Below are 223,949 nucleotides of genomic sequence, written 5' to 3' on the forward strand. Positions count from 1 at the left end.
CCTTGGGAAACCCCCCCCCCCCCCCCCCCCCCCATTTTCTTTGATGTGTTTCAAAAAAGTTTCACCAAGACAAAGACCCTAACCCCAACTGAGACAGATCCCACACAGTGATAATATATATTGACATCACTGACAGATATCACTGATGATGACAGACAATGGATGGACGATGCTATCATATGATACATGTGCGATTTATTTTAGAGTGTTCTGTCTTGATGAGACAGAGAAGCAGGTGAGCGACAGATATCACATTTAGCTTTCCTGCTTTGACTGTGCTCCTTCCTACGGTCCACAGATATTTTCAACAATAACAATTGAACTCTGTGTGTGTGTGTGTGTGTGTGTGTGTGTGTGTGTGTGTGTGTGTGTGTGTGTATGTGTGTGTGTGTGTTTGAATGTACAGTATAGTTCAGTGGACCAAAACAGAGGGAAGGAAGCTCTCTGTGTGGTGCCAAAAGGACCGGTGGAGGAATTTCTAAAACAATCCTCACTCGTTGAAAGGTCCATGCCAGAATCCTCAAAGCGCCATTAACATGGCTCAGGACAGCTCAGTATTTATGTGTTTGTGTGTTTTCGTGTGTGTGTGTGTGTGTATGTGTGTGTGTGTGAATGAATTAGCAATTAGTTCAACCCAATAATGTATAGCTCTCCTGGCTGCCAAGGGCATTCATTATGGTGCAAACTGTTTTGTTGCACTGCCAGCTTTGACTTATGCACTGTTTGTGTGCACTGGTGTGTGTGTGTGTGTGTGTGTGTGTGTGTGTGTGTGTGTGTGTGTGAGCGCACACATCTCTTATGGTTGAAGAGGTAGATTTACTACTGGGACCTTTTCACCGTACCACACCACATGCAATGCAACAGAATTTTATTTTATTTTAATTTTTGTTGTTGTTGTTGTTGGATTTCAATAATCTTTTCTCTCTTTTTTTTTTTTTTAGCATTGGATTCACTTTGTTGTTTACCTTAAATTACACCATACCCAACAAGACTAAGACCCTAATATAGCATCCTAGCAGTCATTGAGGCTGTATTTTCAGTTAAATGCTATGGTCAGCTTGCTAACATGCTCAGAGTGATGATGCTAACATGCTTATGTTTTGCGGGCATAATATTTATCATAATCACCATCTTAACTCAGTGTGTTAGCATGCTAACATTCACTAATTAGGATTAAACACAAAGTACAGTGGAGGCTAATTTGAATGTCATTCTTTTTACATGTATTTATTAAAAACCCATAAGTTTACATTTTTGAACCAATGGTGGTACTCAATGGAAAATAAGTAATCACCAAAATTGTTACACAAAACAATTCATCCTGAGGGGTCATGAATATCTGTATCAAATTTCACGACAATCCACCTGATAGTTGTTTGAATATTTGACTCACAGTCACAAATGACAACCTCATGGTGGCGCTAGAGGAACAGTCAGGGGATCACCAAAGTCAGCAGGCTTTATCCTCTGGGGACCACGGATGTCCAAATTTCAGTAGCAATCCAGTAGATGTTGAGTTTTTTCTGTCTGAGATTAAGAGGTTGGTACGACTATTTGTGAGATAAAAAATAACTGAAAGCAGCAAACAGGCACTTCTTGTGTTCAGTGACATTCAGGTTGTTTCAGTGCCTCCTTGTTTTATTTTCCAGATGCTACACCCACACAGTGCACTCTGTCTTTTACTGTTTGCCACTGAGCCACTTTACAGGAGCAACTTAACTGTCTTTCTGAAACAGTGGGGAGAACAATGTTTACAACCCAGCCCACACTTTCTCAGCCAGTCCATAGATTGCGCCCTTAATTGTGGCAGGTCATTATGGCATTTCCTGAAATATTCATCATCAAATATACTCAACAATTTTACTGCTGTCAGAGGAAGATAGCAAGGTTGTGTGACGCAGACATTTAATGTGTCCAAAAGATGAATTATGTTTTGAAGAAGCAATTAGACACATTATCTTATCAGTGACAGACAGGCATTAGAAGGAGTGTTTATAAGATGAGACAAGTGCCGGCCGCCTGCCTGAATCTGTCGGGAGAAAACTGAACTTTGCACCTCCTTCAAGTTAGATAACATCTGTTTCAAGCACACCTGCACCCACCAACACTGGGACCCTCCCACACCTAATGCCATCTCATATTACATCCTCTGGCCAGGGCTGGGACACACACACACACACACACACACACACACACACACACACCCTGCTCATTCAGGAGGTAAATGTACAAAGGGAGGCTGCATTTGTCCCGAGGGTGTTACAGCACTGCTGGACAAGAGAAGACATCAATTCCTCCCTATTGACTGTAATCAATACACTCATCAACAAGGATAAAGGATCTGTTGCAGCCTGCACTGTGTGTGTGTATCTTTATGTTTTAACCATGAGTATAAGTCCTACTAAGAAATTGGATCAATACTGTGAATACGAGATACCACAAAGGGGAATGTAAATTAGACGTTTGTCCCCACAATGTCACTTGATTTCTAACTGATAGCTTTGTTTTCCTTCTTGTTTGCAGTACATTATACACGCAGCATCACACACACACTCATATGTTCTCAGTGTCTGCAAAATGTGAGAGAACCCTGCGTCTCATAGAGGACAGCTCTTCTGAAATGAAAGCACCAAAATCGTGATTTTCATGGGTATAAGTCTTCATCTGATGTTAAGAATGCATTGAAATGCATTAGACCAGGAACTTTCTTTCCTTAATTACTTTTGCACTGAGCCAGGCCAGCTGTTTTCCCCTATTTCCACTCTTTATGCTAAGCTAAGCTAGCCGCTTGCTGGCTGTAACTTCATATTTACCATGCAGACATGAGAATGGTAGTCATCATTTCATCTAACTCTTGGCAAGAAAGCACATGTGTACATTTCCCCCTGTGTCGACCTATCCCCTTAAGGAATGCTACAGCACACCGTGCACATTCAAAGCCAAACAGCCGGCTCTTAGCCTATGTGAGAAGAGCTAGGTCGGCACTCATTAATCTTCCGACTGTCCTGACTTTTTGTTGAAGGTATTCTGAGTTTCATCTCATCAGTTTCTCTGATCGGGATCAGAATCAGCTTTAAGTGAATTCTGAAATGTTCTGCTGTCCACATATTTACAGGCTCACGTAATCAATAGAGCTCAATGAAAATGCATTAATGTGTTGCAGTTGTGAAATACCTTGGGTTTGGAGTTCAATGATTGTGAAACAGATTCTACAAGTGTGTGTGTGAATGCAATTATCCGTATCTTGAGGCTATGTGTATCTACAGTGTCATAAAGACACACACCCTTCCAATCAGCTCGTTGCGCCACACCCTCAGATGAGTGTGCGTTTGTTTCCCCGTAGCGTACCTGGAGCTGCAGCTTTAAGAACAAATACTGGGCTGTGGCTCGGGCGAGTCTAGGCGCTGAATTTTCACTGTGTGTGTGTGTGTGTGTGTGTGTGTGTGTGTGTGTGCCAGAGAACATTGCTTTCACTGTCATTCCTCTACTTTAGCACCCAGGGCAAGGTTTTTTTCTCCTCTGCTGTCGTAATACTGAACATGCTGTACACTCAGCACATACTCATGACTCAATTCTTAATCCGGTGAAGAGACAATTCACAGAATATGCGTGTGTGTGCATGCATGAATAACATTTTAGCAGGAATTTTTTTTTGTGGACTTTGTTCATGTTTCAATAGAATCTTTACGTCATTATTCATTCACTGACTCTTTAAAATAAGCAGCAGCAGTAGTTAATGCAGTAGCAATTACTCATTAATAAGTGATCAGGAAGCCAATTCAGAACCAAGTATCTAACTAATTACTTGATACTGATCTGTTCTCAAGTATCTTAGCAATATTTACTATTTATTAGTTTATTCATAGTTATGAACTGCTTGTTTACTTTAACAGTTAGTTCCTGATCAGAGCTACTATGGAACAGTGTGCCTTTATCATTATGTGTGCCACTTCATGACTGAATGTCAATAGATCGATGCTCAGCTGTGGCTGCAGCTGCCTTTCAGTCTGTTTATGTGCAGACGAGATGTGTGACCTTTATTTCCCTGGAGGATATTAGAGGAGAAGAAGAAAAGGGGGTTAATGATGTTAACAGGCTGGGGTATGTGTGATGGTGAGGTTTGATGATCAAAACAAAACAAAACAAAACAAAACAAAACATGAGCACAACCAAGAATATTTTTGGCCATTAAACTGAGCTGTAGCCATGAAGGGATGAATGAGGGCTGGCAAGGCTGAAGGGTGAACACCAGCTGTGATTTGATGTCAGACAGAGGAAGAGTGTCATACAGTATGTCTGTTAATTAAATTGGCATCCCGGTGTTGTCTTTGTGTCAGTATATGACCACAGATGTACACACACACACACACACACACACACACACACACACACACACACACTGTTTACAGTGAAAGAACGTCACAAGCCAAGGGCGAGCTAAGCTACCTCAGCTCACCTCATTGTACACGCTGCTGTTAGCTCTTATCAGCGATAAGGCTGGTTCCTGTTTCTGACCTTCTGCAGACTGAACCATAAATCACCGGTGATCGTCCAGCTGGCTGCCGCTCTTACCTGGAACTGGAACGACAGCAGCCCGAGCCGGACAGGAAACACAACAACACGGACGCAAAAATAGAGTCAACAGGTCACATGATGATAGGGATTCCACTGCTTTCAAGAGGGGAGTTTTATATAAGATAAAGTGATATTATCAGGACATCTGCCACACATGTGACTGACCAGAATAAAAAGAAAGTTCTGAATGAACAAGCCTGTTCAAACACACACAATCTGTTAATTAAAAATATAATGGAGAACAAACAAACAAACCAAGATTAAACTTCTGTTTTGGTCCAACTCCAAGTAATGTTGAATCACAGAGCTGATCCTTACTGGAGATCATGAAGACTTAAGCAGATAACAGACCTGTATGGGAACCACATTCCTCCCCTGCCCTTTTCCCTTTCTGCGCTCCCCTCTTCCACCATTATTTGTGCCTTTTATACTGTATGTGGGCAGTTTCTTTCTCCCTCTCCCTTTCTGTCTGCCCTCTTTCTCAATGTGCAGACAAAGCCTGCGTTGTCTGCCGAAATGCTGTGTTGCGAGGACAGGCTTTGGGTCAGCGTCTCATGGAATGCCTTGAAAACCATCTAGGGAGGGAGTGTGTTAATGTGCGGGTCTGTGCCCAGTCTGGCTCCTTCTGGCTCTGTGACTCATCTAATCGGTCATTACAGAGCGCACAGGCCCTGTAGTGATAACATGTCAGGATCTGAAGGAGAACCCAGAAAGGATTGTAGTTCTAAATTCTGACTAATTTCTAGCTTTGGATTTCTGGGCTGTGGTTCGCAGAGGCCAGCTAGTGCGTTGCAGACACAATGGTTACTGTATATCTTTATTTCTTCCATTGCTTTTGGTCTAGAATCAGGTCTTTGTTTCTCTGTTTCCATCTGTCTCTCCCACTCCAGACCATTGTATTACTGTTGGTGTCTTGACTAATCACCCAACATTAAAAGGGAATATTACAAAAATATCAACTAACCACAGCGCCATCATGATTCTCCTTCTTCTCTCTCCCAGCCGATTGTCTCTGCTTCTGCTTTTTAACTGCAACGATGTCAGTAAACACAATTTACTGTGAGCGTGCGGATTACACTCCCATGTCTCTGGGTATTTTGCCAATATTTTCCCTCTTGTGGGACTTAGGATATGTTTTGTTTACGCCTGTTACCAAGGGAGTTTAACTGAAGTCTTTATTATAGCGTTATGCTTCAAGATCTACTGTCAGAAGCTGCCAGTGTAGCCCAAAGCACCGTTCTATCGCTGCAAATGTGTTTTGACTGAGCCTCAGGCATCACTAAGATGGTTAGATTATAGGATTGATCTACTGAACAGTCTAACAAGGTATTGATCTGTCCAGTTAAAATACATTTGACTAGTTAGATTTCTAAGCAGTTTGAGGTGTGGTATTGTGTGTGTGTGTGTGTGTGTGTGTGTGTGTGCGTGTGTGCCAGGGGAGGCCAGTGGGAGGGGCAGCTGCAAGTGGACAACATTCAACCCTCCAGCACCAGCAGACACTCTCATTCACACTCTGCACCTCAATCACTGAGGGTTCACCTTTCACCAGTACAAGGGAGTTTTGCATCTGATTATAACTCATGGAGGACAGGATCACCTGCGGACTGTGGCTGGCCGTCTTTCTCTTGGGATGTGGGCGACTGTCCGCTTTCAACCTGGACAGCGAGAATGTCCTGCGGAGGAACGGGGACCCGGACAGCCTGTTCGGCTTCTCTCTCGCCATGCACCGGCAGCTCGATCCGGTGGATAAAAGAATGTAAGAGCCGTTCAAACTTGTTGCTTTAGGAGGGGAACACAGATTTGGAGGCAGCGCGTTTACTTCAGCGTCGCCCTGGCCTCGGAAACACGCTGTGCATGTCATTAAAATAACTATTGTAACCTTGTAATTAAAATATCACAGCGGCGTAGACGGCTGAGTTTATTTTGAATTGTCGGAGATGCTAGAGGATTGAAAAATCCTACTTTATAGAGACGCCATTGAAGCTAACGCACTAGTCACTCGTTAGCGGGCTCAGGTAGGTTATGGCGCAGGTAGCTTCAAACCAGAACTTTTCCCACTAAATCTCAGCTCTCCATTTTCTTCAGCTTCTTACCAGAATGTCCTGTAACTTACACACCTGCTGCGAGTTAAACCACAGGCCTGCTGCTCGTTAATCTTTGTCAGTCCTTACCTCCAAGTTACTTATTTATGAGTTTTTATTGGACCTCCATTGCAGATTTGTATTCACGTGCACGCAACGGCTCTCTCTCTCTCTCTCTCTCTCTCTCTCTCTCTCTCTCTCACTCTCTCACTCTCTCTCTCTCTGTCTCTCTCTCTCTCTCACTCTCTCTCTCTCTCTCTCTCTCGCTCTTTCCAGACTTTCTCCTAAAGTGGTTTTAGGTGAGCTTTGGCATCCAGGGGCAAAACATCTCGTTGAATCACTGTTGGCGCTTTTACGGGCATTGATTCAGAGGGATTTGTCAATCTGCATAAAGGCTAACTGCCATCATGTGGTCACTGGTTTGAACAGCCTGAGTTTTCGCTGACCTGAGATCAGAGCAGTCAAATTCTTTAATCTGGGAATCTGTCAGACTACAATGGACCAGCTAGAAATAGACATCAGGGGGCTTCAAAGTATTTTGTTAGTCCGCAGTCAGCATAGAAATACTGTAAAAAAAAAAATACTGCATGCAGAAAATGGACTCTGAGAGAATTGTATTATTGTGTATTATGTCACTGGATTATTGTTCCTGATGGAGAAATACTAAAAAAAAAAAAAAAAAAAGTTACATTTTAATGTTGTGGTTGGCAGAGGTGGAGCTGACTTGATTTCTGTGTAATTTAATGTATAACAATGCATAATGCTTTATAAACTCATCATATGTTTTGTATATGAAATCTTAATTAAATTAGGTAAAGTAATAAGTAACAATCTTAAGATGTTGTTAATATATATGGTGGAGTGAAAGTGACATTGAGTAGAAGTATAAAGTAAAATGACCCGAAATAGAAATATTAATGTTCATATTCCTCCTGTATCTACTTAAGGTCTGTGCTAAAGTAAATGTACAGTTATATTCCAGCACTGGCACCAGTACAGGGGAAGATAAGTGCCTTCAGTAGGGATCAAAATCTGGTAAACTACTTGTGCTTTGAACTGGCTTTTGTAACTGATCAATGGAAGGGGTGAAGCTGCACTCTGAGTAGTGGTTTGTGTTTGTATAGCTAATGCATGGTGGGTCGCCACAGTGTGTTTAACCAGCGCAAGATGATCCTGAACTATCGAGGGTCAAGGTTAGCAAGCATCCCCAGGTCCTCAACCTTCTCCGCAGAGGTTAAACACACTTCTACTACTGCTGCGCATCCACACACACACTGTGGCAGTGTCCTAGTTCTCGGCTGTGTCTAAATGAAAGACACATGGTGATCAGCACGAGACCAGAGCCACCACAAAGTCCTACTGCTTCAGGTTGTAAAGTTAAATTCAAGAAGACAGAACACAGCTGCATTCTGTGAACTGGAAAACAACACACACCATTGTACACTAGATAGACTGAGCAGTTAGTGGAGGTGTCAGCTACTGAAGCGATTAGACGATTAATTGAGTTGTAGATCAGCAGAAAATTAATCTATAATTTTTCATCATCCACTAATTATTTAAGCAATTTCTACGCAAAAACAAGGCAAACCATTGTTTGTTCCAGCTTTTTAAATGTGAAGATATGCTATGGTTTTCAACCCCATCAAATTGTTTTAACATGTCAGTTGTGGCTCTGGGAAATAGTGATGGGCATTTTTCATTACTGTCTGACATTTTCTGGACTAAACTACGAATTGATTGATGGATAGAGTCACTGGCAGATTTATCCATAATTAGAAAAAAACATTATTTAAGATCGGTGTCGATATAGAAACAGGTGAGCTCGAGCCATCAGCAACATGTGCGTGCTCCCTTGCAACACAAGTTTGAAGGTGTGTGTGCATGTTCGAGCAGGAAGCCATGTTTGCTTTGCTTTTACAGAGGTGGAATGTGCTCTCACTGTGGACTGCGCATTTGTGTGTATGCACGTGCATTGATGCGCTGCTTGTGGATGCATGTGCGTGTATGGATGAGTGCCTGTATGTGTGTGTGTTTTAATGGTGCTTATGCATGCAAGGCGTTGCCTTGTTGTCAGCCACTTGGACGAGTGTCAGAGAGCACAATGTGCTGCTTGACACATTGCTAACCTGAGGCAAAAAAGAGGAGAGATTGATAGATTTTTGTATGCTTACAGTGATTTCCTTTTCCTGTAAGAGTTCAATAATGTACATTGCATGGACATGATGGTGTGTGTGTGTGCTTGTGCATCCCCCATGTGTGTCTCCTCACTGCTGGGTGTGCACTGTGAGTCACAGTCCTTTGCTAGCCAGCATGGCAACTTTTATGTAGTCTTATATCTTCCAGTGTCTTTCATGCCCCACAGGGAAGAGTGTTACATGTACCTGCAGGAGAGGGCAGGACTTGATGGGATTGTGTATATGCATGTGTGACTCTGTGTGTGTGTGTGTGTGTGTGTGTGTGTGTGTGTGTGTGTGTGTGTGTGTGTGTAGCATTCCATGGTTGGTCATAATTGCCAGATGGAGCCGTCTGTATAATAAAATCAAGAGGGAAAGCGCAAAATGCATGAAGAGAAGAGGGAGGAGGAGACAGTGAGTGAGAGCTGAAGGAAGTTTAAGAGCTTGGATTGAGTGTGAGAAGTGTGCGGGAGAAAGTAAATGCGTGTGTGTGTGTGTGTGTGTGCGCGCTTCAGAGAAATAAACTGGCTTTGGAGAAATGGATAAATGTAGCACAAAGAGGAAAGGATATAGAGGCATGCTATGAGAAGGAGGAAAGCGAGACATGCTGGCATGTTAAATAGTAATGTCAGTGTCATGTTGGTTTGGATTCCAGTGGTACAGGAGACAGGACAACTGTAGAGTTGAGTATTAAAGTCAGCTTTGTGTGTGAGTGTATATAATCTGCGTATGGGAGTCAGGTGTCCCCTCTTTCTCTTCCCTTCAGGTTAGTTGAGGTTATGCACCATCAAAGGCAGAGAGTAAGGAACTGGAGAAAAGAAAGAGGTAATGGCTGAAAGCCTGCAAAGAGGAACATAAATCACTTTTACATCTGGGCACCAAATATAAGCTGTTATTCAACCAGTCAGAGTCAGCGGGCTCCATCCTGGCAGACAGATGGAGGCAGAAGTTGGGTAACACATGACATGAACCTCTGGATCTGCAACCCATTTGGAGATGAATGCCTCTATTTGATAGGGTGCCGCTGGCTGTCGCTAAGCAACAGGCCATGCCCCAGGCTGGGCCGCCAGTTTGCTGCTGTTAGAAAAATCAACACACCTATCTCAACGGGGTGTCACTCTGCGCTGGTCGCCTCGCTGTGCTGCGCAGGCACAGTCCGAGTGTCACTGCCAGTATGTGTGTCTGTCATTGCACACTTGTACCCAAACACACACACACACTCACTCTCTCTGTTTGTCTTTGTCCTTCCTGTAGACTAAGCCCGTGTGTTAGGGCTTCCTCTGCTGGTGGTGAATGATTAGATAAACAGCTGACTCTCTGTCAGTGGGCCAGCGGGTCAACCTTATCACAGTGTTATTCTCTGACACATCATGTCAGCACTTCACGCTTCAACGGCAAAAAACAATAAAAGTGTGTAGCAGTTAAGATGATGTCTCTCTACTGAGGCTTTTTATAATTTGGATCATATGTAAGCAGCTGCTCTGCTGTCTAAATCACTTAATTGTTCAGATAATCACTGACATAATCTTGACATAATATGTTATTTTATTTTCACATAATTGTCGCTGTCTGTGCGCTATTGTTGGCTGCATTTTGCCCAAAGGCAACAGCTGAACGAGACCCTGAATGAGTATCAGCGTGTGATTATGCAGAAGTAGGAACGACAGTATCAATTCTCTGTTAATGCAGCAGAGACCCCAGACCCAGTGACCCCTTGGCAGATCACTTTCCGTCCATTCTCCTGACTTCCTGTGTCTCGGAGGATGATGGGGGTGGAGATGTGCCCACCTGGGATTCGCTGTTACTCACGAATCGTCTCTAGAGTGATGACTTGTCTGAATCACGCTCAGTTGACGAGCATGTGCCCGGACGATTCCTCTGGGTGTGAAGACGCGCTTTCTGTTGGGTAGGTGAGTGCGCACAGAGGTGGAGAGTTGACCTCGCACTGTGTGGTATCAAATGTCAAGTGTCACGCACTCCCCTTGTTGTTTAAACAAAGGCTGGATTGGACACTTGATGGGTGGGAAGACTGCACAAATTATAGTGCTCTGGTTTCTGAAACGAGGCCAAACCAATCCAGCGGTTAAAACAGGATAAACAGTGTGCACTTGTCCGTCACTGCAGAGGGAGCCTGTTTCTGTTGTGATGACTTGTCTTAATGCATTTTTTAGGGTCATTTCTACATGATTTCTCAATATTTCATTACATTTAAATCTCATAAGGCCAGCATTGTAAGACTGTGACCAACTCTGTGAACAGTTTCAACAAACCCATATTTCTGTGTGTCACATAAATAGATTTATTGGTCTTTGCTCATCCCCATCACGCCCGCTGAAGTCAATATTCGTGATTTATGCTTGTCTGAAAAAGTCAGCTTTTGTAGTTTGAAATCTTCCCCCACATGCAGTGTGTGTTGACTAGTGAGGTCTACACTGCAGACATGCTGATCACATTAGGCCTCTTCACTCTGACTATATGTCTCTGTGAATTCCCTCCCAGATGGTGTGTGTGTGTGTGTGTGTGTGTGTGTGTGTGTGTGTGTGTGTGTGTGTGTATCTGAGAATGCTCTGTGTTCCAGCTAAAAATGGCTTCTCTTAATCTCATCTGGTGAAGACAGTGTGCTGTGCAACATTAACTTTGGAGGTCATCGGACAGACAAAGCAAGCCAGAGAGAGACTGGTGTGTTGACAGTGTGTATGTGCCCTGAGCTTCACTGTAAACCTCCACAAAGCGTCAGCTCGAAGGGTGACGTCCTTGGCTTGTTTGATTCGCTCTGTGGGAAACCCTGGGAACTGGATGCCAATCCCCAAGACTTGGGTGTGGCATTTGCCCTTGTCCTTGCTCCACAAAGGCAGCGTCTGTGTGTGTGTGTGTGTGTGTGTGTGTGTGTGTGTGTGTGTGTGTGAGAGAGAGAGAGAGTGTGTGTGTGTGTGTGTGTGGAAAGAGATAGAAAGCCTGGTTCAGTCAACTACAGCAGGCGTTTGAAAGGGGTCTTTCACTCAGTGGGACCATGAAGACATGGAACATCAGTTTGGTGGCGGATGTGTGTGTGTGTGTGCGTGTGTGTGTGTGTGTGTGTGTGTGTGTGTGTGTGTGTCAGAAGACTGGAATGTATGATAATATAATGGAAGAAACGGATGCTGGATTGCAGATGAGTGTCAGTTCTTGTTCATTGCGTGCGTTTGGTCGATTTGCGTCTGTCTTAATGGATTCATCTGTGTGTCTGTTGCAGGCTCCTGGTTGGTGCCCCGAGAGCGAAAGCCTTGAGTGGTCAAAAGGCTAAAGTGACAGGAGGCCTGTACAGCTGTGACATGAGCTCAGATGACTGCTTCAGAGTTAACTTTGATGATGGCGGTGAGATATCTGCTCACACCTGTGTTTTTGGACTCTCAGATGTTTTACTGCAATATCTCAGTCACAATAACCTCTTTGTGTCTATTTTGGTCCCTGTCTCTGTGCAGAGGATACAACCAAAGAAAGCAAAGAGAACCAGTGGATGGGAGTGTCAGTCAACAGTCAGGGGCCAGGAGGCAAGATTGTGGTAAGACAGTGTCTCTTTGTATCTGACCCTGACCTTGAACAATTAAACACAAATTCCCCAAATTATCTGTTTGCTGCTTTTCCAACGTGAGGATTTTCTGCTTTGCTTCTGTTTTGCATTGCTATAAAGTGAACATCTTCAGGTTTTGGACTGACATTTTACAGACATCTGCTTAGTTGTCCAAACAGGTACATTTAAACCCACAAAAATTCATGTTCAAATTCATTTTTTATTGAAAGAAGGTCCACAAAAAAGTAAACACAGCAACCATAAGAGAAACACAAAGAAAGAACAGAAATAGAAAGAAACAGGAAGAAAAAAAAAGCACGGTTAAAGGAGGGAGAAGGGCCCATCAATCAGGAGTCGAAGATTGTGGAGAGGTGAAGAATGTTAGGAAAGGTTGCCACTTGCTAAAGAACTCTCCAGAATTACCTTCATCTTCTCTAGCTTTAGAAAAGACATGGTATCACTGAGCCACTGAGTACTGGAGGGAGCTTCAAGGTAGCATTTTTTGCTTTGAACAACTGTCTTAAACTACATTGATCAACTAAATGTTCCAGCAGAATATATGTCAAATTTATGAGTAACTGGCTTATCTTGCTTTGAAGCTGCTCAAGGTGAAATTTAAGGGAATATTGAGTTGGTTAATCACTGTGCCATCTAAGCTCAAACTTCCTCACAGCATCACTTCAGCTCTGCTGTGTTTCTGTGTCCCTGTCAGACCTGTGCCCACCGCTACCAGCGCCGGAGCAATGTGAACACACCCATCGAATCCCGTGACATTATCGGCCGCTGCTACGTGCTGAGTCAGGACTTGACTATTAACCCCATATCAAGTGAAGACGGAGGTAGCTGGCATTTCTGCGAGAGCCGGCCCAGAGGCCACGAGATGTTTGGCTCCTGCCAGCAGGGCCTCTCTGCCACATTCGACAAGGACTTCCACTACCTCATCTTTGGGGCTCCTGGAGCTTACAACTGGAAAGGTAGTCTAATGTGTGTGTGTGTGTGTGTGTGTGTGTGTGTGTGTGTGTGTGTGTGTGTGACAGCAGAGAGGTTGAACTGCACATGTGCTTCATTATCACATTTACTCTGTATGAGTTATGATTTTTCATTAGTAAGGGAATGTGCCAGTGATGCTTCTTTCAGTCACATGTTCAGCGTTAATCCCAATTGGATTTTTCTTGTCATGGGGTTTTAATCCTTTTATTGCGAGCCAGATCTCTCCCGTCTCAACTGGTCTCCTCTCCTCCAGGTGTGGTACGCTTGGAGCAAAAGAACGACACCTTCTTAGAGATGGGCATCTATGACGACGGTCCTTTTGAGGTGGGAGATGAGAACGAAAAGAACCCTGACCTGGTCCCTGCCCCTGCAAACAGCTACCTGGGTAAAACACTGCTTGCTCTGTTCAGCCAGTCACTTCACGTGATCCACTGCCATAGAAAAGTGCATTGAAGTATGTGACTGGCTCTGACTATGTATTGCTTTGCCTCCGTCTCTCAGGCTTCTCTCTGGACTCGGGGAAGAGTCTGACCAAGAAGGGCCAGCTGACGGTGGTGGCGGGAGCTCCGCGAGCGGGCCACAGCGGGGCGGTGGTGCTGCTGAAGAAAGGCGGAGACACAAGCAACATCCTGCTGGAAGAGCACACCCTGGAAGGGGAAGGCCTGGCCTCGTCTTTCGGCTACGATCTGGCCGTGCTGGATCTGAACAAGGACGGGTGAGTGACGCAGCATGATACCCACAGCTCCGCTTTGAAAAGTGCTGTTAGTATCACTGCATGCTCACGAACAAGTTCTGCTCCTGTTTGACAGCTGGCAGGACATAGTGGTGGGAGCACCTCAGTACTTTGAGAAGGAGGGAGAAATTGGAGGAGCTGTGTACGTCTTCATCAACAAAGCCGGAAAGTGGAACAAAGTCACGCCCACCAGAATCGATGGATCTCAGGACTCCATGTTTGGCCTGGCTGTGGAAAACCTGGGAGACATCAATCAGGATGGTTTCCATGGTGAGGTGGCGATGATTGTGCGTGTGCATATGTATACTTGCTGCCAGCTGGTCATTCTTGATGCCCCTGCTTGAATGGGGCCTACTTGTATAACCACACTGAAGGTCACTGTGGTTGTTCTTGCGGTCAGATTTTGCTGTGGGAGCTCCTTATACAGATACTGGTGCAGGGACTGTTTACATCTACCATGGATCAGCCACAGGCCTCAGCTCCAAGAAAGCAGCACAGGTGTGTAATAAACTGATGGAATAACACCAAGTTTGACTTCTCAGTCTCAGTCATGCTTTACAGTAAGTGGCTGTATGACAATGCGTGTTTCTCTTGCTGTAGGTTCTGTCCGGCCAGCCTTTAGGAGTCCGGCTCTTTGGCTACTCTTTGGCAGGTAACATGGATCTGGATAAAAACTCCTACCCTGACCTGGCTGTGGGATCCCTCTCTGATGCTGTCTTTGTCTACAGGTGAGAGAACCAGTACGATTGTCTCATTATAGTCTCTCTGGTCATGGTTGTGGAGTTGCTCACTGACTTCTGTCCTCCCAGAGCCCGTCCAGTTATTAATATCAAGAAGGAAGTCAAGTTCTCACCGAAGGAAATCGACCTCACCAAGAAGAACTGTGGCAACACCTTCTGGTACCTGTTTTTTTTTTTTTTTAAATATGAACCATTTTATTTATGGTGAAAGAGATGAAAGACCCAGTTTGTGAAACACATTCACTCTTTGATTATTAAGCAGAACCATAATATTATTATATTCACTAGATGCTTTGAATAATTTTTGGACATTCATCAAACGTATGTGGAAAATCACTTTGCCAGTTCTGTGTCTGACTGTGGATAAACTGCATTATGTCCCCAGCTTGGATGTCGAGGCATGCTTCACCTACACTGCCAACCCCAAGAGCTACTCTCCCAGCCTGAGTAAGCTGAGCCGTCTATTTCTTTTTCTTTGCCAAAATTAAACTGTTTGCAGTAACAAACATTAACATTAAAACATTGAATTCTGTGCTCTTCACTGTTGTAAAAGATCATACTTAAATGATACACAGTAGTAGGAGATTAAAGCCTTGCACTAAATGTCATTCTCCTCTGTCTTACTTCCCGTCCTATCTAGCGGTGGAGTACACCCTCGAGGCCGACAGCGACAACAGAAAGAACGGTCTCATCCCAAGGGCGACCTTCTCCGAGGCCACTGAACATGGCTACGAATACAAAGGGACCATCAGGTTGGACAGCAAAGGAACGAAACAGTGCGTCACACGTCAGCTCGCCATACAGGTAGTGACCCTCTCTGGAAATTCTTCTGTCTTATAGCGCGTGCATTGTGGGTGGCTCGTCATGTTGTGTGATGTTGTCGTTCTGCAGGAAAATATCAAAGACAAGCTGCGTGGGATCCCCATCGAGGTGTCTGTGGAGATCCAGAACGCCAAACGTAAACGCAGACAGAGCTCAACTCCTCAGCTGTCACCCGTCCTGGACGCCAATGAGCCCATGACGACTCGATCAGAGGTGTGTATGCAGGACGCTCAACGTAGGAACACAGTGAAATATTTTATAGGCATGCAGGAGATTTGTTGATGTTCCGGCTGCATCTGTGTAATCTGGCTTTAGGTGCATTTCCTGAAGGATGGCTGTGGCAGTGACAACGTTTGTCAGAGCAACTTGCAGGTGAAATATCGCTACGGCTACAGGACGACTGACACGTTCACTCCATTGGAACTGTAAGAGTGCGCACACACACACGCACCTGTTTTCATAAGAGTATTATATTTATAATGGCTTGTAAGGCTGGTCCCTTAAGACTGTGCACACACGGCCGTCCAGCAGCACACCGGCTCACAACTGCTGTCTGTTTGAAGGGAGAACGGTGTGCCGGTGATCTCGCTCAGCGACCAGAAGGACATCGCCTTGGAGGTCAAAGTGACCAATCTGAACGGAGATGACGCATACGAAGCCTCTGTGCTCGCCTCCTTCCCACGCTCCCTTACCTACTCTGCCTTCCGCGTTCCACCAAATGTAAGCCTCTCTGTGTCTACCACTCCCTCGCTGTCTCTCTCACACACACACACACACACACTGCATACACACATACCACTTTGCGGTCCTGATTGGAACTTGGTCTTGATTTCAGGAGCGGCAGGTATCCTGTGTAGCCAATAAAGATGGTTCTCAGGCTGATTGTGATATCGGAAACCCGTTCAGACGCGACTCAGAGGTGAGAGAAAAATCCCCTTTCGGCACCGTCTAGCTCCTCTGCACAGGTGGTACTCTTGATACTTATGTGATGTCTCTGCGTTTGTGCTCATAGACGACCTTCTACATTATTCTGGGTACATCAGGCATCTCTCTCAACACCACTGAACTGGAGATTGAGCTTAAGCTTGAGACGTAAGTCTATCTAATGGCCTAATAACGTTGATGTGCACCTTTTAAAAATTTAATTGATTGATTTTGGATGGTTTGATGGTGGTCTTGATCGTCTGAACCTCTATGAGAGGTTTGGGATTTCATTCCAAATAAACAATACTACAGATACAGAAGATACGCTCTTGGGCTGTAATGCGCTTACCTTCATTATATATTAACATTTGTAGTTCATCTGACTTGACCTGTGTGCAACCTCTGATCCGACAGGACGAGCGACCAGCAGAATATAGCCCCTGTTAAAGCGAAGGCCAAGGTGGCCATCATCTTGCAGCTGTCTGTATCAGGGTAAGGACACACACACAGTTCACGGCCCAAAAAACACACAAGTATGCTCAGAGTCATGCTACTAACTGTGCTTCTCTGTCTTTCCAGACAAGCCCAGCCATCTCAGGTCTACTTTACGGGAGAGGTCAAAGGTGAGGCGGCCATTAAGAGTGAGAGTGAAATCGGCAGTGCCATCACTCACCAGTTCAGAGTGAGTACAGGGAAGCTCAGAGTGGCTCATTCTCTTCCTCTCTTATCATGTATCCAGCATTCTGTATGTACATGTGTTTTAGTGAGGTAATTCATTCTGCATCACCTGAGATGGAAAACTGTTTCTGTCTTGATTTACAGATCATCAATCTGGGAAAGCGCCTGACAGACTTGGGCACTGCCACCCTCGACATTGAGTGGCCAAAGGAGACGGGGCAGGGGAAGTGGCTGCTCTACCTGATGAAGATCAGCTCCACTGGAGTGGACCACATAGAGTGCTCTCCTAAAGGGGAGATCAACCCTCTTAACAAGGTCAGTGAAAGCATCACTTTCAGGTAGGATGGTCTCTCTGCCTGCACGTTTAGTTTAGTTATGTGGTAGGAGAAGTGGGCTGTTTTACATTTGCAGATTTTTCTATTGTACACTTAGACAAATAAATAAATTGATGTATTTCTTCTTCTCTTCTTTAAGGATCCAATTAACTCCAGGAAGAGAAGAGCAGCAGAACACAGCCAGGGAGCCAACGAGGGCACTATTTCACATAGAATTGACATGAAGAAATCTGAAACTCTGGTAATACCACACTACCTGGTTCTGTTCTTTTGTTTTATATTATTATATTTAATGTGCTTTTGCAACCAGGTGTAGAGGAATCCTTTAGTAACTTTGTGATCCCTGTTTTGCTGACAGTCCTGTGACAATGGGGCAAAATGTGTGAGGATAAGGTGCCCCCTGCGGGGCCTGGACAGTAATGCAGTCATCACTCTCAACTCTCGTCTCTGGAACAGCACCTTCATAGAGGTAAGAATAAAGGAAATTAATGAATGCTTTTTGACAAGCTAATCTTGTATATTCAACAACTCTGATTCCAGGAAAGTTGGGATGAATGCGATCAGTTGCAAATGAACTGACAACACTTTTACTAAGTGTTCTCCAGTACATGTTGTACTATCCTATCAATCCTAATATATACAATCATGTGTTCACAAAGTGGTGAACCTCTGTCCATCCTCGCTTGTGAGCGACTGAGCCTTTCCAGGATGCCCCTTTCCTTCCTCAGTCTTCTCAGTCTTTAGTTGCTCCTGTCCCAACTTGTTTGAAATGTGTTGCTGCATCAAATTCAGTATAAGCGTATACACACAAAAATCAATGAACCTGATGAGGTAAAACATTAAATATATTGTCTTTGTACTGCTTTCAATTGAGTGTACGTCAAAAAGCAAACTGTCACATTCTTGGGTCGGAATTATTGCAGAAAATAATTTTTTTGTGTGTTTTCATTTGATTATTCTAAACTTTATCTTCTCATTTGTCTTTAACAGGACTATTCCCATTTACATCATGTGGAGGTGACAGTGAAGGCCTCTCTGCATGTTGATAGTGCAACAAAGAACACAGTGCTCCAAAATGCTGAGTCACAGGTAATAGTTGGCCCAAGAAGGGGGCATGATTATTGCATGACATGGCAGTTGAAATGCTGATGTCAGTGTAGTGTGTAAACAGAGAGAATAGAAAGACATTTAAAAGTGTTGTTGACACTCTGATTTGGAGATCTTAATACTGATGTTCTGCCACTGCTTTTGTGTTCCCAGGTGAGACTGACGGTGTTCCCAGAGATGCGTGCAGCCCAGAATGGAGGAGTGCCATGGTGGATCATCGTGCTGTCCGTCCTGTTCGGGCTGCTGTTGTTGGCCCTGTTGGCTTTCCTTCTCTGGAAGGTAGGACAAGGGACTGGGCCACACCCTGTGCCGGCTAATTAAAAACACATGCAGCACATATTCCTGGTTTTAACTGAAAAAAGTCTTTGAGTCTGTTAAGCATCATTTACAGGACAAATGCAGGTGTACATTAACGGCACTTACACATTTTCTAACAATTTGCCTCTCCTCAGTGTGGAGTCTTTGGGAAAAAGAATAAAGAGGACCCATCAGAAAAAGAGAGACTGACATCAAATGCATAGAAAAGAGAGAGGGTAAAATTACCCGCCTGCTATGAATGGGTGAAGCGTTTTCTCTCGCTCCTTTTTTGCTACAAAAGTGCTGCTTTCTGGTATGAGGCAGGCAGTGGCCACTTCTCACACTGTGACATGAATGCTACCATAAAAGCTGACTGATTAATTCTGCCAAGAGTTCATGCTGAAAAGGTCTGCACACATGATTATGTGTGGATCGTCACAGTTTACCTGCATGGCAAGGGGAGGTGATGGCTGATAAGCAATGACTGCGTTATTTAATGCTCTTGAGGATCACCACAGGGGCTGTTCTGCTCTCTTTGATTTTCTCATTTCCTCTGTTTCTATTTTCTTTTGTTGCATTTGCACATTGCAGTCACTTGGTCTGCAGGTTTCTTTCTGGCTACATTTAAACACAGGAGCATTAGAACATGCTTCCTGTCTTTAAGGAGTGCAGATGGCTTTTCTACACCTCTTCATGGATTCACTGAATCTTGGTTTTTCTCTGTGAAACAGCCTGATGACATTAAAAGGTTTCATCCTCTTCCTTTGCTTCCTCTTGAGTGTCTTTAAATAGCCCTTTCCCCAAACAAAACACTGATTGTTTTCCCTTTCTTCTCCGCAGTGTGGCTTTTTTAAGCGAGCCAAATATGAAGACAAGGTTCCCAGTTACAACGCTGTTCGGATCAAACGGGAGGAGAGAGCAGTAAACCCTGGGAATGGTAACTGGGAAAACCTGGAAAAGAAGCCCTGGATGACAACCTGGCATGACAAAGAACATTATTCTTAACAGCCAACGAGATCCCACCCCACACAGATTCCTGATGCTTACTGATAAACTGCCAGTTTCACCGTTTTATCTTTCCTGCCTCGTCTTTACACAGCGTGGACTGTAAATATCAAGAGACAAAAAAAATCATTTGAAAAGAAAAAAAAAAAAACTTTATAAGACTAAATACTTGATCAAACACTCTGCTTCAGGGGCTGAACTGATCTTGGATAAAGTCTGTATAAATCACTGGAGAAGGAGAGTTGCATTGTGGGAGACGGTCCTGCTCTGCTTCTGTCTGTCAGAGCTTGTTTTGTACATTTACTACATTCACAGTGTTGACCGGGCGAGGGAGGGAGTGTTTATAGGTTTTTTGTACATTTTTCTGAATGTTTTGCAGAATTGTTTGTATTTATTCTTTGTGAGGAGTACTTTATGTTACGTGCCCTACAGGCCAAAGAGCCATGCAATGCAAACACAGGCGACTTTTTTAAAAAAAAAAACAAACTAAAATGCGTTTTCCCCATTTTTTAGCATTTCTACTATGCATCTGCCATAATGTGTTGATCAGTCAGCATTTTTCATGCTCAAGGTGCCTCAGGTCGTACGGAGGAGCAGCGATTTATGTCCCAGTTGTCGAGTGCTCGGTTTGTAAATATACAGCCAAACCTCTGCAGAATCCACCTTTTACTCACTGGCTGTAAAATAGCAGAGCGAGCAAAGAATTTCTTGAATAAAAATTTCTAAACGTTGTCACATCCAAGTGCTCTGTGTGTGATTATTCAAGGATAAATTAATGAGTCTAAAAAGGGTATCAGGAAGGAAGTTTAAAGCATTATTTATTCGTAAATAAAAAAAGCATTTACAGCAAATACCATCATTAAATATTAAAATCATTCTAAGGATAATTTAAGGTTCATGATTAAAAAAAAAAGCATCAGTGTTAAACAGTAAATTGCCACACTTCACTTGACATACACGGTGAGAGATGCGTGTCTGCTGTGAGAGTGAACTTTGGTGCTGGAGTCGACGTCTGCTCTGGTCCAAAGATCTTTGTGTCTATTAAAACGAGCCAGTGTTCAGGATCCTGCATGATAACTATTAAGACGTGAACGACAGAGGATGTGTGCAGTAGGTCTAGGTGTTTCTATCTACTAAATACAGACTGGTTCAAGTGTATTTTTGAGCGTGTTACTCTGCAAACACACCCTCATGCTGGTGGTGCATCTCTGACATCACCTCTATAGGAGTGACTCGGTTCTTACGGTCTTCCCACTGCGTCTGGCCTCTTTCACTGGTTTCTCCATCATCACCATGCTCGCCTTCTCCTTTTCTTCGCTCTCTTTCTCCAAAACTGCATTCTTCTCTTTCTCCTTTTCCTCTTTCAGCCTCTTCTCTTCTCTCCTCAGTCCCTTCTCCTCACTTTTCTTTATCTCCTTCAGCTTTTTCTTCAGGGCAGAGCGGTCGTGATGGCTGTACACCCCCAGAGCCTGACAGCGGAGATAAGAGACACAGCAGTTATTTATCAGTATACATCAGCATGGTTTACTGTATGTTATCACAGATTAAATAGTATCACCATATAATGTATGTCGACTGAGACAAGTGGATTTTTAACTCCATACAGATCCTCGTAACAACTCACTAAAAAGGAATCCTAGCATTTATTTCTGTTATATAGACTTGTGTTTAAAAGTTCAGCCAATATATCCATATCAAACTTTTGTAATCTCTTGATATTCATATTGGTACCGGCCTCAAAAACCCTGTATGGGTTGGTCTGTATTTAGCAGTAGTTATTTCCCAACTTCATTTATTGCATTTCCAAACAGAAGTAACATTCAGAGCTTCAATTCAGATACACATTTATCTGGAATATCTAGAAAACTATCAAAAAATAAATAAGTCAATATGAATACAACATTAAAAAATGGGTGGGTTCATCTTAACCGCTCACCTTGAGTTTCTCGCTGTCCATGCTGAGCAGCTGCGTCCCATCCACACCTCTGGCAGCGAACTCAGACGCGTACTGGTCCATGCTCATGGCGATTAACCACAGACACACCTGCTGGTTGTTCCACTCCAAAACAGGTCGACTTTGCCATTGGTTGTTGTTATTCGTGGGAACTGGGTCATCGTCCAACGTCTGACAGGACACCAGAGACAATACGCAAGACGCAGACAGAGTGAGGGAGAGAAGGAACGAAATGAGAGGAAAGTGTAATTAAAGAAGAGAGTAGACTTGGGAAAAAGAGCGATTGGACAGGGAGTGCGCTACAGGTGAAGTAAGAAAAAGGAAAAGGAAGGGAAGGAAAGACTCACCTCAGTGGAGGAAAAGGTGAAAGTGTGAGAGTGTCCAGAGAGGGACAGATCAGAGACATGACCCACCATGCTGGAGCTGCACACTGGAGAGCCAATACTCTGGAAGCGAGAGAAAAGGGCTGCCTACATACAGAGCATAACGTGCTGCATGCAAACCCGTGTGTTTATCAAAAAGGATCTACATCAGAGAGGTCAGACAGAGGAAGAGGATGGCATGCACAGAGCCTAATTTATATCCAACTACATGTTAGCCTGTGTAGCCTCCATGGAGCCGTTTGCAAATTCACACAGTCCAGCTTTTCTTACCCGATCTCGCCTTCCTGTGGTGGTCAGGTACGGTAAACTGCTGCTGGACACGGAGCGAAGTCTCTCCCTGCCTCTCTCAGGCTCCTCTTTCTCCCTCCCTCTCTCTCCAAACCAGGGGAAGGGCAGGCAAGAAGGCATGGAGGTGACTGAGCCTGATGGAGAATCTCCAACGGGCTCATCCACCAGGTCACCACACGACCCTCTGCTACAAAACAACCAGTCAAAAGCTCAACATGCGCTCCCTCTCAATGTTTTGTCTCTATTTTTAGAATTTTCTACATCATATCTTCGCACTGAAGACATCAACACGATGAAATAACACATGGAATTAGGTACTAAACAAAAAAAGTGCTAAATACAGCTACATATATTTTAGATTTTAGATTCTTCAAACTGTGGGAATCAGGCCTTGGTGGTCGATCTGCTGCAAAGAGAGCCCTACCAAAGGAGTGACAACAAGAAGAGATGGTGTTTGATGAACAGATAGTGAATGGACGGTTCCCACCGTGAAGCATGGAAGAGGAGGTGTGATGGTGTGGGGGTGCTTTGCTGGTGACACTGTTGGTGACTTATTCAAAATTCGAAGCACACACCTCCAGGCTACGTACGGGCTATTTGAGCAAGAGGGAGAGTGATGGAGCGCTGCATCAGACCAACTAATCACTCGGCCTAAACCCAGCTGAGGTCTCACCTGTTGTTTATAGACCTTTTGCGGTGTTTCTCGCTTCTCTTTTTGCTGAGAGACTTGCGAAGGCCACTAAAAAAAACCAAACAAGTAAATTATAATCATTAAGGGGATCAGGGAAAAGTATACCAGCAGCAAAATGGCCCGTTCAGTGTCCCTCAGCCAGCCCCTGTGGCAACTGAGCAGACATTTGCAACAGCAGAGAGGGAATCAATAAATTACTACGAGACAAATACTTTAAAATATCATGATCCCAAATCTAAGACAAATGAGACAGACATCCTGCACCTGAAGTCGGGAAATTTCCTTTTGGACTTCCTGGACGCGGAGGATTTGCACGGAGAGGGAGTGACGGTGTGGGTGATGTAGATGGGAGGGGTGGAGTTGGAGCCGGTGGGAGGCTGAGGACTGAGGGCTGAGAGCGACGAGGTGCTGGACAGGTCACTTCTGCTGCTCCTTTGTGCCGCTGTGGGAGCAGGCTGCGACTGGTTCTCCTGCTGTTTCTGCGCTTCATCTTCCTAAAAGGGGTCGTGTGCGTTAAGTTTCGGGAAGCAGCTAATTTAGTTTCAGTTTTGCTGTCTCCTACCTGTTTTCTGAAGCTCTCTCTGAGTTTGTCTCGAGAGGGTGGGTGGCGCTTGGATTTCTGGGCCAGCTGAGCTCTGGCTATGTGCGCGCTGGAGTCTAGACGTCCTGTATCGGGAACTGGAATGTACCAGTCTGGACCTGAGACACCAACACAACTCATTTTGCTCACGCAAAAAGTACATTTTTATTCAAGAGCGTTTTTTCCCGACTGGAATGAATCATTCTAACACAAAAAGCTTTGAATTCTTCCCACTGTGAATCCATAAAAATGATTTGACGTCAGTAACGGCAGTAATTTCGCTGCTTACCTGTGCCTGAAGAGTCCACAGAGTGGTTCTGTCTTTCTGGCTCGTTCCTCTCCAGCTGTGCTATCTGTGATAAACAGTGTGAAACAATGACTACAGAGGAATGGCAGGCTCGGTAAAGTAAATCCATACGGGATTGAGAAGTGTCCTCTCACCTGGATTTGCAGTCTTTCAACTGTCTCTCTGTGCAGCTTATCTTTCTCCTCCATTTCGCTCCTCAAATCAGCTTCTCTTTTCTCCCTCTCCTCCTCTCTGAGGGTGGGACAATTTTATCAGTTTACAAACAAAATACACTCCCAGTAATTTAGGAGAGATGTTCCACATTGTCAGGGAAATAACTAGATTGGATGGATTGGATCAATACCTGCTCTGGTATTCTCTGACCAGTCTCTTGGCCTTGCTGTATTTGATCTCCAAGCTCTCTGATTGGCTCTGGGCATCAGCCAGTCGCTGGCTCACAACCCTGCACAGTGTCTGGGCCTCCTGCCAATACCTGATAAAAAGAGTGAGGGGCGTTAACACCCTCTTAACCATCATTATAGTCTTCATAATGTTTCTGAAAATGATTATCCATTCGCAGGCTTTCGGCTCCCACTTCATCCTTGAGGTAGATCTGCATATATGACAAAATACGTATCTGTGGTATGTATGCAGTATACAGTCTGTAGTATTATACTTCTCTAGTTTGTCAGCTTTCTCCTCTCCATCCTCCACTCTTTGCTCCAACTCATTCTTCTGGCTCTCCCAACAGGCCTGCTGCTCCTCCCATGCCTTCAACTTGGCAGACATACAGTAAAAGAGTAGATTATATACACTTTTATGAATGCATGTGATAAGTGGCATATGCACAAGGGGGAAAAAAAAGTCCCTTTGTTGTTACGTCACACGTTTCAAGAACTATTTTTAGTGTTGGAGAAGCTGTATATATATTTCTTCAATCCTCTTACTTCAAGAGTTTTGATCCAACAAATGAAGTATTCACTGATCTAACACAGTGGGACAGAAGAAAGCCAGATTTTCATTTGCCAACCCAGTTATGTCACAGCGGTGATTACTTCAAGGCAACGGCAGAAAAGCAGGGCTGACGCGGAGAAGTGTTGGAACGCGGCCCGTGCCCTAGTAACTCCACACCGAGCCATCTCATACACAGTTAAATGGGTCAGACTGTTCCAAATATGGATGCAAAGGTAGTGTATTAATGTGAGTACAGTTATTGGTTTGTGTGTGTGTGTGTGTGTGTGTGTGTGTGTGAGAGAGAGATCTCAATCTCAGCTGAGTGACCTACCTTCTCTCTAGCGTGGTGAAGCTGCGCGGCTCTGCTTCGTAGTTTTGACTGAAGCTACAAAGACAGACAGGATGGAAAACCAAGTATACATGGATCTGTTTTGGTATGTCACGACCCACACGACAGGAGACGCAGTACAAGCAAGGGACATAAAACTAAGCTGCATCTTAAATTCTTAAACATCACTATTATCCATTTTAATGTAGCCTAACCTGATATCCCACAGTTGGTTTGGTGTATATTCTTTACTTTACTGGTTCGTACCTGCTGGTATTTGAGGCAGAGCTGGTAGTTGTCCAAGCTGGAGAGAACAGACACATCCTCCTCTTCGTCTTCCTCCTCTTCCTCAGCCACTGAGCCCCTCTCTGACATGCTACTGTCATTATATTCATCTCCACCCGCTGTTCCGCTCTTCATATATAAAAACACACACAGAAAGCAGGACAATCAAACCGTATGGAATAGTTAACAAGACTGAAGCTGCACTCTTGTTTAAGAAAACAAACCTTCCCGGATGTTTTATCCATTTCCAGGCTTTCATTGATCAGTCGGGCCACCTCGCTCTCCACCCCCTCCTTCTCTCGGGCAATCAAAAACCTGAAGCCAAAGAGAGAAATCAGTCTAAGCTGGGAGTCGTCACCCCAGCCTGTTTCCCAGCAGACATTTCGGGTCTGTTCAAATAATCAAAAAAGACACCTTTACGCTGCACTTGTGTTACTGACATGGGTCTGTTGGAGTCACTTTCAATGTTGCTGCTGCAAAGAATTGTGGGACTTATCACTGTTCCTTTGGTAAAGGATGGTCCAGATTATCTTATGCTAAATGAGTTAAGAAAGGAAGCACTGAAACACCTTTCCTAAACATCTAGAAAATTCAAACAGCTCTTATCATGGCTGCCACTTCCAGGTCATTTCACTCAGTTTGGAACGTTCCCACCCAACAAAGACTATTCGACCACAACCTGCGACTTGTCAGCAAGTAAAGCACAGGTGTTACTACTTAAATTAATGATAGCATGTGAGGCAGTGAGCCAGCATGCACAATACCAGGACCCTGTAACTGAAGCAGCTAAATGGAATTCAGCCATCATTCATTTTATTAGTTCCACCTATGCTTTTCCTGATGTGTCTAAATGACTCCTGTGTTAAACAGCCTATCGTGTTCTGCAGTTTGTGGTCATCGCACACTAATGCAGCTGCAGCAGAAGCTGCTTTTAATACTCTCTCAATGTTGGTGCGTTTAAAGACACCTATTTTGAAAAAATATCTTTCAGGGGACAAAGAAAAAGCTCACATGGATGTATTAAAGTGGAAATTAACGTGGTCATTTCTGGCTTGGATTGATTTGCCGGCTGGCATCTGAACCTACAATCTCAGGTGATCTACAGGTGTGTTCAATCTGCAAAGCTGGCAGACAATGTAAACACTATAGGCTTCAGCTGATAGGTTAGAACTGCCTGGATGTTGATCAAAAGCACTAGTATGGTCCTTTAAAAACAGCATTTGGGAGGAGAAAAATTACTTTTATCTTTCTGCCACTGTTTCATCTTTAAATATCTTTAATTATGTAACAAGCATTTAGAAGTCTGAGTCTATTACTGATCAGATGGACAGTTTTCTTTTTTAAACTGAAAATCAATCAGCCTCTGCATCACTAATGAGAAAGACTTTACACTCTGCTGCTCGCCCAAAGTAGCAGAAATGCACATAAACAGCACAGCAACATCACACTGAAACACGACCACTTACCTGACGAGGCCTGATGTGTTCTTGAGCACTGTGGCAGCGAACAGCTGGGAGACTCCAACCAAACTCACCCCGTCCACATCCACTATCTGGTCGTTCACCTGAATTCTAACACACGCGCACACACAAAACAAAATCTCATCTTATCAGAGCTACACTGAATCCCCAGTTAACGAGAAACTGTTGTTAAATGTACCTCCCATCCCTCTGTGTTGCTCCTCCTTCAGTGACTGTCTTGACAAAGATTCCCAGTTTTTCCAGTCCCTGGTCAGCGCCTACACCCATACCTATGATACTGATGCCCAGACCGTCGATGCCTAGAAGTATAAGAAATTAGGAATTTATCCACAAACTTACAACATTAGTCAGAAGAAGACTGTTGGACTGTGAAGAAGCGAAAAGTATGTAATGAACAGAGTGGAAGCTGAGATTATCGTTAATTCTGCTTGTTAACCTGTTACATGTCAGCATTGATGATTTCTTACAGGTTTTCTTTTGCTTCTCACGTGGATACACACCCTTTTCTATCTCCACTGGAAAGACATCCATCCTATCCACTCTCTTCTCCAGCTCATACTCAGCTGAGGCGGACACGGGGTCGATGTCCTCATTGTGTCTGTCGTACTCTGCGTTGGAATAAGTGCAGTACACCTGAAAGGCAGCATTGAATTTACAGTTTAAGTCCGGCCTCAGCTGGTGCTTACACTAACGTCATTTAGGCCCAGTGACTCGGCTATTGACACAACACTGATTGTGTCGGCAAATGTGTCAGAACGAGGGACTCAGGACGACTTGAGCAAACTGCACAGGCATAATTAGAGGATTGCAAAAAATTTCAGGAAATACACTCAACTTTCATATTACACTGACCGCTACAGATATAGTTTGTTATGAATTGAACCCCATGAATGCCACACACACCCACAGGAATGCTTTCTGTGTTGTTATATCAAGGCACCTCTGAGCTGACAGAGTGAAGCATGTGGGATCTTGCCTTTCCTCCTCCTCTAATGGATTAGAGACAAGGCTTTGGGCTGACACTTCTGTTATATGGATTCAAACACCAGCTTTAACCGACACAAATCTACAACGAGGAGCTCCTGCAAAATGCATGAATTCGGAGACAAGCGACCTGCAGCGGTCAATGAAATGAATGATGAATGCTGAAAGTCTGCACTTGTTCTTCTGAAAGGTTTGCTTACCTTGATTGGTGCTGAGGAGAACCTGACCCTTCTCTTTACAACTTCCGCTGCATCCTCATCCTCCTGATCGGCCACTTCAGGCACACCAGGAATTTCCTCGTATTCCGATAACAGCTGATTTCCTCCAGCTGTAGAGTTGTCCCGTCCCTGTCTTGGTGACGCTGAATGAGACTGGGACTCCTGCTCGTACACAAAGGCCTCGTTCTCAAACCCACTGACGGCTGTGGATGCTGCCTGGTCCTCTTTACCTCCTCCTACATGATCTTTTCCATCACTATCCTCTCTGCACTCCTCATGCTTGACCTCCTCAATGACATGCTCCTCTTGCAGCTCTGCCTTTTCACTTCTGTCCTTCTCTGGACTTTGTTTGCATTCTTCTCCTCCAACTTTCCTCTTTCCCACACTGTACGACGTATCTTTGTCAGTACCCTCCTCTTGCATCATGCCTCTCTCTTTCTTTACAGCACCTTCTTCCACTCCTTCATCTGTCTTTTTCTCCCCGTACTCCCCCTTTTCTGCCAACTTCTCAGCCCGTGCAATCAACTGTCTTCTCTGCCCCTCCCACTGTTCATTCACCTGCCGATACTTGTCTCCTTCACCTTTCCCGTCATCCTTAGTCTCTCTTTTACATGACATTCTGGCTGATAACTCCCTCAGGTATTCTTCTGAGGGAGTGACTGGCCTGCCGTCTCCTGCTTCCATGTCCACCCCATTTTCCAGCATACATGGTCTGGTTTCCTTGTCGGGCCCTTCAAAAACATCGTCCACTAGGTCCTGCACACTTTCTCCTGCAACTTTCTTTGTATTATTTTTCCACTCATCCTTAAGCCAGTTTTCGGCCTCTTTCCGGCCCTTTTCCTCTTCATTCTCATCACTTTCTGATGACTCATTCTTTAAGTCAACTAGTTCTGCCCTCACTGGCTCCTCTGGGGTTAAGCAGAGGTCAAGGGTTGCGCTTTCTGGCCTTTCTTCCTCTGTTTGTGATCCTGTGGTTTGGCCATGTTTGTCAAGATAGGAAGGAGATGTGTCAGATGCTTCACTAGGGCTGCCTGATACAGGAGATTTAGGGTGCCTTGTCAGCGAGGCCTGTGCAGGAGGCTTTGGAGAGGAAATATTTATGACGGGTAGGTTTATGGATTTGTCTCTATCAAAGCTATCCTCTTTGTCTTTTTCCACCTGGCTGACATCTCTCCCCTCTTCCTCTTCTCCTTTCCCATCTGCCATCCCCTTGCTTCCCCTGCCAGTGATACCTTTTGAAACCTGCCCTCCACCACCTTCAACTTCTGTAACCTTGGTCTCAAATAACCTCCGGGTTACAGAGAACTTCTGAGCCAGAGCAGCTCTGTCGATATCTGCTATCTCCTCTGATCTGGATTGTTTACCTTGCAGAGAAGATTCTGGAGTAAAACTGTTAGCCACAGTGCTCTGGACAGATGAGGAACTGACGACTGAATGTCTGGATCCAGAGAAAGGTGAAGTTTGGGGTTGTAGGCTCGGATTATGGGGAGAAAAGAGGGGCGTGGAACCAGAACTCAGCACTGGGCTGCCATCCTGTTTCAGCTGCTGGCTGTCCATTTGCAGGAAGATGTTATCTCTGATCTTGGTCCCCCTGGTGCTGCGAACCCTCCCTCTGCTGCCTGTGCCGGTGCTGGTGTGAGACATTATGGGATCTGACAGGCTGGATAGGAGCCTGGTTGAGTGCACAGCAGAGCGCTGGGCAGCAGCAGCAGCTTTGGTCCCTGGTTGTAGAGTGGTCCCAGTGTCAAACGAACATTTGATGGCATGGAAGTCAGACTTATAGGTTATCCTGTGAGGGGAGGCACTTCGGCCTTTGCTGTCCGACCGCATCATTTGGGAACGAAGGTTCTCTGAAGTGAGAGAAAACTGTGGAGGAGCTGAGGAAGAAGCTTTTCACAGTTAATGAAAGCACCTGGTACTGCACAGGTAGTTAATGTTTGAGGATTTGCTGGTACAGTGGAATGGTAGCAATAAGGTAGTAAGTATGCTGGGTAACAGAGCTGGTGTTTGAAGAGGTTACTGCATTTGTTTGATGATAGCAGGTGACAAAAGCAGACTCTTGGTGTGGAAACTTCATTGTCAGCAGGTGGTCTTCAAATATTAATTCACCATCGCCACAGCAAGAGTCTCCTGGAAAAGAGGTTTGAGAAAAGGTTAAGCACGACACATCCACTCAGGTGAACTGGCACGACCGAACGTGTCATTAATGCAGATTACTGCAGAGACAAACTATAAAGTAGCTTATTCGGGACTTGCAGCGATCAGTGCCACAAGTAAAATCAACAAATTTCAGGCTCATTTGACACTTACTGCGAAACTGGAGAGTTAACGATTGTCAGCACCGTCAAAAACACAAAACTTAGCCATCGGGCGTACTCGTTAGAAAGCTAGTGACAATTAAGTCGTTTGCCGGAGCAAAGTCCTCTGGGCAACCGCTGCTTTCGAGTGCTGTCGGAAAATGAGCCACTAAAGAGCACCTGGACATGGTAGCTAAATATCTCAGGGGGAAATGAGCATATTTCATTAAAAAAAAAAAAAACAGTTTAGTAGAGCTAGTTTTGTTGTTAATTCCTTGGCATTATGCATCCAATTGAATGTTTACGTTTTGTTTACCCGAGTTGGTAAGTTAATTAGCATAATTTAAACTCAATATGGTGGCTGGTGTGTTTTGTCCTCGCTTCACCGTAGCCCTACAGTACACCGTAACGTAAAGAAAATGTGTGCCTTTAGCCTCGATGATAACCATGACTAAAACTGACACACGAAATGCAGTATAGTGGGAGGGAGTTTACGACTGCATTTGAAGGCAGCAAATCTCACCAACCTGGCCGGAGTGCGCGCGCAGTTTAAAGGTCGCGAAAGCCGTTGGGTGACAACACTTAGCTGGTGTGCCATGATGGCTGCTATGTAGCATTTTCTCACACAGTTCCCGACACCTTCGTCTTACCGTACAAGTGTTGTTTGTTTGCAGTCAGCCGGTGCTGACGGCTCGCTCGCTGTGTTAAATGCAGACAGATGGCGACTCATGTCTGTAAATGCTTTAAGTGGATTATCTCCCGGTAATCCTGTGTAAACTACTCTAGTAACTGTGAAACACTGATGGTGAGTGGGTACCAGCACCGGGTTAAAGCAGCCCACATTTGGAGAGCCAATTGTTGCATCTGAGCCCTATAATTTATTTACCTACGGTGAAAGGTCTCAACCTGTTAAAGTGCAGCCTTTGTGTTAAATGAGCATTTGTAGTTAAGTGTGAAGGCACATGTACTACCAGTGATTCCATCCATCACTACAAAATACTGCTTTCATTTCACTGTCACTCCATAAATTCTTTGTAATTGACATTTTGACATCATAATAGTGTACATATGATTTACTGTACTTGTATCTTACACTACTCTCAAGCATGAAGGTTACAGCTCCATCCACTTACCTTTATCTGTCTTTCAGCATCACTGCCAGTGCTGTCATCTGCTGTGCAAACCGATGTCACTGTAACAAAGGTCCTCCTGGGCTCAGAGGTAAGCTTTGTGTGAATATTCACCTGTGTGCATGATGCAGGTTAGCGCAGTCAGCCAGCTCTCTTACTATCTACCTGTGAGTGTATGTGTGTGTGTGTGTGTGTGTGTGTGTGTGTGTGTGTGTGTGTGTTTGTATGTGTGAGGCAAACGAGAGCAGTGATGCAGCACCTGCTGATGTACGTGTATGTGCCTACCTACCTGTGTGTGATGCCAGTGGGTGAGTTGGTGCAGTAACTATGTCTGTCTGTGAAGCTGGCTTGTGTGGCAGATGGACTGGACTGGACTGGACTGGACTGATCCTCGCAGAGCCGAAGAATGGTTCTGCCTGCTGTGACCTGGATCTGACTGGAGACCATTGTCCCAGGTGGCACTGGGACCTAGTTGATATAAATACTAGCCAATCACAAAAGCCTTATTCTGAATGAGGCTAACCAAAAGGAGGGAGGGAGCGGAGGGGAGGCAGGGAGGGAAAGTGAAGTGATGTAGAGATGGAAAATGAGGGAGTGATGTCGGGGTGGGTGGCAAAGTAAATTTAGAGACGTAAGGGAAGCAAGAAAGTGAGCGAGGCAGACTAGGTGGAGACAAAGAATGGAGGCAGAAATTTAACCTTGATTGGTAGAAGGTGAAATGTGAAAGACTCATAGGGTGGCAGTCATGTGAATTGAGTGGGACATGTGGATAAAACAGTAAATTACAGGTATGATGGCTGCTGGCGAGAACAAGCAAATCCCCTCTATTTGACTCAGCAGTTGTATTTGTAATTGATGGCAGGTATTGGAAATACAGGGATCTGTGTGTGCTGACATAATCCTCAACTCCCATTTCTCTCCAGCAGCAGGTCACCTTGACTTCTACAGAAGTTGGTGTTCTGCCCTCCTTAGGCTCACAGACGGCTTTTTTCTTTTTAAACTGGCCAAGATTACATTGTAGTCTACACATGGACACACACACACACACACACACACACACACACACACACACACACACAGACAGCCTGTATTCATTAACTGTAATTCTGTGTGGGTTAGTGGACAGTAATGTTGAGCTGGATGATGATGATTGGACAGACAAAGGGGTGATGGTGGTGCGTGTCAACAAATCAGTATCAGTGGCTTTTACACACGGCTAGAGGACGCAGATTTCTGACACATCAGCACATTTTGCTGTCAGTCTTGATTTTATTACACTGTATCACTGACATGTTGGCTGATATCACCTTATCACAAGTACTTTATACCAGTATGGGGTCAAAGTCAGCTGATAAGAAACAGGAAACTGCAGTACAGAATTGACATATGTTTTGGCATTGGTACAAGCTTTGATTGGTGTTGATTGTCCACCAGAGAGAACTTTGTAAAATGTAATAAAATATCTAAATGATACTCTCAAATGTGAATATCATTATCTGCCTCCTGGACTCATTGCAACATTCAGTCCAGCTTTAATGAACTGCCACCACATTAACTGTTAATTTAAAGAGTCAAATTAGTGGAAATGACAGATGTTTTCTTTAGACCGAGATACTGTCTGACAGCTGATGGTATCAGCTCTGCATGTGTGCGTCATGTAGGCTGCATTTGGCAGACAGTCATGCCCCATATGGTTATCTGTTCAGTCAGCCATGTTCAGAGTTTCCCAGCTTCACGAGGGAATTGCACTCAATCCTCTGAACATTTAAATGCAGACACATGCACGCACACACACACACACACACACACACACGCACACACACGCGCACACACTCTCTCTCTCTCTCTCTCTCTCTCTCTCTCTCTCTCTCTCTACTTGACCCGTGGCTGGGATGAGCACACAGGTCAGCACAATGTAGCAGTTCTGCAGCTCTGCACAGTGGGTTTATGTGGCACTGTGAATCAATCTGACATGCCCCTTAAACTGCAGTTTTTATGGCTGAAGTGTTGGTGCATCTATGAATCCATAAACAATGATACTGCCACTCTGTGTTTAGATGTGTGTACTGCATGTGCATTATTTTAATAACATCAGTAGCATTGCTGTAATTCAGATGTACATGCCATCTCAAAATCCTCAAAAAGACTCATTTCAAAAAGGCCAACTGATAATGATTCATTGATAAAAATCAGTATTTGAGATTTTTAGGTTTAATTTATAAATAAAAGAACAAAGTTATTCTGCAAGACACATTCTGAGTACTGACAGACAGACAGACGATTGTTTTAGGTGTTTCAATAGAGCTTAACATGCAGCAGAGAGAACATCTGAAAAATACAGCGTGACTAATTCTGAGACAGCTGGACTGAGACACACACACACACACACACACACACACACACTTCATTTTAACAATATGGTGAAAACTTGCTCAATCACCCTCCAGTGTTACAGTCATGCGTGTTGAAGTGCCATTTCAAACAGATGCAGTAAGGCAAGCGTAAACATCCACACACACACACACACACGCACACACACGCACGCACACCTACATCCACACACACAGTTTCAACAGGTACACACATTCACACATCGTAATTCACCTGATGCAGTAGAACTAATGGCTTTAACGATGTCAGTATGCAGGATGGAGAAAGAAAAAGTGGGTCTAAGTCGGAGGAGTTTGAGGTGCGACAGTAATTCTCCTGCCTCCCCCAAGTCTCATTTCTCATGTTTCTCGCCCTCCTCTTTCTATAAGACCTGCCATGCTTTTACAGAGCAGACACTGAACACAGAATAAATCCCTAAATTCCTCTTACGGTGCATCTTCTGTTCTCCCTCCGCTCCCTGTGTTCATGGATACATGGGACATGGCTTTAGGCAGTGCTGCTGCTCCCTGCTCCTCCTCATCCGCCCTTCCTCCCTCCCTCCCTTCCATCCTCCCACCCTCCTTCGCTGTCTTCCTCCCTTTGCTGCGGTGGCTGCGGTCATCCTGGTGATGGGCTGCATCTCTGCTGCTGCTGCCGCCTCTCACTCATCACAAGACAAGATAAACTAACACTGCTTTGTTACTTGTTCATACACCGTTTCACACGAGGCCAAGAATATGAAAAAATAGAAATTGCTAAACAGTTCTGTGTCTAGTGTCGAGACAGCTGGACTTGCTTGTGGTTCTGGAAGACGTTTGGCCTCTCATCCAAGAGGCTTCCTCAGTTCTGACTGTCTGGTGGGAGTCCCAGGCATTTATCCTCTTGCAGGATCATTGACCCGTCCAGCTATATGAGCCGTTAGGGTCACAAGAGTCATGGCGTTAATGGGTCAATTGGTGTTAATGGGTGACTCATGATGTGAATGGGTGGGTCATTTACCCACCTGATCATCATGTGAGCCATTAGGGTCCTTTTCTGCACGCGGGGATGTCCAGCTTTCACTGTGATGTGCACTGCTCTGATTTTTGCATTTTCAAGAATCCCCAGAGTTATGTAGAACTGCTCTTTGGTCCTACTAGGACGCCAAAGAAAATGGGGATACTGGGGACCAATTTAAGCAAATTTGCAACATGTAAGCTTTAAATTGCAACATGTGATAAGTTTCTTCAACTGTAACATAAGACCCAGGCCTGGACATGCAGAGCCCTGCAGGACTGCAAATTCATGAGCGACAATCATTTGTGAAACTCGACGCTGCCTCACTGGCGATGGGTGGGTAAGCACTTCTGTGAGACAAGCAGCTCGTTGGAAAATGAAAGTTGCATTTCAGTGCACTCTGAAGCAGCCCAGTTAGTTGCTTTATGGGATGTTTTCCCCGAACGTCAGACTGGAGCAGCACCTGCACTGACCAGAGGCATTTGTGCTGACCAGAGTGACTCCAGGGGCACTTGTGCTGACCTGCCTTGCACTTCACTCCCCACCCATGTGCACACCACTTGAGTAAATATCCTTTGAAAGCACCTGTAGTCTCACCTCCAGAGTATTGCCACATTATTGATTGATATTTGATCTAATATATATATATATAGCTAGTTGATGTTGCCTCCCTCAAATGTTCTTACTGACTGTACACAGCAAGCCTGTAATTGTGCTCATTATGTCCTATAGTAGGCCAACAAGTGACATATTGATATATTCAGTTGTAATGTTTAATTGTGTCTCGCAGCATCGCACTGCAGTGTGTCCCGCTGCTGTCTGTGAGCCCTCCAGTTGTCCTACAAAAAGCCCATAAAGGCAGCCTGACACAAGTCATCTACATGCCACGATGAGGGCGGCAGCAGCAGCACACAGTTGTGTGAGGCAGCTCGAAGCAGTGGGGCGGGGAGGGGGCGCAGCCGGAGCTCACATTCATTAACGACCACCGACAACCGGGAAGCCTCCTCCGGTAGCATCGCAGCGCTCACCGCCACACGGCCGTGGAAGATGGTCGCGGTGCAGACGTCCCCTAACTCGTCTCCGTCGGCGGAGTGGATCTGCTGCCTGGATAAAAGGTGGGTGAATACACACTCCGCGACACGTCCACGCCGCGCATCCCCACGCAGCGGTTTTCTCTTTCAATCACCCGCGTCAACGTGATTAATCGCAACCGGCGATCGCTGCGTGTGCAGTGTGTGAGTGTGCAATAATAGCGCGATACGCCTTATTGTGGGCATTTCGCACGGCTGCTGTCATTTCCACTGAATACATGTCCCTCATCCAGGGATGCTTAAAGCTGGAGAGCATCACAATATCCACCCTGTTTTCTGAAAGATTCGTGTTTTTGTGTGCGCGCGGACTGAAAGGCGTTGGTGGCTTCGAGGTTCACAGGGATGTCTCTGCACTGCATGAGCTGCGATAGGTGGCAGGATGGGCGCACATGGTTTATGTCTGTCCGCTTCAATCAAACGGCCATACATTTTTAAAATACTACCGTGGCGTGTATGTTAGTGATTTCCTGGAAATGAGGATTAGCAGCAGGTCAGTGCATTGCCCCCCTTCCCACCCCCCCCTCGTGTTTGTCACAACGCTGCTGCAGTTGAGGCTGTGTTTCCTCTGAATGTGCATGTTAGGATAACTGAGCAGCCAATTTACAGCATGTTTCTGAACAAGTCTTTCCCTCATTGAACAAGCCAGAAGCTGCTGTGTTTAGCAGACCTTTCAGTCCATGCTGTGTCTGCCCAGTGAACACTCAAGGTCTCATGCTGCAAGCATACTGTGCCAGAACAGGCATAGTATCCAGGGGAGTGGGCTTGAATAAATAAACAAGATGAAATGGCAGCCCATAGACTAATTACTGATACTCCTCACACCTAAAACAAACAGTGGTGTAGGAGACATGCACCCCACAGCTCCTACACCCACACATACTGTACACACCTCTCTATGACACATCCTCACGTTACCATTGGCAACCAGAAGCTACCATCTTGTCTTGGCATCCACACCTGTAAGAAGACTGGTGCACGATATATATGCAATGTGCTGTGCGTTTTGTTTGGTAGAGGTAATTTAGTGTATGGCTGCAGCCACATTATTTTCACACTCTGCTGATTGCTTTCTTGATTAATTGGCTGATTCTTTGGTCTGTAAAATGTCAGAAAACAGTGAAAAATGCACAGCATAGCCCTCCAGAGCCCAAGGTGATGTCTTCACGTCAGCAAAAATCCAAAACCCAAAGATCACCAAATTATTTACAATTTGAAGCTGGAACCACTGCATTTTTTGTGCATTTTTGCTCAAAAATAGTTACAATCAGAATGTTTTTTGTTGATTAGTCAGTTGTTTAGTGTTAGTTGAGTGGAATTTCTTGTAAAATGGGCACAGTTGTGTAGAATACAAAGGTGTGATCCTTACAGTACTAAAGTGTTTTCCAATCTGGTGTTGACAAGAAAGAAAAACAAAACAAAAAAACATCCACCAAACAGCACACCACAGTACTGAATACCTTAAACAAAATGCAGTCAATGTGCAGTAGTAGCTTACGTCGTGATATTAGCCTGGACAGGATCTTATTGCAGAGCACTCAGTGCTCCTCAGCTATGCACCTCTTTATTCAATCAATATCTGACAGTGTGTGTGTGTGTGTGTGTGTGTGTGTGTGTGTGTGTGTGTGAGCGAGCGGGTGTGTTGGGCAGCTTTCATCTAGAGTAACTGTTGATGTGAGCAAGTGGAGAGTGAGAGGCGGGGGAGAGGGAGAATGAAAAACAAAGACGGAGGGTGAGATATGACTGTCTCTAATATATCTGTCCAGAGACATTTATTGGCAGTGAGTGTGAAGTATGTGAGATAAGATCAGATTTGTTTTGCTCAGTGTTTCCCCGGGCAGGTAATAGACGGTCCAGTCAACACAAACACAGCACCGATCCTGATGCCAGATGAAGTTTAATGTTCCTCTGCTGCAGAAGAAATAAATGCACAGAGCACTGTGATGAGTTCACGACTTTCAGATGACGTGGGCAACAAAAGTTCAACGCGGAGGAAGAAGTCCTGAGTCAAACCTGTTGTCTCATGCTTACGTCATCATCCAGGTTAACTGGACAGTATGAAGGCTGATTTTCAAATATGTTCCAGCTGGATGAGTAATTTGATGGGTAATGTTTCGCTGATAAATTGTAAACTGAGCTGTGTTTATGCTGATTAATATTCAGCGTTTTTTACAGGATCTCAGGTCGTCACTGGTGATGCAGATGGGTGTTGAAAGAGCTGTGTACATACAATTAAAGAGACTGTGCTACAGTAACGCATTAATCTGCCAGCTCGGGAAATCTGTTTGTGCTGAGGCTGTCTGACATTTTGGTTGGCTGCCGTAAATCAACCTATGATTTATTTTGTATGGAAACAGTGAATTTTTCCAGATGGATGTTTCCTGAAACAATCTGCAGAACCTTCTGGTGCCTCTCAATTTTCTCTTCAGCGTGTCATGCTGGCTGATTAGCAAATGCTGTATGTATGTGCGTGTGTGTGGCTACAACTTGTGGTTGAAAGCTGAGATCTCTGCTGACATGAAGTGTGGAGGGAAAAGGCTGAGAAAGGGAGAAGTCAAGGAGGAGAGAAAAGGGGGATGGAGGGCGAGTACGATCAGGTGAACAGCTCTCAGGTCGCATCCATCTCATGCTAACAGGGGAGGAAGATTTGTGTGGACAGGCAGGGAGCGAGCAAGCACAGGACAACAGGAAAAGAGAAAGACAGAGGGAACAAGGATTTAACCAGGGGATTATAACTGATGTGTCTTAATAGTTTCACTGTAGACGGATAGGTGAAGGGTGATGCTGGTATTACCCATTGAACCCCGCAGAGCTCACCCTGTCTCTCCCTGTTGCAGTGTGTGGGAGTCCACCTGTCTGAACCATTAACCCAACCTACACTGGGATATGATGCTCTGTCTGAACAAGGGCCAATATGCAGACAGTGGACCGATGATGGGAGGATGACTCAGACAAAAAAGGGCTAAAAAGACAGAGAGAGAGATGGAAAAGACCCGTTTGTAATAGCCCTGAGCTCGTGGCAGATGTTGTGGGACTGGAAAGATGTGTTGTGCAGTGCATCCCTTTAGGCTAAGTCTGTGTTTATGTGGGAGCACCGTCCTGGGTACGGAGAACAATCTACTACAGCCCGAGGACACAAATATATATGTTTATCCCTGTATGTATGTGTGCGTGTGGGTAAAAGGGGGAGTCATCGCTGCCTGTGAGCTTGCAAAGCAGAAATGAAGGGATAATAATGGAGGCATAGTGAGTGCGGGTGTGTTAGTGTGGGGCTTAATGGATGGAGGGAAACATGAGTTTGCCAGTAATGGTTAGGAGAAAATGGGTAGCGCAAAGAAGACAGGAGCCATTTGTTCTTTTCCACCTCGCCTACCATGTTCCTGAGAGAAACAGGCACGTCTTGAGAGAGGAGGAAAAATGGATGGAGATAAGAGAAATGTTTAGTGGAGGCAGACAAAGAAGGGAAAGCTGGGAGCGAGGGAACGGGAAGGAGCTGAAGGAGGAGAGGGGATAGATAGCCTCTCGTCTGTGAAGGAAGAAGCATTAGCTATTCTGTCTGAACACACACACACACACACGTGCAAGGATGAGTCACTAGCAGAGGAAAAACTGTGAATGAATGGCACTAACTGCAGTGTGTGTTACTCTGAGATGTTTCGGCTTTGTAGTTTTTCACCACGGCGTCGCCGAACAGAATGTTTAAGCTCTCAGATCAAACTTCTGTGTGTTCTCGTGTCTGTGCGCCCGTGTAGATGTCCAACAATGCCTGTGTGTGTGTGTGTGTGTGTGTGTGTGTGTCTGCGTGCGTGTGTGTGTGTGTGTGTGTGTGTGTGTGTGTGTGTGTGTGTGTGTCTGCGCGCGCTCAGATTTAAGCGTATTAGAAATAGCAGCAGTACAAATGAGATCTTACATCAACACCCTGTGGGGGGTCTGAGCTGAGAGAAGTAACGCCTGCAGCTCTCCACTGCTATCGCTAAGACACCAGGCTGAACAATGAAGCAGCGCGCTCACATAGACGCGCTCGCACACACACATTCACGCAAATGCACAGATAATGCTAAAGCGCTAGGGCTGCCTTTCATCTTGGGACAACACCACCGATTTTTCATGTTTTAGTCCATTAGCTGCTAATTGCAAATATTTAACATTGCCAACCGCTTTCCAAAGCACACTGTAGGTTCTTGATTGATTTTCTTACTCTCTATGCAGAAATGGACTCGCTCGGGATAGATAATCCATCGCGCTGAACAAGTTACATCCTGCAGTTAATCATCGTTTAACATAGTTTTGCAGTTAATAGGCCAAAACATGAATTAGCGCCAATGTGGTTCTGTAACAGCTAATGTTAGGCTGAATGAATTCTTTTGTGCGCAGGCCCTCGGAGCGCTCGGGAGAGGATGTGGACATCATATTGACCAGACTGAGAGAGGTCAAAGCCTTCCATAGGTTCCCACCTCCGCTCTTACTGCAGATCTGTGCCTGTGCCTTCTACGAATGTCTGGAGAAAGGCATCACTTGTATGTACTGTACATGCACACACACAAACACACACACACACACACACACACACACACACACACACACACACACACACAGTTCTGATTTTGTGTGCGACCATAGATGCTTCAGACTGGCTCTCTGTAGTGAAGCGTCATCATGCAGCGTACACAGTGTGTGTTATATGAAGATGATCCCTTTGCTGTCTGAGCTATGACGTACTCTGATCATTCAGATTCATGTGCGCACACCTCTCTGCATACAAATAATGCAAGCTGTTTTTTAACACGTTCATTAGAAATGGATGTTAGCACCTTTGATCTCGCTTATGGCTGTAAATATGGTTACTGCATTATTCAGAGCCATAAGAGTGTCATAATTGCTTTCTTTAGTTTTAGAGAATGGCAGCAAACGTTTTTATGAACGCATTGGATCCGCTGTATGTCCACTGAGTGAAATCCACCTCGTTTAATGTATTTTACCGTGCGCAGTGTTTCGACAGGGAGACATAGGCACCAGCTGGTATGCTGTCCTGTCTGGCTCCCTGGACGTTAAAGTGTCAGAAACTGCCAACCACCAGGTAAGATCAGTCAGATTAGAGCTTCATACAGTAAAACTCTCTCAGTTTCACTTTGCTGCTGTGTGTCTCTTGTGCGTAAATCATTTGAATCACAAATGAATGGATGAATAATGAATTGAAGCTTGAATCACAGACACTACGCGGCTCATTCTGTAATTTGCTTCTATTTCTGTGATGATTTTTCACAGTCGCCATTCCCCTACTCCCTCTTGTGCTACTTTTATCGTAGCCGTCTCTGTCGAGAATCCAGATGCTCCACAAGTGCACCTCATTTGAGAAAGCTGGTCCTGCATGACTCTCTTCAATGCTGACATTGTTCTAGTACATTAGCTCATGTCTCCCTGCTTAACTATGCCAGAGCAAAGCTGCCTCAGCACAGAAAACAAGTCCTCTGGGAGCAGTGCTTTCTGCTACTTGTTATGCCCTTTACGCCACAGTGTGGAAATAGGTTTATCCTGTACATTTAGAGGAGAAGAATGACATGTGGGAGAGAAGAGGGAGAGGGGGGATTTGTTCCCGGTTAAAGACTGAGATAAGAAGCCCCTCCATTGTGAAATGTCCTTTTTATGTATGTAGCCCTAAAGTGCCATTGCTGGCCTAGTTTCTGTGGCTATATTTGAAATGTCAGTTTGGACAGCTGAAAAGGTTTCCATAGAATGCAGAATATTTGTCTAAATCAGTGGATGGCGTGGGTATGTATGTGCATATATGTGTGTGCGTGTGTGTGTGTGTGTGTGTGTGTGTGTGTGTGTGTGTGTGTGTGTGTGTGTGTGTGTTTGCTCGCCTCCAGTGTCCAATTATATCCAGCACCCAGAGATATTTTCCTTACAGGAGACTCCGTTTACTCGCCCCTCGTATTTGAATTGATTTGCATTAATTACCATATATTTATCTGTCTGCTCTTCATGTCTGTCCATTTTTATGAAGCAGACCTTTGGATGTTTCTTTTTGTTACTGCTGTGTGGAGTTCAGGGCTGCAGCATTTAAATGACACACGGAAAACGAATTGGCGAACATTTTGATAATCAATTAGTTTTGAGTGGTTTTTTAAAGAAAAAAATCCAAACTTTCTCTTGTTTAAGTTTCTGAAATGTGACAATGTGTTGCCTTTCCCTGTTTTAACATTGTAGTTCTCTTACAAGCAGCCGTTTAAACAAATCTGTTGTGTTGGTGTGCAGGATGCAGTCACTATCTGTACACTGGGGATTGGGACAGCGTTCGGGGAGTCCATCCTGGACAACACACCACGCCACGCGACCATTGTCAGCAGAGAGACCAGCGAGCTGCTCCGTATCGAGCAGAGGGAGTTCAAGAGTCTCTGGGAGGTGAGAGTCAAAGAGAGGGTTTTAAAAAACGTATGAGCTGCTCTGCTGTGTGTGTCTGTGAGTGCGAGCTGGAACCACATGATTCAGCATGAACTCTGACTCGGTAGCATCCCTAAAGGTTTCCAACCTACCATTGTCATTGTGCCTTTAACCACAAGAGGGCTGTCCGCCATAGCGGTGCCTCTCTGTTCCACCTATTAGACACACGCCTCAGGTGACAGACAGACAGACAGACAGACAGAGGTTGTTTTCAGAGCTTTCTGGGCCTTTATGCTTGAATAAATTCTGTATTTCTAGACAGAATAGTCCAAAATGCAGTTAAACTGCCTTTTATTCAGCAGATATTTTGACAGGTTACTTCAGGGAAAGTGCGGAGGTAATTAATACCGTTAACGGCTCTGTTCATTCAGTTTCCATTCTAATGACTAACATGTTATTTACACCTGTGCTTTTAGTGCTGTATCAATATGAAGTGTCAAAATAGGCAATTCCTATGAAGAATGAGAGTTAAACGTAAATATCTGCTCTGTTTTTCAAAGAAAACATCACAACGAGTCCACTCTCTGTTGGAGATATCAGCAGGATTCACTTGCAGTAGATATGAATCCAATGAAAATGCAAAGACAGCATTGATCTTTCCGTTTGAGCGTAAGCATGAAAAGGTCATACACTGTGGGTAATATTGGTGTATTGCAGATATAACTTCCATCAATAAAACATATCACCGTGTATCACATCTGAGAGGGGAAAAAGTCAATGACACTGTAGTACGGAGTGTCTTAGATGAGTCATGTTCAGAATATAAAAGCTCACCATCAGCAGATACATCACATATTGCAAACTGACACTGTATCATACAAACTGGAAGAATCAGCACTTTGGTCTGGCATCTCCTGGTCAGAGTTGGCATTGTAGTAGCTGCGTTTCTTTGGGCCTCTCTCCATTCACTGGGTCCCTCTCAGAGAGGAAGTCCTGGCAGAGCAGCGGATTGGTTTGCTGAAGCTTCAGAGTCGCCGCCTTAAGACTGCAAGTGTGCGCCCTGTTGTTTGGTCGGGCTCTAATCTCCTATTTTACGCAGTCAAATCCAAAAGGTCCCATTTTCTTCTTTTTCTTCTTTATTTATTTTTTCTGTCTAGTGTTTCCCACATATGGATTATTGCTTGAGTACTTCAAATTTTAAAGGACGTTTTTTTTTTTTTTTTCCCAAGCGTGACTTTATACTAGTTTTTTTTCACATTGAGGTCAGAGGTCAAGCTCAGATTATAGAAAGATGTTCAATGGTCTCTTCACCACCCCAAAATCTGATGTGGAATCCAGCTGAAGGACATTTACTCATTTAAGAACACTATTGACTTGAGATGTAGTTGGGTGGATTTATCAGGTGTTTTACTGGCCGTGTGGAGTAAGACTGCATATGTGTTAAGCCTTTTGTACTTCCACATGGACCTGTGTGACATCTCAAGTGATGTCACTTGAGTCAGCTACATAAGCTGCTACTAACATAACATAACTCTGACAGGTCGTCAGCAGATGGGGTTGCATTGTGGTTATCGTAGGCACCCGGTCTTGATGAGGAGGTAGAAAGTGTGAATAAAAGGAGGATAACTCTGATCTGCTGCAAAAGAACTGTCCATTGTGAGTGTGACAATGTTATAGGCGTGCAATTTTAAATCGACGGAATACTCTTGGAAGTGTCAGATTAATATGTTTTTAGTTACATGCAGCATTTTGCACATCCCATAGATTTTGGTTATGAGAGTGTGGTTTTCTTTTCCATGTGTTACACGTGGGTAAAAAAATTCAGTCTCGTTATGAATCAAACATGAATATGACTGTGACCACTGTTTTTCACAACCCTGTTGACAAAGAGAGATTTCTCTGAAAATAAATGCTGTTTTGATGGCTTTTCTGCTCTCGGCATCAGTATAAAACACATTCGTCTATTCATTGTTGCATTTATGAAAAAAATAATGGTCCCTTTGGTTTTATTATTACGAGATGAAATTGGATTTACTGAAACGTGATATGTCCATTTCATGACACAGGAACATATGAAAGTGCGATAAGACGATAATTGGTTATTACAGCATGTGTACCGTCGTATTATCAGGCTTCTAGTGTGTTTGTTTGTCAACTAAGTGCACTCAGTCTTCCTCTCTGCTGTCTATTTTAGGACAGCAGACATGAAGCAGAAGCCATCGCCCGCGGTCGTCCTCTTTTGAATCTTATTCAGCTCGTAGTAAAAGGATCTTTGTGTTTTATGTGTGTGTTAGTGTGTTTGTGTATGCATGGACTAATTTGTGTGCATGTGCTCGTGTGTGGCGAGGACTAGAAAGCTGCAGGATGAATGCAGTCATGTGTTTGATGAAAAGATGAAAGAAAAAAAAAAAGCGCTGCTCCATAATTCGAACAGCCAGTGAGAGTGAGATGAATTAACGAGGTGTAAGCATGAAGCACTTGTAGTTTCTGCCAGATATGTGTAAACATACAGGTTACCAAACAGTGGCTGGCTGGCCTGCAGTGAGTCTCTTTTACTTTCTTTTTCTACCCTCATTTACTCCTCTGTCCCTTTCACCTGCTCTACATCTCTCTTGCCCACTTCCTCTCTCCATTATTGGCCACGTTGTGTCTTTTGCCAGCCGCCTTCCTCTCCCCCCCCTCCCTCCCTCCCTCCATGCGTCCTCACCCTCACTACTCCTTTTCTTGCTTCCTTTCTCTTTCTCTTCTCTCCCCCTCCCTCTCTCTCCTCCTCCACTGGAGTAGCTCAGTGGTTCAGAGACTCAGATCACCGTGGTAACCTGTGAGCGAAAGTGGCTCGGTTGTTGGCTCGATCGTGGCGAGAGAGGGGGAGCGAGAGACTTAGAAAGACACTGGGGTGACTGTGTGTGAGAGAGAGGGGAAGAGAGAGGGGAGAAAGAAAGGAGGAGAGCAGCTTGTTTTGAGCAGGATGCTATCCGGTGGCTTGTGTGTGAGTTGTAAAGGAGCAGAGGGCAGCTCTCTGGGGTTTCAGTCCCTGCAGTATTAGGCAGCTGAGTGTGTTACCTCAGGTGAGTCTGACTCCTCCACTGTATCACTGTGTACTCTGTGGTGTGCGTGTGTGCTAAATCATGTTCTCTGTCATGTGTCCTTCTGTTTACTTCTGCTCTTTTCACAAAATGAAACTTAAACTTCCAGAAACGGCTTTGCAATGTTTTTTTTTGCTTGTGTGTGTGTTTGTGTGCAGGAGAGTCATTGACTTTGTGGCTTTGTGACTTTCGGTCAAACAGATGCTCCCTCTGTCTCTCCCTCTGTGTGTGTGTGTGTGTGTGTGTGTGTGTGTGTGGGTTCAGAGAAGTCCTCAGAGGGCATAGGTTGCAGAAGAGCAATGGCACATTCAAAATGACCTGCTGTGTGTATTTCAGTGTCCCTGCTATCGAGATACAAACACAGTTTATTGTTTGTAACAGCTGTAAGAGCAGCATCTGTACAGTCTCATTAACCTTGGTTTGAATGCTGCTGTGTGTGTGTGTGTGTGTGTGTGTGTGTGTGTGTGTGTGTGTGTGTGTGTGTGTGTGTGTGTGTTATATAATGTTAGTTGTTCTGCATGTAAATGATCTTGGTTGTACAAAGGGCTTTGTTTTGAGGGGCACTTGCAGTGTGTGTACTTGAAAGTAACACTGTGTGTGTGTGTGTGTGTGTGTGTGTGTGTGTGTGTGTGTGTTAGAGTGATGAGTAATGGGTTTTGATGTTTAATAGATGATGTCTTCTAAAAGATCACAATAATAGAGGTGTACATTTTTTTCCATCAGTCACTTCTGATGTGCGCTTGTGTGCGGTTTGTTCTGTAGAAGTATCGTCAGAGCTTGGCTGGACTGTTGGCTCCTCCTTATGGAGCTATGGAGAGTGGATCCAACAATGACAGTGAGTAGAGGCACACACACACACATGAAGAAACACTGTAAATGTTGGTAATATGTTGAATTACTTACATGATATATATAATGATAGACATTATAACTCAGCCTCATTTTGATCAGCCTGTCAACACTTTTTCCTCCTCAGGACTCACAGACAAAGACAACATGAACTCAGACTCTGTGAACAAAGCTCACAACAAGGTAAACACTCTCTCCAGATCACTGCTTGGAACCCAAATGTCTTGGATTTGTACGGGAAATGGGAAAAAAGTTCAACTCGATCCTTTAAATGAACTCTGCCAACACGTTTCAGGGCGCTGTGTCCTTCCTCGCTTCACACAAAGCATGAATGAACCAAACTCACAACCAATATACTGTGTGTCCCAGGCAGCCTCAGCTTGTCTTAGATTCTTCTTCGCCTCACTACTTGTGTCAGAAGATGTGTGTGCACAGGGCATGGTGGGTTGTGCAAGAAAGAGCAGGCCAGTAGATGAGTGATTTTAATGTTTGAAAAAACGCTGTCACTGTTATTTCAAATGAAAAGTTACTGTCCAAAAAACAAAAACACAACACTGTAGAGTGTCGAGAGAAGACAGTAAACTGGACCACAGTGTCAGAAAATTGTGCGCTGCTGCATACTTTCATGTTTGTGAATGAAGCAGAGTGCCAGAATGAATTTTGGAGGTGTGTGTGTGTTCAGAGATAAGACAAGTGATGACTCACAGCTGTGATCCTCTGTAGTTATGCTAATGCTAGCTAATGCATGCACACAGAATAAAGGTCCCATCTGCCCAATTAGCATGCCTTGCTTTGTTGTTTTCTCCAGCAGCTGTGTGCGCGTACACACATCTGTCCTTCTCCTCTGTTTGTAAGGGGCAGGTGTGATCCGTGTAGGATGTGTTTGCTTGTATGTGTGCACTGCATGTTTTGATACGCTTTTACTGGTATGACTGCTGTAAAGTGCTGTACTGTATGTTACTGGCATTTGCATGCATCCCTTGCAGCACATCAACCAAACTCATGGTTAAAGGTCAAAATTCTCAGTGTTATTGTTGGTTTATTGGTATTTTACAGAAGAATTTATTGGTTTTATTTGCACATACGCTGTTTAACCTGGTAATATTATCTGACCTGGGTATTGTAGTCAGTCTGCAGTGTAAATATTGGAGTGTGTTTGTCCATGTCCAGGGCCAGCTGATAGCGTAGCATTTTGGTTTTCTTTTCTTCAGAACGTGGTCTCGGATTGGTATTTCTCTTACTACTGACTTTTGGATCACGGCACACAGTCAGTTCACTAAACTAGCCTGGTGTTCCTGTGCGTTTTGTAGATTCCTTCAGAGAAGCTGCAGAGAGCGGGGAAGGTTCTCCGCAACGCCATTCTGTCCAGAGCCCCACACATGATCCGAGACAGGAAGTACCACCTCAAGACGTACAGGTAAGAGCATGTTTGTCTACAGTCCCAACTGTGAATATGCATGCAACAGCTGTAGGAAGATTCAGTGCATTTTAGTGGAATGTGTGCATTGCAGACAATGCTGTGTCGGCACAGAGCTGGTGGATTGGTTGGTGCTGCAGAGTGCCTGTGTTCTCACACGGTCCCATGCTGTTGGGATGTGGCAGGCTCTACTAGAAGAAGGGGTGCTCAACCACGGTAACTAAATCTTTCTCTCTTGATTTCATATAGTGTGTGCTGTTTAGTCTCATTCCATGCACTGCAGTGTCAGGGTGAATACCAATGTGGAAATTAATTAGAAGTTTGGAAGCAGCAACATGAAATATAGATTGAATCTCAAATTCATACCCTTCAAAGGAGGCGTCTGAAATTTAGTTCTGAGGGAAGAAAACAACTGTGATTGCTGAAAATGTGTACACTGGTGTCTTTTGACTCAGTGGACCAGGAGCTGGGTTTCCAGGACAAATATCTGTTTTACCGCTTTCTTGACGACGAGGAGGAGGACACGCCGTTGCCTAGCGAGGAGGAGAAGAGAGAGAGCGAGGAGGAGCTGCCAGAGACCATTCTCTTCCTCGCTCAGATCGGCCCGGACGCACTGCTGCGCATGATCCTCAGGAAATCGTCAGTAATGACCAATAATAATTAAAATAAGAGAAACGTATTCAACCATTTCACCGTTTTCTCTTGTTTTCCCCAAACCAACACACTGTAATACACTAACAGCACTACTTTCAAAACAGCCACGTTCTTTTAGCATTAGCATGTGTCATCACTGATTTTTATGTAGCGTAATAAGAAGTGAAGTGCATGCATGAAATCTTCATGGTGAGCTCATTCTGACTAACCTCTGTGTGTCTGCAGGCCTGGTCAGAGGACAGGGGATGACCTCGAGATCATCTATGATGAGCTGCTTCACATCAAGGCCTTAGCTCACCTCTCCAACACCGTGAGTCAGCCGGTCCACTTTTCTTTTAAAGGGACAGTACAGGTTTCCGAGAAGAGCCGTTAATTCCTCAGAGCCACTTTTTACGGCCTTTTTGTTTTTAAGACCAGAGGCAGAAGCTGCGGTCACTGTCAACCTTTCTCTCAGCAGTGTAATTGGGCGCAGTTTTACACCATTCTGCTGTGTGTTGGCAAGCGTTCACCATGTGGAGGAGTCCTGAAGGCTGTAATGGCTCTAGAAGTGTTTTTGTTGTTGTTTTCATGCTCCATATATTCTTAGAGTCACTAAGTGGTTCACAAACAATGGGCTTAAATCCTTTTTTCATTTAAGTGGTATTTATTACTGTAGATAAATATATAGATTTCAACAACTTCAAATTCTCATGATGATGACTGTTAGGACTCCAAGGTCAATTGAAATAATCCTTAAACACCCTGATCTGTGCATTTTTTTCTGCTCTCTCACATGTTTCCACAGTGCAGCTAAATAAAACAGTGTGCTCTGGTTTGCAGGTGAAGAGGGAACTGGCGAGCGTCGTGATCTTTGAGTCGCATGCAAAAGCTGGAACAGTGTGTGAGTCTTCACTTTGTCCCAGAATGCATTCTCGTTTATATATATAGTGCATGTTTTTAAGGTCTTTCACACTGTGGGTCCCCCCCATATAGACCACTGCACCCCCCTACACCCTCCATCTGCTCCCTGGTTTTCAACACAAGACAAATACCGGCATATTGAAATATTGATAGTGCAGCATGGAATAAGTTAAAATGAATGGACTAAGTATACTGTTATTATTTATCACTTTGATATGAGGCATAATTACGCTGTCAATTTTGGAACTATACTTGTAGGATTCTGAGGTGTTGGGGGATGTAAAGACTAAGAATAATGTTGCCATTACACTTTGGCAACTTTAGCACTATTAAAACTATGCTGAATTAGCTGTTAGCAGCTCCTGCTTGCAGTTAACCCATTGTTGTATAGACAGCTATCACTGGATTGCTTTGGTACTGAAGAAAACTTCAAAATGTTCTGGAGTGGCATTGGAGATGATGATATCCTCTTCTAATCTAAAATTATGTCTATCATGTCTGTGTGTTCAGATTTGACTGCATTGTAACTCTAAGGAGGAGTAAAATGCATTTGGATGTAAATTGCTGCTCTCGCCTCATGTCCCTCTGTTTGTCCACTTTATCTTCCAGTGTTCAACCAAGGAGAGGAGGGCACATCATGGTACATCATTCAGAAGGGCTCTGTCAACGTGGTTATCTATGGCAAGGTGTGTGTGCGCACGCTGGCTTGAATGCATTCATCCACCTACATGATTATGTTTGTTTGTTTGAGACCTGAGCATTGTGATAGCGTTCTGCTTCATTGGGCGACACTTCATCTGAAAGTAATGGATTAAAATGTGTAGCCGATCATGTCTGTATGGAGCAGAGCAGCAGTGTCTGCCCTGTGGGGCTGGGAAACACCAGCAGTGGAGTTTGGCAAACTCTGCCCAGCTCACCATGACTCATCACTATGATTGAATGTCTTAAGGGGATTGTACACACATTTCACACTACACGCTGATTTACAAGCACTGTACTGGCAGATGTCCTCTACATGCTCATATGTGTGCATACACGTTGATCACACATGTACATACACACGTGCACTCTTCACACGCACGTACAGATGATTCATCCCTGTCCTGAGTTCTCCTGCTCACTTCAGATTTCCCCTCAGGGCTTAAGATGACTTGTAAACTGTGTTTGTGTCTGAGCTTGTTTGTATCTCGGGGCATGTTTGTTTATATGTGCATTCATGCATGTGTGTGTGTGTGTGTGTGTGTGTGTGTGTGTGTTGTAGGGTGTGGTGTGTACGCTCCACGAGGGTGATGACTTTGGGAAGTTGGCCCTGGTTACAGATTCACCTCGTGCTGCCTCCATTGTCCTGAGAGAGGACAACTGCCACTTCCTTCGCGTGGACAAGGAAGACTTCAACAGGATACTCAGGGTAAGCCAATGAGAGATAAACACTTGTCCTCTGATGGGGTACAAGTGTCGCCACACTACCACCATATTACTGTCTTTGGTCCAGACTGTGACAAATACTGTTATTAACAGCGTACATTCACAAAGTCACGGATAAGTCAAAAGATAAAAAGCCAAAAGTCAGATGCTTTCCACTCAGCACTATCTGAATTCATTCATTTGGGCTGTGTGAAGCTTCATGCTACACTATTCGCCAGGTGGTGCAGCCTGTCTATGACGTGTGTCTCCCTCCTCTGGCAGAGGAGTTGTATTGCATTTATAAAGCCACACTTTGCTTTTGACATGGAGTGACATTACAGGTGTTGTCCATGCATCTTGTCTTGTATTTAAAGGATGTGGAAGCCAACACGGTCCGCTTGAAAGAGCATGAACAACCTGTGCTGGTGTTAGAAAAGAGTCCCCGCGCCTCCACCCTGGGAAGCATCAAGTATGTGTGAGGAGTCTTGCAGTGAACAGTAGAATGTATATCTCTCTGCCTGACCCTCAAAAGTGGACTTGTTTTTTGGGTTTTTTTTTTTTTTTTTTTTTAATGAAGCTCTCCACATCATCTCACCTTTTTCACAGGTACACTGTGATATCAGGAACACCGGAGAAGATTCTTGAGCACTTCCTGGAGACCATGAGGATGGACATACATCACAATGAACCAGGTTGCTGAAAAGAAACAAATATATGATACAATAGATGTTTACTAGAGATGGTCCACATGCTATGAAATGCATTGTAACGACAGATGGAAGGATGGAGATAAGCGAGATAAATGGATTAATGGCGATGGTATTTTCACAGTTCACCTTTTGAACCTCATGATTTCCTTCCTCACCCGTCTCATTCTCTTCCCTCTTGCTGTGTTTTTCCTCCCATCTGTTAGACCCAGCAGTGGATGATTTTGTCCTCATGCACTGTGTCTTCATGCCCAACAGCCAGCTGTGCCCTCTACTCATGGCACAATATCCTTTCTGCCTGTTGTTGACACATCTGTTGTTTGTTGCACAGTCCTACTGACAGCATCTTGGACTGTCCAACTTAGTGGTTCTGCTTATGGAAGTGCTGAAGCAGCAGTTGACTGTCCAGCACTAATGAACTGCTCACCGGGTGCACACCTCCCTTCACACCATAGTAAGAAGTTGCAATCCCGGCCAAGAAGGTCTTTTCTTATTGTCTTAGTCATTGTAGTGCATGTGTGCAGCTGCTTGTGCTTTACCACTGCTGCACTGATGATTATACCCCGATCTGATACCTAGGTTGCAGTAATAAGGTTTAACTGTGCATTGCATGTAGTTGTGTTTCCTCATCAGGTTTGGAACATTCCACAGGTAAACAGGTTCATTGGTAACAGGTGATGGTATCATGATTGGGTATGAATTGGGGTTGTACATAAAAATATGTATTTAGCAGCAGTGATGGTTCGTTTAGATTCAAGCTGTGGGTGTACAGCTTTTGAGATACTGCTGCCTGCCTGAAGTATGTCAGAAATGTAAGATCTGCATTGTTGTTTTTATCTTTAACCTCGTGTGCACCTACCATGCGGCATCTCCGCCTGGCCCCGAACAGGAGAAGTTGGAGTACGCGCTCAACAGTAAGAGGAGGGCCGTCATTCTGGCCCTGCGCTGGGCCAACACACTCACATACATGCTACAGGAGGAGCCTGCTGCAATCTCGTTCCTTGAGGTGACCAAAGCAAGCTTTCAAATATGAGTAAATGATCATAACACTGATTATATGCACGGCCTGACTGTGGTCCTTCCTCTCTGTCCCTGCAGGAGTTGTATGGGAGTTTATCAACTGATTCTCGGACGTTGAGAGCTTTGAAAGACTTGGTTCCTGACCTGGAGAAAGTCGTCAAATTACAGTATGTTTCCCAGCTTGTGGATGTTAAACTTTCACTGTGATGTTTCGTGTATCAGCTCTCTTTATTGTGGTTTGTTTTTCTACACTTTTTACATTTTGTAGTTCAGAAGAAGCCAAATCCTCAAAAAAGGTAAGTCCATACGATTGTTTTGAACAAAAGTTTTTATTACATTTTACATTCGTCATGGTGATATGGATGCTGACTACTGTTTTGTGTCCAATCCAACAGAAAACCCTAATAAGACAGTTCAGCAATGGAGAGGAAAGACTGCAGAAGAAACAGCCCATTAGGAATCAAGATGACAGTAAGCTGATGTGAATGTGGATTGTTGACCTTTCCTGCAGTGCAGCCATCACACCAACAAATGTTCATCATTTCAGTATTATATCTGTGTGTGTGTGTGTTAGTCCTATTGAAGGTGTACTGCGGTGATCACACATACACGACTATCCGGGTTGCTGTGGCAGCGACGGGAAGAGAAGTGATCAGCGCTGTGACTGACAAGCTTGGCACCACCGATGAGCTCCTGTTGGTCCACCTCAGCTCTTCTGGTGGTAAGAGAACAAATTGATTATAACTACAGGCAGATTATCAGTCACTTCAGGGGCTTCTTGCAGATGATCAGACTCAGCACACACTCTGTCTACTGGGTATATAAGTAATGGTCTCCAATTTGGCTATTGTCATTAAGTGTTGGGACTGATCTGTGCGGTGATGAAGACTCAACGATCTCCATTTTCTCCATTACAGAGAAATTAATCATAAAGCCAAATGACGTGTCAGCATTTTCGTCTCTGAGCATCAACGGGAGATTATTTGCTTGTCCTCGAGACCAGCTCAACGGTCTGGTAAGAGATGAGTGTTTCCCCTGAACTTCTGAAGCTTTAATTAAATTGGTTTACAGTAATGCCTGTCACACTCTGTCTGTCTGTAAAAATGCCTTAATTGAAATATGTTGATTATTTAATGTGTGTGAACCTGTGCCATTTTTTGTGTGTACGAATATACACAAATGTGTGCATCTGTGTACATGTGTCAGACCCCTCTTCCGGACCAGGAGGGTCCCTCTGCAGGCTCCATGTCAACGTTTGAGCTGATGAGCTCTAAGGACCTGGCTTACCAAATGACCATGTTTGACTGGGAGCTCTTCAGCTGTGTGCATGAGGTAGCGCACACACACACACACACACACACACACACACACACACACACACACACACACAGGCAAAAACAACTTCAGGCTAAGACTATGATCTGGTACAAGCGTGTACACTGTTGCAAAGAGCCTTATTTTAGATTTTTGTTGCTGCATGATTTTTCACAAGGAAAACCCTGCAGGAGTAAAGCTTGATAGATGTAAGGTGGCAGGACCTGTCAGCTGGATTAACTCTAAACCCGCTCCCCCTAACGTCACCTCCCTCCTCTCTGCAGCATGAGCTGCTCTACCACACGTTTGGCCGGCAGAGCTTCAGGAGAACCACGGCCAATCTGGACCTGTTTCTGCGCAGGTTCAACCAGGTTCAGCTGTGGGTGGTCACTGAGGTCTGCCTCTGTGGACAGCTCAGCAAGAGAGTCCAGCTCCTCAAGAAGTTCATCAAGATAGCTGCGCAGTGAGTAGGACCTGCTGGGGACTGTGATGAAGACTCGATCATGTACATGCTTCATCTTTAGTTGCATTCACGTTATGTCTTGTGTGTGTATATTTGTCTGTAGCTGTCGGGAGTTTAAGAACCTGAATTCATTCTTTGCCATCATCATGGGGATGAGCAACCCTGCTGTCAGCAGACTGAGCCAGACGTGGGAGGTAAACTCGGTCTAATCTACGTCTAGCTCTTCAGTGAACATTGTGTGTATTCCACTGTTGCAAAAGTACGACACCGAAATCTTCTGTTATTCCTGCCAGAAACTCCCCACCAAGTTTAAGAAGTTCTATGCGGAGTTTGAGAGTATGATGGTGAGTTGCAGGAAATTCTGTTCAACACCATAGTACGGAGTAGCAGCAAATCTATAGATGATAGATTAACAAAATATCTGTTTAGCAGTGGAGAAGGAAGAAACCAGTACTTGGAAAAAAAAAAAAAGTACCGAGTTATACTGTTACATTCCACCACTAACTATACAACTATGGGTAATTAAGAAAGTGTTTATTTTTGGGGTAATTTGGCTGATCTGAACATCAAAATGTCTGAAACGTTGACAGTTTGTATGTTTGGTACCAGGACCCATCAAGAAACCACCGGTCCTACCGACTCACTGTCACCAAACTGGAACCGCCAATCATCCCCTTCATGCCCCTCCTTCTCAAAGGTACGACTCGTGTGGAGGACAGAGGAGACCTCAGGCACTCTATCACATGAGACTGAGCCCTGGGAGGAACATGGCTGCTGTTAAATTGATTTTTTCTTTTTTTTTCCAGATATGACATTTACACATGAGGGCAACAAGACCTTCATTGACAGTATGGTCAATTTTGAGAAAATGGTGAGTTTCTGTGCACTCTGAAAGGGCACATGAATCATGTTATTGATATGTTTTATGTGTCACTCACTCATACTTTGTGTTCTTATCTCTTCAGCGTATTATAGCTAACACAATTCGCCAAGTGAGGCACTGTAGAAGCCAACCTTTCAGTAAGTCTGCTCTTTACTCATCAGCACACATTTACATGCCGGCTGCACGCACATCCTCTCAATCCTATTTTTTCTGTTCCCTCTCTCGCGGCGTCAGATCCCGACATATGCCAACCCAACAAAAATCAAGCGGAGGTACGGGGTTACGTTAGGAAGCTCTGCGTGATCGACAACCAGAGGGCGCTGACGCAGCTCTCCTACAGGATGGAGCCTCGGCGGACATGAGCTCCAGATCTTCCACCACCATCGCCTTCTCTGTGACGTTAGCATAAAAAAAACACACACTCCACATCCATTACCTGGATTAAATAACTCAACACAACCGGTCGTTCAGTAGCAAATCACAACCGTCAATGACTTCAGCACTATTGTGGACTATTCTGGATCAAGGACTTCTACTGTGCCATTAAAAGCCTCTTCTTCCTGGACAGAAAGTGTTCAGCAGCTCTCTCGTCGCTGTGTCTCTGAGGGTTTTAACCGTACTAGTTGTTACTGTCTGGGACCTGTTAGATAGAACTGTAATGTATAGAACTGGAATCATATCCTGCATGACTGAACTTCATAGGCTTTGTGTTCTATACAGTGGATTTCTATCGGAGTGTCCTGTAATGTTGTGCTACCCCAAATGAGCCCTAGTTTACAATATATTACTGTACCTGCCTGTAAAGCAAACCTTGCTCTCCTGACGGTCCCACTCATAGACAGAAAACTCCATAAACCATAGTAACCTAGACTCTTCATTCTCCCTGTTGAGTATACAGATAAATAGGAAATCTGAAAGTACTTATTTACTTCATAATGATTATATTCAAGTCTTTTAAAATCTTTAGGATTTGATGTCCTTTAGGTAAATGTGAGTGTCTTTTAACTAGTCGGACACGTCAAAACTACTAAACAGTATTAGATTAAAGCCCTAATGTTATCGCAAAAAGTGTTCAGATCTGTCACTGAAGTATTATGTTTTATTTTTGCATCGGAGCACAACTCCTTAAGAATATGAATTATTCTAGTTGAAGTTTCTTGGTGCGATCTGGTCTGAGGTCAGCCGTGTAGTCAGATCGTTTGATTTGGAAACACTGATCCAACATGTGGAGTCTAAAGGCAACTTCTTCTGTGAGGGGAAATCTCATCTCTACCAGTCGTGATCAGTCCGTGTAACTTTACTTTTATATATGTGGGTGTAGATCTTGAGCGTGTTCTTGACAAGTGTCATTCATTTTCCTTTGATCTCAGGAGCTTTTGATGTGATGGTGTGTGTCGAGAACTGCTGTGAGGCTGGCTTTCCCCAGAGCAGCCTGTAACTGTACTGTATGTGTGGTCTGCCTTGTAAATAAAAATAGCTAATTTAACAGTGCTGACGATTTGATTTCAAAATGTGTTTGTGCAAGTGGTGGAGAGACGACGGATGGCAATGCCTTTAAGATCCAGAGCACTAGATGTCACTAGGAGTTGCCCCAAATTTCACCAAGCACAACAGAAAATCATGGAACTGCTCTTCTTTTTTGAATAAGTTAACTTCTGGATGTGCTATTCTGATGTTACCTCTCCCTCCTCCTTCTATTCATGACTATGAATATAAAATGTGGAAGACATGAGGATGAGAAATAGGTTATGTTCTGCACAAGTGTTGGCGCAGTGCGAGATCTGAGCAAATTAAGCTGCAACACTGTCATGCCGCCCTGAGGATCTCTGTCCATTTAAGGTCATCACATGACCGTTCATCTGCAGCCAGGTGTGGCCTGAATCATCGACTGTGCACTCAACAAACCAAGTTCATAGACAGTAACAACATTTGATGCAGATTTTGTTGATGTTGATCACTTGCAGAGAAGATCATTCATTCTGTAACTGGCTGATTTCTGGGCTCGTGTCTACTCCCCAGAGGAAGAACCCCTCTGAATTTGGCTCTGCAGCGCTAACCTGAACACACGATTAAAATTCAAATGCTGTTGTTTACTTCAACCAACGCTTCTACACTATGGCGTGTAGTGATTCACTGCAGCTTCTGGGAGCTGCTAGCCGTCATGTTTTATTTAACCAATGAATCACCATTAAGTCCCCTCTCCTGCTTGATTACTGTTAATGACTGAGAATAGTCCTCACTTCCCTGAGCTGATCTCACCTGTCCCTGCTCAGTGATGTCAGCGTGGCTATCTTGCTTGATGGTGTCACTGGGTCATTCCTGTCAGGCTGACTAACACACTGCCTGGTGTCTCCAGTGTGTTTTTTTTAGATGCCGTGTGTGTGAAAGATGGCTTTAGGTTATCTGTGGCAGTCAACCTTGTTGCTGACTGATTTATTATGTCTGACACGCTATAGGCCAGAGCTGTATGTGTGTATGTGTGTGTGTGTGTGTGTGTGTAGTGTATGGAGATCTTTATATAGCCACAGTTATCCAGGAAGAAGGAATGCCCTGGATGCCAGTGACCATATTTGAACAGTGTGTCTGCTACAGGCAGACTGCACACACACACTGACACACTCAAACACTCACCTCCCCTTCATGGTCACGCTCTGTGTGTGTGTGTCTCTGTGTGTGTATGCTCTGTGTTGTAGTTACACTGGATCCCCACTACAAGGCAATGTAACACCTTGTCTGGTAGTGACAGAGGGGGCTTCGACTTCTCTTGACTCACAGGGAGCAAACTTCTCTCTCTCTTTCCAGCACTTTCTGGCTTCTTCTCTCTGACGGTCTCCTCTGCTGACTGACAACATCCACTCCGACCCCGTGGAGGAAACCACTCCGCCTCTCTTTATTTCTTACCCTTCACTCGCTCCGTGCTGATCCGGACGGCCAGCGCCGGTGGTTGAGCGTGCACGCTTTTTTGGGGCTGTGTGTTGTGTGTGTATGTGTGTGTTCGTGTGTGCGTGAGTCAGTATGCCATGTCGTCCCCTGGCTCGTCGTTTGTGCAGATAAAGCATGAGGACCTGCTCTTTTATGAGAACTGTGGAGGAGGCAGCTTTGGGAGCGTCTACAGAGCCCTGTGGATTTCCCAGGACAAGGAAGTGGCTGTGAAGAAGCTGCTGAAGATTGACAAAGAGGTAAGGAGGACACACACACACGCACACACACAGAGCAGTTGTACTCTTGTGCAGCAGAGACACATCACTTCATGATTCAAAGTATTTATAAGTTATGGACTCATCTGTGACACACTGCTGCTCCAAACTTCAACATGAATCATTAATTCCCCAGATTCTCTCTGGACTCGTACAACCAGAGCCCCCTCCCTCATTCTCCCCCCTCCTCCACTGTTGTCTGTCGTTGAACAAGTGTTTATCTTAAACATACCTCTCCTTGTCCCCCTCCTCCTCCCGCTCGTTGTGGATGGAGCCGTTTCATTTATGGCAGCACTCCCCTGTTCCTCCCATTGTGTGTTAAGGCGAGGTGTGTGGTCATTTGGGCCGTTGTGCATTGCACTTCAGGCCCAGGTGGTTCTCCACGAGTATGACCCTGATAGTAATCCAAACACAATGTCCTTCCATGTTATTAAGGCTCACAGTCCGGTGTCAGGAAACTGCTGGAAGTTCAAGTGGCCTGTGGGTGAATCGGGCACTGTGTTATTGTTGTGGCAGCAGGTTTAAACAATGTAAAGTATGTACAATACATAGAACTGCAGGGGGAACAGAGTTTGATTTGTCATTTGACTTATTTCTCTCACACCCACACGCAAACACATGCAGGGTGGCCAGACATGCATAAAAGTGTGTGTGTGTGTGTGTGTGTGTGTGTGTGTGTGGCTCATATGTAAATACAAACTGATGGATGGTGAGAGAATTGCTCTTTGTGAATGCTTGACTGCAACACTTCACATGAAATGGACTTGCCTGCCAACATTAAAATCCGATTTCAGCGTGGATCTCTGAAGGAACATTACGTTCACACAGCAGTGGACGGAGTGTACAGATCTGTAAAAATAGCAACATCACATTGTAACAATGCCCTATTAGAAGTGCATTTGAATTTTATTGACGTGAAAGTACAGATGCATGAGCAACAAAATGTATTTAAAGCATCGAAAGTAGCAGAACTTATGCAGAATGTGTTGTATTCAACAGATGGAGGAGCTACAGCTGTTAGATAAAAGTACCTCAAACATGTACTTAAATATATTTCTTGAATAAATGTACTTAGTTGCATTCACAAATGTATCACTGCATGTGCACAAACTGGTGTTTGCCCACACTGATTACCTCACACGTGGAGGAAAAGATGGGAATGAAGGTGATAAAATAAATCACTCTTCGCTCTGTTGAGAAAATATTTGGAGTTAAATTGCAGTTTTTTTTTGTGTGATTTCATATAATTGATGGTTCGTTATTATGTTGCTTGGCAACAGTTACATATTCCACATATTCAGAGGGTATGACCGACCTGTCAGCTCAGATTAATGGCATGTTTGTCACCCCAGTGTGGAGGGTTTGGAGACTCAACCTGAGGTATGAAAGAGCTTCAGACCTCGGTCCAGGCATCCCGGAGACACTGTCAAGAATAACTTTAAAATTCAAAAACATGTCACGTGCTCTACCTTCGAGGTTTACGGCCTCTCAGGAATGATTTAGACTGCCCAAAGGTCACGTTTCCTTGCCGGTGTCAGTTATTGGAAAACTGAAGGAGGACTGTTGTTCATATCCCTCTGTTTCTCTTTTTCTTGTCTCCTCGTCCAGGCTGAGATTCTTAGTGTCCTGAGTCATAAGAACATCATTCAGTTTTATGGAGCCGTGCTGGAATCTCCCAACTATGGCATTGTCACAGGTCAGACCCCACGTGTGTGTGTGTGTGTGAGATCCATGTGTCCTTTCAGATGTTCATACAGCCTAAACGTGTTGTTGTGGGAGTATTTCAATCCATAATTTCATTCTGATTAGAGTTATCTTCTGAAAGAGTGCTCTACAAATTAAAACTTTTTTTTTTGGGTGGTTGCAACCTAATGGGTAAAGGTAACATTAGGTCAGGTCAAGGTTTAAGGTGAGACATGAGGGGGTTAGGGTCACGGCAGATATAAAACTAGACCACTGTGTGTGCATTAGCTTTATTAGTGAGTATTTGATCCTAGAAGTGCCACTTACAGACACGTTAGCACATGCTCCGATGGCAGACAAGTGTTTATGTGTGTGTTTTGAAGTATTGGTGTAGGCTCAGAGCGCTGCTTCTTGCTTCCTGGCAGGACATTTGTAACTGAGAGCAGCATGTTTGGATGTGGTTGTAACCTTGGATGGGGTCATATGGTTAAGATAAAGCACCGACACGCCACTACAGACTTGTCCAGCAACAATTCTCACTGCAGCTGAGTCGAACAGAGCCCAACGCTGACTAAAAATAATAAAGTACAGTAGGCACGAGGAAGAGCTGGCTCAGGAGATGGGCTTGTTCCAAGTAAAATGCATTTTGCAGCCAAGTAAAGGGACAGATTCCTGCATGTTCTACACTCCAGGCTATAGCCAGTTTGTAAACTCAAACAGTGTTACAGGTTAGCCTCCTGGCATTGATGTTTTCATCCAGAATTCTGCGAGACTCAATGTCTCTTTTCAGCTGTTCTCCTATGATGACCATTGCTTCTCTGTCTGTGTGTATTCCTGCAGAATATGCCAGTGAAGGGTCTCTGTATGAGTACCTTTCCAGTGAGCAGAGTGAGGAGATGGACATGGAGCAGATCATGACGTGGGCCATACAGATAGCCAAAGGTACACCTGAGGGAATGAGGATATTGATAAGAAAAATACATCAGTGTCAAGGTTGAATCACTTGGCTTTTGATATCAAGCTGCTCAGTGTTAAGAGCACTTATGCAGTCACGCGTGTCTTGTTTACTGTCACACTCCAGTTATCATTGACCAGAGTTTATGGTTTACACACAGCTTTGTATTTGCCTCCTAATCACTGTCTCTAACCTGTTAAACACTGATAAGCTTTTTCCAAAGTACTGGGTTTCTGAGTTAACCTGAAAGTGAGTTCAAACCAAAATATTTTAGATTAATTAACATTTATAGGCTGTAGTTTCTAATTCTTAATGCTTGGTCTCCTTACAGGGATGCATTACCTGCACGCAGAAGCTCCAGTCAAAGTCATTCACAGAGACCTCAAGTCACGGAACGGTAACACATGACCTGAAACACGTTCCGATTTTTCCCTCAGACGCTGCTTGTTTCTCATCTGCACATTGAAACAGGTGTATATGCTGATTGGTTTCTCTGCTCTCTCTCTCTTACAGTGGTAATGACAGCAGACAAAGTGCTGAAGGTTTGTAAGAGACACATATTAGCGCTTTTCATTCAGTTCAGGCATGCACTGAGGAAAACTGGGTGTTTTCCTCACTGCTCTCTCTGTTGGGATTTCAGATTTGTGACTTTGGGGCGTCTAAGTTCCTGTCCCACACCACCCACATGACGGTGGTGGGCACTTTTCCCTGGATGGCTCCTGAAGTCATTCAGAGCCTGCCTGTCTCCGAGACCTGCGACACCTACTCCTATGGCGTGGTGAGTTTTCAGTACTGCACAAATATCAGACCGGGAAGTCAAACCTCAATACTTTGCAGTTTGTAGTGCATTTAATTCCAGCTGTCAGTACTTGACAGTTTTCAAGACTCTGCTTCCTCAGATTTGCAGTCTTCACTTATTCAGACAGTTTTACTAAGTAATTTTGCCAATTTTAGACTTTTACTAAGGACAGATTCTTGTCTTATTTCAACATTTAACATCTGAGAAGTTTGACTTCCTTTGTTAAATGATAAAAAATAAGTATATTCCTCAAATAAAGTATCAGAAAAGTGCTGTTTGGTGTCAGCTACTGCATCAGCACTAGTGTGAATTCATTTCAAACACTTCCTTGCCACACTGCGCTGGGTTTCGTTTGGTTTAGCGGTGCCTGTGTATTAAGACATCTCCACAACTATCCAGGAGAGGTATTGCTGAAGTATTTGGAGCTACCAGCAGCCCGTCAAAGAAATCATGTCTGTCTGAACTGAACCACAGTCTGCTCTGTGGGCAGGTGCTGTGGGAGATGCTGACTCGGGAAGTTCCTTTCAAAGGTTTTGAAGGACTGCAGGTTGCATGGTTGGTGGTGGAAAAACAAGAGGTAACCCATACACACACACACACACACACACACACACACACACACACACACACACACAAACAAACATACACATTTGAGCACACCTTTCTGAACTGTCAGCATGTAGACCCACCAGAGTTTGAGAAGGCTGGAGGAACAATGCGATGCTCTCATGGTTTCCACTGCGAGCTGGTGAGGCTGAGGCTGGGTATTTTTAGGCCTGATGTCAGTTCTCTGCTCTTGTAAGGCCTGGATACACAGCAGTGGAGCTCGGCCAGACTCCCCCCTCCCAGCTAAAGCCTTTACGAGAGAGAGAGAGAGAGAGAGAGAGAGAGAGAGAGAGAAAGGGGGGAAAGAGGAAAGATCGTATAGATAAGAGGGAGATTCAAGAGGTTTATAGGAGACGGGGAATGATGGTCATACAGCGTGCGTGTGTTTCAGTTTTTGACATGCCTGAATCCCCCTCAACAGTCACACACAAACACAAGGGGCCAACAAACAACTCTGAGAACATGATTCCTGCGTAGCTGTTGGCTAATCTCCAAATACTCTCCCTAAATAACTCACTCTCTCTCTTTCCCAGTCTCCCCATGATTTTCCCCTCCACTGCTATACCTCTCCTCCTGACCCTCTTACTTGCCCTCTCTCCACTCAGAGTCAGTGATATTTTAGGATTAATCCCCAGAGAAAACTGTTTCCACTTACTGCGCTGTACTATGGAGCTGTCTGGGCTCATTCAGACCTTTGATGATGCCATGGGATCTTTTATGCAGGGACACTATCTCAGTGGCTTGGTGTGGTTTAGTGTTGTTCCTGCAGCTTACATATTTACAGAGAGGTAAACAGGGGCTGAGACACATTTACCCACTTAATTGTAGACTGTACATTAAAAAAAATAGGTGAATAAGAGCTTGGTCTGTAATGTGCAACAGAATTTTAAATATATTAAACATAAAAAAAAACATATTAGAAACAGCCCCTCTGTCTCGTAATGTGCCTGTAAAAACCATTACAGTTATTTTCTGTATTTTTTTTTTTTCTGAGCTCTTCTCACAGGTTTCTTGTTTGTGTGTTGATGTCATGTACTTCTGAGAACCAATCAGGATTTGATGACATGATGAGATGACAGCTGTGGGGCTGTTTACTTGTGCTTCCAGGCCACTGTCAATCAAATCTGATCAAACCACACCCACACAGTCCTGATGAATTAGCTGAGAGGAGGAGTGTTAAACTCTACCGATACCTTAAAATGTTTTTAGCCACACTAGGGGGCTCTAGCGCTACCATGTGGTCGACAACTTTGGCTCTTAATGATTTGTCTTGGCGTCTATTGGTTGGATTTTCGTGAAATTCTAGGTTTTCATGGTGCCCTGAGTCCCAGTGACTTTGGTGATCCTGTCATTTCTCCTCTGGAAATACCAGGTTGATACTTTTGGTTCACCATGAAATGTCTAAAATTACTGGATGGATTGCCTTTGCATTTGGTACATACATTGATGTTCTTCCTTGTGATGAATTGTAGTAACTTTGGTGATTCCCTGACTTTTCATGCAGCACCATCATCGGGTCAGATTGAGTTTGTCAAATTCTTGACCAAATACATGTAAAAATAATGACATTCCCATCAGCCTCTGCTCCATTTACTGCTAAATAGCAAATGTTGGCAAGCTAACACAATAAATTATTACCGTGAACATATCAAATATTATGCCCGCTATGCACGCTGCTCAGCATTCTAGCATTTTCACTGTGAGCAAGTTAGCATGCTAACATTAGCATTTGCCTCAAAGCTCCACTGTGCAGCCTCACAGAATGGATCTGAGTCTTTTGTTTTAACTTTCATTTAGCTTATTTAGTCTTGAGTATTTATTGTTGTGGAGAAAAGTCAGGTTGAAGCCACATTTTCAGCTTTTAATGGTTGTCAGTGGGTTTAAGTAGCCTTAAAATTGGGGTGGTCTGACATGACTTTACTGTTAAAAGTAAAGGCTTCTGCTTCTTGTATTTGCATGTTTGTGGGTATCTAGAGGCTGACCATCCCCACCAGCTGTCCAGCAAGTTTTGCAGAGCTGATGAGGAAATGTTGGCAAGCAGACCCAAAGGTAAGCCAGATGGACAAGGGATACAATTGTTAATCTTATGCCTCACTTGTACTTGTACACTTTTAAAGATATTAAAAACACGTGTGTCAGCTAGTTATTTTATCCTGTGTGTTTACATGTACCTACAGGAGCGTCCACAGTTCAAACAGGTGCTGGCAACCCTGGAGACCATGGCCAACGACAGCAGACTACCGGACCAGTGCAACTCCTTCCTACATAACAAGGACCAGTGGAGGTACACACACACACTCACATACACAGTGTTGCAGACATCCAAAAGAAAACACTGAATGTATCTGCACTGTGTCTGAGACTGAGGTGTCTTGTTTAATTTTCTAAGAGTATTATACACTAAAGTCTTGGTCTCTTGTCAGAATGACAAATGCAGTCTGTGGTTTACTGTACTCCAAATAAAACTCAATATGCATGCACACACACATTCAACATAGTCACACACGTGCCAGCATGTACACACACATACATACACAGCTCTGTGGACTCTAAAGCTCAGGAGAGAAGTTGAATGTGTTACCCTGTGCTCCACTTCAGTCTATAATAAGCTCTCTGGAAAGTGTCCATGGAAGAGATTCCTCCACTCCACTCTGCCCTCGCTCCTCCATGGGGAGAACGACAGAGGGGTTGGAGCAGGGGGGAGAGTGGGACAGAGGTAGGGGAGAAATCAAATGTGAGCTGAAAATGAGGAGAAGTGCAGGGAGGAACAGAATGTATTGGCTGTCTGTGAACTCTACAACACTGAACACGAGAGACACAGCAAGGAAAGCAGGTATCCAGAGTGAACAGATGACAGGGGTGAGAATGAGGGGAGAGGGGGAGAGGTGGGGGATGGAGCGGAGGGAAGGTGCGAGATTCTGTGCATATTTAACATGAGTACAGCGATGCAATCAATTCTGAGTGAAGTTTTGGGTATGGGTGGAAAAACTTGGATAAGGGAAGGGGAGGCAGAGAGGAGGAGTGAGGGAGGCCAAGGGGCGGGATGAATGAATAGGGAGGTATGGAAGGAACACAGGAGGAGGTATGGCTGTGCGTCAGATCGGTCTATATTTAGCTGCTGCAAGGGTTGATTGTGTTTGTGAATGCGGGTTCACAGACAGTCACTCACCAACTCTCACAGTGACCTCTTGTGGCAGCAGACAGTACTACAGCTAAATATTTTACACATGAACAGCACATGAATGTGCCATGGAAATATTTCTCACTTTCAGTTTCTTTTTGCTGATTAGCTTTCTGAAAGTGAATCTTTCAATTGTATGTTGGTGGCAGTAAAGTTGCTGTTAAAACTAGATCTCATCTGCAGGTAAGAAGTCACAAAAGATGACATGATGTTCTGTCTGTGTGTGCACATACAACAGGTGTGAAATTGAGTCGACCCTGGAGCGCCTTCGGAAGCTGGAGAGAGAGCTTTACTCCAAAGAGAAGGAGCTGGAAGAGAGGGAGAGGAGGCTCAGATTGTGGGAGGAGAGGCTGATGGAGAGGTCCAACATGAGTCCCAGTCCAACCTCCCTACTCATGGAGCGCTCAAACATCTCACCAGTAAGTGGAAGTGGAGTAAATCTGTTCAGACAGCTGAAAACAAAATCAAAAAGTACCTTGATCATGACCCTCCTCCTCCTTCCTTCTCTCTGACCTCATCAGTTCTTCACACCAATGTCCATCGGTTCCTCTGGCTCTTTCTTCCGCTCGCACTCTCAGGACTCGAACAGCACAGGGATCAGCAGTGCTGGCGTCAGCAGTGCTGGCGTCAGCTGTCTCCTCCGCACCCTCAGCAACGGAGACACGGAGAGGGGCAGCAGTGCGGTGCTGGAGAGGGGGATGGGTTCACTTGACAGCGGGAGGCTGCACGCCATGCTCCGAGGGTTGCAGGGCAGGTTCGGAGAGGAGGACGAGGAACAGGAAGGAACCCTGGAGGAGAAAAGCTGGGGCCAGAGGGAGAGAGATGACAGTGGGAATATGGAGGGAGGAAGGGTGCAGGTAACACTCAGGAGCTTCCCTGGTGGTGTGGTGGAGAGGGAGGAGAGGACGTGGGAGGAAGGGGACAGGGAGAGAGGGGGGATGCAGAGGAGCAGGGTGACCACCATAGTCCGTGGATACTCAGGTGGGTTTGGAGAGGTGGAAGGGGAGAGGGAGACGGAGGGAGGATGGGAGATAGAAAAGCTGGGGGACAGGTTAGATGAAAGAGGGATGGAGGGAGGGATAGAAGGCAGCAGGCTCCCAACCATGTTTAAGGGTCTTCATGGGGGTTTGGGGGGCTTGGGGGACATGCTATCTTTAGACATGAATGAGATGGGGGAGATGGAGAGAATAGGTGACATGGACATGGATATTGGTGACCTGGGAGTGAGGAAGGTGGTAGGTCATGGTGTCAGGAGTGAGGTGGGGGTCAGGGGTCGCAGGAGTGACATGGGAGTTATGGTCCAGGGAGTCCGAGGTGACCTCAGTGAGGCAATTAGTCAAAAGATTAGAGGTGAAGTCGGCGTCATTGGTCATTCAGGGGTGCAGGTGAGCATGCGGTCTTCGTCCAATCAGAACTCTGTGAAGAGCTGCAGTGTGCGACACGGAACCAAGATCAACATGGCTACTGCAGCCATGGACATGATGGAGCTTGACTGGTCTGACAGTGACTAGAAAACACACAGGAGCCCACACATGCACAGAAGACACACATAGAAAATACACACAGAGGCCAAACTAGAAAGATTTTGACTTGTTAGCACATACGAGCGACGGTATGTGTGTTAGGATCTCCAGTTGACAAACAGCTGGCAGACACACATTTCTTTTGTTAAATTCTTTTTTATTGAATGGATGAATACGACACCCATGTGTACTGTGAAGTAGGAAGGAGCAAAGAGACAACAAGAGGTTGTCTTGTCATGTTGTCAGAATGACTTCACCTGTGTAATTTAATGTGCTATTAAAACTGCTGCATAACATACTGTAAGAGGTACAAGTGTTACAAAATAACACACTTGAATGTGGCTCTAATGAGGCAGCACTTTTTACATGCTTATGAAGAATCTTGTAGTTTGTAGATTTGGTTTGTTCAGAACGGGCTTTGACTTTATCAGTTCTAACTGTGATCTAGTGTGTGAATTTTTGGCATTTCTTTCTGTATATTTTATCATTTTTCAATAAAAAGAAAAGAAACTGATTCCATTCCTGTGATTCTGCTTTTTTTGAGCTTCCATCTTCCAGTATATGTATACATTGCAGTATATGTAAAATATCAGAAATTGAACAATATGGATGAAAACTGAGACTGTCCCTTGTTTAACACCTGGTGACACACCTACCTTTCCAAACAAAATAAAATCCCTCTCAACGTCTGAATCTTGACCCCTAGATGGAGGTAACAAACACAGCAACGGTTCTGTGAATTCCTGAATGACTGCCAGTGGCAGTAAACAAAGTAGATATATCTCCTACCACAACAAAGTCACATGGGTGAAGTGTAGGCTACCTGCACATCCCAGCTATAAACAACAGGTGGTGGCCTACATCCAGCCTCTCAGTCTTCTCACCCTGAAAGGCTCAGCGTGACTGGCAGTCATCCAGGAATTCACAGAACCATACTTGCCTTTGTAACCTCATTCCTTACTGTCAGCAGTAAACGAAGTGGATGACTCACACCAGTAGTGTCACAAGGAACAAAAATCACCTACTGGTCAACTTGTAGAAGCCAGAGGCAGAATGACTGATGCTAGCATGGACCCAGAGGCCACATTAAGGCGTTAGAAAGTCAAAAAATGTGCAAGGCTGTGTCCAGGATGCCACTTTACACATCATTGATAGTAACACCAGGATGTGGCCACACCTCGGGTGGAAAGACAGATAATAACTAAGGTTTACCTGCTGCTTCATAAGCCTTGTTTAGACAGCGCCTGCCCCTTGTTCTTTCCATTGTGGCACCCTAACAGCTGCTCTGTGTGTCCAAAGCTCTGTGCTGCTACAATGTACAACTGCAATGTCCAGACTGGACACAGCAAATTGTCCCTCTCTCCCAGCTTAGATCTAAATGGGGAAGATGGTACGCTGCCAGTTTTACAGCCTGTTAAAATGGCTGGAGGATAAAACCCTTGATTGGAAAGAGATTATTTGGAATGACCTTTGCCAGCTTGTTATTATATTTTGGGATTTCTCCACATTTATTGCTACAGTAGCACATTCCATGATATTTTTATTGTTGTTGACATTCTTTCTACTATTTTACAGCTGAAGTCATTATTCATATCATTATTCATTAACGAGGCAGCTTCTCTCAGAGGTGCTTGTAGACCTCAAATTCCACGTCAGCTCCCTTCTCTTTATGAGGCTAAGTCTCTGTGATAAACCATTACAGTAAACAAGGTGAAATGTCTCAAATAATCCTTAATTCTTGTAAAATTGCTATAAAGGCTTTTACTGTTGAAGTGTATTATTCACAGTGTACTGCCCATTATTATGGACGTATGGAGAATTGCGAATAAAAGTGAGCTAGGCCGGATGCAGGCTAGTAATGGTATTTATAGCTGGGACGCACAGGTTGCCTACACGTCACACACCTGACTTTGTTTAGATAAGACCTTGACCCGAGCAGAGCACGAGGAGACATATTCACAAGGAATGAAACTGAACTCCCTCTCACACACTGAGCAGCAGAGCCACTCCTGCCAGCACCCACTTGGCAGGCCTCTCCCTGGTTTTAAGGCTGAAAGTCCAGACATATGTGGTTCCTCTGATCTTGGTCTTGTACAGTGGACACTCGTAGATGTTCCTGGTCTCCTGGCGGTCATTGGGCACAGCTCGGACTGAGATAACAGGCATAGCCGGGGTCAGATCCTTTAGACGGGCCTCAGTGATCACCCCAGCCTGAGTGTCCCACCTTGCACCTGCAGAAGAGGAGAGGAAAAATGGAATTACCTTGAGTAAAACAAGCACATTTGAACATTACTTCCTAACTGTCCCTCAAACTTAAGTAGGATAAGTTTCTCACTCAAGGATCAGTAACAGAAAACAGGCCCTCCATGTTGCACATCAATAAAATGAAGCTGTGTTTGACTACCTTCCATGTAAAGTCCATATATGTATGCGCCCTCCCTGGCGGGTTGGTTGAACTCTTCCTTAAACTTCTTGGTCACATCCACTGTCAAGTTCACTTTATCCAGGGGCCACTCGTTCTTACGCGCCAGAGACTGCATCACCGCTGCAAAGCCAGAGTGGACAAGGGATGATGCAAGAGAAAAAAAATGAGAGGAGAGCTGGGGAAGTATTTCACTCAAGCCGGAGCAGTGCTCTTATCTGTATGCACGAGTGACTGTTACCAGTGAGGAAGGACTGTGGGTTGAAAAGTCCAGACAGCCAGACAACGCTAGGCAGAGACAGGTCCTGAGTCCAGCTGTCCAGCTCTTTACAACGCTGCAACACATCATTATACCTGACACACACACACACACACACACACACACACACACACACACACACTAGTTTCTTACAGCTACTGTAGATGGATTAATGCATAACAGTGCAGCATCTCAAACAACTAGTTCTTTTCCTTTGCAGACAAAGTGTAATAACACACTAACTACATTTACTGTGATTGAATACAGTAGATGACACAAAAAGCAAAACAAAAGCATGAGTTCTAAAATGTAACCCCCACATTCTTTAAATCACAACAGATACACAGACATACTGACACACACACACACACAGGCACACACCATATAGCCAGGCTGTAGATGGAGGGGTAGGCCAGCTTGGTCCAGGTATCGGGGACGTTGTCAAAGAACAAGGCAGTCTGCAGCTTCTCCATCTCAGAGGAGATGGCCAGTTCACCCTTTGACAGACGTACTAAACTGTTACATCACTGTGAATACGGTGCAACATGTAGCATTTATATACTGTATGTTTGCATACAGTGCATGTTGAGAGCTGCACTGTGCAAACATACAAACCCATACAAAGACATAAACACACCTTGAGTCCCAGGTCAAGCTCCTTGAGCGAGCGCCTTATCTCAGAGATGAGTGTGTTCATGCGCTCGCACTCCTGGAAGCAGACCAGGATGTACGGGGACCGTTCAGCTGTCTTAGAGGTGATGTCAGACATATTGTACTCCTCTGGCAGCTTCTCCAGCACCTCATCTAAAATTGTTTTCACCTGACGAAGGGTTGAGTCAGTAATTATTACAATCAGTTTAATCTAAAACTGCTGCCACTGTGAGTAACTGAAAGATTGGACTGGTAGAGAAGTGTCAGTCACTTTATCAAAATAATGTATTTAAAAAAAACAAACGACAAAAATCCCACAAATAATCAGTTGAACAGTTGGTGTAGCTACCTTCTCCTCCAGGGTTTGTGTGGCTCCCTCCCCCATCACAGCATCAGGAGACTGCAGCTCCAGCAGAGTGTGGAAAAGGTTATCGGATGTTACTGTCAAGAACTCAATTTCTGCATTTGGGTGCAGCCCATAATGCACTGGGCTCTCGTGGGGCAGCATCTCATCTATGAAATCATGGTAGCCCTGGAGATGTAGGGAGAGTAAATGGTGAATGCTATCATTGGTTATTGTCATTTATTTATAAGAAAAACACTGGTTTCTTTTATTCGACCTGTTTTACACAGAAAAATTTAGCTTATGGAACTTTAACCTTTATTTACACAAGGATGAACAGGTGTTTCTATCCACAGAAAAACACACCAGGTGCAGCTACACTTCTGTTCAGACCAGTTAAATGTTGGAGATATCTGACAATGAAAGTTAAATCGTTTCAAGGAAATTTTTCCTCAAATATCCATCTCTAGTTACCTGGTAGTCCAGATTGGATGGGACGACAAACCCAGGAGCCAAAGCAAGCTTCCGGTCAAACTGGGAGAAAACAACAAATTTTTAGCTTTGGATCCCTAACAGCACAAAACATAAAATAATCCAAACCCAGGTAGCCAAAATTTCTTGGTATAAATCTGGCACGTCCGGTTGCCAGACACACTTTAACTTGCATGTGCAGTCTCTGGCCCAGAACTAGCCAAACCGCTGCTAACTGGAGCTGACTCTCAGCCTAAAATGTCCCAAGTCTGCACTCCAAAAACACAGTTAAATCTGGCAGCCGCGTTTTGTCTGCAACAAAGCCAGTTCACATTTGGTCCTCTTGTGCTAGAACACAGGAAAGCTTGCCAACACTCAACCTCTATCATAAAGACGAGGGAGGATCACATTCACATTTCCTCTCTTTGTATTTTCTGGCTCATGAACGAACCTGGTTGGGTTGCATGTATTCTTCCAGGTATGTTCTGCAGAGCCGTCTGTCCCAGTCGTCGGTGATGTGTCCTCCGTACATGATCTCCCCAAACAGATACCTCAGGTCCTCCCAAGGCACCTTCATCATCATAATCATGAAGAAAATCACTGCCAATAGTCACCTTTCTTATCCTCGTCATGTTGTTATGCACTGTCTCTCCCACTCAGACTACCAGAAACACATCCCACCTGTGCATTAGCCTCCAGGTAGTTGTAGAGGACGTTAACTGATATTGTCAGGTCTCCGGTGTTGAAGGGGTACTTTCTGTTCCAACCCTGGGGTCCAAACTTCCTCCTCTCTGCCACACAGGCATGGAAGTAACACAGAGAGAAGAGGATGGTCTTAAACTCCTGCTCACGGCTGCACTGGTCCAGGATGTCCTAGAGAGAGCCCAGTGAATTAATAAATGAATAAACAAATAAGCATGATGTGCACAAAGCAGACGGTCTCTCACCTGGTCAAAGTTGTCCAGCGCAGCGTGCAAATTGGCGAGCATGCCTGTGGGAGGTTCATTGGTGATCTTGATAGCGTTCTCCAGAATGCCCTGAGGTAAACATGTAAGATCAAAAGATTCTAATTTGTATGTAATGCCAAGACATACCAAAGTAAGGAACTGTGGCACACATGGCAGCAGCCGTGCGATGACATTCATCGTCTACATTCATCACATGACCTTCCTGCATAAACACTGTATTTCTACCTGAGGGATAATGTGTTCCTGGGGTGTTGGTGCCGGCTCAGCACTCATAAACACTCTGTAGTCTGGATGACTGCCTTCACAGCAGCGCTCCAGGAGCTTCTCAAGTGAACCCAGCCAGCGACCAACCAGGTGGATGTTCTGCAGGAGGGTAAATGAAAACAAACAATCAAACTCTTATTACAGTTAATACAGTATTCAGAGAAAAACATTGTCATTCATAATTTATAAACGATTTAAAATAAATAACTAAGTGTAGAAATTACATTTATTCTCAATTAATATTCAGTCAAGTATTTCTATCTATTCAAATATTCAGAGTAAACTCATCTCTCCTTCAATCAGACCTGCAATATAACCCAGTGACCCTCCTTGGCAGCCTTCTCCATGGCAACCTCAGCCACAGCTTCCTGGCCCTGGCCCAAGGACACGTTGTGAAGCTTCCCAAGATCGATCGTGAAACCCAGCTTCCTTCCTGAGGACACGCAGGATTGAATTTAAGTCCTTCTACATGCTGATGAAGGCTAAAACTCCTCCTTGTGAAAAATCTTCATGTGATCACACAGCCACAGAGATACAGCCTTTATCCTTTCAAAGAAGTTATTTCTGTCCCTCCTCCTACATCCTGTGTTTATTTTCTGCATTCACTTGCAACATGATCATTCATTTATCACTATGTCATTGTAATATATAGTTCTGGAGTTATTTCTAAAAGCCCAAGGACACTCAAAACAGTAAACGTGTCTGAGTATGTAATGTGTATGTGAGTGTATGCAGCCTGTGCATGTTTACAGCTCCTCTCCTTACAGTACCTAGAGATTCCACATCTTTAAGTGGGTCCACTCCGGGGGACAGGATGAAGAACACAGGCGAGGCAGGACCACTTTCTCTGAAGGACTTTGCAAATTCAGTCTTTCTGCCCTCTGTATACTTCACTCCAAGCTTCTCCTCCACAAAGTTCCTATAGAATGCCAACAGGAAGAACAGAAATGGTCCAGGTTTACAAAAAAAGTGATAGAGAAATGCATAACCCAAAAGGACCAGCAAAATGCAAATGTGTCATGAGGGAAAGAGCTGATAGATAAAAGAAGACAAGAAAACCCTCCTCACCTGAGAGCATACGTCATGCGGTCAGGTCTCAGGGCTCTCATCATGATCAGTTTCTGCAAGGAGCTTTTCCCTTTCCACTCCTGAGGAAACTTCTCTTTCTCTGGACACTCTGACTCCACCATCTTCTTCCAGCGTTTAGGAGAGCCTTCGATGTCCCGATCAAGACCACGAAACTCATCAGTGAAACTCATCACCTGGGCACAGACAAGGGGCAGCAGGTGGTGCTTGACAATATCATTTCTGAATGTGACACAGCAAAAATAAACAAACAGAATGAACTCTTGAGTGGATGTGTGTGTGCATGCACCTTGATGGCACTCCACGCTGAGTTGGAAAGAAAGTCGAGGGGGCTGGCATAGCTGTGGTCGATGTTAAAACGTAGCAGGAAGTCCAGCTCTCGCACATCTATCTCCTTACTCATCAGGAGCAACTAAAAGAGCAAGAACACAGTCAGGGTCGAAACGCACCCTCTCGAACTGTGACTCAAGCACATACACACCTGGAAGGCTAGCTGTGCAGTAAAGGTAAGCTTGTCTCTCTCAAATAACCCCCTGCTGATGTAGTTGAAGGTGGAGTAGGTAACACAGTCTATGAGAGTGTTTACTCTGCAATTCACATCCTCGGAGGCTTCCGCCATCGCCACCGCATTGTGGAAAACAACGTTAAAGGCCTAAGAACAAGAGGGAGGAACTTTCAGATGATTAGGTCGTTGGTCAGGGTCACAGGTCGCACATTAAGTTCTGTATTTTTCTTTGTAGGTTATCCAGAGTTTACCACACGATTCATTTGGTTTTAACATAGAGTCAATATGTGTGCGTCTGCTTCTTTCTCATTTAAATTGTCAGTGCTGAGGCTGTCAGTCTGCTCTTAATGCTTTACCTTGAGGCTGAACTGGTACATGGGGTTGATCTTGTTGAGATCGTTCATGATAAAGTAGAGCAGAGACGCTCTGACAGCAACAGGGCGATAGTATTCTCTGGCTTCGTTTATCTTCACCTCATTTACTTTAGCTTCCAGGACCTGAGAAAGAAGGAGGGAGTGAGTACAGAGAGGAAGAGATGGAAGAAGTAAAGGTGGAGCACTGGAGGAAATATGGTGGGAATTTATGAAAGATGCAAAACTAGTGAAATCACAACAACTAAGCACACACTCTGAGCCCGTTACCTTCATCTCTATCTCGGCAGCAGTGTGCTTGGTGGTCTCCAGCTTCTCCACCAGCACGTTGTCACCAAGGAAGTTACTCTCTGCAGCAGACAGCCTGGTCAGCAGCTCGTCCTCCAGAAGCTTCAGCTCAATCTTGAACATGTTCTGCTGTTTGGTCAGTTCACTCTGCAGGGAGTTTACATAAAAGCAAAAACATTACCAACACTGTTGGACTTAATGGAATAATTTAATGAAAACAACCTAAACCAAACCAGGTGTCTAATCTAAAAATAATTTTTTGCCCGCACTTCTATTAGGATGCAGTATATTGTAACAGGACACCAATTTGCCATATCACTGAGGGAAAGAGGATCGTAATTTGCCCCACCTTGAGGTGCTCGAGGTCAGGTCTTTCCTGATTCACCACCTGGGCCAGCAGCTGGTCCTCCAGACCATCCCTGGTCACAGTAAAATTGATGAGGGTGGTCTGGGCTTGAATCTCTGGTTTGTAGTGAGGATTGGCCAACTTGGTGTGGAGGATAAGTCTGAAGCCCGGGTGGAAGAAGCACTCTTTGTCCCCAACTTTTATACAACTGTGAGAGAGAGGTACAGAGGGAGGAAGCGTAAAGCATGAGATGGCAGAAAACTAATACAAAGTCATTTTGTGTACAGTACACATGGTCAAGTGTCTCTTGTGTTACCTGCCCTTCTTGATGGTGTGTCGTCCCAGCAGAGGGTCTATAACAGGGTCAATGGTCTCCTCAAGGTTCTCTATGAGGACAGTATCCCCTGCCACTACAGCCTGTTCTATCACATCTACATAGCTGGAACAACATTTAACATTGGAAAAAGGTGAGCAGCTGGGCAGTGAGGAGGGAGAGGCTGAATGTGGGAGAGAGACGACTGGGACAGGAGAAAAAGTCAGAGGGTATTGGATGGACAGGGCGAGAATGGCAATGAATGTGTTTCTAGTGTGTGAAAAAACAATGAAAGCTTTTATGTCTACACTCACCCTCTCTGCCCTAGACTGACGACCTTGAGGCTGCTGCCATAGCGACTCTTGATCCATTTGATGCCTTGCAGCTGAGGGTCAATTAGGAGAGGCCAGCGCTCACCTGAAGCAATACACACATGACCGACATGGAGATTGGATTATCATTGAGCAAAGGTGGCACTGCACAGTTCATGCTGCCTGCTATCAATCCTATGGTGATGTGATGTAGTATATTTAAGGCCACAGCTCACAGTTAGTGAGTATGGTCGCATTCTCAGTGGACATTTTGTCTCCTGGTAAGCCTTCATTGTTCCACTGGGCCACCATTGCATCATCAGTCAGCATCAGCACTGGATCCAAGCCCTCTGTCATGGGGATGGGCATCTGATGGAGAGACGACAAGGAAAAATGAGCAAAATATGAAGAGATGTCATCATGGAAATCTAAACATAATCTCCTCTTGAACAGGCAGCTGCGCTAATGAGAGAGGGAGGAAAAGAAGGAAAGAGCGGCACATTTTTCATATCAAATGTGAAGATAGCCGAATAATTTAGGACAATATGTTTTCATTGTAGAATAATTCTGGGAAAATGTTTAAGTGTTTGTAAGATTGCGACCTTCTGGCTGCGCAGGAAGGGCATCCAGAGGTTGTCCAGCAGCTCTCTCCTGTACTTCTTGGAGAAGGAGCCGGCATAGGAGATGAAGGCTGCGGTCAGGAGGACGTCCCCGCTGAGGGTTTCCTCTTGATCATGGTACTGAGCCACTGAGTGGGCCCAGCGCACATTCTCACTCTGAAACATGCACAGAGTACAGGCAGACACTCGAGTATTATTCCCAAAACACTTCAACACTGTGGGTAATGTTAAAAAGTGTGTACAGTTTACAACATGTAGCACTAATGCTACTTTAAGAAGCATGTTTCATTGGTTGCTGGTGTGCCCACCTCCAGTCCTTTGACCAGCCGATTGGCCAGTTCTATTGTCTTGTTGGTGCGGTTGACCTCTTCTTGAAAGCGTAGTTTCTCTGATGTGGCTTTCTCAAACGCTGTTGTCAGAGTTTCCAGGCTGCTGTCCAACTCCTGATAAAGAGGGGAACAGCCAAAAATATGATGACTTGTGGCCCTTGATGTTCCTTAATAAAATATCTCATAGAAATGTCTGAAAAGTAGTTTAACTCCATGTGCAAGCTGTTAAAGACCAGGCAAATAATATAACAAAAATAGCAAAATTATGCAGAGCCAGTAGCACCTATAAAAAAGAGCAGCCATGTGTCACAGTCACATTCTGAAAACGTGAGCGTTTGCCATTTCTAATCACCGTGGTCTAATCAGACTTACAGCAAGCTTCTTCCTGATGGCCTCCAGTTTCTCAGCAGCCTCAGCCAGATCAGCATTGGCCTGCGACAGACACATCCGCTTCATCTCTACCTCACAGAATACCTGGAAACAAAATAAACACACACAGCAGTTTGCCCCAAAATGTTCCCTTATTATGATGGATCCATTACAAAACAGTTCTATTAGCTACATTTAGAAGTGCATGTTTACTTTAATCAGTAAACCAGAATGGAACTTCTTCTCTATGATGACATAAAATCCCATGCACACACCGTACATTTGAAATCCACTAATATAAAGTCAACAAAGCAGAGTTGTACTTACAAAAATCTACCAAGGACAGCACAATAGTTGGGGAAAGAGAAAATAACTGATCAAACAACAAGAACGCAGTGCTGTACACTGAAAAACATCACACACTGGCTTAGCTTGGATGACACTAAATATGTGTGACAGCTGGTGAACATGTCTGTACCTCGTGGAAGCGTACGATGTTGATTACCCAGGCGCAGAGCCCCGCAGCAGCTGAGGATTTCTGACGAACGAACTCTGGGTTGAACTCAGGGTCGCTGAGGTGCTCCTCTCTCACGCACCTCACTGTGGCCTCGGGGATGTGCTCTTTGTCAAAGTTCACCAGAGCCTGCAGGAAGTCATCCACCTGGACGTGCAATTGTACGTATGAAGTTGATGATGCCACCTCACAACCTTCATACATAATACTTTTGCTGACTTTTTGGGTTCTAAATCATGAGTGGGAATTGAGAGGTGAAATAAAAATACACTCAGCCACACACCGTATCGTGTTTGCTAAAATCTCCTCTTCAGTTTCATTACAGCAAAGTACCTCGCTAAAATTAAAAATCCCTTTTACAAGAAGCCAAGATCACAGCAGCACACACAACATAAAATATAGAGGATAAAAAATGTTCAGTATAATAAAGTGGATTCAAAACTGATAAAATAACAGCAGTCAATACATCATTATAAAAAATATGAAAACACACACAATAAATATAAATATCCAATTCTCGGTTCTCAGCTCAGACAAGGGATTTGGGATAAAATGGCAATAACTCACTTTAAATGTGACACAATGTTATTTCAGCAGTTTGGGGAATTTATTGATGATAAAGTTTTTTGGCTTCTTGGTCGCCAGCCATAAATCTCACAACACTACAAGACATCACTGTAAAAGATCACCTTGCTCATGACCATCTTGGAAGCCTTCCAGCTGCGATCTTTGGGGATTCGGCCTTGGGGAGACAGCAGCACTAGAACAGCTGCTGAAACATTGGTGACAATAGCTGGAGGGTTGGGGAATGTCCTCAGCTCTGTCAGGTTCAACTAGATGAGCACACACACGGATAAAATTTTTATTTGGGAGGCTGAGATGGAGCCAACCTTGTAACAAAACAAAACAAATGACATAAATCAATTGTGGTGAAAGGATCTGGGTTTGTTTACTCATACATGTGTGAGTTACCCTGTTTAATGTATTGAGGGCTGCATTGGCTGCCTGTAGGGCAGGTTCAGCCTTGGCCAGGTCCTCCTCAGTTTCCTGCTGCTGTTTGGTCACTTCAGCTTGGATTGCTGCCACCTGAAGAAAGAAAAAATAACATGTCATATTGTACTTTGAGTACGACACACACCCACACCCACCCACACACACACACCTACCTTTTGCTCCTCTGCATCTGCCACAGCTCTCTCTTGATTAAGCTTGTCTGTCTGTTGTCCTATTTTGGCTATAAGAGCCTCTATATCTGTGTTCCTCTGCCACAGCTCCACCTCCTGCACCGCTAGCTTGGCTTTCAGATCCTCTACCTGAGTAACACAGACAGGAGGAGATCAGCATATAAAAACATGAAAATCACAAGACCGATTGGGAGAATATAATGTGTGGAGGGACAAAGTAGATAGCTTACAACTGTCTGCATTTATTCACCATAGCATATATTGCCTGACCTGTGAGGCAGTTGTCTGCAATTTCTGTAGGCCGTTCTCTAATCGCTCCATCTTCTGGGTCAACTCTGTGCGTTTTTTCCCCAGCAGGTTGCCATACAGTTTCATAAACTCCAGGAAACTCTTTGGGGTGGTGTAGTTAAAGTGCTTCTCATTCTGCTGGTACTTGACACTCACCTGTGCATTTCGGATAAACAAGAACTCTGAGTGATGATGTCAGACAAGGTGTCAGGAATGACTGTCACTCATGGTGGAGTGAATAACTCACCTCATTGACACAGGTGTGGGCATAGGAGATAAACTCACTGATGGATGCCCGCACATTTGGCTGCATGGCATAAACAAGCACAGGGAGTAAATAAAGGGAGTTATTATGTTAGCAGGCATTAGTTAGACCAACCAAATCTTTCTTAATAAAACAAAGACAATCATCATTCACTTTGTTGATATTTATGGATATGACTGATATACTACATCCAATTCCATATTACATTTCTGCTATTTAGTTTCCTGAACAGCAGAGGAAGATATATGGAAATGAAAACGAATATAAATGGCAGGTGAATGTGCTGTCACCTCCAGTCCGAGTATCTTCTCTATGAAACTGGAGCTGACAGACTGCAGGGCGAGCTGAGGCCAGGGGTGGAACCAGTCTATGGCTGTGCAGTTCACCAGAGCCGGAAACTTCCGTGCACGTGTTCGCAACGTGAACCCGACTGGCGAGAAACACAAGACGACCTAGAGGACAAAGAGGGTGGTGGCAGATGATATGTGACATCAGTGATATGGGAAATCGGTTAAATAAAGCAGATATCATATCACACGCTGATGCCAAATCACACACGGGTTAATATCACATAAATAATGCTTCAGACCTTGAGCTGTCTTCGTATCCTCTCAATAAAGAAGCTCCAGCAGTTGTCTCTGGTATCTATGAGTCCTAATCCTCTCAGCTCCATCCGGATCGACGTCACAATCATATCCACTTCTTCATCACTAAACAGGTCTGGAATATCCCCTTAATTGCACAGACAAAGCTAGCTCTGAATGCATATTTGTTGTCACATACAGCACAGTGTGAATACAGAATTCAGCAGTGTTCAGTGGAGTTGCTCTCTGCTTATCCTCAGATCTGTTCCTCATTGACAGTCAATGTAGCGTATACTAGCTTCTAAAACTCAAAATGCCATACAAAAAACACTTTTATTGGGACAAAACATGTAAAAATGTAGAGTGGATTAGAATCAGATTTTTGTGGCATCCTATGAAGTGCTTTTACCAGCCAGTGTAACCTGGGATTGAAGCATCATCATCATCATCATCCATGCACCACCCCATTAATGAAAAATATAATTCAAGGATAAATCTTACATAGGGCTGTGGTTCCACTACTGACTCTTTAATGTACCCAACCAGAAAACTTAAATTTGACTGATGAAAATCTGCAGCGGTTGCTGAATTTATGCTCTGAAAGTCTCTGACACTTTAAATTCATGCACATCTTTGATATTCCCTAGAAGAAAGTATGCTTTCAGTGGCTTTTTACACAGTGAAGCAGGAATTCTTTGCTCATTAAAAGAACAGGCACTCATCCCAGCTCAGTGTGTCCAAACCTGAGGCCAACATATCGTTGATGAGCACCAGGAAGCGTTCATCTGGAACCTGGGCATCTGTATGAAGGAACACCGTCCCAATGTTTTTCACCCCCACCTTTATATACAACGCTGCTATGTCACTCTAGAGATGAGGGGTAGCAGAAAAGGGACAGAGAATACATAATATGACATGATACAGATCCATCTGGCATAAAGTTATATCAAAGAGTGCAATGACATTCTGCATCATTTGTGCATGTGTGCGTACACGCATGTTTACCTTGAGGTCATTGATGCCGTAGCCTTTACGCAGAGTGATCTGGAAAACTTCCAGCATGCTGAGGAAGGCAGCCAGTCTACACAAACTTTGCTTCCCACTGCCTCCAACGCCCACCAGCAGGGCATTACCATAGGGGGCCTCCAGGATACGACTGATCCGGCACCTGAACACAAACACCAGAATTAATAGTGTGTATGGTCTGTTGTTTACATATGCGCTCATCTGTGCAAATTCCCCCCCTGCATGTTAACAGATGGTATATGTTCAACTGCAAATTGTGTGCACGTGTGTATGTCTTACACGTGCTGGATGGCTTCTTCAAACAGTACCAGGTCCATGACAGCATGCAGCTCATTATAATGCTCCAGAGCATCAGCCAGTGTCTTCTGGAGTTTCTCCCAGTCTGAAGCCTGACAAGACGGGAAAATAAACAAACTCTGCTCTCTTGAGTAATGGCAGCAGTGTCCAAGTAACTCTGTGGTAACTTCCACACACATAATGAAATTAAGTTCTTATCAAGACTTGAGTCAATTAACTTTCAATTCAAACTCCACATAGAAAAGAAAGGTAATTAGTTTGGTAATGACAGCGCATTCATCCTCATTTATTTTCTGACAGATTAGACATGACAGCCAAATTCATGCCATAAGGTTTTTGAATATGTGAGCTACAGATAATCCACATGCTAAATTGATTTAAGTCAAAAACAATTAAACTCACCCATTTTATTACCACAGTTAATAAAGAATAAATGAATGTTTGAAAGGAGCAACATGGACTCCAGATCTGAATAGCTCTGATGAGTTTGTGTGTGTGTGAGTGTGAATGTGTCGCACCTGGTGATAGCGAGGTTCTCCCACTCCCTGGGCGAAGTGACAGTACACCAAAGGCTGGTGGATAAAGATGGACTCATCTATTCCCTGGAGAAAATTGGCAAAAATGGAGATTAAAAAAAAAAAAGGGAAGAAAATATTGAACATACCACTGGCCTTCAATGGCTGGAAATAAAACAATTATTTTCAGTGAATTAGAATGACAGTACTGTATGTGCAGCCCTACAAAGACAAAGACATTACTGTACGTTCCTCACCTCAAAATATCTCTTGCCAGTGTCCAGTAGGATTTTGTTGAAGAGCTCCACATCTTTTTCTTCCATTAGTTTGTCAGAGTAAACCCTGGAGCTCTCATGCAGCCACAGGTGAACCAGGTCCATGGGGTAACGGACACTCTCCGGCAGGGCAAACAGAATACCCTACACACCAAGATACATGGAATAAATAACCATGTGATTCATCACACACGGTTGACGTCAAAGTACTAATTTATTTAAGACGTCTCCATCCCCACAGAGCAGGTATCTCACTGACCGACAGACAGTCAGATATACGTGGCTTGACAGCTGAAATGGATGTTCAGTCATTCAGCAACCACTTAATATTCCACTGAAAACTACAGATAATGGACCCATAGCTTTGTTAACTGTGTCATTGAATCTCATTCAATGAATTAAACATCATCCAAGCGGCTCACAGGAGACAGCCATCATTTAACATAATCAAGTTCGGTGTTTTTTATCTGGATGACCATGTCTGTCTTACCTGGAAAATGTTCGAGAGGTCTCGCAGGTTGAAGATGTAGTGGAAGCGTATCGCTGTGGGGAGGAAGTTCTGACTGATTTTTTGATGCAGACAGATAGCTGCCTGGATGAGCAGAACAAAAAGACGGACACATGTAGAGATGGATGGATAGATATTGGAAAAGACAAACAGATGGGTACTCTTATGAATAGCATGACTGATATATTGAAAGATGGATATTTGCATTGACTGGAACAAAGCCTGAAATCAATTGTAGACAAATAATGCATTGACACTGTGGTGTACCTGTATGAGAGTTCCAACTGAGCGTGAAACCCCGTAGCTGAATCCTCCCTGAAGGAAGTGAGCTGACAAGATGCTGGAGAAGATGGTGGCAAGTGCATCGGCACTGGGGAAATGTACGGCAAATACAGAGAAATGCCTCTGAAAGGAGAAATGAGAGACTTGACAAGGACTTTCCATTAAAAGGCTGTAGGAAGCACCTGTCAAACTGCTTTCCATATGTAATGATTAATGAGATTCATGCTGTCATCAGTCATTTGTTTCCTAGGCCATTCTAACCTCAATTTCACTGCTGTTTTTTGGGGCTTGTTTATTTCTTTATCATGTAATTGCTTCTTGCTTTTGCTGTTGATTAAATTCATTCTGTGTTAATCTGCACCTTGATAAATTACTTTGTAAAAATGCCTAATGAACTAATTAAGTAAAGTAATTGGAGTAGAAAGAACAATGGCGATGTGTGGTGTGTGTATGTGCCACATGCCTGTATGAATGAACGTCTATACCTGTAGTCTGGGGTTGATAGAGAAGCTTCCAGCTGTCGGGTTCATGCAGGTGATATACTGGCAGTTATGAATTTCCTTCAGCACCAGTCGTTGTCTGTCATACCTACACAGGTTTTGTCTATTTAGATTTAATGTAACTATGAAATTCAGTGTCTGTACTCACTGCACAATACATGTGTTTACATACAGACGTGGGTATGTAACTGTACGGTACATTTATGCACAATGAGCTAAATGTGCATGTCTTACCAGTGGTTGTAGTCAAGGTGCTGGCGTATGAGCGTGTGCGGCTGAACGGTCCCATAAATGTCCACCTCAGGCATGTTGAGGTCGTCTATGAAGTAGATGAGTCTCTTAGCAGTGGGAGGAGCAAATTTACGGCCAGCTTTCTTCTCCAGGGGTTTCTCCAGGACACCTGAGGTGCACATATATAATGCACGAGACAGCTGATGAAAATGACAAGAAGAAACACTGCAGGCAGTCCACACAGCAAATGATTCATTCAGCACAGCCAGTGTGTGAACAGAAGAGTGGTTCTCAGTTATGGATTTCAGTCTGCACCGGGAAAACAGAATTGAAAACACAAGCAATGAATGCAAAGTAATTCAAGCAACCTTACAGGGCAAAGGCAGTGCGGTATTACAGGATGGCAAGACGCTGAGATAGAGGCAGGGTCAGAATCTTTTTTTGTTGGTGGGATTTTTTTCTATTTCCGAAATGTGTTCAGTAATATATTAAACAATCCCAAATTCTAATTCTCAAAGTCTATTATATCTGATGTTTGCACTTTTCCATTTCATTCTGAAATGACTAGAACTACTACACCTCACAAAACCCCTCTTGTGCCATCACTGTGTAGAATCCAGACTTACTTTAAGTAAGCACCAACCCCCTGTCAAAATATTTGTTTCCATTCCTGTGATTCTTACGCTGCAGCATGGCTGATGTGGTGTAGTAGTTGAAGGGGACTTTAGCCACCATGTAGTCCTCTTTCAGCTTGGCCACTTTATCAGACACCAGGATGGTCTTCCCCACTCCGGCGTTGCCCACTAACATGATAGGTTTGCCTCTCTGGAGCAGCAGGTCCATGAAGTAGGTCAGACAAATGGTTTCTGGAGTGTGGACCAATACAGTCTGAAACACACATTACATGACCTAAGCGAAAGATCTTGTCCAAAATGTGGTAATGAGTGTAAATATAACATGCAGTAATTCTGCTCAGTACACACCTGTAATGGTACATCAGGTTCTAGCTCAAATGGCACCATCTTCTCGCTCCAGGGAGTAAACTTTTTAGTCTCAGAGTCAATGAAATAGTCAAAGACAGTGCCCTGGGAAGGAAACTTCACCGCTCTCATCTCTTTGGACCACCAGCGGCTGAATTCAGCACGGTAGTCATTCAGCTGGGCCGAAAATAACACAAATCATAAAGTGATGTAAAAATTTGAATAGTTTCATTATCTGCAAGTTCATACTGTAATAAAAAGGAATTAGTTCTTCAAGCAAACACTGAGTGACCACACACATGATCCTGGAAGAGGGCTCCTCCAAAGGCCCAGACACAGGCGAAGACAAAGTAGATCTCATAAAGCTCGCGGGGAGAATCAGCAGGAGTATTGTCCTCTGTCAGCAGGCAGTCCAGCAAGGAACACAGTGTCTGATTGGCCACAACGCAAACATGAAACATTGCTCTTTTTGACAAGATGCAAGCACACAACACCAAAATTGGATGTAAAGGTACAGAATGCAACACATTGATTAACACCCTTTGGCCTGTAGGTGAGACACATAATGAGCATGTTGTATGTTGTCACCTGCACCATGCTGGTTTCTGGTATGGGAGTGATGGTTTTCAGGTTGCAGCGGACTTGTTCCAGGCAGTATGGAACATACTTATCAAACAGAATGGTGAGGTTGGCACGCTCTGATTGGGCCTGTCGTGTGTCTATCCAACTTGTCACATACCTGGCAAGACAGTAAAGTCAGCACTGCACTGCTCACCAAAACACAAGTTCACAACAGCGAAGAAATAGAAGTCCATCATTTCTGTGTGTGTGTCTTACGAGCTCCAGCCGAGGTCCTGTGGGTTGACGTAGAGTATTCCTGCCCTGGACACAGTAGCTGGAGTGGCAGCCTTTAAATGAGAGATCTCAAAGAGTAGACGCATGGAGGAGGACAAACTGATCCTCTCATTACTGGCAAGCGTCAGCACCTGGACAGATGAGAGGACAAATTAGATTTTGTGTGGCTGAAGCATTTGTTCAAATACACCCATAAGCAGCAAGATGTGAAGTGACGGGTACGGATGAACATGTATCTATAGATCTGGATGTGGGCCTGGGGTAAGTTGATGTTAAGATTAAGGCATATTGAAACCCTAGGATAAAGGACAAAATCCAGCAGCAGATGAATAGAAACACAGGACAGAAAACAAAGATCCACTTTGACCTTATTGTCATCCATAACTGTGTTGAGTGACTCAATCCACATGGGGTCAATGTCCCCATCCAGAACAATCCATTTGGGTCCATCATGGCCCACTGAGGTCAGCTCTCTCATGGTAGAGGAGAACAGGCCTAAGTAAAGAGTAAAACATACAGTGGTATATCAACAGTATTTCGTTTTGATCGTTCCGGTACCAGACCACCACCAAGAGTTAACTCTGAACCAGAAAAAGTACTTTAACAAATTCTAATTAATTCTGAGAAGACGGGTGGGAATAAATTATGGACTTGGCACCAAAATAACTCCTGCTTGACCCAAAATCTGAAGAAAACACTTGTCATCACTGATCATGATTTACATCTTATTAAATTCCCTGTATAATGCTCAAGTCCCTCACCGTCTTTCCACTCTCTGGTAGCAGGGTGCAGATACCCAAACAATTCGTCTGTAGTCACAGCTTTAGGGTTAATATCGCTCCATATGGGCTTCATCTTCATGTTTGCGTAGGTTCTGTGGAGCGTCTTCAAGATCTGAAGAATAAACATTAGAAACAAATGACACACTGAGTACCCTGACTGCTCATGAAAGCAAATCAATCATTATCACAATCAAAATCCCCAGATTCAACAATACAGTTGCAACCTGAAAAAGCATGTGTTTGGGTATGAGGACAATATTTATAAGTCATCTCTTATAAAAAGTGGCTTTGAAGACAAATTTGCATATACTATTCTGTATGTGTCTTAATGGATACTGTAGTTATACAGAAGTGAACCTGGCTCTTTCCAGTTCCTGGTCCGCCTACTACAAACACAGAATGTCTGACAGCCAGCAGCTCCTCCAGCTGGGTCACCTGTACACAAACAAACAAACAAACAAACAAACAAACATTGCATCATGTTGGAGTTCTACTAATTATAAATGTACATTACTTACTCACAATTCACAGGTTTTTTTTCATGTTCCCAAAGGAATTAAGTTCTGTGCATCCTCCAAAATTAAAACCTGCAATTCAGAACTAGAATTTTCAAGCATAAATAACTGTAAACACAGTGATGAACTGTGTGTTACTCATCAAAATTCTATATTTATAAAGGATGCATTGCTTTACAATCCTAAGTCAACATTTTTTCCTTTTTTTTTTTTTCAGAAAAAAGACACCCCAAAACCCCGTGGCACCCTGACTGAAATAGAGGCATGTAAATTCACAGAGCAGCAGCACTTTCATTTCGACATAATGTCAAAAAGAGACACCTTAAGAATAAAGTTCTCCTCAGGCTGCAGGCGCAGTTCACTGACTGACTGGCGAACAGCGTTCTCCAGCTCAGGGTCTCTCTTCCTGGGTACATCAAGCAGAGGAAACAGGTCAGCGATCAGCCCGAGGAAGATTGGCACGTCGCTGGTCACTATCTTAGGCAGGTTGAAGTCCCTCAGTGCCCGCATCAGCACCTAGGAAAGCAGGAAATGGCAGTTCTGGGTGTTGTAATGCAAAAACACTTACAAACTAGATGTGTGATGCTTCAGTGTGAATGATAGCTTCCACCAGTGACAACAGATTGATGCGTACCTGTTCCTCAGGTCTGCTGCGGTCCTCTCTCTTCAGCGATCCAGCCACAACCAGTACCGATTTGATAGCCCTCAAACCCCAATCATAATGATCCTACCAGGTAAAAGGAATTAACTATTAAAATCAAGAAAGCAAAGACTACAACATGTCACATTTTTCACTGTCCTCCAATCCAGCAGAGGGATATTTAAAGCAACCCAAGGCCATTTTAACAGTGCAATCACAATAACCAGTGCAATTATTCTGTGCACGAAGGATTAGAGTACATTTAGGAGCTCCTTTTATTTTTGTTCATGTATGTTCACCATGTGGAATAAGAGGGGTTGGTAAGCCAGTCACAAGGCCAGAATCCGATGAATGAGGAAACACATCTAAATGGACTAGCACTACTTGCACCATTTGTTGCATTTTCAACAAGACCCAAAAGTCAGTTCGGTCTTTGGAACTGTAGGTGTTGCACTACTAAATATCTACAGTATTTCCCATGACTGTTGGCAAAGAGTGCTGGTTCCGGCATAACAGGACTTGCTTTTCATTTCTTTAATATTCATATTTAATATTCATTCTGAAACAGCAGGAGGAATAGTTACACTACATTCAGTTCCCTGTATGTTAAGCAGAAAGTGGTTTTACGAACCTGTTTCGACAGCAGCTCCTTACAAAGAGTGTAGAGACTGATGAACTTGCGTGCCAACAGACGAGCATCTATGAAGCCTTCTGCTACCAACATGATCTCACAGATGAGCTCAAAGTCTGGGATCACCATGGCACAGGGCCTGGACAGTTAGCAGACAAGCTGTTAATTTGTTGTTGACATTGAGTCTTGTACTCTTTTTCTCTCTGTTTATACCAGACCTGAATAGAGCCTTGAGGTTCTCTGGGAGCTCAGCCCTGCCAGCATAACCTGGATTCAGAGTGATGAAGATCCCCACAGTTTGCTTCAGCTCAATCTCCTCTCCAAGGAAATGGAATCTACATACACACAGTACCAACTACAGATGACTAATTAGGTCTGTAGAAGAATCCCAGAGTGGATTAACAGACAAATTAATGAATAAACATTTGGATAACTTATAGTGCAGGTCATGATCGCCACATCTACCTTTGTTTCTTGTTGCGTACAGCATCCTGTATAGTCTTGACCTGTACAGCTACCACAGACAGCACTTCCACGGAGATCCTGTTGAACTCATCAAAGCATCCCCACACCCCTGTCTGAGCCAGACCCTTATAAATGTTACCTATGGACTGAAGAGATGTGATGGACACAGAGACAGTAGGGATGGAATGTATGTAAGTGACAATATGAATGGAGTATATACGACATATAAATGGACACAACAGAGAAGAACTATTCAGTGTGTGCTACCTTGTAGTCCATCTGTTCTGAGCAGTTGAACACATACACCATGATGCCCAAGGAACGTCCAAGGTCTTTAGTCGTCTCTGTCTTACCGGTGCCAGCTGGGCCAGAGGGGGCACCACTCATAGTCAGATGGAGGGACTGGGTCAGGGTTATGTAACACCTAACAGAGGTAGGGTTAAGACATAAAATCCCCCCAAAAAACACAACAGAAAAAAAACAACAAACATCAGTAACTAAAATAATACCAATCATTTGAATTCAACAGGCCCATGTGTTTGTTAATGTAAAAGACAACTGTACAATCCATGTGCATGCGTACTGGTGTAGTATACATGTATGTGTACCTGTCAGTGAGTGGCGTGATGACCAGTCTGTTAGTGTTCCCCAGATATTCATAGCTGAACTGGAACTGGGCATCACAGATGTTAACATAACAGTGTCTGGTTTCATCATCCCAGCGATGGCGTAACTGGGACAGCCATGCAAATGCCTGACCTGTTGTCACCTGGACACATACAGTAATATCAACAGGAAGGTTTTCTCGCCTGTGTCCATTTAACAAATGTACGTCTTACTTACCTTCTGACTTATAAGACTGGCGACTACGTCTCGAGCATGAACATCAATAGTGCACACAGTCATAATTTTCTGTCTGTCTCCACGAGTTAAATCTCCCAGCAGCATGTGGATCAGTGAGTTCAGCTGTGTGATCTAGAAAACCAGAATTCAGCAAGCATCACTGCACAAAACAACCATGTGTGGTCAGTCAGCAATATTTTAATCTAGATTTATAGCACTACCTGTTTTCTGTTGTAGTCTTTGAGAGCTGTCTCAAATCCCTCCTCCACCCTCTCGAAGGCAATGCCCACGTCCGTGGCCCACCACACCTGACTGCCAGTCAACCCTACCTGTGAACAGAAAGAAAAGAGAGACAGATAATTTGTGTGTTTTATAAAGCTAATGTGGTAATTTTACAGACTATGCATGATCAGACCTGTGCAGGGTAGTCAAACAGCCACTGGTCTCGTGGTTTGTCCTCATAGGCGGCTACAGCCTCCTGGATCTCCTTTCGGACCGTACAGCGCATGGTGCTCTCTAAGGCACTCAACCAACACTCTGCCTGAAGACAGACACAAAATTTATGGGTGCCTGTGTGTGTGTGTGTGTGTGTGTGTGTGTGTGTGTGTATATATATATATATATATATACACACACACACACATATATATATATCTTGCCTCGATTGAGTTAAATGTGAGCATGAATGCTAATAAAGGCAAACAAACTGTATTGTAAACAAGTTATTCATTATAGCTACGCCATAGATGATTAATGAATATAGCAATAACTGAGTGTAAATCTACTTGCATTTGCACACATGGAAATCAGACTTAGTTTTCAATACCTGTCCTTCACAGACACATGGCTCAGAGAATGGAACATATTCTCCCTCTCGGCTGTACATCCCTATAGCAACTGCCTCCCCATCCTCCTCCTCTCCTCCACCTCTGTCCGAGTCCTTGAAGCGAAGATCTGCTATGTTGTCAAACAGCTTCAGCAAGTGTCTGGTCACCTGGAAAAACCACACGCACATGGATTATGGTTCCATTTCTGTTGTAAAGGTTATGTTTACAGACTGTAATCTCTTGACTGGAATGTAAGGAGATTAAAAAGGAAAACAATAAACCAATGTCAAATTTCCACTTCGACGTTCATTCTTATCGTTCTTAACATTCTCTGCTCCATAAAGCTAAGACAGTTTGAAGAGTGTAATGAACTGATAACTACAATGTGCTGACTATCTCTTAATATGTTCACTCTTGGAAAACATAATTAAATTGTAATCTGTCACCTGTTTGGGCTGTGTTCCCTTGGAGACAATCTCCAGCAAGTCTGACGCAGAGACGAAGTAAAATCTGGGGAATGTGAGTCTCTTGGTCTCCAGGTACTCGGCCAGGGCCTTCTCACACACAGACAGCCTCTGCTGCAAGGTCTCCAGGTTCTCCAGGAAGCCAGTCTGGTTGGTCACCTGTACCACATTACTGCTCTGCACCACCTCAGTCATCAAGCTCTGGGTGAGAGAAGAAGGGCTTAAAAATGTCATGATATGGTGAAATGGAGGCATGTGGGCTGGTGGTCTTACTGTATATGTTACCTGGAAGTCAGCATGAATTCCCTGGAAGCGCTCTGCATCATTGGCCAGCTGGCAGCGGATGTCGTGGCTGTTGGTGAAAATGCTGTTAAGGTGGGCCCAGGTCCTCTGGACAGACATCCACGAGGAGATGACCAGGTCAGCCACCATCAGCTTCCTCTGCCATCCGCTCACCTCTGCCTGGAAATACTCCACGTACTTACTCATCAGGATGTTCTGCAGCTGCACCTGCAAAGGAATAAAAGGAGGAAAATCACAAGATGATCTGCAATTTTTTAATGTATGAAAAGAGAAATTCAATTATCCATTCATTGGTTCTGTGCATTTTTTTTTGTTATTGTTACTGGCAGGAAGTCAGACTGACTGTACGCACTACCTGAAGGCATAAAGCAACACTACGAACTGAAATATTACATTTAACACTGAACCTGATGTTCACACTCACCTGGTTGTCCTCCAGTGTTTCTATCAGATTCTCATCTGCTTTGAGCAGAGGGATTCCTGTGCTGGTATGAGTCTCATATGACAATGACATAACACTCCATGTCTGGGTTATCTCAGCCAAAACCTAAGAAAATGTAGGAAATGCATCGTTACAAAATGTGGTATTTGAGGATGAGGAAAAACGTATGATATGTATCTTACTTCTGCATACTGTAATTATTTGTAATTCTATCTTTCTTGTCCATTGTGAGTCTGCTTTATAATTATTTGTGATCCTTACAGAATATAGTAGAAGTTACCATTTGTAGTTAAAGGATTTGGGATAACATTTGTACCTTTGTTCTGAATTACTGACATTTATTATGACTGACTCAAAAAGAAATTGTCGGTTTTGTTTAACCAATACTTAAATACAAACTCTCATGACTGAATTAACATACAGGATTCTTACTTTCTCTATGGCCATTTCTTTCACAGCCTTGTCCACAATGTTTTTGACCTCATCCTCCACACGGTGAAGCTGCAGTTCCAAAAGGTCCCCCAGGGTGGTGCCTTCCCCCATCACAAACCTGACCTGAGGACCAAAAGGGATACACGAGCATGGTCAGATTTCAGATCAAGATAATTGGATTCACTGAACTGTGCTGGTCATTACAGGCCAGGACGTGGTAGGACAGCTGAATGACGGTAGAGTACACGAAGACTAGATTAAAGAACAGAACTAAACTCAATAGAGTGGCAAGCACATAGTGCAGGGCGTGATTATTGATGGAACATTATTGAATCAGATGGTATGAGACAGTGTGAGGTAGCAGCAGAGATAGTCCTGTACCCTGGTGGTGTTCATGAGCTGTTGCCAGTGTCTTTCTCTGACCGCAGAGTTTTGGAGCTCATTGACGGCTCTCAGAGAGGTCAACAGGTTCTTCACAGTCGACTCCAGACCCATGTAAACATCCCACACCCGCACCTCCTTATCCAGCATCTTCATTTCCTTTAAAGTGCAACAGAGATAGTCAGAAATTATGAGAGAGAACTGAAAAGCTATAATGTAAATGGCAGTTTGCTGTATTGGCTTTTAGCCTTTTTGTTATTGTTCTAATAAAAAATTAATGATAAAAAAAGAAATTATGAGAGAGATGTATGCGTGTATGTAGTTTATGTATGTCCATGAAAGCTTGACATACTTTGGCAAATCGTCTGAGCTCCATGTCCATCTGTTCAACATTGATCTCCTTCCATGGAGTCTTGGTCCAATCCTCTATGCTGGCCTAGCACAAAGAGGAGAATAGAAACATTTAATGATTCTCTAATGAACTTTACAGAGGAAAATCTATTTTTCCTTACAGTCAAAAAAGGTCATCTGTTGGTGTAGTAATGGATTCACAGCGTTTGGGTGCCTGCAGTGTGGAAAGTCTGCCTTGTGTTAATGTTTTATTGTTTTATCTGTGGTGCTCACACATAGCAAAAGAAATTAAAATGCCAACATATTTGATTTGTGCCGATTCATATTTACCTTCACAAAGATGACCATGTCCCAGACTGCTTTGACCAGGATGATGTCAGAGCGACACTGGCGCAGTTGCTTGTAGTCTGGGAAACTGACCTCAAACAGATCAGCGGTGTCTTGCAGCTGCTTCATTTCTGCCTCCATCACTGCTACTGCTCGATTAGACTGGAGATTTTGACATGCTGTAACTTCAAATTGTATTGCTAATGTCTATTTAATCATACACTATGAGGTGTTCCTTTGCAAAGAATGACTTTGTCTAGCATGTCTCCCAGTTCTCACCTTGTCAATTAGTTTATATGGCTCCTCCATGTTCATCTTAAAGATCAGTTCAGTGCGAAACTGTTCTCTGAACTCGTGCTGCTTGACCTAAAACGTGGAAAAAAAAGATTCAGGATTCTTTGAAGGTGCAGTTCTGATGCCTTTCTGCTTCCATCTTTCAGTCTCTAACTGTAGACACCAGGGGGTGTTGGTGTCAGTCATATATAATGCAGCACAGAAAGTGAGAAGGTTTATATGTCAGATGTTGAGTTCTTTGTTAGGGGTTGCAGCACTGACATCCTACCCCACTCACACACAGCCTTACCTCAAAGCGGACACATTTCCTGCGTATCACGGAAACTTCATTTGACTGTAGCGGTGCCACTTCATGTTTCACTGTGAATGCAATTTTCCTCAGACTCTTCCACTTCTCCGGCAGCTCCTGTGATAAAGTGAACAATGGTGCTCAATGATAAATGTACATATCTGTCAGCACTGAAAATGTGTGTATTTGTGCAATGGTACACACTTCTAGCTGTGTGTAGACGCTCTCTGGCAGCTGCTGTCCGTAAGTCTTGAGGAGCTCAGCAGTAGACTTGAGAGGTTTGAAGTGCTGTTCGTTGCTGATCTGTCTGTCTCGTATGGCCATGAGGTGTCCCATGATGTCCACAAGGCCTGCATAGTCACCATCTGACACCTTGTTAGAAAGACCACGGGCTGTGTCCTGGACAAAAGATGACAACTCTCTCACGCTGCAGGACAGAAAGGAAAGACGAAAATGTTAAAAAAAAAAAAAAAAAAAAAATCATATTAAATAAAAAGATTAAATCTTTTGTATAACGTGTATATTTTAAATAATTCTTCTCTGTTCTTGTAGCTCTTGTCCATTTCGAGTGACAAACATAATGTATGTCAGTGCTGGTGCATGTGTTTGTCTAACCTCTGGTTCACGTGGTTGAGCAGGTGCTCCTTGAACATCCAGCTCCACCTCTTAATGACATTCATCAGTGTGTGCTTGAAGGGTCTGATATCTAGCTGTAGCCAGCCACAAAACACCCTCCTGTCCTCCATCTTGCTCACTCGTACATACAGAGACTCAAACAGGTTGATCTGGAACAAATGATACAGAGACAGTGAGGTGAAGACTGGAGACCATGGTTGCACTGACCAGCTGTACACTAAATTATGGTCAAGTCAACTGTGAAGCACACCTGTTCTTTGAAATTGTCCAGGGTGGGTGGGTTCTTTTTCAGTTCATAGTCAGCATACAGCTCAGCTTCCTCTGTACTGAGCACATGGCCATAAAGCAGGAACTGACGCATAAATTCAGACCTGTGAAAGTTCAGGGAAAAAGACCAGCTTCTTGTTTCAGATGTTTTCTCTATCCTTACTTTAAGAAAACATCCTCGTTAGTTTCCTCCAAATGATATTTATAATTTTCCGAATGATGAGAATGAAATCATGTACAAGAGCCTGTATTAGTGGATGTCTGCAATAAAGATATTTGATGATCGGAAAAGAAAAAGACAAGAGAGTCATCACCTGTCATCAGTCCAGAGGTAGCGGTAGCTGGCAAATGATCCCTGATACTCTCTGACCTGAAAATCAACACAATATTTACAGCTGTAAGCATCATAAATGAGCATCCATGTTAGGGCAGAAAACAAAGTCTTACCTTAGCGATAGCTGCACGTGCCCGTGAGCGCACAACATGGCACATTTCTAACAAATCCTCCATTTCATTGATGTCGCACTACAAAACAAAGAACAACACAACATGTGAAAAGGCTGTGTGCATGTGCGAATGTATTGCTGTAGAGTTGTATGTCCGCATCACTATGTATACTGTGTACCAAACATCTAATCAGTACAACACCTGATAATTATCCAGCTGTTTATGCTTTGCCACTCTGGGAATGAAGGAGGCCATGTTGGTGATGTTGGCCACCATCTTATCCACAATATCATAGAAGTTCCCACTGTGGCTGAAGTCCAGCGGAGGGTCGAAGGTCATTTCATTGCTCTTGAGTACCAGCTGGACCTCAAACAGTGGTGTAACACGCTGGGCTGCATCTGTGTTGTCCATGAGGTACTGCAGGGAGCAGCGTATTGCACTGGAGAAGCCTGTCAGGATCATTCGGTCCACATAGTCTGTGTAGGCCTGCCACTTGCTGCCTTCCAGGTCCGTAACACCGAGTAGTGACTGGTTCTCCTGGAGCACAGGGGAAAAGTGATATGTTTGGGGAGTTAAGAAGGAAAAAAATAGGAAGGATACAAGTCCTCCTCTCCAGCATCAAGAGTAAGGTAAGTGAATGTACCTGCAGCAGTTGGTGCATTTGCTCCCCTGTGCTGCTAATGAGAGCGTGCTGTTTGGAAACACTCTCTTCAATGTCTGAGAAGATGAGGAGAGTAGAACCAAGGCTCTTTCTGGTGATGAAGGCACGGTGACTGAATTTTCCCATAAGGGCCTGAATGGCCTCCACATTAGCTTTACTCCTCTGGACACGACTAGAAATGCTCTGGTGAAAGCAAAAGAGGGAAATTATTACAAACGGCAATTACATTCCCTTTGGCTGACAGCTGCATGGTGCTTTTTGTTTCAGAGGTGTTTGCTATAAGTGAGCAAAGTTGGCTTGGAATACATGAGGAGAACGCCAGGTTTCATGCCACACTGGCAGGCAACAGCTTGAGCAAACTCTATATAAATAAACCGTAACTTTCATCTAACTTTTTACATTTCAGCACAAATGCAGAGACAGGATTACTTCTTTAAATACAGCAGAATAGCACAAATACACTGCAAAGCAATGTCAACATAAGTGCTGAAAAACCTTTTGTGTTTTGTCTTTTCACACCCAGAGTTCCTTTGCTCTGGTCAGAATGAGATGACGAGAGGGTGAATTTAGAGTATTTTCTCCTTAGTTAATTTTCTTTTCACACAGAGAAAAATCCAACTGAGCCAAGATGCAGCACGACAGACCACATGAAAACATTCATTTCACACATTGGTCATATGTGTCTGGGGCGTGAGCAAGGAGGAACACAGGAAGAAGGTCCTGACGGAGGACCATTGGCCAAATACAGCATACTACAATGCACTAAAAGAATTTAAGTGGGAAAGCATTCTGACTCACCAGCGTTACCTTGCACATTTTGTTTGGTGACAATGCAGTCCAAAGATTTTCTAAAAATACAAAGGGAATGTGCAGTACCTTAACCAGGTCTCGTGTGCTCTGAATGTAGTCCCATAGGTCGTCCTGAGCCCAGGTAAGCTCCCCGAGAGCTGGATCCAGCTGCCGTCTTGTCGCGTCCATCTCATCTTTCACCAATCCCAGCTCTACAGCTAGGATAGTGCTGTGGAGCTGGTTGTACCATTGGGTCACCAAGGTCAGTGTCTGTGTGTACTACAAGATACAATGCAGGGTTAACACTTTAATCTTTTTCTAAAAACATATTTCACAGGTCAAAAAACACAATTCCAGCCACACAGCTCACATACTTTATATAGCTGACTGATACTATATCCAATGCAACACTAAAAGCTTAGTTACCCACCATGTAGAGTCTCTCCCGTTGAGAGTAGAGATGGAGAGCTGCTTTAGGAATGTTTTCGTTCTTCAACATGCCGAGGTACTTCACCTCCCTGAGCACCGATGTCAACTGTGGAGAGAGAGAAGGAAAAAATGTAATAAGCAATTTGATAAATCCAAACTTGTAGAATTGTAGTCGATCATTTTGTTTTCTTTTACTTTGAAATGAAGCAAATGTAAAAACTTTGATGAATTTAGTGCAGGCTACATCAGTACTGTAGAGCAGTAATCAGTGATATGTTACAGGTGAAATTTACACTCATATATTTTAATTATCTAACCTTTTATTAGTAGTGTAAACTTCACCATATCAAGTTTAATTGTGGAATCATTTGTATAATCGAATGCTTATCATAAATCTTCCACCGTAGTTCACTTAATGTAACATCCTTTATCTGATGAGTTTGGCTGTGGGCAGACTTCTGGACCTTTTCCACACCAAAAAAAACCTTGCATACATAACACAACTAGATAAAATATATTTGAACTCTGATTAATGAATGTCACTTTGTGATTGCATCTTCACTGTACTTACTGCAGGACTGAAGTTGACCTGGAACAGGCCTGTGTCAGTGTCCTGTGTGAGCAGTGGTTCCTTCAGGTGGGTTTGACAGATTTGCTCCAGGCCCTCAGTCCACTCTGTAAACAGCTCCTCATCATGCTGGTCCAGAACCTCCAGAACGTGCTCACACTTTTGGAGGACATCATCCGCTTCAGCACAACCCAGAGGCCTGCAAGGGAGGGTGGAAAAAAGAAATGACTTTAAATGGTTGTAAATGTTTGACAAGTGAAATGTATTCTTGTTGTGTGAATGCTAGATTTGCATTGTTTGAAATACACGACGCCACGTTTTGACATGGAAGATTAATGCATAGAATAAAAAAGGACTATATCTCTTGTTCTGCTGCATTCATTTTAATATTTTTTAAACTGCCCATCATGAATCCAACAATGTGACAGGAGTGCAATGCTAAATCAGTGCCATGTTCTTTAAAGACATATCAAAACTGCATTCTGGGATACTACCACAGCCAGTGTAAAACTTTTAATTGTAAATAGTTTTGCTAAACAATCGTTTTAAAATACCGATGAATTCAATTTCTTTTTAACCAAAACAGATATTGTATTTCTAGTAGAGATTAAATTTCAGGTGATAAAATCATTTTCAGAACACACAAATTCACACAATCTCAATTATTTATTTAACAGATGTAAATTTTAAAAGTCTTAATGAGTCTTAGTTGTTCTTTTATGAATGCATATTATAATAAGCTCAACGACAGATCTTACAGTTTTTACAGGAGATAACTGTGTCTGTGTGTGATGAGCACTATTGGTTCATACATATGGGCCAGCTGGCAGAGGTTGCTCCTGTTTGTGAGGATGCGATTCCGAAGTTCCTGTGACCATTTGAGGTTACCAGCCACTAACGGCATGTTCTTTCCCAGGACAGCACAGCCAGACCGCAGCTGAAACACACAAGCCAAATCACTTTGAATGATGAGATATGTTAATACTTTTATAGATTTGTAGCACATGTTTAGATACATGTGTAAATTCCAATAACATATGTGTCATATGAAACTCTAGAAACTGCCCTGTTATGGCATAATTTAACATGCTAACTGGCTGTAGTCTGATATTATGGCTGTATTTTTGTATATTTTCAAGTAACTGAGGCAATATTAAAATTCACTTAAAATTTCAACCTCTCTTACCCCATCTCTGTGTTGATCAAGTATAAGCTGACAGTGGTCTATTTCCTGATTGAACATGGCCAACAACATATTGTAGTTAGGAGAGAACAGCTGGTGGATCCTTGGTCTCTCAAGCAGGGTGCTGAAAATCTTCAACAACTGGATGGGACATAAAAACAAGGGTAGAAAGTACGGACAGTGTGATCATTAGACCCTAAGGTTGTAATATGATGTCCAATAATATAGTTCTGATTAACTCTCTTGATTCCCTGACCTTTAATCTAAGCCACCAACACCTTGAAATGCACAATAACGACAAAATGCTTCTCAGCTAAGGTCACTGTGATTGCTGTATGCTAAAATGCTAAACATTCTCCACTTGATCTTTTCACACACAGATACTGAAAAAGTGTGATCAACACCTTGTCCCTGAATGACCTGAAAGTATTAAACTGAATACAGCACTCAGGCTGTTTAAGGGGCCAATGTGTAACAGACATACCTTAAAGGTTGACTTCAAGTTTTTTGAGTGCTGGAAGGCCAGATTGAGGACAGTTCCCAGCCTCTGGTCGAAGTCTCTGTTCTGCTCTATGAAACACCTGTAGTGATGCACAAAAGCCTGGACAGAAGATGGCATAGACAGGAAATGATGGACACTTTCAGTCCTTTTCCTGATTAAAAAGCTGCGAGTCAACTCATATCACGATGCAATTTTTATATTCTTATTCAATCCATGTACTTATAAAACAGATCAATTCCTAATTGAGTTCCAATTTTGATTGGTTGAGTCACACTGGAAGCTGTTGTAAAATAACTAAAATAACTGTAAAATATCTAGTAAATTAAATATTGATGCACTGACAAATAATGCCTGCTGTCAGTGATTCATGCGTGTTGCTTAGCAACTACTTTGCTTTGTTACTTTTCAATTACTCTACTGCTGGGCAGTAAAATAGCATCCAATTGGTATTTTTTATTATTCAGCTGTGCCTGTCAATGCCACTTATTAACTGCTGTGAATCATAGCCCTTTGGGGCTTATCAATTACACAGCAGTGTGATATCAACAATCTCACTAGGCCTCACATCATCAGTATAGTCTAGAGGGTCATATTTGCTCTCTCTGAGGGCTCGCCAACGGTCGTGAAACTCCTCGCTCATGGTGAAGACCATCTCACTGAGGACTTTCCCTCTGGATCCACCAAGCTCGACCTTCTCCAGTTTCAGAAAGTCCAGCGCAGTTGCAAAAAGTTCCTATAAATGAGAAGAGAAAAGCCACTGATTGGTCAGGGAGATGGGATGGAGGTAATCGTTGTTAAAAACACTTTATGTGGGGTGGCAGTGTTGATAAACAGACAATATATCAAAAAGAAACATTAAAAATTTAGCAGTTTAGTTGATGTAAATGCATTGAAATTAATGTTTCCCGTTTTGCCATCATTTTTTAGGAGGTGAGCATGTTTCTAATTTTCCTATAAAACCAACACACAAAGTGCTCAGCTTCTCAACCCATGCACCTCGATCATAAAAAGCCTTTCCATGATGCAGTCTGAACGCTGGAACACAAGGGTAGCTGGAAAGTCCCACAGCTTGATGGTCTGCGTGTGCCTGTAGTACTTGGGGATCCGCTGACGGTGAGTATGAAACAATTGTTTGAAGGTGCGCAGAACTGAGATGGTGATCTGAACTCTCTCCATCCCCTCCTCAAGTTCCATCTTAAACAGTTCTTCAGGGATAAGGTAGGCAAAGGCCTGGATACAGACACACAATCATTAAAAAGATCAGTTGTACAAATTAGTTAATTCCTTTTATTCGGTCCCCATCTCTTTCACACATATACAGAGATGTATCACCGTACCTTTTCGATGATTAGGTTGCAGAACTCCTGCAGGAGGACCACCATGCGTTGTGGAGTGCAGTAGTATTGCGAACGGCTCCAGATGAGACAGAGGGCATGGAAAAGAGGAGGCAGTAGAGCGTCTAGCTGTGGGAAACTCCTCTCTTCTAAGCTGCTGATCAGTCTTCTCAGAGGGCGTAGATACAGATCTATATCCTCTGCTTCCAGTACCGCTATCATGCCATACAGAAGTACTTATGAATAGAGTCATCCTAATAGGGTGTTATTTTAACAGAATTAAAATCATACAGTGGTCTTTTTGATTGATTCGTAGCGACACTGGCTATGTGATTGCCACGTTGTCTACCATTGCTAAATGAGCATGACGACACACGTAAAATGTAAGGCAATTCAGAAATTCAGAAGAAATTATCAGGCTAAATACCAATATTTTTGTCCTTTGAGTCAGGGAAAATAGGAAAAACAGAAAATGAAAGAATTGAATTAAAGAATGAAGAAATTATGAGGACACTGTTGTAACAATAGCTATAAACTGAACGTAAGAACAGTGTATATCAAGACAATGGCTGCTCAATATGTGTCTGAAGTAAAACAAAATGAGAATTTGAGAGACTAGCTCAGAGAGACTAGATGATAGAATGAGGGAATTAATTAAACAGCACTGACAAATGACAAGTAGTGCAGATGTACCCTCATTAACTTTGAGGCAGACATCCTTGAAGGAGGAGTAATAACTACTCTTGACTCTTCTCAGGATATCCATGATGCGTTCCACTTTGGGGCTCTGGATCTGAAAAGAAGGACATCATAGCAGAATGTACACTCAGTGGCCACTTAATTAGGTACACCTGTACAATCTATTGCAATTCAATATGCACCATAAAAGCAGACTTAACGGCAGGACAGCTGTATTTTAATTGCATTAAACTGTACAGGTGCAAAGTGGAGGCTACGTGTATATCACCTGTGCTGATGACAAAAGATGAATAGGAACTCTGTGTGTGGAGTATATGCTATGACATGCAACATGTTTGGGTTCTGTTGACATTTAACAATTCAGCCCTTTCAAGATGTGGATTCAAAATATGGTGCTTAAGAATAACAAGAGTCTCATATCCAGTCTATGAATTAAAAACATCTCTATGCTGGTACTCAGTTTGCATTTTGAATTGACTGCACCCTCTACCAAGTTCAACAGAGGCAATGTCATACTTGTGACTGAATGCCCAGCAGGTTTTCCCTCTGAGTGGTCCAAAACTGGAGCTCCACACTGGGGCCTGGGTGGTCTCCCCGAAGCAGCACCATACCAGAGTCTTTCTTCAGGACATTCCATATCTGTCCAGACCACTGAACTATCAGAGTTTCTATAGAGTATAACAAGCCACGGTCCAGTGGCCAACCAGTGGGGCTGAGGGAGACAGAGGGTGGTGCAATCAGTGTGAGTTAAAATGGCAATATGGGCTTTAGAACATGGAAGCAGAGCAGACAAACTGCAAATAAAATATCATTCCGGTAAAATTAATGTTTGTTAGTTTGACAGTTAGCCAAACTGTCAAACCCTGCAGGTTTGACGGACAATACTTACCTCTGTTTTTAAGATATTTCCAAGCTCCTCAAAGACTTTTTATAGACTCAAGCTAGCTGGAATGAGTAATCTTCTCTCTGCCAAACACTAATAAGTTTAACTAATGGTAGCTCATCCCTATGTTGCAACATGGCGCCCGGAAATGGCGCTGGACCTTGCTTATCTTTTTTTTTCCTCTCTGAATCCTTGCTTATTTCGACAACTCTTGAAATCTTATCAAATATGGAGACATACAACGAGAGTAAGGCAGATGAGTTAACCTGATAGTAACATGTTTATTTTTTGTGACGTTTTTATTTGTTATTAACATCTTATTTTCATGCTACGTCACACATACAGGCAGGCAGTATGTCACTTCCGGCAACAGTACAGCAGCAGGTATTTAAACTTGCTTTAGAAAGTTTTATTATGCAACCCACGGAATATTATTCTTTTCGGCTGAACATGAGAGCAGTTAACGAATGTGGAAATGCGGTGAGTGCCGTCAGTCGTTTTTACAGCCATAAAGACGAGCAAAGGGTCTTTCGTTTACGATATACGTTACTAACGGTAACAAATTAAGCTAGGCTATACGCTTCGTATACGCGCTGACCTGAGTGCGATGTCTTGAGGCCGTGCCCTCTCCACACACAGTGGTAGGGGCAGCAGTGTTCGTCCCTCTGCGCGGCCTCTCAGAGTCACCACCCTGCTCCTCAGCTTCTCCAGGTGCCTGTGGATGTCATCAGACACTACCCGCGGCCAGTCCTCGTGGTTCAGACTGTTGGATAGCACACACACCAGCACCTACCGCAGTACACACAGGCTGTTTTAAGTGGACACACACAGGGCAGCACAAACCCAATTCATTCTTTCCTTCAGCAGTAGTCTGAGCTGGAAAACATCACTTGCAGTATGCCACCTGTTGTGTAGGAGTTGGACTTTTCAAACTCACACACACTAGCCCACCTCAGAGATGACAACAGGTAGATGCTCCATGGGGTATCCAGGCACTTCTCCCAGCCGCAGCTGGTGTCTGAATTCTTGTCGTGCGACTCTCTTTACGCCTCTCTTTAGCACACACAGCAGCTTGGTCTTCCATGGTGGAGATGTCTTCACAGATGCAAAAACGGTAGGAATGCTTTCAACAGCATTGAAAGCACCAGAAATAAGTAGTGACTTATTTCAAAAAATGTCTATGTTAGATGGAGTGCCACACAGTATATTCCTGCATGTCAGCTTATTGTCTGGTCTAAGAGCTAAATTCAGTGTGTAATTGCATGTGCATGGCAGTGTGTCCCGTTTTCCTCTCAGGATGTGAGGAATTTTGCTGCAGTCTTTTTTTTAAATGATGTGTGTCTTCATGCCACCCAGGAAAACAGATAATGAAATCTGCCTCAACATCAGCATTCTGCACATGTGCACCTCATCGCTTCACAGTAGCTTCTCCTTCGGGATATTAGTATACAGAATTTCTAACATACAGTGCATACAGAAAACAAGAGATGAACTACACCATTAAGCATTTAGTCAAGGCTATAACCATAATTTGATTTCCTTACAAAATTGACTGTAGCTAAGATGGGGTGATGAAAAATAAAATTGCAAACACGCTTTAAAAATGGTGCCAGAACTTTTGATGAACTCAGCTCCTGCCTGTGTGTATTTCTTACCTGAGCATCCCCTGCATGCAATGTCCCTCCAGGCCCAGTGAAGAGCAGCAGTCTGTTGGTCCAGATGTGGTCCAGGAAATCCAGTATAATCTTCTGGTTCTCTTCTGCTCCAATGAAGCGGTTCCACTTATCCGTCTTCACTCGCAGCACACAGAAGGCCTGCTCCCGAAGGAAGTCCACCCTCTCATCTGACAACACCACCCCAGCTTTGAGAGAGGGCTCCTGGGGAACACGCACTCCTCCAGCCCCGCCACTGCCTAAACCTCCGCTGTTACTGCTTTTGCCGGTGGCCTCAGCCATGAAGACTCAGATGGCAGAAAGAAGAAATAAGGCAACTACTACTTGATCCAGTGTGTAGGGGATATGAAACCAGAAAAACAAATCATGTAGAGACAGATTAAAGGTACAAATCCTTCCAGTCAAGATCAGAATCTATAAATTCCCCAATTGTTGCAAATGATGCACCCTTTCTACTGTCCCAACCAAATGTTTCTCTCTCTCTCTCTCTCTCTCTCTCTTCTCTCTGTGTCTCTCGTTGGAAAAGTGATACACACCTTAATGGATAGGTTAACTCGTCACTGTGACAATGCAGCATGGGTTGGCTTCATTATCCTGCATGTTGGAGGCCGTTTGTGTAGCCTGTATGACCTGCAACCCAATCCTGTAACCTGAGCCATCAGAGGAGACCTCACTACAGTGACACCTCCAGGACAGGTAATGATATTACTTCTGTGATGCACTTATAAAGTAGTCAGTGTTATAGTAGTCTATGAGTTACATAGTTAAATACTACAGTTTGTGAAATTACCAGTTCTCTGTCTGTCTATGTCAGAGGGCAGAACAACTTGATTCAGAATTTTTGCATTGTTCTGGGATGTTTATTTTAATGTGTGAAAAAAACATGTGGCAACTGCTACTGAAAAGAGAAAAGTTATATTCATCCAAGTACAGCGGAAGAGGTTCTGTACTATCTTCTGTGCACCTGTGTGATGTGTATCATCACCACATGGGGGCAGTGTGGTACAGTGTTTCTGATGGCATCCTTCAGCTGTAATCCAAAGTGACCCCAACCATGACATCCTATTACACATGTTATGCCATTTATATAAAAACATGGAAAAATGGGACATTTCTATAACTGTGTTACTTAAAATACCACAGCAGTGATTACCCTTTTAAAGATCCTTCACTTTTTGAGTTTAACCTTAATACATGGATACAATCATATCCAAATTTAAGATGGGCTGACTGGAGAAGGCAGAGCTTTCCTGGGATATCTGACATTTAAGTGAATTGCAAACCCTATGGTCATTCATTTGATCCATATGTAGGGTTATACAATGTATACAAATAGATAATAATAGGAGCCTTTCAAAACTGTAAAATGTCCTCATCTCCACTGTTGCTACATCATCTACAAAAGCAATTTAACCATTCCCCATTAGATTATACAAGACTTCCTTGCTCATAAAGCCACTTCATTTTCACTCCTCTTTGGGTTAGTGTTTGATTTTAAAAATTACATTACATTACAGCATTAGATGATGGAAGTGCTTTTTCACTTCACACAATGTATGGATGTATAGAATTAATGGCGTAATGGATGTATGGAATTTTTTGGTTCATGCCATTATTTTCAACATAAGTGTTCAGCATTCAACAACAGTGAATATTTTCATTGTTCACAGCACTGGCTATACCAGCCAATAATCCATGGCAGTTCTCCAAGGGAATTTGTCCTTTCTGAAATCTGTAATTCCACGCCTCACATTTTTGCTTAAGTGAAATGCATGTGTGTGTTTTTATATATTTTGTGTGTGCGCTCTTTGCACACATTAATTTTGTCTGTGTGTGTCATGCAGCTTGAATGAATGTCGTTTATATGATACGTAAGGCTGCAGGTTGTTTTGGTATTTATGTACATACATACACGTGTATGTGTTTCTAGTCTTGCATGCCTACAAAAGTGTGTGATTGAATGTGTGAGGCTTGTGTATGTATGCCTGTCCAGAGCCCAAGGCAAGTGAGGGTGTCCCTCGGGTGTCTCCACACACACTGTATCTAAACCCATTTGAGCCTGCTGACAGCAGGAGCATGACTGCCCATCTCTCTGACCTCATGCCCAATGTCAGCTCTGCTCTGCAGGGATGGAGGGATGGAGGCCAGAAAAAGAGATCTTAGGACCACGGGGAGAATAAGAGGAGCAGGAGAGGGAACCAATGGAGAGACAAAGGGGAAAAAGAGAGGGTGTATGCTGGGGTGGAGAATGAGGAGGGGCAGTGAGCTTACAGAATACAAATGAGACAGAATAGAGTGATGAAGAAACAGAAGAGCAACAGCAGAATAGAGATATGCCCGGCTATTGGTGATAAATATTCAAGAGTAGTTCTAGTTCTGAGTCATTGCTGAGTAATGTAAACAGGAAGAGTAAGAGGGCAAATGGAATAACGTATCCTCAGGCAATATTTAAACTCCCAGCTCTGGACTGTAACTGAAATACCACCTGTAAGTGGATGTAATATTCTGCTCCAATGTAGCATAGCGAAGCACCAGCTAAACTCTTATTTAATCTCTCGGCAATGTAGTTTGAACCTGAAGCGTCTCCCTCATTTCTTTTCTCCTCCTCTGTTTTTCCACCGCTCCTCCTTGCTCTCTCCATTTGTCGTTGCCATGACTACGTGTTGCTTGACGATCAGACTGGCACTCTTGAGTCCAGAGCTTCAGCCTCGCTCAATCTCTGTCTCTCCCCTCAAACGCTCCTCTGCTCTTCTCCTTCTCTCCTCATCACCCTTTCCCTGTCCTCAGTCAGGGGAGGAAAATTACATGTAGATGAGCTTGAGGTCTGTATCTTTCAACGACACACACACGTGACCATCATCTCCTCAGGCACTGGGTGTCTCGAACGAGTCCTTACTTTGGTGCTGCTCACCATGGCCTTTTTCATTTTGTCTTGTAGTCTCTGGGGAAAAATGACAAATTCATGTATTTCTGAAGCAGCTGGGCTCAGGGGAGGCAGAGAAATGGATGTAAAAGGAGGATAAAGGCGGGGGGGTGGGGGGGGACAAAAAGGGAGAAAAATGTCATCGTGGAAGGAGAGAGAAATTGAGACAGTGACAAAGATGGCACATGCATACACACTGTCACAGGCACACAGACGCATACATGTAATGATCATTTTAGAGCTTCCCTCCTGTTGCTGGCTGGCTACCCATGAGATTCTACCATGGCTGGTGATTTCCATGTATGTGCTTGTGTGTGTGTGTGTGTGTCCAGATGGTGCTGACCAGCCGTCCCTCCCAGGGTAGATGAAGTAAATGGAGCGATTACAGTAATGACCGACACGCACATCTGTCTCATTCCTCTGCGTGGCTGCCAGCTCTTTTGGACACACGCACACACACAGACAAACACACGTGCAAAAGCACTATTGGCTGAGATCTGTGGAGTTGGGTAGAGCAAGCAAATCCCATTATAATGTGTGTGTCATCTGATGCTTAAGTATTGTACAATTTTGCAGTTTGCTATTTTATGGGGAGTAAAAATACTAAATGTAAGCAGCTAGTTGACCTCAGGCACCTTACGATGAGAGTCAGTTTGAAACATGACCCCTCTTGTCAAGGTGACTGTGCTTAATCCCTCATACTTTTTCATTCTAACAGCCCTATTACTATTCCTCTTTAGGCCTCTTCATCCCCACTCCACTCTGCAACTGTCCCTTCCTCCCTTTCATCACTCCAGTCTGACCCAAATCAAAGTTGCCCCCTCTCCTGTCCTGCCATTTTTCCTGTTTCTACGTCTTTGGTGTTTCTCTCGAGCCAGAAATGAGTGGGGAGAGGGGGACAATTTGTACGAGCCACCACAGGGCAGGCATTCTCTTTGTAGCTAGGAGAAAAGGCAGAGTGTCACCAGCAAGCTCTTCTTTATCAGACTTCTCCTTTGTTCTGCAAAGGTCTCTCTCCTATGTCTGGACTCAGTGATATTTGAGAGGCAGGACCGTGTGCACAGGAAGGGGTTAGAGAGCATGGCCAGTCTCCCTGGATGTGCGTGTTTGTGTATTTAAGTCCTGAGCTTGCTCTCCTCGGAGTATATCAGGTGTGTTTGTGCTTTCTAGTTGATGGAACCCCAGCAACGTGTGTCCAGAAACGCTGAGTCCATGCTGACCACTTCCAGGATGTTGTTCACAAAGTTGACACTGTGTAAGAGAACACCCTTATTTCACTGGCATTGTACTGCAGCGTCCCCTCCAAAATTTGCAGATACAGTATTTTTTAGTTAAAAAAAAACAAAGAAAAAAAAAAGGACAGCATTGTTCTGTGCTGTGGTAGACACAGGTAGTTTCCTCTTACAGCAAGATCACCTGGGCACGCTCTCCGGAGGCTCATTAAGCTTTGCTGAGACAAAGAAATGCACTGGAATAAACTTGGGTACAAAATCTTGCCTCTGTGAGAGGGGAGGTTTTGTCTCGATTTCCAGTCACACTTAAATCCTGTAGATGGTGCTGTTTCTCCATCAGGCTCCAGAGTATGTTCCCTAGATGGTCCAAATCAAGTTTTCTCCCATGCCTCATCCCCTTGTTGCTTATGAATATCCATATAAGCTCTGGGGAGATGTGTATGATGTGTGCTCCCTGTCAATAGCTGAATTTGATTAGACATAACTCTACTGTGGGCATATAGTAAGCATATTGCCATAGGTATTCACACAGATACCAGTACACACAAACCAGCAGAAGTGTGTTTGCAAATTCTGGCTCAGACACACACATCCTGAGTGTTCCCTTGGTCTTTGACAAAATATTATTTCTATTGATTTATCATCTTCTTTCACCTTAGAGATATTAAGACCATAAAACAATAAAAGGGGAGTGAAATACACCTGGGTAACCTCTGAACAAATACAAATTACACGTATCTGCTTCTCTCCAGTGGTGGATAGCATTTTAAGAGCATTGTTTTAAGAGCATTGAGAACTGGAGAGGTGATGGAAAAAAGAGAATGGAAATTTCCATATCTGGCTTTGTTTCTTTAACTTTTAAGAGAAGCGACAAAAGTAAAGCCCTTGAGCAGAGCTGTCTCACCTCAAAGACATTTACCCTCCTTTAGAAACCCTCTCTCCATGGCATGATTAGATAAAGCGTAATACCATACTGTACCCTATATCTTTTTCACACTCGGTGGTTCACCAAATGAGGTGAAAGGAGCCGAACGTTTCCATGGTTCCATCAGAATATGTCCGAGGACAAAGCAGGGAATTAGACACACTGACACACTAACTAAACCAACCACCCCCCGTTCAGATGACTACACTGCTTTATCTGATTGGCTGCCACAGTGCTTGGCCATTACATATGAAGACATGGTAATGAAGGTAGACAGAGGGGAAATGATAGACTGAGGTTTCACTCTGGTGAGTAAGATTGTAGGGCACAGAGTCTGGTTGTCTGTCATTTTGGTGCCATTCATTTGCAATTATTGCAGTGGCCAGCAATTAGTTTAATGTTGCGTATAGGTTAACTGTGGTGCTGTCCTATGCCCTTATTAGCAACAAGACACTTGTGTTTCTGGTGTTATTGTATGCAAAGTATGGACAGCTTTGCACTGAAATGCTTTGGGAAACTGAGTAATTGTTGGCTGAGTGCAGAGGTTAGGCCACAGGCAGGGCTGGCTGGTCAGGAGAATGAGGCTTCAAGGTGCCATTCACACAGTTATCGCGGTGTGTTGTATGCTGCAGGGACCAAGAGGATGTTGTTCATGTTTTTGTGATGTTTGACCACAGACTCTTTCACACACGACACTGGCTAGCAGCATAGCTCTATGGATCATAATTCGGTGTGTCAGCTGGTCAGTCCACCACTTTGGTCTAGAGTGACATTCATAGTCCCCAGAGGATGAATCCAAAGACATCGGGAATCCCTTGACTTTTCCTTTAGCACCACCGGCACTTTTCCAGTAAAATATCTTGACAACTATTGTATGCTTTGACATAAAATGTTTGCACAGAGTTTCATGGACCCCCAGAAGATGAAAATGGCATGGCTTAGCCCCTGACTTTAGTCAGAATCACATTTTTGCTTTGAATAAAATTTCTCGACCAATACTCGATGAATTGCTATGACATTTGGCACAGACGGTCATATCCCCTTCCGAATGAATTGACATTTTTTGAAACTTTGGCATCACCAGATCAAAAAAAAAAAAAGTTCTTATAGTTTATGACCAAATACATTTCCATTAGCCTTAGCTGTACTCTGTGTTTAGGACATTAGCATGCTGACATTAGCAAGTAGACCAACTGCAGCCTCATGGCTGTAGATCTCTCCTTGTTACCCTTAAGCCTAATGGTAAAGATGCAGCCTGGTTATAAAAACATATGAAGTCTAAGAATATTAATGTAGAAAGAGGGAAGTTGGGATGATGTATAAAAACACATGCACACACAAACAAGCAAATGTCATTGATCAGGGTTAAGCTTTGATCTCTGTGTGAGAGCATGCCATGGCTGATCGATAACTTTAATTCGGTCTCAAGTGTGTGTTTGCACGATTCTGTCTGCCACGTCTCTCACTCCTTGACACTTTTCAACCACATACGTGCACAGACACACACACACACACACACACACACACACAGAACGAGAGAGTCATATTCTCCCTTTTCTCAAACCCTCACAGGCAGAATTAAACACACACACATACACGGCAACCTGATTAGGTGAGCCACAGGGGTTAGGCCTAATGACAAACAAACTCAGCGTGTGCACAAACACCGCAGCTCCTGAGATGAAATATAGATTTTCCTCTGTCCCAAAAGCTGATGGGTATTAGGTGAAGGCGTGTGTGTGTACACGAGTCAGTGTGTGCATGTATGGTTTTGTGTGTGTGTGTGTACGTAATCTTGTTCTCCAGATTGTTTTCTATGGAAGGAGGAGGCACCAGGGAAAGCCATGTAAGTGATTGGACACTGCTTTGTTACTGTTAAAGACCCTCTCTCAAGGGAAATAGTGGGTTAAATAACTCTGTTTTCAACTTGTGTGTATTTGTGTATGTGTGTGTGTGCACGCGCTGTAAGGTGTGTTTGTCTGATGGATTAATAGGACTGCTCTGTCATCCCAGGGGAAATGCATTGGTAATATTTTTACTGATGGCAAGTCCTTCAAGATTACTCAAAATGTGCCTAATGAGTGTGTGTGTGTGTGTGTGTGCGCGCGCGTGCGCTTGCATGTGTGTGTGTGCGTGTGCTTCTTCAGCATACTTTGTTATGAATGCATAAAATCACAGCAGTGCCCCTAAAACATTGCATACACATACTGGACATACAGACATATTAATATGTCTGTGTTTATGTTGTAAAAAGTCATCTTTCGCTACAAAAAGAACGTATTAAGTGCATCTTATAGCAGAAATGCATAAGGTGATACCTTAGGAAGTGGTATGGTGGTCCAAAACAGGAAGAGTAGGTGCTTAACTACATGGCATATTGCTGTATGAAACCAAATCACATACACGTGCTATTTTCAATTAAAAAAAAAAAAAAAAAAAAAAAAAAAACAATGTAGGAAATGCAACTTGGATGCAGCAGTAATTAAACAAAAAGCAGGTGCTCCTGATGAATGGGTGGGCTGAATACTGTCCAGGAAAACTAATCAATATTTTTATATTAACAGTGGGTGAGAGGACTATGCGCAGTGTGAAAGGTGTCACTCGTAGTGCTGAACCCACAAAGAATTATCATGTGTGCTGCAGTTCTCCTCAGCTCTACAGAGTATGAACAGCTGAACTGTTACGTTTCTAGCCACGTCAAGTTTCCAGCAAAAAAAACTTGTAACCCACTGTGTGCTACCTGCTCAACACCAAACAGCAGACAGAAACAATTTGCAACCAGCTAAAGAAGATAGTCAAACATTTAGCAGTGAAAGAGCTGTTTCTCTCAGGAGATGGTAGCCTGGTTTAAGGACAGCGAACGTTGGACTTGCCAGGTGGAAATAAACATGAGTGATAATGATGATCCATGTCAGCTGTATGTGTACACTAAATTGGCAGCTATTTGCTAACACGTTAACCATGTTTACTGTACCAGATGATAATATGTCAGTGTTGTGTTTAAAGTGTACTGTGCTGCTCCCTAGTGGCCAAAAAGATCTGTTACTACAGTTTTCAAAAGACCTTTATTGTTGGGCTACATGATTAAAACGGAAGCCCACATATGGGCTCCTTAGGGTCAAACAATGATCAGTCAGACACGGACAATACAGTAAACACAATTCTCAATTGAACACACAGCAGCTTGTGCAGCAATATCCGGCTGTCTTTATTGGAGGAATATGGCACAGATGTTCCTTCATGTTTACTGACATTCAGACAAACTGCTCAGTGACACTGGGTCAATAATGAACCTCAAACACAAGAGCTTACAGTATTTACGTTGGAATATTGAAGATGTCTTTTCCCATACTGTGTGTAATTCACCGACAATATTGCTTTGAGTACAACCCTGATTCCAAGAAAATTGGGATGCTCTGTAAAATGTGAAGAAAAACACAGTGCAGTCATTTGCAAATGAACCATGTTTACCAACAATGGTTTTACGAAGTGTATCCTTCATACGATCGTGTTTCACAAAGTGGTGAACGCCACTCCATCCTCGCTTGTGAACGACTGAACCTTTCCAGGATGCTCCTTTCATACCCAATCATGGTACTATCACCTGTTACCAATGAACCTGTTTACCTGTGGAATGTTCCAAACAGGTGTTTTTGGAGCATTTCGCCACTTTCCCAGTCTTTAGTTTGCCCCTGTCCCAACTTGGTTGCTAAGTTTTGCTGGCATCAACTTCAGATCAAGAACATATTTACAAAAATCTATGAAACTGATAAGGTAAAATATTACATATATCGTCTTTGCACTGTTTTCAGTTATATGTCAAAAAGGATTAGCAAATGATCACCTTCTGTTTTATTTATGTTTTACATCGTGTTCCAGCTTTTTTGGAATCAGACTTGTACAGTACAATTTCCTTCTCAATCAGTGACTTTATGATGTCTTTTATGCTACTTCATCCCAATTTTACACTATCTGAAATTCATCAGTTAACATTTAAACCACCCAAATGATTGTATCATCAAAACCAGAGTATTTTGCAAGCAGAGGGATTAAGATGACTCATAACTTTAATTATAATCTGTAATCATCTTAACTTTCATGCCAGCTATCAATGTCAGTTCTTATTTTGGAATGAAACTCTTCAAACTGCTCCAAACCCTTCGATATCAGTGTTATAAGGTGTGTAATGTCTTGTCAGCATGTGTGTGTCTGCGTGCCTGCTCAGCTCACTGTAGGTTAAACTAAGTGGCTGTCTGGCACAGGCATCTTTGATTATCTTTATTTATCCCTCCCACCCACTGTTTCTCTGCTCACACACCCCTCCTGCTAAAAAGCTAATCTTTCTGTGCTAATGAAAGGTATTGGGTTTCCTAACAGGCTTTTAAAGGAAGGTGATGGATTGAGGGATAGATGGATGGTGGGAGGGGAGAGGGGACACGGGGAGGGAAAGAAGTGAGAGGGAGGTGAGGTGTCAATAAGCACATCAGCCTGATCCCTTTCAGACTACGAGGTGTGCATACGCAACTAATGTATGCATTCATGCACGCACACACGCACTCACACACGCCTTTAGTTGCTCATAAATCTCTGAGCAAAGCATAAAAGCAAGTCTTTTGGTGCCAATAAGCTGAGAGATGGATTGTGGGAGATGTCTCCACCTTGACCGGTGCTGTGATAAATGCCTGAGGGTGTGTATGCATGCACTCCAATGTATTACATCAGTTGGGAGCTGTAGGTCTGTGCAGATTGGAGCAGAACGACTATTATTGAGTGTATTTTGTGTTTTGGAGAGGAATTCATTGTGTGATGTTTGCCATTTTCAGCACACTTGTGGGAAGAAACGTCTTCCTTTTGAACAAACCCAAAGTGCATACAAAACAGAAATGTTTTAATTAGTGGTGGCCTGTGAGCTGTAATTGATGGAATGTTGTCCTTTATGGCTTGAGCCAGATTCAAAGACGTGAGAATAATGTTAATACAAATACAAATAAGAAATAAAAGAGTCATTTTCACACATTGGATGGTGTCCAAAGTCTCAAAATGATCTCTTTCTCTACATACATCCTTCACCTCGTTCATTCCTCCAGGTGAAACAGTCGTCTTGGGATCACGAGTCCCTGCTCTCTCCTACTCTTTTCCCTTTTCTAATAAAGCTGATAATCATTTGTTTCCCAATCACATTAGCATGCCAGTAATGAGAGGGGTAAGTCAACCATTAGAATATGATCCATAATTCATTGTTGACTCCCGTTCATTACCCCAAACTCACTCCGATGAATGTATAATAAGTCTCTATGTGTGTGTGTGTATCTGTGTTAGTGCGTGCGTTTTTGTGCATGCGTGTGTGACTTTGCATCTCTGTTTATCATCCGGGGTACAGAGCAGTGTCGGGCTGCGATGGATTGTTTGTGCTGATGGAAATTCAGATGATGGACTCTGCTTTTTTCCATATGCATTACGTAACGAATGAATGACGCAAGCGACAACTTTAATTGGAAATATATGCAAGGGTCCATTACGGTGCATCTGTTTAGGTGTGTGTGTCTCTCTGTTTCGCACTTTGTGTCTGTCTCTCTCATGAGTGAAGCAGACAGCTGTTATCAGTCGCTGACAGAATCCTCCCATCAGCCCCCTCCTTCTGCTGTCAATCAAAACACATTGTCACCAAGTCGCCATTTAAATAGCCCTTTTTCCTCTGTTTACTCAAGAAATATTTGTGTGTGTGTGTGTGTGTGTGTGTTTGTGGAAGAGAGAGAGAGAGAGAGAGAGAATAATTGAAAAGCCCTGCCCTTGCTCCTCTCCTCAGAAAAAGACAAACACTGCAGGTTGATTAATACATGAGAATTCCCCAAACACCTTCATCGGGTTCCCTACATTGCAAAATTACTCCCTCAATAAATAAATAGTTGTTAAAACCAGCTGGAACATCATTAATGTCCGGCTCTGAGCCAGAAGAAAGTTGCTTTAAGTTGTGTATTTGCGTGTGTGTGTGTGTGTGTGTCTTTTGGCAACCTCTTAATGAGATGCCTGTGTTTCCCTCCATTAGTAGTTTATTAGATAGCATGGGTCGCTGAGGTTTGTAAAATACAGTAAGCTTAATTTAGCACATTTGGCACTATGGGGGCATAGGGGACTTAAGGGAGTATCAAGGGCATGGACAACTGGCATAGCTTGGGATGTAAATTACAGTTGCTGGCAATAATAGGTGAGCTGTTGAGCACAGCTATCATGCCCTTCAATGCATTTGCTTGCATATTAAACTGCCTTAGAGGTAGTGATGACCGAATATAATTATGTGTAACTGGGATTTGAACCACATGACAAATGCCACTTAATTTTATTCTGCTGCTTTAAAGCTCGTAATCAGCTTTTTTAAAATTGTTGGCTGTGGTCAGAGATCACTTTGCAATCAAAAACGGTCACCTAGATGGAGATGCACTTTTCCATGCATTCTGTTAGAGGAGCAAACTTTGTGGAGGCGGAACTCTTTTAGTTGAAACAGTCCATGGGTGCTGCTGCTGCAAATGTCTACTACTAATTTTCTTAGTCCCAGAGTACTGCTCCTCGGGAAAGACCTACCTCCTGCTGAATGTTCAAGACAGCAAATGCAACAAAAGCTTTGATGAATTGGGTAGAGCTTGCACCACTATAGTGTTGTACTCCTCACAGAAACAAAGAAGCAAAATGGATATTTATGTATTTGAAAGCGATGCCTATCTTGCCATTTAAACGAGCATACAATCGTGGGGAATGCATGTTTATTTCACATTCCCTGGTAAACACAAAAACAGTTTTTATATGGGATGACCTATATATTTCAGTCTGTGTAACAGATTTATCTGTGCAAATGTGCAGCACCACAGAAAACATTCTCTCCTTCAGTAAGTATGAAAGAGAAAGTACATTAAGTGATTTTTACAGAGAACAGTTTATTAATATTAATATGTGGATGAAAGAAAGATACCCCTAGTTTTCTTAGTCTGTTTGACCTCAAACAGAAACACACACACACACACACACCAAGCACACACAACATAATTTATAGCTAGCTGGTAAGTGACAGATAGACCCATTTTCTCCACCATTCATGTAACCTTTTCTGTCTGGGGCTATCAAAGGTCACTCCGTCAGGCCTGATTTACTGTAAGAGCACAGTACTCTCCCCCCCTCGGTCTGCCCCCCTCTCTTTCTCTCTGAGACTCCCCCCTCCCCTTTACATTAGTCTGTCTCTCTATCTTAAGCCAATTTTAGACGTGCACTATATGTAATTCATAAATGTTCTGTCAATTTAATATGCTGGTGTCAAGTTTGATGAGGACCCTGAGTCATTTTTATGGAAAAGTCATTCTGGACATGTGTCTACTTAGAACCTATTAGCATTTCTGTCAGCAGCAGTCTTGGTCTGTTGATTCAGACCACTTTGGTCCAGTCTGAAATATCTTAACATTTGATGGATTGATATGAATTTATGTAAGACATCTATGGTGCATAATGACTTTGGTGATCCCCCCACTTTTCTTCTAGCGCCATTCCAAGTTTGACATTTGTAGTTTGGAGTGTCTTAACAAATGTCTCAACAGCTGTTGCATGGATTGCAAAGAAATTTGGTACAAACATTGATTTCCATCCGAGGATGAATTGCGATACATTTGGTGATCCCTGAACTTTTCATTTAGCACCATCAGGTCAAAATTGTAATTCAAATCAGTCTCAGCTGTGCTTTTTGTCTAGTGCTTATTAGCAAATGTTCATCCATCCTTTTCTCCTCCTCCTATCCTTGTTTTTTCAAATGTTCATACTTCTTCCCCTCACATGCATATTTCTGCTTTCTTCTATTTCCCCCTGCTCTTTCTCTCTCTCACCTTTTTCTCCTTTCTGCCATGTGCAGATCTTGGTTTTGGAACGAGACAGGGACAGCCTACTCGATACTTAATTTGAATGATAGATATGGTGCTGCACAATATAAAGAGCAGAGGAGAAACAGCTGAGGCAGAGAGAGGCAGGATTTCAAACTGAGCCCTTTTATCATTGCAATAGTTACGTTTGTGAAGCATGAGCTGGGTTGATGAATGCACTTGTGGCACAAAAAGCCAATTGACACGTCATTGTGTCGTTAATGAGAAGAATACACTTGAGCTTGAAGTCGCGCAAAACTCATTTGTGCAGAAAGCTTTATAATGCTTTCTGTCATACATGTCTGGATTTGAAGGAAAAAAGGTGGGCAGCAGATTGGATAGAAAACAAGCAACTATGGAAAGGGATTTTTCTGGGTGAGGATGAAACAGAGTGGAAGTTATGTCTTCTTTTCTTCTTCATAGGTGTATGAAGCTCACACACTAGTTAGACTGAATGGAGGGCAAGAATACAGTAAAGTAAAGAATTCGTATCAGTGTCACTGAGCCCAGAACTGAACAAAGAGACTACTCTGGTATTATGAAAGTGTGGAGAGACATCTGGGTGACCCTATAAAACAAATAGAGTGTGCATGTGTCGGACAGAGAAAGATGAATTGGGCCGTAGTTTTGTTTGATCTAAGCTATAACAGTTTTAAGTGACCAGGAGAAATGCAAAAACATCATCTCATGTTGATGGAGAGCTGTCCTCTCTGGGAGAATGGAGAAAAGTTAGATGGAGTAGATGGAGGGCAGGAATAAATTTAGCATTACTCATCCTTTGATGCTGTCTTCTCTCCATCTCTTAGTTGCTTTGCCTTCTCTGATGTCATCCTTCTTTGCATCTCATCTGCATCCACTCATGCCCCATTTGTCTCTTTTGACTCCTCTCTTAGGTGCGCAGGCATCTTATGTCCTTGGATTTTCTTCTTTATTAGCTCATTGCATCATATTTCCCTCCTCGCCCTTCCTCCCTCTTCTTCGTGTGATTCCTCTCCTTTGTGAGATTGTTATTGCAGATCTGTCAATATTCACAACGTGTGGCTGAGGCTGAGGGAGCTTAAATCTCGTTTATGAACTCACTGCTTCATTCTGTCCCATAATGTGTGTTTGTGAGTGGAACATGTTGTTTTCTTTATTTTGGATATGTGTCAGCAGTGTCACATTAAAACGCTTTCCTGAGCTTTACTGGGAAGCCGATGTTGACTGAGCGTATCGATTCATTAGTTGGATATTTACACACCAAGTCTGCTGCTTTTGTTTATAGTGTTTTCTAACTTGTAGGCAGTTTCCGCTGTGGCTATGTTGAGCACCGTCGGTCTATGTGTGTGGGTGTGTGTGCTTTAGTGTGACTGTGCATAACTGTCAAGAGCTAAGTGCTTTCAAGTTCATCATGCTGTTTTGTGTTTGGAGGGAACAATGAGAGAATATTAGACGCTCTTGTTAAGCCTTCCTGGGAACAAACAAAAGCAAGAATAGAGCATTTGTTGAGTCTTTTCCTCCCTCTATGCTCCAACACACTTACATAAAATGACACTTCTCTGCACATTTCCTCTATTGTAGCGTCGTAGGATATTGATGGACTGCGTGCGTCAGTCTGTGTTTTCTCACAGCATTTCTGTGCCAACGTGTCGATTAATCATTAGATTGTGCGTGTACTGTACAGGTGCTCTGGATTCAACCCCTGTTGTTCATTGAAAGAGGATGCATGTGACATTTATAAAGAGCTCAACTACTTAAGAAGCAGCTATACTCAGAGCCTCTCTCTCTCTCCCTCCCCCTCCCTTACCATGAATTATTATCCCTTATAGGCTGAAGTAAGTCTGTGAAAAGGCAATATTGCGGAAACGCCATATTACACCATTTAGAGCTGATACATTTACGCCTAATCTATGAGACTGTTTAATGTGAGACCTGTCTCATAAATAACTATCAATACTTCTGTTCATTGAAATAATTATTGCACAGAGTGTTTCTTGTCAGCAGGCTACCTTTGCCAAAGCAGTCCACGAGGCCGAAAAGGACAATCTGTCACTCTACTTTACAGTCCAGTCTCTTGAGATTTTGTGAAACGAGCACAATGTCCTAAAATGCAAATGTGTACTTCATGCACAAAAAGTGTGAGAAACACAATTTGCCCTGCTTGAAAGTGTTACATGAAGGATACGTATCTATAAACAGGTTACAGTTTGACATTGAAAGAATGCTTGGTGGTGGTGGTGGTGGTGGGGGTTTGGGTGGTGGTTTTGAAATAGTGGATGGGTACAACATTTACCTTCAACTTTGGCGACCTGAGTTTTATTCTAAACTCAAGCCAAGAACTTTTCTACTCAGGATGAAGAAACTACAATGGAAATCCGACACAGACCTCGGGAAAATTGCTTTAGATGCCTTACCACCACATCACAGTTTTAGTTGTTGCTGTGCTCGTGTTACACCTTTTTTTTTGAGACTCTGCTGAGCTGTTAGGGCTACAGCGTGCTTCAGACAAAGTGCTTGTTGGATCGTCAAACGGCGTCTGACATCCACTCCTCTGACACCTTTCCAACGTTTGACTCAGGCTTCCTCAGATGACAGTCTGACAAGCACACCCATTTCATGCATTTGCGTCAGTCTGCGGGGGTGGGAAAGCAAGCAAGATTTAAACTAATATTTAAAACTTTTTCATTCTTCACACAACTACTTCTGTCACTTTCTGTGTGTGTAACGGATCCAACACCATGAATGTCTTTGAGGTGTGAGTCCCTGAACTCCCTATTTGTATGATTGGTTGTGAGACTACAAAGACAAACAGAGGGGTCCATGCAAAATTACCAAAAAAAATCTTTTTAGATCATAAGCCCTAATGTGGCTACTTTGTCTGTGACTGCAGCTGCACAAAGTTGGTCTTAATCAATAATTTACAACAAATGCATTGAATTTGTTTATCGTCATCATCATAATCATTAAAATATGCCTCAACTGTCCATGTTTTCCAGATTGTTTTGCAGTTGCTTCAGTCAGTCAGTGAGTATTTGAACAGGTTAACTGTATTGTCCAGAGTCATTATTTAAAAGGGACCAATATGTCTAATTTTACTTGGAAGCACTGGGAAAGTTAACCTTACACTAATAGCCAATCAGAGTCCTTTAGACCGGACAGTGTTGCTCATACCTTGTTTTGTGATGTTACAGCTCTTCATTTCTTATTTCACTGCAGACTAAATTGCTGTTACTGTAGCTACAAAATTGACATTTTTGGAAAGGTGAATAAAAAGAACCTGAATTGATCCAATACGAATGGACAGCATGAAAAAATTGAGTTAGTTAAAAGAATAAGCCTCCCGGGCACACACACAGACACACACGCGCACACGCGCACACACACAGAGTCATACACGAACCTGTGGTGTTCAGTCTGAAAGGTGCATGAGTAAAAGACTTTTTCTGCATATCTAATGTAGGCATTAAAATATAAAGGTGTCCAGGGGAGTCTTTGTTTCACCTTAAGGCTTCATGTTGGAAGAGATGTGTTATTCATTATTTCACATCATCTTTTTTGTTCTGTGTCTAATTATCATTCCTTCAAGGGCTCATTGGCTGTAGTACCTGTAAATAGTTTATTTTCTTCTTCAGTCCGCTTATTTTATGTGAACTTACCCATACCTTACCAACCTTATCCAATGAGTTTAGTGAGTTAAATCACCTTAAGGGCTGCCCTACATATGTCATTGTTCCGTCACCTATGATGGTTTGAAGTACACATCGTTTTGTCCAACTTCAGACCGGAGGTATTAATTATCATGTAGGCTGGAGGTTGTATATTGTCGCAGTGTCTGACCAGGAGATACAAACAGAGATGTGTCCAGTGACTTCACCCGATCCGTCTCACATTTACGCTGTTGCTTCAAGGTTAATCTTTATGTCAAGACCTCTCTGTTTGTCTCTGCCTTTCTATTTTCCTCTCAGGCTCTCTCTCTGTCTCCCCCTTTCTCTCTGTTCCTGCCTCAGATCAATGAGCTGGATGACTAGAGTAAATCTTAATGGTCATGGTGTGTGTGACAAAGTTTAGATGTTTGTGTGTGTGTGTGTGTGTGTGTGTGTGTGTGTGTGTGTGTGTGTATATATATATATATATATATGTGTGTGTGTGTGCGCGTGCCTCCAGTGCAGGTGAAGTATTGCTCACTCAGCACTGTCCTGCCCCTTGGGCACCACCACACGCCTGCCTGCCTGCCTCCTGTCCAGCCACAATCAATTTCACAGTCCCACACACACACACACACACACACACACACACACACACACACACACACACGACTATGTGCACAGATGCACCTACACAGACAGTTGTTTTACAGAAATCTTGTTTTAAAGACATATATAGAAAACCTTAAATGGAAATAGATGTTTTGTTTATTAACAGAACTCAAGCGATGTTAAGCGTAACATTACTGGAATTATTTCAGTTGATGGAAAATTGTTCCTTACTAGCTGCAAATGATACTAACACACTTCAAATTAAACTCGCTGTGAGCATGAATTACACACATTTAAATGTATTGATTCAGTTTGTTTTAGCTGTAGTTTTTGACTCAGTTTCATTAATGCCAACATTTGATTTCATCCAGTTTTATGAAAGGTAATCCTTAGTGCAAATCAGAATTACCTCAGCTTTTTCAGTGACAGAAATAGTTTATAGACTTGCAACCATTATGAACGGTGGTAGGGCTACACCTCTTGTTTACATATATGGATCACACATTGTGCTTTAATATTACAGTCTTTACCCTCTGTTCATTCTTTGCTACCTACTGTTGCACCAGCAGGACGTTAGCACTGTACAACTTGTCCAGAAGGCTGTTACCACAAAAAGATGATGAAACATGAACTCAGTTATTTTCATGGGTGGATTACACTTTTGTCAGTTAGTGTGGCCATTTTTAAAAAGACCACCCTGTTAATCCAGGTACAATATGCACACTCGAGAAACCATGAAAATATAAATACTGTATTTTAACTGAAAATGACCCCCTGACACCTTTCAGACTAAATGTGCTCATGTATTGGAAGTCACAGTGTGTTAGGAGTTGGGGATGAGGGGTTAAATACACAGTTAAGACTCAGCATACACTGATGAATTTCACAGTTAAGATTTGATTTTAGTGTTTGTTCATGTGAGAGTGTGAGTGTATGTGGCGAGGCAGCTGCAGCATCTCGCCTCTGATTTTATGATTACTACATTTCATGTTTCCTGCCCATAATTGTAGACTATATCTTTGCATATCTCTATTGGTCTGTGAGTGCTCTCTGCGTGGGTCCTCGCTCCAATCAGTCTATGATTTCATTGTAGACAGATCTTCATCACATGTAAGTAAGAAAGAGCCTGATGAACTGTAAATCTGCCTCATCCTAAGGAAGAGAGAAATTGAGATGGAGATACCCCACTGTGCTTAGATGGCAGGGGCCAGGTGGTGTGAGAGGAGTCGAAAGGATGTGTGTGTGTGTGTGTGTGTGTGTGTGTGTGAGTGTGAGTGAGAGAGAGGTAGGTGGGGGCAGCATTCAGCAGGCACCTGGTGCTGACAGGCTCTCATTGAAACTCTGCGATCCAATTCAGATTCAGCCCCCCTATGCTGCTTTGAAGGGCCTAGTGACAGCTCATTCCCTCTCCTCTCCTCTCCTCTCCTCTCCTCTCCTCTTCTCTCCTCTCCTCTCCTCTCTTCTCCTCTCTTCTCCTCTCCTCTCCTCTCCTCTCCTCTCCACCTCTCTATGGGGGTCCCATCATTACCGACTGATTACAGAACTGTCATTCCTTGCATCTGACAAGCTTGCTGATTGGCACGAGCATGTGTGTGTGTGCATGTTCACGTGTTTGCTCTTACCCACGTTCCCTCTCTCTTGACTCTAATGCAAGTGTGTTTAGCCATCTGTGTGGGCACCTGTGTGTGCATTGAAGTGTATGTGTGCACCTATCCCTTACTCTGATTATATTTGCAGTGTGAAAGAGTGCTGGTGCTCTCCTAGAGGATGGGAAAGGGTTAGGGTTAGAGCAAAGTGAAGCTTTTGTTCTTGGCAGAGCAACCTTTGGGAATAGAAGCACATGTTCATGCAGCACATAGCGTGCTGAATTTGACTGAGGACCACCAACTAATTGTCATAGTTGTTCCACTTAACACTTAGGAAGAAATGCATTGCGATGTACAGTATGCATACAGTAAGGAAATGGTTTTCTGCTACACTTATATGGAAACTACTGTCGCTGTGCACGTATCACTTGTTAGTAAAGAAGTGGAAACAGAAATGTACAGGGTGTACAGCAAATGGAAGTACACAGGCTGAATATAAACACAGGATTAAGTATCTCTCACAGGGATCCCACAGATATCCAGGTCATTAATGCGTGCCACAGCAAGGTCATTAAAAAGTGCCAGTGGAGGGAAGTGGCCTGATTGGCTGTTTGACCTTTAAAGGGTAATTGCCACTTTTAAAAACTAATAAAGACTCCGAGAGGCTGAGAGGAAGCAAAACCCATTTTACTGGAAACAATAACCTCAAACAATAAAGGTATGTTTCTCCATAAAAACATGGAGCAAGTTATTGGGAAATGGCTCTTAAATGGAATCAAAGTGAAAACTGCAGATTTTTTTTTTTATTTTCTTCCCTTACCTTTAGCTCTTAAATATTTCAATCATATAAAGTCAACCTCCACTATGTTGTAATGTGCACTGTTCTTATTAATAGCAGAGTTTGCTGCGTTTTGTAAGTTAACCCCTCAAATCCCTACTACCATGTTAAAAAGACTTCTTCTTCAAAGCTTAATATCCAATTTTTCTGCCTGCTAAAAGGGGAATGAGAGATTTAAGTAAAAAACTTTGACAGTTTTACTGGCTCTGAGTTAAAAGGTGCCCTCTATTCAGCCAGCATGAAAGTCTGACTTTGAACAGCGGCATTTTGGAATATAGATTGCTTTCAACACCCAGACCATTGTCGCTTCAAAGCTGCCAGGGTTCCTCTTTGGCTCTCCAGCCTTAGAAATGGTTCCTCGTAAAAGAGGAATAAAAATGGAATGATATCAGACTGGAACCTGGGATGATAATGGCCTGAAACCAGAAGACAAGTGGAGAAAGACCAAAGGGATAAAGGGGGAGAGGATAGACGGTGAAATTAATGACATAAGTCAGAGGGCTTTAGGGCACATGAACTGCTGAAGACTGCAGTCGTAGAGGAAATAGACAAAACAGTGGTCAACCTCAAAACACAGAAAAAAAAAACAAAAACTAAGAAGATGGAGACAGGTGAAAAGATACAGAGAGGAGCAGACAAGGTAATAGTGAACGTGTTAAGCTTCAGTAAGTAAGGATGAGAGAAAGGCGAGGGGGTTATAGGCTCCGATCAAAACATCTACAGCAGAAAAAAACATCTCAACCTTTGAAAACGAGAGGCATTCATATAGGAGAGAAACCAGACAGCTGAATGTGAGAGAAACACCGATTTTATAGAGTGCTGGGTGACGGTGTGGTTTCCTTGGCTGGTGTAACCCCTCTATGGCGTCGCTGTGCCAGTGCAATAATTACCATTTAAATGTTTCTGCTTAAATGTGCCCATGACAAACATCATCACCACTGACACCACCATCACTAGAGTGACTAGCAGGCACCCTGTGGTGGTGATTCAACATCATTAGCGAACATGACTGGCTGTGGGCATTAGAGACGCAACATTACACCACACCATGTAGGGTGCTAATGTTCTGGAAAACTAGATACTATCTCTTCACTTGTCATCCTTCACTCGCTGAATTCTGTGGAAAAAGAAGTGGAAACCTGACAGGAAAAGAGAAGACAGAAGTGAGAGAAGTGTTTTCGACAGATGTTCTGAGGTTTGTGCATTGAAGTGTGTGTGCTATAAGAGCGTTAAACACATACAAGAGGAGAATGAAAATCAGAAAACTAACATGTGCTATGGTATTCAAGATAATCCATAGGTTCATTCACTCTGCAGTGTTTTCATCTTGCTGTATGTTTGCTCTAAGCTCGTATTTTACCATCCTATCATCCATCGTTCTCGGTCATAATGCATCACACGCAGGTAGCCTCCCGTAGAGGCTCTGCAAGCTCCACAGAGTTAGCCTGCTGTCTGCTAGATCTGTCTTTAATGTTGCTCCTCCCTGCCACTAGATGCAACATCTGTGAAATAGGGGAAATGGTGGAAAATCCAATTTTCAAAAAGACATCACAGCAAGGGCTCACTTATCTGTGAGGACTGATACAGCAACGGCATTTAAGTGTGCGTGCTGATGTGCTCGTGTGAGTGTGTCTGTTATAGTGCATTATAATATTCATTTGCGACCGACGCAACTTGCTTACATTTGCACAAGTGTGTTCGTCCGACTTTACGCGCGTGCGTGTGTCCACGGGAGCATGCCTTAGCAGCCCACAGTAAGCACTGTCATGTCAAGGCTATCATCATCTCACCTCCTGCTATTATCACTGCCTTTGACAGCCCACTCCCAGCTAAATTAATTTCCCCCTTCATTCCAAGTGTTCAGTCCCCCTCCCTCAAATCTCTCCCTAATGCCCATCACCACCCTGACCAACTCATTTCTCTGGTATTTGTCCTCGTCTTCTTTCCTCTTTTCTTTGTTCTTCCTATCCCCTATGTCTGACAATTCAAGGAAAAGCCAGTTTTCCACTCGTGTTTTTTCATTTATACCTCCTAAGAGGTTGCTATGCCTTACTGAGACGTGTCTATATCTAGAGTATAACAGTAGCAGCTGGACACGCTCCTCATCCACACAGACGATCAGAGTAAAAAAAAAAAGAAAAAAAAAAAATAGAAATAGAGAGAAAGATAGGAAGGGACACAGTGATTGTTTGGGAACCATTTGGTTGTACTGGCTTTGTGGAAACCCATTTGCACATCATTTCCATTGAAAAGCAGTAGACAAAGACGTGCATGGTGGCGACACAGTGGCTTGAGCTTCTATAATTTACATGTTTTCAGGCTTTCTTTTGAACAGCTTTTCATTTCTGTCACATGCCTGTTCCACTGGAAAAGCCACTTATGACTGTTACACGTGCCATTCTTAAATAAGAATTAAGTCAGAGACGGCTGAGAAATGGAATCCAGCTCAGACAATTAGATGCACCATCTGCCTTGTCTTCCATCAGTCTCCGATGTGATACGAGTAAATACCAGCCAAGCTAGTTAAGTAAATGCCACCGATCCACTTGTTTGTGCTTGGAACGATCACCTGAATATTAACATGGTTGAATTTGCTGGTATGTTTATGTGGTGTAAGACTACATTTAGTAAGGTATAACTAGAATGACGGAAGGAATATTTGGCTTGAGTAAGCTGGACCGTATGCTCTATTCATGCCACAGGACCCCAGAAACATCAAAACACAACAGCGGCCCTGAATCACAATGAAGATGCACTTGTTTGCCGTCTGCTCAAGGTGGATGCACTGGACCACACGAGGTCTGTCTCCTTCTCTCTCTGTCTCTACATGTGGCCTCTATTTTTGTCCTGGCATGCAGTGCAAGATGCAGCTTTGTGCCAGCAAAATAACATTTTCCTGAGGTGGGGCTGTGCTTGTCTTTATCTGTATTGTTTTCATATTTTGGTGACTCTGCTGTTGTGCACCAAGCTGGGCCATGAAACACTGCAGGGAGTTTGCCAGAGGATTACTGTAACTCTTTTGTCAAGCTATATGAAGATTTGTGCTAACCACTGCATGCCTGCTTGGAGCAAGTCAGCAGTGCACAGAACAACGTGCCGTCATGTTTTATGTTATTATTATTATTGCTCTGTTTAACAATGATTTGATGGAAATGTTAATCAGAAATGTTTGGCAGAAATTGCTATTGTTTTTTTTAATATAACCCAACTGTCCCTGAATCCTGTCCTACATAGTCTACTTGGTAAATGGGGTTGATTCCCAGGTTGCAGAGGTACTTGGACAGGAGGTCAGGTAGGTGTTTTCAGGATCCATGTCACAATTAACAGACAGTAGAGAGATATCTATGGGAGGTAAACCTAGCTAAACCCGAGAACAGTCCAAGCACTGTCACTTTCCTGCACTGTAAGGTTTGTCAAGTATGTTAACAAGTCCTCGTTACAAGTTGTGCTGCAGTGTTTTCACCACGCTCATACATCATCTGCCCCTCCATTATCTGTCAGTACACATAACATTAAATTGCTTTGAGTCATCTGATTCCGATTTAATACTCGGATAATATAGTCCTCCTTATCTAACCCGCCTACGCAGCAGGTGTGTTGTGCACCAGCTATGAAAATGTCAAAAATCACATTCCATGTGCACTGTTCTTTGTGCTGTTGGATTTGCCTTGCACTGTATGCCGTGCTTTTCAAAAATAAGGTGCTATGTCTGTGTTTTCCCATGTGTCTGAGCTCATTCTCTGCATTTATTGCTGTCACTCTATTGATTCCTTCCCTCCTTCTTCATCTCTCCATTACTCCTTACCGTCATACAGTTTGCCTGCTTGCTGCTCAGCCCACCTTGTGTATTGTTGTACGTCCTTCTTCTTGGCCTTTCCTGCTTTTCCTTTTTGTTTGCTCTTCTCTCTGCCTCATCTCTCTTCCCTCTCTCCCTCCCTACATCACAGCATGCTGAACTGGGATGAATGAACCTTTCTGAGGAACAATGCCATTACAGGCATGGATGCACGTGTGTTCATGTGTGTGTCTGCAAGTGTGTGTATGTGACACACAGCGACTATGGGCACAGACTCTTCCTGGGGGAAAACACGTTGCAGCCTTTTGTTTTTGCTCTTGTTTCAGATTACATTTTGTTTTATTAATGCTATGGTAATCTGTTTTCTCCTCCTTCTTTGGTCCCCGTGCCTCTCGAAATGGAGGAAAGCTCAAAGGACACCCATTGATCTAACTGGCTCGAGAGACCCTGTGCCACTCAGCCAGTTTCTACCGTGTCAATCTTTCATGAATGCTGCTGGAGGAAAGTGGCCGTTGGGGAACTGCAACAGACAATATGTTCAAAACAAAGGGCTGGAAACATAGCAGAGTCACCGGTGGAATGGCCAGGCCCTTATGTGGCTGCACAGCCAACTTGTTTTCATTATACGCTTATTTATGCTGCTGTTTCACTTGGATGACTGATTGACACAAAACGCCCATGGCTAAACATGTTGCAGAATAAGCTAGGTGGAAAAAATGTTGGGGTTGTGCTACTGTCCTCATGAAGTAATTTACTGCAAATATCAATCAATTTTTAAACATTGTTTATGCCTCAATTTAAAGATTTGACCCAAACACAAAATAATGTGTTTAACTTTTTAACTTTTTTGTTTTTATAAAAGATGCAAAGGATGTTTTAGGATGGATCAACAGTTTCATTCGCAGATTATTTAGATGCACACACACACATGCACAACTGTACACAAAGCCAAATGCATGCAATACATGTGAGCAGACAGATTTGCTAATGCACACAAAAAACACTTCTTTGCTTATTTGTTTCTCTTATCTACTGTTTTCTTTCCTCTGTGCATCTCTCCATCTTGTCTTCATTTCCCTTCACCTGCAGGAGACAGCCTATGAAATATTAATTACAATGCACTATCAAGACTATGTGCTTAGCCTACTGAGAAGCAGTACGTGTATGTGCATAGGTGTCTTTTTTGAGGCTTGTGTTCTGCCTGCTAATGACCACTGTTTGTGAGACCTCTTGCCCTCTTTCTCTCTACTCTTGTCCATCTGTCTCTTTCCTGCCCGTCTCGCCTCGAATCTTGTACCTCAGCCTCCTGTTTCTCCCACCACTCCCTTTCTCTCTCCTCCTCTGCCTCCCAACCCCAGATGCATGTTTAAACAACTAGCTTTGAGCTCCGCTGACACCTCGTCAATGCAAATTGAATCCAACTCTCCGTCTCTCTCTCATTTCTTTGCCGTCTCTCTTTTTTTCCCTTCCTTTCAGAGATTATGTGGTAATGAGGGTGTCTTGCTTGTACTGTGAGACCTTCCTAACCTTGCTTTTCTTTTGCTCTCACATTTGCTTTCTCTTTCTCTTGCTCTTGTGTTGTCACTTTCTTGTGCTGTCCCCTCCCTCTTTCTGTCTCTTGTTACATTAATTAGGAGTGTATGTGGGCCAGAGATGACCTGTGTGTTAATGTGAACAGAGGAACCATGAGACTGGTGGCTGCTCTAGCTTGTCAAGTGTCTGCAAGCCACTGTGCCCTTTTACCTGGCTCAATGTGCAGCAGACAGCATGCAATTCTGAAAACACACACACAGACGGTTACGACTGACAGCTATGTTGGCTGCGATTGAACCAATTTATATTGAACGGATAGTAAGACAGAAACCTTTGCAGAATACAGTGGGAAAGAAAAGGATTCAACTTTAAAGGAAACATACATACAGTGAATGTGAAGCACTTGCTTTTACAGCAAGGAAATTAATTTCTTTAAACAGCCTTCCTCTTTGTTTGGTTATGTTGTTCAAAGTAGCAGACGATATTCCCCATGGAGGCTCTGGTCTCATTTCCAACAGAAGGACCCCTTACAGGAAGCTATTTGTCTCCTCTTCGACTGCCTCATTCGAACCTGTGTGAAACCCTTTTGCATCAGAACCCTGCCTTCTATTACCCCTTCTTTTTGACATACAAATATACATGGAATTCACCAAGGCGTTGAAAAGATGTCGACATGTAATGTGTTTTTAAGTGCAGACAGAAGTAAATGGTATTTTTCCATTACACTCTATTATCATGCATTTGAATCCTCAACAAGAGGCTAGCCCAGCATGGTGGAAAATGTCACCTGTCACATTAGATGATAATTGTACCAAGATGAAGGCAGCTGAGGCAGAGGCCCTGCAAAGCTATTCAGCTCTTATCTTCAATGTGACTGCATTATAAATGTACATCCAGGATGAAGGATTTCGCAAATGGCCCCCCACATAGAACGGGAAACCATAACTTGATGTGTAGCCCTGATGGACTGTGTGTGTTTGAAGAAGTGAGGAAAGAATGAAAGCAATGTCTGGAGCGAAGTCTGTGTTTGTGACTGATCGTGTGTTCCACAGACAGATCTGTGTTGCCCTTTCACAGCCAAGGATTCCCGTGGTGCTCAGGGTCAACTCACGGTCACTGCCATCCGGTGACGGACGACTCTCAAGTGTGTGTATATGTGTGTGTGTGCAGGTTGGTGTAAATGTTCGGTTAATTCAGGCCATAACCATCCACAGAGAAGATGTCACAGCACAAATTGCAAAGTGAAAAATGACTCTGTACATATGCATGTCTGTCTGTGCATGTATGAACATATGTCTTCTCTCTCAGACCTTCCTATTCTTCCTTTGAATACACCATAATAATTCAACACATATTGCACGATCAGGTGCAAATCAAGAATCCCGTTGTACTCTGCCATTATTTATTCATTCATGGCTGGTTTCAGCTAAATCAACAAGCTAAACTCTGGCTGATTGCCACAGTGTGTGTGTGTGCGCGTGTGCGTACATTGGCAAATTGGCTGCTTGCATGGGTGTATATCTATGACAGACGTAGAGTATGGGTTTGTGCGCATGTACAACATTATGCATGTCCACATAGGTGCGTGTACATTCACTGCGGCCAACAACTTACTCAAGTGACCGCATCCACATTAAGCAGCTCCACTGAGAGCTCTGTCAAAAGAGGTTGAAATCCCTATTCCCCTAACACACATACAAACTGTGAGTAAAAGGACTGTTATCACCCAGTCCGAGTATGGTAATGCAATACACATGAGTTTCTATCATGTTATAAGTTGTAATAATGATTGAGTTTAAGATGCTGTTATTGTAACCAAATAATGTAATGAAATCATATGAGTAAGTGATAGAATCAAGTATAAGGTTTATAAGCTGAGCTAAGTTAATGAAAAACAATTTATGATCTTGGGTGTGGAATCGAGCGAGCCCTTTAATTTCAGAGAATTAAATCAGATTATGCTGTTTGCTTGCCCTTGCCCTTATATATAAATACATAATAGTAGAAATTAAAAATAAGTGTTGGACAATCCTTTATTTTTATAGTTCTCTGATGGTAGTAAAATGTAATTGGTTGTGTGACTAACATCTTAAAAGTTCTTAAAGATTACTGTATCCTAAAGAAATTAACAGACCCTTGGGGTTTATCTCTAGCTACTAAATTTAATCCGAGTACCAAACTAAGAGTCCAGATCATTTAGAGGAGAGCTGCCATTAACAGGCATGGCTGATATCTTGTTCCTGACTCAAGGGCTATTCAGGCAGGTGCAGTATTAGAGGACGCAGTGTAGGCACCCAGGTGGAAGTTAGAACCTTGACGTGTCTCCTCGCCACCAGCTTAAATAGTTCTCAGTTGTAACCTATGAGGTTAAAACTCTGTAGGACTGAGAATCAGACCCTTTAGACAGAGAGCTGGTCCAGTACCTCCTGTACATCCTAACAACTCTTAACCTGCTGTCTCTTGGCACTTATGTTCGGTACAACATCTTAGGCAGGGCATGCTGGTCTAATTATAACACTCACCTTGTTGTCAAGCTGCTCCACTGTGAGGGGACAGGAAAGCGTCGGTGTGCTACAACTTCAAAATGACCCAGTTGAATCAGCACCTCTGTGCTTAAACAACAAAGTGAACGTTAAAATCATCATGAATGTGGATCTTATTGCAGGACTGTTGTATTACACTACATTAGTGTTAGCAAGGTGTGCCTAATGAACTAGCTAGTGTAAATAGCAGTCACTTCAGCCAGGTGGTCGGTGCATTACTGCTTTGGCGTTTCAGTCAAACATCTCTGAATCCAGTAACCTGTGTCCTGGTCTGGCCTGCTTCCCTGCTTCCCATCCCTGTGCAGGTGCATATTCCTGGCAGAATACTATGTACCACACAACTGTCGAGACAAGCTTAAAATGACTAAATAGATGCATTTCCACAATCCTACTTCAGAGTGTTATGACCATGTATTCAAACTGGACTTTCTGGATCAGTTGCTGTGTTGTTTTTAAAACACTGCTATTTTTGGTCAGACACAGCAGGCTCCCTGTTGGACTGGTGCAGAGTTGGTTCAACTGATCGGTATCTCCGGAGCATTTCCACACTATTACCACTGTACTGAGACAAAGAATTACACAGGTGGTTGTTGGGTTGTTTGCAGAACATGCAGGGACATGTGTGTTTACACTTGGACCCAGCAGTTGAGAAAAGGGGAGTCCACTACTGACCCAGTTAGAAACAGAGGGAAAAAGAAACAGTGTTGTATTCACAGAAAATGCACACACTTTTTACACTCTTACTTCATGTTTAAGTCATGAGCCTTCACTGCTCTTTTGCCAACTCAATAAACACACTGCTGCCAAACCCACTTCACTGCTCACCCTCAGCCACAACGCACTACTCCACATCTAAAAATGTCCCTTATCAGGTTTTGGAGTGGACACAAGCTACATACTCACATGAGTTTAGCATTTCTGTTTTTGTGTTTTCAGTGTATGTGAATAAATGTTTAATTAATAACCTGTTTAATTCCAGCATCATGTAATGCAGCTCTGTGTTCCTGCTGTTTTTCCCAATCCCACATTTTTGGACCACCGTTATCAATGCTAATATATGCTCACTTTATCCATTACATCTCGTGCACCTTTTAAGTTGTATATTTTTTCTCAACTGTGCAATAACACTGTATTTATTATCCATATTTGCAACAGTGTTTTTTTTAATAAACTGTACATATTGTGCATACACATAGCTCACAAAATTCAATGTTCTCTCTATGAAACAGTACTTCTCAAGTGCAATACAACATTCAACATATGATATTGACAATAGTATTTTTATAGGCAGTAGTATTTTTATGGCATCTAGTGTTTTTATAATCTGTACGTAATGTTCGTATATATAGTTTAAATTTTTTTATACTATATCTTGTATACTTTTTATCTTAACCCTGCTGTGCCACTGTTTTTGCTAAGCTAATGGCTCATCTTCTGGGCAACAACAACAACAACAAAAAATGGAAAACTAAGCAGCAGAGGGAACAAGATGGGGTTTTGGGAAGGAGACGTGCACAGTGCCACCTTAAATTATAGTATGCTTAACATTCTATTCCTTAAGATTTCAGTCCTGCTCAATGAAATGAAATTGCAAGCACTAATGCTGGATCACATGCTGCATTGTTTCTTATGAATTCCTTGTGTGTGTGTGTGTGTGTGTGTGTGTGTGTGTGTGTGTGTGTGTATGTGTGTGTGTGTGTGTGTGTGTGTGTGTGTGTGTGTGTAGTTTGAATGGCTGACTGCCACTAATGATGAAAACTACTGTATTGAAAGGTATTTTTGGCCTGAATCTTTGTCACCTCTCCCATCTTCTCTCGACAATCTGGTGGATAATCTAAATACAAAACTTCGATCAGCTATTGACCGTGTTGCACCAGTCGGGTGCAAAAGAATTCCTTAGAAACAAAAACCACCATAGAGAAAACAGAACATCAGTCATCTCAAAAGAAACTGTCACAAATCTGAACAGAGATGAAGACAAAAGTTCAGGTCCACTGTGATATCTTAGAAGAACTCCTAACAGAACACAATATAGCAGTGACAATCATATTTCTGTGAACTTATAAAAAATTGTAACAATCCAAGAATTCTTTTTCCAACTGTCTCATGAATCCTGCCCATAACTACTACACACCTCCAATAAAATAAATTAAAATAAAAATTTTGACTCCCTCGGGATGAGTTTCTCTCTGTTCTCACCCATTTCCATATTTCCATCAAGTGAACTCCAGCTCACGTGTCTGCACTCCCCTGAAGCAGGGATGTTGTAGGACTGGTACATGACGTCACAGTCATATGGAAGTGCCTCTATTGGCTACACACACACGACCAATAGAAAAACTCTGAAAATAACACTCAAGCTTTGTTAAACTGGAATTATTTTTTAACTTTAATACCATTCTATATTAAGTGTGGGATTGAAAAAACCAAATTAAAATGAAAATGAAATATCTTCCTATTGTTCTGACCTTTTGCCTCGCCATGGATGACAAACAGATTAATCATGCAAATAGACTGAAAACTCACGGGAAATAACACACACACACACAAACAATGCGCTTTGTAGCTGAGTTTATGGAGGGCCAGATAAGCACAATCAATGTCGACCAATTATTCTTGCTGCTCTAAGTGATTAGCTGCGTATCTGTGTGTCCCTCTCTGCATTTGTTTATGAGATGTGCCTTTCTGATAGCTTTATGCTGAACTGTGTCTGCATAAAGTGACCGTCAATGTTTCGCCTTCTCCAGCGGGACTCGATGGAGGAGTCTCTTTGTGTTTTTCTGCCAGCTTGATGAAATATCTGTAGTTGTGGTGTTAATGCCGATATGCTCACAAGCAATCAGAGTAATGAGTCTTCTGTGGACATATGAGCGCTAAATGCTCAGGAGCTTCTTCAAGGCGATGAACACCTTCTGGAAAAGGCCTTTGTCATTTGGCTTTTTTAAGGCCAAGCATGTAGTTGCACTTGTTTTGTACTGTCATAGCAGAGCAGAAGATAAGATCAGAGGACTCGCAGTGAAGTTGTTTGGTGGTTTGGCAACAATAACGTGGCTGTTTGAGTACCCAAGTGTAGTGAGAGGTCAGCAGTGCTCAGTGTTCGCAAGAATGGGAGGTAAAGTTGTCTCATGCTGAGAGGTGTTTAAAAGTGTATGTGTGAAATAGAGGAAGTGTGTGTGTAGGCTGTAAGAACGATTTTGCAGCTGTTCTTAGAGACAAAGAAAGAAAGAAAGAAAAAGAAGAGGAGGCACACAGACCAATGAAACAGGGTCATTCCTCTTTTGCTCTTTTTGCTCGGGGTGATTCATGAGTCGAACACCTCAAATCAGGCTCCATATGGCCTTGAACACCTCTCCTTTACTCCCTCCCCCCTCGCATTAGCCCACATCCAATCCCTCTAATGTTCAGTGAATAACCACTTTTACCGCTAGTTCAGGTGTGATACAGTGTAGGAGGCGGAGAAGACCAGGAGGCCAGGGGGATGAGGCAGGCAGGAAGACTCTCATGAATAATGGATGGAACAGAGGGGCCGTGTTAGGCTTGAATATGAATGGCCTCCCCTGCAGTCACTTGGCTTGATCTGGGCTCATACTTGCACCTCAGAGATGTGCTCTGAATGTTAACTCTCTCTTTCTAGTAGTAGGCCATTACACTGACTCTGATAACTTATTACAGGTCACTTGCCGAGGAAAACTACAGCTTGTTGCTGTTGTTCTGCTGAAAAGTGGCCCCTGTGACTGAGATGTTATGATATAGAACATTATTAGATTGTTAATACTGGTGGAGTAATGCGCAAACAGACTTTTACAGTTGTAGCTGACCGAGATGGATCCAGAAATATTTTGTGTAGTGTGGTTCAACATTTCTGTAAAGCGTCACAATCTAAAAATGCTCAGGAACCACTTGTTTCATCCTTAACAGCATACTCTGTGTGCTTATTTGGTGTTTTCTTTTACGTAAAACGTAATCTTAAATAATGTAGTGTGGTAAAAAGTCATCTCAGGAGAGGATTATGAAATTTAATATAGTACAAGTTATGTTATAAAGTAACCCTAAAAATACTTAAACTACAAGTACCTCAAAATTGCACTTAAGTACAGCACTTGTGTAAATGTGCTTATTACGTTCACCACTAACTGGTTGCTGTTGGCACTGTAAATGTTCACTGAATCAAATAAATGTAACAGTAGGTTCAGCATTCAACATGAACGTTTTTGCAGACAGGTTCAGTCACAGTTCAACTAAACGTGGAAACTTTCAATGTAATATAACGTTGACATTTCTATGCACAAATGCTGCGCTTAGAATAAATGAAAGAAAGATATGTGATTAAAAAGAATCCAGCTGCTATCGGCTCTGTTGGTAAAATCGTCTTGTTCATCGAGGAGGTCAGAAGAGAATGGCTCACAGAAAAACTGATATCTGACTATTTTTGCATTGTAGCTCAGAGATAGACATCAAGAAAGAAACACGAAAGATGTGGCATGAATTAATCCATGAAATAGTATTTTGTTGGACCTCTGACCTTGAATAAGGAGACAGATGTAGACTTTTGAGTAGTACATTTGAGGACGCCTGCTCCAGGTTGGAAGGGTGTCACATTTACAACCAAATGAAATAAAGACAATAAATTATTTTTTTATTTTTTCACTCACTCCAGCGTACAATTCAGTTGAATTGTAAATTGAGGGTCTATGAATTGAATTACAAAACAAGGAATTGTCACTGTCGAGTTTTCGTATTACAAGCAACTAACAATTATTTTCATTGTTTATTAATTTGCTGCTGTCTTCAAATTGAATCAAAAAAAAAAATAAAATAAAATAAAGAACAGCAGCAAGGCCTAGAACTAGCACCAAAAGTTGCCGATTAATTGTTTGTCAATTAACTAATTGATTAATCGACCGATCATTTCAACTTTACTGAGATGACTCAGTTATCCTGGATGGGGGAGGTAGGGGTGCTGAGGGGGGCTGCAGCACCCTAAAACCAGTGTTGATGTAACATAAAAACTTTATTTGATCATGAAACTGAATGTTACTCTGTGTCTGAACTACACTGCAGAGTGGTGTCTCTGTTAACAGGGACAGAGACAGATTCATGTTTAGGCTTCGCTCGTCTCCTCTATGAAACCTTTGTGTCCTCACTGCGCCTCTTTATTAGAAACTGACTCTCCCTCTTCTTGCAGTTCTCATGCATTAGCACTGCGTTGTTGACTGTCATGGCTGAGGCTTTGATATACAGGTTTGCTGTTGGCTGTAGTGTAAAAACATTCTCAAATTGTTGTTAACTGTTGTTAATAACTCTTAGGTTTAAGTTATCCTGGCCATTCTAATTAAAACAATTGCACACCATTTAGTATGACGCCATTAAAAAGAGTGACCTTCTCTCAGCACGCCCAGCTGTGACTGACTTTCAGCTTGACACTCTGTTTTATATTGATGCCTCTATCTGCTTTTTGTTAATGAACTAGTTCTGTTTTGCTAAAAATTTAACTCAGTCATATGCAGAAAGAGATGAAGCGCACACAGACCCCCCCCCCCCCCCTCCCCCCCATTCCCAGTAGGTGCACATACAAGGACACAAACACACAGTCGCAGGGATTAGGTTTTTGGTCAGAAGCCACTGATTACAATATGTTTATTACTCTGTGAGCCAACTACAGAGCTCTTATCGAACACACACACACATGCACACACAGTTTTTTTGCGCTGCTTGTGAACTGCAGAGTTCTTATTAAAAATTGATCTGCAAGCTGTTGTGTGACGCTGCTTCGCTGAGGAATTCATTACCTCTTTGCCATGCACTGTTGTGTCTCACATACACAGGCGCGCACAATTTAGGCACACAGCATGCCTGCGAGCAATTGCGACCTGTCGAAACAAAACAACACCCTTTCGTTTAGAATATTGGAGATGCAAACAAACAAAAGCTCTGCTGGGAGAGAGAGAGGGAGATGGGCAGAAAGCAAAAGAGAACGATAACGAAAGAAAGAACAAACGGGTTTGAGATGGCGTGATGGTGACGATGAGTGCGAGATGACTGGGAAACGGCAAGGGAAGAGTAGGAAAGAGCAGCAAGCGTCACTGTGCATCAGATGATTGTATGGTAGTAGCTGTTTTAAAGACAAGGATGGCCAGTGTGTGACGGCATACACACCTCTTTGCGTTTCATCCCCTCCTCAGTCTTCCATTGCTCCCCCTCCTCTTCTGCTGCTCTTTCATCTTCTCAAACGCACTACTTGGACCAATCGATGCTCTATCTTCCTCCATCATTTCTCTTGTTTCCATCTGACTCTTCCTGTCTCCATCCATTCTCGGTCCCTACCATGACAGCCATCACTCTCCTCAGCTCAGCTCACACACCTGTTTATTTATTTGTTGTACTTGTATTTATTTATTTTTTTAGCTTCAGAGCTGTGATTATGTACACTCAAGTCAAAAGCGGTAAAAATTGAATTCTGGCTGAATGATTCACTCCATCTTTACCCTCAGTTCATGTGTATTAACGAAGACGGCGCTGATTGAAATTCAGCCCCATGCCTTGGAACCTGCCAAGTGTCCCTGAAAACCTTGTTCAGAGTGGAGTGCAGATGAAGACACAAAGAGAGACAGATAAGGGAAAGGGAGAAAATGAAGAGAGAGACCAGACAGTTTGTCTGCCTGTCTGTTCCTCTGTCTTTCTGTCTGTCTCCTTTTGGCTGTAATGACCGCTCCACATGATCAGTGCACCTCAGAGAATAGCCGTTCACCTTCTCCTGGCTCTGTCATTTTCTCTCTGTCTGCCACTTGTAAGTCACTCTGCAACCGTCCCGTCTCTCTCTCTCCCTTTCTGTTTAACTCCATGATTTTCTGTCTTGTTCTTCAGTGAGCCCCCTGCCCCCCTGTTACTCACATTGAATATCAGTGAAAATGTTCTCCGTCTCTGCCCGTTTCTTTAATTTTGGCTCACATCTCGGCCAATCTACCCTCTGCCTTCATGTAAAATAGACTAGTAAGTGTTTCTCAAATACGGTCCTAAACTTCCCAGGAGTAGTTTGGGAATAAGTCTTATTTGATTTGTTTCCGAGAGTTGAGAAGCTTGATACCGCTCTAGTATCGGCGCAGACACACATACACCTTAAATATGGTCTCATATGAGCTGAAACAGCACCATCTGTCTAACAGCGGTAAGGTCTAGACAGCCGAGCTCATTGTTGTCCCTGCCATTGGAACCCTGTGCTCACGTCAACAGTGTGTTTTTCTCAACCGGCTGATGGACCTGATTCTCTTTCTATTTGTTGCAACGTTTCTAACATTATCCAGGTTTCCATCCAGGTGTAGTTCACATTTTAAAAGAATTTACAGAAAATCGGCTAAGGAAAATGCAAAGTAATGTGCATTTCCATCCTCTTCCATTATGCAAATATTAGAAGAGAAGCACCTCGAGATAAGCAGCTGGTGGTGCAAATTCTCCTCTCAGGTGCCATTAGGCCACAGCAGAAGAAGGAGTCGCAACAATTACTAAAGGAACACCAGTCAACCCTCAAACGGTGGAAAATGAGGTGGAACTAGTGACTGAAATATGACATTTCTCAGCCATTTCGGCAGCCTTTGTTATCATCTCTAAGGATTTGTCTTGTCTTGTACCACAGTAAACTCATCCAAACACATACAAACATGGTGTTAATTCAGGCTAGTTTTTAATCATTCTGGGACAAAGCAACACTGTTCAACACGTGTTCAGCCAGGAACCAACTGCTCAGCCTCCATTGTTTGAACGATTACAGTTCTGGGTCTCATAACTGTGACTGAACCGCAGCTCTCAGATCTCCTTTTGCAATAAAACAGCTTTGTAAATTTATTTTCTACAAGATAAGCAAAATAATCTTGATCACAAGCATATTCTTGTACTCCCGATAGATTTTCACAGCATGCTTTTGATTTTGAGCTGATTAGGAGATTATGAAATTGATGTTGGAAGCTCTTTGGTATGTATTATTGTTACACATTGATCTGTAGTGCTGGCTGCATGCTGCATTAGAGCCGCTGCTTATCTACAAAGCCAAGGGCATGGGAAAATCTGCGAAGTCAACCTCCAGCCGACTTGTAGTCGGAGTGGAGAGGCCTTACAGTATCACACTTCAGTGCTGCTCAGATTGATATGCAGTTCAGTGCTCACTGTCGTGCTAACCTGGATTAAAGTGTGCTGACTTGAATTAGAGTCTCTCCTTGCAGCATCTTCAGTTGCTTCCTAAGTGTATGATGAAGTTATGTGTGCCATGAGCCAATTTTGAATATTTTGTTAATTACCTTTTTTTCCTCCATTAAAAGTACAAGGAGCTGCCAAACTTTTCTCATTTATTTGCGTAAAAGACAAACTTAAAGTTCTTGTCTTCTGTCTCCATCTCTTGGTGCCAGGACTCTTGCTTAGCTACCTACAGTACCTTGGCCAAAAAACTTTGGCTTGCAAGCGTTATAGCAATGAATATACCTAAATTTGAAGCAGTAGGCTTATAAATATTCCACACTGTCATTGATTTTAATTTCACAGAGAGCGAAGTGCCATTTAGCATTTTTGTACACAGATGAAGGAGCACGCTTTCTAATATTTTGGAGACTTGCTTTCTTCAGTAAACAAAGCAGCTCCAAGTCCTCTCTATCTCTTAAAGAGAGATGGAAATCACCCAGAGGAAAGGCCCTGGCATGCTAAGATAATAGAATCTCGGCTTGTCTCTGTGCTGGTCTTTGGTCTTCACAAGAGCCAAACCTGCCGCACTAAACACTTCTGCCTTCTCCCCTCATGAAATATGGATTTGTGTACAGGCGGGCACAAATGCTAATCATCATGCAAGCGCGTGTGTGTTTGTGTGTGCGGCGTGTGTAAATTCCAGTGACTGTGTTAAGTATGTGGATGCGTGCGGGAATGCACGTGTATGTGTGTGTTTTGCCGGGCCGAATTAGATTTGGGTTCCGAGGCGAGAAAGGGAAGAGACGCATGGAGGAATTTAGCTATGAGGCTCATAAATAGTTTAGCCACCCAGAGCAGATTCATCAAGTAGCGTGAGGGATAAATCATATTCCTCCCCTCCTCCTTTACCCCTCCTCCCCCATCCCTCGCTTCTCTCTCCCCCTGAAGAGAGGGGTGGAATAAAGGATGTTGGATGGTAATCCTTAGACTTCAGAGAACCTAATACCTACCGACACTTACGCTGTTCTGATCTAAGATATAGCATCTAATTGCATTCTCCAACCTGCTTAGGTGCGCATCCTCATGCATGCACACAAGCACATACACATCTATCTGCATCAGGGAATGGAATCAGATAATATTGACAGTGATGAAAAAGCATCATCATCAGCATGCAGGTTAATATACTCTAGTTTCTCCTCTCACATCCACATTTGATCTTCACACAGCAACGCCCTCCTAAGAGACGCATCGCGTAAAACCTGAACAGTCCAATCGATAGTGATCTGTTGCCCTGCCTCGTCCAGTGACGTGACAAATATCCTCACAGGCGGCCGCGGGCAACAATTTCCCCCAAATTGAAAGGCCCCGAGGCCCTTTAGGCAGTGGTGTTATTTGGCTGTTGATATCCCCTCATGGCCATCCATGAAGGATGAACCTCTCTATATATCATTTCTGTCTCTTTGGATAGAGCCCAACCTCCATCACCACAGCAATGGGTGTTTAGCCTGCACCCCAAGAGACACAGTCATTCCACATATTGCCTGAAAGAAAGAGATTGTGTGTGTGTGGCAGTGGATTTTGAGCCTTTGAAACTGTGTGTGTGTAGACGTGATCCTGTGTTCCTGCTGGTGTCACCTCCATTCGTTGGTATGAATTATAGATCAGGGTGGCCATGGGATTTATGACAGAGGCTGAAGAATCTCTGAGTCACACACCTGAGCCCTCTCCTCTGTTTTGAAGCGAATAGAAAACAACTTTGAAACAACCTGTTCTATAACAAAGTGTTCAGATGACCAGATGCCTTCGCTTCAAGAAACACCATATTACTTTCCTGCAAGGCTACAACTCTTCAGGCACCCTGCCGAACTGCTTCACCCGAAATGTGTAACGCATGCAAATATCTCTACATCAATCATGGCTATTGTCTTTCCACTGTCTCCTCCTTGTGCCCATTGCTTTCCAACCCACGGCCCCTCTTTAGTCTCTGCTCCCTTTGCTGTCTGTCTTTTGTTCCCTGTCTCTGCCCCCCCCCCCCCCCCCCCTCTCTGTCCCCCAGAGACGTCCCTTTTTCCAACGTGCGAGCCTCTGAGCCGTTTGCTCCTTCATTACTTCATTACTAAACTCTCTCGTTCCTCTCCCTCGCTCTGTCTCTCCGAGGAGGGCTGCAGTGGCTTTTCATTACTCAACAAGTCAGTCTTCATCATGGCGTCCTCTGTGCTCTCTCACTGGCTCAAGCACACATAGCAACACACCCATGCATACAGGTGAACGCCGCCTGCATCTGTCTATACTTAAACATAAAGGCAGATGTGTATACAGTGTATGTTAATGACACTATTTTACCTTTGGATTCGCGAAAGAGAGGACGGCAGGAGCGGCAAATTGAAAATGGCAGATATTTTAACACTATGAGAAAAAGTGAGGTTTGCACAGTAGTATGCTGTGAGGCGTCACACCAGATATTATAACAGATAATGTGCTAATGTGGGGTTTTAAGTCCGTTTTCCCTGAAGTCAGTTGTTGAGTCATACTTGTAGGTGTACTTATCTTCTGTCCTTTTTATTGTAGCTTTGGGCTGGTGTTAAGATAAAGGTGCCACTCAAAAAATCAAGTAAGGACACATGCACAGAAGCATCCTCACATGGGCTTGTTGTTGTATCAGGGAGTCGATTTCAAAGGCTGTTTAGCCATGCACATACTACTTTGCGGTTGAGTTACCTGCAGTGAAGTGTCTTTGTATGTGAGTGTGTGTTTTGTGGTGTGTTTTTTTGTGTCATTGCTGGCTTTTGTGTGTTTGTTTGATACCGGCATTATTTTTCTCTTCTCTACCTAGAAATTACTGATGGAGAAAAAAATCATTTCTTAGTAAGTGCCTCACAATCTTCTCAGTGTGACGGAGAGCCCGGGGTCTTGAAAATGTGAGGAGACTGAACTCTGGTCCACACACACATACAAACACGCAAACACACGCACACACACACACACACACACGCATGCACACACACACACACACACACACACACACACACACACACACACACACACACACACACATGCACAACAATTTTATGTCCCCTTGTTGAGTGCCTCTAGAGAAGAGACAGTCTGCAGCCAGCCAGTAGTTTACTCCTGAGACAGATTCTTGTTTAGCATTTAGATTGGCTTGATCAACCACCAGTTTGCCAATCTATGTGTGTGTGTGTGTGTGTGTGTGTGTGTGTGTGTGTGTGTAGGTGTAGGCATCTATGAATGTGCACATGTGAATGCACATCCCTCCTCCCTGTTTGTGTGTGTGTGTGTGTGTGCTTGTCTGTGGTGCCTGTGTGTTTTAGTGTGTGCACCTTGGTATATCCACTTATGCTTGTATGTTATGCTGCACGGATGTCTGGTCCTTTGTGTGTGTGTGCACGTGTGCACGTGTGTACGTGTGTGATGAGCCATGGCGACGAGCTGGAGGTGAATACTCCAGGCCTACTGTAAGTTGCCAATGAGATGTAGAGAGACAGTGAACCGGGGTCACACAAAGTTACACATTAATTTTTTAGAGGGGACCCTGCCACCACCACCACCACCACCACCATTACCACACTGTACCAGAATTTCCAATAACTTGTCACAGCAGCATCATATATTTTATTCCAAAGCCACATCTTCAAATAGAACAAATTCTTTTTGTCTTCTTTGTTAAAACGTTTTATTTTTGGCTGTCAGATTGCTGGTTTGAGCATCATCTGATGTAAGGCAAATGAACGGCGGTGCCTTGTTCCGTTCAATAATTGATGGGGGATTTCACAAACACTCAATCAGTCAAACTGTATTTAAGGAGGCGAGGTCTGAAAAGGTTAATGGGATTCTGACGGTAAACATCGACATCACGTGTGTGTGCAAACACACACACACACACACAGGGTCAAACTGGGTGTGTATTTTCTGGACCCTAAGATTGCGTCATTTAAAATCAAATTTGTGAAACACCACCTGCACTTTTCTTCCAAGCACACAATAGAACTTTCAGTGGGTCACACACATAGTTGGTGTGTATGTATGTATCCACCCGTGCGTGTGAGTGGCACTGCCTCTCACCTCTCTTTTACCCCGAGTTCAACTGGAGTTCACAGTCTCCCACTTAATGTGTGTTGGGAAAGAGAGAGATAGTGTGTGTGTGTGTGTGTGTGTGTGTGTGTGTGTGTGTGTGTGTGTGTCTCTTCAGTTCTCTGCCTGGAGTCTCCCCAAAAGCCACTTATGTGCTCACAAGTTATGACTGTGTGGAGCAAGACAATTAGTGTGTGTGTATGTGTGTTCACATGTGTATTTATGTCTCACCAAAGTGTGCATGTGTGCATTTGTGACAGATGCCCAGTCTCTAAAGACCTGGGGTGGGTTCTGTGATGTTGCTGCCCTTGAGTGTCTGTTTTATAGCCTGCCATGACATTTTGGTTTCAGCTCTATTTCCTGCTATTAGACAGCTGAAGGATGCGTGGTGTTTGACAAACTACATTACCTTTCTTTCTGTACTGCTACAAGAGAATTCAACCTGCTAACTACATCACAATCACCCACCTTCTCTCCTGTGCATGTAATGTTTTGCCACTGGGTAGAAGCTGAGTGACATAATGCATTTACTCTGTGCACACATATATATGTTTGTGTGTGTGTATTGGACTTAAATAATTCAGCCCAGAGGTGATGTGCTGGTAATGGTCCCCCAAAAGCTCTTTCTTTCACAAAAAACACACATAACCACAGTTACACAGATGCACACCTGTTGTGGTCTGCGGGGAGACAGGCAGTGTGTGTTGATGTGTGCGTGATGGCAGCAGTGTGCAGACAGGACGGAGAGCTTAAGCAGATTTGACAGGCTGTCCCAGGCACTAACGCTACAAATGGCTGCCTGGATGGAAATATCTTCATCATCCCAAACAAATAGGATGTCACTCAGCCCTCCAAAGCTCCTGTTGACTGAGTGCCATTTCTCTTCCCTCTCCCTGTCTCTTGCGCATACACTCTTTTTGTTGATGTCATCACTTCTTTTGTTTTTTTGTTCTCCTTTTCTGTCCTCTGGAGTGAGTGCAAACCATTTTCTGTTTCCGAGAGTCTGCATGTGTGAGTGTGTGTGAGAGAATCAGTGTATGTGTGAGGGAGATCATAAATGAGGCTGATGCTTGGCCTTTGTTTGAAATATGAAACCGCTCTCAGCTGTATAATATTACAGCAATAGAACAGCAATCAGACGTTAATTGAATCTGGGTTATGACTTTTCTGTGTTCTCGCTCAGCTGAGTGTCCCTCCCGTTTTCCCTCTCCGTCTTTCTCCCTCCCTCCCTCCTTTGTCCACGACTCTCATTTTCTTATTCTTCCTGTATCTCTAACCACTTCCTTCTCCCTGCTGCCTGTACACTTCTTTCACATGCATGTACTGTAATTCTCGTAGCATGTCTCACCTCATGCAGTTTGCCAGCCTCTCCCTTCCCTTTCTTCCTTTCTCCGCTGTTAACTGATGCCACAGTGTGCAGCAGCATCCCCCTCTCCACCTCAGTTACACCAATCACATCTCATTCAAAAGCCCTCTGATGAAATGTCACCATCTTAACTACCCCTCAACATGGCACACTGGGTTTCGAAAAGTGCGTCTCTGTGCGTGTGAGTGCATGTTCCTTCATCTTCTGTGGACCAATGATAAAAAGAATAATGGAAAGTAGCCAAAGTGAGGATGTTTGCTGGTCACTACTTCGTCTTTAACGGGTAGCATTTGGGTGGAGATATAAAGTTAAGCATGCAGAGGCAACTGTTAAAGTCAGATTTAGTTGTAAGGGAGTCAGTACATTCACTGAGTGCCCTCACAAGCATAGTACTTAATATGTGTGTTCGTGTATGCTTGCTTCCCCTCCTTCATGAAATGGGAGACTATCTATCCAGCCTGACCTTTCCCTTAATTGGTTGGTTTGGGTTCTGTCTCTGCTCATTTCAGGAACAGCAGTCTCCCTGAAATGACTGCTGACTCCCAATTGTCTCTGGCAAAACCTCCCTTTACCTGTGGCAGCTGACAACCCACAGACCCACATTTGAAAACACACGCATTTAAGCAGAGGTGCAAAGACACATGTGTGTGCATCAGCTGTTACCAGGGAAACCAGAGAGTAACGCAATTTGGCTGTCAGTGTCACTCAAGGTCATATAGAAAAGTACACACAGCATGAGATGGTGTGTTTGCAGGGTTTGAGGTCTCTTTTCTGTCATGGAAACCATCTCTGTACTATCCTGTTTATTAAATCACCCTCCTCACCTGTGTCTTGATACATCACTCACCCATTTCTCTGTATTGCTTCACTTGTACATATTTCTACTACAGTGAGAACTTTGACTACTGTAAGTGTAACTCTAAGGTCAGATAAACTTTACAGATTGTATGCAGAGAAACTGAACAGCGGTCGTCCTTCTATTGAAGGAATCTTAATGGCTGTCAAATAACACGACCTGTTCCTAAATACACTCATTCACCATCTCGCCAAGCGTTAGATGAGAATATCGATACCACTCTCATGTCTTTCTGTGAGCTATGTAGCTGGAGCCAGCAGCCTGTTAGCTTAAGTTAGCATAAAGGCTTGAAATGTGGGAAAAACTGCTAGCCTGGCTAAATCTGCCAGTCTGCCAAGATTGCCTGCGAAAGCTTTAACAGTGCGATCGTAAACAAGTCTTGGGTTCAAATACCTCATCATCAGAGTCTTGTGATTGATGCGCTCGCTCCACATGAAAATGGTGAGATGAACGCAACCCTTTATATGCATGTCCCTGCAATGACACTGCTTTCATTCACAGCATGGCCATACCGGCATTTTCCCTGGAATGTTACTGCGATTTCCCTGATTTTCCCTGAATTTCAGGAATTGTTCTTGGTCACTTCAGGAATAGATGGCATGTGTAAAAGGGCAAAATTAACAACAGGACGGGACATAAGAGTGGTATCCTCCTTCTCACCTATCTCTCGTAAGCAAAATAAAAGGCATGTTTCTCAAAATGTTTATTGCTCCGTCCTCGTGCAGTCCTGAATTGCAAGGCATAACAGACAAAGCAGCAGAGGCACAGCTCAATTTGTGTCATTTCAAGCTCTAATATTCCTTTGACAGACAATTTAACAATCAATCTTGACAATAAATTTGTTTGCATGAGTCATTTAACGTTACGTTAGACATAAAAACAGGGTGCAGTGAATGGGCAGTGTAGACTAAACAGACAGTTTATCTGGAGGTGATTAACAGCGTGCAGTTTTTCCATTATTCACTTTCTTGAAATATTTAGGTTGGTGTTCTGCTGAATCTTGCCTTTTGTTGAAGGGAATTAGGGGAAGTATTTTCCAAGTGTTGCTTGAAGCAAGTAGTAGTCTCCTCGTCAGCTGCTCTGATGCTGCTTGAAAGAATTTATATATTGTACAAAAAAAAACAAAAACATCAGCAGCGGAAGAGATCACTGAGATTTTGTGAAAATGAGAGCAGAGAGCAAGTCATACGGTCAGTTCAGTGAGCTGCATAAAAAAAAATGACATGACTTAATTCTTAATTCCTGCTCCTCTGCTCGTTCGTTCATTATTCCATCCTTTTGGCTCCTATCCCTTCTTATCTCTTCTTCCTTCCTTCTATTATCTTATTGACTTGAAATCAAGGTTATCAAGACGTGACTGCATCCTCGTTCGTGTCTTTGAATATGGGGAGCCTCAAATTCTCTCTCTTATGCCACACAGGAGCTGGTTACTAATCAGCTTTCTCTTTATTAACCCTGTTAGCTGCACCTGTAGCACGTTGCCTCCAGCTTCTGGCACTGGTGCCAAGCAGTGGCACCCACACCAAGCTGGGGTGAAATGTTACTGGCGGATTACGAGGTTCATCTGAGATTATGGGCATTAATCACAGATGGAGTGTCTGCCAAAAAATTAAATTTACTTTCATCAACAGTGTTTTAGTAGCATAAATCACTCTCTCGGCTGAAATAAATGCCAGTTAATGTCATTCTATTGATACATCGTGTTTGGATGAACAAGTTGTCAGTTGCTGATGTTTGACTGAAATCTGAATATTGAGATTTGACCTTAAGTTAGAGTCCACCGGTAGTCTGCGTCGAACTACAATGCGCTAACTTGGGCATTTTGTCTGTGCTTTGGCTCACTGCCCTAAATGAGCATTTCAGCAGCGCCAGCTTACCTGAGCTGTGTTCACTATCTCGTCTCTCCCTCTTTCTCTGTCTGGCTGACAGTCTAATTGTCATGTGGGCAGCCTCTGCCGCATGGATTTAGTGTCGCGCTTGCCTTAATTTAATTGAAAAGCTGCAGAAAGGAAGGAGGAGGGAAAGGAGGGAGGGGATGAAAAACAGATAAATAAAAAGTGGAACCAATCTTTGCCGGGTGCGCTGGGCGGTAAAATGGCTGTGTGTGGTGAATAATGCATGGGGGAGATGGATAGGTCTGCGTGGTTAGAGCCCAGTACTGCTGGCGCTTCATTACCGAGGTGTTTGTATGCTGATGCTGTGATGCCGGCTCCCTTGCTCTGTGAGAAAGAAGTGGCTGCAGAGGTGGCGCCTCCCTCAGCTATCTCATATTTTGTCACTCATTTCCTCTTTAAAGCTCTTTCTCCCTCTCTCTTCTTCGGTACATTTTAACGCCTCATCCCCCAACACACCCTATCCTCCAATACATCTGTGCATGTTTGTGTGTGTGTGTGTGTGTGCGTGCGTGAGAGAGAGAGTGAATCATCTCTATTATGTTAAGATAGCAATGCACAAAGGCAGATGGTATTTAAGCCTCCCTCAACTCACACACACACACTTACAGCCAGCTTCTCACAGAGCTAGTTTATAAGAAAGATAACCTCTGAGACAAGAGTCAACTTCTTTGACCCATGCTGCACCTGTCCTCTCTGTCCTATAGCTGTCATACTAATAGTCATCTCAGCCCATTGTAATTCCCCTCATTCCTCTTGTAGAAGCCCGATGACAAGTGGTTGGTGATGTTTGTTCTGGGCTTACATCTGCTGATTGAATTGTACTGCACACTGATTGTGTGACTTGTGGCTCTGATTAAGGCTGTATGAACTGAGTAGCTGCGGAGCATCGCTGGTTGCTTTATTGTGATTATTTGTCTCAAACTGTCAAAGTTCTCTGCAAAATTATTTGATCTAAAAGCGATGTCCTCTGCATATTATTTCTGTTTCCAAAAATGTGACTGTGAAATGTCAGTAGGAGTTGCTGCATGTTAGTCAGACAAACAAAGTAAACAACTCACAAAGCACCCACTCTGGAGGTTTCTCCATTTGAAGATGCAGGAATGGAGCGAGGTTCTGTCACTGTTGTGGTTTGAAGGATCTCCCACCTTACTTGTTTTGCTTACATGAAAGGAGCTAAATGCAAATTTAGTGGGGAATGTGACTTTACCTCGAACTCTGATCACGAGATGCATTGTCTTTAATGATCTTGTGTGCTGGATAAGTTTACATAGCTGTCAACAGCAGTAACAAACGACTCCTGTGAGCAGCAATATGATTACCCCAAGCACGACAGCATGGGGTCCTGTGAGCTGCTGACTGTGGCCTCAAAGAGGCATTTGAAAAGAGAAGTAAATTCAGTCCTATAATGGTGGCAGCTTTTCATCTGAAGCTCGTGGTGTGTTATGTTGGAGCAGCAGGTCTCTGGGAAAGCCAGGCCTACGGTGCACCGGCATCCTGTAATGTATTCCATTTCATTATATTCAACCTCCCAGCCTGCTCTCATCAGTGGATCAGGAGTGTGGCGTCTCACAGGCACGCCGAGATTTTAATTACTTTCTAACACAGGAAGAAGAGAAAGCGAGAGCGGCAAAGAGACGGAGAGAGGATGAAGGAATGAACAATGGAGTTTAATTATGCTTTATGGCAACAATTATAGAATAAAAACAGAAAGTCAATAGGCAGAAACATTGTCTTATTTTCTCTGCTGAGGTGGACTGGGTTTTGCATGCGGCCTGAGGCAAGCAAAATAAGAAACAGTCAGGAGGAAACAAAGGAAAGAGGGAAAATATGCCCGATCATATTTATTAGAAAGAGAGAGGGAAGCTGATGCAACTCCAAATCCTCCTGTGATTTGCCGCCTCTCATATTTCCTCATGCAAACCCGGTGCACTACTTCACTAATTGTGACCTTTGCAAGTAATTAGGAGACTGTAATGGATTCCACTTGTACTCCTTCCACCTTGATAATTGTAGATGTCTGGTTTCCCCCCGATCTGTTTGGAGGTCAGTGAAGAGAAGACGGTGGAACTTGAGGAGCTCCAGACGCGGCGTCAAACTCAGCCACTCAGACATTTTGTTTTTTATCACTCACTCACAGAGTATCAGGATCAGTGGGATTAACAGTCTGATTATCTTGCCTCATTGGCAGCAATGTGCACACATATACACACACACACACACACACAGACAAACACACGCTCAATCAAGAACAGATTAATTAAAGGGAACAGTCTAATTAGTGTCATTAAGGAAGGAATAATAGAAAGGCTTGTACATAGGGACAAGAGCTGAGGCAAGCTGTCGCTGTGTTTACACACGCACACACACACATACACGCACACAAACACAAAAACTTACCCTCCCCTCCCAGAACTGGAACACAACTCGGCATCAATGTCCTTAAGAAAGAATACTGCATCAATTTGTTTGGGAGGTTTTAACGGTGTTCAATCAATATTTCACTATATGCCTCCTTTTCCTTCTTTGTGTGTGTCCACGTCTTTTCAAGTCAGAGAGGAGCAGACAAAAGTGGACACAGCTGAGTTGCCATGAGCAACAAGCCCCCACGGTAACCCGGAGTTACTCAATCGCCAAAAAATGCCTTGGGTAGACTGTCGAACACAGGAGCCAAGGAGCCAATCAGCAACTGGCTTAAACACACACAAACGCAAACATGCAGTCATGATTGCACAAAGTACACTTAAATACATGCACACACACACACACACACACGCACACACTCTGGCAGGGGTTACAAGAGCCACAATTTCTAAGAAAGTGAGTGTTGGGATGCCCTGTAGCGGAAAAACCTCTGAACACTTTCCTCTCTTTTTCTTTTCCACTTGTACACCCTTTCACACAGCCAGGCATAGAGAAAAACTGAACCTCACATGCACACACACACACTCAAGCACACACACACACCTGATTTTATGCTAGAGGCTGCATAAATATGAATCAGGGGTGACAATGGCGTGCAGAGTGGAGCCCTATGCATCCTATTTTCATCATTTACCTTAGGCTAAATGGATTTGGAACACTGTTGGATGGCTCACCTCTCACACTGGTTTGCCTACTTAAAATGTGAAAAATGGTACATTTCCAACTTCAACCTCACGCTCTCTCTTTTTTTTCCCTCCATTCTATCACTCGCCTCTCAAAAAATTACAGAGGTATTATCACTACAATGATGAGCAGTAACAGTGATAGAGGTGCTTTGGCGTAGCAGCAAAATCAGCCGCTAGTACAGAGAGCAGAAGGATGCATTTTGAGGCTTTGTTCATTTCATTCTGTGCTTCATTGAAATTAGACTTTACACTTGTAAATGACAAAATATGGGGAAGGAAAAAGACATCTGGAAGAAGAATTCTGTTTGCAGTCACAGCATGTGAAAGTGTTGGTTTACCAAATTACTCCAAACATTTTGTATCACTCACCCCGAGTGGCCACGCAGATTGTTTTGTTTTTATTTATTTGAAATATCTGTCTCTGAGATTTATACCTTCACCCCAATGCAACAGAGGTGAATGAAATTTCATTCTGTGCTTTCCACAGCTTTGAACAATTACTGTTAAAAGAGTCAACAGTTCCATGTCTGTCTGGGTCTGGCTTTCCCTGTTAGAGTCACTTCACTGTGATCAGTTTTCATTGGAACCACTTTCTCCTGGAGTCTGCATGGAGACTGTTGGCAGTCTTGTCCTGTTGAAGATTGCTTTTGACGATATTCTTTTCCAAAATAGCTTGTTAATGCTGTGATGAGCACAAACTAGATACCATTCAGCCCCACTGTATTAGTGGGCAAAAACAGCCCTGTGATGAATCACTGCCTTAGTCTCACCTCAGGGTCCAGTGAGACATGAGGTAAAGGGTTTGAAGGCTTATCAAATGGCCAAACACTGCACAATGATTTTTAATACTATCAAACAGGTTTTTGGAACTCTGGAAATATGGCGTTCACATTACGAGGTGATCAGAATGTGTGTTTACATGTATTTGATTGGCCGCCCCAGTGCTCTCCCTGGTAAACGCTGAGCCAGGTTGAACTATTTGCTGGATGACCTTGCTTTTTCTTGCTGGAGCCCTCTGCATCGACAGACCAGCCTCATTCAAACAAATGTGTTTCTGCTTTTTTTTCCCACACAGGGCTAAAGTCGGTCTGAATGTGACCTCAGCGTGGCAACAGAAATCTCACAGACTGATATCACCTGGCCAAATACAACCGAAACTGTATGCATGGCTACAGACCACCGGACACAAGTAAGAAAATATGCTTTCCTCATTTGGGTAAACTGATTCTTTAAAAGCAAATGCCCTCGACTCTCTCACTCTTCTGTCTGACTGGCTGTCACTGTCTTGCTCTTCCTTCTGTTTCCACCCACTTCGCTCTCTCTTGTCCTTTGTCCTCACTTTTTACCCTTTCTCCCAGGTCCTCACTCTTTCTCCACATCTCCCTCTCCCTCAGTCCCTCCTGATAGCAACGTGTTTATCTATTATTGATATTCTGACTGGGCTCACTTCCCGCCCCCCTGTCGCCCCACTTTCCTGCAGCCTGCCCTACTTCACCAGAGCCCTCACGAGAGACACACACACTGATGCACAAGTTTGTGTATGTGTGTGTTTGTGAGACAAAAGTTGTAGTAACCCTGAGTGTTTATGGAGATGTGCGTGTGTGTCTGTGTGCAAGCCAGTGAGACAGCAAGAGAGACAGAGTCCACACACGGCAAGAGGAAGCTCTCTATATTTAGATCCATATAAGAGACTGTTACCAGCATCCAACTGTACAGACACACGCCTTTCAGTCGCCAACAACACAGCTCTGTGGTGCTGTTTATGTGTGTGCACATGACTTAACATGCAGCAGCTCTTAAACAAGCCTTTGCTCTGTTTTAATATCCTCAAACTATTGATTTTTCTCATTTTTTTTTTTCTGGTGAAAATCACGTTAAGTGTGGCTCACAAAATGCCCTCCATTTGACTTTGTGGGTCAGTAAAACATTTTCTTTGTGAGTCTTTTGGAACATAAAGTGTCTCTACTTCGCTGCGTTCAGGCCAATTAGCATTTGCAGCGTTCTTTTTCTATAACACTTAAGGACCCTCGCATCTCATATTCAAGAATGTGTGTGCGTGTGTGTGCGCACGCACGTGGGGCTCAGGCAGCGAAATATCTATAAACACATACTATATGCACACGCAAACATTCAAGCACACGCTACACACATACTGACTGGCGCGTATACACACGCACGCAGTTTGAGAGCTTTGATAAGGCAGACTGTGGAGTGTATTAGTGTGTGATCCTTTGAAGAGAAGACATGAAAACGTTTGTTGTGCTTGGAGCAAAGGTTTGTTTGGTGCTGTCGCTCGACTTGGCTCCATGGGGCCCTCGCAGTAGTAGTCTGTTTTGAAGCAGTTATCAAATAAGATTTCTCATCTGCTGCTTTTCCTTTAGCACCAGATTGGCTTTAAGCTCTGTTGAATCCTCTTCCACTTTATTATGTACAGTACGTAGGTTTTCTGGTCGCATGTAATGATGTCTTGTCTCAGTCTCTCCCCTTGAACGTCCTCTTGTAAGTGTGTGTGTGCGTGCATGTTTGAATATGCTCATTTGTCTAATCTGCATGTCTGTGCGCTCATGTTTATGTTTGTGTGTCTTGGCTAATTCAGGTGTTTGTGTGTGGGCACATGCACACGTGTGTTCATATGAGTGTGTGTACAATTTCCCCCTGTGTTGACTTTTAATTGTTCTGTGCTTCTGAGAGTGTGTGTTCAGTTTAGTCCACAGCAATTGATCTAGAGAATAATGGTTGGTGGAGAGTCCCAGGTCTCCAGGACCACTGTCTGAAACTCATAATTACCTCTGAGACCGCTGGCAACGATGAAGAGAGAGAGAGAGAGAGAGAGAGAGAGAGAGAGAAAGTGATATACAGGGAGAAAAAGATTCAATTGATAGTGATATAGCAATAACACGAGTAAACCCAAGTACACATGTGTAAGGCTCAGTGCTTGGCACAGAGAAATTATGCAGATTTTGAAAAGAGCAAATGGATTTAAACAGACTTTTGCTCAGATTTTAGCACTGAAAGAACCACCACAGTTCACAATTAACAAGGCTCTCATGTCACAAGAAAAACTCAAAATAGTTTATACACACACACACACACACACACCCAGACACAAAAAAGGTGTATGAGCGTGGGTGTCTGTCTGCTATGAGGGGGCCAAATGTTGCAGCCGATGATTCTGTGAGTGCCAGAGACGCTGCAGTCGCCATTTGTCTCTCCCATAAGTTGTTGAGCTGTTAGCAGCAGAGCAGCCCAGGCTGTGTGTGTGTGTGTGTGTGTGTGTGTGTGTGTGTGTGTGTGTGTCAAGGGGGTGATCTAGCCAACAGGAGACATACTCATGGAGAGCAGAGTGCTTGCTTCAGAGTTATCAGTGCTAACAAGTACACGGCTGCAGAGCCGCAGCCTTTGGGAAATCGTTTATGGTCATTGTTATTTCTTTGTCTGCCTGAACGTGTCCTTTTCAGCACAACATTCAAATCTGACAGATAAAAGAGAGAATTGATTCAGAGGTTCCTGCAAAGTGATAATGCTCATTCCAGGCAAATACACACAAATATTGTCGCCCACTCTCACACACACACAAGCATTCACACACGCACGCACACACACACACACACACACACACACACAAAAGCATTCACACACACACACACACACACACACACACACACACACACACACACACACACACACACATTCACCTGCACACACACTGAAAGATGAACATCATCAGTAACTCCAGCAGCACAGCAAATAGCTTGTCGGTTTTAAGGTATCATCATTTCTCTTTCTCTGTCGTTCTGTATCCACGAAAAGATTACACCGGAAAGAGCGTGCAGATGAAACTGGGGACCAAGAGAGCAGGGGGATAGGGGATGGAGACAGCGATGGCGCTGAAATGAAAACAGGAGATTACTGATCAACGGGTAAAGCAGGATGATTATTTGATTCTGCCTTTTGTGGTGTTTTCTTATCTGAAAACACATAATGCTGTTATATTGGTGCGTTAAGAACATGCAGGACTGGGGTCCAATGCAGGCGCAAAGGATTATTGTTAGATGGAGCATAAAAGCCGGCAATTCTCAGTGTTACTGTGCCAGGAGAGGCTCTATTGGTGCTATCATGGTGAAATTGAGTTTCATCTAACAGATATCAGTTAGTGCTTTTGTTCCCTTTTGAATCAAAGTAAGCCTTTTGGACGTTTGAGTCACTTCATGCTGAATCTTCTAATCTACCAGATTGTTGCTGGAGCTTCACACTTTAAATCACTTGTGTCAATGTGAGAAATACTCAGAAATTGACAAAATAAACCAAAAAAATGACTGTACGGAATGCATGGCACTATATGTGTGTGTGTGTTACAGTGTTGAGATTACATTAGCTGGATAAGGACTGTGTCCTTATTCTGGATATCATCAGTAATCAGTGGTGCATGTCCACGGCCTGATAACGTTTTAAACATTGATGTGACTTTGAAAATAGCACATTAGGAGTTTATTGGCTTTGAGAGGTAAATGCTGGCAGGTGTGTTTGCATGCATGTGCGTACACACATGCTGGCACACACAGTAGATATCCCTGTCCTTGTAATTGCTCCTCTCATTGCCCCAAGGCACCGTGAGCTGGCATATAAGCTATATAATAAAGCATATTATCCTGGCTGGTAATGCATTTCTGCCTCCTCCAGCCTGATGACAGCTGGAATTGAGCTCTGCGTGTTGCAGAAGGTGATCCATACTAAATTCCTCCAGGCAGCTTGGAGCTCTGTGTCACAGTGCTGACCTTCTCCTGACAACGAGCATAATGAGTTTTGGAATAGCAACGTCGCCCATGAATGAGCAAGATTGCTCTTTAGGTGTTACTTTGATGGCTGTACATCCACACCTGGAATTTCAGCCAGCGACAGTTCCAGGAAATCAAAACCTTAACTTCTCTGTCTACTGTATTTTCAAAATGTTGAAGTTAAGAGAGATCAAGCACTTTTTTGCAAAGTGGAGCATATTTTGTTCCCTCAGTGGTTCCAGCTGATGACATAGAAACAAAAGGCAGCAGCAGTTTATTGTATCAGAATCAACACCAATCGACCCGTGACGTTGTAAACGGAGCGGACGCTGAAGTTTGCTCATTGTGAAACCACCTGTACTCCCCTGAAACAGCTGTGCTTTGACACACTACGATGCTTTTCCTGTGAAGACAAATGCCTGCAGTTTGGCAATTCTTTGATCTGAGTGAAGCGAACTGTCAGCTGCGCCAGGTTGACGTGCTTGGTAGTGTTACAGCTGTGAGACAGGAGCAGCAGGTGACAGTTGAAATAATGCCACCAATGGAGTAATAGTGTCATCACGATTTCTCAAGGAAAAAGAGGAAAACGATATTCATGTAAATACTGTGTGTGGTACTATGTGTAACCTCCCGTAAATATTAAGTTATAGGCAACAAAATTAAAGACATTCCAGCAGATTAGTGAAATTTAGGTTGTATTTTCTTCATGTGTTTTTAATTTTTACATCAGCCATCGCTTTTGTTGTATAATGCAATAATATTCCTCTGGACTTAGACTCAGGTTTATGGTTGACAGCACATCCACCTCCAGCCTTTGAAACTGGTTTGTGACATTAGTTTACCTTACAGTATTGCTGCTTTCTGTCAAATTTTTTTTTGGAGATGATGTATATTGAGTCTGAAAATCCATTACCTTTTTCCTTCAAAGAAGAGGTTACCTTATATAACATTGCTAACAGAGAGCAGCCTTTCTGAAATGGCAGTGAAGCGAAGTTAGTTTTTCTGATCAGAAGCACACAGTGGACCCTGCAGATATGAGTAGGAGTGAAAATGAATTACAGTCATGTATGTAACTCTTTCACTAATTAATGAAGATAAGGTCATTTCTAAGTAAGTAAATGCTGCAACTTAAAAGTAGAAATATGTTAGTTACAGCATACAGAGCCTCTCTGGTTCACCTAAAGTTATTACTCGCAATGGGAAGATAATACACAAGCCGGGGGAGAGTGTTTGAAAAAAATCACATTATAAAAAGACGTGGCTGATACTGAGTCTGTTGCATCCTGCAGAAGGTATGGAGGTGTGTGAATCTGCGTGAGCTGAAGTTTGTGTGAGCAAACTGATACTTGTGTAAACTTGCGTGTGAACCGGTGGCATATTTTCAGTTTGCATAACAGAAAAGTGGTGGGAGGGGGGCTGCACACAGAGATGGAAGCGCGTGAGCGGGAGGGAGAGAGAACAGGGGTTATTTAATGATCAGAGCAGTGTAATTACCTCCCAGTGAGGTTCAGCCTTTTAGACAGATGATTATTCAAGGGAGAAATCTCATTTGCATCTTGTACAGTAATATGTAAAAGTGTTCACTCTACACTAAATTAAATTGCCACATTGATTTTTTTTCCTCCTCACTAAGAGTACATTTTTGTCCCTTTTCAGCAGAATTATGGTTTTAAATGTAAATTAATGTATCTGTGAGCATGAAAGAGAAGATAGTCTCTCTATGTCTTGCGGTTCTTGTATCCAGTCATGTCTCTGGGGTTCTTGCAGATCATTAACAAGGTGTTAGACATTATACTCTGTGCTCCATAATAAGGGCTGTGAAAAGACAGGCTGTGCAGTGAACCTCTGTGCCCTCACTGTAGCTCCGTTAAAGAAGGAGGGCAGGGAGTATCCCTGTGAATGACATTTGCTTGGTGTAATTATCCAAACATTTGCAACATTTAAATCTGCATATCCGCCTCTCCTCACTCTCTTTTTCGGTAAATTTTACAGATTCCACACCACCCACACACACACCTACACACACACACACACCTTCCCTTGGCAAGCACACGGCTGGCTATCAGTATCTTCAGAGTATGAATTTAAGGACCCTGCTTTCATTCACAGCACCTCCAATTACAGTGGGAGTGAAATAGCATGGAGTGAGTGTAATGACAGCAATCTAAGCTGTGTGGGGGAGAGGAGAAGAACACCTGACTGAGCTCATGCCACATTTGCCGCTGAACCACCTGGGGACAAATGGAAGGATAGAGGCAACCAAGGGAAAGAGAAGGATTTAGAGGGAAAGGTATAAGACATGAAATAGTGTATTGGATTGTCAGGATAAGAGTGAGTAAATGAAGATGGAGACCAGAGAGAGGCGTGGTGAGATTAGAAAAACAAAAAAAAAAAAAGAAAGGAAAGAGACGATGATTGACAGAGCCATCTGTTGCTCTTCATGCTTATTTGTGTTGGTTTGAGCCTTTCCCCTCGCAACTAGTCCCTCACGTGGCTAACTGGGGGTCAGCTGTGACTGATAGTCGGTGCTCCTGTTTTCAGCTGACAGATGGGCACGGGGACCAACTCTGGTGCAGCCTGAAAACGGATTCTCCATGCCTCTGTGTGCTGCCACAGCCATTTTACTCAGCTGTCAGTCACAGACAGCATGGTTGACGTTATCAGTTGTACCCCCGCTTAACGGTGGAGGTCTGCTCAGACCTGCTGCTGGGTAGGAGTAAGATGGAAGGGAGGGGGATGGAGAAGATGGAGGCAAGCAGTAAATTGATGGAAGCAGGAAAAAAAAAAGAAGGGAAATTGAATTTGCGAAGGTTAAAGACATGAAGACGGAAGGCGGGGGGAATAAAGTGAGGAATGAAAAGAAAAGGAGAGCTACGGTATGCTCGATATGAGTGCGGACTAATTAAAATGACATCACATGGAGTGGCCACTAACATCGTCTCCTCCCATAGATGGACATATAATGAAGAAAGCTTCCAAGGCCTTTGGCTTCGCACCAAGAACAGAGAGGCTAAAGATGAAGTGCAACAAGAGAATCAATTCTCTCCTCCCTCCCCTCCTCTTCCTCTCAGGGAAAGATTTACAGGCCAAGTTATGACAACACACAATAACAGCAGTCATATTTTACTCCTGCAGTCTGACAACACCATCCACAGCCAAACCAATCCACCACAGAACAAAGTTATCTCTGCTGCGCGCGGGTGTGTTTGGGTGTTGAAAACTGCTCGTCATCGCTAAATGTGATCGTGCTACATTGAGTTGATCTGCTCAATTTATTGCTGTCAGAGATAAGGGATTCTGAGGATAGTGAGATCGACTTTTATGGGAAAGGCATTAGAAAAATAAACACCCATAAAAGAGCCAGTTTCAATCACTCAGAGATGAATAGCATGGAAACATAATCAGGAAATATTGCATGCTCTTAAAAGTTCACCTAAGTTCTAAAGAGGGGCCAAGGGAGATGGAGGAAGAAAGAAATATGAGAGTGAGTGAAAGAAAATAAGGGATACTTTATGCCTGGACAGCCACAGCAGAATGATGAGGGGAAAAAAGAATGAGAAGAGGAGACACAGAAAAAGAAAGAAGGCAACCAGAGAGTTACTTAAAGCTGGACCAAAGTGTCCATGGATCAATAGATATGGATGTGAATAGGGAGACTTTTAAATAATGCTCTTGCTTGTGTCCTCAGATCCTGTTTCACAAAGAAACTCAAACTCTACGGATCAATACTGAGCTCGTCTCTCTGGCCCGTGTCCTGTGCAGCCCTGTAGGCAGTGGCTCCTCTTGTATGCCGCTGTTTGTCTGGCTGTTTGTCTCCGCTCACAGCGCCTCAAACACACTCAAACTGCCTCTCAAACTCTTTTTATTCTTGCAAATACCTGGCTCGCTCAGCATCTACGCCACCTTTGCTGGATTACATGCTTGTTTATCAATTTCCCCAAAGAGGTAACCATCCTGCATATCACCACCAAGTAACATTCTGCCATGTTTACATTTCTATTTAAGTAAACACCAGTTCTGCTACTGTGCAATTTGATACAACAATAGCAGTGCGCATGGGGATACAGCCTATATCCAATTCAAGAAATATTTTACATTTGTTATTTTGAACATCTGTTCAAAAGTTGTTGTTTTTTTTTCATTTTTCTGACAGGAATAACACTGAAACAGAAGTTTTCTACCAGTTAACTCAAAGAACTTTTAAAGGAATAGCTCAACATTTTGGTAAAGACTACTCTCCTGTGTACAGAACTGCAGCTTGAAGGTGATTAACTAGCTTAGCACAAAGATATTTAAACTTTGAAGAGCACCAGGCTAGCTGCTAAGTTAGCTAGGCAGCTAAGCGAAGTGCCTCCCACCTTCACACACACACACTAATGAGTGGTATCAACTGGAGCGCCCTGGTCGCTGAAAGGTTACAGTACATGCCGCATGTCCACCGAGCTGGGACTGTCGCTGCTTTGACCTTTGTTACATGTCATACCTCTCTCTCCCCCCGTGAGGAGGCAGACAGGAAACACTGTCCCTGTCACATTTATCATTTTTCCAACCCGCTTTGATCCACTTCCCTATGACGACAGCCTCTATAACTGCTTTTCCTCGTGAGATCCTGTGAAATATGACAGCTATTAGTAGCCTGGAAAATAAGGATTTGATTAATTTCCTGTTTATCCAATCACAAATGAGACAAGAATTAGCTTTCTCGCGTGCTATTTACTAACTGTGCAATGCAGTCAATTCAAAGGCCTTTAGTATCGTTAACTTTTTGGCACAACAGCAGCTGAAGGGAAGCAATGGGAACACAGCTGTTTTGTCATATGGAAGTGGGCGTCGTTTCAACTAAAGTGGGTTGGAAAAATGATAAATGTGTCCCTATTCAATAAAGGTAAAAAATGCCCCCAAAAATAATCCTGAAAAAGGTGTTATCAGTCTTTTCATCTAACTCTCAAGAAAACAAGTAAAAGTATTTCCCAAAACATTTACTCAAAGAAGATTCAAGGGAGTAGACATCACTGTACTTTAATTGCTAAATGATCTCAAGGAAATGTCCCAGCAATGAAAACCAGCACAAAAGACCACAAGAGACCTTGAGAAGTGCTACAAGCTGATTATGAACACACTATACAGGCAGAAGATAGTCAATAATATGATGCACAGAGGATGAAATTAACTAAATACTAAATAATACTTGTGTACACTCACAAAAATGCATTTATTTCTAGACCCACACAAACACACTTTTCATTAATTCCTGACCAGCTACTGTGAGCCCTCGACAGCTCGGGGACATGCTGTTATTGAGATGCACAGGGACTGCCAATGGTTGGTCTAAACTGAGACTGTGCTCCACTGCCTCACTGCAGCCTCTGGTCAAGTGTGCGTCAATACTCAGAGAATGCTACATTAGAGCTTAGTTTGACCTGAGGGCTTTTGAATTTAGCCTGGCTTGCACATTTGCATAAACACAGGTGTGTGTGTGTGTGTGTGTGTGTGTGTGTGTGTGTGTGTGTGTGCGTGTGCGTGTGCGTGTGCGTGTGTGTGTGTGTGTGGGTGTGTGCGCGCTTGTGTATCCTTGAGTTTAAGCATGTATCGCTGACTGTGAGCATGTGGACGTCAGGCTATCTTTCTGCTCACATCCTGCTCCTTGTTTTCCTCATTAGTAAAAGTGGACCTTGTTCATCATTATCGTGTGACGGTTGGTTCCCACTGTGCAAATGTCACCAGAGTCCTCTCCCTGTGTCACCCCCGTCTGCTCCCTGCTGTCCCCTCTGACACCTCTGGTACCCTCCATGCCCTTTTTTTGACAAGGAACCCTGTAATTACGCACACACACAAGCACACACTATATAGATTTTTTTTCATACATCAGCATACATATAATACATCGACAGTATTGTGGTGTCTTAAATCTTTGGCAACACTTACCTATTCATTCCTTAGTTAGAAACTCTGCATTACAGAACCACTGACATTGTTATGACCCCATCAAGCACATGATTCAATATGAAACACTGCAGCTATTCACACAAACGTTGCTGAGCTTTGCAGATGCACTAAAGACATGGCGTCACCACAGGAATGGCTATGCAAACTCCATTAGTTTCATTGCAAAGGCTTGCTATGTGATTTAGATGCTTTCAATTCAACTTTGATATCCTTCTCATTTGCATTCTGCATGATAATCATTTAGATGCTTTTTAGCTGAAGTACCCTATGGACATGGGCTGGTAAATGCTCTTTCAATTAAAAAAACACTTAAACACACGGTGGCGAGCACAAGCCGTTGCCATAATGTTCATATCGGGCTAGCAGCTTGTTTGGACATTAGAGAAAATGCAGGGTTGTATAATGCAGACTTGTATCCAGAAAGTTTTTTTGTCTGCAGTACCGGAGGCATTAATTAAAAATCATGAGTTTCCAGTGAAAGGATGCAAATAATTAGGGAAGGACGAAGGGATGGAAGAGAAAAGGAAGGACAGACAGAAGGAAGATTGAGTAATAATGAGTACTGAGACATCATTCAGCTGTTTTCTGTTAGTAAACAACCCTAAAGGCAGAGTAAAAAGAATTGGTAGTATTTATGTTATGTTCTTGGAAAATGCAGTTACCATTCCTCACTACACTGCGCTTTCTTTGGATGTCAGCTTTATTTGTTTAGCCCTCTACCACACTAACAGGCTCCAAGAGCTTCATAACAACGCCTACCATCTGATAACAGTAAATGAAAATGGCACAACTGAAGTTTGGCTGGCAGTGAGAGCTAGGAAAAAACTCCCACGACAACTGCAGTAGGAGACAGATCCTGCTCTCTGATCTTCATGTGGAGGCAAGGAGGACAGAGCTGCTCTTACCGTGAGGCGGAGGTTTTAATAAATTCATAAAGGTGCAGGGGGATGCTTATAGAAAGTGTTGAAGACAACCCAGATGCCAAACAAATTGGGATGCTGTCTAAAACATGAATAAAACAGAATGTGATAATTTGCTAATTGTTTTTCATTCCACAGGTACACAGGTTCATTGGTAACAGGTCATAGTATGATTGGGTATGAAAGGAGCACCCTTAAAGGCTCAGTCGTTCACAAGTAAGGATGGAGAGAGGTTCACCATGTTGTGATGGAAGGATATTACTACATACAGTTTGTTTACAAATGATTGCAATCTGTTTTTATTGATGTTTTTCATACTGTCCCGACAGCCATTGCAAGGCATCGTTTTTCCAACCAGATTTGATAGCAGAACTAGATAATTGTTATTATTTTAGCATATTATTTTGAAGCATATTTCATGTAGCAGCATACTTTTGCTGCTGAGAGCAAACAGAGAGGAGGAGGAGATACACCTGGGTCAACTCCCACTTGTTGCTAAGGGGAGTTAGGCGTGTTTGACTCAGAGAATTGATCAAAGCCTGGCTGCTGGGCAGCATGCCCTTGCAGTAGTCTGGTTCTTGCCTTCCATCTTGTTCATCTCGGCAGTGAAGCGGCTGCTCAGAGCAGAGTACAGACTACAAGAGAGCCATGGGGGGAATCCTTGCTCAGAGCATTTGGAGCGACGGCAGAGTGTAGTTCAACCGGAGAGAAGATTTAGATATCAGCTGTTGAAGAGTTCAGTGAGAGAAGGAGAGAGGAGAGGCCGAAAAAGAAACAACGGCACTCATTCTGCATTCTTCTAGGTGTTCAAGCTGAGGAGTGGGACACCCATTTTAAAACCCAGCCTGTTAATGTCTGCTAACAGCACAGTGCAGTTGTGACTAAGCTTTAATGGTGAGCAAATGTTGATGTAGCCACAACAGAAGGTAACCACACCATATGTGCTGGTATATCAACCTCTAGTTGATGAATGCTCATCATCCAAGTGACCAATGGATAATATGATATTTAAACTAGATACTGCATATGATTTTAAGCCCTGGACAAAGGAGAGTTCAGTGCAGCTTCTGTAAAAGTTGTACTAATCAATATTTGCCTCTGTGTCAGCGTTAGTGGTGACTCGAGGCATTAAGTATTAGGCACAAATGTTCACTTGGGCTCAAGGACTGAACTTAGAATTTGGTGGCCAAAGGTCACTGTGACTGCACAAAACACCTTTTTTGACCACAGCTCAAGCATTCACACTCTAATTATGACAAAATTTCACACCCTGTCTCACAGGATAAAATGATGAAGTGATGACATTTTACATCCAAAAAGTCAAAGGTCACCTTGACTGTGACCTTTGACTTTTTAATATTCAGCAAAAACACTTTTCTGCCCGTTATTCAACACCATAACTCAGAAACAGAGGGGAGATTTTGACCATGTTTCACATTTGGTCACTCATTTGGTGACTCTAATCCTGAGTGTCCTCCTTCAAACTGTGCTGACTGCACAGATCTTCTGTGCTGCTGGCTTGAAGACCTGCGTGAAGCATCCACGTTTTACACTTTGTAGCTTCGTTGCAGCAACATCCATATTTGAAGCATTGCAGTCTCCACAGACTCATTGGTTCTGCTGATATTTAGCTTAAGGTGAATGTTTGCACCATGTGATGAAGCTCTATCAGTCCTCTGTCCTCCTCTGTAAAAATAGTCTCTAACTGAAGTAGTTCCTGTTATATTAACAATGGTTCAACTGGCAACGTCTAATAAGAAAGGCTCTGTTCACCAGAAGACCACTCTGTAGTCAGCTTTAGCTTTACTGAGTGTTTTAGTGCAACTCAGCGCATTTTTTTTTTTTTTTTTTTTTTTTTTTTACGTTTGAGGCCTCTGACTTTGAAGTTTTGGGTCAATCTGAATATTCTCAATCTAAGCTTCTATTTTGGGTTCATATATTTTTACATCCGACTCCAGAGGAGTCAGTGCCTCACCAGTCATGAACCTCACCGCACGTCACTGTTTTCCATTCATTTTTTATCCCTGTTTTTTATCCATTCTGTCTTTTTGATGTGAAGCACTCACTTGGTGCCTGTGATTCATTGTTGTAAAGCACTTTGAGCTCCGATTCCTGTATGAAAGGTGCTGTACAAATAAGGTTTATTATTATTGTCATATTACTCTCATCAACCTGCAAAAAAGTTCCGATAAACCCACTTTACACTACTTTTCCAGCACCAAACAGCAGACAAGTGAATGACTAGCTTACCTGATGCACACTGAGTGTTTAACTGCTGAAGAGCCAGACATTTCCCTCAGAGGTCAATAAAGACTAAACCAGAAATCGAAGGAGAGTGAATATTGGACTTTAGTTCATCAGGAGAACACAAATGCAAGTCCAAATGAATGATAATGCTTTTCTGTGTCTGTGACAGGCACTTGCCCCCAATTGATTTTTTTTTTTTCCCCCCCAGAATTTAAGCATTGGTACAGTTAGAAAATGGTTGATTTGTGCTCCTGTCATGAGCAAATAGCATCTACTTAGTCACTTTGTTGTACATACATAATGCAACTGCCACCACCAACATTGTCCTTCATCAGAGAGAAATCTTTATTTGAAAAAAGAAAATAATAGATGTTGACTGAGGGAGATGGATGAGACTTGTTACCAGGCTAGTGAGTACACAAAGGCTGAGAGGAGATGTGGGTTTTATCTTGTGGTTGATGAGTGTGGATTGGCTGCAGCTGCAAGAAACTGCCATGCTATTACAGAGAGGGGTAGAGGGAACACAGGAAACACAAAGAAAGGGAGGAGGAAGGAGGAAGGAGGCTTCCTCACAGATTTAAAAATCACTGTGTTTGTTATTATAGTCTTTGTATTATGTTCTTGGTCTGTGCAGTCAATATTGTGTTTTATCTATGGCAATAACCAAATTATGCCATCACTAGCAATGATGACTATGTCAGAATTCCTAAACAATAAAAGGATACAAAGAAAGACTGCAATGATTGCAGGTGGCGTGCTGGGGGTCAATTATCCCTCAAACAGTGAGCACAAAGAAAGAACGACTAAAGAGCGAGCTCTCTGTGTGGTTAATGGCGTATTAACCTTTCACCTCCAGGCAATTATGAATTTCCCTGTTTAATCAATGATGGCTGTCATTAGGACTGTATTAATTGGACTTGTCAAAAGGCATAATTCTGGTCACTATGAGGCTGCATCCACCCAGGAGAGGTTATCATCAGGGATCAGAGCTGAATGGTAATGAGAGTGTATGGGCATAGGAGATAATGCCAGAGGGGTGTGTGTGTGTGTGTGTGTGTGTGTGTGTGTGTGTGTGTGTGTGTGTGTGTGTGTGTGTGTGTGGCGTGTTGTGTACACTGGGGGAGATCTGTGTGGAATTTTAATGATGTCATCACGTACCCTGCCTTACAATATTGTTCACAAACACAATATATCCTCCTCATACTTTCTGCTTCTGTGTTTTCTCCTCTTTGGGTGTGTGTGTGTGTGTGTGTGTGTGTGTGTGTGTGTGTAAGTACTTGTGTGGGGACAATTATCTGTTTACGCTTTCACATTAAGGAGTATGACCTTTAATTAGGGGACAAAAAAGCTGGTCCCCACGAGATAAACCAGTGATTTTTATGGTCAACACTTTTATTTTTTAGGTGTTTAGTTAAAGCTGCTGCCACCAGTATTTTTATATAAACAATGTTTACGTGACTGCTTTTGTGAAAAAAGGGAAAAAAGGGTCTCTCCTCGCGATGAACCCAACTCAGCAGTCTCATTCAGCTCTGTGGAATGTTTTAGCATCTTTCAGCTCACTGGTTTGGTTTGTTGGCCAGCTTACTGTTTTGATTCACTCTCAATGTTCTTATCAGCCATTTTCAGCGAAACACAACTGAAAAACCTACTTATAATAATGACTTATATGATTAGAATAATGATAATAATGATCATAATGACTCATCAGGTGACCAGAAACAGGACAGCTGGATGTATAATGTATAAAAAGTTCAAAGATGATACGATGTGAGTGTGGTGTTCACAGCTTATCTCCACTGCTCCCACGTGGCTAATCAGTTATTGCAGGTTCAACATCAGGGTTTTAGTTCTCAGGCAGTGTTAAAGGATGTGGTCAGTATGGGGTAAGGGAGTGCAAGTCAATGCAGTGTCCAAGGCAAGTGTGTGTTTCAGTGTGTGTGTCTATGTGAGTTTGTAGGACAATACAGGATGACAGTAGTACCGTACACAGCCATCCATCGACAGTACATGAGTCTTGACTGTGCCATCTTTTGGCATTAGCAGGCCGGTGCAGTGACCATGGTGCATGCTACAGATGGATAGAGAAATGTGCGCACACAGTTTTCTTTTTCATTTGCTGTCAGTTATGGATTGATAGTGCACATCAAGCTGTCTTTGAATGACAGATGTCTTACACGCTCAAGAATAATATAACTTCCTTTGTGTAAAAGAACGTTACTGGTATTTCTGCAGTTTTAACTGTTAGACAATCCACAGGCTGAGCCTCAGCTGAGATTCATATGCTTTTGTCATTTTATGGTATTAATTGTCTTGGGGACCATTTCACCTTCAGCCTGCAGACATTTCTCTTTCTGTGTATTCTCTCTGCTCTTATTGGCTCATACACACCCACACACGCATACATACACACAAAATAGCACGTACATGACTGAAATTTGATCAGGTGTCCTCAAACCCCAGCTTCAGCTGCAGGGCCCTAAAATCAGCTCTAACCATCCATCATGCTTCACAGCACATCACACATTACGGCCTGACAACAGACAGAGAGACGGAGAGGAGGAGGGAAATTGTGAGACAGCTATAGAGGGAGGGAGAGTATTAAAAAGAGTAAAACAGCAAGGGAGAGAGGCAAGAGAGGTGGAGGGAGTGTGAGAGAAAAAAAAACGAGGGAGGGGGGACGTCAACCTTTTCCAATCAATATCCATTTCCTGGGGCTGTCATGTTGTTGTGAGAGTGGCTGTTGCATTACCAAACAGAACGTCTGATCCTAAATAAAATATCACCTTCCAACCATCCAAACCATCCCATTCATCTTCATTTAACAAACACTCAGCTTTTGGCAATACCTTTTATGCACCCTCTTTGCCATAGTCAGAATGAATATGTCAGAATGACAGGGCCTGGCACCTGCGTACGGGAACATTTTCCCTCAGAAATAACCCGAGTGTTCGTGCCATTGTTGCGCTGCACAGTTCACATGAGGGATTCCACAGGGACGGATTGCAACGTGCAATTGAATTTATACTTTATGACTCATGAGCTAACAAGGGGGTACGGGTTTGGAATACATGACTATGAAATCGAATCCAAAGCGGGGCTAGACAGAGGTTTTTTTTATGCCAGGCTTTCCAGAGAGTGGGAGTGTGTGGCATCACGTTGAAATGAAATAAAATGTGTATAAGTTGTGTAGTGTATGTATGTGTGTGTGTACTGTAAGTGTCCTAATGATGCAAAATCAGCTTAAAAGTCAGTTTGTGTGTACGGCAGCGTGTATCTGTTGTTGCATTTCTGCTCCTTTAAGTGAGCCTAGACTGACAGCTGACCTTATCAGCAGAAAAGCAGGACCTAATTTGTGTGATGATAAGTCTGAGAAAAACATGTGAACGCACAAGTTAGCTCTCCTCTCTCACTCTGCGACCCTTTAGCTCTCCGTTCTCCCTCCTCTCTCTCTCTGTCAGGAGTCGATCATCTGACTCTGTATCATTTCAGAAAGAACAGTGTAATGTCATTACTGACGTACTGCTCGCTTCCCTCATCCTCACGAGCTCTCTTATCAATGGACTCTTAGTTTTCTGAGCATGTGAGAAAGCCAAAGGAAAGACTCTTCTGCAGTAGTCTGTCTCTCTGAGGCCTCCAGGCTGGATTGGATGAATCTGTAAACACCGCTTGCATTTTATTGTGGATGAGGAATATGGAGATTTGGAAAATGGTGATGTGATGTCTTCATTCCACCATGCAGGGCGCTATGATGTCCCGTCTGTGGCACAGGTTTATTCCATCCTCCACATGACTTCATACCCCACTGGGAGTGTTTCAGAAGCAGGGCGTGTTGCCTCCCTGGTTTTGTTGACTTGCTCAGATACTGTTAATTTGGATATTAGGCTACCTAGTTAAATGGTTTTTTTTTTTGGTCTGTTTCTACAGTCGAGAATCTGCACAAGGTGTTTTATTCTGAAAATTGACTGCATGCTTGATGCCAAGCCTTCTCAAAATTTGGACTCCGGACCGCAGCCCATTTCATCAACTGGTGGCCCATTGGTCACATCCAGCTCGCCATTTTCTCATCCAGCATGCGCAATATTAATGAAGTCACAAAATGTGTGCATCTAATATTACTCTCCAGTAGAAAAGGTCTCGTTCTAGAGTGACTGTGACTGATTAGCTTGGCAACCCCTTCACAGAAGATCACGGAGAATCATGAGCTTGTCTTTTAGATGCAAGAGGTGTATTTTCATTGGCCAGTGGTAGTATGAAGTCCCAGAAGAGGAGTTTTTACTCGAGATAACTCACTGGTAGCTGAACTGTGGGTTTCGTATTGAAAGCTGAAGTCTTTCATAGTTCAGTATCTTGTTATCATTATGGATTTTCCATGTTTTTAGAAGTCTGTTCACACTGGTATAGACTATTAAAAAATAACATTAATTTTGTTAGAAATTGAAATTATTAAATAATAATAGGCTAATTAGACCTAATTTATTTATTCATTCTCTTTATTTATTTATTTAGCCTCTGTTCTTGAATAAAAATCAGATCCTGACCTTTGAGTAATACGTTTGGGAAGCCTCGCTCTGTGCTATTCCTTGTGGAGGACTTCCTGCACGGCTTGATCTGCTCTGTGCAGTTTGACGCAACTTCCACCAAAAATAGACCAGGTGGGTATTTTAAGCAGAGCGGAGCGGAGAGCCACTTCAATCGCATTATCTAGAATGGCTGCCATCGGCTCCGACGGCTGTGACACGGACATGCCCGGAGGAATCAAGAGGCGAGCCTTCAGCCCTCTTCCTGATCACTCACTTTAAATGTCAGTATAAGCGATGGAGCCCTGCTGTTGTCGTTACCCACATTTAGATTTTTCTGTAAGGCAAGAGTGCAACTCTGAGAGAAGGGTTCAGCCACTTTCCTGTTGTTTATGTATCCTCTGTTCATATTGATCTTTATTCAGGCATTTCAGTATAGGCTAAGATCAATAGCGAAAGGACCTGAAAACGCTTGTGTGGACACACGTTTTCACCCATGAACATGTGTGTTCAGACGGAAAGCGCACATAAAAGAAAGCAGGAAAGAAAAAAGCTTGCGTGGGAAAGGTCTCATGTCATCTCATTTGTCTGTCTTTGCCCTCTCCTCCTCTCTCATGGCATCCTGTCGCTCTGTGCTCTGATCTGTGGAGCCATGACAGGAGCCTGTTCTTCAGAGCCGCATCTCCACTTCAAACACTAAGGCAAATGACCCGCTACAGCACAGGGAGGGTCGCACACAGGATTATATGCAAGCATACACACACATATAGAGACACGCACACACACTTCGACACAGAACTATATGAGTGCCTGGGATGTCTTAACTTGTCCTTTGGGTCTCCCTGAGTTGTCATCTCCTCCAGCAGCTGCTAACAGTCCTTTTCAGCCTCTAACCCTGCCTTGGGCCAGAGCCTTACAGTGTAGTACTAATGATCTCTCAGCTTCAGTCTGTCCCTCCTTCTCCATCTTTCCATCTCTCACGTTTCTCACTGCCTCTATTACTCCCTCTCCCTCATTTACAGTACTGTCTCTCCTTTTGATTCATCTCTGTTTCTAATCATGCCTGCCTGCACCTGTTTAGTATTCTTGCTCCTAAGCATGTCCATAATTGTTCTCATGACATTTGCGGCTGTGCACATCTTTGTAACCCAGTGTCCATTAACATTGTGTTTACTGTCTCTGTATCATTAAGAACCGCGGACGTGTGTCCTAGTAAAAGACTAGGACATAAACTGAAGTGATGTAGCTACGGTCAGACTCACATTATTCTCTGTTCTATTTCCATGGCTGCCTGGGAGCCTAAAAGCCTTCATAAATTATACTGTTATTTGGGTCAAACCTCTGTTAGTAAGCATGCAGCTGATTTAGAGCCTCAACTGCCCACCCTTAGCTGTGTATTTGCTCTTTATATGTGTGTGCACATAACCAACCAACCACACACACACACACACACACACACACACACACACACACACACAAATGCACAATGAAATGCTTTGTTGTAATGGCATAAACAATAAACATTCATTCATATCACACAGAGTATGACAAGGGTATGGACAGAGAGGGAGGCTTGAAATCGCCTTATATTTTGTGAACAGACCACAAGTAGAGTTTGAGTCAGCACTTGCACAGTTTTAGTAACCCCTCTTATGTGGTCAAACATCAGCTATCACAGTATGTGTACATACTGCATGTGGTTATGGTTTGTGTGTGTGTGTGTGTGTGTGTGTGTGTGTGTGTGTGTGTGTTGTGCATATGTTGGTGTTCCTCCAAAGTTGCTGTTAGTTTTCCATGACATTTTGCAAAGCATTTGATTGTGGTTTTACACTGCAAAAAGCCACAAACTGTTTTTTCTCTTCAGCTTCTAATTTGACTGTCCTGCTGGTTTTCTCTGTGTGCTTCCAATGTTTATTTTCTTCACCTCCGCCCAAGCAAATCGAACTACTGTGTTTGTGCATTCAGTTGCTCCAGGTTTAATTTAGTTTAATTAAATGCTGAGACGATGTGTGTAAAGTTTGGAAAAGTTTTATTATCTGAAAAAAAGGTCAAATCTATGCCAGTTCAAAACAGAAAAGGTGGGACGCTGCCTGGAATGTAAATAAAAACAGAACACAATCAATTGGCAAAAACAACCGTGGTCCTCGGAGCCCATGTAGTAATCTCCTTTATCCAATCACGTGTTCACATAGTGGTGAATCTCGCTCCATCCTTGCTTTTTGGAATCGGGTTTTAAAAACTGATGGAAATAGAGTTTATCATAACTGCAGATGATTGATCACATGGCTCTGTTTGCAGTGCAGTAGTGCACTATATGAAAAAAAGGCTATAGCCGTGCTAGCGGCTCTGTACTATTTCTCCATTTTTTAGTGTGTAAGCATGCTAACATTTACTAATTAGCAGTACAGCCGAGGTTGAAGGGAATGTCATTAGTTTAGAATTTTGACCTGATAGTGGCACTCGAGGAAAAGTCAGGCAATATTTCAGTCTGGACCAGAGTGGTGGACCAATGGGTGGGCTATTAATTCTGCAGCCCTAAAGGTATGAAAACCTTTCCAAAATTAACTGGAGGAATTCAATAATGCAGTAATTGCCAAGTTCAAAGAGTGTTTTTCTTCATGCTGAACCTATATGTAAGTAGTTTTCGCCACACGACAGATGTAATCATTTAATATGCAAAGGTCCTGAGGTGACCAAAATGGATTATGCACTATTTTTAGTTTTTTTTTTAAAGTTGGTACATTTTACAGAAAGTGGTTAAGCCATTATGGAATACAAATAAGCAAGAAATGAACAAGTGAACTGCTGAAATCCAAATGAATGTGCCTCAGATGGACTAAAAGAAATGCATATGAAGAGCCAAATGTCTCAGTCAGGTTATTGACCCGTGACCTCCAAAAAATCCTTCTCATCAACTTCAGTTCGTTGATCATCCTGTCAAACAAGCTGGTCGATCCCTCATTTTGTCCTCCCCTAATTCTTTTGTCAGTGTTGTGCACTGTTACATAATTGTGATGCGCTCTCTGAATTTCTCTGCACAATGCGAACCGTCCTTACATGTACCTTATAATTTCCCAAACACACCTATAGATAGATACACAACCAACAGAACCACTTACCTATGCTCTGTTTTCTCTTACTCCGCTCGTTAAATCCCTACAGGCCACCACCAATCAATGCCAAGTAGACATTCCCACTTGTCAGGCGCAACCATTATGTGGATGACAAACCGGCTGGAGGAAGAGGAGGAGTAGATGCAGAATGGAAGGCATAGTAAAGAAAAGGACAGTAAAAAGACAACCAGGAGATGAATGTATGTGGCTTTTTCTTTTTTTTTTTTGCAGGAACAATCCACACTCTAGACATCCAGAAAAATACCACAATATGAAGGCGTTTCTACCATTTCACTAAAAAATGTTTTCACTTCCAATGGCTCCAGTGAGACCTTCAGTTTAAACTCAATCCAACCCACCACTGAAACGCTCTGTGCTTTCCATTCACAGCCGTGGAAAATTAAGACCACCCCATATCTTTGGAATATGTTAACCTAGCAGCCTACCAGGTCCTCTTGGAGGCATTGCAACTGTGCTAAAAACACAGGAGGCTCTTCCAAAGATAATGATGGAAGAAAGTTTCTTGGGGATGATGTTATTAAATTTTTATTTCATCCATTTCAGAATTCAGAGAGAGAATATTTTAAGATAATTAGTGGCTTTGGAAATCGTAGTTTGACACAAAATGAAAGTCATCTTGTTTTTTTTATCACCCTCAAGTTTTTATTGTACTTGGACAATCCCTTAAGTTCTCCACCAACACCTTGGTTTTTGGCTGTGGCTTGGCAGGAAGAGCGGGTTGTCCATCAGTCGCAGGGTTGCTGGTTTGATTCTGATCTTCTCCTCTCCACATGTTGCAGCATCTGTGAGCAAGACACAGAACCCCAGTCTCTGCTGATGGTTAGGCCAGTGCCTTTCATTTATTCTACTATCTAACAGAACCATATGTTATTGTATCTGTGTTTGTCTACAACAGCTGTGCTACTGCAAGAAGTATTGTCAATGCAACCGTCATGTCCTGCTCAGATGAGAACCAGAGCAAGAGAAACACAGCAGATGATGAGGAGAAAGAACAGGATGATGAAAGGGACATGAAGCATGTGGACCGCTGCTCAGAGTAGAACCATATTATTTTGACGCTGTGTGGATGTCAACAATGGAAGCTTGTATTTTCATCAGCCGATACATTTCTGATGTGATACATAATATAGCTAGTTGGCTGCCGACCCCTGAGCCTCTGTGCGTTCATTTTGGCTTTGAAAACCTTTCCTATGGATCCACCAACACTACAACAGCTTCCTCCAGCTTAAAGAGGGAGGGGTGCTGCGGTTTAGATGCTCTTCCCTCCAGCTTCAAAGCTTGATTGATGGCACTTGAAGAGCTGTGTTTGATTATACAGGAGAGGAAACACGCATACATGCGTGGTGTGTACAAAAGAACACTCGTGCCTCTCCTCCACACAAACACATGTACATAGACACAGGCAACAGGGGCAGGAAATCATGCAATGTACTGCAATCAGCTGTCACACACTGGCTTCATAATGGGATTTCACGGAAGTGCAAAGCTAAGCCTGTACATTTCCGAGTAGGAAGACACTAACAGTATGTTTACACTTCAGTAAATAAAACTATAGACACTGTCACTTTGCATGAGTTACTGAGCCCTGCAGAGATGTGCAGCCTGTGTGTATCTGTTTGTGTAATTTGTAGACCAACAGATGTGGTCCTGCTACGCTTGCTCTAAATTTAGAGCTTCATCATCTTTTCTCCATCGAGCGACAGCACGATTTGAGCAAGAGCGAGTTTGTCTTTGGTCAAAGTCCTTCTTGAGTCATCCAATAGCAGTTCAGCATGTCATGTCTGCCAGGCTTTAAACGGTGATTTCCACATCTGTGAGGGATTATGTGGTCAATATTATCTCAGTCCCTCCAAACCCCTCCAAGTTTTTCTTCACCTTTTTTTTTTCAAACTCAATCTCTATTTGTTTTCCTCTCCTCTTATTCTGCTCATGCTTCTACTCCATTTCAAAATGTCTTACTGATTTTAGGTGGTGACAGCTGTCCAATACAAGCAGTATTCTTGCTGATTCTCTTTTTCTGGTTACCTGTTTGACTCGGGTCAAACAGTATTTGGAAATACTGTAGTTTTTAGCATTTTTGGAGTCAGCAACCATGGGTAGATTATGAGACAATGGGAATCCTGTGCAGTCATTTTGCATCTTTTTGTAGTTGTTTGCCATCTCTTTGTAGTAGTTTTGCAGCTCTGTAGTCATTTTGTCTCTTTTTTTTTGTTATTTTGCATCTCGTTATAGTTGTTTTGTGCCTGTTTCAGTGACACTTGCAGGTAAACCAAAACTTTCAGGTGCTCTTGGTTCAAAAACTGCAACAGAATTTCCATTTTTAGTGATGAAAGAGACTACATAACTTAAATCAGATTAAAGCCGGAGATGCAGGATTGATTTTCTTAAAATTTGGCTGTTCTGCTTTTACCATATTTTAATTAAATGTAACTGTAGCCTCCGTATGCAGATAAGATGTAATACGAAGGGAAAAAAATAAAGATAAACAAATATTGGATTGGATTTGGTTGGAGTCCCCTGACCCAATGGGCCCAGGGCCTGTGTCCAGTGCGTCTGCTTAATAATCTATCCTTATTAACAGCAAAAGCATCTCAGAGTCCTCCTCAACTAATTCATTTTACTTGATTTAAGCACTGATTTGAGCTGCATTGATTCAATAAATTCCACTTATCTGACATCCAGTTGACACTAAATCAAGAATTGTTTCCATGTGCAGTCAGACCAAGGTGTGTTATCTTTATTGTCGTTCCACCATCCTCCTCTCCTTTTTGCATTATCTGTCCCAACTGAAAATTGCTTGGATCAAATCACAACTCTGTCAACTTCCATTTTCCTGTTCCACTGCATGCATGAGTACACACACACATACACAGAGACCATGACGCAGGCATACACCCGGGGTGGCGTCTCATTCCTGTGTGTGATGAGAGCAGGCATGATGGGAGTGAGGCATGTAATGTGATTTATAGAGCTGGGCTCACTTTTCAAATTCAATCAGGAACTTTGATTACTGATGAAAATTTGAGACAGGAAATCGCTTTGATAGCAAACTAAAACCTCATGAGACAGGAGAGCACTGATGTGTGCATGTGCGTGTGTGAGTGAGCGGACCGCGAAACACTGAGCCCCGTCTGAACTCAGCCATATTTGATTAGAGAGGACACACGCAATGCAATCAAGAGCGACAAAGCAGGAACTTCAGCAAATTCAACCAATGACTGATGAAATCTTTCCTCTGGTTCAGATTGTATCTTTTGCTTTCTTTTTGTATCTCACTTTTGATGCTCACACAGCAGGGCTGGGAACTAGCGCTGTCCCATTGTCCCAGGGCCAATAGAAAATGTGTTTGAAACGAACAGAGATCTTGCCTGGGACGCCTCCGGGACCCAATGTATGTATGTATGTATGTATGTATGTATGTGCAAATGTCAAATTGAAGCAGGCACTGACTACAATCCTGTTACTATAGTTACTATCACTGGTTGACTGCTCAGTGCGAGACCCATGAAAAATATGACGAGTTAAAACCTGAAAAGACACAATGAACCCATTATCAGCATGGGCATACCCTTTTTTTGTCCTGACAATGCTATTGGGAACCACAAATCCGAGCTGACTTGAGGACGAGGAGATCTAGGTAACTGTTACCTGTTAGCAGCCGGACGACAGCGGGACGACAGAGAGTCCTGCGATGTGTTTGGCAAACGGAGCTAACAGCTAATAGAGCCAATAGCTTACCGCTAATAGAGCGTTTAGAGCTAATAGCTAACAGAGTTAAACACAAAGCAAGACTGAGAGTTTCAGTTGTAGGACAGTGGTGAAAAAGGCTTGTCTGGACCCCTGTCACACAGCTTACACACACATGAACATCTCTTTTGGTCTCAAGCGTTATGAACACACAGTTGTACATTCACACATCCAGACACACACATACACACGTACACATATGGCTGACCCCGCAGAGGTCACGGTGGATCTATGGCTGTTTGGTCTCTTGTGTTATTTTAATGTCTGCTGTTGCACATGAGGGGACACTCAAGCCCACACCTGACAGCATGACAGAGGGGCCCAATTACCATTCCCATGGGAGAGACAGAGCGTGTGTGTGTGTGTGTGTGTGTGTGTGTGTGTGTGTGTGTGTGTGTGTGTGTGTGTGTGCGTGTGTGTGTGTCTCGTGGAGAGAGAGTGTAGGGAAGAGGAACAAAGAGAAAGGCAAAGATACAGAGTGAGAGACAGAGTGCTTGTGCATGTATGTGATACAAACATGACAGGCTCATCAGTCACCAATGGCCTTTTAAAGTGTTCTCCATAGGGACACCTGACCTTTTCACATGATGCCAATAGCAGCTGCATGATGAATCAATCGCCTAAGCCTTTGGCTCCCAGAAGCCTCCATGTTATCCACAGTAAATACCTGAGATGACATTCTCCCTATTGCGACACCTGGAGACAAAAGCCCTAAGTTATGGATTGGCCTTTAATAGTGAAAATAAACCCAGTGGTGATAGCAGTGACACAGAAAGAGGGAATGGACCTCAAAGAGAGGGCTGCGTGTGGAGAAAACTTTTGGATGGATGGGTGGATGGATAGATGGATAGAGGTAGGGGAAATTAGAAAGCTATGAGAAGAGGAAAAAGCAAGGAGAGGGGAGATAATGGGGTAGTCGAGGTCAGGGAACTAGCCACAACCTTTCTGTCTGTCTGCACGGGATGGATAGGAGAGGGGAGGAAAAAATGGGGATTCACAAGGCCAGCAGAAAGATTAAGAGGAGGGCAGTAGGAGGAGATAGATACTGAGGAAATGGAGAACAGGCCCTGAATATTTTGTACGTCTAGCTGTGTGTGTGTGTGTGTGTGTGTGTGTGTGTGTGTGTGTGTGTGTGTGTGTGTGTGTGTGTGTGTGTGTGAGAGAGAGAGAGACGGGGAGTGAGCGATATGGGAATATGGAGCCTAATATGATGGGCTAAATGAGGTGTAATGGTGGTAGCATAGAGTGACGGCAACTGGGCCAGTGCATTAAGGGGTTAACCAAGGCCAGGAGTCGCTGACCTTCCTCCTCCCTCGAGACAAAATTATCTCTCAGTAAGGAACACACACACTACACACACACACGGATAATGAAGATGTGGTTACAGGATGGCCATATTTTGCCATTGAAGTTTTGTTATGATGGAAATTTCACCACCGCTATCACCATTAGAGCAGAGATGGGGACAAATGAGACTACCCTTGAATTTCCCAGCCATGCACTGATTTTCTGCAAGACTGGTCAGACGCTCACCAAAACAAAATTTGATACCTTCAGGCTTTGTTGCACAGCAAAAAATAATTAAGCGAGAGCTTCATAACACTTTCTTGTAAAGGCACTTTGAATTTTATGCCGTCATATTCTGCGAGCCCCAGTGTAATTTTACTGTGGAATTGTGCCAGTGAATGAGTGTATTTCCACTGCGTATGTGTGTACATGTGTGTGTCTGAGAGAGGGAGATGGAAAGAAGAAGGCAGAAAATGTGTGAAAGGAAAAGACACTGAAGGCTTCAGGTGAGAAATTAGAAATATTAGCATATTTATTACAGCAACATGAAAGACATTAGAATGCCTACACCCTTTACAACAAGCAACGCAGAGGAGACTGGCATGAGGACAAATAAGCATTGTACGGTGGCCAAAGAAAGAGAGAGCGAGAAAGACAAGGAGAGAGAGAGAGAGACAGAGAGCTGAAAGTCTCGAATGAGAAGCACTCATGAACATTTACAATACAGACATGGTGGGCAATGGAGGACAAACACTGTATTTGAGATCAAGCAAACCAACCCACATAGCTAACCTTGGTAGGGTGAATAGTGATACAAACCTGGGATTTTGAAACTGAAGCGTGGGTATGACTTCTGCATTCTAAAAATTTCAAAAGAGGGAGTGTTGAACAGGCTTGTAAAAAGGGAGGCTGTTGTTGCAATATACCCTCATCTTTTGGGTGACACAGAATTTTCCTTTTCTAATCCTGACATTGCATGAGGAATTTTGCACATAAAAATACAGAAATTGTGCAGCCAAATACACCCAAATCAAATTGTAACCTGCGTTTCTTTGATTTCATTTCTTGATCAACGGACATCTTATGACTCAAATAAATAAGAACAATTCTGTCAACTTTTCTGTCAGCTTTTAGGTCCATCAGCTTTAAGATTTACTAGAATACTTTCAGAACAAACTGACTTTGTTCTGCTTCGAGGAATCAAGGTGAAGGTGCTGTTGGAGGGGATCTCTGGGATGTTACAAAACCAGGGTGCTGATAATGAGGTCATCTTAAGAACACAGATAAATACTACCTGTACATACACTTTACTCTTAATATTGCCTCTGTAGGGCAACAGAAAAGAACAATAGCTCAGTAAATAAGGCATCTAAAAGGCCAGCGGTCAAGGGTAGTCCGCTAGAGTGAAATCATAGAGTTAGCAAGAGTAGAATGTACTGACAGTTTCAGAGTGTATTGTAGTTTTGTGTGCAGCATATTTGACAGAATAGCTGTGGTTTGGCAAACAGTATTTCATTTCTGGGTTATGTTTTTTTTAGCTATAAATGTATTTTTATGCCTTCTGTATTTAAACATATTTTCCGTGCCACGATTTTACCATTTCTGGCAATAAAAAACCCCCCAAAACCATACACACAAAAAAACACAAGCATAAAGCACGTTATTGTGCTGCCAGGTAGTGGTTGAACGCTGGTCCCGACCAAGATCCCAGACCTGGTTTCTCCTCCGATTGTCAAGAGGGTGAATCGGAGATAAATCGGCCTCAGACTCCTGCCGTCTGTGCCCAGCTTTTGTCATTCTACACCAGGTCCTTGATTTCAGCTTAACAGGTCTGCCGTTCCTAGTTACAGTTGCTAAGCTATGATTGGACGATTTCTGCTCAGGGGAGGGGTTTAGCGAGTGTTCATTTTGTGATGTCTGGATGGAAATTTGATCTCAGAACTTCTCTTATCTCATCTTCCCTTCTTCCATCCCTTCCTCACCCCAACAAGCCTCTTTACAAGTTGTGTTGTAGGCCGACACAGGCTTAAAAAGTGCATGTAATTATTGTTGCTAATTACTCAAATTAAGCCAGTGTATCAATAAAGAAAGTCCATTCTACTCATTCTAACGCTATGGTAGAAACTGCAGTCACTGTCACCAGTCAATCAAAGCTGAAGCTTTGCACCATGCTACATTCCTTTGTTCCCACCAACAAATCACCTTCCTTCACTTTTCTCCTGTTTGACCCACCCCTGAACGAGTTCAGAAATCTCTTTTTCACAATAAAAGTACATCATAGTCATCATCGTTATCATTACAAACATTCTAACATTGGAAATCAACACTGTACATATTTTACACTATGATACAATCATATATACTGTACGTTTTGCCACTGTTGGTCCTATAGAGTACCACATATATTAAAACTGGTTTGGGAATACACTAAAGCAGGTTCAGTGCCATTAATGCAGTGCACACAAAGAGGGTCCCATTATATTTAACCTTGTAATTGACGTGATGAGCAGCAGTTACCTTCTGATAAAGAAAAATCAACAAACCAATGTATTTGCTTTTTGCTGAAAGCACTGTTTGGTAAATCTACCTTTTGTGTATTGGTTTGAAACTAGGGGTGCTTGAAATAGGTTGGCATGACTGATAACAAGAAAGCGAGACAGTACAAGACACATCTTTTTTAAAGTGAAATTGAACCTCTTGTGGTGGCACAGCTGAAAATCAACACTGCGTAATCATCTTGCTGAAAAAATGGTCCACCCTGATGCTCTGTTTCATCAAGCAGACTATTCAGACAAAACACTGTAATTACTGTGACCAGCCCTGTGTTGCCATCCAGCCATGGCAACTGACAAAAGGAAGGAGTATAGTAAGAATGGTGGTATTTTGCCCAGATGAACATTTCAAGGTTACTGTACATGGCACAACACTGGAAAAACAAGTTACACGTTCTTAACAGTGTCAACTCTATCATGACCTTGGCATCACCTTTGCTCGACACAAAGCACTATAACTTTCTTAACACACCTGAAACACGGGAAGGCAAACTGTTGGCCTGAAATATTCTGAACAACATCACTGTAACCGCTGAATAGATGATGTTGTTTGGAATAGACAGTCAGTTATGGAAGAGTAAAAATGTCTCTGTGCTAACTGCACATTAAGCAGTTTCAGCTGTTTTCTTTGCACTCACGTCTTTAGTGCAAGCAGACTAGCAAACGTGCATTGGGTCTAGTTGCTAAATGTGTCTGAGAGCAGTCGCTAGGGAAGCCCTTGTCCTGGTCAAATACACTATTTAAATGAATCACTTCCATCCTACATGAGCTAGCAAAATCTACATCCCTCTCTATCTCTAAAGGTCCAGGTTTTCTGTTCCCCTCACCCCACACATTCATGTCATTCAGAATCTGGCTCATTCAGTAGCTTTCTGCATACAGAGAGCAATGGAATGGGCTATGCATGTACTAGGTAATAACTCCTGTTAAGGTTGAGCAATATAACCCTCACCACCAATACAAACGTTAGGTCCATCTCTACGGTTGTGGGACACGCAGCCCATATAAACATATATCTACACATATACATATCTTCTGACCCTTTTAAACTCTTCAAGGTGAAAACTCCGAACAGAAACATAATGACGGTAAAAACCAACTGTACACCTCACAGACAGTGATAATAATTATATTCTAATTTTTTTTTTTTTTTTTGTCATTTGTTAAAAAACTTTTTTTTTCTTCTTTCGCTGAGCTGATATGATGTGAAATGGTCTGGGATGCTCTAGATGTGGCCTTGTTGCTGGACGTGTCTCTCTGTTGCTCCATAATGGTGGTGGTGGTGTTGCAGCCAGACACCAGGGTGCTGGGAGTGCTAAAGCCGGTAGTGCCCATCAAGGATGGGAAGAATGGTGAAACTGCGAGAGGGTGAAGGAGTCATGCGTCCATGTTGTCTCCATCTCAGTGTGTGTCAAAATCAATGGAGGCCCGAGCACAGAGTATCCATTACAACTCCATTTCAGTAGGGAAACTCTTCACAGGAGCGTCCATTTTGGCTCTGTCTCACTGTGTGTTTATCTGGAAACTGTTATACTTGAACGTGCGTCCCCTGGGTCTGCAGGCTCTGCGCACTGGACAAAATCTTCTTCTGGTGGCCCGCTAGAGTCACACCCATCTTAGCCAGTTCACTGCAAGGAAGACAGAAAAAAATGCAGACAGAAATATTATTTATGAATGACACTTTCAGAGAAAAAAAACCTGCATTGTCCTTCATTTGCCAAGCTGCTGCTGAGGTTTCAGGTCCAAGATACTTGTTTAAATCCCCTTCTTTAATTTTCAAATGACACAAATATAATGTCTTTTACTGTTCGTTTAACACCAGCTGTCTGTACCTGACACTGATGTAGAGGACTGAGTCCAAGCTGACATATCCAGCACTGGAAAAGTTCTCCTTATACTGGCCCATCTTGATGGCCTCCAACCACTCATCCACTGTGTTCACACTGAACTCTGGGGTGGACGGGTCCTCCCTGCTGGGATACAAAGCACACTCAGGGTTTGAGGGTCCTTAAAAGTCCAATGATCTAAATGTTAGGCTTTAAGTTGTCTTAAAAAGTCTACATACGATTTTGTCCAATTCGTCTTAAAAACTGATTGGAAGTTAACTTCTGTAACTTTGATAAAGTTGCTAAGTTGTTCACTTCAGTCTCACTTTTCAGTGTGTTTTTGTATTGATCACACTGTTACAAAAGTACAAAAGAAACCAACATGGAACCAATAACCTTTAATGCAAACTGTGCAGCCTGGTCACACTTTCTCGGAGCACACCCAGTTAATATGCTCGCGATGTGTTGTGTGGGCTAACGTGGCCTCTCCTCTCATCCAAAAAATAGCTGCTTCTAGTTCTCGTTAACGTTGCTTTCATCTAATATGAGCAGGGGAAAGTTCAACATGATCTGGCTGAAGAACAGCGCATTTAGTGCCTATTTGAAGTGTGCTGAAAATAGCTAATTGGAAACCCACCGCACCTTATGCAAGAGGGCGCTCGACTGAGGAACTCTGGGTGTAAAGCCTTAGAGTCACATGGGAAGTCAGAAAAACATAAAACTGCAATAAAAAGCCGATTTTCCATCATACCCTTGGTAGGAAGAAAAATCAAGGACATTTTGTCCTGTGGAGTGGCCAAATCAAGTTTCTGACTGGTGCTGATGTCAATAGTTCATCCTTTTTCAACAGTTATTGAAGTTAATTCTTGTTAGGACATTCATAATAGTAAAAGCTGTCGACAGCACACTTGAAGAGCCAGTTAATGCTTGCCCATGGTGCTGGACTTGTTTTTGGACAGAGTAGCTTTAATTCTGCAACAACCACAGCATGACAGACTCAAATCCACTGTGAAAAGAAAACATAAACCCTAAACTTTAAACCTAGCCATTAGTGGGTAAGTATGATTAATGATTGGTCCCCTCACTGCCCTGTTTGCTTCCCTCCTAAACTTACTGAATACCTTGCATATGTGGGACAAATTACAACTGCACTCACATACAGTGATTTACTGTCATAGCCAATAAGACGCTTTTCGGTTGTGCTGGAATCTGCCTCTGTCTGCTTTGAAAGGGATTGAAACATATTCTGTTGCACACTCTGTGTGTTGGTTCTGAACATCAGATAAATGCCTGAAGTATAAAAATGTAAATGTAAAAATAATGATATTCTATGGATGTGTGCAATACAACGGGGGAGGCAAGGAGATTATTAAACTGAAGGTGTGACTATGGATACGCCAAAGCACAACCTTATATTCATACCTTTTCACTGGCAAATATTACTTTGCTGAGAAAAGATAAGAACGTCATTTACTGGAATGACATTTCCTACTTTGCACAGTTTTCAAGACTGACAAAGGAGATTTACAATGTAGATCTGAGGCAGTGATTACGTCCCCAATGCACAGACCATCCTATAATCTAATCCAAGCATCTCAAAACTACATGCGTGTGTCAGGGAATGTGTTGATTTCCCAGCTTTAATTCATAGCTTTCTCCCACTGACCATGCTGAGCTGTTGGCCAGCTCTCTGAGGCTGGTTGGGTTTCTGATGAGCTTGTCCAGGATTGTGACAATCTGTCCAAACTTTGGCCTGTCGCTGCGTCCCTTCTCCCAGCAGTCCAACATGAGCTGGTGCAACACCACAGGACAGTCCATCGGCGCAGGAAGACGGTAGCCCTCATCTATTGCTTTGATCACCTGAAAGGGAGAGAGTGTAAAATATCATGTTCTGGATCAATACGAGAGAGGGAAATAAAAATGTCCTGGAAAATTCAGTTTCATAGCAAACTGAGCTGGAGATCGAGGTTAAAGTAAATGAGACATGATGTCTGTGTTTGTGACTCACATCCTGGTTGGACATCTCCCAGTAGGGTCTCTCTCCGTATGAAATCACCTCCCACATGACGATGCCGTAACTCCACACGTCGCTGGCGGAGGTGAACTTCCTGTAGGCTATGGCCTCTGGAGCCGTCCATCTGATGGGGATCTTCCCTCCCTGGAGATGGTTCACAACACAGTCAACACATACTTGGCATCCTGAACATGTCTCCCTGAACTTGATGTTTTACCCCGTCTGTCACGGTGCAAATATTTAGAGGTTGTTTTAGTAATACGTTTTGTGGCTAAAGCGCTCTAATAAATCAAGAGCAGAGCTGACAAAACAAATTACAAGATGGTGGCTGCAGAGAAGCTCGCTGCCTTTAAGAACACAGCAGGTGAGGTGACACACCAACTTAACAAAACAGCACTCCTCTCTAATATGCTCACAACATCCAGTACTTTTGCTCCTCTGTTTGTTCTTGTACTTTCTTTTGCCATCAATTTTCTCCTTCCATGCTGCTCCTGCCTTTGTTGTTGATGCAAAAGGATCAAAAGGATTCCATAAAGCCCACTGTATAGACAAAGTAGACAGGAAGATACCCCCCGCCCTTTCTGTCTCACTCGGTCTAACACAAACACGCACGCACACACACACACTCTCGCGCTACCTCTATAGGGCTCGGTTCAGCTTTTTAACATGCGGAAGCTGCCTCTGCACCACCTAGCATTCCCCATCTCTGCTTGGTCAAAGTCAAATAAAAGACAAAGCTGCCAAGTCACTCGACACTGTACTTTTGTTTCCAGCACCCCCTGTCCACCCCTACCCCGTCCTCTTTTTTTCTCTTAACTGCTCTCACTGGATCCTTCCCCTGCCTTCTCTTATTTTCCCTCTCTCTTAGCCTCCCTCGATCTCACTCTTATTTGATATCCTCCCTCTCTGTGTCTCTTCCCCATCTCCGCCTCGGCCTCTCCCTGTCCCCCCACCCCACCCTCCATGCCTGCAGCTCTCCATCTAGGTCTCCTGACATCAGTGGGAGTGTGTGTGTGATTGCAATAGAGCAGTCAGCGGCTGATACACCCCTCCCAGGGCAATGCTAATGCCATATTAAAAATAACATCCCCAACACTTCCTATGAATATGAATAATACCATCTCCTTGTGGGCATTTTAGATGAGTTACTCCGCAGTGGTTTAACTCACTGACGTTTGAGTTTCTTCATTCTCTCGGCTCTGTGAGAGGATGGTGATGTTACCAAAGACTCCTTTGATTTGACTATATATAGGCAAAAAGATAAAGGGGAGGAGGAGTTTGTGTGTGTGCATTTAATTTAGTGAGGAGTATGTGTTTCATCATCAGCACTTGTGCGTCATGACCTCATACAAAACTTATACTGTTTAGACAGCCAGCTGCACTGTGTAATATAGTTCCAGAGCCTTAAGTCTTCGTTATTACAGAAACATTTTACATGTCATATCCTGGATGTTGCCTTGGTTGTCAGGTCTGTGTATTAGTATGTCTACCTGACCCCCTGTTGATACACATGGACTCAAAGCAGCAGGCTCCCTCATGCTTCTCATGAAACTGCAGCGTCCTTTTTTCATTTTCAGGTCTGATTGGACAGTTATTTTCTCTGATTGCTATTCTGGAGTTTAGAGAGTGAGTAAAGGCAGTAGAAGTAAAGAAAGTAGTTCGGTTCCTGTTTTCATCAATCTCAAGTCTCGGTAACTTGTTATATATCCAGTGACTCTACACAAGGTAGTAGACACGTTGCTACTTCCTCACACTGTACAAAGAAAAGTGACAACATCTGGATGCAGGCACTGGCATCTTGCGCTAATGATGTCATCTGTGCAGTAGGGATCGGGTGATGGAGATGTGGTATCGAAGTTAGACTTCGCTGTTGATCATGACATTACCCACCCATTAACTAATTAAAACCAAACATATCAGAAAATTGAGCACTTGAATTTACATTAGTGTGATAAGAACTATCTAAAATTACAAAAAAAAACCAAAAAAAAAAAAAAACGAAGAAAAAACATCTTTGATGTATATTTTGATTTTTTGGTTGAGCTTTCATACCATTCGCTAACACGGAGGGGGTGGGATTTATGGCCTATACTGCAGCCAGCTTTCACTTTTGAGGAGCTGTCATGCCGTCCAGCATTACATACAGTCATTGATTAAATGCAATTTAGAAGCGATTTACCTCAGAGATCAGCGTTTCCCACATTTGTTACAAGTAATTTACCTTAACAAAACTAATGCGATTGGTTCACTCCGGGTTTTCACTCCCCCGTGTCAGGGAAAATTTGCATAAACTTTCTCAGCTTGTCCACGCAGTACCTTTTGGCCATCTTTAAACTGTTGAATCATGGAGGATCATTGCCAGAACATCATTTGAAAAATAATTTTATGCATGTTGGATTTGAATTTGGACTTAGACTGTAGAGGTCATTGGCTGGATGAACTCATTTACTTAAGACAGCTGCAACCTGTGAGTATTTATCTTACCCTTGTAGTGTAGGCAGCCTCTGGGTCGTCCTCCAGAACCCGACTCAGGCCAAAGTCAGACACTTTACAGACCAGGTTGCTGTTGACCAGGATGTTTCGGGCTGCCAGGTCTCGGTGAACGTAGCTCATGTCTGACAGGTACTTCATACCTGAGGCGATGCCACGCAGCATGCCAACCAGCTGGATCACTGTGAACTGGCCATCATGTTTCTGGAAGGGGAGACAAGGAGACGGCACAGAGTGTAAATGCTGCAGCAGGGTGGTGTAGTGATTAGGGCGGGGTCCTTCAACAACCTCAACTGGAAGTGAAGGTTCAAGCCAGGATTCAAGCACCTGTAATGGCAGCAATCTGCACTTCTGAAGTGTCCCTGAGCAAGAATCCCTTCCAGCTCTCGCTAAGCCTGTGCTTTGACCCCTCTCTGTGGAGGGTGGCAAGCAAAAGATGAATTTCTCCTCCCAGGGATCAATGGAGGATCACAAAAAACTCCTACTTTCAGAGGATTGGATCTGACAGAGCAGACAAAACTTTCCTTTCTAACACTGACCGGGTGCCCAAGCAGAGCTCACTGGATTTCAGATTTGAGCTGTCTTTGGCAGAGAGCAGAGCCTGTTGATCGATGACGGTCCGGCTCACCTTCCTCTGCCAATTATTTCTGCCCCTGGCCAACGGTCCCCGTTAAAAAGCCATCCATGTTATCAGTCACCCTCTCTCCTTTATATCATCTCTCCTTCCCTCTGTCTCTTTGTCCTCTCCATCCATCTCTGTGTCTCCTCAGTCTCTGTCTCAGAGACGGAAAGAACTCTGTATTACTTAGTTTCAGTCTCCATCCATCTATATCTTCCTTCATCTTTCTGCATCTGTGCACCCCCCCCCCTTTCTCTATCGTTCTTTCTCTCTCTCTCTCTCTCCCTCGGCAGCTGTGGAGTAAGTTAATTAGCCGGTGGTTTTGTGAGATGCTGATTGATTGGACTGTCTAACAAACCTACAGACTTCCTCTATCAATCTGCCCACCACATTGTACTGCCAGGAAGGAGGAGGGAAGGGTGGGCAGGGCAGGGAAAGCGAGTGGAGACAAATGCAGGGCAGAGAGGTTAGAGAAGGAGATGAAGGAGACAGATGAGACAGGTGAATATGGAAAATTAGACTTTTTTTTGGGGCAAATTCTGGCGTATTATTGAAGTTCTTACTAGAAAACTGAAGGAGGAAATGTAATGAAGGGATGACTAGAAAGGCCACTGTAGGTAGAAACAAAGAGAGGAAGAGCTTCTCTGACAGAACAGTGGTTTTGTTATTTCTGAGGGATGGCTGCTTAATAAATGGTCAGCGTAATTAAAGACACATATGGATGCCAGGAGCACGGATGAGTTGTAAACCCATAAAACTGATTCCATAATTATATTGAGCCACTGCGGACACTCTTTATAACCCTTATTAGCATACATACTGATACGCACAACATGCGTGTGTGTGTGTGTGTGTGTGTGTGTGTGTGTGTGTGTCAGGACACTATCTTCCTCAGCCATTTTTTATCTGTCAGATTTCATTTCATTTTGCTTCAGTGTTGCTGATGGGATTGGTGTCTATTTAGCGATGGGCCTATCATCACGGGCTTAATGGCTTTGGAGCACTGCAGTGATTTTACAGGCTGACAAACAACTCTGAATATGAATCAGGGGGACTTTCAACGTGAGGCACGCGAGGGCTGCAACAAGTTATTCATCTGCATGTGTGCGAAGCCCAATTCAGGGCTCCTGAGCTAAATCAATAGCGCACGCCTGCAGCTTCTTTGCACGTGCTTTGTACGAACAGGAGTCATGAATCGTGCATGTATCAAAATGTACACATCATATGCTTGTTTACTGCATCTGCAATGAAATGGAGAGCCATACTTCTGTGTATATAATTGACTTTTTAAGAAATGCTTCAGAACCTTCCGGCAATTTTGAGAAAACACATCCAGATTTGTTAAATAAACGTAATGTATCTGCAGGTTTGTGATATGTTTCAGAGGATGGCTTGAAGGATTTTTCAAAACATCAATTTGTGTAATGACCTATCGAGTGACAGGCTCTTTTTAACTCTTGTCATAATGTCAATTTTAATTACAAAGCAAAACTTTCACAGCCTTCCTTTGATTTTCAAATCACTGATAAGATGTTCAGCAATAACCTTGACTAAAAATCTGCTTTCCAGGACTCGCTGTTGTAATACTCAGCCATGGATTTAAACTCTTTGTTCTATGGCTTGATCTACAAACCATTTTTTAAACCACTCTCTCAATATAATAAATGTCCATAGAAATATTTCTGGTGACTATTTCTGTGTCCATTCATAGTAAAGATGATTTTCCTTAAATCTCAATTTTCTGGCATTTTGGAGGTGATCTCTAGTGTTATTCTCAGTTGCCATCTTGACTCATAACAGCCCTATTACTTCTGTGGTATTGCCTCACATTTGCAATATGAACTGTTCATTTTTGTATCCCCTGACAGAGCAAATGTTGCACACAAAGCAATACACTTTCTTTGGTTTATTACCCATTTGTCAGCAGTCTGCTGCTGTTTTCTGCTCTGGGATATGGACACTAAGTGCATTTCATAAACCCAGTATCAAACATCATGTGATGAAAGTGTGCAGAGGCCATGCATCCATCTCAACGCGTCTGGTCTCATCCACTTCTCCGTCTGTCTCACCACCGCCGTGTGTGTACTGTATATTGATGGCATTTTCTTGCTGCCGAAACAGGAGTGATTTTCACCTTTTTTTAACTGTTTTTTCAGTCACTTCAACTCAACATTTCACCCTGTAGACGTATGGTCTGATTTTACAAGTGTGTTCTTTTTAGATGTATATTTTACACTCTTACTGAGGGGACTACACGTGAAAATGTTGTTTAAAAGCAAATTTTTAAGGATTCTTCTTATGTCCTTGATCAGCTAAACTTAAGTCCTTGGTGGACTTTGTAGAACTTTCATAGATTGAATTCACCAGCTTTGAGAGATGAAAGACAATTTCAATCAGGTGCCTTTTATATATTTTCAAAAGAATCTGCCCTCAAGTACAGCAGTTTGGGAGAATGAACACTTAACAGCTTGGACATCATTTTCCACATGGCCTTTATAAAAGCTTGCAGCCCCGACCTTGGAGGAAGTTTGAGTGCTGTGTTCCTTCCAGCTGAGGCATGACTCACCTTGAGGAAAGTGTCCAGAGATCCGTTCTCCATGAACTCGGTTATGATCATCACCGGCTTACCTACGGAGGCACATAACAAGGCAGTTGTTAGTGGAGCAGAGTTACGAGGAAGAAAGACACCAACTATAAAGAGTCGAGGACAGAGAAGCAGTGGAGTCCACAGCTGTGACCAGCCTTCCTCTCTGCCTCTCTCTAGGGGATAACATGGCATGTCGTCATCAGTCACACTGACAGCTTCTAATCAGGCCTCTCCATAAACGCCAGGAGATAATTAGAATGGACCAATCCACCAGAATATGTGTGTGTGTTGGTGAGTGCGTGTGTGTATAAGGGGGCCTCCTGAGATCTCATGAATACTAATCAGCCTCAAGGGGGAAGGGGGGTTGTGGTGGGATCACCATGCACCTGCACCTGCATGAGTGTGTGTTTCTGTGCGTGTTTGTGTGATGAAGGGGTGGTTGACTGACAGGCCCCACGCACTATGGTCCCCTGCATGGCATCTGGTGGGGCTTACAAATGATTAACAAAGTACCTGCGATCACACACACACACTCACACACCACAAACAGCAGTTGCCCCTGTTTCACAGGGTTCTCCCAAGGCACCGCCTCCTGCAGCTGAGCTTTGCCAATCACAAGCACACAACATGCAGTACAAATGATGATGTTTGTGTGTGTGTGTGTGTGTGTGTGTGTATGGCTTGTAAATACACAGACTATGTCAGTTGTGATGAATAGGTCACATTTCCCCAATCAGACCTCAGAGATGCTGGGAAAAAACCTGGGGGAGAGATAAAGGCAGCACCAGAGAGGGAGAGAGAAACTCAAGGAGGGAGACAACAGAGAGTCATCTGTTTTCTTAAAGAAGAACGAAAAGCAGGGATAAAGGAGAAATGGTTTCATTTCTAAAAATCCCCAAAACTACCTCCAAAAATCAGTGATTGTGAGTATTTCTTAGCCGTTATTAGTAATTAGTTGATTCATTTCTTTCATCACTACTTTTTATGTATTTGCTGAATATATTATTTACTCAACATGACATGTTTTTTGATCAAAATGCTAATAAGGCTTAATTGAATTAAGAGTTTAAAGTGAAAACAAAAAGTTCAACAGAGAAAGAACTTCATGGAAAATAAACATAAAAGATTGAGGACAGTAAAGGAAAATATGAATTGGACTAAAGAGACAAAGGGTTAAAAGGCATGAGAAAGAAAGACAGATCGGAGGAGGAAAGGAAAGAAGAGGAAGAGCAAAGGAAAGAAGAGGGAAGAGGGAAGGAAAGAGGAAGAGGAAAGGAAAGAAGAGGAGGGATGGGCAAGGAGGGGTCAAAAGCTTGTCATGGAAAGGCAGGAACAACACCACTGAGGCCTACAGTGAGATTGTAGGTAAAGACAGCAATACATCACCTTAAATGAATTCACTATCTCACTGCAGCAAACACTCTCCCTCTCTCTCTCACACACACACACACACACACACACACACACACACACACACAAAAAAAGAGTCGCCTGGGCTCTGGCGGTGGTGTCTTCTTTGACAGTAACATTAGTCTCAGGGATAAAAGTGAAAGAGAATTGGATTTTCTTCTGCTGGGGGTGAGGACTGCTGGTCACATTTATCTCCACATGGGCCTGTGTGTGTGTGTGTGTGTGTGTGTGTGTGTGTGTGTGTGTGTGAGTGAGTGAGTGAAAGACAGAGCTGGTTTCAGGGCATGGCAAGTGGGGAGGGAGTGGCACAATGATGACCATCTGATTTCATCTGTGATCAGAAGTGTGTGCTCTGTGTGTGTGTGTGTGTGTGTTTTACACAGCAACAGATAAAACAGTTAATGTGATTGATCGTGACTGAGAGGAGGTCTCACTCTTCATGGCCTCCACTTTCGTGTGTGCGCCTGTATTTGTGAGCATGTGCTTTAGTGAGTCTCCGATTATAAACCCTGTGAATTTGAATGCATGTATGTTATTCTGTGTGTGTCCATGTGTGTCCATACAGAGCAGACAGACATATGCACATCTGAATGTCATATTCTACAAAATCGACAGCCATGAAATGGAAAAGAGCCATAAAGCTGTCTCTGAAAACCAATTGTGTGTTTGAACCCATGTATATTACCGGTGAAGGAGAATATTACCTTGAGCCCCACAGTGTGAGATGCGGTCAAGAGAGAAGCACAATGAAACACATTCATCCTGTTGTCTCAGCTTAGAGGACCACGTGAACTTGGTGTGTACACACACACACACACACACACACACACACACACACACAGCTACTGTATCATTAGCCATCATCTGGACATCTGCCATACAGAATTATCCCTGCACCTCTGAGAGATAACAGAGGTTACCAATAAAACCGACCACACGCACTCTCACTGTACATTAGCTCGTTCCCTCTCTTTGTCAGGTGCCAGCGCAAACACACACGCGCACACACACACACACACACACACACACTCAACCATTCAGTGAATCCCTTTCATTTCTTGTTGCGACTTCATCGCATGCCATCTACATTTCAAACGCACACACACACAAACTGACAGGAAGGAGCCTCTCCAGCGCATCGTGGAGCTCCTCTCTGCCAAACATTCACGAGCACTCCTCAATTTCCTCCTGAAAGCACATAATTAACTAATCACGTTCGTATTCATTTGAATTTATTGCCTTTCATCGCCTTCAGAACTAACACAGCCGTTTACTGAGCTAAAAACAACTCCCAGTGTATGGATCTCTGTGTGTGTGTGTGTGTGTGTGTGTGTGGATTGGGTATTGATGTTCTGCCAGGTGGAGTGTTATGGAATGGATCAGAGAGAGAGAGTTTGCGTTTCTTTACAGCTCTTCATTAAGTGAAAGTAGAAAGTGTTGTTTCTGCTCTCCCCAGGACGGTCGTTCAGGCCTCGTGTGAGAGCGTGTGTGTGTGTGTGTGTGTGTGTGTGTGTGTGTGTATGTATGAACGTGATACATACACGAGACAACATATGTACAATATATCTGCTAAATTAGAGGTTCTGTATGTGCTGGTGTGAGTGTAAATGAGAGTGACAGAGTCTGTACACATCTGGACAATGACATTATGAGTGTCTATGTGTGTGCGTGCGCTGGTGGGCCACATTACCGCATTATTGGATGAGACTGCCCAAGGTACAAACGAGAAAATGAAATAACTGCTGTATTGATTAATGTTAAGGGTCTGAACTAAGTGATACAATGCTTTTAACACAGGACAGATCTCTGTTCTGGGAAGCTCCATGTGAGAGTGCGGGGGTGCAGAGAAACAGACAGAAACTCAATAACCTTATCTCCACCCCTCTCTTCACCTCTCCTCCCCTCTCCTCACTTTCTCATCTCCACTCATTTCCTCACGTTTGTCTCCTCACCATCTCTCCTCGCGTCTACTCACCCCTTTTCCTCAAATCTCTTCGCACATCTTTCCCCCCATCGCCCTCATTTGTTCTCAAGCCCCATCCTCTCTCATTTCCTCGCTCTTGTATCCTATCTCATCCATCCGTCTCCGCCACCCCCCCCGTCTCGCACCCTTCGTCACCTTTTCTCTACATTCCCCTCCTGTTTCTCCTCTTCCTCATTTGTCTCGGCAGTCCAATCTCCAGATCTGCACACTTAACTAAAAACATGAATAATTTCAAACCCTCTGACAGGAAACACTGAAACACTTATTGTTCAGCGCACTAAGACACACGGTTAAAACTAATCATTAGTTTCTTCAAACAGAAGACGGGTGGAGAAAGACGCATAGTTTTGCCGGTTTTAACAGAACCTTTGTAGAGCAGCTTTTTTTAATGTGTGTGTGTGCATGTGTGTGTGTGTGCGCGACGTGGGTAGATGAGATGGAGCTTGGTAATTGAGGGTTTTCCAAATGAGCCGATTGTTGCAGCGATTGTAAAACACATAAAGGACGGATGGATAAAATGAGGGACGGGGGAGATGAAGGGAAGATAAGGAGATGGAGGGGGGCGGGAGGGAGGGAGGGAGGGAGGGGCAGATTGCTGCACTTTCCTGATGTGTAGAGAGCCAGATAGAGAAAAGAAAGATCTATTTTTTTCTCTTTTTCTCCATGTGGCGCTCTAATTAGCATGACAATAGCAACAATCAGGTGACAGACAGCAGAGTAGGTTATTAGAGTGGCACACGGCAGGGGCTGAAGGCTTATGAGGTTTTAAGGGGAGAGAACACACACACGCACGCACACTCAGAAATGAATGAAAAAGGAAATTGCAGACAGCCAAAACAGGGGCTTGTGCACATTCCCAATACAAAATACAACTGTGTAAAGCGAAAATAAATCCCACTCCAACTATTGGCACTAAAACAACTGCCACCATCCCGACCGCCACTCCTATTAATAATACTTTCACTGTTATGCTGACAGTGTTACTATGCTTGTAAGACTATATCTATGATTATAACTGCTGCAACAAAGTCTACAATTGCACTTTTTCTGCAACATCAACACGAACAAGAGTACCACTAGTACTACCAACATTACTTCTTCCTGTTCTGGTACACTGTGGACATATTATTAAGTATTTTGATAACTGCACTACATGAAAAGAGCCAAATCTAGATGAGGAAGTGGCAGATAACTCCACAAACCTTACATTTCACTGATCTGAATACAGCCACATACTTGGCAATAGGCACCATTTCCCTGTACTTTTATGTTGTAGAGCTGAGCTGACTGGTCCAGTTGGAGTAATTTTTCAAGCAAAAAAAGACAAGAATTCCCCAGTTCCTGCTTCTCAAATGTGAAAATTTGCAGATTATATGGCAGTAACCTGAATATCTTTTAACTGTAGGTCAGTGAGCTACACAGTGGATAGTAGTATCTGAAGTAATGGTACTCTGGGAGAAAAGGTAATCGCAGCCATTGCATGTATTTTGGGTTTATTTGTCGCTATTACTTTGACAGCCTTATAGACTAACAGGATAAATGTGAAAAATACTATGAATTAAATTTAGAAAAGTATTTTGCACATGTATTTTGTACATCTGGATGACCTGGAAGCAATGAATAAAACACTCTCATGCAACTCTTTGAAGCTCTAAAGAACCTATTGCTACAGTATCATTACTTCTAATTAATATTATTACAACTGGTACTGCTACTTTATGCTACCACAGTTACTTCTACTACTGCCAATGCCTCTACTACCTCTACCACAGCAGTACTATGACAACAGCCATCACTCCTAGCACTACTCCAACCTGCAGCACTCCTGATTCTACTGCAACATATGCCTACACAAACCAATCCAACACACCTGAGTCCAGAGCAGTCAGGGTCAGCCTGCCTGATTAGACTGAGGGCGGCGTGAAGGGACCAGCTGGTGCTTGAGAAAAAGGCCTGAAGGAATTATTGACCCGCCTCAACTCTCACCCCTTCACTCGCACATACACACCCTGGGCTGTGACCTGTAAAATTACTGCTCCGCTCCTGAGATTTGTTTCTGAGGGGCTCTGTCAGCTTCCCAATGTGCCGTGAAGAGAGGTGAGACGGGAGAACCGCATGGAAAAGTAGACACTCGTTACGAGCACGCTCCGCCAAAACGACATGTATAAACATGTTTTTACATTCGCAGAGCACAGCAAAGAGCACCTTATCGTGTTTAAGTAAGTTGCTTGTCAAGCCGAAGTTGTGCTTCTTACAGTAGCTGTGTCAGTGTCAGCTGCACTATTGTCCCCATCACAAATAACTTCAAAGATTTGTCAGTAATTCTTGAATTTATTCTTGTACTTTAAATCAGAATAACGTGTGCCAGCGAAAAGAAAGTGCCGTAATTACACGTCTGCCTGTCAGAGTAAAAACGCACAACTGATTGTTTAGTTTGTTGCTGTTGCAGTCCTACAAACTGCTCCGATCCTGTTAACCTCAGGTCATAGCTCACATCAAGCTTTATGTAGACAATGAGCGAGAGAGAGATGGAAAGAATGACAGAGCAAGAGGAAATGAATAAGACATGCAGTGGGGTCTCATTCTTAATATGCAAGCTGCTGAATATGCATGAGGCTAAAAAACACATCCAATTAACTTTATGAATTATTAATATTCATGATAAAAGCCTATGCATATGCATTTGCTCTTTTATTGTTGGCCTAAGTGCCGTTGAGCACCAGTGTGTGATGGACTGATGATCTTTGTGTGTATGTGTGACGGGGGGAGCGCGGCACGGCGGTGAGACTGGGGGGAAAGCAGAGGTTTATTCGTGTGCTGCGTGTTTACAATTCTGTCTCTTTGTCTCGACTGCCTCCCTCTTCCTTTTTCTTGTCTGTTGATCTCTAACAAACATCTGCATGACAAGGTGTCATGGAAGAACCGAGCGGTGGCACTGAGGAACGTGAACAGGAGGGGAAAGAGACATGAAACTGGCTAATTTTGAAAAGTGCCTGCATCCACACTAGTGTTTAACATTTCCGCAATAAACTCCAGAACAAAAGAAAAAGGCTTCATTTCTGTGATCATTCATACTTGTTTGAATATAGCCGAACTCGTTTAGCTGTTACAACTGTATATATGGAATAAATGCTACCTGTTCATCAGGCACTGCAAAATCAGCAGTACTGAGGTGACAGAGAGTTATCTTTCACCGCCACGCAGCCCCTGTTTTTTGATTTATCCACTTTGGATAACATTTTCAAAAAGTGTGAATATCGCAGACTTGCACAACATCGCACATTGTCGGACTGCAGAGAGCGGGAGTCTCGTATTCCAGTGGAGGCTAAATGAAAATGGGTGAGAGGAAGCTTCATTTAGACAAAAGAAAACAACTGAACCTGTTTTCATTTGGCTTTTCTGCTTATGATCACATGACTACCTCACATTTGCCATTGTTGGACCATTTCACTAATTATGAGAAGCTACACATTTGGGTCAGGTAACTCCATGAAGGTCATAAAGGGTCTTAAAGGCACGGAAAGGCTTCCCTCTGTGTTGTTCTGGCTGTTTCTTCCAGTTCTGTCAGCTGCAGAGCTAGTTGTGCCTGTGACTTCGGTGTGGTCGCAAGACCAAAACGGAGAGAAAAATTGATGTTTTCAATATTATCCAGCTTAGTGTTGATGTCTCCATGTTTGACTGAGAGAGACAGCAGATGAGACTGTGATTGACTGAGGGAGACGGAGAGCAAAAGAAAATGTGATTGATTGAGAAGATTAGATGGACACTGACTGAGAGAGAGAGCGGGAGGGTGAGACGGGGATATGAGATGAGAGGGGGATACATGGACAGAGAAAGAGTGGGACTTAGAGAGCGAGGCCCAGCGATAACAAATCAGCCATCTTGTTGAACCAGACCTGTGTCTACGAACACACACGCTCGCTCTAATTGCCTAACACAATCATGTGAAGTAAACAACTTGCCGCTTGAGAGGCGGACAGTCGCCACTCACATGCACACTGCCATGCGTCATCAATGTGCTACCATGGTAATGGAGCTTTTATCTGATCCAGGGTCAGCTCCTATTTACATCACCAACAGGTCCGCTGTGTCTCACACAGGTGTGTGTCAGAGGAAAGACAAGGGTGTGGTCACACAAACTACCAAAGGTGTTATCCACCCAAGCACACACGCAGGATGAAGTAAAGTTTTTGTTCAACAACTCACATCTTGTGACGACGCCCTCCAGCCTGATGATGTTCGGGTGGTCGAACTGTCCCATGATGGAGGCCTCAGACAGGAAGTCCCTCCTCTGTTTGTCCGAGTATCCTGCCTTCAGACTCTTGATGGCCACATAGATCTCCCTCTTTCCCTGAACACGCAGCCGACCACTGCACACCTCCCCAAACTCTCCTACGCACGCACACGCACACACACACACACACACACACACACACACAGCCAGAAAAGACACGATAAAACTATATGAAACTTGCTGCCAGCTGGTACAACAGGGATGGATAGATCTGAATATCTAAGACACCTCACCTTTTCAGAAGATTTAGAATATCTAATACTGACTTTATTGCATCGAGATTTTTTTTTCTATAACCAAAATTATTTTATGTTACAGGTGCGACAGTTTACAGCTGCAAAAATACGGCAAATTGTCCGTGCAGGCAAACATGACTCAAAGGACTCCATACAAATCAGCCCTAGTTTAAGTAATTTGAATTCAATCAAGTTAGATTTACTGTTTTTTTTTTTAAGCTATTAATATAGTCTACTGCTGTTTTACTGCCAACTCACCCGCTCCGATGACTCTCTCTATGCGAATATTGGAAGCATCGATCTCTTTGGCAAAGTCCCTGACAGCCTGGTTGGGGTCTTCATAGGTGTGAGGATGGATGTAGGTCCTGCTGCCTGGAAGCTTGACTGGATGAGTGGAAAAGTAGAGAAATGGGGAGAGATAAATAGAAAAGATAAATGGTAAAATATAGCCAGCTTTTGCAGGATGTATGGTTATTACTTTAGTTTTAAAAAGTTGACAGTGTCAGTTGGGTACTGATTGCTCTCAGGAAATGCTTTCCTCCAGCAGCTGACCCTGATGCCTACTCGGACACTTCAGCAGCGTGGATACGTGTTGAAGCGAGAGCTTGAGCGTGGGTGCTCCGTTTGAGTGATATTACAAATGATTACATAATTAAACACATAAGTACTTTGGTAGCAATGGTGTTAAATGACTCATTTTAACAGGAACCCATAAGGAGCTTCACTTTGCCAACAAACATTTGTGCAAGAAAGTGCAAAACAATGTGGTTAATTCAGCTGAGACGGCTGCAAAGTTGGAGAATTATGTCCAGTAGCTGCATGCTGTTCTGTAGCTCTAACTGTTTGAGCGATGTTTGACTGTTGTGTATGAATAAACACTGTCACGTCGGAGTGCTTTTACTCCTGGTGTACCCCACAAGCTGAATGCATTTGCCTGCATCACAATTTTTACCTCGGCCATGTTGGAACTGCATCTTCTCTTCATCCGGGTCCTGCTTGGCTTTGATATATCCACAGTGCCTGAAAAAGAAATGCACAGCTAGATTATGATCCTGTGTATAAACCGGTGCACTGTATATACACAGTATGGACCACACATATACCAATACAGCTTTATAGCACGTCAGTGGGAGATAACACACCCTTGAGTGTGTACGTGCAATTGCACACAAGTGTTTGATGTATTAAATCTATGATATTTCCAGGGAAAACGTGCACACTGCTACACTGTGCACAGCCAAGAGCTGTTTGTATGAACAACTAGATATTTCCTTTTGTCTCTACACACCCACTCCGCCGTATCAGACAAGGCTGGTGGGAAAAAATGTTTCTTTTCCTCTTTCTCATTGCTTCTTCCTGTCAATTCCACCTTTCCCTATAAGCTGGTATGCCTGAGGTTGATTGAATCATTGTGTGTGTGTGTGTGTGTGTGTGTGTGTGTGTGTGTGTGTGTGTGATAGATATCCCTATGGAGGCAGATCTGTGCATAAAGCACAGCTCTCTTTATGGACCCCTCTGGCTGTTAACCACTGCCTTCAATATGACCATGGGTCGCACACACAAACACACACATCTATGCCCTTTCTTTTAGTATACCCCCCCGTGCACACATGCGCACACCCTGCAGTGTGGGTCAGTCCACCGATCAAGACAGAGTATTGACAAATTGATCAACTCCATCCTGCTGTCCAGCTGTGAGGAAGTGTTGAACTTATTCTGTTTTAGAGACCTCACAGGGGGATGCTGCTAGTGTGTGTGTGTGTGTGTGTGTGTGTGTGTGTGTGTGTGTGTTGTGGGACGTTGGGAGTCACTGTTTGTGTCACTGTATTTTCTTTCCACTTTGTTGAGCTGCAGCCTCTAACAGTGTTTAACAGTCCTAATCACCCAGAACGCTGTCTCTGAGATTTACTGCTCTTTTAAATTCAGCACAAACATTTTTAGGACAAAAAACATAAAACTTAACAGCGGTTTCATATAACGAGGTAGTGAGCACAACAGAAATACTACATGGCCTCTTCTCCCTTTTCCCCCTCACGCAGGTAAAGCAGCAGCCAGTCAGTATGTCTGTCCATCACTAAGATGAATTGATTTGGGCTCAGAGCCAAGAGTAGAGTGGGAATCAGCAGCACACACTGTACATGACTTAAGGAAGCAGAGAGAAAGGGTGGCCGAAAACCAAGATTTCATAAAGATGGGAAAAGTTTGACAAAAATAAGAGGAATACTGAGTGGAAAACTGACAGAGTAAAGGGTTGTGACGAAGAATGAGAGAGAAAGACGGGGTCTCTATGCTCAGTAAATCTCAGTCATTTGGTGTTTAATCCTTGTGTTGATTTTACACAGCTGAATGCATGGTATAACCCAGACATCAATAGGCTGTCTTGGGAATACACACACGCACATACACACACATGGGTAGAGACTGGTTGCTGGTATTTGGGGATAAAGAGGAGGGGGCATAATGTTCTTCTGAGAGGGGAGTTGGGCCCCACCTGGTTATCAGCTGGGCTCAAGCCAGTCAAACACCAAGGGACTATCATTACCCCCCTGACACACACTCTCTCACACACACACATACACACTCTCAAACACATGCACACACACACACACACACACACACACACACACACACACACACACACACACACACACAGTGCTTTGGGGCATGTGTTTAGAACATATGGGGAATGGGGACATGGGTCACACCTCTGCTCCAACTGTGATAATCCCGTGGGGCTACACACACACACACACACACACACACACACACACACACACACACACACACACACACACACACAACCACACACACACACACACACACACAACCACACACAGTTCTGCAAAACACTAAAACCCACATCCAAAACACTTCTCCATCACTGGTGGATGTGTATCTTGTCTCCATGGGTGCATGGCTGCATATGTGAGTGTGTGTCTGATGGGAAATGAACACATTTCCATAGTAATTACAGAGCGACTCATTTCTCCTCTTCAGTTAGAAGTGTCATGAATCATTAGTGCTGCAGTCTTAAACATGGCACAAAATCTGACATGGCTGTGGCTTTGTTTCCCCCGAACAGCTGTGTCTCTGTGTGTTTGAAATAGATATTTTATTTATTGCCTTTGAGTAAATACAACTGACCTGTAATTCATCTATGAACAGCTCTGGAACTAGTCTCTGGAGGACAATGTGGAAGCCATTTTCCTGATGCCACGGGTATCTTTTTAACATTTTTTATTGGGTTGTCACATTTGAAAGTGGTAACATGTGGCCGTAATACAAAAACTACAGAACAAATTGCTGTTACAGGGTAATCACACATCTACATGCACTATTCCCATCTGCAGTTATGTTTGAACAGTTAAGCTGCTTGTTGTAAATGGTCCACTTTTCTCACTTTCATCAAAAGTATTCCCTTTGAGTCGCCAACTTCTTATGATAGCCTTTTGCTGGCTGAAGCAATATTTAATCATGTATTAGCCCCTTCTTTGTGTAATCTCTTCAAGGTACATTACAGAAAACACATTGGAAGTCAACCCTGTTTCCTAAAAAATATGTTTAAAACAACTGATATGCATTAACAAACATGTGCTGGCAATAATTGGCCTTTTTCTATCTTTCTATGAGTAACCATCATCTGATTTTGTGTCGCACGCAGCATGAGTCTGTGGACAGCTGGGCGAGTTTGTTCCATTAACTGATCCGCTGGGAACAAATACTGAAAATTAGTATTGTTCTGCACATTTTTGATGAATGGCAGCGGTAATTGCTAAGATGACTGACAAACACATTTCCCGTGACTGCTTCGACATAAAAGTCAACTCATGTTCCACCAGTTAAATACTTTTAATGTGAAGCTGCCACGGTTGGACATGGTCTGTTTGCATGAGCACTAACTTAATACAACATTTTCCCCTGGAATGTGGCCACAGCCACGCAGTTCATACTAATGCAAGTATATAAATATTGCAATACATTGCAATTCATTATGGGCCATAGGCTCAATCACTGTTGTGTGATAGTGCCCTAATTTATTTATTTAATTTAAATGAGATTATTTAAATGAAAATCTTGGAGACTGTCACTTTAATGTTTCCAAATGTTGCCAGTACAAAATTTGTGCAGGACTGTCACACTTCCTGTCTCAGAATGGTCAGCGTTTGTAATCCAGGCAACTACATGCATATTTCCTCCAAAAAGCATTTAGCAAAACAACTTAGAAATATATATAAAGAGTATTTTGTAGGAGATATGGTTGTGGAATTGCTTTTATGATTGTATGTATTAGTTACCCAAAATGGCAGAAAGCGTGGTTATAGGCACCAGGTAACCATGTGCAGAGGCTCGTTGACTGCTATTGATTTGGATGCCTCACTATGAGCATTCATAGACTCCTGAGCTGGAACAGACTTCATAATGAGATACAGTAGTCCTCCTGCATTGCCACGAGCTGCTTCTTTATGCTGCTGTGCTGCAGTGTGAAGTTAGCGCTATCTGTCACTGTGGGAGGAATCATTGTTCCATTTAGCTGCCATCCAATTGCACTATACTCCGCCGTTTCATACAGTAAATGCTACCCCACAAATACAAACACACGCACGCACGCACACACAGTTGTGCAGTCACGCAGATTTAAAGTACACACACCTGCACCAATCACGCAAAAACAGCCACGTTAATGGACTGCGATATCACTATCACACCCGGGCCCTCACCTTTCTCTCTGCCTCTCTCTGTTCCACTTGACTGAGGACAACAGGCTATCCCTGTCCTCCAAAGCCACACACTTCGCATTTGCATATCAATTTACTTTTTAATATAATACTCTGTCACTCGAGACCCATTTGTCATTCTGCTACCAAGCTTCCACCTTCATAGAACGCCATCCATATATTATCGTTGTCATAGCCCCTCCCCCGTTTTCCTCTTTCTTCCTCTCACTTGCTGCCCTTTATCTCTCTGGGGTGTTATATTCTTTTGTAATTCTTCCTTTAAGTGAAAACATTCCCTTGTCCAATATCCCTTATTCTTTTTTTCTTCCTCCTACTTCCATCCATTTATCCGCCCCCAACAGGCCCCGTCCTCTACTCTCTTTTTCTTTGTTCTGTTTTTTGATAGAAAGAACGGACAGTAGGAGCTAGAGAGAGAGAGAGAGAGAGAGAGAGAGAGGTGGAGTGATAGATGGAAAAAGAGAGTGCTGACAGGCAAGAACGCACAATGGGGGTCCAAGCCTGCATACCAACTAACAAGCAATCAGATGGAGGGGAAGAGTGAGGGGAGAAGGGGGACGCTGCCATAGGAATAAAAACTTGAAGGTTAACATAAGGGAAGTGAGCAGAAAGCAGGGTGGGGCAGTGTTGTGTGCTGCAACAACAGGAGCTGAGGATGAAGAAGATAAGGGAAGACATGAGAAGACAGAGCACCTAATAGAGAGGGAGTGAGTACGAAGGGAAGCACAAAGGAGAAGTAAAATCTTTACACATGTGCAGGAGCGATGGAGACGTTGAGTATGGGCTGCGTGGATGGGAGGGTTGAGAAGGACAGTGCAACAACAAAGCACGGCACCGTCAGCGTGCAGTAAGAGAAAGAATAAGAGAGTTGATGTTCAGATTAAGAGCCGATGAGGAGTCAGTCAACACTGTGGCTGCAGGACTGAGAAAGAGTAAGAGAGGAAACGAGTCGACTGAACCACCATGCAGCAGTGAACTGGAGTTAAATTAAACATAAAATGAGCTTAAAAACTGCATGGCATATTCTTTCATAGTTTTTACCCACCGAGGCTCAAATCAAGCTGGATTGTATCTCAGCGTGCAGAAAGCCCTCGGGCAGGTCGCCAGCTCATCGCAAGGCGACACACATAGATAAACACACTCAAATTCCCAGTTCAAACAGACGCTTTGGATACTCAGTCCACTTCACAGGTCAACTCACATGACCATGGCATGAAAAACATCATGTTATCATGCAGTTTGCTTCACGACATTTTGCATATTTATGTGAGGGAAGACATGAACAGCCCACCTGCACCTGGCCAATATCACTTTAGCATTTTAATACTTAATGTATTTATAATTCATTTAACGTTTATTTTTTTTATATTCCTTTCTCTAATTCTTATTTGACTCATACTTCTAATCATTGCACACGCTCCTTTTTCAATAAAACCTAAAGTCAGTTGTCTGGTGGGCCGCGTCCTGTGTGAAAACACACTGTGAATCAGCCTGACTGTATAATCTCATTAAAGGTTTACAAAATGTGTGACAAAGCAGGCTGCTTCCTCTTTCCTGATATTGTCACTATTATGCCAAGTCTTCATTTATTGGTCTATTAGCCTCAAGCTCTATTGCTGCTTCCATTTCCCCCTCAGTCTAACTCCAGGCTATAAAGAGTGAGAGACAACATCTACTGCACTGAGTTGCACTGATTTGTGCCTCCTCTGATAATTAAAGCCGGTGCTCAGTGATTCTGCTGTCGTTTTAGTTTGCCGGGGCCGCTAAAGCTTGACGGCGCAGTGTGGAATTAAGAGAATGACCCCTGTCAGATACAGATGGGGTAATCACATCACACAAACGCTCCTGTATTCTCTGATATAATGTATTTAAAGCCGTAACAGCCTGCAGTTCACAAAAGTTCTCTTAAAAAAGTGTTAGCTCAGCCACTACAGAGAAAAGAAGAAAGGAAGCAAAATGTATGGAGGGGTGAGGATGTGAGCGTGTGAAGCAGAGAAACTGAGGAGGGTGCGGACGGGTAAAGCAACACAAAGACGAGGGAAAGAGCGGGAAACAGGAAAACAGACGGAGCGCAGTGACAGAAGACGCATCCAAAGAGGAGATCAAACGAGGGGAAACTCTGGCAGGACAGACAGGATAAAAAAAAAAAAAAAAAAAGCATGATCGCGCACTAAAGGCAGAGAAAGAGAAGAAAGTGAAAAAGGTAAATATGGATGGTGGAATAACCTTGAAACACAGTTGGACAAAAGAAACAGTAAAAAAAAGTTGTTTGTGGACGACGATGCATCGGTGTCAGGAGAGATGAGAGGCGGTTTGACTTCATGTGAGTGAATAACCTTGGACTAATGCTGACCTGAGATGTGAGGAGAGCTAATAAAGCATGTGCGGTTGTGAGCAGCGTGGTATCGCCCAGGTTGTTTTTATATGACAGGCCACCGTTTATAGGATTAGAGGCCCGGCTGCCGGCTGGATGACGGGAGTAGAAACCGATAGACTCTGTGACAAGGAAGAGTCAGAGGGGATCATTCATACAGAGTCATACCATGTGTTCTTCCTTCTCCTTTCATTTACTCTCCTCTCCTCCCATTTCCTTTCCTTTCATTTATACTCCTTCTCTTTCCTCTCCTCTCCTCTTTCATTTCCTGCCCTCCACATTATTTTCCCACTGCTAATCAGAATGACTAGAAAAATGGAATCAGTAAATCATTAGTCACCCCTCCAGCATGACACAATGAAATGACACATCTATCCTCCTTTCTCCACCACCCCCTCTCACCCAACCTCGCACACACACACACACACCCTGCTGTGGGTATCTGCTCTCATCATTACTCATGATAATGGTGATTCCATTTAATGTCAAGCTATTAAATAAAAAATAATTACTGGGAATGAAATCAATGGATTAAATTCACTCTCATTATTTCACAGCAAAATTAAGCCACGTTCACCGAGCTGAAAAACAAAACACGTTCACTGCCTGGGTGCTAATAAACTATAAGTATAATAAAGGCTGATTGTGGATAATTAATTAAGAGTCAAAACGGCATGACAAAAAAACAAACTCTGACAAAAAGTCTGGGTGATGTAACGAGTAAGATTTCTTCTTCTGGCTGCCTCTGTTTCTCTCTCTCTCTCTCTCTCTCTCTCTCTCTCTCTCTCTCTCTCTCTCTCTCTCTCTCTCTCTCCATCTTGGTCGTGTCTGGCACCGGCTCAGCATTCTCTGACCACAGCGTAAAAAGATTTACTCAGCTCTGGCTAATTATTAGGAAGGGGAAATGATTAGCTGAAGAGTTATGACTAATAAATCTGTCTATGTTTCATTAACACCCTGTTTGGAAAAATTTCATTTAGCTCCCGCTCATTAAAGAGAGTGGTAATGAAAGGAGAGGAGAGGAGAGGAGAGGAGAGGAGAGGAGAGGAAAGGAGAGGAAAGGAAAGGAAAGGAAAGGAAAGGAGAGGAGAGGAGAGGAAAGGAAAGGAGTGGGGGAGAAGCAGGGAGGTCGAGCTGGGCAGCGGTAATTGGTGTAATGTGGCACAATTTTTAACAACCTGGTGAAAAGGTCAAATGAGAGAGGATGGAAAGAGAGAGAGAGGAAGAAGAAGAAGCATGTCATCTGTATCATTAAGTGAAGTGTATCTTTATATTTGCTAACAGATCAGCGTGAAACTAATTCCCCTAATGATGCTACTACACCGACACGACTTGATTAGGTCATGATCGTAACATGTCTGTGCATGTGTGTGTGTGTGTGTGGAGCTGACAAATCTATTCAAGTGCACTATAAACTTTAAAACCGCAACCAAAAACAGTTTTGAATTTGTCTGATGTTTATAGGACATTTGATCAATCCCACCGCAACATCTGCTCATTTGCATAAAGCGTGTGTGAAACAGTTCTGCACCTGCGGCAGCTAGCTGCTGTTACTGCACTGTTTGCAAGCTACTTTCCAGGCATTCTGCAGACAAAGCTGTATTCAGCTACACCCTACAGCTTAGCTGCATTAATCGAAAGCACCAGCATCCAAGCAACACATGCAAATCTGTCTAATGACATTACACACGCATCATCATCATCATCATTGTCACATCTATGCACACACACACACACACACCTCACCGTACTGTTTTGTCTCATATTGGTACACACAGAATCTCATGGCAGCCAAGTCATTATTAGTGCTATTATCAAGCAAACAGACCGACACCACCCACAGCGAAGGGAATGCATTGGCTGATTTCTACCTCCAAATTCACCATAAGTACCATTTGGCAAACGTGGGTCTATTATTGGTGCCTTTGTTCCTGATTTTATTCTATTTCCTGTTTCTTTTTATGTTGTGGTTGAAGACCACGCGTTTTCTCTGCTTTCCCACATCCAAACTAAAAAACACTCTCTGACTTTTCTTACTTATAGCCTTTGGTGTTTTTAATTTCAATTTCTCACAACTCCTTCGAAATCCAAACACGTAAGAGCGCGCACACACACAGACACACACAGACACACACACACAGACACATGCACACACAAACATTTTTGAGCCGCATTACACTCAATTAGTGTTCTTCGGTTTCTCACAAGCCTCTTTCTCTCACTAGCTCTTAACTTGCTCGCTCCTCTCTCAACAGCATGTTTTCATCAGCACATGCTCTCCCTTTTTTCTCCCATCCTTCCTCTGCTCTTTTGTGTCATTAAGTTTTTAAGAATAACCCTGGGCTGCACAACAGATGCTGCGGAGGTAAAAGAGCTTACGCGCACAAGCGTGCACATCAACAGGACGTGCTATTGTGTTAAATAGGCAGAGCTGTTACCGCTCTCTATTAGTGAGACCGAGAAGTCTTTCTATTAGAATCAGCCACATTATAATGACATCTCACTTTCCTTGCCTGGCTCTCTCGGCCTTTCACTCTTTATTATTCGAAACTCTCCTTAGAAAAGCTTGTTTTTCCTCCAATACTAGCCTTGCGATAACAGCCTGTGGAAGGTTTTCTTTTCTTTTTGTTGTGGATGAAAACTGAACCACCCTGCAAGATAGTGATCAATAGCTTTCTGTTTGATCTTACCTCTGTGCAGAAAATAACAATAAGTCTGGTTTAAGTTACAACTTATTTTTGCACTAAGTATCCAATTGATCACTTCTTATTATTTTAAAATTTTCAGACATTTCCTTGAACAGATTGCGGCTCTTGACTCCCTGCGGAATATCTCCAGCTCCGACAACAGATGTACTCCATAAAGACAGACTTTGAGACACATAGCAGATGAGACCACTTAAAAAAAAAAAAACAACAAAAAACAGGCGTCACATCGATGGAACAACTTCACGCTGCCTTCTCACCAAAACTCCCACATTAAAAACACGAACGCCGAAAAACACACGGGAATCTGGCACATAACCAAAGCCTGCGGCGACTCAGAAAAGAAGATGGTCGTGAGGCTGGAGAATCATTAAACAGCAGACAAAACAAAGGAACACGCACACATGCACGCACAGATGCTGCGAGGCAGAGGCAGTAACATGTTTAACAAGGAGCGAGAGAAAGTGAGGACTGAAGGGGAGAGCGCTTTCTGAGCGAAAGGCCATCTGCTGAATCCGTGGCAATGCCAGTCGCTTGCTAGCTTCCCATCGCTCGCACCTGCCAGCCTGCCAAAGCACCCTCAGGAGGACAAAAGCACCAACTTCACACGCAGACACACACTCACACGCATATACTCGCGGAGCAATAATGGCACGCACACAGCAATAACTGGTGTGATTTGTCAGCGTCGTGCTGCGTCTGAGGAGCTTTCGACGTTTTTTCATGTTTTCCCTCCTGCGGTAACAATAGCATAACAGCACTTTATTAAACGAGAACAGGACAGAACAGAATGGCCTGCAAATCAGCCCGTTTATGAGGCATAGCTGTTGAGTAGCCTGCCAGCAAAGGCTGCAGGGAGTGTGTTTGTGCCTCTGTGTGTGTGTGTGTGTGTGAGTGAGAAAGACAGAGAGACTATATGAGCATAGTTATTTTATAGTTCAGAGTGTTCGGGATTGTGGATTCAATAGGCAAACTAGGTGTAAAACAAGAACAAAAAAAAAGCTCTCTTGCATGTCTCTCCAGTCTAGCGATTATTGTGGAAATGATTTAAACAGCTGGCATTTAGGGAGAAAAGGAGCCTTATAAATGTCTGGTGGGAAATCATTTCAACCCTGGCTGACTCTCAGTGTCAATTTCAATTCCAATTTAATCATTGTCCACATTGAACGGGTCTCAGCAAATACATCAGATTCTCGATACATTACGGGAGGGGGGGGGGTTTCATCCAAATGTAAATTTCAAGAACGGAACAGGAAATGAAAGCTGAAGAGCCAAAGACGAGGCAAAATGAAGAGAAAAGCAGAAGCGGAGAGAGCGCTGAATGGAGTGAAAAGAGACCAGAGATAGAAAGAGGAATGGACTGATTGAAGGATAAGACGGAAGGTTTGATAGATGAAAGAGAGGGAGGTATGTGCATCAAGAGAGGAGAGAGATCAATCCTTATTTTTAGATTTCTCCCAGTTCGTCCAAAACCTGAAGTATGACACTCCTATTGCACCTAACAGTGCAATCGCCCACCCATCATCTCTCCTACCCGTCCTCCTCCTCCGCGCTCAAACACTCTCATAATCTACCTTTTCATCTTCTGCTCCTTGCACCTCTCCCTTCTTCCCATTGTGCCGCTGGCTCTCCTCCTCCCTCCATCAATCCCCTTTTTCTAGCCATCTCTCTCAAGCCTCCTCCTCTTCTTCTTCTCTATCTTTCACACCGTCTCAAAATGTAGCTCTCCAGTGGCAACAAACATATTTCAGATGTACTTTCTCCCCCCTCCTCGCTGCAGTCTGTCATTCCCTCTGCCTATGTGTAATACGCTCTCATTTAATCCTCCACTTGTGTCTCTCCTTAACTTTGCTTCTGTCCATCTTTCTCCCCCCTGAGCTCTCGCTCCCTCGCTCTTGTCTCTCTAGTGATGCCGCTTTGATCCTTGCCTCCTTCCCTGGTTACAAACACGGTACGCGTTCCACCTATGCACGCGCATTTTGACAGATGATGTTTAACAGAAAGCAGTAATCAACCCCACTTCCTCCCAAGCGTCCCCACCTCTAAATGGAGGAAAGATAGGTGAGGCAGAGTGAGAGAAAGAGGAACAGAGAGAGGCCTGAAATTGATGTGAGTGCATCGACCCTTCAGTAAAACCTATTTAACACCTCCCCAGCCTGTAAAACCTGATTAGTTGAGTGTGTGTTTGTGTCATCATGTGTGCTCATGGCACACTAACAGGTTGTTTTGTTTTTTACAGACACAACCTCATAATTCCCCCCGATTAAAAAAAATGATGTGTTCCCATTGCCGTGTGTGTGTGCGTGTGTGCGCGTGTGTGTGTGCGCACGCCATGCAGGACAGTCTCCACTGATTACATCGCTCCTAGTCAATAGTGAATAGAGCACTCAGCCTGATAAGCAATCACCTGAATCAATACTAATGTTTTTAGCGTGTGTACATCAGTGTGTGCATGTTTGCATGCGTGCGTGTGTAGTTCTTAACATGTGGCTAATCTAGTCGGAGCTCATAGAGGATAAACATTTAGTTACAGGCATGGTAAATCACAGCCTGTCATCCCCTTTTTCTCCTCTCCTCTCCTCCGCCGTTGTCCCTTTCTTCGTCATCCAAAGAGCCCACTCCTAACTCCGACTTTCATCTTCTCGCCTCTCACCAATCAGCATTCTTTTATTTTCCTTTCTCCCTCTCATCTCCTTCTCCTCTTTGGCCTTCTTTGAGACGGAGCATTAACTGCAACCTAACCTTCAAAGAGAGCGATCATAGAGAGTCCGTGCTCCTCACATACAGAATCGCACAGCCTTTAGTTAGGCTTCGGCAGCAGTGTGTAAATGTCAAAGATGGAGGCCTCGCTTTGGCACACCCACATGTAATCCCTCAGAGAGAGGCACAGAGATATGAAGTGAGACCAAGAGCGAGATTCTGCTCAAGTGTGCGTGTGTGTCAACCATTACACGTTCATGAATGCACACACATATGACACACGAGCCTATAGCACACTGAACATGTGCAGACGACCTTCGCGTCTCTTGTTTTAACCCCTACCTTCCGCTGACAACGAAGCAAGTCACCAGGAAGATGAGGAGGACGATTCCCCCAGCGATGGACACAGCCAGAATCGTGGACTGGTTAGGGTCCCCGATAGCGAAAACATCTGTATAGGAGACAAAGGGAACACAGTGGATTAATAAACAAACGCATGAAGGAGGATGGAGAGATGCCGGGGATGTTTTGTGCAGGAGGGAGGCGAGGGGAGAGGAGATGAAGGGAGGCTACTAGGAGTGGAAAAAAGACAGCAAGGTGAGTGTGGCGGGGGGAAAGAGGGACAGAGAATGAAATATGATAGCAATAGAAAAGGAGATAAAAGACAGAGGCTGAAGGAGAGGGAAAAAGAGAGCGGCAAACGAGTAAAAGAGAGCGAGGGGAGGTGGATGGAATAGTAAGTAAGGTCCTTGATGAAAAGCGCTCTCCCTGTCTGCATCGCCTATGAGGGTATGAGAGTGGATGTGAAAGCCATTCCCATTCGGCCACGCTGTCCAAATGGATATGTTAACATCGCACATAACAAGGCTGCTGCCGAGAACTTTCTGCAAAGATGCATCGATTTTTACGCCACACCAATCGAGCCATTACTCAAAACAAATACCCCATTTATCTGGCTTAGCTAAGCATGAGCGGACACGTGTGTCTGTGCGTACGTATATGTGTGAGTGTATGTGTGTGTGTGTTGAAGAGGCAAATTAATGCCCCCAGGCAGGCGCAGATAAGCATCGATCTCCTCTTTACTGCCGCACACATACACACCTTTCTTTGGCAATTGATAGAATTGATCTGATTAGATAACCTCGATATGACTGCGACAGGGTCGGCTGAATCTGACAGATCCTGTATCTCACGGTGCTGAACTTGAAAGTGAACCTGCTGTTTGAGGGCTCAGTAGCAGCTCTGTTTACCAGCCACCTGGATCGTGAGCTCCAGACGGTGTCACAACCTTTTTTACAGTCACATAACTCGTTGCAGGACAGAAATAGAAATGCTGCTTTGAATTCCTTTTATTGATTATTGAATGATAAGTAGGCTAATGTGGGCCTGTTGTATGCTAGAAAGACAATCCATAGCACAGTGCCATACATTAACTGATTTATCCCCCTCCGCCTGCCCATCTGGGAATCAATGTTCACTTTGAAGAGCACATTATGGGGCCTCTAAAGCAGAAAATCCTAGAGCACATAATGAAGCGATAATGAAAGTGGATGACAGCAAACAAAGGAGAAAACAGTGGACGAGTGACAGGGAGCTTGAAAACATCATGTGGGAGATGCAGCGCTGTGAGCACCGAGCTGTTTGTGAGGTCTGGCCCCTCTGGCCTGGATCGAACCTGGCATAGATTTCTCCTTTGTGTCTCATCCTCTTTTTTCTCAAAATTGAAGTAATGTAAGCGGTCAGTCTCCTTGAAGCAGAACAAGAAAACAAATCCCGCTCTACGTAGATCACTGGTAGAGAGAATCGAACCAGTCTGAAAATCATACAGGTGTTAAGGTGTCCAGTCGCCTGATGGCTACAATAATATCAAAGACGCTCTGTGTTTTTGTTCCCTGTCTGTTGAATTCATGCTTGTTATCATGAGCTTCTTCTTCCTTTAGATTTTGCTTTTTCGCCTTTTTACCTGATGCGCATTCAAGGATACTGTCTGCGTCAGATATGTACAGTAGATGACAACCTGTGAGGCTGCTGAGCTTTTTCTGTCTGACAACGGAGCTGAAGAAGCAATTCAGATGAAAAGTGAGCTGTTCTGCAACCATCCGGTGGATGGATTTAAACTGCAGGAGGCATGAATCAGACTGTTACTGTACTGTATAATACATCAGTACTCTTTGCTCTGCAGTTAACCTGTGTCCTTTTTGTTCACCTGCACCATTCACCTCTAATTTGGATTTGTGAAATCCAAATATGAAAACCACAGGGACATTTTAAAAAGAGCAATATACATGAAGAAATGGCAATTAAAGGAAAACTAAAATTAGTAAAAACATATTTATTATCCATCCCTTTACCTTCGTGGCTAGTTTCCAGTTCGATCTCTCCACCGTAGCTCCCGTAGCCCCCGTCGGTTCGAGCCCTGACCCTGAACACATAGGTGGTCCCCGGCTTTAGCCCGTCCACTGTCATCATGTTGGAGCGCGTCTTCAGGACTGTGTAGTTCTGCTCCCGCTGATTCTGAAGTAGAGGAAAGAGCAAAAGGAGAGGACTGCATACTGAGTTCAGTGGATAACATTAAGTGTCAGAGAAACAAAGGGACTGTGGATAAAAAAGGGGCTAAAATTATACTCTGAAGGGTTATATAAAGAGCAATGGACTGTGGTATTGAGAGAGACAGAAAAAAAAAAGTCTGAAAATAATAGAAAACTCAAATGATTAAATTTAAATGTCTCCAGGGGCCACATACACCTCAGTGAGTTTTCATTTGTTTATCACTGGACCATTTGGTCACATTTATACATGAGTGTCTGTCAACTCCCAAATCTTATCCTCTTTACACTTTAGGGCAAAATGTGGTTACTCAAGTCCCGCTCCACATCGCTCCTCCAAGGTGTGTGTGTGTTTGTGTGTGTGTGTGTGTGCACTTACAAATATATGTGTGGGAGGATGAATAAAAAATAAGTGTGTCTGTCAGTAAGCTGATTCCCTGCAGAGAGGCTGATACTCCACCTAATGGAAGACACTCTACAACACGGATTAACACTATTTTACTGCTAATGCCTGCCAACACACACACACGCACACACACACACACACACACACACACACACACACACACACAGAGGCTTAATTTCATCACCTTGCCCATGTTTTACGAGGTTTGTTCGACAGATGTGTGGTTAATTGGCTTGGTGTGAGCAGTAGGGGAGACGTGAGGGATATGGCAATGGAGATAGAGATAGATTGGAAGAAAGAGAAAGAGAGAGAGAGAGAGAGAGAGAGAGAGAGAGAGAGAGAGAGAGATGTTTGTGATGAAAAAGTCATTACAGACGTGCCCTAAGGCTAAACTCATGTCCTATGAGCCTTACTCAGAGTTATTGCTGTATGCTAAATATGAAGCTACAGCCAGTAGCGGGTTAGCTTAGCATAGCACAGAGACAGAAATCAGGGGGGAATCAGTGAGGACGACTCTGTCTAAATGTGCTGAAATCTGCCTACCAGCATCTCTAAAGCTCACCAATTAACATTTTATACATTCTTTGTGAATCTATGAAGGAACCAAAGCACAAAAACAAAAATCTTCTGTTTTACGGGGGGTTATGTGCCCGACTATTTCTTGGCTGGGACCAGCAACTTCCTGGAGTCCCCACTGGTTGCCTGGCAACTGGTTTCAATCAAGATATAATCTGGAAAATAGCACCTCGTATTGCAGATTGACGTTTTCACGTTCTGGTTTTTGTACAGATTAAAGAAACCGGATTTAATGTATTAATTTGTGATCTTCAGAGATGCAGGCAGGTGGATTTTTTTTATCTTTGGACGCCACCTGTTTCCCCTTTTTTCCCCAGTGTTTGTGCGAAGGTAAGGTCTTATCTGACTCTCTGTAATAAAGGCCTGTAAAAAAATGACAACACAAATAAACTGATCTTCATGTGTAAAACTGGTGATGCGCCCCTTTAAAACTGCATTTGTGTGTGGTCGTGTGTGTGTGTGTGTGTGTGTGTGTGTGTGTGTGTGTGCATGTGCGTGTGTCTCTCTCACCTTCTCATAATAGATGACCTCATACTCCACTATCGCTCCGTTGGGTCTCTCTGGACCCTGCCAGGCCAAAGTCACACTGTCCTTGCTCCGCCTCTCCTTCAACACTACGCTCACTGCAGCAAACAAAGAAGAAGAAGAAGAGAAAGTATGAGCAATAAAGAGAGAGTAAAGTTCAACGAGATGTTTAAAAAAAAAAAAAAAAAAAAAAAAAGCGTGAAAAGAGGCTGCGGGGGCGAGGAGAGAGATTTCAGATGGATACCTACTGTGCTATAATGAGAAGACCCATATTTGAATCATGTAATTTTGCTAATGAGAGAGCTTACAAGGTGTTTTTCTACATGTGTGATCACAGCATTCTGCGATGTGTGTATGTGTGATGTGAGTGTGTGTGGTGTGATCTACTTGTGTTAGTGTGCAAACCCCAAACCCTGCGACTTCCTACCCAGCTCTCCCACTTTAGGGCACATGTTTGTGTGGGTTGAAAGAGTGCATTTGCTTGTGCGTGTGTGTGTGTGTAAATGTGAGTGCTTGAGACATACTGTAGTAGAGAGTAGCACATGTGACATGTGGGGATCTTAATGAGGTTAACAACCTCCTACACCCCTTTCACCTTCCCCCTGCCTGTTATTACACACACATCCACAGTATGAGGCTGTTAGTCATCAGCACCCTGTCACATGCACTTCTCTTACACAAATTTCCCACAGTCCCACAGAGTGAAAGATGCACACATGATTATATACGTGGAGGCAGAGGTGCAGAGCTGTCATTTTGTGGTATCAGAGTGGTGCAGCACAGCAGTGATTTTACAGTTGTCATGCAAAAGCCTGATACTATTTGTGAGCACACTGCAATCAGGAGACAATTTGTTCTTCCCCAGAGGATTTTGTTTTCTGATCAGCCTTTAAAAGTGGATATCAGTGAAACTCTGCAGAATCCCTTTTTTCTCAAGTGTTTACTGCAATTTAAATCCTGACACCCTGCCACACATAAACAGCATACTGTGAAAGAGCCAGCAAATACGGGTGTTTTCACATCCGTGGTTAAATTTGGATATAATGTGCTCTCACCTGTCTGGGATGTAGTGACATTGATGACCACCGTTCCTCTGGGTGTGGGACTTAAGTCCGACACACCATTCTGGCTCTCCACAGTGAAGCTGTAGTTGGAGTCCGGCTGCAGGTCGGTGACCAGCACCGTGGCTGACGAGAGACCAAACTGTCTGGGAATGAAATGGACGCTGCTACCGCATGGCATGCACTTCCTGCCATCACCGGAGCACTTCCTGCAGTGGAGGCTGTAGGTGATGTCTCCTCGGCCTCCTGTGTCTCTGGGTGGAGACCACTCCAAGGTGACGCAGGTCTCATTCACCGTGGAGATGGGGTTCTCTGGAGCAGATGGAGGACCTGAGGGGAGACAGAGGCAAAAATGTGTGTCTGTTATCCTTCCACGTGCTGCCTTTTCTCATCAAAGGCCTTGCATGTATCCTTTAGGTCTGATGAAAATGTTTGAGTACCTTTAATTAAAAAAAAAAAAAACATTCATTTGAAAGGTATGGCACACTATAACCACAAAACACACACAATCCAAGCATGCAACATGAGCTACATGGTACAAGTCACAGTCTGTCCACTACTGAGCTAACACACCACCTTTTATCAGAGCGAGCTGAAATACTGACCGATGAATATTGTTTTTTTCTCCATGTTCATTCAAAACGTGCATTATGTTCATGTTCATTCCCAAACTTACTGCAGTTTCTATTAAGAACAGAAGTCACATTGATTAAATTAAAAATGAATGAACTGACTCCAGCCAGAAGGTGGACACTTAGCTTGATTAATGAATAGCTATGGAACGGACAGTAATTAAAAGAGCTTGGCTCATTGTAAATGTGACGGTATGAGGATATATTACACTTCCGAAGTCTGAATCCGTCTTTAATGAGGATTCACATGATGTTAAATAGTTGACGCTCGACCGCAGGGAGGTTTTTACCATGTGAGGTTGATAGATGTGACAGTCTCTGTTCACTAGCGTGTGTGCGTGTGGTTGTGTGTGTATGTGCATGGATCAAAGAGATACGATGATAATAATGGAATAATGATCTTTGTTGATAGAGCATTTTTCTAAGCCCACGTTACAAAGTGCTTCACACAAAGCAACAACAAGCCAAGTAATAAAGGACAGAGAGAACTAAACAGCAGCTCAGGGGCATGAAAATGAATATTTCCTATAATAAATTTAGGCATTATAACAAATTAGAGTTTAAATTCAATTAGATTCAGTTTGGGGCCATGTTTGTGTTGGACAGCGGATACCTAACTTGGATGGCGCTCATACACCCCTCGCTTTGCTCTGACGCAGTATAAGATGCTCCTTCCATGGTGTGGAGAGCCAGCATGCATTAGCTATCGGCTTCACTGTTTTTCTGGTTTGTTTTTTGTCTTGTTTCTGTCTGATTCTTAATGAAGCCTGTTGCATTTTAAAGCTGCTGTTTTTGTGGAATCAACACTTCCTGCTTCTGCTTTACGTTAAAGCCTCAAACCAGTAGAGCTCTTTAAGTGGGTATAGAGTCCAGTTTGAGTGACAGACACATGAGTTTGAAGGCATGTTACACACCAAAACCAAAACCTTACTCAGCAGTTTCTAATACAGAGAAGTACAACTCTTAAAAGTTACCACTACGGCAAACATTTTGTTTTTAATTGGGATGATTGAGAGGTAAAATGTAGCAAAATGGCCTTCACATTACAAAGTAATCTAGCAGGAATGTGCCCTGTGATGGATTTAAGTGGCTTCCACATCATCTTGCCAGATGATGTTTTCACCGCATTAACCGCCTTGCTTTGTCGGTGTAGTGGTCGCACTCAAATGAATGAGGGGTCAGGATGGACAGCAGTTTGAGCGAACCACAGACCTCCACCAAGGAAAGCCTTTACCGTGCCATTGCTGCTGTTTTGGAACCACTCTTATGGAAACCACTGATAACGGTCGCTCACAGCTCATTGCGGCGCAAGTATCTCAACCGTATGGAAATCTGGCAGTGGATGGGCATTTGGCCTGACATCTCATCAGGTCCTGGCTGAGCAGTGAGCCCCAGGGGGCCGCCAGCAGAGCCCGGGACTTTCCTGATTAGCCCTCCCAGTTGCAAGCCTTTCTGATGAGCAGGAGGAATGGGGGGAAAGATGGGCGGGGTGATGGAGGCCATGCTGGGGATAATTGAGGCTGTCGGTCATAAATCTCTTGAAAGGGTGTGCTGACTGATCCTGCTAATTCTGTCTTTTTCTTTTCTGTCCCCCCCTTGACCAGGCCACACTTAACTGTCCGTCATCATCATTTCTGCTAATCGGCCTTTTATGACATTTAGATTATATGCCTCTGATAGTCCACTATTTCCCCCGCTGTTCTCTTCTTCGCCCGTGTCTTAAGTGTCATTCTCCATGTCTCTTCATTTTGAGTTCTTTCACCTTGTCTCCTTATTTTCTCATTGTCGCCCTCTCCATCCTCTCCAGTGCTCTTCACCGGCATGTGTGTGCCCATACATATTTGAACGAACCGTTACTCATTTCCCGCTGATAACGCCAACCGTTACACATCTCACCTGCTCCGACGATTAATGAGTGTAATCTACCATAACCCGATAATGGTTTTCGGTATGTGTGTGCATGCTTGTGTGAGCGTGTGTGTGTTCCTCCATTTTTTAGTTCAGTCTCTCTCTCCCACCATGTCACTGTCCTTTCCCACCCCCACATCCCTCCTTATCTCAGTCCATCTCTCTCTGCCCCCCCTCTCTCTGCTCAATCTTTCCTCCTCATTCTTTCTGTTCTCCCCTGTCTCTGTTCATGAGGATGTGGTCTGATTCCCCTTGTGTGTGTGTGTGTGTGTGTGTGTGTGTGTGTGTGTGTGTGTGTGTGTGTGTGTGTGTGTGATGCAGGCAAAGAACAAGAAAAATAATCTAATTTCTGCCAGAGTATCACCTATATCAGTGTTCATCTGAGATACCTGTCGACTGTAACCACACAGCTGACAGACATGGACGTGTGTGTGTTTTATGTATGTATCTCAAGTGTCCAGTAGCAGCTGAGGAAGAGGAAAATGTACGGAAGGATTATAGATGGTAAAATTCATAAATTTAAAGCTGCCATGCAATGCAAATTCTCACCAGAATACATTACAAACTAATTAAATGCAATGTAATCCAATCATTGTTACTTGATGCCGTTTTATGACGAAAATGCAAAAGGCCAAATGCAAATATTTTATTACACAACATGAAAAATGCTTCCAATTGTACGACTGTATTTGTAGCTAATAAGATGTATGTGTGTTGGAGTTTTTTTCCACACTCACGTGTGCAGGCCATGGAGCGCGGGTCTGTCTCAGCCCGGTAGAAACCTTTCTCACAAACGCACTCGACGGCTTGTTCCTGCGGGGACGAGCTGTGAGGAGGACATTTGGTGCAGTAGGCATCTGTGGCTGAAGCTTTGTAGGTACCAGGTCTGCACGCTGGAGTGAGTGAGGAGACGGATAAAAAGGAGGTTAGAAGCTGTGATAAGTCAACCGCACAATATGGATTTCAACAATTATTAGCTGACGTAACATGTTTTTAAAGAGTCAAAACAGCAATACTATAAAGTTAAAGTTAAGCCACTCAATCAAGATCCCATGTAAATGGTCTCTTAATGTTGTATAATGAAAACAAACGTGAAACAAACAAACATGAAATCGTCTTTGTGGTGTAGTCCTGCTGGAGTTTTGACTGTTTATGACTATTTTCCCTTTTCATGCACTGGAGAAGTGTAGCGGTGCCAGAAATCCCAAATCTCCAGAATTGCTTTATAGGATACTTCCAGTTTATTACATCTTGGATATTAGTTTTGTAGATCAATGCTGTCAGCTACCATAACATTAAATTTGCCGAAGTAAGTGCTGAGCTCTGGGAACACAGCAACATTGCTAAAATGTAGTCATGAGGCAACAAATATGTGCAGTCAGATGATCGGACAGGTTTTAAACAAACCTCCCGGGTAGCCAGACTTAATTGGACGAAGAAAAACAGTGAAATCATTTCCCAAACTGCCCATTTTCAGATTTTGATCCAGTGTACCTGCTCCGGTTGTGCGGGCACTCACTTTTTCCTGTTGCAAACTTTTTCAGGTGCATTCAGTTTTACCTCTGAATAAAGTGGCTTGATTAATCCAGCTAATCTCTGCCTGTGATCGCCTGACTGCTGATCTTTCTTGCCCTGTCAAGCTCCCACAGTAATATCATAACTGAAACTACGAGAATAAAACCAAGGTTGTACAGTAATAAACCAGATTTCTCCTTTCAGCCTGGGTGAAAACAGAGGGAGAACAGATACTCATAAAGGTAGAAAATGTTCTAAAAACAGAAAACGACATGAGGACTTTCGCTACAGCCGAGGTACCGCAGATAGATACTGATATGTAGCGTGCAGCACCCACGGCAAAGAACACGAAAACAAAGTTTGATGTAATGCATTGTGACACTGGATCTACGTGAGATCCTTTTACATCAGGCTGAAGGCCCGTATAACCACAGGGCCGTACAGTACAATAACACAGTGCAACAGCAGATCAACTACCATCCCTGTTATATAAGCTTTAGATCTTCAGGCAACCGGGGGAACAAAAATACACAGTCGCAGTCACTGCGATAATCACAATAACATAATATGACTATTGCTACGGCTGTTACAGTGGCTGCATATTAGTCATTATGTGGAGTCATAAAACTGGGGAGGGAAAGCCGTGCTACATCTCAACAGGAGCAGCCTGCTGAAATAGATTGGGGACTTGAATGATTTCCCTTTTGCATCCGAGGCAGTAAAATGGAATTCCTGGCTCTCCCTTTGGTAATCTGAATATAGATTACGCATGTATTTATTTATACATTCATAGGCCTGGTATTCCCATCCTTACATGCCTTTTCTGCCATGGTGGTAAATAGTATTACTGTGTACAAAAACCCATGTAAGGAAAATGAGGGAGTCTCAAAAGCAATTCGATAGATGCCCTGTGTGTGTGTGTGTATGTGTGTGCGTGTGTGTATGTGTGTGAATAGGCTGGATCAATGATGCGACAGAATCCGCCAGGTGCTGATTGCATGTTCGTGTGCCAAGCGCTTGTGTGCGAGGAGGTGTTAAGTATGCGGCATGTGTGAGCGTGTGTGTGAGCTTGCTGATTGCTTGTGCTGGTGGTGAAGGTCACGAATTTAATCAAGCTACACGTCACTCGTCCCAGAAAGGCTGTAAATTATCACACACACACACACACACACACACACACACACTGCACACACATACACGTTCACAGGTACACGCATATGTTCAATGGCGTGGTTAACCTGCGGATAGAGAAATGGAAAAGTGGCCTAAAAGTAGTGTGATTTCTCACTGTGGAGGTAAGTTCTTCCACCTGGACGCTGTGCTTGCTCACATACAGACAGTATTTTTAGGCAAATCATTCATCATAAGGGAGCAAAGTCCACTAGCACAATCCCCAAAAGACCTGAGAGAACACTGGAAAAGGGATGTGTGTGTGTGTGTGTGTGTGTGTGTGTGTGAGTGTGAGTGTGTGCAAGAAAGAAAGAAAGAAATGGAGTGATACTCCCTTTGCTCTCTTTCCTCCTTCCTGTCAGCTTCCAAGGTAATGGGTGCCTATATGTGCTGTGCTAGTAACTGTGTGTGTGTGTGTGTGTGTGTGTGTGTGTGTGTGTGTGTGTGTGTGTGTGTGTGTGTTCCTGTTGGCTGGGCTGTGGGAGCAGGGTGGAAAAGCAGCTTTTCTCCGGGGACGTTTCATCCGGAGAGTCCTGGCTCCGGCCGCTGGCCAGCCACACAGGCACAAAGGACCCCGGCGCTCGAGGACAGACAGGGCGCCCCATGCCAGGCCTGGCGTCCGAACAACTGCCTAATCAAAAACTTTCTGCAAGAATGGCGCCTTGGCTGCCTCGAGTGGAGCTTCCCTCTCCTGATCTGCCGTTTTCTGCTCTGCTTTTCCACCTCGCTCTCGCTCCAGAGTCCCCCTTTTCCCTTCTCTCCCACTTTTCTTGCCTGTTGTTTCTCTCAAGCTACTCACCGTGTCTGCCCCATGGGAAATGTGTTACTTGACTTGGTTCCCTGATGATTAATGATTTACCATAGATATGAAAAAGGGACAAGAAGGCTGAGGCAGTAAGACAGTGCTCACATAAACATACACTCACACACAAAGCAGACGCACAGGAGCGCAAAAGTTTAGTCACAAAAACTATGTTGTAGAACTATGAGCGAACTCCAAATTTGCTTCAAGGTAATGGCTGATAGTGCTGTTCAGTATATAGGGAGCGTGTGTGTGTGTGTGTGTGTGTGTGTCTCTTCTAAAGACAAAGAGTGGCCTCAGATCCAGTGTCTTATTAAATATTCATATGGTCACCAGAGAGACTTAGTGTATTTATGCCAATCGATAGCTCTTAGATATGATATAGTACTGCTACTCAAGACACACCCTCAGTAACCACGCACTGATTGAGAGGGGAACAACCCAACTGTTTCCTCTGGGAAAACACTGCATGAGCTGATTGAGTTTGTCCTCTTCTGTTTTCTATTTCTATTCTGTTGTGCTGCTTTTAGGGGTGCAACTACTTGAATCAATTATAATAAGCCTGTTACAGTTATCTAAGCAAGGATACATCTCGAAAAAGCTGCATTAATCAATATATTTATATCAACAATGGGTGTGATCTGAATGGTGTCACTCGGAGTGATGGACACGCAGAGGATTCTCCCCAGACTCCCCTCAGCTCTGCAGAGCCTTTTAGCATCTCTTAACTCATTGTTTTTGTTCATGGTTTATGGAATTATGATGGCAGTTCTCACTGTTCTTATATTATATATTATATTATTAATGGAGAAAATAATGAAGCAATAATCCATGATGAAAATAATCATTGGTTGCAGTCCCATATAAAACAGTTCAAAATGAGCTCCACATCAACTACAAGAGCAAAATCCTGCAGTCATAGCAGCCATTTTTCTGCATTGAGTATTTTTACTTAAAGTATACATATTATACTGTATACATTCTATGGTCGTCTGTATGTTTAATTACTACTGCAACAAAATATTTTCCCAAATTGGGATCAATAAAGAAGCAGTCTAAAGTCTAAAGTCTATCTAGTCACATTTTCCTGATTATACTCAGATAGCTTCCTTTTACTTAAGTAACATCTTTAAAGCAGGACTTTTACTTGTAATTGAGTATTTTTACAGCATGGTATTGGTACTTTTACTAAACTACAGGATCTAAATTCTTCCTCCACCACTGCATAAAACAAAGAGAAGCAGCAAATCCTCACCTGTCAGACGCGAGGTAACGTGTGAATGTTCTCACTCGCATTCCTCTGCAAATTTATGCCATAGCATGAAGTGAATGTGATCTATCAGAGGAAGCTGACACAGAGAAGGAAGCCAAAACCAACTGCACTGGCAGAGGTGTAAAGTCTTGTTTTCACACACACACACACACACACACACACACACACACACACACACACACACACACACACACACACAGGCATATGTACTTTTACACATGCAGCCTTTACTGTCGATTTAAGTTAAGTACCGTTGTGGAGTCATGTATAAGTCATGTGTCAGTATGGAGCTGAGTGACTGTTTAAGATACTGGCCCTTCAGGTAGAAACTAGCATACTGAACAAGAACACGCCATGCTTTAGTTAATGCTGTGACGTATGCCGCCATGAATGACACTTCAAATTTCCGGCGTCTTCAGTCTTCAGCTGCACTTCTGTGTGAACAGTTTCGTTAAATAGCTAAAATAAGGTTTAGGAGCTGCTCGTGTGCCTGACAGAAGCTGCTGACTGAAGAGTTTGTGGAATGCATTCAGTTCGTGTTGGAAAGGGCCCGAACCGATTCAGACACACACAGACAAACACGCAAAACCCAACATCTCGTCGTCGAAGTCATTACATTCTAATTACATCCAACCAGGCGGCTGTGTACGTATGCAGAATCACATTAGCTGCACTTTTCTGAATCAAATACTTCCTCTGCCTGGCTGCCAGCCCTCTCCTCTCCTCCACTTCCCTTTCAAATGTTCTTGCTGGTTTAACTGTTAATTGCTCTGTTCTCTTGCTTTCTGTCGCACTTGCTTCAAGTCAAACATTGGCTCCCCGCCGGCTTTACCATAAAGGGCAGAAAGAGGAGAAAACCGTGTGTGTGTGTGTGTGTGTGTGTGTGTGTGTGTATGTGTGTTTGTGGATAGGTGGTGGTGGTGGGGGGGGGGTATAGTGAGTGTGTGTTTGCATGTGTGTGTTCTTTTGAGAGGGAAGTTGTGTAAAGCTTGCTGGCCCAGGGGAGATGAGCTCCATAATGGTCACCATGGCAACAGGCTTTCAAGCTGGAACCCCTCTAGTACCCCTCGAGTGCCACAGCTCCTGGAGCACAGAGCAGCCTGTCTGTGTGTGTGTGTGTGTGTGTGTGTGTGTGTGTGCGCGTGTGTGTGTGTGTTCGTCGGCTACCCAGGCGTTAGTTGAGGCCAGCTACTTAAAAATTGATACATCAAGCGTCAGTGGAGAAATCTGACAAGATTGAGTCTGACGTCCTTTATGGCCACCGGGGTCGCATCTGTATGTGTGCGTTTGTGTGTTTGTGCTCATGCGTACGTACCCGTGAAACATGCTTTCGCTCCAGTTGACATGTTCGCAAGCTAAACAAACTTTAAGTTGCAATTAGGTGTGAAGAAATCATCATTTGCTTACGGGAACTTCACAGTGTTACAGATGTTCATGTAAACATGTCATTTCAATCACTAGATTAACTATACATTAATGTGTGAGGAAGATAAGGCAAAGAGCATGTTTTAAAAGCCGAAGAAGACCTCGACACGTGTGACATTATGAACTGAGAGTGTGTCTGTGTAGTGGGAGTAAGACAGTATGTATGTGTGTGTTTTTGTGTGTGGTTCTGTTTATAGATTGGAGAGCAGGGCAAAATGCATTAGTGTGTGTGCGTGTCTGCATGTGATGGTGGTGATGTGTGTGTGTGTGTGTGTGTGTGTGTGTGGGGGGGGGGGGGGGGGGGGGGGGCGGTATGTGTGCAATAGAGACGTCAGCATCACAGTCCAGCCCCCCGCTGAGAACCTCTAATCCTTAATCGCAGTTCATAACAACCTTTAA

The 223,949-nt window shown here is 43.4% G+C and overlaps 6 protein-coding genes across 16 annotated transcripts in view; 3 read left to right on the forward strand and 3 right to left on the reverse strand.

The window, feature by feature from the left end:
* Nucleotides 1–6,019: 6,019 nt before the first annotated feature.
* Nucleotides 6,020–20,731, forward strand: LOC143329659 (integrin alpha-6-like). Of its 2 annotated transcripts, XM_076745660.1 has the most exons (26): nucleotides 6,075–6,331; nucleotides 12,063–12,184; nucleotides 12,292–12,371; nucleotides 13,093–13,354; nucleotides 13,624–13,755; nucleotides 13,872–14,085; nucleotides 14,180–14,373; nucleotides 14,504–14,601; nucleotides 14,704–14,831; nucleotides 14,913–15,002; nucleotides 15,229–15,290; nucleotides 15,484–15,647; nucleotides 15,735–15,878; nucleotides 15,981–16,090; nucleotides 16,229–16,385; nucleotides 16,501–16,584; nucleotides 16,678–16,757; nucleotides 17,004–17,081; nucleotides 17,169–17,271; nucleotides 17,412–17,582; nucleotides 17,742–17,843; nucleotides 17,961–18,071; nucleotides 18,593–18,691; nucleotides 18,863–18,988; nucleotides 19,162–19,242; nucleotides 19,847–20,731. In XM_076745660.1, exons 1-25 carry the CDS (start codon nucleotides 6,156–6,158, stop codon nucleotides 19,228–19,230), a joined length of 3,156 nt encoding a protein of 1,051 aa, XP_076601775.1. In that variant the 5' UTR covers nucleotides 6,075–6,155; the 3' UTR covers nucleotides 19,231–19,242; nucleotides 19,847–20,731. The 2 variants fall into 2 exon arrangements, with proteins under 2 accessions (XP_076601774.1, XP_076601775.1); XM_076745659.1 differs by lacking the exon at nucleotides 19,162–19,242 and having other exon boundaries at nucleotides 6,020–6,331.
* An 81-nt stretch (nucleotides 20,732–20,812) lies between these two features.
* On the reverse strand, nucleotides 20,813–32,284 carry LOC143328884 (uncharacterized). Of its 7 annotated transcripts, none has more exons than XM_076744325.1 (19): nucleotides 31,874–32,284; nucleotides 28,426–30,573; nucleotides 27,742–27,874; nucleotides 27,420–27,540; nucleotides 27,227–27,331; nucleotides 25,985–26,075; nucleotides 25,743–25,889; nucleotides 25,479–25,532; nucleotides 24,870–24,970; nucleotides 24,558–24,686; nucleotides 24,349–24,445; nucleotides 24,197–24,260; nucleotides 23,890–24,026; nucleotides 23,592–23,821; nucleotides 23,310–23,375; nucleotides 22,619–22,823; nucleotides 22,313–22,411; nucleotides 21,948–22,136; nucleotides 20,813–21,480 (listed from the first exon to the last, which is right to left on the reverse strand). In XM_076744325.1, exons 2-19 carry the CDS (start codon nucleotides 30,274–30,276, stop codon nucleotides 21,232–21,234), a joined length of 4,068 nt encoding a protein of 1,355 aa, XP_076600440.1. In that variant the 5' UTR covers nucleotides 30,277–30,573; nucleotides 31,874–32,284; the 3' UTR covers nucleotides 20,813–21,231. The 7 variants fall into 7 exon arrangements, with proteins under 7 accessions (XP_076600440.1, XP_076600436.1, XP_076600441.1 ...); XM_076744326.1 differs by having other exon boundaries at nucleotides 21,095–21,480; nucleotides 22,619–22,820; nucleotides 31,874–32,256; XM_076744321.1 differs by having other exon boundaries at nucleotides 24,558–24,970; nucleotides 31,874–32,256.
* A 3,753-nt stretch (nucleotides 32,285–36,037) lies between these two features.
* LOC143328886 (rap guanine nucleotide exchange factor 4-like) lies at nucleotides 36,038–56,892 on the forward strand. Of its 3 annotated transcripts, XM_076744329.1 has the most exons (30): nucleotides 36,038–36,351; nucleotides 40,699–40,841; nucleotides 41,313–41,401; nucleotides 42,580–42,726; nucleotides 46,554–46,626; nucleotides 46,768–46,823; nucleotides 47,951–48,057; nucleotides 48,152–48,273; nucleotides 48,513–48,696; nucleotides 48,937–49,021; nucleotides 49,531–49,591; nucleotides 50,221–50,297; nucleotides 50,873–51,019; nucleotides 51,390–51,484; nucleotides 51,622–51,707; nucleotides 51,929–52,007; nucleotides 52,578–52,728; nucleotides 52,821–52,909; nucleotides 53,011–53,038; nucleotides 53,138–53,213; nucleotides 53,317–53,463; nucleotides 53,660–53,757; nucleotides 53,949–54,074; nucleotides 54,341–54,519; nucleotides 54,623–54,713; nucleotides 54,813–54,863; nucleotides 55,129–55,216; nucleotides 55,326–55,390; nucleotides 55,485–55,539; nucleotides 55,637–56,892. In XM_076744329.1, the coding sequence occupies exons 1-30, from the start codon at nucleotides 36,284–36,286 to the stop codon at nucleotides 55,762–55,764; spliced, it is 2,991 nt and encodes a 996-aa protein (XP_076600444.1). In that variant the 5' UTR covers nucleotides 36,038–36,283; the 3' UTR covers nucleotides 55,765–56,892. The 3 variants fall into 3 exon arrangements, 2 of the variants coding, with proteins under 2 accessions (XP_076600444.1, XP_076600445.1); XM_076744330.1 differs by lacking the exons at nucleotides 36,038–36,351; nucleotides 40,699–40,841; nucleotides 41,313–41,401; nucleotides 42,580–42,726 and adding an exon at nucleotides 45,670–45,773; XR_013077860.1 differs by lacking the exons at nucleotides 50,873–51,019; nucleotides 51,390–51,484; nucleotides 51,622–51,707; ... (13 more) ...; nucleotides 55,485–55,539; nucleotides 55,637–56,892 and having other exon boundaries at nucleotides 36,217–36,351; nucleotides 48,513–48,700.
* Nucleotides 56,893–58,225: 1,333 nt separating this feature from the next.
* Nucleotides 58,226–67,860, forward strand: LOC143329831 (uncharacterized). The gene is made up of 11 exons (XM_076745937.1): nucleotides 58,226–58,581; nucleotides 60,208–60,295; nucleotides 61,123–61,224; nucleotides 61,569–61,634; nucleotides 61,751–61,779; nucleotides 61,878–62,015; nucleotides 62,527–62,613; nucleotides 64,617–64,691; nucleotides 64,820–64,926; nucleotides 66,062–66,242; nucleotides 66,345–67,860. Exons 1-11 carry the CDS (start codon nucleotides 58,423–58,425, stop codon nucleotides 67,332–67,334), a joined length of 2,022 nt encoding a protein of 673 aa, XP_076602052.1. The 5' UTR covers nucleotides 58,226–58,422; the 3' UTR covers nucleotides 67,335–67,860.
* Nucleotides 67,861–68,471: 611 nt separating this feature from the next.
* Nucleotides 68,472–101,676, reverse strand: dnah9l (dynein, axonemal, heavy polypeptide 9 like). Its single transcript, XM_076745936.1, has 89 exons — nucleotides 101,584–101,676; nucleotides 101,062–101,161; nucleotides 100,372–100,583; nucleotides 100,031–100,264; nucleotides 99,600–99,767; nucleotides 99,017–99,133; nucleotides 98,536–98,673; nucleotides 98,162–98,286; nucleotides 97,353–97,548; nucleotides 96,783–96,887; nucleotides 96,440–96,631; nucleotides 95,546–95,746; nucleotides 95,104–95,439; nucleotides 94,903–94,980; nucleotides 94,770–94,825; nucleotides 94,439–94,559; nucleotides 94,168–94,337; nucleotides 93,757–93,979; nucleotides 93,553–93,669; nucleotides 93,249–93,335; nucleotides 92,973–93,131; nucleotides 92,644–92,727; nucleotides 92,292–92,450; nucleotides 91,911–92,033; nucleotides 91,461–91,583; nucleotides 91,019–91,243; nucleotides 90,716–90,934; nucleotides 90,269–90,436; nucleotides 89,858–89,983; nucleotides 89,664–89,771; nucleotides 89,443–89,574; nucleotides 89,208–89,368; nucleotides 88,867–89,023; nucleotides 88,600–88,745; nucleotides 88,353–88,469; nucleotides 88,135–88,273; nucleotides 87,498–87,590; nucleotides 87,185–87,379; nucleotides 86,706–86,783; nucleotides 86,328–86,460; nucleotides 85,934–86,061; nucleotides 85,549–85,697; nucleotides 85,300–85,450; nucleotides 85,011–85,142; nucleotides 84,715–84,888; nucleotides 84,415–84,619; nucleotides 83,735–83,900; nucleotides 83,486–83,588; nucleotides 82,986–83,123; nucleotides 82,701–82,802; nucleotides 82,193–82,354; nucleotides 81,939–82,022; nucleotides 81,403–81,512; nucleotides 81,103–81,265; nucleotides 80,841–80,964; nucleotides 80,103–80,245; nucleotides 79,804–79,965; nucleotides 79,496–79,555; nucleotides 79,231–79,404; nucleotides 78,943–79,089; nucleotides 78,749–78,862; nucleotides 78,466–78,609; nucleotides 77,741–77,923; nucleotides 77,590–77,595; nucleotides 77,266–77,367; nucleotides 76,873–77,007; nucleotides 76,547–76,720; nucleotides 76,181–76,313; nucleotides 75,948–76,050; nucleotides 75,637–75,759; nucleotides 75,324–75,528; nucleotides 74,957–75,121; nucleotides 74,672–74,812; nucleotides 74,292–74,462; nucleotides 74,100–74,222; nucleotides 73,793–73,986; nucleotides 73,495–73,643; nucleotides 73,030–73,157; nucleotides 72,686–72,823; nucleotides 72,440–72,529; nucleotides 72,174–72,365; nucleotides 71,944–72,063; nucleotides 71,496–71,555; nucleotides 71,028–71,210; nucleotides 70,665–70,847; nucleotides 70,409–70,524; nucleotides 70,010–70,122; nucleotides 69,751–69,891; nucleotides 68,472–69,577 (listed from the first exon to the last, which is right to left on the reverse strand). Exons 1-89 carry the CDS (start codon nucleotides 101,674–101,676, stop codon nucleotides 69,330–69,332), a joined length of 12,768 nt encoding a protein of 4,255 aa, XP_076602051.1. The 3' UTR covers nucleotides 68,472–69,329.
* Nucleotides 101,677–177,694: 76,018 nt separating this feature from the next.
* Nucleotides 177,695–223,949, reverse strand: part of LOC143329725 (ephrin type-A receptor 3-like) — an 83,784-nt gene continuing 37,529 nt past the window's right edge. The window contains exons 6-19 of one of the 2 annotated variants that reach the window (XM_076745747.1): nucleotides 218,103–218,258; nucleotides 214,820–215,155; nucleotides 213,750–213,862; nucleotides 212,063–212,225; nucleotides 210,054–210,162; nucleotides 198,152–198,219; nucleotides 197,458–197,583; nucleotides 196,876–197,061; nucleotides 189,255–189,316; nucleotides 186,064–186,273; nucleotides 183,574–183,723; nucleotides 183,232–183,425; nucleotides 181,572–181,709; nucleotides 177,695–181,367 (exon numbers count right to left, since the gene is read on the reverse strand). In XM_076745747.1, the coding sequence (XP_076601862.1) occupies nucleotides 181,268–181,367; nucleotides 181,572–181,709; nucleotides 183,232–183,425; nucleotides 183,574–183,723; nucleotides 186,064–186,273; nucleotides 189,255–189,316; nucleotides 196,876–197,061; nucleotides 197,458–197,583; nucleotides 198,152–198,219; nucleotides 210,054–210,162; nucleotides 212,063–212,225; nucleotides 213,750–213,862; nucleotides 214,820–215,155; nucleotides 218,103–218,258 (2,111 nt within the window). In that variant the 3' untranslated portion in view covers nucleotides 177,695–181,267. Of the gene's footprint in view, nucleotides 181,368–181,571; nucleotides 181,713–183,231; nucleotides 183,426–183,573; nucleotides 183,724–186,063; nucleotides 186,274–189,254; nucleotides 189,317–196,875; nucleotides 197,062–197,457; nucleotides 197,584–198,151; nucleotides 198,220–210,053; nucleotides 210,163–212,062; nucleotides 212,226–213,749; nucleotides 213,863–214,819; nucleotides 215,156–218,102; nucleotides 218,259–223,949 lie in introns of both variants that reach the window. The other variant, XM_076745746.1, reaches the window with a different exon arrangement.

The sequence above is a fragment of the Chaetodon auriga genome, chromosome 12 (assembly GCF_051107435.1).
Source record: "Chaetodon auriga isolate fChaAug3 chromosome 12, fChaAug3.hap1, whole genome shotgun sequence".
NCBI lineage: Eukaryota > Metazoa > Chordata > Actinopteri > Chaetodontiformes > Chaetodontidae > Chaetodon > Chaetodon auriga.

Bases quoted from the DNA above. Each gene is read 5' to 3' on its own strand.
- LOC143328886 (XM_076744329.1), top strand. From the start codon at position 36,284: ATGGTCGCGGTGCAGACGTCCCCTAACTCGTCTCCGTCGGCGGAGTGG. The intron at 41,402-42,579 runs GTAAGATCAGTC...GTTGGTGTGCAG, and splicing joins CAGAAACTGCCAACCACCAG to GATGCAGTCACTATCTGTAC. The intron at 48,274-48,512 runs GTAACTAAATCT...CTTTTGACTCAG, and splicing joins AGAAGGGGTGCTCAACCACG to TGGACCAGGAGCTGGGTTTC.
- LOC143329831 (XM_076745937.1), top strand. From the start codon at position 58,423: ATGTCGTCCCCTGGCTCGTCGTTTGTGCAGATAAAGCATGAGGACCTG. The intron at 61,225-61,568 runs GTACACCTGAGG...GTCTCCTTACAG, and splicing joins GGCCATACAGATAGCCAAAG to GGATGCATTACCTGCACGCA. The intron at 62,614-64,616 runs GTAACCCATACA...GTGGGTATCTAG, and splicing joins TGGTGGTGGAAAAACAAGAG to AGGCTGACCATCCCCACCAG.
- LOC143329659 (XM_076745659.1), top strand. From the start codon at position 6,156: ATGGAGGACAGGATCACCTGCGGACTGTGGCTGGCCGTCTTTCTCTTG. The intron at 12,372-13,092 runs GTAAGACAGTGT...TGTCCCTGTCAG, and splicing joins GGCCAGGAGGCAAGATTGTG to ACCTGTGCCCACCGCTACCA. The intron at 15,003-15,228 runs GTACCTGTTTTT...TTATGTCCCCAG, and splicing joins AACTGTGGCAACACCTTCTG to CTTGGATGTCGAGGCATGCT.
- dnah9l (XM_076745936.1), bottom strand. From the start codon at position 101,676: ATGGTGCTGCTTCGGGGAGACCACCCAGGCCCCAGTGTGGAGCTCCAG. The intron at 88,746-88,866 runs GTAGCACACACT...ACATCTCTTCAG, and splicing joins CAGAACAGATGGACTACAAG to TCCATAGGTAACATTTATAA. The intron at 73,987-74,099 runs GTGCATGCACAC...GTCTGTGCCCAG, and splicing joins CAGCGTGGAGTGCCATCAAG to GTGATGAGTTTCACTGATGA.
- LOC143328884 (XM_076744321.1), bottom strand. From the start codon at position 30,276: ATGATGCGGTCGGACAGCAAAGGCCGAAGTGCCTCCCCTCACAGGATA. The intron at 27,332-27,419 runs GTACATTTAACA...CGCGTGTGTTAG, and splicing joins GCAACACAGAGGGATGGGAG to AATTCAGGTGAACGACCAGA. The intron at 25,890-25,984 runs GTTTGTTTTCTT...TTATATATGAAG, and splicing joins TGGATAAAACATCCGGGAAG to AGCGGAACAGCGGGTGGAGA.